Raw genomic sequence first — 205,000 nt, forward strand, 5'->3', positions numbered from 1 at the left:
GTTAGTTATTGGATGGGAGACTTCCAGGGAATGCCAGGTGTTGTAAGTATTTAATTATTCATGTAATTTTTTTTCATAAATTGGTCCTTTCTTTAAGCGTTCGCAGATGGCATGGCCAGGTGCTGTAAGTATTTAACTATTTTTAATGTAATTTTTTCCATAAATGCGTCCTGTCAGTAAGCGTTCGCCGCTGGCATGGCGTTGCCACATTAGTCTTGAAGTGTCTCTCGTATCCAGTCAGCACTCGTTTACGGCAGCACCACCTCAGGGCCGCACTCCCACTCTCGTCTGATCTTGGAAGCCAAGCAGGGTCAGGCCTAGCTAGTACTTGGATGGGAGACCGCCTGGAAATTCTAGGTGCTGTAAACATTTTATTATTTATTCTAATATTTTTTTCCATGAATGCATCCTTTCTGTAAGTGTTTGCGAATTGCATGGCGTTGCCACATTAGTCTTGAAGTGTCTCTCGAATCGAGTCAACACTCGCTTACGGCCACACCACCTTGAGCACACTTGCTCTTGTCTGATCTCGGAAGCCAAGCAGGGTCGGGTCTGGTTAGTACTTGGATGAGAGGCTGCCTGGGAATGCCGGGTGCTGTAAACTTTTAATTAATTAATTTTTTATTCATGATTTTTTTCCATGAATGCGACATTTCTGAAAGCATTCTCTGATGCCATGGCGTTGCCCCATTTGTCTTGAAGTGTTTCTCAATTCGACTCAGCACTCACTTGCGACCACACATCCCTGAGCACGCCAGCTCTCGTCTGATCTTGGAAGCAAAGCAGGGTCGGGTCTGGTTAGTACTTGGATGGGAGACTTCCAGGGAATGCCAGGTGCTGTAAGCATTTAATTATTCATATAATTTTTTTCAAAATTTGTCCTTTCTTTAAGCGTTCGCGGATGGCATGGCCAGGTGCTGTAAGTATTTAATTATTTTTAATGTAATTATTTTCCATAAATGCGTCCTGTCGGTAAGCGTTCGCCGCTGGCATGGCATTGCCACATTAGTCTTGAAGTGTCTCTTGAATCGAGTCGGCACTCGTTTACGGCCACACCACCCTGAGCATGCCCACTCGTCTGATCTCGGAAGCCAAGCAGGGTCAGGCCTGGTTAGTTATTGGATGGGAGACTTCCAGGGAATGCCAGGTGTTGTAAGTATTTAATTATTCATGTAATTTTTTTCATAAATTGGTCCTTTCTTTAAGCGTTCGCGGATGGCATGGCCAGGTGCTGTAAGTATTTAATTATTTTTAATGTAATTTTTTCCATTAATGTGTCCTGTCAGTAAGCGTTCGCCGCTGGCATGGCGTTGCCACATTAGTCTTGAAGTGTCTCTCGTATCAAGTCAGCACTCGTTTACGGCCGCACCACCTCAGGGCCGCACTCCCACTCTCGTCTGATCTCGAAAGCCAAGCAGGGTCAGGCCTAGCTAGTACTTGGATGGGAGACCTCCTGGGAATACTAGGTGCTGTAAACATTTAATTATTTATTCTAATATTTTTTTCCATGAAGGCATCCTTTCTGTAATTGTTTGCGAATTGCATGGCGTTGCCACATTAGTCTTGAAGTGTCTCTCGAATCGAGTCAGCACTCGTTTACGGCCACACCACCCTGAGCACACTTGCTCTTGTCTGATCTCGGAGGCCAAGCAGGGTCGGGTCTGGTTAGTACTTGGATGGGAGACTGCCTTGGAATGCCGGGTGCTGTAAACTTTTAATTAATTAATTTTTTATTTATGATTTTTTCCATGAATGCGACATTTCTGAAAGCGTTCTCTGATGCCATGGCGTTGCCCCATTTGTCGTGAAGTGTCTCTCAATTCGAATCAGCACTCACTTGCGACCACACACCCTGAGCACGCCTGCTCTCGTCTGATCTTGGAAGCAAAGCAGGGTCGGGTCTGGTTAGTACTTGGATGGGAGACTTCCAGGGAATGCCAGGTGCTGTAAGCATTTAATTATTCATGTAATTTTTTTCTAAATTTGTCCTTTCTTTAAGCGTTCGCGGATGGCATGGCCAGGTGCTGTAAGTATTTAATTATTTTGAATGTAATTTTTTTCCATAAATGCGTCCTGTCAGTAAGCGTTCGCCGCTGGCATGGCGTTGCCACATTAGTCTTGAAGTGTCTCTCGAATCGAGTCAGCACTCGTTTACGGCCACACCACCCTGAGCATGCCCACTCGTCTGATCTCGGAAGCCAAGCAGGGTCAGGCCTGGTTAGTTATTGGATGGGAGACTTCCAGGGAATGCCAGGTGTTGTAAGTATTTATTTATTCATGTGATTTTTTTCATAAATTGGTCATTTAAGCGTTCGCGGATGGCATGGCGTTGCCACATTAGTCTTGAAGTGTCTCTCGAATCGAGTCAGAACTCGCTTATGGGCGCACCACCCAGAGCACTCACGCTCTCGTCAGATCTCGGAAGTCAAGCAGGGTCCGGCCTAGCTAGTACTTGGATGGGAGACCGCCTGGGAATACCAGGTGCTGTGAACATTTAATTATTTATTCTAATATTTCTTCTATGAATGTGTCCTTTCTGTAAGTGTTTGCCAATGGCATGGCGTTGCCACATTAGTCTTGAAGTGTCTCTGTTAACGGCCACACCACCCTGAGCACGCCTGCTCTCGTCTGATCTCGGAAGCAAAGCAGGGTCTTGCCTGGTTATTACTTGGATGGGAGACCGCCTGGTGCTGTAAGCAAATAATTAATTATTTATTAATGCGTCCTTTCTGTAAGCGTTCGCTAATGGCATGGCGTTGCCACATTAGTCTTGAAGTGTCTCTCGAATCGAGTCAGCACTCGCTTACGGCCACACCACCCTGAGCACACTTGCTCTCGTCTGATCTCGAAAGCAAAGCAGGGTCAGGTCTGGTTAGTACTTGGATTGGAGTTGGCTGGGAATACCAGGAGCAGTAAGCATTTAATTATTATTTCTTATATTTTTTTCCATGAATGCGTCCATTCTGTAAGTGTTTGCCAATGGCATGGCGTTGCTACATTAGTCTTGAAGTGTCTCTCGAATCGAGTCAGAACTCGCTTATGGCCACACCACCCTGAGCATGTCCGTTCGTCTGATCTCGGAAGCCAAGCAGGGTCAGGCCTGGTTAGTACTTGGAGAGGAGACTGCCTGGGATTGCCAGGTGGTGCAAACTTTTAATTAATGATTTTTTTTATTTATGATTTTTTTCCATGAATGCAACATTTCTGTAAGGGTTCTCTGATGCCATGGCGTTGCCCCATTAGTCTTGAAGTGTCTCTCGAATCGACTCAGCACTCACTTGCAACCACGCATCCCTGAGCATGCCTGCTCTCGTTTGATCTTGGAAGCAAAGCAGGGTCGGGTCTGGTTAGTACTTGGATGGGAGACCTCCTGGGAATACCATGTGCTGTAAGCATTTAATTATTTATTCTAATATTTTTTTCCATGAATGTGTCCTTTCTGTAAGTGTTCGCCAATGACATGGCATTGCCACATTAGTCTTGAAGTGTCTCTCGAATCAAGTCAACACTCGCTTACGACCACACCACCCTGAGCATGCCCGCTCGTCTGATCTCGAAAGCCAAGCAGGGTCAGGCCTGGTTAGTACTTGAATGGGACACTTTCAGGGAATGCCAGGTGCTGTAAGTATTTAATTATTGATGTAATTTTTTTCACAAATTGGCTTTAAGCGTTCGGGGATGGCATGGCGTTGCCACATTAGTCTTGAACTGTCTCTCGACTCCCGCTCTCGTCTGATCTCGGAAGCCAAGCAGGGTCAGGCCCGGTTAGTACTTGGGAGACTGCCTGGGAATACCAGGTGCTGTAAGTATTTAATTATTTTTAATGTATTTTTTTCCATAAATGCGTCCTGTCAGTAAGCATTCCCCGAAGGCATGGCGTTGCCACATTAGTCTTGAAGTGTCTCTCGAATCGAGTCAGCACTCGCTTACGGCCACACCACCCTGAGCACACTTGCTCTCGTCTGACCTCGAAAGCAAAGCAGGGTCATGTCTGGTTAGTACCTGGATGGGAGACCGGCTGAGAATACCAGGTGCTGTAAGCATTTACTTATTTTTTCCAATATTTTTTTCCATGAATGCGTCCATTCTGTAAGTGTTTGCCAATGGCATGGCGTTGCCACATTAGTATTGAAGTGTCTCTCGAATCGAGTCAGAACTCGCTTACGGCCGCACCACCCTGAGCAATCCCGCTCTCTGATCTCGGAAGTCAAGCACCCTGAGCATGCCCGCTCATCTGATCTCGGAAGCCAAGCAGGGGCGGCCTGGTTAGTACTTGGATGGCAGACCAGTTGCTGTAAACATTTACTTAATTATTTATTTATTGATGTAAAAATAAAAGTGAATAAAAGTTCACTTCCATGAATCCCCTGGCCCTACGGAACCAGACTTCTCCCCTCCAACCTCCCTTGCCCCTTAGTTCCCCCTGAGGGCGAGAAGAGATATTTTAGACTTCCCTCCCCATTCCCCTTTCTGATTTTAATTAATATAAATAAAGTTTACCATTTTACATTTTACTTATCTCTTGTTTGTTTGGTCATTAGGGTGCTTTTGGGACCTCCTCGAGGTGGAACTTTGGGAGGAGCGTGACAGTCCGTGGTCCGCTCCGGCCTGTGACAATAGTTTAAGCAAGAGGGGGAGTAGTCAGGAGTGATGATGTTACTGTGCCCAAGGTCGAAGTGCTACAGACAAAGTGCTCTTCCGCCATACAATATTTTTTACCATACTTCCTCGTGTAACTACTCATGTTTAGGGTCTGGCCAGAGCATGATAGAGGCCTTTGGTGTATGGTGATAATTCACTTAGTATCTATCAAAACATAAAATGAGTTCTAAAAAGATTTTTGTGCAGTTTTAACTGTTTAATTTATTAAAATTACACTCAGACATCCCACCCTACAAAAACTGATTGGGAAGGAAGCTCACCAACAAGCCCCCGCAAAAAAAACATACATTTAAAATAAATAAATCATCAATATAAATTATATATTATTTTGTATTATGTTGTTTATTATCTATGGTTGCTCTTTTAAAGGCAGAGTCCACAATGTTTGAAAGCCAATGTTGATATTTGAAATCACCTAAACAAACACGCCCCTACCCCAATAGAATCTGGACCTTCTTTAACAAGACCCACACCACACATACGCAACCCGGCAAGGATAATTATTGTATTATTTTCCTGTTTTTTTTTTGGACACTCTGTCATTTACTGTACATTGTAAATAAACTACTGTACAGTGGTTTACTGAGCTGAAGAGAGAGGTTGATTGTAAGCCTGCCTACAGTGAGAACTGATTGGTCTAGATATCAGAATAAGGTGAATACGGTCTGTCACTTTTTCACTTTTGCTAATTATGTCAGATCGCTTTAGACTTGCAGGAAAATTTTGACCTGAGCCTGAACCTAACTCATTTTTGCAATGTTTTGTCATCATATTACAAATAACATTTTAAATGCACTAATACCCATGCAAGCTTTGGGGGAAAAAATGCAATTCTGTAATTCTGTTACATTGATGCTGCCGCCTTTACTTAGAAGTTACCCTGCAGTCCTTTGGAACTTCATAAACTATTAGGCTACATGTCTTGCGTCACCATGGTTTGCGAAGTAAGACATTGGCATAAACCTTTCAGGATCCCTGTTTAAAACAGGGCATGAAATGACAATTACATATGGGGGTCCATGTCGGGAGCCTCTATGGGACTGATTGTGTTTGCCCATTTTGGTCCAATATGATTTGACAGAAAGGGTCCCACAAGTGTTTCCTTATTTAGAATCCATATACTCATGACCTATATGGGTCCCACTTTGGGAGCAGGAATTATTAATTATATACAATTATAGGAATGATTGTGTTTGCCCATGTTGTACCCATGTGCTTTGGCCAAAAGGGTCCCACATGTTTATCCTTATTCAAAACACATATACAGGTGACCTATGTGGGTCCCACTTTCAGCCCATATAAGGCGCATTTATAGGAATGATTGTGTTTGCCCATGTTGTACCCATATGGTTTGGCCAAAAGGGCCCCATATGTGTTTCCTTGTTCAAAACACATATACAGGTGACCTATGTGGGTCCCACTTTCACTCCTTATATGGATAAGGAGCCTATATGGAAATAATTGTGTTTGCCATGTTGTCCAGTAGACAACCATTTGTGTTTCCTTATTTAAATCACATATACTCATAACCTATATGGGTCCCACTTTGGACCCATATAAGGAGCCTATATGGGAATTATAGTGTTAGCCCATTTAAGATCCATATTGGTTGGCCAAGAGGGCCCCATATGTGTTTCCTATGCCCATGCCCTCATTTCCCATTAACATCCCAACTAGGACCCATATAGGGAGCCTATGTTTTTTAACCCATGTGGGGCCTACTAAACTCACCCAAGTGAGTCCCATATAAGATGCCCATAATAGGACCATGCCCACTTGGTACCCATGTAGCCCAAGTAAACATTTACATGTTGGCTGGGGATTCCATATTGTATGTTTACATGCAAGGTAATTCCATACATTGCACTTTACACGCGACACCGTTTTTATGAGCGCCACATTACACGGAGGATGGACGCCATATGCAATGTGTTTTTAAAGTTCATACACGCTTACAGAAACACGTTTAAAACAGAAGCTAGACGATAAGGGGATGGGGATCTGAAAACAGTAATCTGAAAACAGCGTTTTATATAACTAATCACTGCAGATGTATATCTGAGATGTTCTGAATGTACATGATAGTTACATATGTAAGGGTATTTCTGTGGACAATTTATGCTAACAGCTGTTTACCTCTTACAGGTCTGCATCCCTCTTATCTATCTTAACACTCTGGGGTCGGCTGCGGCACGGGTGCCACAAACTCTTTATTTTTAAATCACTCCACAAAGAGACTTAGATAACTCTGATGATTTTGGACATACAGATATGATTTATACATCATTTAAAACGTTAAAGTGTGTAGTTTTTTTCTGTCCACTCGCAATAAAAACAGAATGTTGTGCTTTTCGCAAAATTAAGAAAATAAACATGATGCGCATTTTGTTCTCTCTCCCTCAGTGAAGTCATTTCAGAAACGCGTCAGAAAATTAACTGTAACTTCACGAATACATGTCATAAAAACAAAAGATAAATGTCTACATAATGCTTGGAATGTCAGATTTTAAATGATGTAAGTGAGATCGAAAACATATATTGTCATTCGGTGTACACTGTATGAGAAAGTAGGAGAGGGACCGTCTCTCTAATGTTACCTGTAACATCTGTAAAGAGAAGAGATCGCCACACCCCCGCGCCATTGAAGTGAATGAGCAGAGACCTCCATATGCATAACTTGTGCCTCCTGCAGTCAATGGATACTAGGGCTGTCAAAATTGCTAAAAAATGACGTTCGAATATTCTCCCTAAAAAACCCACAAATATTCAAACTATTCGAATATCTGGTTGCCCATTTTTTCAATGACGTTAACGATGTTTAACGACGCATTACGTCAATAACAGGACAAATTAATATAAAGAGACATAACTACTTCAATAGGTAGTCTATTTAAGTTTAAACATATTTTACAACGTATATTACATACACAAAACAAGTAAATCAAGACTCAGACATTAAAGTGATATGGTACCTCGGTTACATTGCTTGACAAAACTCCCTGAAGCCTGCTCCATCCACGACACTGATCGATCTCATGTCATTACAAATGAACGAAATTCATTTCTCCGTTATGACCTCTTGTCTTGTTGCAGACAAAGAGCTTGTGGCGGGAGATGCAAAGTAAGTGTTAACCCTCTATTGCAGGGGTCCCCAACCTTTTTTTCACCACAGACCGGTTTCAGCTTTAAAAAAATTTCGCGGACCGGGGGGGGGGGGGGGGGGTGAGATTGGGGGGGTCGCTGAGTTGCTGTTCAAACGTGCTGAAAATCCTCCTTTTCGAAATGTACGTTTTAAACGAAAGTAAAGATAACAACCATGCATTAGGAAAATTAATAATTGCTTTACTTAGGTTAGAGTATATTTTCTATAGACGTGTAAAACCTTATTTTGGGGGATTGTTTTTTACTTTCATTGTTTTTACTAGTTTGCCTGCCCATTTAGTCTTAATAATTAATGGAACCTAAACGAACTTGGCTTGCTGTTCTCGAAGGCAGCTCGAATCTTGGTCGGGCTCGAGACCCAATTCCAAGTAACAGAAGAGAAGAAAAATGCAGTGAAGGAGGAGAGATGCCAGAAGAATTTCGGCTGGGCGCAGAGGCACGGAGACTCACGTTTACCATGATTAATGATGATTGACAAGTTTAGGTTCCTTTCAAACCTACGTTTAAAGTGTAGCTGTTAAAATATTATTAGCTTAATAGTTTATTTTGATCATGGTGCTACGATCGATGGATAATTCTGAAGTTGTTTTAAAGAAGAATAAAATAATTACTTTTCAGTCATTTGCGCTGTCACACAGTTGAACGTCTCTGCATATGTACATCATTGCGACGTACATTTGCAAATGATTCATAAAGTCATACCTCCGCAATTCTTTGATCGATTGTGTTTTAGAAGTACTGTATGCTCAAACTCTAATGACAGCAATGTGATCGCTGATGCGCTGGTAGAGAGAGAGAGAGAGAGAGGCGGAGAAAAAGAGAGAGAGCGCGGCTCTGTACAAAAGTGGAAATGATCAATGTTATTTGTAGTCGGCTCTTAAAGTACAAAATACCCGATTAAGCTATTACGTGGCTATTATACAATTTTTTCCGGGACGTTCTTGCGACCCGGTGGCAACTTGTCCACGACCCAGTACTGGGTCGCGATCCGGTAGTTGGGGACCTCTGCTCTATGGCATGACTTTTTATTTTTTGGGGAAAAAAATATTTCACCTCACTTTTTGGGAGCTTGGGGGTCACTGATAAAATATCCATCATACAATTTTTTCCCCCACCACGCCTGACTCAGAATTTACTTTGTTGCCTCAGGGCATCATTGTGCTACAATGGTATAAAAACACCAAGGTTTTTTATATGCAGGTTTTCCATCCATGAAAGTTTGTGAATCTGGGAGGAAAATTCAAGGCCCTGGGAAGTTTTTGAAAATATACATACATAGATACAGGTCATTGAATGTATTTTATGCAAGAAGATTTCTGGTAAAAAATCCATATTATTCCCTGTGTAGTGTAGGATAATATCATACATTTCTAGCCTTTTAAGCACACGTGCTAAACTGTTCAGTTTAAATGCTTATATCTTCTGTATGCGAATGTTGATTCATATCAAAATGCTTTTTTGCATAGTTGTGTTTGACACTTGAAAACGTCTCGGGTTACGTATGTTACTGTTGTTCCCTGAGAAGGGAACGAGACACCCTCATTTCATTGGAGAGACATGTCAGGTGATATTATACATATATTTTTTTTTTATAAAAAAATTAAAGTGTCGGTGTAAGGCTTAAAAAGGTAGTATGTTGCCTGAGGGCAACACTGTGCTGTAGAGGGTTAAGACGTGACTGTTTAGCTGGAGTTCCACATTGTGGTCTCGTACACACTGCAAACTTTCAGGAGTGACAACCGCATTTAAATGTGAAAATGTGAAGATTGACACGGAGATAACCATAGCAACGGTCTGCTGTCTCACGTATCACTCACAGCTTTGATGAAAATAATTTAACAGCATTATGTTTTGCAATAAACCTCCGTTGTGTCGTTGTGTATTGGACGCATTTGTGAGGCTGCGCACGCTCTTGCAGTGTTGCCAGGTCCTCGTCTTTTTTGTACTCACATACCATTTTAGCGCTTAACCGTTTATGGATTTTGGCTCAAGTGATCAAGTTTTTGGTGTTGTTAAAATGTGAAGGTGCCAGTCCCAATATTTTGATCTTTGAGGTAAAGCGTTTGGATTTATTTTGGTTTATTATTGGATTTTTCTTGATCGCTGTTTTTTTTTTAGTGCAAGATCTGCCAACACTGAGCAGCAAACGCTTGTGCCTCTGTCATTCTCTGTATCGCGCATACAGAAGACTTTTCCCCCTTGTAATAATTTATTTCTTCAGAAGAGAGACCTGTCATGTCCATGATGCACGTTTAAACACTTTAATAACTACTAGTTGTTCAGTTCGGTTGTGTACAGAACAGGATTAAACATTAAAAGTTGAAGTGACAAACGAATTAATATGCAGTGTGTATAAAGATGCCATGCTCATTTGGGTGCACATTTTCGAGATGTGACATCATGTTGCTAGTGGTCGAATGGTATGCTAACAACTTTATCTCGCGGCTCAACAATTTTACCTCCTACCGACCAAAATCCAAAGTACTTCCAGACATAGCTTTTTAGATTTTGGGGGGTTAAAATCGCTTTCTCTGATGCGGTCGACTTTCTGCTATCTTCCATGCAAGACGCGTCAACTTTTAACCATGACAGACAGTGTGACTACTGTGACCTGTCCCTGAACCAGGTGCACTAGTGCGCCCACTCACAAAGCAGACAGCCACGCCTCTACTACCGCGGGCTTTAAAAAAATAATAATTTATTCGAATATTAATTTTCATATTCGAAATTCGTTTTTTTCACTATTCGAATATATATTCGAATTTAGAATATTCGTTGACAGCCCTAATGGATACGCAATCCACAACCCAGTCTCTCCATTCCTTGTTGTTCCATCCGATTGCACCAAAACATGACATCTAAATCCTTATTTTCTTGCGTATGTGTGTCAATATCTTCAGACGCGAGTGTTTCTTTGTTCTTCCGTCAAACATTTCACGCGAGGGGAAACGCACATACACAAACACACGAGTCAGGAAACTCCACGCGTTTTTCGGTATTCTTATAAAATACGCGACTGCAAACAGTACCCATTTGCTCTCCTTCAGTTCTTGCTAAGCGCGGTGAAGGAGAGGTGAGTTGTGCTGAAGTTCTCACTAAAAACAGTTTAATTTGAGTCTATTTCTTGTAATAAGCATGTATTTTTGCTAAAAAATGTTTTATGATGTTACTGAAACACAAATTGTTTGATGAGATTGTGTAAGTAAGTACTTTATGAAGTGAGTTAATTAACTGTATGTGTTAGCTCCGTGGCTAATATAATCCCTTTGACTGGCAGGTCTGTGTTAAGTGTGAGGAAAAAGGCCATGGATTGAGTTTTTTTATTCATTTCATTTTCATTCTCATTCAGGTATGTTTTCTATCCTTGGTTATGTTAATGCTGTTGTTTTGAATTCATGTAAAATGTCTTATATTGAGAGAAATGTCAAACACTTTTGATCTCTAATCACATACAGTTTATTTGAAAATTGTAATATAAATTCAGTTTGCGCTTAGCGCGGTGAAGGAGAGGTCTGTGTTAAGTGTGAGGAGAAAGGCCATGGATTGAGTTTTTTATTCATTTCATTTTCATTCTCATTCAGAATAAAATAGGAAAACATGGTCTAAGGAAAGTCTGTTGTCCGGTCTCCTTATTCAGCATCACAACGCAGAGCGAAGGTGCAGATCACCCTTCACACTACATTTAAACAAAAAAGATTAGTAACGTAAAATAAAATATAAAACTTTTGTTTAAATGTAGCTTAAATAAGTTGATTGCAACCACTTACCTTAAAAAAATTGATTAAATTCAATGAGTCATTTTTTTCAGTGTACTGACCTTCATTTCTATATTGATTATATTGTTAACTTCTTAATAAACCTCAAACAAACATGTATACATTTGTCCTCACATTCCTTACTGTAGTTCCCAACATTCCTGCCTCCTTTTAAGTATATTTCTGAAAAGTACCTAAAGTACATTTAAGAGAAGTACATAAAAAGTAAACTGAAAGTATACTTTCTTATTTTACTATTTAGTGCAGAGCATTTAAAGGGAAACACATCTATTTTCAGCTAAAACATCACAAAAATACTCTGGGGACACCAAACATTTATTTTAAATCTAAAAAAGTCTTGTGAAATGTCCCTTTAAGGGAAGAACAGTAGATGTTTGAGTTGTTTTTATCAGCGTGACAGATTTTGTTTAGTTGTTTGTGTGATTTTTCTCATGTTTTTTCTGTTTCATATTTTGCAGGCGACATAGGCCTAACCTAACCTCAAGGGGAGGTGGAAATTGAGCTTAATTCCCCAATGGAATTAATTCCTTTAATGCATTGATGGAGCATTTTGAGATGACATCAGACTTGACTTACAAATAGGCACGACTTTTTTTGCTTGAGTGGCTATATTGAGTGTTTTGAACCCCCTCCCCCTCAAATCATAGCAATGCTAGTGCTTCATCTTGGTATATCTAATATCTTTGGTTAAATCTGAATCAATGGTGTCTTTTTTCTCCTGTGTAAAGGGAGGATTACCTGGCAACAGATGATCTCTTGGTAAATCAGCCATTTTTTGTTTGTTGATTTTGGCATTTATTCTTCTACATACTGGGCATTTAGAAATCAGCTTTTGTTGGCAGATGAGACCCAAAACTTACTTTCTCCCACTGTGTCCTGTGTTTTTATGTATATCCTTGAGAATCAAAGAAGGCATATGCTGCTTTCTATCAAGAATCGCTGGATGCTTAGCAGATTCTTGCTTTGCAGACTTATTCAAATGACCCTACTCTGAGGATACAATCTTGCACCACAGATGACTACTTCTTTTGACACCTTTGCTGTTTTGCAAAGACTTGAAATCATCAGGGAATGTTTGTTTTTGACTGTAACGAGACTGAGTTCTGCTTTTTCCAGATCTTCAGCTGAAATAGTGTCCGTTTCAGCTCGAGCATTTGAGTTTCCAAACGATCTTGTTGTTTGCTCAGAACATTTTCAGTTTGACTTATTCAATTCAATTCAATTCAATTTTATTTATATAGCACTTTTCACAAGTGTTAATTGTTGCAAAGCAGCTTTACATGAGAAGATGTAGAGGCGAACACAGAATATAATATAATATAAGAAGTAGAGAAAGCGGTTAAACCGTACAAGCGAGCATATTAATAATGTAACGTATACAGTAAAGTGCTAAGTTAAGCCAAAGTTGGCTGACTCTCCCTGGGACTAAAAACCCTCTAGGAAAAAAAACCCAATGGGAAAAAGTCCTAGAAGGACAAAAACCCTTGGAAGGAATTAATATATATTTATATATATATATAGAAACGGTAGGGATAGGAGGCGGGTAAGCGAATTAAACTGGTTTAGCCGGTGGTCGTTGGTCGGGCATCGGCTGGTCATCACGTTGAAGGACAGCCAGTGGATCAGTGATGCAATGATCTTCACAGCAACTGGAACTGGGTCTGTTTGTCTCATGGTCCTCGTGGTCGAGGACGAGACAGGGAGAGAAAAACAGAATTCTATTAGCGTAGGGGCCGTTCGCATGCAATGCAAGTGTCAAACATTATAGTGGTTCAAGCAGGGCTGGACTGGTAATCTGGCATACCGGGCAAATGCCCGGTGGGCCGACGCACTTGGGGGCCGGTTGATATAATATGATTGTTTTTATTTGCCAACGACCGGCCCATAAAGCAGGGACAGCGGCCCATTGGTTAATTTTCCATACTGACACTGGGCTGGCCCAATCATCTCTTAACAGGCTCCACCCCTCCCCCGCTGTGTCAGATGCAGTCAGTGGACGAATCATACGTCTCACACTATTTTTGTCTGACCAGCCCATAACACTTGTACATCGCGCAACGCGGCCCGTTGCTTTCTTTCTTTGTTTCTGTTTTAAATCTATTAATGGCGCTAAAAGGCGTGGTGGCAATGTACTGTATTTTCCAAAAAAGTTTGCATAAGATGATTGTCGGACAGACCGGTCTAAGAGACACCTAATCAGCAGCCCATTGGTTCTTTTTTATTTGACATTTAGCCCAATCACGTTTCGGGCTTTTTTATGAGCAGCGTCAGTGTGCGTCTGTCGAAATAGGAGAGAGAACCGAGTGGACGTGTGAAGCAGTACTGCTTTTAAAACATTGTTGTCGTGAATATCCTCTTGATAAAACGCAGTCAAAAACACAAGTGATAGACCAATGGCTGTTAGCAAAATGACAGTGATTACACTGCAACAAAATACAGTGTGGGCAGAATTATTAGGTAGCTACATCAAACTTTGGATCACAGTTTTATCAAACATATTTTACTTAATCCAAACCAAATAAATCTTTATAACTACCATGCATTTTGTAAATAAAGCATTTATAAGTTATACATTGTTGTTAATGATGACTGGCTGGAGAAAAAAGCACCTTATATTCAAGTGTGCAGAATTATTAGGCACATTTTCTTTTACAGGTAAAATGGGCCAAAAAAGTTTAACACACACACACTGGAAATTCATTATTTAATGTCCATATGCCATGCATGGAAATTGCAAAATTGAGGTGTGACCATTAGACAAGAAATCCTGATTCGGGCAGCAAGGTCATAAAATAGGATGAAAGGAAAAGATATATACAAAAATGAATGTTAGTTATTATAATGACTTTGAAATTGGTAAAAGGTGTTTTAGAAACACTGTAATGGGACTTGTGGCTCTGCCGTGAGACTGCAACTTCATTGTAACATTTATGAGGTCTCAGTGTTATCATAAGGTGGTCAGAATGGTTAGTTTACACATTGTGCACACTCAATGACTAATACAAGTAGCAAATTTTTAAAACCTGCAAAGACTTTTACAGCGCTTACATTTTTGTAATGTCACGTGTCAGCTCTTATACTTTTTTACTTAATCATTATATGGAGTTGGTAGTCAAGATTGCACAAAGATTTGTGATCCTTTGTAGTGGGCCGGTCTGGACCAAAATGCCAGGGCCAATTTTTTATCCCAGTCCAGCCCTGGGTTCAAGTCAGCTCGGTTCCAGACAGGCTAACTATTGCGGCAATAGTATATTACCCATATGAGGTATGTGAGTGCTTTGTTCTAGACAAACTAACTACTGCGGGAAATGTACATTTACTGGACATTTTATGTGAATGCTTTGTTAAAGAAGAATGTCTTAAGTTTAGATTTAAATTGATCAACTGTGTCTGATACTCGAACTTTATTTGGTAAATCATTCCAGAGCTTAGGGGCTAAGTAGGAAAAGGATCTACCACCTTTAGACACTTTTGATATTCTAGGGATAATTAAGTGACCAGAATTTTGTGAGCGCAGTTTACGTGATGGATTGTATTCTGATAGTAGTTCTTTAATATACGAAGGCGCTAGGCCATTTAAGGCTTTGTAGGTGATTAGTAATATTTTAAATTGTATGCGATATTTAACTGGTAGCCAGTGTAAAGATGCCAGAATTGGACTGATGTGGTCATACTTTTTAGATCGAGTAAGCACTCTTGCGGCGGCGTTTTGAACCAGCTGTAGCTTGTTTACCTGATTTGCATGGCATCCCCCGAGTAACGAGTTACAATAGTCCATGGGTCTTCAACCGGGGGTCCGCGGCCCCCAGGGGGTCCGTGACGGAACTGCAGGGGGTCCGCCAAATGATGTTTAACGACAAGCTATTTTTTGCTTAAAACATAAAATATATGTACAAAATGTTACATGTCCCCTTTAAGTTGTGCACGTGCGTGGCCGCATAGGTTTGAAGGCGCGCGTTCAGTTTAGACAGCGGACCAAAATAAATATCTAAAGATTATAAATGTCCACTCAGGAAGCAGCAATAGCGACAGAAAAGTCATCATAAAACAGGTAAATCTTATGTGTGTCTTTCTTTCAGAATGTCATTTTTAGAATCAGTGCGACATTGTCTCATCTATATTTATTTCTGAACTTGGACGGCTGTTTCACGCGGTTCAGATTTAAAGTGCTAATTCAACAGGCAAATGACACCACACCGCGTCGGCATTTTAAACTGTGACAAAACTATCGCTCGCATTTAAAAACGAATGAAACGCGCGCCGCGATGGTTCTTTGTGCAAGATTCATAGTCAGGTTGAAATCCGCCTCTTAAAAAGTTGCCCCAAAGAGATGCGCTCGGACTCGTTGCATGTTGTTCTCCTGAGTCTGTTATGAAGCTATACAGAAAATAAACCTGCGTTACTCAAACTCGTGACAATGATGATACACGAGAAAAGGCAACAGACCTCAGAATTATAAAGTAGCACAACCTCTATCCCCACCAGAATAGACAGTCTTTGTGCCATTCACCATGATCAGTCATCTTTATAAACTGAAAGCCCTTGTCCAATTCACAGTAAAATGAAAATATATTACACTGCAAATACCTTAAAATAATATAATATTATTATTATTATTATTATATTAATATAAAAACTAAATCTACTTTAACAAAAAAAATTATGCATGTTAATATAGTATGGCTGTGTGACAATATGGTTTGTTTCTATTTATAAAATAGTTCCAGTCCTTGATTCTGATTGGTCATCAGTTGTACTTTACTTCACTTTGCGTTGTGCCTAATACGAAAAGGCAGCCTCTCGTACCTTACTGCTTACTTAAATATCTCTGTTTTACACATTTAGTATTAGGGGGTCCCTGCTCCATGCCTCTCTCATCTAAGGGGTCCCCGACCCAAAAAACGTTGAAGACCCCTGCAATAGTCTATTCTAGAGGTCATAAAAGCATGGATAAGCTTTTCTGCGTCTGATGCAGACAGCATATGGGGTATTTTTGAGATATTTCTAAGATGGAAGAATGCTGTGCGGCAGATGTTGGCGATATGACTATCGAAAGATAGATTGCTGTCGAACATTACGCCTAAATTCTTAACCGTGGAAGATGGCACCACCGTGCAGCCATCTATGGGCAACTTGTAATCTGACATATAATGTTTGTAGCGATTCGGTTCAATAATAAGTATCTCTGTCTTATTGGAGTTTAGCATAAGAAAGTTTTGTGCCATCCAGTCCCTAATATCACTAATGCAGTCTTTTAGCTTAGAAAACGTGTGGGTTTCGCTAGGATGCGACGAGATGTAAAGCTGGGTATCATCCGCATAGCAGTGAAAACTTATGTTATGTTTCCTGATAATGTCTCCTAGAGGTAACATATATAACGAGAATAGGATAGGGCCTAGAACTGATCCCTGAGGTATGCCGTATTTAACGGGGGAGTGATATGACTCTTCCTCATTTACATAAACAAAGTGATATCGATTGGTTAGATACGATCTGAACCAGGCTAACGCCTGACCACTGATGCCAACATAGTTTTCTAGTCTATTGAGTAAGATTGTGTGATCTATTGTGTCAAAGGCTGCACTAAGGTCTAGTAATATAAGGATTGAGATTTCACCACGATCGGATGTTAATAGGAGGTCATTTGTAACTCTAAGCAGCGCTGTCTCTGTGCTATGGTGGGGCCTGAATCCTGATTGGAACTTTTCATATGTATTATTATTTTCTACGAATGTGCGTAGCTGGCTTGCCACTACTTTTTCTAATATTTTAGAAAGAAAAGGTAGATTTGAGATTGGTCTAAAGTTATTAAGATCTCCCTGGTCAAGGTTTTGCTTTTTAATGAGCGGTCTAATAACTGCTAGTTTGAAAGCTGTTGGAACGTATCCTAATTCTAGAGATGAGTTAAAGATATTAAGTACCGTGTCTGACACTACATGAAATACCTCTTTTAGTAATTTTGTGGGAACGGGGTCTAGTATACAGGACGATGATTTGGATGACGTTACTAGTTTAGAGAGCTCTTCTATTGTAGTAGGATTAAATGACTCAAGATGTTCGTTTGGTAATCTAGTGGAAAATGTACAATTGGGTAGAGGGGTGGCTGCTTGCGTAGTTTCCATGTTTTCCCCAATAAACATAATTTTGTTAGTAAAGAAGTTCATGAAGTCATCACTATTGTGTTGGAGTTTACTATTGGTTTCTGTTTGTTCTTTGTTTCTAGTCAGTTTCGCAACTGTGCTAAATAGAAAACGAGGGTTGTTATGATTTTCTTTAATAAGCGTACTGAGATAGGTAGATCTGGCAGTTTTAATAGCCTGTCTGTAGTGTTGAACACTCTCTTTCCATGCTGAACGCCATACCTCTAACTTTGTGCTTCGGTAGTTTCTTTCCATTTTTCTAGTTACTTTTTTAAGGGCTGCAGTATGATGGTCATACCATGGAGCTGGCGGTTTTTCTTTGATTCTCTTTTTTCGAATGGGAGCAACGGCATCCAACGTGCTAGAGCAGACGTTGTTCAGGTTTTCTATTATAATATCTAGATCTTCACGATTATCTGCTACATGTTTCATTTGAGACAGGTCTGGAAGAGTGCTAATAAAGCTATCCTTAGTGGTGGAAATTATTGTTCTGGCTAATCTGTAGCATGTTGTAGACTGGGCGGTCCTATCTAGAAGTATTGTGTATGACAGAAGGCAATGGTCTGAAACGGCATCGCTCTGGGGTGATATTTCGATGTCATTAATATTGAGTCCGAGTGACAGAATTAAGTCTAGTGTGTGATTACGAGTATGCGTGGGCCCTGACACGTTTTGTTTAATGCCGAGAGAATTTAAAACATCCATAAACGCACGTCCTAATGCATCTTTTGGATTATCCACATGGATATTAAAATCACCAACGATAAGAGCTTTATCTACAGTGACTGTAAGCTCAGATAGAAAGTCTGCTATTTCTTTAAGAAAATCTGTGTGGTGGTAGCTAAAATGAACGAAAGCCGTTTGTTGCTGCGATCAGTTATTTCCATATTTAACAGTATTATTTCAAACGAATTAAATTTTAGGTTGGATTTATGGTTTACTTTGAATATTTTATTGTATATTGTAGCTACACCACCCCCTCTCCCTTTTAGACGAGGAACATGTTTATAATAATAGTCTTGTGGGGTGGATTCGTTTAAACTAATGTAGTCGTCTGCTTTAAGCCAGGTTTCTGTTAAACAGAGTGCATCTAAGTTTTGGTCATTAATTATTTCATTAACAATAGGTTCTTTATTGGTCAGCGATCTAATGTTAAGAAGGCCGAATTTTAACATTCGAGGTTCATCTTGTAATGTATTGTTTTCTAATTTTATGTTGATCAAATTTGTACGTGATGTGGCAAGCGGTGCTCTGTATTTGCTTGTTCGGGGAACAGATACAGTTGAAATGTGTTGATATTCTGGTAAGATCGACTCGAAGTGCTGGGATATATGTGATCTTGACATATCATGCCAGCTAACAGACGGACAGTTAAGCTGATCCGTCTGTTTCCTGACCTGGGCCCTGGATAGTCATACTATATCAGAATTAAGACTATTAATCAGATTTCTGGTGAGTATAGCACTTCCTTCTGATGTCGGATGAAGACCATCTCGGGTTAAGAGGAATGGTCTACCCCAGAAATGCTTCCAATTGTCTATAAACCCTACGTTATGCTGAGGGCACCACTTTGACATCCAGCCATGAAGAGACACTAATCTACTGTAAGTTTCATCCCCCCGGTAGGCGGGGAGGGGACCAGAGCAAATTACATTGTCTGACATTGTTTTTGCAATTTCACACACCTCTTTAATAGTATCTTTGGTGATCTCCGACTGGCGGAGTCTGGTGTCATTCGTGCCGGCGTGAATAACAATCTTAGAAAACTTACGGTTAGCATTAGCCAGCACTTTAAGTTTGGATCTAATGTCAGACGCTCTGGCTCCCGGTATACAATCGACTATGGTGGCTGGTGCCTCAAGGCCAACGTGCCTGAGTATAGAATCTCCAATAACCAGCGCACCTTTAACAGATGTCTCAGCCGGTGTATTGCTGAGTGGAGAAAATCTGTTTGATATTAAAACAGGAACGTGATTTGGATGCCGAATGCGACTAGGCCTGTTACGACCCAAGGCTGTCTAGGGTGAGGGATGTAACATTTTATTTGAAAAGCTTTTCCTTTTGGGTGTGTGTGTGTTTGGATGGCAGGAGACAGACACGGGAAAAAACTGAAAATTATTTATTAAATGTGAACCAGTGAACAAAGTGACAAAAGCGTAAATAATAATAATGATAATAATGATAATAATAATACTAAGAAAACAAAAATGAGAGTAGCAAAATAATATTTACAATATTTACAGGGGTGGAACACAAAACACAGAACCAAAGGAAAGGGGACGAGAGTGGTGCTAAATCAACGAAAGAAACAAAACAAAACGAAGCTAACTATTTTAAGAGACCTCTAAACTAACTAAAGAAAATAAAAATAAAACAAAAAGGTCTTCAGCGTATACACGCCCTAACTAAACTGCACTAGCTAGCTAAAAGTCGGGGAAAAACATACAAGGGTGGCACTCACTCCTAAACTAGTGTGTCTAATACAAAATTAATATTTCCCTACGTGTGTACAATGTATGTCGCGCGACAATCTTACCTGTCCGCCTTTCCCCGGCACGGGGAAAACGAAACGCCAGAACATTCAGGACAAAACAACGGGATAAATGAGATAACGAAAAACAAGAATGAACTGACATACACAGGCAGGGTAAATATAACAAGCGAAACAGACAGTACACAGTAACAGAAGGGTGTATAGTAATTGTACAGTATATACAGTAAATGAGCCGCAAATGACTGACACGCGTTTGAACTGGCGTCCTTTTTAAAACTGTGGGAGAATGGAGATTGGTGGAACGTGATGTGACGTCATTTGTATACTGCAATGATTGACATGTTGATGGTCCAATCGGGAAACTGGGTGGATCTGGAGAGAGAGACAGCGGGGAGAGAGAGAGAGAGAGACAACAACAAAGACACACCTACACGGACGTAACAAGGCCGCCTGACAGTCACCCAGTTAGTCAGCCGCCTTGACTCTGAAGTCGGAACCGAGCCAAGTGTATTACGCTTAACACTAGGCGCACCCGAAACAGTGTTTGTAACATTAACATTAGCGGTCTACTGTCCTCAACTAGCGTTCGGATGCGCGCTTCTAGTTCTGCAACCTTCTCCGTCAGCCTTACTACTTCAATACACTTAGCACATGTAAACCCCTCTATGCTGACGGAAGAAGCTAAACTGTACATGTGGCAAGTAGTGCAGGTTACAATGACAAGCGGAGTCTTACCGTTTTCATGCTGGGCGATGGCGTCTCCGTTCGCCCGAACGCGGTCCGTAAAGCTGCATCGAGATGGGTGCTCGCTCGTTGCGTTGCCTCGGTCGTCTCTGGGTGCCTGGAGCCAGGGTGATGTGAGGCACGCTGTACCGCCTGGTGCTTGCATTTCACACCTCTTTTTGACAGCTGCCAAAGGATATCCTTGAGCCTTAACATCCAAGCAATTGCTCTCTTCAATCTGTACCTGTCTGAATAATATCTGGATCAGTTTATCCAGAGGGTTTGCTTTTCCTGTAGCACTGATGCAGTTAACTACAACTGGCTTTTTCAATTCAACCTCTATAGCACCTGGTCGCGATGGCCATTCACTCTTTACAATTTTTACAAATTTACAAATGAATTCTGGTCCTTGTATCCAATCTTTCCTTTTCATAAAGTGTTCCACTTGTGTATGCCTCTGGATGCCATTTCTGCTGGGTTCAGTGAAGAGCTAACGTATCTCCACTGTGAGGGCTCAGAAGCTTTACTGAAGAACGAAACCCGATTGGCAACAAATGTTTTAAACCTTGAGTATTCATTCTCAATACACTGTAGTACTATGTCCAAAACAAGGCAAGGCAAGGCAAGTTTATTTGTATAGCACATTTCATACACAGAGGTCATTCAAAGTGCTTTACACAGAAATGAGAAAACAATATATAAAAAAGAAAAAAGAAAATGTAAAAATAAGAGATACATGATAAGATCACAATAAAGACAAAGATACATTAGAATTTAAAATAACAATTAAAGAAAATAAATAAATAAAACATTTTAAAATGTTAAAACGAATAAAACAGGAGAGTTTAGCAGATGTGTTTTTAATCTAGATTTAAAAGTGTTTACTGTTACAGCACATCTGATCTTTCTGGAAACTGATTCCAGCTAGAGGTGGCATAATAACTAAATGTTGACGCACCTTGTTTTGAGTAAACCCTTGGTATTTCTAACTGACCGGATCCTAATCTGTTAGGTTTATATTCAGTTATATTCATACATATATGTCAGGTATTTGGGTCCTAAGCCATGAAGTGATTTATAAACGAGTAACAATACTTTAAAATCTATTCTAAATGTAACAGGAAGACAGTGTAAGAACCTGAGGACTGGAGTAATGTGCTCAGATTTTTTGGTTCTGGTCAGAATTCTGGCAGCAGTATGAGCTGCAGCTGTCTAATGGTCTTTTTGGGGATCCCCGTAAGGAGTCCATTGCAGTAATCCACCCTACTTGTGATGAAAGCATGAACAAGTTTCTCTAAGTCTTGTCTTGAGACAAAACATCTAATTCTGGCAATATTTCTGAGATGGTAGTAAGCTGATTTGCTTATTGCTTTCACGTGACTACTGAAATTTAGGTCAGACTCTAAAATTACACCAAGATTTCTGACTTTATTTTGTGTCTTTAGACCCCTAGAGTCAAGGTTGGTCCCATTGGTACCTTGAGAGTTTCATCTTTATTTCCAAATAAAATGACTTGTGAGTTTTGTCTTTGTTTAACTGGAGGAAGTTTTGAAGCATCCAACAGTTAATTTCATCAATGCATTTACATAGATAGTCAATGGGACTAACCCTAACCCTAACCCTAAGGCAGCACTAAGATCTAGTAGCACCAGCACTGATATTTTACCTGAATCAGAGTTTAAGCAAATATCATTTATTATCTTTATGAGCAATGTCTCTATGCTGTGATGCTGATGGAAACCAGATTGAAAATTGTCCAGATAGCCATTTGAGTTTAAGAATTTGTTCAGCTGATTGAAAACAACCTTTTCAATGATCTTGCTTAGCTACAGACAGGGCTGACTGGTAATCTGGCATACCGGGCATTTGCCCGGTGGGCCGACGTCCTTGGGGGCCGGTGAATATAATATAATATTATATATATATATATTTTTTTTTTTTTAATTGGCCAACGACCGGCCTCATAAAGCATGGACTGCGGCCCATTGGTTGATTTTCCATACTGACACTTAGCTGGCCCAATCATCTTTTAACAAGCTCCACCCCTCCCCTTCTGTTTCTTGTGTCAGATGGAAACAGAGAGCGATGATCTGACTCACAAGAAACAGAGAGCGAGTATCGTACAGACGTATCATACATCTCACACTATTTTTGTCTGACCAGCCCATAACACTCGTTCATCGCGCAACGCAGCCCGTTGCTTTCTTTCTTTGTTTTAATGTAATTCATTAATGGCGCTAAAAGGCGCGGTGGCAATGTACTGCATTTTCCAAAAAAATTAGGGTAAGATGTTGTTTTTTGGACAGACCGGCCCAGGAGACACCTAATCAGCAGCCCATTGGTTCTTTTTTATTTGACATTTGGCTAGCCCAATAACAACTTTTAGGGCATTTTATGAAGCATGCAGCGTCAGTGTGCGTCTGTCAAATAAAAGACGACTGAGAAGCGAGTTGACATGCGGTAAGCAGAACTGCTTTTAAAACACGGTTGTTAGATATCCTCTTAACCCTCTGGGGTCTAAGGGGTTTTTAGGGCCCTGGAGAAGTTTTGACATGCACTGACATTTGTGCTTTTTTCAGTTGCTTAAAAACATAATAATGGCAAAAGTCTTATAACACTGTGTTCAGCACAAACTGGGCTACTATATTATATGATCAACATGTATGTACATGTTTGTATTTTTGAGAAAAAATGTTTATGCGTGGTTTTTGAAAAAGCTAAATTTTTAAGTGACTGATATAAGTAAAAAAAACTCATACTAAACATGTTTTCCCAAGACTTTTCAAAACAGGATCTAGTAGTCTAGAGTTTTTTCTTTAAAATGATGTGAAAATCATTCTGCTTACTCATTTACATAAGACAATAATATTGATTTACAATTTCAAAGTCACTTTTTGGTTAGGAAGGCAATATGCAAGGAGGCTGGAAGCTCTTGAATAGTCTGTGATTGACAGCTGAAGAACAAAACACTTGCATAATGAGCTGCATAGGCTAATGAGCCTTTAGGCAGTAAGACGACGCCTTGTTACGTGTTTGTTTGTGAAAGCAACACAAAAGAAATGCCTTCCCATGCGTGATCCTGCGTTAAATAAACTTACCGTGCAGAGATATACGCGAACAAACGGATGTGTTTAGATCCGTCTTAATACAAAATTGCGTCAAATATGAGGCATTGTGTGTTTGTGTGTGCGTTTGGCCGTCGACCGCGTCTGACGGAAGCACAAAGAAAACATAAGCGCCTGGAGATAACTTGTATTTACAGGCGAGAGAGCATACTTTATAATTTTACCACAAAGCGCGTCAAATATGAGGCATCTTGTGTTTTTGTGTGCGTTTGGACCTCGATCCCGTCACACTGACGAAGCCCACACTCGCGTCTTTTTGGAGATAACTTTATGCGCGAGTAAACAAGTAGATGTGATGTTTGCAATGGCACCTTTTATAAGAATACCACAAAGCGCGTCAAATATGAGGCATCGTGTTTGTGTGTGCGTTTGGACATCGCGTCACTGACGAAGCACGCACTCGCGTCTGTTTGGAGATAACTTTAGGCGCGAGTAAACAAGTAGATGTGATGCTTACAATCGCATATCTTATAATGATACCACAAAGCGCGTCAAATATGAGGTATTTGTGTGTGCGTTTGGACGTCGATCGCGTCTGTTTGATGAAGCACACACACTCGCGTCTGGAGATAACTTAAGTTACAGTCTGAGTAAACAAGTAGATGTCATGTCACCAACACTTGGATTAAAACTCAACACAGCACTTAATGGCTGCAGAGGAGTCTCCATTGACTGGGGTTGACTAATGAATATGGATGATCTCTGCTCTTCTCTTCAATGGAGCGGGGCGTGGCTCATTATAGATAATGCAGGAACACGAGAAAGACGGTACATCTCCCTCTTCTAACACAGTTAACAACGAATTACAATATTTGTTTTCGATTTCACTAACATCTTCCAAAAGCAGACATTCCAAGCATTATGTAGATATGTATCTTTTGTTGATATGACAAGTATTCCTTAAGATACAGTTAATTTTTCTGACGTGTTTCTGAAAGGACTTCACTGAACAAAACACGCATCATGTTTATTTTCTTAATTTTGCGAAAAGCACAACATTCTGTTTTTATTGGGAGTGGACAGAAAAAAACTAGACACTTTAACGTTTTAAATGATGTATAAATCATATCTGTATGACCAAAATCAGCAGAGTTATCTAACTCTCTTTGCGGAGTGATTGAAAAATAAAGAGTTTGCGGCGCCCGCGCCACCGTCGACCCCAGAGTGTTAATAAAACACCGTCAAAAACACAAATGATAGATCAATGGCTGTTTGCAGCATGACAGTGATTACACTGCAATAAAATACAGTGTGGTCAGAATTATTACATCAAACTCTTGATCACAGTTTTTATCAAACTATTTTAGTTAATTCCAAACCAAATAAATTTTAATTACTACCATTAATTTTGTAAATAAAGCATTTATAATTAATACATTATTGTTAATGATGGCTGACTGGAGAAAAAAGCACCTTATATTCAAGTGTGCAGAATAATTAGGCACATTTTCTTTTACATTTAAAATGGGCCAAAAATGTTTAACACACACTGGACATTCATTATTTATGTCCATAAGATAGATGCCATGCATGGAAATTGAAAAATTGAGGTATGACCATTATACAAGAAATCCTGATTCGGGCAGCAAGGGCATAAAATAGGATGAAAGGAAAATATACAAAATTAATGTTGGTTATTAAAATTACTTTGGTTTGGAATTGGTAAAAGGTGTTCAGAAAAAAAGTGTTCAAAATTTTCTGCACACACTGTAATGGGGCTTGTGGCTTGTCATTGTAACATTTATCTTGTCTCAGTGTTATCATAAGGTGCACAACATTGTGCACTCACTGGCTTATACTATTATTTTTAAAACCTGCAAAGCCTTTTACAGCGCTTACATTTTTGTAATGTCAGGTGTCAGCTCTTATACTTTTCTACTTAATCATTATATGGAGTTATAGTCAAGGATGCACAAAGATTTGTGATCCTATGTAGTGGGCCGGTCTGGGGCAAAATGCCAGGGCCAATTTTTTGTCCCAGTCCAGCCCTGGCTACAGACCTATCTCAAATCTTCTGTTTATAAGTATGGTTTTGTCTAGGTTACTCTTTTTTAGGAGAGGCTTAACAACTGCTGTTTTTAATGACCCTGGAAAAGTCCCTGTGAGGTATTTACTATTCTTAAGAGGTCAGTTTCTAAGCAGTTAAGTACCTTTTTGAGAAAAGATGTGGGGAGCGTGTCAAGGCTGCTAGTTGATGCTTTAAGATATTGTACTGTTTCTTCCAAGGTTTTTATATCAATTATGTCAAATTCTGAAAAAATGACTAATTTCTGAGGTTGTTGCAATGATATCAGACTGACCACAGTACAATATGAGGCCGTATTGATCGTCATTCTGATATTACTGATCTTCTCAGAGAAAAAGGTTGCAAACTCATTGCATTTGTTGTCAGAGAGCATTTCGCTAGGAACTTGATTTTGGGGGGTTTGTTAGTAGCAAAAACAGTACAGTAGCAAAAAGAGTGCGAGTGTTGTTTATGTTGTTGTTTATAATGTTATAATGTTTGAAAAGAAGGTCTGTCTAGCTGTGCCTAGTTCTACATTGAAAGCACGAAGACTGTAATGTACTTCAAGTTTTGTTTTCCGCCACATACGTTCAGCTTTTCTGCATGTTCTTTTCATTCGCTGTACTGCTGTTGTGTTTCTCCAGGGTGATCATCCTGACCTTTACTGGAGCTATACCATCAATAGCATCTTTAACTTTTATGTTAAAGTTTTCAAGGAGAACATCAACAGAGTCCGCCGATATGTTTGGCAACATTGACATAGCATTCATAAATACCTCACTGGTGTTCTCATTTATGAACCTTTTTTTTTTTTTTTTTTTTTTTTATTTTATTTATGCAAGGACAATGCATATTAACATAACAGCACAGCTGTAAAATATGCCAGAGTTAGCCGAAAGGCTAGTTTTCATCTGTAGTCCTAGGCCAGATGTACAATAGGCACCCTGAAAACAATTAATAAGTAATAAGAAAAATGCATTAATAATTACATGACTAAAATACAATAAACAATGCATTTGCTACAACAGCAAATAAAGATACCAACACAAACATGCAACAAAACATTCATGTGCTACAGGCTTAAAAGGAGATGCAGCTAGAGGCGACAGAACATACATAAGCACAAGCAAAAGTCTCTGCCATGCAGCTAAAAGCGACTAGAATGCAGCGGCAACAGGACACACAAGAGCACAAGCAACATTTCATGAGGCAACTTAAATCACTATAAAAAGCACAGTAAATAACATTTATCAATTATAATACAAAGTCTAAAAGGAAGAGTACACATAAAAATGCATCAATATAAAATTAGATAAGAAAAACATGCTGGATGACTCAGAAAAAAAGCAGTGAAAGTTCAGTGCTGACATGTTTGATTGCTAAGGAGCCAACGTTTTAATGTTGAGCGGAATACATTGTAATTGTTAATTTCTCTAATTGATATTGGAATGTTGTTCCATTCCTTTGAAGCTTTAATAGAAAAAGCTGACTGACTAAACGTCGTTTTCCTAAATGGAATGACACAGTCTCCTCTGGATGTTCCTCTAGTGAGATGACTGGTATTGGACCGCAAACCCAGGAACTCACTAAGAGGTGGAGGAGCCAGGCCATGTAGGATTTTATATGCTAAACAAATATTTGTGAACTTAACAAAATTTTCCCAACTTAATAAATTATATTTTAACAGAATATTGCAATGATGAAAGTGACGTGGTTTCTTATCCAGAACTTTAAGTGCTTGTTTATATAGGGACTGTATTGGTTTCAAAGTGGTATGGTTGGCCAGGGACCAACTGGTGAGGCAGTAAGTCATATGCGAAAAAATCAATGAATGCATAAACATTTTGGCTGCTCGGGTGGACATTGAATTTCTTATAAATCGAAAATTTGATAAATTAATTTTTACCTTTTTAACTGTTTTCATGATATGAGAATTAAAATTGAGGTTGGAGTCTATAAGAATACCAAGATACTTAAAATTCTGTACTATTTGTAGTTTTTCACCAGATATAACAATGTCCGGATTTGTTCTGGAGTTGGCAGTTTTAGTAAAGAACATACCAACTGTCTTAGAGACATTGAGCTGTAGACTATGCTGGTTTAACCATTCGCTGATCTTTACCATAGCGTTTGTAAGTTTAGTTGCCACTTCTATTTTTGATTGTCCATGAATATATAAAACTGTGTCGTCTGCATACATTTGAATATTCACTTCTGGGCACACACGTGGTAGATCATTAATATATATGCAGAACAAAATAGGGCCCAGGATTGACCCTTGGGGCACACCAGTGGACAATTGAAGAGAATCAGACTGATAGCTACCAATACGAACAGTTTGTGATCGGTGATAAAGGTAAGATGATACCCATTTAATAGCATTATCCGAAAAGTTGAATTGAGAGAGTTTGGAAATTAAAATGTTATGATTTACAGTGTCAAAAGCTTTCCTGAGATCTAAAAAGATGGCTCCAACAACACTATTCTTGTCAAGCATTGATTTAAGATTTTCAATGAAAAAGCAGTTAGCCATCTCGGTCGAATGATTTGGCCTAAATCCAAATTGTAAAGGATGGAGGGAAAAGATAGTGTTGTTCAGGTGATCTCTAATATGTTGAGATACCCATTTTTCCAAAACCTTTGACATAACTGGTAAGATACTAATTGGTCTGTAATTGCAAATGATTTGTCTGTCTCCAGATTTAAATATTGGGGAAACAATGGCTGACTTCCATACATTTGGAAATTCCCCCTTGGAGATAGACTGATTTATAATTTTAGTGATGGGGGTAACTAATAATGAACCTAGATCTTTCAGCATTGTGGTATCCATTCCAAACACATCTTTAGCTTTTGATGGTTTAAGTGACCTAATTAAGGCTTCTATATTTCTTTCAGAGGCACTGGGAAACACAAGGCTAGGCTCTAACGACAGAACCGGACAAACACTTGTGTCTATCTGTGGAAAACCTAATGCTATAGATGCAACAGATTCAACAAAATAGTTGTTAAATACCGTAGCAACAACAGCTGGATCAGAGATACGTTTTCCATCTAATAAAAGTTCGACAGGTTTTCTTTCTTTGAGTTCCTGCCCCATCAGTTTTTTTAATTGATCCCAAATCAACTTTGAATCCCCCCCTGCTTTACTTATTATGCTCAGAAAAAAGTCGGCCCTTGACTTTCTTAACATAGATGTTACTTTATTCCTCAGCATTGTAAAACGGCGTTTATCATGAGATAGTTTTGATTTATTTGCCCTTTTTTTTGCAATGTCACGTTCTTTCATCATTTTCAGGATTTCAGCATTAATCCATGGAAGACTATTCTTGGAGTTTCTATTTCTAAATTTCTGAGTAAACTCTTTAATAAAATATTGCAGCTTACTTGAAAGCACAATACTTCCCTCATGTAGATCTTTCCCTGCAAGCAAATTATTCCAATCAAACATTTTTATTGTGTTTTTGAACCGGTCCTGCTCTTTATTAGGTATTCTAAATGATTCTTGCTCCTTAGCCTTGGAAACACAAAATCTTTTACTAGTTAATTTTCTTGCTACCAGAACTAAATTATGGTCTGATAGACCTGTGATCATGTTAAAGGATTTTGTGATTCTTTCTGGTTTGTTGCTAAATATTAAATCAATCTGAGTTCCAGTATTATGGGTTATTCTTGTTGGGCCCTTAACTACCTGCATTAGATCGAAGTTATCACTTATTTGTTTGAGATTTTTCCTGGCTAATCTGTCTTCCCAATTAACATTAAAATCTCCCATTATTATTACTTCTTTATCAAGGTTGCAATTTAAAAGCATACTGCGAAATTTTTCATAAAAATCAATTTTGGCCGAAGGTGGGCGATAAATTACTATCAGGCTAAAATACATTTGTGAAGACAAAATAATTTTTAATCCAATACATTCCAAGTCACTATTTGACAAATCTATTTCCTCACAGCAAATGCTGTTTTTTATGTACACCATAACACCGCCTCCTTTAGATTTCACCCTATCCCTTCTGTAAATTTGATAACCTGGTATAGTTATAGCTGCAGACGGTGAATTTGCATGAAGCCAGGTTTCAGACAGACATAGAAAATCCAAATTTGAGTCTATTAACAGATGTTGGATTTGTTCATTTTTTGATATGAAACTACGTACATTAAGGTGTCCACCAAGTAAACCCTTTGGTTTTGTACTGGAATCCCATATTATTTTAGAATTATTTACAGTTCTGAAAACATTCCATTTCCTGTTTTTTACGACTGCTAGATTAGTCGTCAACTTCCTGTTTTGCTTTGTAATACTTCCGATCGTAGCTAGACTACTTATGTTAACTTTATTTTCACTTGGATGGGGATTTAACTGTAACAGTTTTCGAGTTGGTGGATTTTCACCTGTATTGTTAGACCCATATGGTGATTTCTGCTGTACCGCGGTGTCATAGACAGAATGGGCAACGTTTCCCGAGTTCCTCGCCGTCGCACAATGTGCTGGTAGAGTTAGCACGCGCGGCGCTGTCCAGGTAAACAAGCCATCGCTCCGGGAGAATCTAGTTTCCTCCTCCATCGAACTGGCCGCCACCACCGCGCTGGTCATCATTGGATCCACGGTGCTCCCCGAAAAGATAAAATCAGGTAGGTAAGTCGGTTGTTCGAATATGTAGTTTTGCGAACGTGGTGAACATACCTGAAAGTTTCCAGTATTGCTCCTGCAAGTAGATGATTCGCAAGGTCCCATCGGTGCTGGTGCGTTGAGTGGCCCGGGGCATTGATGGATGTCTCCGGATAATAGTAGACAAATCGCAATAATGAACGCGAGGCTTTGTTGTTGTTTTAGTGCAGTTTTGTACACTCGACGTCTTACTTGGCTGAAAACATGTGGATGAATGAGGGTGACAGCTAAGGCATGTCTCCCGAAACCGAAGTGCTTATTTACACGGCTTACCCTCAGATGAGGTGCCCAAGATAGTTTCATGTCACCATAAGGGAAGTATCTGTTATCAAAAATTTGTCCGGCAATGGTATAACTGGTATAACTGATATTAATTGTAATCAGTACGTACACAAGGAGAGCTGCAGCTATACCTGTTACACCGGGTGCCGCCATGTTGAAACGTTATGATCCTGATGTATGATTTTGAAATGATACATGTGCTGCAGGTGTGCAGATTTGCCCAACCAGGCAACTGGCAACAGACCGCTGGCCTGCTCAAACATAGACAGATCTAGCGGACAGATCCGCTAGAGCTGTCTACAGACAGTTCTGTAATTCTGTAATTACAGTTCTGTAATTCAGTCCTCTCATGGTGCAGGTTTTTTGCAGCCATGAATTTAAGCTTAGTAGACGAGAAAACATATTTGTTCCTCGGGCTGGAAGAGGTCCACTGATGAAAGATTGAACTTTCAGTCTTACAAGTGTTTCAAAAAGTTCATTGAACTTTCATCCCCCTTCATCCCCCTTAAGGAGCTCAGAATATCATTCTTTCCCACATGTATGACAATCCGACTGACAGACTTATGTCTCATCAGAATGTTGCAAAGTTCCTTGTTAGGGCCCGAGCACACCGGGGTGTGAGGACCCTATTGTTCTTCAAGGAGTTATTATTATTATTTTTTTTCTTTTTCTCCGACTTCAGCGGGACTTTAGAGGGCCTAAACATACTCGAAAACTCATGAAATTTTGCACAGATGTCAAGAGTGATGAAAATTTACATGTGGTGTATGCTTTAGAATTAGGCGTGAGAAAATGGCTCTATAGCGCCACCTACAAATTTTCAACGAAGCAGCCCTCGGACTGTGTTTGACGTACAATTACGAAATTCGGTACGCGTCTGTAGCATGACAAGACCTACAAAAAAGTCTCTTGGAGCGAAGCCGTAAACCAAACAGGAAGTCAGCTATTCTGAGTTATTTTTGTGATTTGGGCGCAGTTTTTGTCATTTCCAGGCGTCATACTTTAACTAACTCCTCCTACAGTTTTCGTCGGATCATCTTCATATTTGGTGAGTGTCATCTTAAGGCCTTTGTGATGCTAAATTGCGAAGGATTTGACTCTACGTAAAAATTTGTGTTGGTTCTGGCCCGACAAATTTTGATGTTTTCCAATGAAACAGGAAGTTGCTGTGTCCGATACAATGTCCGATCTGTCCCAAATTTCACATGATTGCTAAGAGTCCTGACCTGAACACATCTACATAACAATTTTCATTTATAGCCATAGCGCCACCAGCTGGCAACCTGAAGGAACATGTTTTAGCGCCACTTTCAAGTATTGAATGAAGCAGCCCTTGGACTGTGTTTAACTTACATGTACGAATTTCGGTATGCTCATGTATTATTACAAGCCCTACAAAAAAGTCTCTTGGAGCAATGCCCTAAACCAAACAGGAAGTCAGCTATTTTGAATTATTTCTCAGATTTTGGCTCAGTTTTTCTCATTTCCAGCAGTCATACTTTAACTAACTCCTCCTACAGTTTTCGTCGGATCATCATCATATTTGGCGAGTGTCATCTTAAGGCCTTTGTGATGCTAAATTGCGAAGGATTTGATTCTATATTAAAATTTGTGTCTATTTCGGCCAGCCAAAGTTTGATGTTTCGCTATGAAACAGGTTGCTGGAACTCAGGCATACAGTGTCTGATCTGTCCCAAACTTCACATGATTGCTAAGAGTCATGACCTGAACACATCTACATGTCAATAGTCACTTATGGTTATAGCGCCACCAGCTGGCAACAGGAAGTGACATGTTTACAATGATTATCCAATGTCTGATCTGTCCCAAACTTCACATGATTAATAAGAGTCCTGGACTGAACACATCTACATGTCAATAGTCACTTATGGTTATAGCGCCACCAGCTGGCAACAGGAAGTGACATGTTTACAATGATTATCCAATGTCTGATCTGTCCCAAACTTCACATGATTAATAAGAGTCGTGGACTGAACACATCTACATGTCATTAGTCACTTATGGTTATAGCGCCACCAGCTGGCAACAGGAAGTGACATGTTTACAATGATTATCCAATGTCTGATCTGTCCCAAACTTCACATGATTAATAAGAGTCCTGGAGTGAACACATCTACATGTCAATAGTCACTTATGGTTATAGCGCCACCAGCTGGCAACAGGAAGTGACATGTTTACACTGATTATGCAATGTCCGATCTTTCCCTAACTTCACATGATTAATAAGAGTCCTGGACTGAACACATCTACATGTCAATAGTCACTTATGGTTATAGCGCCACCAGCTGACAACAGGAAGTGACATGTTTACACTGATTATGCAATGTCTGATCTGTCCCAAACTTCACATGATTAATAAGAGTCCTGGACTGAACACATCTACATGTCAATAGTCACTTATGGTTATAGCGCCACCAGCTGACAACAGGAAGTGACATGTTTACACTGATTATGCAATGTCCGATATTTCCCTAACTTCACATGATTAATAAGAGTCCTGGACTGAACACATCTACATGTCAATAGTCACCAGTGTTGGGCAAGTTACTAAAAAATTAGTAATTAGTTACAGTTACTAATTACTTCTTTTAAAAGTAACTGAATTACTCTACCGGTTACTGTATATCAAAAGTAATTAGTTACTTAGAAAAGTAACTTTTAAGTTACTTTTATGTCTGCTTTTTAAATGTAAATATGAACAGTACTGAACAGTCAAACAGTAAAATGATATGGATGTGCTATTTTACACGTAAGACTCTAATATATCACATACTGTAGGAGCCTATTTTGCTTTAGATTCAACCTTTGAATATTTTTGTTAGAAATTATCTTAATATTTAAACTTAGTTTATTTATGTATATCATTTAGACCATTTAGACAAATATTCTGCATGTTTACAAAAATATAAAATGTGTTAAAATTGTGTAGTGTCTCTTTAAAAATTTGGAGACAATTGTGTCAACATGTCAAATTTTCTAAAATAAATTATAATTTTTCTGATTTCATATTTATTTTAATAAGTTAGAAACGTCTCCGCTGTGTCCTGCTGACAGGCACGATGCGTGTGCAGCAGATGAGGCAAATTATGGGTCCTCCGAAGGTTAGACCGTCTCATTTCAGTTCTCTTCGCGAACTTCTGAGCGCCTTGAATGGGCAAGTGCTCACCTTTTATTGCATGCTTAGTAGGGTGCAGCACTTGAATTGGAACACAGCTTGTGAAGCTTGCCACAGGGACTGCGCTCTTTGGTCATATATTGTTTGTTTTTTGTTGGATTTAAATGATACACAGGATTAAAGGAAGATATTTATTCAGAAAACGGAGTAGGCTACGTGGATTGTTTTGTCGGACGGACACAGAGCGAGTGGATTGTTTTGTCAGATGGACACAGAGCGAGTGGATTTTTTGTTCGGATACGGAGAGACTGAAACTAAAACTAAAAGCGAGCTCACACATACTATGGAGTTTTAACACGGGTGTACACCGCAGTGTGAATATTTTAGTGGAAACAACAATCGCGGATCGTTCTCTTCCATGAAGCCGATGTAAACATCTAAGAATATATGATCATTTCTTAGATTTATTACCTTTGTGGACTACAAATGCAAGTTGATGTCATACTGCGATTGCTTGGTGAAGATAATTTACAAACATGAGACCGGATGGATTATGACTTGCGCACAATTTTTAAACAAAGGTATGTTGTTCCGTTTAGATTTTTCATGTTCATTCTATATGCACTGTCAGCTATGATGAAGTGTAATGAATCATTGCGCCGCCAACTACAGTCCTGCGACGTCAGATATGTCTTGTCTATTTTTTACAAAATAGAGTAACGCGCGTAACGAACTCATTTAAATTTCAGTAATTGTAATTGCGTTACTTGATTTAAAAAAATAGTGGAGTTACAGTAACGCGTTACTCCCATCACTGATAGTCACTTATGATGCCAATAGTCAGTTACGGTCATAGCGCCACCAGCTGGTAACAGGAAGTAACATGTTTACAATGATAATGCAATGTCGGATTTGTCCCAAACTTCACATGATTGATAAGAGTCCTGGACAGAACACATCTACGTGCCAATATTTACATGTAGTCACTCATACACACACACACTCGCTCACTCACTCTCTCTCTCTCATGCTATCTTACACGATGCTACCTCGCTGTCATTTGTAATTAGCAACAGGAAATGTGGCACATTATATTACACTTTTAAATGGTTCACCTATGTTTACATGCTTAAATGCCTATTTACTACTGTTCCCTTTAATTCTTCTCATGCCACGGCGTGGCGGTGTCAGGTGTGCGAGGGCCCTTCCATCACTGCTTGCAGTTTTAATTAACATCAGAAACCGTTGCCCGAGGAAAACAGTATGCCTTGCTTTCAAAGTTTCTGATAATATTGTCACCCACTATCAGTGTGCTTGGCTCGGCTGCTGTCTGAGCGGAGCTTCGCTGCCTGTATGATATTGAGCATCTGTTAGCTCTGTAAGCTACTGGCTGATGTGATCTGTATCCATTAATATTTGGGGATTCTTCAACCAAACTCATTAGTGCTTCAAATCAATTTTCAAGCCGTACAGGGGGTGGTAGAATACCAATATTGGTTAGTCCTAAATCAAATTACTGATTAAATTACAAATAATGTTACTGAACTAGTTTTGTAGCGATAAAGGACTTGCGGTGATTTCGCGTGGCACTGTATGCGATTTTACAGCCTTTATTTACTAAAAATATAATTTAAATCCAGAACAACGAAGTGCACTAAGGTAGAAGCAGGGTGCTATGTCTTAACCCTTATGAGAAGAAACATCATCAACACAAGCTATACTACAGCTACATTTAAACAAAAATACATAAATAAATTAAAGAACATGGTTTAGGCTTGTTAAGTGCAAATTTTCAGAGCATCGGTATACAGAACACTGCGCTGTAACTGTACAAAACGAATGCAGTACACAAGCACTGCATATTAATTTAGGCCATTTTCAATAATATATTAGTATTCTCATGAAATGCGTACAAATAACATGCAGTGTGATTATCGTGCAATACATATTCACTCAAAATTTTTATTTTATGTAGCCTATGATACGCAAGTCCTTCCTGTTCCCTTATGGCTCATCTATTCGTGTTTTTTTAATAATTGGTTTCTCATTTGTTTTTTACCATTGTCTCTTGGGTTTGGGGTTAGAGTAAGTTTTTGTAAAATAAAATGATATCCAAACCTAAACCCCAATTCTAACCCAAACCTAATCGGCAATGGTTTAAAAAACAGACAAAAAACAATGAATAAAACGACACCGAACAATGTGCCATTTAAGTGAACGGGAAGGACTGGCGTATGCACGCAAAATTGGAATTTGGCGTAGGCTATGTATTTCACAATAATCTCACTGCTTGCTATTTGATGATAATAGGTTGATTAGATAAATTAATGTGTATCTATAAAGTATGAAAACGAATGAATCAGTATTTTGGCTAAATTAAGATGGATCATTTCAAGATCCTTTTTAGTCATTTAGATTTTGTCATCCTTTCAGAACAAGCTTATTCTATCTATAACAACTTACATTATATCATATGTGTTTCTTGAATATATATTGAAATATATGCAAGTAAAAAAGAACAAAATAAAATCGTTCAGCTCATGGAGAGTGAACAAAAAGACGTTAAAGTCTCTCCGCAAGGACGTGCTGAAACTGTCGAGTCGACAGATGATCATCATGTTTAAAATGTTTCACCCAGAAATTAATAATGAAAACTTGAATATCTAAATGCCCAGGTAAGAGTCAAGTGTTCAGTCAGTTCACAATAAAGAAAAAAGCCAACGACATTGGCTGCAGCTTCCTCATCCTGCAGATACACAAAGAAAAAAACTATAAAGGTTTTAATGCTGGTAAAAAATCAATTATTGCATTTTATATTTGTGTTGATCAGTTAAAGTTATTTTAATCTTTAATACTGCATCTGCAGACAATCTGCAGACGACGCTATCATTCTATCATCTCAGTTTAACTTTCTCACGCATTCACTGTAGCCTTAACACAAGTGCCCCCCAATATATTTAATTTAATTTATTTATTTATTTATTTATTTATTCTTTTAAACTAATCATTTAGGGCTCCAGACTAACTTTAGTTATTAGGAGCACTGTAGCCCCTGACTGAAAATTTTAGGAGTGCTGGCAGAAAATTTAGGGCACACCTTAAATATAAGCCTGCAATGCAATTTTTGACATTTTCCCAAAATAACTGCATTACTAAAAAACTAATTAGACTTAACTATGCAGTTGCTGCACATGTCATCGTTATGCACAATTATTGAAACTTTCAGAATAGGAAGTTATGAACCAAAGATTCATACAACCCCCTTAACTATAGGCATAAGATATATAGGCTACAATAAGTTATATCTAGATAGCATACTTTAATGAGATGAGTGGCAGGGCAGAAGTTTACATGTATCCTGTACACGTTTCTCATCTTTTATCTAGTTTTCCTTGGGCACTGATGTAGACCTTTATTCTCGTCTATAATGTTTAGTGTATAATGTTAATATAGGCTAAAAGTTGCCCCGCTCTCTTTATCTCTCATCGCTGTAATGTTTAACCGGCGCGTCTCCTCGCGGTTCTGAGTGAGATGTGTTGACTTTACCAGGGCTGCGTAGATCCATCGGTAAAATCAACTGAGCGTATGGGGACCGTGACATAAAACGATATACGAGATTACGCGTCATGCAATAGAGCGGTTAAAACCCAATGGGCATTCCGTAGTGCCCGCACATGCTCGAGTACTTGTAAAAATATTTTGGCCGCAGTCTGGAGACCTTGGTGCCCCCCTATTGCCTGGGGCACTCGCCCAATATTGACAATCCAGCCCTGGCTGTAGCCAGTGACTTAACGAAATGACCCTCTTACCAATTTATTTGGCCTTCATTATACATGTATGATGTGAAAAACAAGAAGGTCATAGCTAGTTTCATTAATTTAACGTAAAAAGCGCCGTGGTTGCATTCATGTGGTTGGCTTGTCAGTGCGGTAATACAGGATTGCGTTAATTAGTAGGTCCTAAGCAAAGCAACTGATTTCAGGTGTTCTGTCAAAGTCTGTTCCCTTCCCTTTAGTGTAGCGTTTTTATCACGGTATGTTTTTATATATTTATAAAGACTAAAGATTTGAATGGTTTATACAAAAAAAAATAATAATTTAATGTATTCTATAATACAGTTTATTAAATATTTTATACTTTCCCCAGTTTTCTATTGTGGTATTTTTATAACCTGTTTTAATAAAATTGTTTTAATAATTATTATGTGGACATTCTTAATAAATGATGTGAAGTGTTATTTATATATATAAACAGGCTGGGGCATATTTATTTGTATGCATGTAACACAAAAATTGTAGAACAAACACGTAGGCTATACTATAAGGTAAAAAGAAATAATAGAAAATAGGTAAATTATAAAATATTTAATAAATGGTATAGTATAATAGATGAAAGTATTACTGGTGAATTATACTAAGTGAATTATACTGTAAAAATAATTGACTTACCATTAAAGGACAATAAAGATACATATTACATACATGCACACAAACACATCTCTACTGGCCAAGCCATTAAAACATTTAATATATATAGATAATAAATGTAATGCTATAAAAACACCAGACTAAAGGGAAACACAGAAAACATAATTCACCGCCATGTGTGAAACTCCGTTAGACTGACACCTAGTGGTGACTGTTTTCTTAGCACAGCCGTGCTCGTGGATCTTTCAATGCAAACCATGCAACTTAAGTCTCAAAACTCGTATGAACAGAACAGGATGAATGCACGCGCGTCGCCTGATCCACAAATGCACATCCTCTTTTTTGCGTGCACAAATTGTGAAATAATCCAGGATATGCCAACTGAATTCACAAATACGTCTCTGTTTGCATAAATCGATGCACATTCACGTAAATATTAAAATTCACAGACACAAAATCAAGATTAGATTAGATTAGATTAGATTCAACTTTATTGTCACTGCACATGTAGGTACAAGGCAACGAAATGCAGTTAGCATCTAACCAGAAGTGCAATAAGCAGTAAGTACAGAATAAAGGTCTATAATATGTACAATAACTATACAGGTAAGTATTATGGACATAATTTACAGATATTAAATACTATAAGCACAATATACAGATAGGTGTACTATGAACATACTATACAGATGGGCTATGTAAAAGTGTATGTACACTATAGGCAGAACTATGAACATAATTTACAGTATTGCAATGGACAGTAAAGTGCATAGAAAATATTACAATGTGCAAATGGATTATACAGTTCCAGGATGAACAGACAGTACTGCAAGTAATAACAAGTTACTGTTTTTTGCTTGTTGTGAATAAATAATATAAATAATATAAATAAATCAGAGTGTTGAAGAGGGGGAGGAGTCTATGTGTGGTGTGGGGGGTGTTGAGGGGTGTCAGAGGGCAGAGTTCAGCAAGGAGACAGCTTTGGGGAAAAAGCTGTTCCTGAATCTTGTGGTCCGAGTTCGGAGGCTCCTGAAACGCCTCCCGGAGGGGAGGAGGTTAAACAGTCTGTGGTCAGGGTGAGAGGAGTCCTTGAGAATGCTGCGAGCTCGACGTAGACAGCGTTTCCTCTGGATGTCCTCAAGAGCAGGAAGTGGTGTCCCTGTGATGCGCTGGGCAGTTTTCTCCACCCTCTGCAGTGCCTTGCGGTCAGCCACTGAGCAGTTCCCATACCAGACTGTGATGCAACTGGTCAGGATGCTCTCGATCGCACACCGGTAGAAGTTCACCAGGATGGATGAAGACAGCTGGTTCTTCTTCAGTGTCCTGAGAAAGAAAAGGCGTTGGTGAGCCTTCTTGACCAGGCTGGAGGTGTTTATGGCCCAGGACAGTTCCTCCGAGATGGTGGTTCCCAGGAACTTGAAGCTGGAGACACGTTCAACAGCCAGCCCGTTAATGTGGATGGGGTCATGCGTGCTTCCATTCTTCTTCCTGAAGTCCACAATGAGCTCCTTGGTCTTATTGGTGTTAAGGAGCAGGTTATTGTCAGAGCACCATGTGGCCAGGTGCTGTACCTCTTCCCTGTAGGCAGTCTCATCATTGTCACTGATGAGGCCAATCACCGTGGTGTCATCTGCAAACTTAATGATGGAGTTGGATCCATGCACAGGCTTGCAGTCGTGGGTGTAAAGGTAGTAGAAGAATGGGCTCAGCACACAGCCCTGTGGTACGCCAGTATTAAGTGTGATGGTGGTGGAGTGGGTGTGACCTGACCGAACATGCTGAGGCCTGTTGGTCAGAAAGTCCATAATCCAGTTGCAGAGGGAGGTGTTAATATCCAGGTCTCCAAGTTTTGTGGTCAGCGTGGAGGGAATGACGGTGTTAAATGCTGAACTGAAGTCAACAAACAACATCCTAACATACGTGTTGTTATTGTCCAGGTGTGTGAGTGTAGAGTGCAGCACTGTGCATACTGCATCCTCTGTGCTCCTATTTCTGCGGTAAGCAAATTGGTGTGGGTCCAGTGTGGGTGGGAGGCAGTCTTTGAGGTGTGCTAGGACCAGTCGCTCGAAGCACTTCATAATGATGGGTGTGAGTGCTACGGGGCGATAGTCATTCAGGCACGTTGGGGAGGAGTGTTTCGGTACTGGCACAATGGATGTGGACTTAAAACATGTTGGCACAGTTGCTTGGGTGAGGGACAGGTTGAAAATGTCTGTGAAGACCCCTGCAAGCTGCTCTGTACATGCCCTAAGCACACGTCCAGGAATGCCATCCGGGCCAGCAGCCTTGCGTGCATTGATCCGGCTCAGTGCAGTGTGGACATCTGAGGGGGTGAGTTTAAGGGGTTGGTGGTCTGCCGAGGGTGAGATTTTGGTGGCCGACTCCTTGCTGTCGCTGTTGAAGCGAGCATAAAAGTCATTTAGCTCGTTAAGGAAGGAGACATCCGTGACTGTTGGTGTGGAGTTGCTTGACTTGTAGTCACTGATGATCTGGATGCCCTTCCACATGCGTCGGGGGTCAGAGTTGGAAAAGTGTTCCTCTACCTTCAGCTTGTAGCAGTACTTGGCCTTTTTGATGCCCCTTTTCAGGTTAGCCCTGGATTTACTGTAGGCCTGAGCGTCATCTGACCTGAAGGCAGCGTTGCGGTCTTTCAGCAGAAGTCGAACCTCCTTGTTCATCCATGGCTTCTGATTAGGGTATGTTGTTATCTGTTTTTCTGTTGTTACACTGTCAATGGTGGAGTTGATGTGATCTAGTACAGAGGAGGTGTAGATACCAATGTCCGTGTGGGAGCCACAGGCAGCCAGTGAAGCAAACATACTCCAGTCAGTGTGTTGAAACCTGTCTTGAAGTAAAGAGTCTGCTTCAGTTGGCCACACTTTGATGGTCCTCACTGATGGCTTCACAGGGTTGATGAGGGGTGAATACTTAGGGGGTGAGAAACAAAGAAAGGTGATCAGACTGTCCGAGGTGGGGGAGGGGGCTCGCGATGTAAGCTCCATTGATGTTTGTATAAACATGATCCAAAGTTTTGTCTCCTCTGGTGTGGCAGGAAACATGCTGGTGAAATTTGGGGAGTACTGTTTTTAATTTGCAGTGATTAAAATCACCCGCGACAATAAAAGCAGCCTCTGGGTGAACAGTCTGTTGTTTACTAATGGCTGCATGAAGTTCGTTCAAAGCAAGCTTGGCATTAGCATCTGGTGCAATATAGACTGCGGTTATTATGGTGGAAGTGAACTCCCGTGGCAGATAAAAAGGTCTACATTTAACCATGAGAAACTCTAGGTTAGCTGAGCAGTGTCTCCCAACAATGACAGTGTTCGTACACCAAGGTTTGTTGACATAAATGCACAATCCACCACCTCTTGTCTTGCCGGAGTCATCTGCCGTTCTATCTGCCCGGAGCGTGTAGCGTCCTGCTAGCTCAATAACATTGTTGGGTATGTCGCTGTGTAGCCATCTTTCCGTGAAAACCATGACATTGCAGTCCATAAGTCTCTTACTGTGGGTGATGCATCAAAGATCAAAGACATCTGTTTAGTTCATTCATTGGTAGTTGTTTGTATTTGGCTCAGAAAATGCTTCAAATGGGGAAATGAAAGTCTCAATATACAAATGAACAGAACGGGATTAATGCCGGTGTCACCTGATCCAAAAATGCACATCTCCCTTTTTGCATGCGCAAATTATGATATTTGAATTCACAATAAAACATTTGTATTTGTAAATCTGTACAAATCGATACACGTTCATTCAAATTCTGAATTTCACATATTCAAATCTAAAGATAGTGGATAGTAAAATACATTTGTAACATGCATCCAGTTCACAGATAAATGTGCATGTATTTGTTAATAATATTTGAGTCTATTTTCTTCTTTCTTACAAGTAACTTTGTTTCGAGAACTGTAATCTTTTGTAAAAGTCTGTGGCAATTTGAGCAGCAGGTGGATTTAGATCCAGAAGAAGGCAAACACAGAGCCTTTAAGACTTAACTGCAGCTCTTGTTTTAGCATTCTGTCCATTTTTGCTGCAACACCTGCTGCAGTCAACTCCATTCTGGGTATTGTAATGTTTCAGAGGCGCGACTTTGCAGGAAGAATACAGGGTGCTACTAGACCAAGAGAGAGATATAGAGTTCACCACTGAAAGCATTCCTCTTCTTGTTGCAGGTCTGTCTTGTACATTTATAAAGAATTTGAATGTATCAGATTCTGTGCACCAACTAATTCTGTGCATAGTCTAACCCTAACTCCTAAAGCTCTTTCAACTGGTAGATTGTTCTTGTTGAAATCCAAGTCCCGAATTTCTTTAGCTCTTTCTGCTTCTGGAAATGACAACAGGACTGCTCTACTATTGCTCACCCACTTAGTCAGATGGAATCCGCCTTTAGAGCATAGAGATATCAAACTTTGTGATGGTTTGATTGCTGCATCCTCAGAGGTGACAGCTTTTAAGCAGTCGTCCATGTAGAAGTTGCATAGAAGCATTGGCAGCTTCAGCTGTTTCCTCTGTTTTTTCCGTCAATTGCAGCCTTTCGTAGTGCAAAGCATGCACAACTGGGATATGAGGTTGCTCCAAACAGGTGCACCATCATTTTGTATTCCTCTACAGGCTTATTAAGATCCCCATCAGGCCACCACAAAAATCGCAAAAGATCAGAATCATTGTCTGGAACTCATTGTCTTGACTCAATGTCTGCCATGGGTTCTTGCCTGAAATGATTCAGAACACTAATGAGAGTGTTAGTCAGGTCTGGTCCCTGCAACAGCTGATTATTCAGGGAGACGTTTTGGTAGGTTGCAGTGCAGTCAAAAACTCTATATACCACACTCTGTCTGCACGTTGCAGCAGTTCTGAAGGGACTTTTTAGCATAGTCCTTATGTCTGCCATGAACTGCCATGCCATGCCATGTCTAGCTTGGGCTTCTAGTCTTAGTGGAAGTCTGGATTCTTGCTGAGCTTTCTTTTTAGACCAATAGCTCTTTGTTCTGCAATGCATTTGTTATTGGGCAGATTAACAGGATGACTCTTAAAGGGTAATGTAGAAAATTAAAGGGTGTCCATCCTTATGCTGTTCAACAGACTTCAAAAATCTCAGATCGTTGAGTGACATTTCAGTTTTGTCACTGTAATTGCGTTCTGGGAAGTCAGCATTGAATTGCTCTACCAACAGTGTTTCAATGTCTGCTACTGAATTCCTGTTCACAATGAAATTTAGAATTCTGTTCCGTTTGTAATCTGCATTCACGTCAGTTCGCAAAGGCCCAGCGTTAGGTCCGTTTCCTACACTATTTATTATTTGCTATGGTTCATGGTTCATGGTCTCTGTGTGCATTCAACCCAGTATCACGCTAAAGCGTGTAATAGACACGCTGGTCCACTAGAGGATGCGTGAAAATGACACGCATTTATGAGGATGATAACCAATAGGGGGCGATAATTTCCTCATTGCCAACAACTTCAACAAGAGAAGCGACGCAGTGATATTGCGTTCTCCGGAGTTCCATGGGTAAGGCTAACTTGGAAATTTGGTGATTAATGTTACTAAAATTGAGTAAATCCTGTGTTTATGTTAAGTCTTTGTTGCAACACTAGCAATATAATATCACCGCTAAGGCAACAGACAAGTCAGTGCACGCCTTTGGTCAGAATCCAATTGGCTCATATTTAGGACATAATTGTTGTTCAGGTGCGGTCATTTAAGAAATCCTAAAGTTGGTGCAGCATAACATTTAATTTGCGTGTGTGGACTATGGAGTTATCTATAGTGGTTTTTACGTTACTAAGGTCAGAAACATTATTGGATGACTGTTTGATAATCAGCTAATGTATTAATCACAGAAAGCTGCAGTGACTGCATTATATTATGTTGCTAAACAGTTGTTCTAGCGTTTTTAAACCAGTTGTTTTATTAATTTCGCACGGAATGCAGTTCATGAAATAAGCTCTAAATGAAAAAATAAACGATTTAAGTGAATAATTGTGTTCATTGTAAATCTGCTCATCTAAACATACAAGGCGGAACCAATCGATCACAGAGAGCGATCGATGCTGACACCGTCAGCAGCACTTACATTCAGATTACAATAATATTTCACATCATTAGTGTTTTTACTGTTTTTTATATCAAATAAATGCAGCCTTGGTGAGCAGAATAGATTTATTTAATTATTTAATATTACTTATATAATAAGGCTAGTTTGTGCAGTTACATTTGTCAATTGATCGTTAGAAGGGATTAAAATTGATTGTGTTGTGTTCTGTAAGGTATGTTGCTAAAATTTTCAAAATGGTTAAATGCTAAAACGAGTTGTTAAAATAGAAAGAGCTTGAAAAAAGCTTTTAAATGAGGGTTAGGGATCATGTAATATGGGTTAAAGAATAACAAAATACTGGCCATTTGAAACTCGAAAATCATCACTTTATTTGGTCCCATGTTTTCCATTAAAATTCAAGAAAATGTGTGACCGAATCATGAAAATTATGACGTTTTTAGCTATAACTTTTTAAATTTTTAGGATATTGACCTAAATCTTTCAGGATAAGCTGTTTGCCATATCCTCTACATATTCTACTTCTGAAAAGTCAGATATATAAAAAAACAAACCACTAATTACACCAAATAACACTCTTTATTCAGTCTATATATACAGACATCTACTACATGGCTATACGGCTGCGTCCCATTCTTTACCATTCAAGCAGATTTTGGTAGAGGTAAAACCACACGTGGTAGTCGTTCAAATTTATTAAAATTTCGTTCACTTGTAGTTTAGCAATTAAACTAAATGTCTTTACAATTTCAAGAATGTCTTTACTCAACTTCAGTAAAAACAGCAATGATTTTACAAACAACAGACTTCGGCGAGCTTGCACGGCCAGTAGTTAAACATAAAAGGTGGTGACTGAAAACGAGAAGGTACCTATGCTTCTTCCGGTGATGTTAAGAATTAAAACTCAGAAATTTCACCATCAACAAACCAACAGAACCACAACACCGCGCGCCGCCTGAGGAAATCTTGAGTTTCGTTGAGCGGAACCAAAAAGTCAGCCGCGACGGTGGAGTTAGCAACATACCTACTGTAATTGTTGTTAATAAATCTGTCAGAAGAAAGTGTGTAAAAGTTTGACTACAGTAACCATATCTAACCAAGCTTCAAGTACCAAGATAATTATTTCATTTATTTCTCTGAATTCAGATCAACTGTTCATTTATGCAGTTTATGTTTTATTTATTATATATGCAGAACTGTAAAAAAGGTAACAGTTATGCTACCTATATGACAAACCTAGGAGACTTTGCTGTAAGAGAATTAATCATGTTTTTGTTTTCTTTTCTCAGGTCCGGTCAGTACCCACCACCCTTCCCTGTTAACATCACCCACAGTTTATACTTTTTCTTAGAAAACCAATGGCTCTTTTAAGAGCCACTTCAATAGACCCTTTTACAACCCACGTGATCAAATAGCCTGCGTTCGCATTTTGGCAACGGAAGTGATGTTATTTCCCAGTGGTTCTAACGTGTAAGCAACTCAGAAAGTTTATTAAAACGATTTCCCCACATCAAAACGTCTGGTTGCAGCATTTGGTTGCACTAATATAATATTCGTTTAGTATTTGGCCATCTTCTAACGTCTTCACTATACTGTATTCCACTATAGTACACGGATCTGGTAACTGTGTAGAAGATAAGTCAACTTTTTAAACTAACTTTCTCTGTCTGTGTTGCTTCACTGCTGATTCTTGCCGTGCTTCCGTTGCCAAACTGCGTGACGTTGCTACGTCATCATTGTGTACAAACAGTAAAAGGGTCAATCACTCACTCACTCACTCACTCACTCACTCTTTCGCAAGCTTCTCTGTTTTCAAGTAAGTATTGTAATTAGGGGTCAAGCCCAGAATGGGCGAGACCCCTATTGGGATTGTTAGTTTTCTTATTATTATTATTATTATTATTATTATTATTATTATCTATTATTCTTCTTCTTCCGCCATTGCGTCTATGGCAGCCCATAGAACCGTACGTAGGAAAGTTATGAAATTTGGCACACTCATAGAGGACATTCCAAATAGTCACCACACCAAATTTGGAGTGTCTATGTCAAACCCAATAGCGCCACCAACAGTCCAAATTTTCACTTAAATTTTTGGTTATAACTGCTGACCCGTACGTCATAGAAACGCAATTCTTGTTTCTTCTGATTCCTTGGCTCATGCCGATTCGATTGCACCATATGACGTCATTTCCGTTATGCTAATTATTTCGATATTTTGAATTGTTTGTAAAACCTACTTTTTCGAACTCGTCCTAGAGCTTTTGTCCAATTTGCGTAAAGAATGGGTGTGTAGCATCTAGAGACACTCATAGCAAAAAGTTATGGAATTCGTGTTGATTCAATCCGTTACCGTATAACGCGTCAATGAATTTTACGTAGAGCGCGAAAAAAACGGATTTGAGGCTGTATCTTCACCAAAGTTAAGCGTATTCATACGAAACTTGGTAGTTTTGATGCCAGTCACGACCTGATGGTCCATGCCCAGTTTCGTAACAGCGCCACCTAGTGTTCACGAGATTTGAAAAATGGCTATTTTTCCTTATAACTACTGCAAACTTGAGTCTAAAATTATAAAAGTGCTATTGTTAGATTCCTTGAGGCATGCCGAGTCAAACGATACCAAAAGGTTTTCGGTCGGCCATTTTGGGGGTCGGCCATTTTGAATTTTAACTTTTTTTGTAGGAAAGTTATGAAATTTGGCACACCCAAAGAGGACATTCCAAATAGTCCCCACACCAAATTTGGAGTGTCTATGTCAAACCCGATAGCGCCACCAACAGTCCAAATTTTCACTTACATTTTTGGTTATAACTGCTGACCCGTACGTCATAGAAACGCAATTCTTGTTTCTTCTGATTCCTTGGCTCATGCCAATTCGATTGCACCATATGACATCATTTCCGTCATGCTAATTATTTCGATATTTTGAATTGTTTGTAAAACCTACTTTTTCGAACTCGTCCTAGAGCTTTTGTCCAATTTGCGTAAAGAATGGGTGTGTAGCATCTAGAGACACTCATGGCAAAAAGTTATGGAATTTGTGTCGATTCGCCAATCCGTTTCCGTACACCGCGTCAACAAATTTTACGCAGAGTGGGAACAAACGGATTTGAGGCAGTATCTTCGCCAAAGTTAAACATATTCACATGAGATTTGGTAGTTTTGATGGCAGTCATGACCTGAGGGTGCGTGCACAGTTTCGGTACAGCGCCACCTAGTTTGAGCATGTTGATGAGCATGCCGCAATGGATTTGCGGCTATATCTTCGCAAAAGTTTAGCACACCTGCAGTGGTTCAGTGGTTCAGGGGTTAGTGGTGGTTGTCTACAAATCAGAAGGTTGGTGGTTCAAACCCCAGCTCCACCTGACCAAGTGTCAAGATATCCATGAGTTATATGTCATAACAGTCATTGAAAAGTGATTTTTTTTTGCTTATAACTACTGCAAAATTGAGTCTAAATTCATGAAAGTGCTATTGTTAGATTCCTTGAGGCATGCCGAGTCAAATGATATCAAAACGTTTTCTGTCTGCCATTTTCAATAACAAAGCATACCAACTTTTTCAAAACTCCTGCTACAGCGTTCATTTGATTGGCTTGGATTTGGTACACACAATCTAGACTCTAGAGAAAAAGTTTTTGTCAGTTGTTGTATAGCACATCAACAAATATAATGGCGAGCACGAAAATAGATTTGAGGCTATATCTTCGCAAAGGTTTTGCACATTGATGTGTGTATTGGCAGTGGTTCAGTGGTTAGTGTAGGTTGTCCACAAATCGGAAGGTTGGTGGTTCAAACCCCAGCTCTACCTGACCAAGTGATGAGGTGTCCATGAGTGAGACATCTAAGCCCAAATGCTCCCGATGAGCTGGATGGCTCTTGTGTGGCTGACACTGTATGAATAGGTGAATGTTTCACAACTTGGAAATGTCATGAACTGAGGGTGTATGGAATGTTTTGTTACAGCACCACCTAGTTCATCAGTGACATTTTTTGAAAGCCCTTGTAAACTTTTCAGTGCCCCTACTGGTTAAGAGTTTTGAGGCTTTATCTCCAGATCACTTTATCGTATGTACACCAAATTTGGATTTGTCATCACAATCATGACCTGAGGCACCATATTGTTTCGGTGCAGTGCCCCCAGCGGTCAAGTCATTTGAGGCTATATTTCAACATTGCTTAATCATATGTATATCAAATTTTGTGGGTGTCATCACAATCATGACCCAAGGCATCATCTATTGTTTCGGTGCAGTGCCACCTAGTGGTCAAGTCATTTGAGGCCATATCTCCACATTGCTTAATCAAATGTACACCAAATTTGGTGGGTGTCATCACAATCATGACCTGATGCACCATCTATTGTATCGGTGCAGTGCCTCCTAGTGGTCAAGTCATTTGAGGCTATATATCAACATTGCTTAATTGTATGTATATCAAATTTGGTGGGTGTCATCACAATCATGACCTGAGGCACCATCTGTTGTTTCGGGGCAGTGCCCCCTCGTGGTCAAGTCATTTGAGGCTATATTGCTTAATCGTATGTATATCAAATTTGGTGGATGTCATCACAATCATGACCTGAGGAACCATCTATTGTTTCGATGCAGTGCCCCCTAGTGGTCAAGTCATTTGAGGCTATATCTCCACATTGCTTAATCGTATGTACACCAAATTTGGTGGGTGTCTTCACAATCGTGACCTGAGGCACCATCTATTGTTTTAGTGCAGTGCCCCCTAGTGGTCAAGTCATTTGAGGCTATATCTCAACATTGCTTAATCATATGTATATTAAATTTGGTGGATGTCATCACAAACATGACCTGAGGCAAAACCCATTGTTTCTTCACAGCACTCAAGATTTGAAAAATGGCTATATTTGCCTTAATCTACTGAAAACTTCTTAAATCTTAAATCATGACGGTCATCAACCAATACTTCATTCTGTGCCCTTTTCGGCTTGACCCCGGCATCGCTGCTTGCAGCTATATTTTTATTCTTTTGTTTTTCTTTCATTTTACTCTCTCTCTCACTGTCCAAAACAATTAGCCTATGCCTCTTTGTCTGACCAATGTAGTATTGTTGAAATGGCTGCTGAGCAAGACAGAGGGAGAGCAGAGGGTGTTATTTTCATAGCAGACATGCTTCTTGCTCAAATCAAGGTGAGTATATTTGTTGAGATTGTGTTCTTGCAGTATTGTGATAATTCTAAAGTGTGCGATTTAGAGTGCAATAATTGTGTGAACTGCTCAAGAGTTGGCTGTATTTCAGTATTACCATACAAGGCACACTTTCTTTTATGGAAGGCAGAGGAACCCAAGGGCAAAGCAACAGCCATTAAAGGGAGTACATTTAATGTCCGATAGGTGGAGAAAATGCTGAAGGACGTCCACTACCAAAAAGAAGCAGAAGTGAAGAGATACAAAGCTTCAGCTACAGGTAAACCCTTGGTATTTCTAGCTGACGTGATCCTAATGATCTGAGTGACCTGTTGGGTTTATATTCAATGAGCATATCAACAATGTATTGAGGTCCTAGTCCATTGAGTGATTTATATACCATTAATAATACTTTAAAATCAATCCTAAATGTAACTGGTAGCCAGTGTAGAGACCTGAGGACTGGTGTGATATGTTCATATTTTCTGGTTCTGCTCAGAATCCTGGCAGCAGCGTTCTGAATGAGCTGGAGCTGTCGTATGGTCTTTTTGGGAAGGCCAGTGAGGAGGCCATTACAATAATCCACCCTGCTGGTGATAAAAGCATGCACAAGTTTCTCTAAGTCTTGTCTGGAAACAAAGCATCTAATTCTTGCGATGATAAGATTCATATTTTTGAGATGATAATATGCTGATTTAGTTATTGCTTTGACATGACTACTGAAACTAAGGTCCGACTCCAGAATCACACCAAGATTCCTGACTTGATTTTTAGTTGTTTGACCCCTAGCGTCAAGGTATGCATTCACCTTGAGAACTTCATCTTTGTTTCCAAACGCAATGACTTCAGTTTTCTCTTTGTTTAACTGAAGAAAGTTTTGGCACATCCAACTGTTAACTTCATCAATGGATTTGCACAGGGAGTCAATGGGGCTATAGTCGTTAGGGGATAGAGCTAAGTAGATCTGAGTGTCATCTGCATAACTGTGATAGGCAATTTGGTTCTCTCTCATTATTTGGCTTAGTGGGAGCATATACAGGTTGAACAGGAGTGGCGCTAGAATTGAGCCTTGCGGGACTCCGCATGTCATGGATGTCCACTCAGATTTATGGCCACCTATACTTACATAATAACCTCTCCCTTCTAAGTATGACCTGAACCATTTTAGGACCATCCCAGAAAGCCCGACCCAGTTTTCCAGCCTGTCAAGAAGTATGTTGTGATCGACAGTGTCAAAAGCAGCACTGAGGTCGAGTAGCACCAGCACTGATAGTTTGCCTGTGTCTGTATTGAGGCGAATATCATTTATTATCTTTATGAGCGCTGTCTCTGACACTTTTCAATCTGGTTTCAGACCACACCACAGTACAAAGTAACCATTAGAAATTAAGAATTTGTTCAGCTGATTGAAAACAACTTTTTCAATGATCTTGCCTATGAAAGGAAGATTTGAGATTGGTCTGTAGTTGCTCAATACAGTGTTATCTAGGTTGCTCTTTTTCAGGAGGGGCTTAACAACTGCAGTTTTAAGGGACTTTGGAAAAGTGCCAGAGTTAAGTGATGAATTTACCACTTTTAGGAGATCTGCTTCTAAACAGTTAAAGACACTTTTGAAAAAAGATGTTGGGAGTGTGTCAAGGGCGCAGGTTGATGTTTTAAGATGCTGTACTATTTCTTCCAAAATTTTACCATCAACTGCTTCGAAATCAGACATCGTAACTACTTTCTGATGTTGTGATCTGACTTGCCGACCCCGGCGCAGCTCAAGGATGTACTGATCACCTTTCTGATATTATTGATTTTCTCAGAGAAGAAGTTAGCAAACTCACTGCATTTGCTGTCTGAGAGCATTTCACTAGGAATGTGACTTGGGGGGGTTGTTAGTCTCTCTATAGTAGCAAAAAGAGTGCGTGTGTTATTTATGTTGTTGTTTATAATATTTGAAAAGAATGTCTGTCTAGCTTTGCCTAGTTCCACACTGAAAGCACGAAGGCTGTCTTTATAGATATGATAATGGACTACAAGTTTTGTCTTCCGCCACATGCGCTCAGCTTTTCTGCATTGTCTCTTCATATTCTGCACCTCTGTTGAGTTTCTCCAAGGTGATTTTTGCCTGCCATTCTTCTTCCTGACTTTCACAGGAGCAATATCATCGATTGCACTCTTAACTTTAGAATTAAAGGAATCAAGGAGAAAATCAACAGAGTCTGCAGATATGCTTGGTGTTAAAGATATAGCCTTCATAAATAGCACACTGGTGTTCTCATTTAAGCATCTCTTTTTGACAGACACAGATTTAGTTTCAATAGTAGGAGAGATTATTATATCAAAGAAAATACAGAAATGATCAGACAGTGCTACATCCTTAATAACAATTGATGAGATGTTTAAACCCTTACTGATAATTAAATCTAGAGTGTGTCCACGATTGTGTGTGGGTCCATGTACATGTTGAGTCAGATCAAAAGTATTTAAAACAGCTGTGACATCTTTTGCCATAATACTGTCTGGCTTATCTATGTGAATGTTAAAATCTCCAGCAAGAGCAAAACAGTCAAACTCTGAGGAAATCATTGATAACAGTTCTGTAAAGTCCTCAACAAATGCTGGAGAGTATTTTGGGGGCCTGTAAATAATGATCAGTAGAATGCGTGGGGTACCTTTCAACACAATACCTAGGACAGGTATTCAAAGGACAGGTAATTCCCAAATGACACTTGCTTACATTGATAGACATCTTTAAAAAGAGAAGCTACACCTCCCCCTCTCCTAGCATTTCTGCAGACATTCATGAAAGTAAAGTTAGGAGGGGCTGTTTCATTAAGGACTGTTGCACTGTAGCTTTCTTCTAGCCATGTTTCATTTAGAAACATAAAATCCAGGTTGTTTGTGGTTATTAAGTCGCTGACTAGAAGTGATTTATTTTTAAGTGAACAGATGTTTAAAAGTGCTAACTTAACAGTACTATTTTTTTCCCTAACAGAGATCTTAGTTTGATATATCACAGGCAGCAGATTAGATTGATTTGCCACACGGTTTGATACAGCCTTAGGCTTTCTATCATGTACTAAAACAGAAATAGAGAAAGATATAGGTACACTGAGTTCCTGCTTTTTATGTATACAATTGAAAGTATTAGTATTTTCATAGCAGAAACTCGACACAGAGCCGTTATCAGTTGTTTTTGGTTCACCTACAGCAGATGGTGGAGGGTGTGTGACTTGGCGTTGTGTCTGAGACCGAAGAGCTCTCACAGGACGAGGAGGGGGAGCTGGGCCCACTGGTTTTGGTGGTTGTGGGGCTTGCCGTTTTCTGGTCGAAAGCTGGGGGCTCGCAGCAATAGAGTGGGATAGTTTAGTTCCAGCATAAACCAGTTCCTCCAATTTTCCGGAGAAGGTCAAAAGCGGGGATGCTGGAGAGAGGAATGACATATCTAGTGAGGAGGAGTCCTGTTGCTCTGATGTGACCGGAGGCTGTGATATGTAGTCCTGGTTTCCCTGGCTGTTTTCCAGAAAGTCGTTCTTGGGTGCTGAATCTTGGAGCAGTTCTAATCTCTTAAGGAGTTCAGATTGCTCTTTGTGAATATCATTCTTCCCCACATGAATGACAACTCGATTTACAGTCTTATGTTTCATCAGAATGTTTTGAAGTTCCCTGTTTACATCAGAAACAGTTGCTTGTGGAAGGCAGCACGTAGTTGAGTCCCTGTTGTTAATGTTTTTGATAAGTGAGTCGCCCAATATCAGAGTTCTGGGCTCCGATGCGCTCTGCGCTGAGTGCCGCTGTCTGCTCGATCTTGAGCGGCGGTTAGCATCAGTGTGAGCTGCTGGCTGATTAGATCGGTGTTCAATCAGATTTATCACATTTGGGGATTCCTCACTCATATTCATTAATATTTCAAATCTGTTCTCAAGATGTATAGGTGGTGGTAGAAAGTCAGTGTTTGCAATCCTTGTCATAGCTGTATCTGGGGTAGAGGAAGCTACTGCAGCAAAATGTGATGCTCGTGACAGTCTGATTTCTCGAGTGATTTTGGGTCTTGCTCCCTGTTTGTACCATTGATTGGTGTGTTGATCATTAGATTCATGGGACTCACCGGCTGTATGCTGAGGGCGTCCATGATGACGAAGCTCTGTTGTGTGTTCCGTCTGGTTTTGTAGTCCTGTAAGTAACTTTGTTTCAAGAACAGCAATCCTTTGTAAAAGTCTGTGGCAGTTTGTGCAGCAAGTAGATTTTTGATGAGGCATTTCTTTTTCTTATCCTTTTGAATGAAGGCAGCTGTGTTTTTCCTTCTGGAATGTAAGCTGATGGCGGTGGGAGGCTAGACAGATGAAAAATGCCACTTTTTTGTAATCCTCCAGTCCCGAAAGTTTAATGTTGATGCCAAGCTTTGTTGTTTGAGCACTATGCTGATTTGCTGATGTTAAAATTATAAGATAAAATATAAAAAGCGATAGAGGAAAGCGCGGAGCAGTAAGCAAGAGCGTCCGAACAGTAGCGAAGCAGGAAGTGAGCTCCTATATTTCCTAATTAGGAAATATAACTAGTTTTAAAACAACATGCCTTAATAAAAACATTACCTGTGTGCATCTTGAAGTAAAACAAAGGGCCCTGATGTATTTTAAGATCTGTAAGTGAAAGTTGTTTTCAGTTTGGAGAGCTCTTAAAAGTGTTTAAGTCTAGGACTAGTCTAATCCCTGTCCGGGAAACCGCCCCATAGATGTTTTTGTTGATTGCAGTTATACCAGGGGTATGTTGAATGCTGTATTCTGATTGTCTGAGAAATGTTCTGTGGCTATGCATTAATTTCTGATAACTGCACACCTAACTTGTCAAATGTCTTAAAAATAGGCACCAGAGCAATGTTTGTGGTAACTGTGGTATAAGAGGAATAATTGACTCCAGTCCTTTGAATTATTTGAAAATAATGCACACCTGCGGAGCATCCAGTTTGCGTCGTGCCTCATTGCACCAAATGTGCTTTTGCACCAAAAGTGCTTTTGAGAGAAACAACAGATAAAGAAAAAACATAATATTTTTTGTCTGTACTTTTAAAGTATTGAATGACACAATTACAGTTTTCATTTTAATTTTACTGCTACTCTGAAGATTTAGTCCATTTTTTTTCATTAGGGTGATGTTGAGCTCTTCAGCAGGCTTACACCACATGTGATATAAGGAGAATTATTTAAAGGCTCATAAGCAGCAAAGAAGTTGTTCTTATATAGATATAAAGATAATGGGAGACAATCTTTACTGTGTGAATGTTTCTTTTTAACCTCTCATAGCCACATTTCTGAATCAAATATTTTGCGCCCTGCACCAGATTATGGGCTGTACATGCACTGCTTTTGTTTTGCTTGCTTTTCAGAATATACCAGTCAAAATTGTGTTTAAGATGTTGTTATTTGTGTGACTTCAGAATCCAGCAACACCCTCACCAAGAAGATTTTTTTGATGTATACATGTCAAAAGTGCGCCTTCAAGAAGCAAAGATCATTGTGATGAGGGAGATGAGACACCACTGCCCCGCACCTATCTCAGAAGCCTGGCTAGGAACATCAGGAAAATGATTTCAGAAATGTCTTCAGGCAAAAACAGTGGTAAGAGGCTACCTTTTAATACCATCTTGCAATGATGCATGCCATTGGTAGAAATTGGTATTGGTATAAATAAGGGTTACAACAGTCTCAAGACACATGTTAGTTTCACATTCTGAAAAGTTCCTTTGTCATTTGGTGATAAAAATCACAGAAAATCTAGATGATTAGACACACTGAATAGCAAATACAACAATAAAACCCCACTCATTTTTAGATCCTGAAGTGTTACGTTATAGTTTTCTTGTGGTTGGATCTTAATGATCTGTAGTTCTTTACATAGAATAGAAACAAAGAAAATCAAGACACATTGAAAGCATGGCAATTGTTGTATATAGTTTAGAAAGGAGTACATGGAGGTATTTAAATGTATTTCCTATAATGTATATAATGTAATTAGTAATACTAATGTGAAATCTTTAGGAATATAATTGGACCTTCATAATGAAAGCAGTATTAACATAATGTACAAAATAAGCCTCAAGTAAAACCTCTAAATATTTTCATGCATCCCTTCAATTTTTCCTTTTAGGCAGTTTAAGTGAAGAGTGTCATCGCTGGCTACTGTGTCTTCTTCAGAAAAGGCTTGCAGATGTAGAGAAGAAGTTCTAAGTTTGCTCAAGTTACAGCCAGGCTTTAGGACAGTGTTCTTCACTCCCAACCCTGGAGAGCCGGTGTCCTGCAGACTTTAGCTCCAACCTTAATCAAACACACAATGTCTTCATGATCTCTAGAAAATCACAGGTATGCGTGTGTTTGATTAAGGTTGGAGCTAAGCTCCGCAGGACACCGGCTCTCCAGGATTGGGAGTGAAGAACACTGCTTTAGGACCAAATGCTGTTTCTCTGCTGGAGGATGAGCCTGAGGAGATACTGGAGGACCATGAAGAGCTGGATTATGAGAGTTCAGATGACATTTTGGATTTGGAACTCTGAACTGGTGTATGCATTTAGACTGTGTGTCACACTGAACTGCAGGTGTGTTTCATGGAAAACATAAAACTATTTGGAAATGTAATGGATGTCTGATACAGTGCTTTTATTTTAGACAACCGTTTCCTGCAGTGTGTAAGCAACATTAGCCTCATAGATTGATGGGAAACTACTGTTGAATAAGTTTTTGTATGATAATACATATCTCCGTTTACAAGCAGCAGGTTAGCTATTAGGTTTCCCCTCCACCTCCGATGTTTCACAGACTACTCCTACAGTCAACTGTGTTGCTACAACTTGCAAATGCCACAATCCTCTTGCAGTGGTTACTTCACCAAACTGTGCCCATATCATCTTGTCAATATAATGACATTTACTGTAGAAAAATGTGCAAATCTATTTTGCCTGTGTTACATATGTTACTATTATTGTTATATAGTTTTATACTGTATAAAGTTTTTTTCACAGTGATTGTGGATACTTTTGGAGTGAACTAACTGTATGTCATTAGATGAAATACTTTCCTTAAATGACTGATCAATAGCCTACCCATATTTGATGCATGAGTTATCAATGCCATTTTCTTGAGGTAACTATTAAACTGTTTCATATATGTAAAAAATTGTTTGCTAAAGCGTGGTTTACTTTTACTTTTTACTGTTTTGAAAATGAGATGTAAAACTACTTTATCATATATTTTTAAGGCATAAATAAATAGTTTAATACAGGGTAAATAATTAAAACTTGTTAATTAGTTAGCATATACAGTTGTGTTGTATTATTTATGGCATAGTTGTTATAATTAATACAAGTTTTTCATTACACTGCTGCATAACTTTGCTCTAGATAATAGTAGGGTATTAACACTAGACAGTTCAAAGATGATTAACTTTTAAGTTATGTATACTATAAATACATATATTTACGTATAGTATGTGTGAATGCTTTTGGTCTTTGATTAAATGCTTGCCAGCACGGGAAAGTGCTTTGTAAATAAAGTTATTTTTATTATTTGCTGTGTTTTCTGTATTAAAACCTAAAAGTTAGACATACTTAACCCAAAGAAAACGAATACAATAGGATAATTGGAGACCCTAAAATTTCTCTGGAGTGTTGTTTCTATTAGTAAATCAGTGATGGTGACCAGTCCGACTTGAGGGTGTAGCAAACACCCCGTAGCCCAGCCAAACAGATAAGCAATGGATGGATAGAAATAAATAGCCAGCCCCTAACATTTAGTGCCTAAATTTCAATCTGAAACGCAATTATAAATAATGACATTTTAAATGATTTCTTAGCAATATCAGTATCTTTTCCCCCCAATACGTTTAACTTACTTAGGCCTATATGTGTCTGTGGTCAGGCTGTTAGCTTAGCAACTAGCATGAACTCGTTTGAATTCTTACAATATGTTTTATTGTTTGGCAATAGCATGTCTGTTAGAAAGTCACTTTATACTATAGTTCTTTTGAAAAGATGTAAACAATACTGGTCCAGAGGCACTTCCTGTTTCAGTTTGTGACTGTTATTTCACACATAGGCTATATCATTATCTTTAAGATGTTTGTTTAACTTTTTGACTCAACTTTGAACTTAACTTTTGAGTTCTATATGTTCTGTTGGTTGTAATTTATCCCAACACATATCTAGTGTTAAAAAACTGAAACAGGAAGTGCTTCTGGACCAGTGTTGTTTACATCTTTTGAAATGGTCTATTTACAACCCTAGTTTGCAAACCTAACAGTCTGCAACAGGGAAATTATTTGTATAGTGTTTTTCATGTCTGGAATATTAAACCCTAATGGAAAAACAGCAGACCAGCATAATTCCCATGCTGGTTTGGTGCTTGTTTAGCTGGTCACCAGCATACCAGCACCAAAACAACATATGCTGTTCATGCTGGTATGACCTGCATGGGATTGGTGCTGGTATGCGATGACCACCAGCACCAACCCAGCATGGGAATTATGCTGGTCATCAGCAAACCAGCACCAAAACACATCATTTCCCTGCTGGAAAAAAACAGCATACCAGCATGAGTATGCATTTAGGGTTATGCAGAAGTGAAGCACAGTAGTGTTGTCAGAATTAAAAATTATACATGACAGCAAAGTGAAATTTAATTTGTATCACGTTTTGTGATGCTAGTGATCACACCAAACAGTACTCCTCATGATGGAAGAGTTCAAGGGCTTTGTAAAACAGTTAGTCTCATCATTGTAGTCCCTTTCCTTTTCTGAATGATGAGACTCACATATATGCATCATTTTAATAGTTCAGAGGTCAATATATCAAAGCAAAGCAACTGTATATTTGGTTTAGTCCTATGACAACATTTTTAATTTCACTCTGCCCACTCAGCCCTTGTATCACACATTTCAAAGACATGAAATGGTCTGTCAGACATAGTATTCAATTCCTTAATGAATTCTTTTCTTATTTGAATCAAACACTACTGTGGGCCTCCTAACAGTGTTATTATAGATGGCCCTCAAAGCAGCAACAGTTGAGGGGGGCTGATCACATCCCAATTAGCTTCAAGTAATGTACTGCAGAACTCCAGTGTCCATCCTCTTAATTTTATGTCTGTCTGTTTGGGGCGGGCTGTGCACATATGGGTAAGTGGTTATTTTCAGAATCATCATCTAAAGAGCTATTATATGACACACTGATGTTTTAAAACTTTTCTATTGCTCAGAAGTTCACAATGCATTTGGCAACATTTAAATGATGGTGTGATTACTCAACACCTTATGTATTGTTGGTTTATATATGTTGCATACTGAGACTATTTCTGGTGCACTTATGTATTGTTGTTCTTGTGTTGCTCTTAATGCTACCTCATTTGTAAGTCGCTTTGGACAAAAGCGTCTGCAAAATTATTAAATGTATAAACAATTACTTATTTCCCACCATCAATCTTCAAGTAAAAAAAGCTTTGTATAGAGTTGTCTATCAACATTAAAAATTAAGGTGCTCTAAACCACATCATTTCCATCAGTGTTGCCAACTTGGCGACTTTGTCGCTAGATTTAGCGATTTTTCAGACCCCTTCAGCGACTTATTTTTTAAAAAGCGACTAGCGACAAATCTAGCGACTTTTTCTGGCATTGTTGGAGACTTTTGGAGACTTTGTGACTTGGAAGCACGTATCATTCACTCTTCTCAACGAGCAGCTTCCGGTGCTTCCGTGGGCTCCACCCCCATCCCAAAGCACTCACATGTGGCCTAGTCCTCGCGCATCAGAGCAGAGTCTCTCCCAGCTGCAGGCAGGGCAGGAGATGTTGTACATCTTTCCGCGTCCAGACGGCATAATCGTGCATGCGGGAAGCCGGAGCTGCCTGATCCCGCAATGGCTTACATGGCGGGATGTAATAAATGGTCTTTTAATAAAATAAATCACTGTACAAAAATAAATGTATTTGAGTAAGCTGAGCAGCAGCACATTCAGAACAGACAAAGTGAACGAAGTTGACGCTTTAATTAGCTATACAAGTTACTTGCAAAACAACGTTTCCCCAAAGTTTATCCTCATATGTTTTAAAACTGTACTATTTGGACATATTTTAAACATGAACATATTTCGTTTCATTAGAACAGAAGCAGGTAAAGAACGAGAAAACATTTTTATGCATTCATGTGTATTAAAATTACATTTGTGATCGTTCATAGAGAAAGAGAAACGTGAAAAAGCCAATGTAGTAAGAATGCAAATACGATGTGATGGCGTCACTATTATGCTAATGACGCAATGACGTAATCTAGCGACATTTAGCGACTTTCCAAGCAAGCTTTAGCTACTTTCCATTGAAAATAGTTGGCAACACTGATTTCCATTGCTTGATAGATAAAATGTGTAGGTAAAATATGTGATCAATTAGAATGGATGATTGATTTGTTTTTAAAAACACAAGACAGGCAGAACAAAATATCTTGTTTCTAGAAACTAAACAGTTTTCCTATAAATAATACAAGGATCAGCAGCTATGGATGTTTTTTATTCTCTGAGCAAATACATTTTATTTTGTCTTGAATGTTCACCAAGTAGACTTTAATAAATAGTGTGTGTGTGAAAATAAAGAAACCAATGAATTCCTCAATGTTTATTGAAAAAAGTAAAGAAAATAGACTCACTGTACTCAACATCATTACATCACAGTAGGATATAACATCAATTAAAACTGTTAAATTGACAATAATTTGGTTGCAAAACAGTTTTAACAGTATTCAGTATTAATATCCAAAAAAGTGCAAAAAAGCAAGTGAAAGGAATAAAAGGGTCCAGGAAACAATGGTTTGTTTAAAACATAAAAGAAAAACAAGTTACATAGAGAAAATAATAGTGCTTCTTATTGTATCAGGTCCCCAAGAAGATGCCGAAGCACTAACAAGTGTCCCCATCCGCCACCCACTCCAATGGCCACTTCTTTTATCTGTAACACAAAAAGAAAAAATGCAATTATGTTTGGTTGGGCAAATAAACTGTAGACACATTAAAGGAGAACACCACAGTTTTTCAATATTTACTATGTTCTTACTTCAACTTAGATGAATACATACATATCTTTTTTCAACGCGTGCACTTAATCTTTGTACAACGCTTCTTGAATGTGTTAGCATTTAGCCTAGCCCCATTCATTCCTTAGGATCCAAACAGGGTTCAATTTAGGAACCACCAAACACTTCCATGGTTTCCACACTTTCCATGTTTTGTTCCCTTTCAGTCGGTCACTACGACGTCACGTCGTGACCGACGAATTGGGAACTCGCTTAGAGAGACCAATCTGCTTCGAATACTACTAAAACGCCAATGAACTTGGCATTGAGATATTTGCATAATGCTGGCGCCGCCCCGCCAGGTGCGTATATAAGCCACAGGTGCAAATGTAGAAATCAGCTTTTTATCGCTTCGAAAGCCGGCAGTATCTGCTACTGAGAAGCTACTTTCTGCTCTTCTGGGAACGGTTGCTGAAGTTGATTGACAAGCAGTACTGACACAGCGGACGCTCGCAGTATTCCACTGCTCTGCATATTTTTTGTTTTGAGTTTAGTGTGTGCGTTGCCTCTCCCTGTGCGCATCATCAGCTGAGCACCTAAAGAGTGATTTCCCTAAAGAGTGATACGTGAGAGCTCTGTGTCTTTTTAAAGACAGCCACTCTCTCGTATATTCGGAGATCAGCGTCCTTTTCAGGATAGCTTTTCTTCCGTGCGATCTTCGGTGCGAGTAGAAAAAGGGATTCCAGTGACGGTCACGAGCGCTGTCTTCGTGCTTGCGCATCGAGCACTCCGAGGCTGCGTTCGTGGAGAGCTTTTGTTCTCTCTGTGAGAGCATAACTCTCTTGGATTGCGGAGCCGACTGTCGTTTCTATGGGAACGACGTCCGCGCCTTTGCAGTGCTGAACGCCGCCATGGTGCGGCTGTCAAGCGCTCGCAGGACGCTCTTCGCATCACTACGCTGAGTAGGACGGAGGATGTGTCCTTCACCTACCGGCCTTCTCATCCTCAGCCGGTGGAGGCTCCGGTGGAGACTGCAGAGTCGTGTTCTGCGATTTCTGCCGAATCCATTGGACCTCCTTCTGGTCCCGTTACTTCTGCAACATCAGAGGGGTGCCCATCTTTTCCCTCCGAGGCGGAGTCGTCCCGGAGATGGCGGCCGTGCCCGCTCGAGCGGCGGAAACGGTAGAGTTGGAGAGGTTAATCCCTCTCCGCCCGAACCGTCCCGCCCATATGATTGGTATATGTCGGAGCTGTCCGGGCCTCTACGGTCCTCACCTCCTGCCTTTCCCGATGGCACGAAGAGCTGACGTGATTTGCGGCCGTCTCGGCCGTTCAGCTTTCACCCCTCGCCTCCCTCACCAACGGAGCCGCTAAGGACGGGGATCCCTTCAGTAGAGCGGGGGGTTGCGATGCAGCTGCGTTCCTGGAGAGACCACCCAACCCTTCCCTCCCGTGTTTGTATAGACAGTCGTCCGGTTACGGGCGCTGCCCATCAGGCATGCGGAGACGCGGCTTCAGCCCTGCACGCAATAATGTTACTGCAGGTTCACCAAGCGAAGGCTTTAGAGATTTACGAGGGAAGCCGCGACCTTCAGTCGTGCGATGTCCACCACAGTGTTCAAGATCGCCACCTTTGGCTATGTCTGGCTTACATGACGGACGCAGACGAGGACAACTTCTTTAATGCCCCTGTCTCACAGACCGGCCTCTTCGGCGAGCCCGTGGAGTCGTACAGCTCCGCTGCGCAGACTGAGGCGATCTCCTAGGTCATGCCCCGGCAAAAGAGAGCTGCCCTTGGTCCACCACGCCGGCTCCTCAGTCTGCCTCTCACCGTCGGCGTCCTGCGGCGGCCACCTCTGTTCCCCTCCTCGGACCCCATCTCGGCAGCGCATGGGAACCGGTCGTCAGCAGCTCGCCCGCCCGCTTAGCCGCTTCCCGTGAAAATCGGGAGTTTAAGTGGCCAGTAAACGGGCGACCCGGATTGGCAGAGGATCACTCTTCAGGAGACGGTGATTCGCTCCTTCCCCCGGTAGAGGGTCGGGTGGAAAATTCTTGGTTTGCATCTGTTCCACCGGCTGTCCAGCCGGTACCCACTTAACCACACATAAGAGTGCATTCCTCTTCCCTCTCCAGGTCTCCAGAGGATCGAAAGAACCGTGAGCGGGCACACCAGCTCACCCTATCTCTCCTCTATCGCCAGCGGGTGTTTTTCCGGAGTCTGCGCTCTCCGCGCAGGAGACCAGACGACCGTCACCCTCAGCGGGCTCAGGTCAGTGTCACACACACACACATACTGTAGATGTTTATGCTGTCACAGCAGACGCACCGGCAGTTTCACCTGTCTCGCTTCGCTGCCCCACCGCGGGTACTTCGGTAGTGTCGTTAATTCTCCTCGTACGGTCCCTGGATGCTTCGCTTCAGTTCCCAGCCCGTCTCGTTGAGTTTTACGCACTGTCCGCCTCGGTTACGAAATACAATTACCGGCACTCCCCCAAATTCTACGGGCATTCGTTTCACTATAGTGAAAGCGTCCGATGCACATGTACTGCGTGCAAAAGTCGATGTCCTGCTGGCGAAGGACATTTCGAGCCGGTCCCTCTTACCGAGAATGATGATAAGGTTTTTTTCCAGCCTTTATCTCATATTACCCAAAATACGCGGTGGGTTACGACCGATTTATTTACGCACCGGCTCTACAAATGTGATCCTTTAGGATGATACGCCGAGGCTCGTATTTCAATATTCAGATCGGTTGCAGCCTTAGACCTGTAGACGTGTACTTCATGTGTCCATCTCCCCTCGCCTTAGACCGTTTATTCGCTCTGCGTCATGGGGTGGGCATATTAATACCAAGTACACCATTCGAGCTGTCTCTCTCTCCCCGTGTCTCCATGAAAGTGCTAGTCACGGCATTAAAATCTCCGAGAGAGAGAGCGTTGTTCGCATTCTGCTTATATTTACGTCAACTATAATGGCTCGTTCTTGGCAGACGTGCGCGAACACAGAGATTTAATGCTTCAGCATCTCGCTCGTTTAAGTCATCAGGTCAGCTGGGAAAGGAGCAACTTTGCCCCGTGCAGAGGATCTTTTTCTCAGTATGGAAATAGACTCGGTCGATTTAATGGCGTGTTTTACAAGAGCGCACAACCAGTCAGTTCTGACTTGCCTCGGTTTAATTCGAGGGAAGTACGCGGTCTCTCTGAAACAATTTCAGAAGCTCCTGGACTTATGACAGCATGCTGCGGCTGTGACACTGCTCGAGCTGCTTCATATGAGACCGCTTCAGCATTGGTTTTACGATCGAGTCTCGAGGAGAGCGTGGCGCAACGGCATACACTGTGTAACCATTACACCTGCGTGTCATTTCAATTTTACCCCGTGGCAGACCCAGCATTTCTTATAGCAAGATATGCCCCTGAGTCGGGTCTCCTGGCATTCTGTAGCACATACGATGCCCCCAGCACGGGATGAGCAGCCACGTATGACGGGCTTGCAGTCTCAGGGGTGTGCATAGCACCCCAACTGCCGCGAGCGGTGCGCTGTATATCTGGGACTTGTACGCTCCGCTATGGAGATGCGAGGGAAGGATGTATTAGCCGACACCGACAACATTGCGACTGTTGCGTTATTTACCGTTAGGCGGTTTTTGCGCTCTCGTCACCTGTCGCATCTCGCTCGTCATCTCCTCCTTTGGAGTCAGAAGCATCTGAGGTCCCTTCGTGCCATTCACATCCCGGGTACGCTCAATACAGCGGCTGACGCGCTTTCCCGAGCTGCGCGCACCGGCGAATGGCGACTCCACCCCCAGACGGTTCAGCTAATTTGGAAGAAGTTCGGTCGTGCGCAGATATATCTATTTGCGTCACCGGACGATACCCACTGTCGCCTGTTTTATTCACTAACCGAGGGCAGCCTCGGCGTGGATGCGTTGGCACACAGCTGACCGCGGGGGACGCGCAAATACGCATTCACTCCAGTGAGCTTAATCGCACAGACACTGTGCAAAGTCAGGCAGGACGAGTAGAGCCTTTTATTAGTCGCCCCGTACTGGACGACCAGGAATTGGTTTTCAGAGTTAATGCTCCTCGCGACAGCCCCTCCCTGGCGAATTCCCCGGAGGAAGGACTTTCTTTCTCAAGGAAGGGGCACATTTGGCACCCGCGCCCCGACCTGTGGGATTTCCATGTATGGTCGTTGAGTGCGCGCAAGGTTTAGGTGATTTATCGCAAGCGGTATCTAACACCATCGACGCGGTACGAGCACCGTCCACAAGACGGGCTTACGCGCTTAAATGAAACCCTTTTCGTCACCTGGTGCTCTTCGCAACGCGAGGACCCCAGAGAATGCTTTACATTGTGCTTTTTTATATCTTCAACATAGGTTAGATGGTAGGCTGTCACCCTCCACCATTAAAGTTGATGTCGCCGCTATTCTGCTCATCACTCACTTATTAACGGCAGATCAGTTGGCCAGCATGATTTGGTTATTAGATTTTAAGAGGCGCTCGCAGGCTAAACCCCTCGCGCCCTCCCTCTATTCCTCCTGAGACCTGTCCATGGTGCTGAAGCCCTACTACAGGTTCCGCGTTCGAGCCTTTGCAGTCTGCGAGTCTGAAGTTTTGTCAATGAAAACTCTGACCCTACTAGCATTGGTCTCCGTGAAGAGAGTAAGGAATTTACATGCATTCTCTGTTGACGATTCGTGCCTTCAGTTTGGTCCTGCTGTCTCACTGAGACCCAGACCAGGCTACGTGCCCAAAGTTCCCACCACTCCCTTCAGAGATAAGGTGGTGGTGAGCTTGCAAGCTCTGCCACCCGGAGGAGGGCAGACCCAACCATGGCTTTATTATTGCCCCGTACGAGCGTTACGCATCTACGTGGATCGCACACAAAGCCTTAGGACCTCAGATCAGCTCTTTGTTTGTTATCGTGATCAGCAGAGAGGGAAAGCTGTCACTAAGCAGAGGATGTCTCATTGGATAGTTGATACTATCGCCCTTGCTTATAATCTGCAGGGCATTCCTTGTCCATTTAATTTGAGAGCGCACTCCACACGGAGTGTTGCCTCTTCTTGGGCACTCGCTCGTGGTTCCTCGCTAACAGACATCTGCAGAGCTGCTGGTTGGGCGACACCTAATACGTTCATTAGATTTTACAGTGTTCGTGTCGAGCCTGTCTCCTCTCGTGTTTTTTCCTCGTTAGGGGAAGCACAGAGAACAGGCTCGCAGGTCGGCTTGCAGCCTCCGACTGCTGCTCCAAACTGAGCTCAGTATGGAAGGCCATCAAGGCAAAAACGCGTAATAATTTGTTTTGCCTTCCTCCGCTGCCTTGGCAGCCTGATGTTGCGGAGCATCCGCTGCCAGCCTCTCACTAGCTGCATCCTCGCGAACCTGTGTTTGGCTCGGGCATCCACATTGCGTCCCACCGGGTTCCTTTGTGAGTATTCTTCCGTGGGGTTAATCCTACTAGCCCACGTTTCCCTCAGCAGAGCACTGCTTTGCTTACACAGCCACGGCTGTCATTTATACCTCAACTACGGTTGACTTTCGCCCACCAATAGCCCTTAACGGGGCGGTGGCTTCCGCAGCGTCCCTATACCGCTCAGATAGGGCGCTTCCCAGTCGCTGGCACTACTGTGGGTTAAAGGAACATCTAGTGCCCGGCCTTCTGCCTTAAAACCTAATTCTCCTTATCCTTAAGTGGAACCGGAGGGCTTTACGCAGACACTGGAAGAGGTCAGCCCTCAGTGGCGTTTTGGTAGGGATTCCCAATTCGTCGGTCACGACGTGACGTCGTAGTGACCGACTGAAAGGGAACGTCTCGGTTACGTATGTAACCCTCGTTCCCTGAAGGAGGGAACGGAGACGTCACGTCCCGTCGCCACAGGGCTGCTCCCTGCTGTTTATCGGCCGGTCACACTTTCCGGCTTTCTCAGCGAAAAAGAAGCTGATTTCTACATTTGCACCTGTGGCTTATATACGCACCTGGCGGGGCGGCGCCAGCATTATGCAAATATCTCAATGCCAAGTTCATTGGCGTTTTAGTAGTATTCGAAGCAGATTGGTCTCTCTAAGCGAGTTCCCAATTCGTCGGTCACGACGTGACGTCTCCGTTCCCTCCTTCAGGGAACGAGGGTTACATACGTAACCGAGACGTTTTGCGCCACCATACTTACTCGTGTAACTACTCATGTAAGAGTCTTTAAATATGGAAAACATGGAAGTGTTTGGTGGCTTCTAAATTCATCCCTGTTTGGATGTCGCCCACACCTGTTGAGATATATGAATGAACGCTATAAACACTTACAGTCTTACATCCACACTTTATATACATCCTAAAAATACATAAATTAGAATGTATTAAAGCTTCACGGTAACCCTCATTGACTGTCTGAAACCTAAAGAGAGAGACGCAAGAGAGAGACGCAAGAGAGAGACGCAAGAGACGCAAGAGAGTGGCAACACTGTTATCGGAGCTCCGCCGAGTTCATCATCTAAATCTTACTTTCTTACTATCTTGTTCCTATCTATATAATATAACTTACTAGTTCATCTTAGGAATACCTTACAGTGACGATTATTCAACAGTTTCAATAAGTGAAACGATTTATCACTGGTAAACACCCAGTATTAGCATAGCATAGCCGGTAGCATCAGCAAACGAGGAAACGCTGCTCCGTGCATTGGAGCTCCGTCGAGTTCATAATCTAAATCCTATTTTCTTACTATCTCGTTCCTATCTATATAATATAACGTACTAGTTTATCTTAGGAATACTTTACCGTGACGATTATTGAACAGTATTAATAAGTAAAACGATCTATTACTAGTAAACACCTAGTGCTAGCATATAGCCCACTAGCATAAACAAACGTGCCGGTTGAAGTTAGCACTTGCTCACTGTCTGTTTACTGTAAATCTGCCTTCTTTTTCGATCTAATGGCGGACTCATCCGATGTATGTTTTTCAGACCTTTCCTCACCAGAGCGGGAAGCTGTGGAGGAGTTGTGTCCCGGCATTAGCACCAGGCGGTACAGCGTGCCTCACATCACCCTGGCTCCGAGGCACGCAACGAGCGAGCACCCATCTCGATGCAGCTTCACGGACCGCGGTCTGGCGAACGGAGACGCCATCGCCCAGCATGAAAACGGTAAGACTCCGCTTGTCATTGTAACCTGCACTACTTGCCACATGTACAGTTTAGCTTCTTCCGTCAGCATAGAGGGGTTTACATGTGCTAAGTGTATTGAAGTAGTAAGGCTGACGGAGAAGGTTGCAGAACTAGAAGCGCGCATCCGAACGCTAGTTGAGGACAGTAAGACCGCTAATGTTAATGTTACAAACACTGTTTCGGGTGCGCCTAGTGTTAAGCGTAATACACTTGGCTCGGTTCCGACTTCAGAGTCAAGGCGGCTGACTAACTGGGTGACTGTCAGGCGGCTTAGTCGCATTCGGCATCCAAATCACGTTCCTGTTTTAATATCAAACAGATTTTCTCCACTCAGCAATACACCGGCTGAGACATCTGTTAAAGGTGCCCTGGTTATTGGAGATTCTATACTCAGGAACGTTGGCATTGAGGCACCAGCCACCATAGTCGATTGTATACCGGGAGCCAGAGCGTCTGACATTAGATCCAAACTTAAAGTGCTGGCTAATGCTAACCGTAAGTTTTCTAAGATTGTTATTCACGCTGGCTCGAATGACACCAGACTCCACCAGTCGGAGATCACCAAAGATACTATTAAAGAGGTGTGTGAAATTGCAAAAACAATGTCAGACAATGTAATTTGCTCTGGTCCCCTCCCCGCCTACCGGGGAGATGAAACTTACAGTAGATTAGTGTCTCTTCATGGCTGGATGTCAAAGTGGTGCCCTCAGCATAACGTAGGGTTTATAGACAATTGGAAGCATTTCCGGGGAAGACCTGACCTGCTAAAGAGAGATGGCCTCCATCCGTCTCCGGAAGGAAGTGCTATACTCTCTAGAAATCTGACCAATAGTCTTACTTTTGATATTGTCTGACTATCCAGGGCCCAGGTCAGGAAACAGACAGATCGGCTTACCCATCAGTCTGTTAGCTGCCTTGACATGTCAAGATCAAATATATCCCAGCACATAGAGCCTTTTTTAACAGAGTACCAACACATCTTGACTGTGTCTGTTCCTCGAACAAATAAATACAGAGCACCGTTTACCTCGTCTCGTACAAATCTTATTAACATAAAACTAGAACACAATACATTAACAGATGAAACTCAAATGTTTAAATTCGGCCTTCTTAACATTAGATCACTTACCAACAAAGAACCAATTATCAATGAAATAATTACTTACCAAAACTTAGATGCACTCTGTTTAACAGAAACCTGGCTTAAAGCAGACGATTTCACCAGTTTAAACGAATCCACCCCACAAGACTATTATTATAAACATGTTCCTCGTCTAATAGGGAGAGGGGGTGGTGTAGCTACAATATACAATAAAATATTCAAAGTAAACCATAAATCCAACCTAAAATTTAATTCGTTTGAAATAATACTGTTAAATATGGAAATAACTGATCGCAACAACAAACGGCTTTCGTTCATTTTAACCTCCAGGCCACCACACAGATTTTCTTAAAGAAATAGCAGACTTCCTATCTGAGCTTACAGTCAGCTCTTATCGTTGGTGATTTTAATATCCATGTGGATAATCCAAAAGATGCATTAGGACGTGCGTTTATGGATGTTTTAAATTCTCTCGGCATTAAACAAAACGTGTCAGGGCCCACGCATACTCGTAATCACACACTAGACTTAATTCTGTCACTCGGACTCAATATTAATGACATCGAAATATCACCCCAGAGCGATGCCGTTTCAGACCATTGCCTTCTGTCATACACAATACTTCTAGATAGGACCGCTCAGTCTACAACATGCTACAGATTAGCCAGAACAATAATTTCCACCACTAAAGATAGCTTTATTAGCACTCTTCCAGAACTGTCTCAAATGAAACATGTAGCAGATAATCGTGAAGATCTAGATATTATAATAGAAAACCTGAACAACGTCTGCTCTAGCACGTTGGATACCGTTGCTCCCATTCGAAAAAAGAGAATCAAAGAAAAACCGCCAGCTCCATGGTATGACCATCACACTGCAGCCCTTAAAAAAGTAACTAGAAAAATGGAAAGAAACTACCGAAGCACAAAGTTAGAGGTATGGCGTTCAGCATGGAAAGAGAGTGTTCAACACTACAGACAGGCTATTAAAACTGCCAGATCTACCTATCTCAGTACGCTTATTAAAGAAAATCATAACAACCCTCGTTTTCTATTTAGCACAGTTGCGAAACTGACTAGAAACAAAGAACAAACAGAAACCAATAGTAAACTCCAACACAATAGTGATGACTTCATGAACTTCTTTACTAACAAAATTATGTTTATTGGGGAAAACATGGAAACTACGCAAGCAGCCACCCCTCTACCCAATTGTACATTTTCCACTAGATTACCAAACGAACATCTTGAGTCATTTAATCCTACTACAATAGAAGAGCTCTCTAAACTAGTAACGTCATCCAAATCATCGTCCTGTATACTAGACCCTGTTCCCACAAAATTACTAAAAGAGGTATTTCATGTAGTGTCAGACACGGTACTTAATATCTTTAACTCATCTCTAGAATTAGGATACGTTCCAACAGCTTTCAAACTAGCAGTTATTAGACCGCTCATTAAAAAGCAAAACCTTGACCAGGGAGATCTTAATAACTTTAGACCAATCTCAAATCTACCTTTTCTTTCTAAAATATTAGAAAAAGTAGTGGCAAGCCAGCTACGCACATTCATAGAAAATAATAATACATATGAAAAGTTCCAATCAGGATTCAGGCCCCACCATAGCACAGAGACAGCGCTGCTTAGAGTTACAAATGACCTCCTATTAACATCCGATCGTGGTGAAATCTCAATCCTTATATTACAAGACCTTAGTGCAGCCTTTGACACAATAGATCACACAATCTTACTCAATAGACTAGAAAACTATGTTGGCATCAGTGGTCAGGCGTTAGCCTGGTTCAGATCGTATCTAACCAATCGATATCACTTTGTTTATGTAAATGAGGAAGAGTCATATCACTCCCCCGTTAAATACGGCATACCTCAGGGATCAGTTCTAGGCCCTATCCTATTCTCGTTATATATGTTACCTCTAGGAGACATTATCAGGAAACATAACATAAGTTTTCACTGCTATGCGGATGATACCCAGCTTTACATCTCGTTGCATCCTAGCGAAACCCACCAGTTTTCTAAGCTAACAGACTGCATTAGTGATATTAGGGACTGGATGGCACAAAACTTTCTTATGCTAAACTCCAATAAGACAGAGATACTTATTATTGAACCGAATCGCTACAAACATAATATGTCAGATTACAAGTTGCCCATAGATGGCTGCACGGTGGTGCCATCTTCCACGGTTAAGAATTTAGGCGTAATGTTCGACAGCAATCTATCTTTTGATAGTCATATCTCCAACATCTGCCGCACAGCATTCTTCCATCTTAGAAATGTCTCAAAAATACGCCATATGCTGTCTGCATCAGACGCAGAAAAGCTTATACATGCTTTTATGACCTCTAGAATAGACTATTGTAACTCGTTACTCGGGGGATGCCATGCAAATCAGGTAAACAAGCTACAGCTGGTTCAAAACGCCGCCGCAAGAGTGCTTACTCGATCTAAAAAGTATGACCACATCAGTCCAATTCTGGCATCTTTACACTGGCTACCAGTTAAATATCGCATACAATTTAAAATATTACTAATCACCTACAAAGCCTTAAATGGCCTAGCGCCCTCGTATATTAAAGAACTACTATCAGAATACAATCCATCACGTAAACTGCGCTCACAAAATTCTGGTCACTTAATTATCCCTAGAATATCAAAAGTGTCTAAAGGTGGTAGATCCTTTTCCTACTTAGCCCCTAAGCTCTGGAATGATTTACCAAATAATGTTCGAGTATCAGACACAGTCGATCAATTTAAATCTAAACTTAAGACATTCTTCTTTAACAAAGCATTCACATAAAATGTCCAGTAAATGTACATTTCCCGCAGTAGTTAGTTTGTCTAGAACAAAGCACTCACATACCTCATATGGGTAATATACTATTGCCGCAATAGTTAGCCTGTCTGGAACCGAGCCGACTTGAACCACTATAATGTTTGACACTTGCATTGCATGCGAACGGCCCCTACGCTAATAGAATTCTGTTTTTCTCTCCCTGTCTCGTCTTCGACCACGAGGACCATGAGACAAACAGACCCAGTTCCGGTTGCTGTGAAGATCATTGCATCACTGATCCACTGGCTGTCCTTCAACGTGATGACCAGCCGATGCCCGACCAACGACCACCGGCTAAACCAGTTTAATTCGCTTACCCGCCTCCTATCCCTACCGTTTCTATATATATATATAAATATATATTAATTCCTCCCAAGGGTTTTTGTCCTTCTAGGACTTTTTCCCATTGGGTTTTTTTTCCTAGAGGGTTTTTAGTCCCAGGGAGAGTCAGCCAACTTTGGCTTAACTTAGCACTTTACTGTATACGTTACATTATTAATATGCTCGCTTGTACGGTTTAACCGCTTTCTCTACTTCTTATATTATCTATTGATTTTCTGTGTTCTCCTCTACATCTTCTCATGTAATGCTGCTTTGCAACAATTAACACTTGTGAAAAGCGCTATATAAATAAAATTGAATTGAATTGGATCCTAAGGAATGAATGGCGCTAGGCTAAATGCTAAAGCATTCAAGAAGCGCTGTACAAAGATTAAGTGCACGCATTGAAAAAAGATATGTATTCATTTGTCTAATGCTTGTCTAAAGACTTTGAAAAGATTTAGAAAAGACTTTATAAGATTATCAGCTCACATCTAAAGACTTGGGATCACAGTTTTCAGTCTCAGACTAAAGATTTTACAAACACTGAATCTTGTAGTGACATTATTTACAAGACTACAACAAGATCATTTTAGCTTTTTATCATCATGCTCAGCAGTGATTTAACAAAAATGTATGCGCGTGTCCATTGTGCTTTCACACCAGCTGCGTTTTGCAGCGCATACTGTGCAATTTTCTCAGTCGCTTTGGTACAATTCTCAGATCAGAATTGAAATTCTCAAAACTACTTGTTCATTTCTCACATCATTGTGTCACTTGTGCACATCAAAAAAGCAGTTTCTTATTTCTTTGAACAAGTTGCAAATGCTTTGGTTGGTACATCCATGCAAATGATTATGTATAATTCTCTGCTTTTTCCTACATTATCGATTGCTTATGTCATGTTGATCAAAATGTATTATAATGGGTCTCTGTTGAATAGTCTTACACCCCACAACATTTAGGCATTAGTTCATAGTATAAGTCTTTACATGCAAAATTATTGAACAAGTTCTCATAATACAGTTCTCATAATTGTGCCGGTCAAACATATTTTTTTATAAATTTCTATTAGAAGTTTTTCTAAATCTGTCCTGACTTGGTAAATTGCTCCCAGGTGAATCTTGACTTTCTCTAACAGACAGAAACACCCACAGCAAGCAAAAACTGAGATGTTGAAATGACGGCTAATTATATAGTAAGGTGCTCTATATATATAATGACTATATATATATATATATACATATCTATATTTATAATGACCCAATATAGTCCAGCTATGAGTAACCCACTTCTACCCTAAATAACCTTGAATTTGGTTACATGCCATTTTTGCCAAAATAACTTGAAGATATTCCAACAGGTGTTCAAGGTGTTTGCTTTCATTTCTTTTACATGATCTAAAAGTATTTGAATTGTCTATTTTTTGGCTATGGTTAGATGTCTATTAGACTTTCACTGGCAGCCCAAATTTAGCCTTGTTAGCCAAACATGCTTGCTGGGTCAGGAGGTATAGGAAGGACTTCAGTGTAAGACAGCACTGCATGTACAGTTTTCCCTAAAGATTGGTGTAGAGATTTGTGACGCTTTTAGAGCTTAGTGGTGTAGAAGATTATGACGCTTTGAGCAAACTTGTAATGCGGAAGTAGACATTCAGACGAATAAAAAGTCATTTTAATTTTACTTAGAGTAAAAGTTACTTTTTTACAGCGGGGAGAGGTTTCTAGTATAGTTCACCTCAAACTAGGTGTTTTTAATTGTAAACATCTTGACAATTAAAGTGCAATAACAAAAAGTTAATAAAATAAAAAGCTTTTTTATAACTAAAAAACATTTATGGAATTATTTAATGATTTTTACATGTGAGTTATGCACTTTTAAAACAAAAAAAATATTATGTCAGCAGCTAGTATCATTATAGTAAGGTTGTAATTGATGTATTGGTGGTAACATACATTATTTTATTAAACTATATACCTAAATGAGCATATAATGAGATGAGTGCTATGGCTATACACGAAACATCCTTTACACGTTTATTGTATTCTAGCTTTCCCAGACCCTGATGTCTTTCAATCTTTCTTTCTCTCTCGCTCTCTCTCTCTCTCTCTCTCTCTGCAATGTCTAATCATCTGCGCATTCTCGAGGACGTTCTTAAGTTGTGTTTGACTTGACGCTAAGCTGCTAGACCTCAGAAGATAATGCGCATGTATTAAAAACGCGTCGTGCAAATTAGCTGTTAAAACGCGGTCGGCAATTCCGTACTTAAAAGCATGAATCCTACCTGAATGAAACAATCACTTCGCGTCAATGGCCAGGGGTTTCTTTCATAAGAATTTAATTGAGGGTCATAGCCCGCGCCTGTCTCGTCCCTCTCCATGGTTCTTTTTGCGCGTTCCCCCGCCAATCAATCATCCGAGGCGCTTCTTTATCACCTTACTTTTTATTTTTTTTACTCAGTAACGGATATGATTTAAAATATAGCGAAATAGCCTACAATACTTTAAACAAAACATAGGCTACTTAAATAAAAGTACAGATTTTAAAAAACTACTCAAAAAAGTAAAAGTACACAAAAAACTCAATTACAGTAAGGTGAGTAAATGTAATTCGTTACTTTCACCTCTGCCTCACCTCTGCATGAATGCATAAAAATGTTTTCTTGATCGTTTATCTGCTTCTTTTCTCATAAAACGAAATTTGTTAATGTTTATACATTATATTCAGTATATTCAAATAGTCCAGTTTTAAAACATATAAGGATAAACTGATAAGTGATGGGAAACGTTGTTTTGTAGGTATATAGCTGATTAACGCGTCGGCTCCGTACACTTCTCTTCCACCGGACTGTGTGTCGGTGCTGAGGTAAAAGGGGCGCTGGCAGTGGACCAAACCACTGTGAGGCAAGGGAGGGGGGAATCAAAATATAAAACGTTTTTTGTTGGTGGTCCGTTTGCATTTGTGTTGTTTTACTTCTTACACAATTATTTTAAGTATTATAAATCACTAAATTATTTTCAATACACATATTTTAATGACATTTTAGGGGGGGACAACCCTCAGATAGAGGGGGTCCTGTCCCACCCGACCCCCCCAGCCTCTCGTACCTTATTGCTTACTTACACATAACTAACTTTTTATTACTCCCTCCACCATTTCAGTTTTCTCCTTAGCATGGCGTAGATATATATTTATATAAGTTTAAAAAAAATGTGTGCGAGTATTGAAATCAAGGTACATGTGTTCCACGAAGCATTAATTTCAATACTAAACACACACATTTCATTTATATAAATATATATCTATGCCATGCTAAGGAGAAAACTGAAATGGTGGAGGGAGTAATAAAAAGTTAGTTATGTGTAATTCTGTTTATTTCATACTGGCTCCAATGTAGGCTATCATACAATCTGAATAATTTACTTATGAAGAGTCCCTGATTACACGTTGCATGCTCTCTTATTTGTGTGTTTTTTAAAGACAAACCATCAATTTATGGAAAAAATTGATGAATTTATAGAGTTTTGAACAAAATTATATAACGTGTGTATACATATATATATATATATATATATATATATATATATATATATATATATATATATATATATATATATATATATATAAAACTTACAAACAATAGATTTAACAGCCCCTTTTTAAACACTTTCTTTCTAAAATTGTTGGTAATTAAAATATTACACCTAATTGTCAAAACTGAATACAGTATCCATTAATTATAGATGGACTTCATCCCTGCTTGAAGCAATACTTAGCAAATTGTGTTAACATGAAATATGAGAAACCTTAAAGATGTAAATGACAGAAACCTGTTATGATGCATGTTTTTTTTATTAAAACACATGCAAAGTTCAACGTTAAACTATTAATTTGTACATCAATACATCAATCCAAACAAGATGTTCAGACCAATTATCCTTTCCCTTCACACCAATGTGTTTCCTGCTGCAAAAAAACAGTCCTGGGTGCAAAATCCTGTGCACGCATCTGAGTAAAAGCCCTGCAGTTCCCCACGTCGGCCTCTTCCCCTATACCCCGGTGGGTACGACTTAAAAAGGACTCTGCACTCCAAGCATTCACTGATGCTATACATCCTTCTAAACTCTCTCTGGTAGCGGGGAGTGAAGCTCTGCCAGTTGACCACACCTAAAAGCGTAAAGACAAAATACAGGAAAGATAAATAAAAAGTTTAATTGAAGAATGTGCATTGAACAGGGTGTTGAATCTTACTGTCTAGCCAGGCAAAGTGTGCTGCTTTCCGAAAAACGTCTCGATTGACCACATCCCAAAAGCATCTGCATACCAAAGAAAGTGTCATGTATGCAGAGTCACCCATTGACAAAATAACTTCCATTAGGATTTTAGAAAGGATTTCCACGGAAAGCTGTTAAAACAAAAACATACATGTTTATTTACATTAAGTCATTAAATATTATATAAACGCTGACTACAGACAACCTTGGTTTATACAAACCTGATAGATGGTTGTCACTTCACACACTGAATAAGAAAAAAATAAGATATTATTTTATAATACTACCAAATAAAATATGAACTGTGCAAAAATTTTTGGCATGTAGGCATGTCAGCGAGTCCTCTGATTCTGACGGCGTTCTTTTACTACTCATAGTCTAAAACAAGGAGGGCATATTACGTGTTCATTGTATTTTCATTTTAACCGAGCAGCTATGGTTGCCAGTGTTGCCAGATAGAGTTGATGGTTTCCAGCCCAAAAGTTTTCCAAAACCCGCCCAAACGCACAAAAAACCGCCCAAAATATTTAAATCAACATTTTGGTTTAATTTGATTAGCATTTAGTTATTTTAACTTACACAATTAATGCAACATACTATAGCTAGCGACACCAGAACAGAACCACACTAGCAAAATGACACAACTTGTTCACAACAGCTACATTATGCTCCCTCGCCCACACGCACAATGCACTTTTACAGCGTATATTTAAGTGTTTTATGATTATTCAAATACCCAATTCGTTAATAACGTTTTTTATCTATTTATATTATTATTAATAATGTATTTTTACTCTTGATAAATAGGTGTGTGTGAGAGAGAGATCGTAAATAGGCTTACCTTAAGCAGTAAATGCAGAACAACAATAATAATAGGCTGTTGGTTGTGCGTTAACTTGCAAGGAAGCTGAAGAACACTGTGAACATCTGAACTTTTCAGAACTATGTACAGTCTGGCTGAAGTTCATGGTTCCACAATTGACTAAATGACAGCCGAACATTTGGTTCTGTTCACCTGAAATGCTCCGATAATTTATCCACGGCTCAAACACGTGTAATTGATGTCCGTTTCTCACTCCAGCTGCAGCCTGCGGAGGTCGCGTATGCAGGGTGCATACGTCATCAAGCCTGGTTTATTTGAGTTACCTGACCATTACATTCGCAAGGTATAAGAACCTTGGTATATTACAACAATTTACTATTAACTAAGAATAAAAGTCAACTTTATAACTGTTAATATTCTAAAACAAGACAGTCGATGACGTATATGGAGCCTAGAAATGCGACCTCCGGAGGCTGCAGCATTCGCATTGAGACACGGCCGATGTGTGACAAGCAATGTATACGTTGCAATCCGGAGTCCGTGTTGCAGAATTTGCAGTGCTATTTTCCGATTTAAAAGGCATTATCCATTTGCTTCAGGCCCGGGTCACTCTCCAACTCCTATCTGTAACATCTTGATTTCCCGCTGAGAGAGCTGGCTGGCTGCTATCACTTGTGATTGGCTAAACGCGGACTCATCATCGGCGTGGCGTCAACACAAACACATGCAGTGGGCGTGTGTTTAGTAACGTCATGAAATACATGCACACTTGGGTTTTTTGTTAAATAATTAGCCTATAAAATGCACGTTTCAAACCCGCCCAACTGATCCCAAACCAGCCCAATTTTTGCACAACCGCCCAAGCCAATTTTTACCCGCACAATCAAATTCAAAACCGCCCAATTGGGCGGGAACCTGCCCAATCTGGCAACACTGATGGGCTCCAGAGCACGTTGACACTGAATGAAGGACGCATGCGCTTTTAACTTGTAAACGCAAGGGTGTATGAGTCTCTGCTCTCGGTGGAACGAATTAGGAAGCGTACATTAAGGGCGCTCTGAAAAGCGGCAGCGCAGCCAAATGATTAAATTAAACCTCTGATTTTTAAACAGATGAGCGTTCCGGTACGCTAAAAGCACGTTCTGGGCGCACGAAGAGGTGGTGGTACGCTCAAGAGCTATTTTTAGAAGTGGCGGTACTGAGTACCGGGGCGTTCCGGCCCACTTAAAGCACTGTTGATCGCTAAAAGAACAAAAGACAAGAGGTAAATTGGTAAATATGGTACAGAGTAATGTTTCATGTAGGAACATTCTAACAGCTACATACATTTGCGGAGCAAAGTTGTCCAGGAGAACAGCACACCACCACTTCCTGATCAGAGGCATGTCATTCTGAAAAAAAATCATATTACACACATACAAAATAATCATGCATGTCTGTTAGGGGTGTAACGGTACGCAAAAATCACGGTTCGGTGCGAACCCCGGTTTTGAAGCCACGGTTCGGTTCATTTTCGGTACAGTAAGGGGAAAATGCAAACATTAAACTGCAGGTTGTTTATTACACTAAACTTTTTTTACAATTTGTTTACACTTTTTTAAACACTTTTTATTAAAATATAACATATAAAATATATATAAAATGAAAAAATAATAAATAAAATACTACTGCAAAGTTCTTTTTTACATTATTTTATAACAGAAGGTAACTCTTTTCTTAACCTTCTCTTAAACTTTTTCTACCAAAACCTTGAACTAACAAATTCAATTCCTGAATACATTTATCAACAATACGCCTACATTTTTGCCACCAAAAATGTTCTGTTTTGATTTATTTTGGATTGTTTAACTCACAGTATTGAATTGGCTATGTACCATCTCTGTATAAAAATAATATTACTTCTCTATGTGTAACTGCATAGCAAGCAACATGATGATATACTTATTATACACTCATTTTGAGATTAGTGAGTTGCATACATAGCCATCTTTGATCTTTTGCACGTTTCTCCTATTCTTTGCTTGTGTTGTCAATGCCCGGGTTACAGCTCTTCCGTGTCCCGACCAGCTGATCGCATTGTGACAATGATATGATTGACGTGAGGTGCAGATGAAAATCTGATCACGCATTCCTTATTCTCGCTGTCACAGAAAGCGCGTCTCATGAATGCGTAGCAACGAAGACGCGCAACCTCTCACGCACTTTTGAAAGAACAAAGCAGCGCGTTGACACGCGTTTAACATGCGCTTTTAGATACGACACGTAAACGTTTACATCAATAATCAAACGGATATACAACTAAGTAAATAAAAATCTTTCTGCGGGCCGAATTATGTTATATGTTTGACAGAAGACTTGCGCTGAACGAGGAGACTTTCGCCACTTAATATGTTCGTGCGGAAACGCACGTATTATGTTCCGCACAGGCGCACACAAAATGCATTCGGCCTTTCGGTGCCGTGCCGAAAGCCCTGAACCGAAACGGTCCGGTTCGAATACACGTACCGTTACACCCCTAATATATATATATATATATATATATATATATATATATATATATATATATGTTTTTTTTTTCAGGTTGCACATGTGTTGGACCCCAACGGTGACATGAAGGAACAAATTGTTTCTGTGGGATCAACCAGACTGTTGCGTTCCGATCTGTTGTCTTTAGGACTGTCAGAAGAAGTTGAAGTAAAATCAAATTTTTTCTTAGTCAAATGAGATGAAAAAATATTAAAGTGACTAATTTAATTTGTTTTATTTAAAATTATAGATTTTGAACTTTTGCCTAAGAACTATAAAGCACATCGCTTTCCGAATGGTAAAGTAACAGTCTAAAATATTTTATTGAAACGGCATAGCTTTGTTTGTATCTGATTATTGTTTCTTTGGGGCTTTTTACACCTGGTCACTTCATGCGTTTTCTCTGATCGGATAGCTATCTGATCGTAAAAAGACCAGGTGTAAATGCCCTCTGAAACGATTTCGAGACAGATTTAAATCCGATCACTCAAACCACTTCAGAAGGTGGTCTGGGACGCATTTCAGAGAAGTGTAAATGCATCTGGTTGATGAAACCACATACGTCGCGCTTTACTCCTCCCAAACGTAAACACGTCACTTGCAAGTAAGCTGGAAGAGCACCAAACAAACAAAGATGACACGCCTATTGCTTTATGGAGTGATGACAGCGGGTAAAAAAGCTTCATAGAAGCTTTACAAGAGTCTAATGACAAACTCAAATGATATTAAACAAAGAAATAAACGTTAAGAGAGAGTTTTGTGAATGGTTTTCCCGTCATGGACCTGTACATGAAATCACCGCGCTGTCACTCTCCTGCTGCGCTGTACTGCGAGCTTTAGCTCATGCTGAGCAAGGAGATGCGCGTCCCCTGCCTAACATACAGTACAACATACAATAAGTGCCGCCTATTGTTGCATAAACGTCATCTTAAGTTTTTTAAGGCGGAGTAATAAATAGTGTATTTGCATTTTGGGTGGAGGTAAAAGATCGGATTCATATCCTTTTTGCCAAGATGCATTTATGTGGCCAAATGTAAATGGAACAGTTTTAACAAATCAGATAGCTATCCGATCAGAGAAAACGCATGAAGTGACCAGGTGTAAAAAGGCCCTTTGTTACAGGATGTCAATGTATATGTTGCAAATTCCTATGTGGTAGTGACCTGGCTTCAACCAAATTATTGTTTCCCTGAGCTGTCCCTTTCGGTGAGTTATTGAATGTTGTATCTTATAAATGATTGTATTATCACTGAATATATAACATATTTCCTAGGCTCTAATGTTTCTATATATTTTAGCCTGACCTTGTGGTTCTGCCAGCATGGGTACCTGGCCACTGGCTACTCTGTGTAAGTATTAGAATTCATATGAGAACAAGGTTAACACAAAAGTTGTAATTTCAGCAATATTCAATATTAAAAACGTTTGCAATTAAAAAAGTTGCACAATGCCATTAATTACATAAATCATTACGGAGATGAGATATAGATGTATTTTCTCGACTCGATTCAACAATAAGGAATTGGACCGTATATTTGCATATTCAGGTTATAGAAATGTTCAGAATGTGTTCAAAGATTACAGTGGTTCTGTTTTAAACTGTAATCTTCTTTTTTTTTGGTTCATTGAAAATTTCAGTGATGTTCATGAACGGTTATGTATTAACAAACCCCAGATATGACACTTGTTTGCAACTGAGATAAAGATGGACTAATTGACATTGAGGACTTTTTCCCTAACATGTTGGGTATCTCATTTTTTTTACAGGAACATTGCAAAACTCATTGATGGCAGAGAGTGGACAGAGAAAACTGCCAAAACATATGAAGTGAAACATTTTATTTAAATGCTAACCAAGTCTATTCCATTACATAAATTATAACATTTTAAATTCTTACAAAGTATAGTAATCTGTGAGAGTAAAAGTATGTGCTTGTTTTAATCCAAACCTCACAGGGAATCCCGAAGCAGATGGGTGGGAACAACTGTGGGATTTACATACTGATGGTAGGTACAATTTGAATAGTTAGTGTTAAAAATTGTAAGTAATAACCTGCTAATTTTCTTGTTCTTTGTAAATTGTAACAGTACACTCTGTACATGGCTTTGGGTCTGGAATTTGATTTTACAGAGGTATGTCATTACATTATTCAGGTAGTTATTTGAACAGACATTAGGGGTGTAACGGTACGTGTATTCGAACCGGACCGTTTCGGTTCAGGGCTTTCGGCACGGCACTGAAAGGCCGAATGCATTTTGTGTGCGCCTGTGCGGAACATAATACGTGCGTTTCCGCACGAACATATTAAGTGGCGAAAGTCTCCTCGTTCAGCGCAAGTCTTCTGTCAAACATATAACATAATTCGGCCCGCAGAAAGATTTTTATTTACTTAGTTGTATATCCGTTTGATTATTGATGTAAACGTTTACGTGTCGTATCTAAAAGCGCATGTTAAACGCGTGTCAACGCGCTGCTTTGTTCTTTCAAAAGTGCGTGAGAGGTTGCGCGTCTTCATTGCTACGCATTCATGAGACGCGCTTTCTGTGACAGCGAGAATAAGGAATGCGTGATCAGATTTTCATCTGCACCTCACGTCAATCATATCATTGTCACAATGCGATCAGCTGGTCGGGACACGGAAGAGCTGTAACCCGGGCATTGACAACACAAGCAAAGAATAGGAGAAACGTGCAAAAGATCAAAGATGGCTATGTATGCAACTCACTAATCTCAAAATGAGTGTATAATAACATTTATTATATCATCATGTTGCTTGCTATGCAGTTACACATAGAGAAGTAATATTATTTTTATACAGAGATGGTACATAGCCAATTCAATACTGTGAGTTAAACAATCCAAAATAAATCAAAACAGAACATTTTTGGTGGCAAAAATGTAGGCGTATTGTTGATAAATGTATTCAGGAATTGAATTTGTTAGTTCAAGGTTTTAGTAGAAAAAGTTTAAGAGAAGGTTAAGAAAAGAGTTACCTTCTGTTATAAAATAATGTAAAAAAGAACTTTGCAGTAGTATTTTATTTATTATTTTTTCATTTTATATATATTTTATATGTTATATTTTAATAAAAAGTGTTTAAAAAAGTGTAAACAAATTGTAAAAAAAGTTTATAGTAATAAACAACCTGCAGTTTAATGTTTGCATTTTCCCCTTACTGTACCGAAAATGAACCGAACCGTGGCTTCAAAACCGGGGTTCGCACCGAACCGTGATTTTTGCGTACCGTTACACCCCTAATATATATATATATATATATATATATATATATATATATAAAAAGAGAGCATAAACTATGATCATGTTTTAAGATTTTTAGTGTAGCCACAAACAAATCACTACCATTTTCTGAAGATGTTCTGGCAATGGTTTGCCCCACACTGCTTTATTTGGAAGCATGTCCTCCACTGCCCAGAAGGGCTTGTGGCTTGTAGTCACACTGTGACATGTGTGCTCTTCACAAGGTGGCTGGACAGCAGCTATAAAAAAACCAACAACAACATGAATCATCACTTCAACTCAACCAAATGTGTCTAAACTTTCTACCACAACATCACCGTCATACCTAAAATTTGACTACATGAGTCTCACTAGTTTTGGAAGATTGAGGACTCTCTGCCATGACTGTACCTAAAACACATAGGCATATACACGTACATTCATATGTATAAAGTACGTGTATGTAATATATATTTACATGCACACAGTCATAATATATTACCCAAAATGATCTTTCCATTGCAATCAAACTGTAATTCTGTGTTTTCATCTGCAAGTTTTCTTAACTGTTTCATAACCTTATTGTTCCGTGCTACATTTTTATGGTGCAAAATATTTCTTGCCAGGAAAACATGGGACGATGGCTTCATCATATTCAGGAAGTAGTTCTTTTTCTTCATATCTGAAAAGAGTTGCTCAGCTGTCTGACTGTTTACTTTTCCTGCAAGCTCCGGGACAAGGCCAATCTTCCTCAAGGAATCCCTAAGATCCTTACTATTGTTCTGATGGAACACATCACATAAAACATAACGGTCACATGAACCAGTTACAGGGTGACCATCTTGATCAGCTGGTTCTTTTCGGTGGATAAGCCATGGCAAACTAACTTCCAGGTCATTTTCAGATGCCTTCTTGATATTCTCTTCCGATGGATGCAATCGACCTTCAAACGGATGAAAGAATTTCTTTGAACGGTGGTTTGCATTCTTGGCATTGAGCAAGGGCAATACCAGGCGTTTTTCTTAACATCATATAAGTGGCCAAGTCTGCTGTAATAGGAGCGTTTTTTTTCATACACAGACACATACAACTTGTTTAGTTGGTCTCCTATTTGTACAGACACTGACAATGGAACTCCTTCAGCCTTAGAATCCTTCTTCAGATTAATTAACTGATTCTTCCTTGCTTCTCCAAACCACTTCTGGTCAACCATCATAGACAGTGTTTTTTCTGGAAGATCAGTCTGTATTTGACCAACACGTGGACAATAGGATAAAGAGTGCAAGTGGTCACACTCAAAAGGCTTAATGCCACTCCTGTGGGCGAAGTCTCTGGTAATGCAGCACTCATCCAATTCACACTCAGACCTTTGTAATTGTCCCCAGGTATTTTTCAGAACATGGATTGGAGTAGATACACCGTGGAAAGACTTTTCAACAGCAAAAATTCAATTTTTGCCATCAACACACTGGCATCTTAAATACCTTTTGGATGATGGTAAGTCTCCCTGCATTCAGTGTGTCGTCTCTGGATGTGCTTTCTTAAGTTGTGTTTTAATAATGTCAAATTGCAGTGCACACACACAACTGTTTTAGGCTTTACATCAGATGTCCTCACACGTTTTTTTTTCTTTTACTGGAAAAGTTGCATGAAACAACAACATAGTTGAAGTTTAGTCTTTACTACTGCACACTTATAATCAGTGTGCATACTGCCTAAAGCAGGATTAGGATTGCAGCAGTATAACAGTTTCATGGTTAAAAGTAAGAAGATCGAGTTATCATCTCTCATACATTTGTTTATTAACAGTACTGTAATCTACCATCGCTATATATCAAATCTTAAATCCTAAGATCAATCTTTTATAATACATGCCTTCCATCCAGCAACTGCAATGAGCTTTTAGTTAAGGAAAAGTAATCATCTTTGTAGATGTTGGAGTAAATTTATCCTCAATACAATATTTTATTGTGCAGAATTGTTTGCCATTAAACCATGATATTTTTTGACACTGTTATTGTACCGTGAAAATCTCATACCACTGCAACCCCCCGGGTAGTATAAGTTTACAAATCAGTTACCTGTAGAACTCTTGACATTTCCACACTTTTGTTCCGCTTCATCTGTAACTGGTGGCCTGTCAAGCATCAGGTTTTCAGGTCTTATGTTTGAAAGAGACCCTTAAAGCAATAAAAGTAATTACTAGATAGAAAAGATCACTCTACATGCAGACGATTAGGCTAAACAAATATGCAATATTTTATTTTTGTCGCAAAGTCTGACCTCTGTTTATAGAAACTAAAGATGTCAATGTGGGACCATGTCTTTTTGATGTGTCACAAATCCTCTCACCTTCCAACGCAGGGCTCTCTTGAACACAAGATTCAGCTCCAAACCTCTCTGCTCCAGAGTTGTAAACACTGTGCTCCTGCTGGTTACTCAGACCCACTAGATACAACAAATATTTATAAAAATTATCAATTGATTCAGAAATTGAATTTCAGAATGTATTGCTAAAACCTTTAATCAAAATATTTAACATATTTAAACAACTTTACAATAACAAAAGACATACTATTGTGAACTAGGTCTAGTTCTTTAAGATCTGTGGTGTCTTTATTCATGACATTGTCCGTGTCAGATGTACTGACTGGAGTCAAACTAGTTGTAACTCCTGGTTTACCGACATCACGTGGCTCAGGGTGCATTGAAATGTGAGTCAGTAATTGTGACCTATTAATAACGGTCTTCTCACAAAAGCAGCAGTGAAAATGTGCTCTCTCTCGGCACTTGCCGCTGCATTTGACAATTAGGAAATCTAAAAAAGCACAATGCCATGCAAAATCAACATAGTTACTTAACTTATATTAATATAACTATAACGTGATCTATAGAAAAACATTTAATACAAATCATACCTTCAAATTAAATACATCAAAATCAAACAAACCTTTACTGCGGCTTCAAAATGTCTACCGACATGGATATGTACCATGTGGGAAATGGAGTTTGTGAAGCCACAAAATGGGCACAGTTTAAAAGTAGACTTCATATAAGCCTCGTGTTCTGCTCTGGTTACCACGGTGTGGTGGACCATGTTTGTTGAAAAATGTAGTTACGTTCTCTTGAATTTTCTAAAGTAGAAAAAAAAAACAGTTTCATTTATTCACCTGAATAACACTGTGATATTGTTACACATTCGATTCTTGAACATCGTGTAAAATGTTAACACACACAACCACTTTTACTCACCTCCTTCTATCAACGTGATTATTATTCTGCTGCTGCAGTTGCAAGCGTTTTAACGCTAACTGCCCCCTGCTGGGTCGGAGCAAAATGTCAAAGGCGGGGTTAACATATGTGGCGGGGCGACACGTGTAGCTCCGGCTAGAAGTGTCGTACCGCCCCATCGTCCAGGCTGCACCCTGGGGTTACTCGGTGCATTAGCTGTACAATACTGTTGATTGACTCTCTTTGAGCTCTGCTTTGAGATGAGGAAGCCTTACTTGTTTTAGATATGGCCATTTTTCCAGGTCCTGTTTGTTGAGGGATATTTTCCTGTTTTACTGGAATCTCTTTCTGAGTAAACACTTCTATAGTTCTACATAGTTTTCACTTTCCAGGTCTGACAGAATGTGACTATGTACAGGTTTTTCTTGTCCCATAGTACGAAGAAGAATCTCCATCTTTCTGCCTTTCAAATTCAAATCTACTCAACACAAGTACACAAATGTACTCTACATCCTGGCTTTCTCTGCCGCTGCTTTCATTTTCAACATTGTACTTGAACTGGTGTTTGATGAGGCAACAGAACTACGTCCAACCCAGGAACCTGTTCTACTCTTTTTTTTTCCTCACAGCAGAAGCAACTACAGAAACACTATCACCTGGATAAATGTCCTTATTTTTAGCAGCACTTGCATTCCTTACGTGTTCAATCCACTGTTCAGTAGTAAAAATAAAATCTCTGATATTTGATGATTTGGGCTTAAACCAGATTTGCTGATCATCCTTTTTTTCATCATCCTGCAAAAACTCTTGAAGATTTTCATTTACCTCAATACAATTTAGTAAGTGTACAAAGAACTTCTTGTTTAATTTTTTCCACATTTTCACTCCTGCAGTGCTTTTTGGGCTCCCTCTTCTGGGTCAGCAATTTCTTCTGCGTCATCCATCATTTAAAGAGTTCAGCACAATACAAAGATAAACGTAATAGCAAATTACAAATTACCTTTCAAAAAGTCCAGCCTCAAGAAACAAATGAAATGTTTCTATTATCCAAAGAGTCCAAAGAAATTTGTGCACCTGACTCTTCTTTGCTTTCACTTTAGTCCGTCTAATCTTCATCCACTTTTTGCTTAAAAAAATCTATGTTCCTAATTTCAGAAATCCTGTTCTAGCTTCACGCAATTCCAATGTGAAGAAGTTTTTTGACTAATGTCATTACATACTATACAAACTATAATTCTTTATTCACCATTTCCACATTGTTTATGAACAAGGATTTGATGCGATTTGCTTTTAAGTGTTTACTTTTCTTGTAGTCAAAACATAACATATGAAAAACAAACTCTGCCTTTAAGTTGTGCAACATAACTTTCAAAACTAAACGTTTCCCAATCTACAGCTCAGGCATAACATAAGTGTCTTATTGGATTGCTTTGTGGTATTTAGGAGTCAAAAACATGTGTCCATGCATGGTTTCATATACTGAGTACTTTAAGCCCATATATTCATCAGAATATAAATGTCTCTTTTGTGTGTGCAAATCTGTAAAGGAGCATGTCTGTGACGATCATGTTTAAAATACTGTCTGAAAACTCAGCTGCTTGCTCAGTGAAGTAGCTGTCCGCACATATCTGTCCATACTGTGATGATTTACTAAAAAAGAAGTTAAATATGGTTAATTAAAGTTAAAAAATAAGTTAATTAATGATATTTATTACTAAAACAAAATATCATTATCATACATTTATGTTATTAATTTGTTATCATGACTGTGTAAATATAAACCTTATAAACCGCAATCAAACTAAAAGACCTGCTGTATTGGAGCACAGCTTATTAACGTTATTAACGTTACAACAATTATACCCTTGGTATAACTTAGGCTGTTATCCGTTGTTGCATACATTGTGCGGTACATTTTCACAGATTGCACTGGCCATTGTGGTTAATAAGTAGTCATGCTGTTGCATTGGGGGGCAAAAACAAAACAAACAAAAGCCGCTTATCCAGTATGTAAATACACACAGACAATGACGCTCCCCGCTGCACACTTGAATCTTCGGAAAAACAAGCAGATTTCAACCGCAAAATGTACTCTTTTAAATATACCAAAACTGCTATCTCTAACATGGAGAGGCTTCTTCGTGATCTCAATGATTCTGCAAAAAATGAAAAATCTGGTCACATTTGTGTGCAAAAAATCATGGTCACAATTAAGGCCACATTTGAGTGAAAACCATGGTCACATTTGTGTGCTGAAAAATCATGGTCACATTTGTGTGAGGAAAAATCAAGGTCACATTTGTGAGAAAATCATGGTCACATTTGTGTGCGGAAAAAAAATATAAATCACATTTGTGTATGAAAATCATGGTCACATTTGAGTGTGGAAAAATCACGAATCACATTTGTGTCCGGAAAAAAATATTAATCACATTTGTGTGTGAAAATCATGGTCACAATTGAGAGAAAAATAATGAATCACATTTGTGTGCAGACAAATCATGGTTACAATTGTGTGCAGAAAAATCAAGGTCACATTTGTGTGTGAAAATCATGGTCACGTGTGTTACATTCTTAGATGGTATTTGATGAGTTAGATGGTATATCCAGGGTATATTTTATGTAACAGTTGAGTTTAGAAAATTAAAAAGTTAAAGTAAAATAATTAAGACAAACAACCACTTGGAAAACAAAAAGGAGCATTTTATTACGAGTTCAGACTCCACTCATTTCATGTCAAAAAGTAGGTAATGAAAACAGTGGAAGCAAACAAAAAGGCATCAGGATGGGTTTAGCCCAAAATAGTAATAAACATAAAGCCCTCTACCTAGGAATATTAAACCGGCTAAACTGTCGTCAAAAGGCTGATGTTTTATGGAAGGGGAAAGAAAAAAAATCACGGAAGTGTCACATTTTAAATACCTTGGCATTATTTTAGAATACTTTTAAAAAGCATGTTAAAAAGTGGCTAAAACCATCAGCTAACTTCAGACACATTAGGCCATATTTAACTAGCCTGGTCCAACCAGACTCTTGTACATTCCTTTCATTTGTACAGATAGTCTGGCCACGCTCCATTGCAAAGTGTTACTTCTGTTAAGGAGGGTCCTCTGTTAAAGTTTAACTGCCCCAGAGTCACTCAGGATCTGCCATCACTAACGTGTGGTCGTAACGTATATCATGAGGCGAAACCGGCCGGAAACAACAAGTCGAATGATCAGACCAACAAAACTTAGCAAACATTGTTCTTGCTCCAGCTTTAACTTCTGTATTTTCGGCAGTTTTGTAACAACGGACCAAATAGCTTTGCTCACGTCTTTCTCCGCTGCCATTACTGAACTACAACTCAAACTGACGCACCACCTAAATGCCACCTCTCTCTGTTCGCTGATTGGACCTGCAGATTTTTGCAGGAGAAAACGAAACTCTACACAGCAGTCCCAGATGTACTACTGAAGTGAAATGAAAATTAAGCAGAAGCACGTAGGAGGGCGGAGCCAGGCTAATATTTAACAACAAAGGCAGCCAAAATCTTTATGCAGCCTTGATTTTTTCTCATATCATACCGTTTTCACAAGCTGGTCCCAAGCAAATATGACAACTCTCAAATCATTAGAAACCCTTTATAAGCAAATTAAAAATATTAGATCAAAAACCTATCAGCCATCATCACAGTAATTATTAATAAATATAACTCATTCAATTTTAATTCAATTCTAGATGCCTGTCCCATTTTTTAAAATTTTACATGTACTTGCACTTGGTGAATTTATAAAACTGAAAGAACAACTACGGTAGGGCAAATAGGGCAGCTACCAGGGGAGACTGTGTTATACAGTACAGGCGAAGTAAGTTTGGCCAAACAGTCTTCTCAGTGCGGGCCTCAAATTATTGAAATTGTCTCCCTACTGAACTTAGAGTACCAGCTATTCATTATTTAAATTTAAACTTAAGAAATAGATTAAAAAACACCCAAAACTGCAATCATCAATAGTTAATTTATCTTAGGTACTGACCATCTTTGTATTGTACTTATTATTATTATTATTATTATTATTATTATTATTATTATTATCATCATCATCATCATCACCAATCTAGTTTTTCTAAATTTATCTTGTGTTTTTCATGCATTTTATTTTTGTACTATGATACAGTGTTGACCTGCCAAGGGACTTCAGAAAAAAATAGCTCTTTAGCTAACTCTGCCGCATTTACATTGTAAGGACCCACCCACTGCCCCAACGATGGAATCAAATGGCATGGGAGAAGGGGTCTCATGTTCTTTCGTGTCTTGGCACTTCTAAAGGAATAATTTCAGGATTAATTAAAATTCTTTTGACCTCTATATTTAAATTATAATCTGACTCCTAACCCTAAGTAAGAATTTAGTGTATTATTCCAATTATCTGTTGATCATAATTTAGATATTTGATTATTTATAAATTCCCATAGTCTTAGTTATTCATTCATTAGGTTCATTAGGACCCGATATCGCACAGAGTATATGCCGGCCGTTGCGGACACAAAATTGTCAGTCTGGTCTTAGTCAGAGGTTGCCGGGTAAACTAATATTTTTATGTCTGGCCGCTCCATGCTTGCTCAGATCATAAAAATAGTTACTTTAGTCTAGCGCTCATGCAACTTGCTAAGATAGACATAAATCTGAGAGTTTTAATGAATGTGCCCCATGCTCCATTCGACCATCAAAACACCAGTCTGATCATATCCTGACAGAATAATCTTGCGGTAATAACAGACTCCTTCTAATTAGTCTAACTAGTCATAATAATTTCTGAAAGAATTAAAATAAATCAATACAATCTGAAGAATTAAAATGAATCAATTATAAAAAAAATGTATACCAGGCAGGTTCCAGCTTAAAGAATATCATAATAATACAGAATATGATTCAATTCCAATTAAAATGATCAACAGTTGCAAAAGTTACAAAGTCATACCTGGCAATATACACTCTGGCTACAGAGTACTTCTATCATGAATATAATACACCCAAAATGGTGTAGGAAGATTCTTGTTAAAGGTTTCTTCCATGATGTTTGAATACACACAGAGTGTGGGAGCTTCTGGGTACAGAATGGCTCCCAGAACATTTTGCCAAGCCACCTTTTATACACAGCTTGAGAAAATTATCAAAATCTAGTTTGACCTGTACCAAGTGATACTAAAGAACACTTGGCACAGGTCAAACTGGATTTTGACCAGGTGATACTAAAGAGCACCTGGGGCCTCATTTATAAAAGTGCGATGTAGAAACTGTCCTACATTTCATCTAAGACCATTTCTGAAATGATCGTAAGTGTGATTCAGAGAAAAGGAGCTTACGCACAAAAAAACATGCGTACGCCGCTTTTCCAGATGTGCGGTTTATAAATCATTAAAATTGTGCGCAGCTTTTAGAACTCCGCCTTGTAAACGCCCCTAATTCATTAGCATATAAACATTAAATTTTCAAAAGTATTTGTGTCTTCAAAGTTTTGTTTCAGTTTGCCATGCCTCCTGCGCGGCGGTGTTAAAATAAGATATTTTCGACTTTAAAATTCAAAGATCGTATCTTAAACTGTCGGAATATATTCCATATGGATTCATTTGGATTTACAGATGTTTAACATAAAAATCAATGCATGGGAATAATTTATATTAATTTTTTGAAATACCCATCACTCTTAAATATCGCATGTCCCTTGGATACATCGAGGCTTCACAATTTAGTTCCTTTCACGTCGTTTTAATCATTAAATTCGATCGGTTTTACTTTCATTCAATAAAGCGCATGTTCTGTAACATTTACATGTGCGTTAAACACCGCAAAACAAAAATTTTGTTTGAAAAGATGACGAACTAGAAAATCGTTTTCTGAACCTATAGCTTGGGCGCCATCTTTTTGCATTAGAATAGGCCTACATTTTAAAATATCAAAATAGACCAACATATTTTGTTTTAAAATATATTCTAAAACCTGGTTAAATTATTTTGGAGTAGCCTAGTAGGCCTTCTCCACAGTTTGTTCATTTTCTGTGTGCATCATTGTTGCATGTTTTTATGTTTCTATTCTGAATAAACAAACAGTGCAATCAAAAAGATGAATCCAAGGCACTCTTCTTCAATGAAAAAATTTTAAAAAGCCTTTATTAAACTGGCTACTTCATGTTAGAAAGTTAAAAATACATGGGGTATGGAGAACAACCCACGCGTAGCGGCACAAAACAGCCTTCTTCAGTGCAGTTTACATGCTTCGTCCTTATTGCATTAGCTCATTAAGATAATTCTAAACAGATTTCTGTAATTCAAAAAACTCTGAATTGTAGTTGAGAACCTCACGGCGCACTATTAAAACATTGTCGGTAATGTGTCGGTCGGGCTGGGCTCGGACACAACGTGCAGTGGCTTCGGTTGTTTTTTTGTGCCCGATCTAAGATCTAATACAGATGATGTTGACGCTGTAAAAGTTTCGAATATTTATTTATTTATTATCAAACATATTCAACACTTTTTTACATTAGCCAAGGGATGAAAGAGAAAAATAATTAAATAAAAACATGGAAATGCTGACATACATTAATACATTTAGCAGCTTTCTTGTTTATCAGATTATTAATAGATTTTAGGTAGCCTATTGCTTAACTTCTAATTGATAAATACGGAATAATGGTTTATAATCACCATATTTACATTTATTTATAATAAACGTTGCAAACAAAAGTAACACATTAATCAAATAATATTTCTTATGTAATAATATCTAATTAAATATTTAAATAATAATCTAACTGTTTTTTCTTTTTGAATAAGGACAACTCCAAAACAAATGAAAAAAATGTTCTGCATGTTGACCACAAAAGGTACAAAACAAAAAGTTTTGAATATGCCTACCTGCAATACTGCAATATTGCCACAAGGAAACGTACGTACGTCAAGTCGGAACCTGACGTGGAGGTAAGTACTTTTCCACGTCAAAGACAAGTTTTATAAATCTGAGCGTTTGAGTGTATTTGATCGTCTTAGATCAAATCTGTGCGTAAAAACGCTTTATAAATGAGGCCCCTGTTCAAACTAGCCAGAAGTATCTGGCAAAACCCCACCTCCATCTTCTATCCTAAGTTCTAAAACCTTGATCCATCTTATCTTATCTTATGACTTATAGAAATGAGACCTTTTTACTCATCGCACCATGACCTTTAAAATAAAGCCAAACATGAATATAAAATTGCAATCTTAGAACATCATATATATTACATTATATATATTTCAGCAGATACCCAGGGATGTGAGCCTAAAGGCTAACAGTGCAAAAGCCTTTATAATGAAGAGATTAGGAGCACAAAGAGTTTCATGTCTGTAACCAGTTTAACCTGAGGGTCAAATTTGGGGTAACAACACCACCTGAGGTTTAATGGTTTTATAGTGTCTCTTCATTAATAAACTTAAAGTTTATTATATACCAGCTGTACTACAACATTGAGTGTAAACAAAAAATTGATTGATTGATGTGCATTGTCCTTTTCAAATAAAGGGAAAAAAAAGAAAAACAAAACAAAATGCACTGCCTCCCTAACTAGGGAAAAACAGGAGAAAATATTTAATAGAAAAAGTAAAAAGCGGGCACCCAAAATAAAGTTTCAATAGGCTTCAACTAGACTCTCAGCAACTCTAAACAACGTTAGTTGCTTAAAACTCATCAAGAAGTACAACGTATATTCAAAATAAACGGTGTATAACAACTAGTGATGTTAATCCTGATACCGAGGCTTCGAAGCGTGTATCGAGCACGTTCGGTATTCCCCGGCGGAGCTCTGTATCGAGGCATGTGTCATTTGAGGGCGATGACGTCACTGGAGCTTGGATATAATTCCAACACCTCATCTATGCTGAGGCATTACCGTGCCCTGCATGATAAGGAGACTAGAGCTGGACCTAGCCAAGGTAGGGATATATATATATATATATATTTATATATATTATTTATATTTATACACACACAAACTTTTTTTAGGTTCAAGGAAACAGGAATTGGATGAGGCCTTGGTTGATATGGTGGCAAAGGATTGTCAGCCATTCACCTAGAGGATAAAGGGTTCAGGGCATTTGTTCACAAACTGGACCCTACATATATTCTGCCTACAAGACAGGTGTGTGTTATCATTGATATGCACTCAAAATATTTATATAAAGAATTCCACATGCAATTATCTTTCATTTTATTTTCAGACTCTAAAATCTATGTTGGCAGAAATATTCAAAAAGGCAAAAGAGGAAGCTAAGGCCCAGGTCAAGAAAGCTGTGGCAGTAAGCGTGACAGCAGATATGTGGACCTCAATGAATATGGACACTTATCTGTTACATGCCATTTCATAAATGAGGGAACACTTAATACAGTTCTTTTAGGAGTGCAGGAATTTCCAAAAGCACACACTGCTGCAAATTTAGCAGCTGTAAAGGCTACTATCATGGAAGAATGGGGAATTACCCAAAAAGTAACTTCTCTAGTTACAGATGCTGCAGCCAATATGTTGGCATGTGCCAGGGAGCTCAATTTAAAGCATTCTGTTTGTATTGCACATGTTTTAAATTTAATGGTGAAAAAGGCACTAGACCAGACTCCTGGGGCCTCATTTATAAAAATGCGACGTAGGAACTGTCCTACATTTCATCTAAGACCATTTCTGAAATGATCGTAAGTGTGATTCAGATAAAAGGAGCTTACGCACAAAAAAACGTGCGTACGCCTCTTTTCCAGATGTGCGGTTTATAAATCACAAATGATCTTAAAATTGTGAGCAGCTGAATGCTTTTAGAACTCCGCCTTCTAAACGCCCCTAATTTAATTCATTAGCATATAAATATTACATTTTCAAAGGCCAAATTCTCTGACTGCTACAACGGCGAGTGGTAAGAAAACATATTTGTTGTCGTTTGCTTAAGTTTTTAATATTTCTAAATTCTAACATGGAAACTTTATTGACATCACTCAAGTTAAGGCGATTATTAATGGATCTTTCAATTCACGGGTTTCATTTAAATATAGTTTTACACGTAGGCTAAAGTAATATTTGTGTCTTTAAAGTTTTGTTTCAGTTTGCCATGCCTCCTGCGCAGCGGTGTTCACTGTGTTCACTTTACGATGGCCAAACAGTACCTGTACCATGATTAGGCTACTATGGTTTTTAAAAGGTAACTTATACTTGTGAAATTACTATAATATTAATAGAAATATATATATATATATATATATATATATATATATATATATATATATATATATATATATATATATATATATATATATATATATATATATATATATATATATATATATATATCCAGGGGAGACGAGCTTGATTCCTGCCGGTTTCCATAGTGAGAGCGGCGCGACCAGATAACTTTTGTGCGCTGCGGCATATTAAATATATTAAAAATAGTTTTTCTGCCTGAGAAATACAATGTGTGGCGGGAGTGCGTGACAAAAGACCTAAATGAGTGACTGTCACGCTCAATGCGTGACACTTGAGAGCCCTGATTTACTTATCCATTAAAATCAGCTGAAATGTAACAGTTCAATTCAATTTTATTTATATAGCGCTTTTCACAATACTCAATTGTTTCAAAGCAGCTTTACATTAATAGAAGCAGTAAAAGCACAGAAAAACGACAGATAGCACAACATAATACACAATAGCATAAGCAGTCAAATTTGCTGCGGCTATGACTCGACATTATGAGCGAGCGTATTACTAATGTAACGTCTAGGAGAAGAAGCTAAGTTAAGCCCAAGCAGGCTACCTCCCCGGGGACCATGGATTAAAGTGAAAAAAATTCTTCTGACTGAAATTTTTTTCAAGTCATATTTCTTTAACTAAAACTTAATGTAGGCGAGACCAATAGCATTTTAAGGGGAGATTTTTTTTGCCATTAATTCCATATTAAAGTCTCCTTGGCATATATAGGTAGCTGTAGTTTGCATGGCATTTAAGATGAAGGCGAAACAGCTTAATAACTCACTATATAAAAAGAAAACATGAATATCACCACCTTTAATGAATCTTTTATTATTTATTAATTGTAAATGTATTTATTTTAGCATTTACTAATATTTTTTTAAATCAAAGTTGAAACTGTTAACATTAGTGAATGCACCATGAACAACCATCAATTACTGTAATGACATAAACAAGAATTCCTTAATGCTTATATACTCTATATTTCAAATTATTTGTTCATAATGCATATACTAATGTGAACAAATACAACTTTTTAATATCATATTATTCAGTACACATAAACGAATTATCCAGGGTCTGTTCTGTTCACACAACAGTTTACAGTCACAGCTCTAACCCAGTAACGTTATGTATGAATATAAACCCTGAACGTGTAACTCGAGTTAAACTCGTGTACAATTCGCACAGGATGTCTGTAACCATAGTGACAGTTGTTAATTGAATGACTGTACCTTTATCAACAAATTATTATGTTACATAGAGGCAGCGCTGATGTGCTATTTATGCGCAATGGTTCTGCTGTTTACTTTCTCCTAAGACCTAAATGGTCGTGTTTATATGAGGATACTTGCAAAGACGGGATTTTTGACGCATATTTGTATTTAAGGCCAATAAAGTGGCAAAAATACTCACACGCTAAATGAGAAGCGAATGCGCGGCTTACGCGTTCAGCTCTGACACACAAACAGCGGACGCATTTAGCACTGTTGTATGGCTTAATATCACTTGTTTATCAATTGCGGCGCTTAAATATATGTACAAATGTTACGTTTTTTGAGACCACACGCAAATGAAACTGCAAGAACCGACAAGTGGATGACATCAAAGTGCCACGAGAGCATTTCGGAAGCAGTCTCCTCTTATGATTCCTGAAATCGCTCTCACGGGATGTGGATGTCATCTGCCTCTTGGTTCTTTTGGCGCCACATTAAGTTTACCCACGAGTTTAACAAACCTGTTGTATCAGCAACTAGCCTGATGAGCATAGCATTCAAAAACGGGACGCGGGTGATCACGTACGTGAGAAATCATTTACCCCCAAAATACAGGACCCCTAATCGCAAAGACACGAAAATTACCTGGCGGTTTGTTTTTCTTATCCCACGAACTGAAAGGCTTGCCAATCTTCATCATTTCGCTAAGCCAAGTCAATCTCAATTGGTCTTTTACACCTTTATCAATCGCCAAAACATCGGAGCCTTTCTGCATTACAAGTTTTACCTCAGCTTAACGTGTTACAGTCAAAAACCCGGAGTGGATCCGGTGCGCAGTGATTACAGAACGCTTGGGTGGAGAGAGGAACGTGATTTGGATCCACTCCAGGCTTTGATCACATCCAACTTAAAGTTGAATACACGTCGTCTTTATGAAAAGTGAATTTAATAATTTTGCAATTGACAGAAATCCGTCTAGCGACGGAAAACTTTAATCCATGCGGGGACACATTACAAGTGAAAAAAATTCACTTACATATTATTTATAAGTTATTATTTTCATTAAATTGTATCAATCATAAATTTTATAATAAACTACAAATATATTGTTTTTACATTGTGTAAGGGATCTCAGGTTTCGGAAGGAGAACAAAACTGCAATCGTTCCCCGGTTTCGGACACAATAGGTCTGAGAGCGTTGCTAGAGTATGAATATATTGTATTGCAATATGGAGCGTTTAAGTATTAACCTTAAATCAAAACTAAACAACAGATTTGTAAATGAAAAGGTTTAATTACAGTACTGACTTAAAGTTACAGTTGAAATGGTCACACTATAAATGCATAAAATGGTAAATAATACAAACAATTGACTGTTTCCAATGTATGTGAGATATTACCTGATAAGATAGAGAACAGAGAAAGAAAGAAAGTTTAGAAGAAAGAGAACTGGAACCTAGGCCTTATGGCCTGAACCCCAGTGAAGAAGAAAGTAAAGGGAAAAGGCCAATGCAAAAGCCAAAATGCAAAAGCCCAGAGCTCATAAAAACCTTGACCTTTATCCTCTATCTCTTGACCATGTGCCTAACTTGATACATTCAAATTGACCAATCAGAAGATCACCTTTAATCCCCACTGTACTTGACCAAACCCAACATAATACATTCAAACTGACCAATCAAAAGACCACCTTTAATCCCAACTGTAAAGTCTTTGATCACTATCAGCACAGGAGGTTTTGACAAGTTGTAACCAAGTATTCAATTCCTATATTTTTAATCTTACAATCCGTCCTTTGGCAACATGGGCCACACGTCAGAAGATCCATGATGACACAGTTCATAAGATTATGCTTTTAGTTGTGTGCAGTGGTCATCTTCAGATCATCTTATTGTCCAAACTGGTTGCTGATGAGACTTGAAGACGTCCTTCTCCTTTAAGCCCTGCATGAAAGGCTTCACCGAATGGAATTGCACCTTTCATAGTCATGCAGATTTCCATCGATACTTCACACTTTCACAAGAACAGGCCCTGAAGGGGGACTTCACTTTTGTCCTTCTATTTGAGGCAACACCCAAGATGTAAAACAGCAGGAATCCTGTGATTCAAGCAAATGGCACAACAAACAGCAACCCTACATGGCATTTGTTACTCAAGTTTTAAATGGTCAGATTGGTCTTCAGTCTAGATCCCTGTCAAATACAATAAAACATGGTCAAGGTGAGAATAAAAGGAAAAAAATAATAAAAGCTCTAACATTTGTTTTTGGAAACATGTAAACAAAATGCTTCTTTTAAACTTAGCAAATGTTAGTTTTAACAACTAATTTGTCATCAGAAGATACAACAACAATATAGTGTAACCAAATACATGATTTTTAAAGATCTTAATTTTCCAGTATAACCATTATAAATGAAATGAACAAAATGAAAACAAAGAGCATGATAGTTTTAAATGTCTTGCAAAAGAGCAAATTAAATGTAAAACATAATAGCAAAATTAATGAAATTATTACACATAGACTCTTTATCAAGGTTTCAATATTTGAGACATAAAACTAATCAAACTTTTTGAAAAGAAACCAAAACAGATGCTTAAAATCAGACAGTCTGAAATAATGACTAAAGTGAGGCTAATTGTGTTCAGGGCCGGCGCCACCTATAGGCAGAGTAGGCAATTGCCTAGGGCCTCGAGCTTAGAGGTGGGGCCTCCATTGCCATGAAATCCCTATACGCTAATACACCAATCAGGATGAGCAGCAACAAGTGGTCTCTTTGTCTATTGGCTCTATTGTCACTCACCTGTAGTGAAACCACTTATGTGGGTCCCGCAGCTCCCGCCCTCTGAACGTTAAATAAGATTGATATGCAAAAAAGTTTTTTTCTGCAAAAAGTCAAAGGTTTATTATGGCGCCTAAACGAGTGCATCCTTCGGGGCTGCTAAGCGAAAAGCAAAGCAGGCACGCATAGAAAGTGCAGCGTGTGATGAAGGTATGTGATTTGTCATCATCTTTTGAAGTAATTGGTAATGTAACCTGTGCCGAATCCGGAACATTCGCTTTATTTCACTGACTTTGCCGGTTTAATCTGACTGAGGCGACCGTCGTAACGCGTCCACTCGAGACTGTCAGACGTGATGAAATTGCGCGTATAATAACATCGCGTCAGGAACTGATTTGCATTATATTACAGTAAATAAATTTGAGTTCAAAGACAAGGAGCAAATACAATGGAGTATGTTTAATTGTTTCAAATATCTGTATATTGTAAATAAGCTACGCTGCTGTTTAGTTGCTCAAACATACTACTTAATAAACATAAACATATTTTTAACAACAAAATGTTCTTTTTGCTTAGTTTGTCCGTTTCACTTCCACTAGCAGTTTATTAGTGTGTTTAATGTATTGCAATGGCATAATGTGCTACAAATAATTGTTTTTTAGGGGAAATCCTGTTCATACCCAGATAGAATATAACTATAAAGGCACTGATGTTTATGAACTGAAGTGATGTCCAGCAAGTGTACTTCATACAAGTAAATAACGTTGTTCTGTATAGATGTTTTCCTTGTTCTGTGTTATTGCAAAATATATAAAATACTGAACAAATTACAGGAAAACTACCACTAAAATCATGGCTTACTTAAATGCTTACTTGTTTTAAAATGATAATAACCAGTTACAGACTTAAAGTTTTAAGAATTTTGAAGTACATGTCATAACTTACTGTACTAAAGTTTATTTTTACTTAGTAGAAAACAATGTAGACGTTCTCATGACATTACTGGTATACTTTTTAAAATATGTTGTAGGATCAATGATGAGGTTTTTGAAGAACACTGGAGAGTCAGGTAAACAACAGGGCAAAGAGAGAGAGGAGCAATAGTGATTGTGAAGAAACACAAATACAGGGAAAAGAGACATGTACACAAAAAACATACAGTTCTTGTATGTGTGTACATATATTAGTGTAAATGTACAAATAGTAATAAAAGATATATAATAAAAAGGTTAAGAACCGTATTTTTTCTGGTGCTTTGTGTTCATTCTAAAAAGTGGAAGAAATGAGTGGTGCAGGGGGCCTCCAACATAACTTTTTGCCTAGGGCCTCCAAATGTCTAGAACCGGCCCTGATTGTGTTTGCTATGTGATTGAATTTAACTGAGGCTATGTATGAATACCATGCAGCAACAAAGGTGAGGAAGTTAAGATTGTGATGCAAATTTGGTCCTGTTGTTAAACAGGGAGCCATTTTGATATTGTAAGTATGATGGTAAGTATTGAAGCAAATCTGGCTCTGTAAATCTTCTCACACCCATGTTTTTAGTTAAGCATGGTAAAAGTGCTACTGGATCCTGTTGTGAGGTAAAACATTTTCATTAATGCAATTATATAACACAATGTAGCCACATGGCATTTTTGTGCTCCTCTTTAGGGTCTGACTGCAGCTATACAAGGAATAGCAGAGTTTACCACTTAGGAGACAAATCTTTCAACATAGAAACACATACAACTTGAAACTGGTAGACAATTTCAAGAGCAAACGTTATTCCATTAACACAAGACAACTGGGGCCCGTTTCAATAAGGAGCAGTGTTGTAATGTAACGAAGTAAAAATACTTCCTTACTGTACTTAAGTAGAAATTTCACGTATCTGTACTTTACTTCGCTATTTAAATTTATGTCTACTTTCACTTTTACTCCACTACATTTTCTAGATAAAATGTATACTTTTACTCCGATATATTTTCACTAAGCATATTCGTTACTCGTTACTACAAAATAAAATCAGAAGAAATGTGTGCGACCTCAATAAAGGAGGTTTTAGCGAATCAGTGCTTCTAGCTTGATTTACGCACGCTCCGCACACTCTATTTCACGTACACTCTTTTTTAGCGTAGTGTTGCCAGAGGATGAGGATGGAAGCACAACTGTAAGTGCAACGACTGGAGGACCTCCCGTTATCGACCACCCCGACGATGAACAGGATGAGAAAGCTAACGTTATACATCCGTGGCCGTATTTGTAAGAAATGTTTTTGTACATTGGAATTAAAGATTCCCGATTACTGAATAAAGTGCCTCTTATGCCTAGCGAAAATCACTTACATTTTGTCATTTAAAAACTCCCCATCCAACCTGAAGAATCACATCAAGGTACGTTAAAATAATAGTTATTAAGTAAAGCCACAATGTCAATGTGATTAAACCTTAGTTATCATAAGCCGTATTAGATAATTATCTGTCTAATGTGATGGCCAGGCGCACATGTTTAATAAACGTTAACGTTACACCGCTGATTTTCCATGGATTTATTTAATTCACAGAGAACTCTCAACTGAAACACGCTTAACTGTTTATGGTAACATTATAGCATAACTGCCGGCCAAATATTCCCTCCGGTAGGCTAATGTTAGATTGAGAAATATTTGTTAAAAACATGTTAATCAGTGGCAGGTTAGAAAGAAAGTGTTAAGCACTGTATTCACGTCTTTAAAAGCATCATACGTTTTGTCAAACTTGAGATTTCCTTTTATGTTAATTAACTTAAAACTCAGTGGTTATATGATAATGTTGTGCTAATGTTATACATTGTGAATGTACGCTTGCATTGTATCAAAGTCACAGTGCTTTCATTGCCACACGACGAGTTGGCATTTTTTTCTTAGTAGAGCAGCTAACTTAAAGGGATACTCCACTTTTTTCAAAAATATGCTCATGTTTTGAAAGAAATAAGTTATAATGTATTTTTCATTTTTACCTGTAGTTCATACAAAAGTGAAATTTCTGCCTTTTTATTTGATGTCAGCTCTAAAAATATGCTGTTTGCTCTTTGAACTTAAGAGAATTGTGCCTGAAAGTGCTGGAAAAGACAGATTTTTTTTGATGATTGAGATTAAGAAGATAATGGGAACCCTGAATATGCTTTACCATAAGAAAGCCACAATAAAGTTCACAATCAAAGTTCTAACCGCTTGCTTTAAAAAAAAAAACTTTTTACTTTTACTTCAAATACTTAAGTACATTAAATATCAGAAAATTACTTTTGATACTTAAGTACAGTATATATCAGATACTTTAAGACTTTTACTTAAGTAATATTTTAAAAGACAACTTTCACTTCTACCAAAGTCTTTTTCTAGTACAATACTTGTACTTTTACTCAAGTACTGCTTTCTAGTACTTTATACAACACTGATAAGGAGGTTCAACCAACTCTGAGTTTAAACTTGAACTCTGAGTTGATTTACTCTGAGATAGTAAACTCTGAGTTTTCGGTTACAGAAAAGCTGATCTGAGTTAGTTCAATCGACTCTGAGTAGGTTGACTCTGAGTTAAGCGTGTACACAGCCACAATGAAAAGCCATCATCAATGGAGCTCAGATATTACGATTTACCATGGCAACAGCACGTGACAAAGAGGTCTTAATCATTTTTACTACTAAAACTGAAAGTGTTAATGCAAGTGTACAGCAACTACGAGCATATATTTTAAAGAAAAGAGTTGTGTTTGTAAATTGCTACTCTAGTAAATGCGTACCTTTAATTTTTCATCACAGTTAAAATATCCGAAGTAAATAAACTGAGGACTGTACGTTATTATATTCATTTACATGCACATGCAATCCCATGGACAAAAAGATGACAGCAGCTCAGCTAAAATAAAATTAAGCATAATACTTTGTCATATAAGGCTACGAACTTTACAAATGTTTGTCATGAATAAAACAAAAATTCACCCAGCGGGGACTCGAACTCCGATCGCCGACAGTACGTCTTCCCTAACAACTGCACACAGTACTACCCACTATACCAGCGGTAATGACGAGTAGATGCGTAAGAAATGTCAAGGCAACTGTATAGATGTAAGAGCACCACAAAGAGTGATATTAGTCATATAAGGATATTTATATATCTAAAATGACTGCAAAAAATAATAATTTCGCTCACATAAATGTAAGTGCATATGACAAAAAAATCACTCGGGGTCTTAAAATCCACTCGCAACATAAATCTAACTTTCTACAAATGAATGCAACATCATCATCTACAGGATCCTCTATAAAAGTACATGACATTTTAGTCACTAAGCTGATCTATGCACCTAAGTATATCATATTAGATTTACAAGTTATTTCAATTTACTGTTTTAATTTTTTAGTTGAAAGTTTAGTGTAATATATAAAAATATAAAGTCGTAAGTTAAAATGGTTTCACTGGCAATTTAATTATAACTTAAAGACAGCTAAAAATATTTTACAGTGTACATAATTAAAATGTGCGCAATGATTGAATGTACTAAAGCAACTAACAAAGTTAAACACCGCTACTCCTTTAAAAAAAGGGGTGGAGACCACAAGAAACTCAGAGTTTACAGGATAAAACCTGCTCCCGACCAGGTTAGGTTCAGAGAGTATGTTACTCCGGAAACATACTCTGAGTATAAGTTACCTCTCCTTCTGAAACAGGCTTGACTTACCCCGCCATCTCAGGTTTAACCTACCTCCCTTTTTGAAACGGAAAACTCAGAGTTTCCCTTATTTCAGGGTTAACAAACTCAGAGTTTTCACTTAACCACCTTTCTGAAACGGGCCCCTGGTCTAGAATACATGTAGCTTCAACAACCTCTCACTTAAATGTTTTGTCAAACACTTACAGTGGAAACAGTCAAGTGTTATAAGAAATTAACTTCATTAGCCTATGTGTACATATAGTACAACAAACAACTAGAATTTGTGTTCTATAGAAACAACAATGCATTACGAACAATTACAAATCAGGAAATGCAAACAAGATAATCTATGAGAATGTTAAACACATGCTAACTGGCTGCTTAGCCACTAGCAAGTGAGGTTAACAGCTGGAGTCCTTGCATAAACAATGCAGTTGTAGCAGAGCCAGGAGAGGGCATTGGTTTAGGTCACGTGATGCAGGGACGTGCACGGGGGGGTTGCTCAGGTTGCCCGGGCAACTGCCCATATGCCCTTCTCGACTCAAGTTGCCCTTCCGAGGTGGAAATTTTTTTACTTTTACTTCGTTTACATTGTGCAGCGTTCCTTCGTTACTGTATTTTAATTAATTACTAGGGCTGTCAATAGATTAAAAAAATTAATCTAGATTAATCGCATGATTTAATCTGTTCTTAATTTACCCTAATTTAACACTTTTCAGGTTTTTAATACTCTAATCATATATACATATATAGATGCTTTATGCAAATTATGTTAACAACAGCCTGTTTACATTTTTAACAGACCACCGCCAGCATTTTTCATGATTTTCACAAAAGTTTAATGCCTTCCAGAAAATGCTCCTTTTTAAATATATAAACATATAATATACAAAATAAAAGAACAGACCCTCTGCTTTCAAACAAAAAAATCTGTTTCATCCTACCTTCATGTGTTCTGTTTTTATCACCTCTCAAATATGTGTAGGTTTCATCAAAAACAGCCAATTTTGAGCAAAAAGCTGAGATAATTCCATTTTTGTGAAGGACTTTTGATAGAGATCAGATGCAGAGCGATCTTTAAAACATACACGGACATACAGCTGTTTGCCATAGGGGCAATACTTCCGGTTTTTATAAGTTGCGGAAGAGCGCCACCTGGTGGATAATAGCGGTATTGCAGATTGACGAGATATCTCGTCAATGGCGGGGAAAGAGTTAAGCCATTGTTTTGTATATGAATTTTCCTTTCAGAAGAATTTTCTTTCTCCATTTTTTGTTTGCTGCTGCATCATTTGTGACCTGTGCTGGCAAGTTGAGTTGGAATTAGCAAATTTTCAAAAAATAGTTGTTCATACTTTGACATTCTCTATTAAAACATAGAACAATGCATGATTTGTTGAAATATAACAAAATATGACAGAACTATACCTGTTTGAAGTTGAAAGAGTCAGCAAAGTTAAATTACCACAAAAATTACCACATCCATACATTAAATTACTACATCAATACCTTAAAATCACTGGTAAAACTAATAGATTTAGCACACACAAAGCAAACACATCATCAATATATGTTAAACTTTTTTCTTTTGTTTGATTGACATTAAGACAGACTGCTTAAAATCCAAGTAATCTAATATAATGTTACACATCAGATATTTTTACCCAACAGTTAACCAAACATTTACTTAAGACATAACAGATTATAGATCCTACCTGCCTGAACTCTTATCAAAACAGATCTTTTAAAAACTGTAAGTTTGTGTAGATGTCTATATATCCGGGTCGCGCACTCGCGCGTCTGTGTGCACGCGCTTCAGATGTCAGTCAGTCAGCGTGAGGAGATCGCTTTTGAGTCTTGTCGCTCTTAATAACTCTTTAACATTAATCAGGTACCGAACTTTAACTCTCTTAATGACTCTTTTAACATCAAGCAAGTCCTGCAGTCTATTTTCTAAGTCATGAATAAAAGCGAAACCAAAATGAATTGAGACGCATCTTTGTAGATTAAACATTAGGAGGACGGTAACGTTACACCTCTCAGACGTATAAATAAAGATCATTTCAGATGTCCAACGACCATTAAGAGCATTGGATTTGCTAGACGATTTGCTTAGTGTTCTTATTTTTATGAAAACCTTTGACTCATTTAAACAGGGTCATATTTGTCTGCGTCTCTGTTCATTCAACTATGGGCTGTACCAAGGGTCAAACAGAAATTGCGCGTTGCGTTAATCGCCGTTAATAAAATTAGCGGCGTTAAAATGAATTTGCGTTAACGCGTTATTAACGTGTCAATTTTGACAGCCCTATTAATTACGAAATTTATATTTTATTATTAAATTGCTGTCTCGTGTTTCTGAGGCATTCGCGAATTAATGACTCGTTTGAGTCGATTCCTTACAAAGTGTTGCAAATAAATGAGTCTTTTGAATCGATTCTTTACAAAGCAAATGGGCCAAACTTTGAAATGGTTCGCGAATCAGTTTGAATGAATTGTTCAGATCGCTGCAAACACGGAATCGTCTGATGCTGTTTTACTCGTAGCCTATGTAGAAACACGCAGAATATAAACAGTTTTGGGTGACGTGGATATGAATTTACCAGTCTTTTAACTAAAAGCAGAACTTCACACATGTACCCGCCATTATATACGCGTGACCTGTTCGTCGTCAAACACAGTTAAACGCGCGCAGCCTCCAGAAAATCCATCGATGATTGACGTCTGATTCGATGTATACTGTACATCAGTGATTCTCACAAAACACACGTGACATGACAACATAAGAAAACATGAGTTTTGTCTAAAATCAGTTTGTATCATGTAAGTGTAAACTGTCAATGTCCTCAGACCATCTTAGGAGATTCTAACTTTATATATAGTGAATGCAAAACTCTTATCAGTTTACAGTCTGATATTTCAGCTATAAGCTGAAATAATCAACATTGAGACTAGAGTTAATTTGTAATGCTTGTCTATTTTGTGTTTGTATTCTTTTTTCTGTACTGTTTGTGTATGTTGCAGTTTTACACATAATGTATAAGTGCCCTTCATAAGTATTCTTCTGTTTGCTGTGGAGTCAAGAAATGTCTAAACATTAAAAGATGAACATGATACAAAAGTACAGAATCTGTCACATTATTTTTTATGGGCACTGAGCTGTGTCCTGATTGTTTACACATGAAAAGCATAAAATGTGTAGGATCAGTTTGATTCACTTGTGTGCATTTGGGTACAACACATAAGTCAGCATTTAATGCTGTTGTTCTTTGTTGTTAAAGCATGTATGTGTTGAAATATAAACAAAGATTAATAAAATGTGACATTCTAAACTTCTGACATACTGATATTTATCTTACCAATATCTGGTCTCCACAGCAAAAAGAAAAATGTTGTCTTTACTGTTCTGATACTTATGGAGGGCACTGTATTGTGGGTGTGTGTGCGCGTGCATGTATGTATACCTAGATTTATTTTTTCATGAGTAACTAGGTACTCGCTACTTGAGTATTATTTTCATTGCATATTTTTTACTTCTACTTGAGTAATTATTTCTTTACTCACTTCTACTTTTACTTAAGTAAAGTTATTGGCTACTCTTTCCACCTCTGTTAAAATCTTCATAAATCCAGGCTGAGTTTGCCATGTTAGCCTAAATAATTAGACAGATAGCAGCTAGCAATCATAGCTTGCAGACAAGCAGCCTAGGCTACTATTTTTTTTGGTAGGCATTAGGCAAACACGGCCTATATGAAGGACTGAGAATAACAGGGTCTTTATTAAAATCACCAAACATAAGTTTTTTTCAGGGGGGTGCCCTTTTTTTAGGACAGAGCAACTGCCCCTAAAAATTCCTGTGCACGTCCCTGACGTGATGTGATGAGAATTATATAAAAGGCAAGTTTTGGGGCTACCTGGTGATGCGTCACCTTTGGCTCCACCCTCTCGTGGGACCCGATTCATTGTTTCTGCCAAGGTATGTGCGTTTGCATGGTGTGTTGATCTTTTTGGGTAACTTTATGGATGCGCTTGCTCATGTTACTCTGTTCTACAATAGGACCATTTGGCTAACTGGTCGTTGGCATGGGCTGTTGGCTACCTCAGGTATGTGCGTTTCATTTGTTGTTTTATATGAGCTGGTGTACTGAAATTTACGTGCTGCACCATTTCAGTGTGGTTTGGCGTTCGTTTGAACTGAACGAGCCACTGCGAGGACGTTCTTGTTAGGGGTCATTCCCGCAAGCTTTCGGTACGTATTGTTTTGGTCGCGTTATGCGCCAGTTTCTTAATTATTCTTAATTATTCTTGCTCATGTTACTCTGTTCGACAATAGGACCATTTGGCTAACCTGTGGGGAAATTTTACGAGTGTTTTGCTCACCACCACTTGCCAGTTCGGTTGTCGACGGCAAGTTGTTTACCGTGTTGCCAAGTGCGATTTAATTGTCGCTTTGCCTACGGCAGGTTAGCTTCTACAACTCCTGTCAGTGTGTGTTTTTATTAATGAAGACTTTACGTGTCGTTCCTTTACGGACAAAGTTACCGTTACCCGCCTTAGGAGAAAGCCCTTTGGACCACCGTGACTTCGGCTCGAGGTATTGTACGGTGTTTGTATTGGCCAGGGTAATGCTGTCTAACTTACTTGAAGTCTTCTTGATTTTGTGTTTTATACTGAGCCTCGTATTAATGGGTTTTATGTTTATGATGTAATGTTGTGTTTGCTTTATGTCTATGTTTCTGATTTATTTTCTTTTATTTTTGATTTATTCCCTTACCGCTGGTGATTGTTACTGTTATGACCAGTATTAGGTCATTCTAACTACTGCTTGAACCTTACCTTTTTGCATAGCCATCATTCTGAGTTTACCTACGATCTGAACCGTACCTCTCGTATAGCCCTTGTCTATTGTGAGCCACCATTGTATATCCGTATATGATGGTGGGCTGAGCAACTATGTAAACGCACTTCTGCGTAGTTATTTTTGCTACAAACTAACTCTGCTACGAGTGTACGGAGGCAGAGTGTTGGCCTCGTAAGACCCTTATTAATGAGGTATTGTGTCCATGAGCAGTAGTGAGTGTATTGTCTCTTTACGAGAACACAAATACCTGTACTTCCGCTTTGAGCGTTGGGTTCATCCCCGTGGTAACGGGACTTCTTTTGATTCAAGTGTGTTGTTATTTTGTTTTTATTTATTTGATGTTTGTCATTTAAGAGTGTAATTTCCTTTAAAGGTTGAGTGTCTTCAGTGTTATTGTTTTTTTGTTTCGGGTTATTTGTGTGGGGTGGGTCATCCATTTTGGAGGGAGGTAACTTCTTATTCTTTTCTTTGTGTGGGTTTCTGACACTGTGTGCTGTGCTTACTTGATGATTTTCACCTGTGTGCCGTGTGCATAAAATTGGGTTTACAAATTATGTGTGCAGCGAGGGGTTATCTCCTGTTCCATTTAAGTATTGACCCATTTCCAGTAGGTGTTTAAATGTTGTGTGTTATTCTAAGAGTGACCTTTTATTATGTGTTGTGCTTAAGATTTTAAATATAAATAAAAGTATATTTTGTTATTATTCTGGTGCCTTCGTTCCTTGCTCCCCTGGTAACGAACCTGTGTCCTTTGGATTGTTCCCCTGACAGTCAGGGGTGGCATAGTCGCAATTTGGCCCTTCGGGGTCTGGTTATTTACATCTTTAACCTTTTGAGATAGACGTATTCGCTGCCCACTCGACCGCTCTATTACCCTTTCGGGTCTAGGCCGGCCGCAGTGGAGTGTTTACATTGTGTCGAGAAACGCACCGCTCCGCTACACAGTCAACTCAGCAAGAGTTTTACCTGCAAAACCAGATTGCTTACATCTGCCCTTAGTGATTTCCTTCATTTCAAATAATAAGGTGGAGGTCTGCCCCTGCCCAGTGACCAGCATTTCTCCTCTGTATGGCCTATTTTATGACAGGAACTACAAAGCCTGTTCATTTTGCCACCAGGTCTGTAGCTTGGTTCTACTGGAGCTTCAGGAGGTCTTTGACTCTCTAATGCTTCATTCACACCATGCGGTTCTGTTCCAGCATGTTGATGCATCACCCCAATCACTGAAATAGGAACACTTTTCTGGGTTCTGGAAAATACATTCTCTTTAGTACAAGTAGCATCATTTTTAGTCCCATAGCTGTTAAGCATTTGGGGAGACTTAGTGTCTCGCACAATTAGTTTAGCCCTTACATCTGCAATAATGTCTTTATACTTCGCACACTGTTTAGCCAGGGCTAACTGCTCAGATGATAGTTGATCTATCTGAGTTTGAAGATTTTGGATCTTTGCCTCTGACTTTTGTAATTCAGCATTTTTGGTATTCAATTCAACACACGTATAATTCAGGATAGACTTAACCTGTCCAGCCATTTTACGTAGCTCCAAGCACTTCATGTAATTCAAAGCCTCAATGATTTCAGCATGTTTGGATTTTCTTTGTTCACTACCAACCATGTGCCACCATGTGAGAATATCATTAGTGGTAGCGTAGTAATCCAGACCCTTTCTATATAATTTAGAAAGTGTAGGTTCAACTTTCTCGCTCCATAAATCAAACAATATATCATTACTGAAGTTATTCCCTTCCATCCCCGAGGAGATAATCTGAAATAATCTCTAACTGTACAACAATGTTAGGACTATTTAAGGTCCTTCTAATTTCTGTTTCATACAATTCATGCAAATGGAGATTTAACTAACCATGCCATGAAACAATGAAAACAGACTTACCCACTGTGTGGTCAGAAGGCCTTTAACACATTCACAGGATTAACCGTGATAAAGTCCTTATTCAGTTGATCAATCAAAGTAAAACTCAGAAAACTCACCGCAAGGGATCCCCGTACGGGCCACCAAATTGTAAGGGATCTCAGGTTTCGGAAGGAGAACAAAACTGCAATCGTTCCCCGGTTTCGGACACAATAGGTCTGAGAGCGTTGCTAGAGTATGAATATATTGTATTGCAATATGGAGCGTTTAAGTATTAACCTTAAATCAAAACTAAACAACAGATTTGTAAATGAAAAGGTTTAATTACAGTACTGACTTAAAGTTACAGTTGAAATGGTCACACTATAAATGCATAAAATGGTAAATAATACAAACAATTGACTGTTTCCAATGTATGTGAGATATTACCTGATAAGATAGAGAACAGAGAAAGAAAGAAAGTTTAGAAGAAAGAGAACTGGAACCTAGGCCTTATGGCCTGAACCCCAGTGAAGAAGAAAGTAAAGGGAAAAGGCCAATGCAAAAGCCAAAATGCAAAAGCCCAGAGCTCATAAAAACCTTGACCTTTATCCTCTATCTCTTGACCATGTGCCTAACTTGATACATTCAAATTGACCAATCAGAAGATCACCTTTAACCCCCAACTGTACTTGACCAAACCCAACATAATACATTCAAACTGACCAATCAGAAGACCACCTTTAATCCCAACTGTAAAGTCTTTGATCACTATCAGCACAGGAGGTTTTGACAAGTTGTAACCAAGTATTCAATTCCTATATTTTTAATCTTACATTTGAGACATCAGTAGCCATATATCAGTCATATCAGTGATACTGGCCTTCATGTTATTTTTTTCTGCTCCCCCCACCCCCTTCTCAAACCATAGTTACACCCTTGCTGACAGCAGTCTATCTGGGCATGTATATGTCTTGGCCAATAACTCGGGTAAAATTGCTGACCTATAGAAGGCCTCAACATTCTGCACTGCTTCATTAAAAAAATCAGCATCAGGGAAAATTCTCTGTACAAAAAAATTCTCTGGAGACCACACCATGAAGTCATAAAACTTCCGCTTTTTCACAAACAACTGAGCTTGCACCTGGTAGTGGTATCGATTATCTCTGTTAAGTGCATATGTACCATCTGCGTTCTCAATGCAGAAATGTTTCTTGTCAGTGGCACTGTGGCACGGTGTCTTTGGCACAGTGTGGGCACTTGATTTCCAAAATTCCGTCGCCACAGCAGGAGCAGGACATTGCATCTGGAGATGCTCCAAGGTAGGGACGAGAAGCATCAATTCCAAGGTAGGGACGAGAAGCATCAATGTGGAGACCAGCATCACGAACACTTAGGTCCTGATGCTGTTGTGCAGCGTAAGCCACATACGTCTCTCTGGCTTTTTGTTCATGTTCACATCCCCATCTGAAAATTAGAAAAAATTATGTTAAGTCATCGTAGCTCTATGAGTGCCCTTTTTATTGTTCTCCCCTTTGCCTAAGAACTACAAGTACTATATATGTCAGTACCCAAAATTGACCTAATCTTAATGCACATAATATTCTATCACAGAGTAGTTTAAAAATGTGTAAATGAAATTACTAGTGCTTCCCAATAAATTAAAATATCCTTGAAAAGTTCATTTATTTCAGGAATTCAACTTAAAATCTGAAAGTACTATATTATATAGACCAGTGTTTCTCAAACTTTTTCAGCCCAAGGACCACTTTATATTCCAATTTTTTTCTGAGGACCACCTAACAGAATCTCACTCTAACACTCCCCCAAAAAACAAAAAAAATAGGAAGGATAAGCTAAGTTTAAGTTTAATATGCAACTGTTTCAAGTCAAAAACTATTTTTTTTAAAACAAATGCAATGCTATGTTCAGAAATTATTATATGAATTTTATTTCATTTGAAAAAGTAAATGTGAAATGAGTTGCAGCTTAATATGAACAACAAAAACTGCACATGTGAAAAAAAATGCAATTAAACATACTAAAACTGAGGTGGTGGGTATATAAAGTCTATGGTTGTAACTATGGTAACAATAACATACTGGAAAAAAATTTTCCCCTTAATGTCCAAAATCACTGAAATTACAGGGATTTTACACATAAACAAAAACTAGTACATTACAAAACTAATAGATCTGTGGATCTGTGGATTTTAGCTGCTTTCAGTTGATGCTTGATCTTTTATTTTGACTCCTCTTTGGTTTAGCCAACCGATCCATTTTTATGTTATTAAAACAGAAAGGCAAGAACTGATATCACAGTTTCGCAAGTGAATTAAAAATCTACTTAAATAAGTGACAATTGTATAAACCAGGGTATCTCAAAGTTTACATTCAAAGGTCCAAATCTGAATTCTCATCATTTACATAGGTCCGGAAAAACTTTATGTAAATCATTTGTTTATATAACAAATCAACACAAATAGTTTGGGAAAAACATAAGTGTATTTTGCATTTAAACTAAAAATAATTTTTGAAACATAAACACAAGAAATAATGCTTACTATGCTTCTCAATGTCTCAATGAATTACGGTGAAATGACGCTACATCCATAAGCCAGGGGGCGCTCTCGGGCAGAAACTTAATATGTGCTGCAGACGAAGAACCAGACACACGCAGCTCCAGGAAATGTCTTAAGGATATATTTATATTGCTGTTCTTCAAACCTTTTCAGGTATTTTCATGATAATAAAAAAAATGTATAAAGATTATGTTTGACGAGTGTTGCTTTTTCAAATGCATGTTTTAAACGACTCAAACCAACAGTGATTTCAGATTGATATGGACTTACTGATCAAAAGCCGTAGTGCATGAAGTAGCTGTGCATAATATCTGGGTGTGATGTCTACAGCGTCACACAGGAAATTTTTAAATAACTCGTTTTATTTTCGGACCAGGAATACTCTTAAATCTAAAAAGAAAAAAACGAAACGAATGGTTTACAAGTTTAATATGCATTTGTAAAGTAGCAAATGCACACATTTAGCAATCACATAGAAATGAATGCACTTGTAATATGAAGTGGACGCGGGTCCGGATCAAGTTCCGTCGGGTCCGGACCGCAGTCCGGACTTTGAGAACCCCTGGTATATAAACACTTGCCTAGTTTAGGTCATCTTTTGGCGGACCACTGGGGGGGTTTGGCGGACCACACTTTGAGAATTACTGATATAGACTCATTGAATCCAAAGTGAAATATTTCAAGCATTTATTTGTTATCATTGTAATAATAATTTAATTACAGCTTGTGAAAAACCACAAAATCAAAATCAGTAATCCCATGGTCATTAAACCAGGTTCTCACCAGTCAGCATCTTCATAAGCTTGTCTGCTGAAGGAAGCGTGAAGAGCTCTAAATGTCCTGAGTGAACATCTAGGAGCACTACATGCTTCCTTCAGCAGACAAGCTTTATGAAGATGCTGACTTCATTTTCCAGCAGGACTTGCACCTGCCCACACTGCCAAAATGGCCTAACCAAAACCCGGTTCAATGACCATGAGATTACTGTGTCATCATTACTGTGTAATTTCATGTAATATTCAAATTTTTTGAGATTTTGTGGTTTTTCACAAGCTGTAAGTCATAATCAAATTATAATTACAATAATAATAAAAAAAACGTTTGAAATATCTCACTTTGCATGCAATGAGTCTATATAATATATTACTTTAGCATTTGAGTTGAATTCCTGGAATAAATTAACTTTTCAATGATTATCTAATTTATTGGGAAGCACTAGTATAACAGGAACCATTTAAAATGATCATTAGGAATAAATAGGCAAATGACCTACATCATACACCTAGGATTAAAAATAGGCACTCAAAGGGATTGAGGGATATGCTCTGTCATCGTGTTGATAATTTGTAATACTGACTGTAGTACATATTAAAATATTCTAATGATAAATGTATTTCTTTGTCTTGTGTTTGTTTCTGTGATGTTTTTTTAAGCAGGGGCCCTCTACATTACAACACAACATGTATTGCATACAATTCCATAGTTGAAACATAACAGTTCAAAGCACATCTAATTTATTTACTTACAATATGGCGAAATTAAAAATAGTAACTATGTTTTTTGTGTCATTGTCAAACATGTCGAACTGTCGAAAACCTGCATAGGTCAGGGTAATAGATCTGCCTAATTAGGGATTTTGAAGGATTTGTAGGGTCTGTCCTTGCAGCTGACTTGAACCTAGATGCTGTCACCCTACCAGCTCTCATGTCAAACCATAGCCTTGACTTTCCCTGTTGTCGTGTCTCTTACTCAACTTTTACTGCCTACAACATTGTAAATTATAGAAGATGAAATTAATGACATGACACCTTCAAGTCCATTTTAGTCATATGAAATTAAGAGTGATGTCTATACCTGCTCTGGTGTAACTTCCATATTGTTGAATACTGCATCACATTTTGCCTCAAGGTCCGAGGCAGACAGCTTCCGGTTCTGAGCACAATAAAACTCAGTCAGGGGCTGTGGTAGACTCAGAGACGCAAGCTTTGGTTCAAACTGTGTACAGTAACGCGGCAATATGCGAAGAATGCCACTCTTCTCTGAAGGGTTTGGAGTTGCATTATCCAGAGCCTTGTAGAATTGTTCTATAGCTGCAGCAGACACACCCACTTTTTTCACAGATGAATAACCTGATTGGCTTTGGTGGTTTACACCACAACGCTTTTTGGCAGGATTTGAGAAATCAATTCCCGATCCCTCTTCATACAAAGCCTTGCCTGCCTTCAAAGGAGGAAGTCCCCACTGTCTGGGCCCATCAGTGCAGCTTTTGTCTTCCAGATGTTTAACAGCAGAGTCTATGGCATACAGCAAAGCTGTAACGTGAGAGCACACCTCTCCCAGACCCACTTTACAGGTACAGTGGCCGCACAAGACTGTCCCATCCTTCTTTAAAGATACCCATTGTTGGAGTTGGGTTTCAGACAGAGACTGGCTATGATGCACCTACCATTACAGAAAAGTGGCATAAATACATTATTTTTACATGAATGTTATTGTTTAATGCTGCAGTGACACCACAAATGCAACTTGTAAATACATCTTAGATACTGTTGCTGTTTAACTGGTAGAATCTTAACATGGGCTACTGCGAATATAATCACAGAAGATGTCTATAATATTGTACAATTATATGTGGTTACTTCTGATCGATAATTAATGACTGCACTCCCCAGAGCTGGGATGTGTCCAGACATCCATTAAATAGGCACGGCCTTTATTCAGTATTAAATACATATTTAAATATTAAAGTGTAGATGTTATAAGTAAGGGGGAAAAATTCATGGTAACGGTAGCCCATGTTATAATTTGCAGCTGTCTGTTATAAATAAATAACAAACCGCATTCTACATTAGAATTCAACCAAGCCATGTAATAATACAATAATACGAGCGTAGCATCGGGTACCTGTAACCCAACCTGCTACAAAGAACTGGTAAGCATCCAGACTTTTAAAAGCCTTAAGATCAGTACCAGCGTATGGGGATATCCCATTTACCACATAGTGGACTCGGCGATTTAATGAGGTCTGTGTAAATTGAAGGAGGAAGAAGGTAAGGGTCGGTATCCAGTCCCGCTATCTCTAACTTCTCTAAATAGCGCTTTTTGTGAGGACCTACCAAATGCCCTACCTTGACCGATAACGGCACAACAACTTCCTTAATATAAGAAGCCATGTATTTTAGTGTAATATATATTTAAACTGTTTAAAATAGGGATGTCCCGATCCGATCACGTGATCGGAAATCGGCCCCGATCACGTGGTTTCAGACTCGATCGGAATCGGACGTTACCTCCCGATCAGGACTCGGATACATATGCAGGGTTTAAAATCCCTTAAGGTCTCGCTCTGCTCCGCGCCAGTGTACGCGCTGCGCTGGTGCATGTGAACTGATGAGAAGAGAATAGGCTTGTTCGACTTCATGCAGCGCCACAAGAACCGGCAGCCGGATGACGTCAAAGTTCCGCGAGAGCGATTTAAAAGCAAACTTCTCCATATGATTTCGCGGATCACTCTCGCGGTAGTTTGATGTCACCCGGCTGTCGATTGTTGCGGCGCCGCATAAAGTCGAACAAGCCTATTGACATGCTTTCATTCATAGGCTTCACACTCGTGCGTGCAAGGAACCCACGACAAAACCGGGTTTTTACCGCTCATTTAAACGACGCGTTGATCGTTTTTGTCATCATGTGCTCAGACGCAGCTCCGCGTCTCAGAACCTCAAGAAAGCGCATTCGCGCAGGATACTGTAGAGATGAGAGATAGAGAGAGAGGTAAGAATGGTGCCCACATCGAGAAAACTTAATAGATGTCTAGAGACAAAGTATTAAAGTATGTATAGCCATGTCACTCATCTCATTACAATATGTTAACTAGATAACTGGATACAACTGATTGTATATTTTAATAAAATAATGTATTTTGATTATACAGATTAATTACGACCTAACTATAGTGATTTTATAACTAACTGCTGATCAGCTTAGGGAATCTCTATGGCTATTTTATAAGACATATTGCTGAATCAGTATGTTGTTTTTCTTGTTAATTGGGTCTTTTTGGGAAGTCTATCTTATGGTTAGATTTAGTCATGGAGGTTGATTCTTATAACTTCCTTCAAAGTTTGATCAATTGTGCATAATGACATGTGCAACAAATGCATATAGGGTGTCAGTCTCATAGATTTGCATAATTTAAAGTTCAGGTTTTAAAGTTTGGGTCAACATGTGGCACAGCTTTAAAACTGAAACTTATAAAATCCTATCAGAGGTCCAAAATGTCATTGAAACACACCAGTGGCTTTGCTGTCATCAAGATTAAACATGTTACCCCTCAAACCCTCCCTACCAACAGAGCCTCCCCACAAAACAAATCCCAATTTAACCCTGTACATATACTATATATATTCTCATAATTTTTTAACACATATGTAGTTATGCGCTGGCACAGAGTTAGACTCTTTTGACTCCACACAGAAACAGCAATGCGTGCGGCATGACATAAGGAACATCCTGTTTCTGTTTTCTCGCTCTTATTTATTCTTTTTTTATGTATTATAGAAGTATCGGATCGGGACTCTGTATCGGCAGATACTCAAAATCAAATGACTCGGACTCGAGGGCAAAAAAACCTGATCGGGACATCCCTAGTTTAAAACTAATCAAAAATCCCGCTCGTCTATTACTAATCAACCTAGTGCGTCAGTGATTTTGCCGTCCAGCATGGCGTCGTCAAGTGGTCGAGGTCACGTGTTTGCAAAGGGTCTATTGGAGTTGAGCTTAAAGGGCGTTTTGCAGGTAAAATTTTTCAACGAATTTGTGCAATTTGCTTGTTGATAATAAACATTTAAACTGTTATCCATTGTATTTTATGTTGTTGGGTATCACAAAACCCGAAAAAGTATGAAAAAGTACAGCAATTTGCAATGATTCTCCTTTCCCTCACAACGCACTGTATGACGTCACGCTGGGGAGAGAATTGACCAAAGCCGCCTTGAGAGCATTGAGAATGACTATAGAAAGACGAGTAAAGTACAGTTCTGATAGCGCAGATTATAGATAAATACATACATACATACATACATACATACATACATACATACATAGATACATAGATAGATAGATAGATAGATAGATAAGATAGATAGACAGATAGATAGACAGACAGACAGATGGATAGGCTAGTATAGAGAGATAGGCAGACAGCCAGATAGACTAAGGTTAGCATATCTTCGTGTAGAAAGTAAACAAACAATTAACATACTCGTGCATGCTGGCTTGAGGGGGTCCATGATCCTGCCTGAAATGGGTGTAACTTTATGCGATCTTCAGCACAAACGGTTTTGGCAGCATGTCTCTAATCCTTGAAGGTGAGTGAAGCACGTCACGTCTGTTCGCGGGGACCAGCGACCCAAACGCACTCACTTTCTTACAGCCAGTAGGTTTCTACAGAAACTGTTTTATTATTTCCCGGTGGGCCGATCTGATTATAGCTAAACATTTCGAGTTATATTAGCAACACCGTCTGGCGGCGTGATGTGCGGCCGGTTCCCGCAGCCCGCTGGTCAAACTGTGCAGGCAGCCTCTCTGCTCAATAAAGTATATTAAAGTGCTCAACCTGTTCGGCAGGTCCAAACATGTACAGGATTTATAAAAATACGGTGATCAATGAGCGGTTCCTCCTCAAATGGCTTAGCCTGTCGTGATGTAAAAAGCCGCCGAACGCCTGTTTATTACAGTATGTATGCGGTCGGATCCGAGTGTGCTGCAGCTGCTGACTGCTGCTGCATATAAAATGATCGTGTGATTCGTTATAATCGCATAAACAATATAACAAAGCATCCTTTTATTTCACAAAACAATATATTTGAGATATTATTTGATAGACTAGTAAGTGTGGATTAAGGATGTTTAAAAATCTCTAGCCTGGTGGTCAGGACATGAATGGATCAAATCAGCAGATTTGCGAAGTTTTATTTATCTCCACATATATCATAAATAATAATTAGCAAGGTAACTTTGCAGTATAACACATTATATATTTCCTACGATGTATATATGATTTCCAAATTATATACGTAAGTATTAAACAGCAATAAATGTCTCATCTATCTCTATGGCTCTGGCTGAGTCTGTCTCCACTTCTCCCCAACGTGACGTCATCGCAGAATTGCGTTAAAAAAACCGTTAATACCAAAAACTTAAAAAAAGTGGTCTTTAAGACCATTTTTGAGACATTTTAAAAATTATACACATATCTTGAGTGATTTATGTACCCATTAATCGACAGTGGTGGTTAACCTGCAACATACACTTTAAGAAAGTTATGTGCCATCCAGTCACTAACATCGCTAAGGCAGTCTGTTAGCTTAGAAAACGTGTGTGTTTCGCTGGGATGTGAGGACATGTAAAGCTGGGTATCATCCGCATAGCAGTGAAAACTTATGTTATGTTTCCTGATAATGTCTCCTAGGGGTAACATATATAACGAGAACAGGATAGGACCTAAAACTGATCCCTGCGGTACACCGTATTTAACCAGGGAGTGATATGACTCTTCCTCGATTACAGACTAATGGCTCGGTTCTGACATCAGATGCTAATGTAAACATTACAAATACTGGATCGAGCGCGCATAGTGTTCCGACATCAGATGCTACTATAAACATTACAAATACTGTATCAAGCGCGCATAGTGTTTATCATAATACACATGGCTCGGTTCCGACATCATAGTCAAGTCGGCGGTCTAACTGGGTGACTGTCAGGCGGCATAGTCATATACGGCGTCCATCTAAGACCCATAACGTTACGGTACTTTCTAACAGATTCGATCCCCTAAGGAATACACTAGCTGAAACACCTGTTAAAAGTGCCCTGGTCATGGAGATTCTATACTCAGGAACACTAACATTGTGGCACCAAACACCATAGTCGACTGTATACCGGGAGCCAGAACGTCTGACATTAGATCCAAACTTAAAGTGCTGGCTAATGCTAAACGGAAGTTTTCTAAGATTGTTATTCACGCCGGAACAAATGACACCAGACTCTCACAGTCGGAAATCACCAAAGATACTATTAAGGAGATGTGTGAAATTGCAAAAACAATGTCAGACAATGTAATATGCTCTGGTCCCCTCCCCGCTTACCGGGGAGATGAAACACATAGTAGATTAGTAGACAATGGCTGGATGTCAAAGTGGTGCCCTCAGCATAATGTAGGGTTTATAGACAATTGAAAGCTTTTCTGGGGTAGACCATTTCTCCTAACCCGAGATGGCCTTCATCCGACATCAGAAGGAAGTGCTATACTCACCAGAAATCTGATTAATAGTCTTAATTCTGATATAGTATGACTATCCAGGGCCCAGGTCAGGAAACAGACGGATCAGCTTTACTGTCCGTCTGTTAGCTGGCATGATATGTCAAGATCACATATATCCCAGCACTTCGAGTCGATCTTACCAGAATATCAACACATTTCAACTGTATCTGTTCCCCGAACAAGCAAATACAGAACACCGCTTGCCACATCATGTACAAATTTGATCAACATACAATTAGAAAACAATACATTACAAGATGAACCTTGAATGTTAAAATTCGGCCTTCTTAACATTAGATCGCTTACCAATAAAGAACCTATTGTTAATGGAATAATTAATGACCAAAACTTAGATGCACTCTGTTTAACAGAAACCTGGCTTAAAGCAGATGACTACACTAGTTTAAACGAATCCACCCCACAAGACTATTATTATAAACACGAACCTCGGTTAAAGGGGAGAGGGGGTGGTGTAGCTACAATATACAATAAAATTTTTAAAGTAAACCAAAAATCTGAAGTAAAATTTAAATCATTTGAACTAATGTTGTTAAATATGGAAATAACCGATCGTAACCACAAACAGCTCTCTTTTGCCTTAGCTACAATCTATAGACCTCCGGGCCACCATGCAGATTTCCTTAAAGAAATAGCAGATTTCCTGTCTGAGCTTGTAGTCACTGTAGATAAAGCTCTTATCGTTGGTGATTTTAATATTCATGTGGATAACCCAAAAGATGCACTAGGACGTGCGTTTATGGATGTTCTAAATTCTCTCAATATTAGACAAAACGTGACAGGGCCAACGCATACTCGTAAGCACACATTAGACTTAATTCTGTCACTCGGACTCAATATTAATGACATCAAAATATCACCTCAGAGTGATGCAGTTTCTGACCATTACCTTGTGTCATACACTGTACTTCTAGATAGGATCACTCAATCCACAACATGCTACCGACTAGCCAGAACAATAATTTCCACCACTAAAGATAGCTTTATTAGCACTCTTCCAGACCTGTCCCAAATTAAACATGTAGCAGATAACTGTGACGATCTAGATATTGTAATAGAAAACCTAAACAATGTCTGTTCAAACGCATTGGATGCCGTTGCACCCATTCGAAAAAAGAGAATCAAAGAAAAACCGCCAGCTCCATGGTATGATCATCACACCGCAGCACTCAAAAAGGCAACTAGGAAAATGGAAAGAAATTATAGAAGCACAAAGTTAGAGGTATGGCGTGCAGCATGGAAAGATAGTGTTAAACACTACAGACAGGCTATTAAAACCGCCAGATCTACCCATCTTAGCAAGCTTATAAATGAGAATCATAATAACCCTCGTTTCCTCTTTAGCACCGTTGCAAAACTGACTAGAAACAAAGAACAAACAGAAACCAATAGTAAACTCCACCACAATAGTAACGACTTCATGAACTTCTTCTCTAACAAAATTACGGCTATAAGGGAAAACATCGTAGCTACATAGGCAGCCACCACTCTACCCGTTAGTTCACTTAACACTAGACTACCATACGAACATCTTGATTCATTTAAACCTACTACAATAGAAGAGCTCTCTAAACTAGTAACGTCATCCAAATCATCGTCCTGTATATTAGACCCCGTTCCCACAAAACTGCTTAAAGAGGTATTCCCTGTAGTGTCAACCCCGGTTCTAAATATCTTTAACTCATCGCTAGAAATAGGATACGTTCCAACAGCTTTCAAACTAGCAGTTATTAAACCGCTGATTAAAAAACCACAGCTTGATCAGGGAGAGCTTAATAACTTTAGACCAATCTCAAATCTCCCTTTTCTTTCGAAAATATTAGAAAAGGTAGTGGCAAGCCAGTTACGCACATTCTTGACAAATAATAGTACATATGAAAAGTTCCAATCAGGATTCAGGCCCCACCATAGCACAGAGACAGCGTTGCTTAGAGTTTCAAATGACCTCCTATTATCATCCGATCGTGGTGAAATCTCAATTCTTATATTATTAGACCTTAGTGCAGCCTTTGACACAATAGATCACACAATCTTACTCAATAGACTAGAAAACTATGTTGGTATCAGTGGTCAGGCGCTAGCCTGGTTTAGGTCGTATCTAACCAATCGCTGAAACATAACATAAGTTTTCACTGCTATGCGGATGATAACCAGCTTTACATCTCCTCACATCCCAGCGAAACACACATGTTTTCTAAGCTAACAGAGTGCCTTAGCGATGTTAGTGACTGGATGGCACATAACTTTCTTAAGCTGAACTCCAATAAGACAGAGATACTTATTATTGAACCGAATCGCTACAAACATAATATGTCAGATTACAAGTTGCACATAGATGGCTGCACTGTGGTGCCATCTTCCACGGTTAGGAATTTAGGCGTAATGTTCGACAACAACTTATCCTTCGATAGTCATATCGCCAACGTCTGCCGCACAGCATTCTTCCATCTTAGAAATATCTCGAAAATATGCCATATACTGTCTACATCTGACGCAGAGAAGCTTATCCATGCTTTTATGACCTCTAGAATAGACTATTGTAACTCGCTACTCGGGGGATGCCATGCAAATCAAGTAAACAAGCTTCAGCTAGTTCAAAACGCTTCCGCAAGGGTACTTACTCGATCTAAAAAGTATGACCACATAAGCCCAATTCTGGCATCTTTACACTGGCTACCAGTTAAATATCGCATACAATTTAAAATATCACTAATCACCTACAAAGCTTTAAATGGCCTAGCACCCTCATATCTTAGAGAATTACTATCAGAATACAATCCATCATGCACACTACGGTCGCAAAATTCTGGTCTCTTGATTATCCCTAGACTATCAAAAGTGTCTAAAAGTGGAAGGTCATTTTCCTACTTAGCCCCTAAGCTCTGGAATGATTTACCAACCGATGTCCGAGAATCAATTCAATTCAATTCAATTCAATTCAATTCAATTCAATTTTATTTATATAGCGCTTTTCACAATACTCAATTGTTTCAAAGCAGCTTTACATTAATAGAAGCAGTAAAAGCACAGAAAAATGACAGATAGCACAACATAATACACAATAGCATAAGCTGTCAAATTTGCTGAGGCTATGACTCGACATTATGAACGAGCGTATTACTAATGTAACGTCTAGGAAAAGAAGCTAAATTAAGCCCAAGCAGGCTACCTCCCCGGGGTAAAAAACCCCCTAGGAGAAAAAAAACAAAAACCCCGGGTTGTTTAGCCGAGGAAATAAAAAATAAAAAGTCCTAGGAGGGAAAAACCCTTGGGAGATATATATGTATATAAACACATATAAACGGATAAGGAGATTAAGCGGGGATTAAGCGGGGTTTAAGCGGGTTCTGCCGGTGGTCGTTGGTCAGGCATCAGCTGGGCATCACAGTGATGGACGACCAGTAGATCAGAGGTGAGTCGACTTTCACATCTACCGGAACTGGGTCTGTTTGTCCCATTGTCCTCAGGGTCGAGGACAGGACAGGGAGAGAAAAACAAAATCATATTAGCGTAGGGGCCGTTCACATGTAATGCAAGTGTCACACAGTGATGTGGTTTAATCAGCTTAGTTTCAGACAGACTAACTATTGCGGCATAATTATATTATCCACAGTTGAGGATTTTGCAAATTGGGGGCCCACTGCGACGGTATACATGGTAACTAAGGGTCACCTTCTGATTTTTAAGAGAAAGAGAAAATGAAACCTGTCGACCCGTTTGACTAAGGCCTGTAACCCCACTGTCGTCGTTAATGCAGGTTCAGTGGCAAACGGGTCTATATTGCATGCTATTTACAAGATCACGAGAAAACGCCAACATCGCAACCTGACCATACGTGCCAACCCGAATCAGACACAGTCGATAATTTTAAATCTAGACTAAAAACTTTTCTCTTCAACAAAGCATTCGCATAATTTGTCTAGTAAAAGTACTTAACTCGAAATAGTTATCTGTACGGAACAAAGCACTCGCGGTCATAACACAGACCAACCAAATAAATAAATAAAAACCTTATCTTAACCTATAGTCGGATTGCGATTTTGGAACTTTCGTGTTCTTGTGAATAGTATGCCATACAAACCCGTTTGCCACTGAACCTGCATTAACGACGACAGTGGGGCCTCCAGCCTTAGTCAAACGGGTTGGCACGTATGGCTGGGTTGTGATTTTAGCGCTTTCTGTGTCTTGTGAATAGTATGCCATACAAACCCGTTTGCCACTGAACCTGCATTAACGACGACAGTGGGGCCTCCAGCCTTAGTCAAACGGGTTGGCACGTATGGTTGGGTTGTGATTTTGGCCCTTTATTTGTATTGCGAATAGTATGCCATACAGACCCGTTTGCCACTGAACCTGCATTAACGACGACAGTGGGGCTTCTGGCCTTAGTCAAACGGGTTGGCATGTATGGTTGGGTTGTGATTTTGGCGCTTTCTTTGTATTGCGAATAGTATGCCATACAGACCCGTTTGCCACTGAACCTGCATTAACGACGACAGTGGGGCTTCCGGCCTTAGTCAAACGGGTTGGCATGTATGGTTGGGTTGCGATTTTGGCGCTTTCTTTGTATTGCGAATAGTATGCCATACAGACCCGTTTGCCACTGAACCTGCATTAACGACGACAGTGGGGCTTCCGGCCTTAGTCAAACGGGTTGGCACGTATGGTCGGGTTGCGATTTTGGCGCTTTCTTGTGTCTTGTGAATAGTATGCCATACAGACCCGTTTGCCACTGAACCTGCATTAACAACAACAGTGGGGCCTCCAGCCTTAGTCAAACGGGTTGACACGTATGATCAGGTTGCGATGTTGGTGTTTTCTCGTGATCTTGTAAATAGTATGCAATATAGACCCGTTTGCCACTGAACCTGCATTAACGACGACAGTGGGGTTACAGGCCTTAGTCAAACGGGTCGACAGGTTTCATTTTCTCTTAAAAATCGGAAGGTGACCCTTAGTTACCATATATACCGTCGCAGTGGGCCCCCAATTTGCAAAATCCTCAACTGTGGATAGTATAATTATGCCACAATAGTTAGTCTGTCTGAAACTAAGCTGATTAAACCACATCACTGTGTGACACTTGCATTACATGTGAACGGCCCCTACGCTAATATGATTTTGTTTTTCTCTCCCTGTCTCGTCCCTGGGTCCCATTGACCCTGAGGACAATGGGACAAACAGACCCAGATCCGGTAGATGTGAAAGTCGGCACACCTCTAATCTACTGGTCGTCCTTCAAAGTGATGCCCAGCTGATGCCTGACCAACGACCACTGGCAGGACCTGCTTAATATACGCTTAATCTCCGCTTAATCTCCTTATCCGTTTATATGTGTGTATATACATGTATATCTCCCAAGGGTTTTTCCCTCCTAGGACTTTTTATTTTTATTTCCTCGGCTAAACAACCCGGGGTTTTTGTTTTTTTTCTCCTAGGGGTTTTTTTACCCCGGGGAGGTAGCCTGCTTGGGCTTAACTTAGCTTCTTCTCCTAGACGTTACATTAGTAATACGCTCGCTCATAATGTCGCGTCATAGCCGCAGCAAATTTGACTGCTTATGCTATTGTGTATTATGTTGTGCTATCTGTCGTTTTTCTGTGCTTTTACTGCTTCTATTAATGTAAAGCTGCTTTGAAACAATTGAGTATTGTGAAAAGCGCTATATAAATACAGACCCGTTTCTCTTCTTCCCTTCATTTCCAAGACTCTTGAACGCATTGTGTTCAACCAGCTCTCCACTTTCTTCACACAAAATAACCTCCTGGATAGCAATCAGTCTGGATTCAAAAGTGGTCACTCCACTGAGACTGCGCTGCTCTCAGTCATTGAGGCCCTAAGGCAGGCAAGGGCAGCCTCCAAATCATCTGTGCTGATCTTACTGGATCTATCTGCAGCTTTTGACACGGTCAATCACCGCATCCTCCTGTCGACTCTCATGTCTATGGGTGTCACTGACACAGCGCTTCTATGGTTCAAGTCGTACCTCTCTGATAGGTCATTTCGGGTATCCTGGAGAGGTGACGTCTCCGAACCCCAACGTCTTGATACCGGGGTCCCTCAAGGCTCTGTGCTTGGACCGCTGCTCTTTTCGATATACATGACATCCCTGGGCTCTGTCATTCAGAAACATGGCTTTTCCTACCACTGCTATGCAGACGACACTCAACTCCACTTGTCGTTCCACCCCGATGATCCTACGGTTTCTGCCCGCATCTCGGCATGCCTGAGGGACATCTCACTCTGGATGAAGGATCACCATCTCCAGCTTAACCTTGCGAAGACAGAACTGCTTGTCATATCATCTGAACCAAAGATTCAGCACAACTTTTCCATTCAGCTAGGTTCCTCGACCATCACGCCTTCCAAGACGGCCAAAAACCTGGGAGTGGTCATTGATGATCGGCTTAGCTTCACGGAGCATGTTGCCAGCACCGCTCGCTCTTGTAGATTCATCCTCTACAATATCAGGAAAATTAGACCTTTCCTAGATGAGCATGCGACGCAGGTCCTGGTCCAAGCTCTTGTCCTGTCCAGGCTGGACTACTGCAATGCGCTACTGGCAGGACTTCCAGCCTGCACGACCAAACCCCTACAGATGATTCAGAACGCAGCGGCAAGAGTGGTCTTCAATGAGCCAAAGAGGGCGCACGTCACTCCTCTCTTTGTCAAGTTACACTGGCTTCCTATAGCAGCCCGCATCAAATTTAAGGCTCTGCTACTGGCCTTTAAAACCATCACTGGGTCAGCACCCCCTTACCTTCGCTTGCTTATAGAGCCTTATGTACCCTCTCGATCACTGCGCTCTGCCACCGAGCGAAGACTTGTGGTACCATCTCAAAAAGGGAAGAAAACACTAACGCGTACCTTCTCAGGAACTGTCCCACAACTGTGGAATGATCTGCCGGTCGTGACACGATCAGCTGACACTGTAGCTGTCTTTAAGACTCGGCTAAAAACCTATCTCTTCCATCATTACCTAACTTCCTAATTACAGATTTACTATCTTTATTTAGTTACCTTCTCTTTATCTCTTTCTCTATTTACCTTCCTCTTTATCTAAAAAAAAAAAAAAAACATACCCTTGGCTATGTATATTGTGTTGGTCTTGATGAGACTATTTCCAGTGCACTTATGTATTGCTGTTCTTATGTTGCCATAATTGCTTCTATTGTTTACCTCACTTGTAAGTCGCTTTGGACAAAAGCGTCTGCTAAATGACTAAATGTAAATGTAAATGTAAATAAATAAAATTGAATTGAATTGAATTGAAGATACGACCTAAACCAGGCTAGTGCCTGACCACTGATACCAACATAGTTTTCTAGTCTATTGAGTAGGATTGTGTGATCTATTGTGTCAAAGGCTGCACTAAGGTCTAGTAATATAAGAATTGAGATTTCACCACAATCGGATATTAATAGTAGGTCATTTGTAACTCTAAGCAACGCTGTCTCTGTGCTATGGTGTAGAGCTGTAATTGGGCCTTAAAAGTTAGGCCCGAAATGTCCAGAGCCCGACAGAATGCAGCCCTGAACCCGAACGTACATTTAGCTTGACAGCTTTTTAAAAGCCCGAACCCGTTTACAGCCCGACATTATTCAAATGTGCGCACACACACAGCTTTTGTCAAGAATGAAAATTTTACACTGGTTTTAACATTATTTATTCATGACTAATAATCTACATGCCACTTGGAAGTTGAAACAAAGAAATAAAATAAGTCATCTGTAACATTGTAACATCTCATTCTAAATAGGCTTATGCAATACACTATAAATATGCCAATAAAATTATTATTTCTTAACGAATTAAATTAACATAATACATTCTGAATTAAGATGGGTATTTGGCAATAACGAAATAAAGAGAAAGGCTCCGCGGGATTTGCGTCGGCACTTCTCTCCATTACTGCCAACATTAGTCTATATCCTCTGTCTAAATTATGTATTTAAGACTCGATTCATATTTAGTTATACATTGAAAAACCTACATGTTTTTGATGAGGAAAATCATTAAATCCAATCCACTGTAAATGAATTCAGCGCGATCCTGCGCTACTGATTGAACTTGACCGCTCATTTACCTCACAAAGCCGGAGCGCAAGCCCGAGCCCGCCCCGAGCCCGTGTAAAATATTAGAAATCTTCAGCTCTACTATGGTGGGGCCTGAATCCTAATTGGAACTTTTCATATGTACTATTATTTGTCAAGAATGTGCGTAACTGGCTTGCCACTACCTTTTCTAATATTTTCGAAAGAAAAGGGAGATTTGAGATTCTATAAAGTTATTAAGATCTCCCTGGTCAAGGTTTGGTTTTTTAATCAGCAATTTAATAACTGCTAGTTTGAAAGCTGTTGGAACGTATCCTATTTCTAGCGATGAGTTAAAGATATTTATAACCGGGGTTGACACTACAGGGAATACCTCTTTAAATAGTTTTGTGGGAACGGGGTCTAATATACAGGACGATGATTTGGATGATGTGACTAGTTTAGAGAGCTCATCTATTGTAGTAGGTTTAAATGAATCAAGATGTTCGTATGGTAATCTAGTGTTAAGTGAACTAATGGGTAGAGTGGTGGCTGCCTGGGTAGCTACGATGTTTTCCCTAATAACCAAAATTTTGTTAGAAAAGAAGTTCACGAAGTCGTTACTATTGTGTTGAAGTTTACTATTGGTTTCTGTTTGTTCTTTGTTTCTAGTCAGTTTCGCAACTGTGCTAAAGAGGAAACGAGGGTTATTATGATTCTCATTTATAAGCTTGCTAAGATAGGTAGATCTGGCGGTTTTAATAGCCTGTCTGTAGTGTTTAACACTCTCTTTCCATGCTGCACGCCATACCTCTAACTTTGTGCTTCTATAATTTCTTTCCATTTTTCTAGCTGCCTTTTTAAGTCATACCATGGAGCTGGCGGTTTTTCTTTGATTCTCTTTTTTCGAATGGGAGCAATGACATCCAATGTGTTAGAAAAGACATTGTTTTGGTTTTCTAATACAATACCTAGATTGTCACAGTTATCTGCTACATGTTTCATTTGGGACAGGTCTGGAAGAGTGCTAATAAAGCTATCTTTAGTGGTGGAAATTATTGTTCTGGCTAGTCGGTAGCATGTTGTGGATTGAGTGATCCTATCTAGAAGTACAGTGTATGACACAAGGTAATGGTCAGAAACTGCATCACTCTGAGGTGATATTTTGATGTCATTAATATTGAGTCCGAGTGACAGAATTAAGTCTAATGTGTGCTTATGAGTATGTGTTGGCCCTGTCACGTTTTGTCTAATATTGAGCGAATTTAGAACATCCATAAACACACGTCCTAATGCATCTTTTGGGTTATCCACATGAATATTAAAATCACCAACGATAAGAGCTTTATCTACAGTGACTACAAGCTCAGACAGGAAATTTGCTATTTCTTTAAGGAAATCTGCATGGTGGCCTGGAGGTCTATAGATTGTAGCTAAGGCAAAAGAAAGCTGTTTGTGGTTACGATCAGTTATTTCCATATTTAACAACATTAGTTCAAATGATTTAAATTTTAGTTCAGATTTTTGGTTTACTTTAAAAATTGTATCTCCCCTCTCCCCTTTAATCGAGGTTCGTGTTTATAATAATAGTCTTGTGGGGTGGATTCGTTTAAACTAATGTAGTCGTCTGCTTTAAGCCAGGTTTCTGTTAAACAGAGTGCATCTAAGTTTTGGTCTGTAACTATTTCATTGACAATAGGTTCTTTATTGGTAAGCGATCTAATGTTAAGAAGGCCGAATTTTAACATTCGAGGTTCATCTGTTAATGTATTGTTTTCTAATTTTATATTAATCAGATTTGTACCAGATGTAGCAAGCGGTGCTCTGTATTTATTTGTTCGGGGAACAGATACAGTTGAAATGTGTTGATATTCTGGTAAGATTGACTGGAAGTGCTGGGATATAAGTGATCTTGACATATCACGGCAGCTAACAGACGGACGGTTAAGCCGATCCATCTGTTTCCTGACCTGTACCCTGGATAGTAAGTAAGACTATTGCTCAGATTTATAGAGAGAATCGCCCTTCTTTCCTGAGATGGATGGAGGCCATCTCTCTTTAGCAGGTCAGGTCTCCCCGGAAATGCTTCCAATTGTCTACGTTATGCTGAGGGCACCATTTTGACATCCAATCGTGAAGAGACAATAATCTACTGTAGGTTTCATCCCCCCGGTAGGCGGGGAGGGGAACAGAGCATATTACATTTTCTGACATTGTTTTAGCAATTTCACATATCTCTTTAATATTATCTTTGGTGATCTCCGACTGACAGAGTTTGGTGTCATTCGTGCCGGCGTGAATAACAATTTGAGAAAACTTACGCTTAGCATTAGACAGCACTTTAAGTTTTGATCTAAGGTCTGAAGACCTGGCTCCCGGTATACAATCGACTATGGTGGCTGGTGCCTCAATGTTCGCGTTCCTAAGTATCGAATCTCCAATAACCAAGGCACTTTTAACAGACGTCTCAGTCGGTGTATTGCCTAGAATATTGAATCTCTTAGAAATTACCAGGGGGGTCTTGGGTGGGCACCGGACACGACTGTGCCGCCTGACAGTCACCCAGTTAGTCGGCCGCCTTGACTCATATGCCGGAACCGAGTTGTGTTTATTACGTTTAACACTAGACGCACCCGAAACAGTGTTTGTAGCATTAGCGGTATTAGCGTTTGTAGCATTAACCGTATTAGCTTTTGTAGCATTAACGGTATTAGCGTTTGTAGCATTAGCGGTATCGCTGTCATCAACTAGCGTTTGGATGCGCGCTTCTAGTTCTGCAATCTTCTCTGTCAGCCTTACTACTTCAATACACTTAGCACAAGTAAACCCCTCTGTGCTGATGGAAGAAGCTAAACTGTACATGTGGCAAGTAATGCAGGTTACAATAACAAGCGGAGTCTTACCGCTTTCATGTTGGGTGATGGCGTCTTCGGTCACCTGGACGCGGTCCGTGAAGCTACATCGCGAGGGAAGCTCGCCTGCGGACGTCTGTAGCCAGGGTGATGTGAGGCACGCTGAATCTGCGAAGGCCGGGCAGCAGCTCCTCCACGGCTTCCAGATCACTTTCATTCTGGGCGTTGGTGTCTCCGTTCCCTCGAGCGCGGTCCGTGAAGCTGCACCGCATAGAGTGTTCGCTTTTTGCACGCCTCCGTCGCTTGTGGATGTCTGGAGCCTGGGTAAACTGGGCGCTGTACGTCGCGTAGGATCTGTGATAACCGGGTATCAACTGCTCCACAGCTTCCCGCTCAGGTGAGGACAGGTCTGAATAGCATACATCGGATGAGTCCGCCATTAGATCGGCAAATGGTAACTGATTAGTGATGTCCAGTTCGTGAACGAATCGTTCTTTTGAACTAGTTCTTTTCAGTGAACGACTTGAATCAGTACACCTAATCGTTGACTGAATCGTTTAAAAAGTATGTGTCTCGAGACAGCAATGATCCACAAGTTACTCACTTTCAGATGTGCTCGACAGTCATTTCGATTCTAATTAAGAGAGAGTAATCTATATCTTAACTCGTAGAAGTTCTCCCCAACAGTAGGCAACCCTACGTGAAGACCATGATATGGTGCAACGATATAGGCATGGAGGCTAGATGTGGGCAATATGCTATATACGAGAAGGCTGCGAAGGCTGGTTACTGGGCAACGATTTGCAATGTAATAAGTCGGTTGTGGTATCCATAACACACGGTAACCATATGCAAAGTAACAAGGAGGCCGTGATACAGAGCAACGATAAGTTACATGGCGAAAAACGAGCGGGAGCCCATGATAAGGGCAATGATATGCTGATAAGCGAGAAGGCCATGATACAAGTCAACAATATGCAGTATAGCATTACGATTATGTGAATGCTGGATACAGGGCAATGATATGCCACGCAGCAAGGAGGTCATAGGAGCCATACAATGATCAACAATATACCATATAGTGAGAAAGGCGGCGAATTCCATGTCGGAGGCTGTGATGGAAAGCAACAATATTCCGATAAAGCACCCTGTGCCACAGATTACTTTAGCGAGAAATGAGACATGGTTAAGTAACCTACACCACCAGCAGTATTTGCTTGATCATACCTTGATCATTATGCAGCTTAAAGCTATAGAAAACTGATGAAATTTTGGATTTCAAGTGTATGCACTTTTCGAAGTATTTATGTAGTAAAATATGGGATTTTGGCCATGCTTTGAATTGCAAGGATAATAATGGCAGAAAAATTACCTAGGAAAACAGAATCATAACAATTTACATGAAACTGATTAAGAGAATTTATGGTTATTGAATTTTAAGCTAATTATAGACTAGAAAGAGTGGTAAAAAGGGAAGTAAATTAATCTAAGCTGTATAAACTTAGGTGAACGGACTATACGCAATTGAATGATTAGTGTCTTGACTGAAGTGTTATCAAAATCCTGAAACTAGAAGGTGCGAGATCAGGTTATGTCAATAGACCATACTATCAATGATAGCCGACGTCATCAATTGCCCTTCTCACGCAGAGATTATGATACAAAAATTTTAGAGAACATATTTTAGACGATGCTGTGAGTCAGACTTTACCAAAAGTCTTTGACAACATGCGATTGACTTGTTTATCCATTAAAGTTTAACTTAATTATGCTGGACATTTTTACATAATATTCTTACATAACCTGCAGTTGCAACACCAATGTGCATAGCATGATTTGCCTCAAGAGAAACAAGCGTTTCAATACATGAGTAATGCTTTGACTTCGTTGCACCTGAACTTGTAATGCATGTAGCCTGGACTTCTCGCACTAGGGTGGTTAAAATCCACGCTGGGTTTAAAATCAATGACAGAGTTCATTCTCTGCTACACAGTAGTATTCAGAACGCCAAGGCATCAGTGATGCGCAACTTTTAAGAGGTTTGCAGACAAAAGTGTTACCAGCTGCCTTAGCTGGTCGGTCTGGTGACTTGTATTGAAATATTAAATAAGAGGAAATAAATTGTCACATTCCCAGTACTATCGTGTCAGCAATCTCACAGGCTGCGATATGATGATCTCTCTGAATAATATCAGCCAACACTAGATTAGAAAAACCATTTTAATGATGTGTAACTTAACTCTCACACCAAATTAAAATGACGGTGCATTTAATGCCACAATTCTTATGAAATGCAATAAATTGTTTTAAGCTGTGTAAGTGACACAGTGTTTTGAACGGTCGTCGGATGAAGGCAAGGCAAGGCAAGGCAAGGCAAGGCAAGGCAAGGCAAGGCAAGGCAAGGCAAGGCAAGGCAAGGCAAGGCAAGGCAATTTTATTTATATAGCACATTTCGGCAGTGGTGCGATTCAAGGTGCTTTACAAGGTGCAAACATAAAATATAAAGGCAACATTTAAAAGAAAGAAAATTTACAAAACCAAATCAATACAGATCTAATACAAAATACAAGAATAAAATTTACAATACAGTACAATGATTAAATAGATTAAAAATAAGCAGCATTAAAAAGATAAGCCTTCAACCTTGATTTAAAAGAATTGAGAGTAGTAGCGAGCTTACAATTATCAGGAAGTTTATTCCAGATATGTGGCGCATAAAAACTAAACGCTGCCTCCCCCTTCTTTGTTCTGATTCTGGGGACAGTAAGCAGACCTGTCCCAGAAGATCTGAGAGGTCTAAAAGGTTCGTAGTTTACCAACAGGTCCGAAATATAACTAGGCCCTAAGCCATTTAATGATATGTAAACCAGCAGGAGTATTTTAAAATCAATTCTTTGCATCACAGGAAGCCAGTGTAACGATCTTAAAACTGGAGTAATGTGATCCACTCTCCTGGTCCCTGTGAGGACTCTAGCAGCAGCATTTTGCACCAGCTGCAACTGTCTGACAGATTTTTTTTCGGGAGGCCTGTTAGAACACTATTACAGTAGTCTAATCTACTAAAAATAAAAGCATGAACAAGTTTTTCCAAGTCCTGTTGGTGCATAAAACTTTTAAACCTTGCTATGTTTTTAAGGTGGTAATAGGCAGTCTTTATCACGGCTCTAATATGATTATTAAAATTCAGATCTGGATCCATAACTACACCAAGATTTCTGGCTTTATCGGTCGTTTTTAGCATTGTAGTTTTTTGTAAATGGGTGCTGACTATTAGGCGTTCTTCTTTTGATCCAAAAACAATCACCTCAGTTTTATCCTCATTTAATTTTAAAAAGTTTTGACACATCCAATAATTAATTTCTTCAATGCACCTGACCAGTTCCTGTATTGGCCTATAATCGCCATGAGACACAGTTAAATAGATTTGCGTGTCGTCCGCATAACTGTGATAGCTAATGTTGTTGCTTTCCATAATTTTAGCTAGAGGAAGCATGTAAATATTGAACAGCAGAGGTCCCAGGATGGAGCCTTGGGGAACTACACACGTCATATTCAAATGCTCAGACGTAAAACTACCTAAAGACACATAGTAGGTTCTATTTTTTAAGTACGATTCAAACCACTTTAAAACTGAACCAGAAAGCCATATCCAGTTTTCCAATCATTTTAAAAGTATATCGTGGTCGACCGTATCAAAAGCGGCACTGAGATCTAACAATACTAGTACTGTAGTTTTGCCATTGTCTGTGTTTAGGTGGGTGTCGTTAAAGACCTTAACAAGAGCCGTCTCAGTGCTGTGGTGTGGTCGGAAACCTGACTGGAAGTCATCAAAAATATTGTTTTGAGATAAAAAGGAGTTTAGTTGTTTAAAAACCACCTTTTCAATTATTTTACTTAAAAATAAAAGGTTTTAAATGGGTCTGTAGTTATCCATTATTGACTTATCTAAATTGTTATTTTTTAAAAGTGGCCTGATTACTGCAGTTTTTAGATCCTGTGGAAAAATCCCTGCTTGAATAGATGTATTTACAATCTGCAAGAGGTCTAAGATCAAACAATTTGAGACATCTTTTAAAAGAGCTGCCGGCAAGATATCAAGGCAGCAGGAGGAAGTATTAAGATGTTTTATAATATCCTCCAGGTTATTTTTATTAACTATTTCAAATTCTGTCATATGGAAATTGATTTTACCATAATGATTCAGTAGGGCATACTCTACAGATGGTAAAGAGGCATTAACTGGTTGTCTAACTGAACTGATTTTCTTAATTTTTTCACTGAAGAATGTGGCAAAGTCATTACAGGCCTTGTTAGATAGTAATTCAGGTGCTATTTCTACGGGGGGGTTTGTTAGTCTATCGACAGTAGTGAATAGAGCCCGTGCATTGTTAAAATTTTTAGCAATAACGCCAGAAAAGAAAGAGCGTCTTGCATTCCTAAGTACCAAATTATAAATGCGAAGTCTCTCTTTATAGGCACTATAATGTGCTTGGAGATTTGTTTTCCGCCATTTGCGTTCAGCTATTCGACACTCTCGTTCTCCGGAACTTACAAGTGGGTCATTTCTCCATGGAGATCTTTTTATACTGGAGACAACTAATGGGTACAATTTTGTCAATAACAGTTGTGACTTTAGAATTGAAATTGTTCACAAGTTCATTGATCGAGGACACAGAAACGGTTTGAGTGGAGGAAACAAGTTCAGGGAATAATTCACTTGTGCTATCAGTGATATATCGTTTCCTTATTGTCTTGGTTTGAACAGTGTTACAGACAGAAATAGCAGCGTTAAAGAAAACACAGAAATGATCAGATAGTGCAACATCTGTCACTTCAACTTTAGAAGTGTATAAACCTCTGGATGCAATCAGATCAAGGGTGTGACCTTTAATGTGAGTGGGATCCGTCACATGCTGAATCAGCCCAAAGTTATCAAAAACATAATATAGTTCTTTGGTCTCTCTATCCTCAAGTTTGTCAACATGAATGTTAAAATCACCGGTGACAATCACACAGTCAAAATCCATACAAATCACAGACAGCAATTCAGAGAGGTTATCATAGAAATCTGCACAGTATCTAGGTGGCCTGTAGATATTTAAAAGTATGACTCGAGGGGAAGACTTTAGCAAAAGAGCTACATATTCAAATGAAGAAAAATTTCCATATGATAATTTTGTACATTGAAATTTATTTATTTTATTTATTTAAGTTTATTTGTATAGGGACAGATACAATAAACATAGACAAACTGGAGATACAGTCCTCAAATGCATGTACCATAGTGCTTGTAGCTGAAGCTAATTTGCAGCACTTGTCCCTAGAAGGGCTTTTTTAACTATAGTAATATTAACAATAAAATGGCAATCAAGAATAATTTAAAAAGGAAAAAAGAAAAAAAAAAAATTTAGCTAACCATGATTACAAGTTTGTTGCTGGATTAGCCATGTTCTGGTTGCTTTTTTAAAAAATGTTAAACTGGCCACAGATTTTAAACAATCAGGTAATGAATTCCAAAATTTTACGCCCTTCACTGAGAGGGCCATCTGAGCAAAGGATGTTCTACAAAAAGCGATTTTGCAATTTCCACTAGAAGCCGCTCTAGTGGCCCTACCACACCCCTGCAATCTCTCAATCAGTGCACATAAAGACTTAGGGGCTAGACCATTTAAACATTTAAAAATAGACTTTACATAATGAAAAAAAATACAAGCTTAAAATCTTATATCTGCTTAAAATCTGACAATGGTGATATTTAATTTGCTTTCTATCTAAAATTTTCAAGGCTCTATTATAGAGTCGTTCAATCCGGTTATTTGTTAAATAACTCGTCTGGGACCAAACTGTCGATCCATATGACATATGTGATAATATCATAGAATTTAAAAACAGAAATGCATGATCATAAGTTAAACAATTTCTTATTAATTTAAAACTAATAAGATTAGTCTTTATAGTTTTACAAAGCTTTTTCACATGACTTTTAAAATTTAATTGAGAATCCAGAATTATACCCAGATATTTTTCTTCTGAAACTTGGTCAATACGCTCACCTTTAATTTTAATATTTAATATTTCTGACTCTGATAATTTTTTAATTGAAAAGCATATAGACTTTGTTTTTTTAGTATTTATGGTTAGATAAGAGGCATCAAGCCAGGCTGACACATTTTCTAAATTTCTTGTTAGTTTTTCACTTATCTCCAGACAATTTTTACCAGATGAGTAAATGACTGTATCGTCAGCATACATCTGAAGATTCACATCAGGGCAAACTTCTGGAAGATCATTAATATAAATACTAAAAAGAATAGGACCTAAAATGGTTCCTTGAGGAATTCCCATTTCAATTTGTTTAGAGGATGACCTAATATTATTAAAAACTACACTTTGTTCACGATTTTTCAATTTCCAGCAGTCGGGGAACTGTCCAGATTTTATAGAGACATTAATAAGATGGGTAAGAGGTTTAACTAGAGAATTTGCTTTTTTTAAAAAAAAAAACAGTATCAAGCTTATATATATATATATACAGGGGTTAAATTGGGATTTGTTATGTGGGGGGGCTCTGCGGGGAGAGTACTTTAAGAGGTAACATGTTTAATACTGATGACAGCAAAGCCACTGGTGTGTTTTAATGACATTCTGGACCTCTGATAGGATTTGATAAGTTTCAACTTTAAATCTGTGCCAGAGATTGACCACAAATATTTTATAAAGAGTGTCTGAATTTTAAATTATGCAAATCTATGAGTTTGACACCCTATATCCATTTGTTGCACATGTCATTATGCACAATTGATCAAACTTTAAATGAAGTAAAAGGAATCAACCTCCTTGAATAATTCTATATGCATAAGATAGGCTACCCAAAAAGATTAAATTAACAAGAAAAGGTACAACACACAGTACTGTATCATCAACATTTCTAATAAATTAGCAATAGAGATTCCCTATGCTGGTCAGCAGCTAAAACAATCGTAAGGTTTGATTTGTGTAATCAAAATACATAAATGTATTAAACTATACAATGAGTTATATGAAGTGTTATCCAGTTAACATACTGTAATTAAATGAGTGACATACATACTTTAGTCCTTAACACGTTTCTAGTCTTCTATTAAATTTCCTCGACGTGGCCACCATTATTACCTCTCTCTCTCTCTCTCTCTCTCTCTCTCTCTCTCTCTCTCTCTCTCTCTCTCTCTCTCTCTCGCGCGCTCTCTCTCTCTCTCTCTCTCTCTCACGCTCTCGCTCTCTCTCTCTCTCTTGTCTCTACAATGTCAAATGATCCTGTGTGAAAGCGCGTTCTTGAAGTTCCTGAGTTTTTTCGCTCGAGTTGCATAACTTGCGCGAAGACGCGTTTAAAAGGAAAAGCGCGTGTTTCCGCGGCAATTGCGCCGCCCAATTCGCGTCATTTGCATCGCCCCGTGCGAGGACGCGTCTGATTGCGTCTTTGCTTTGACTTTGTATGTAATCTACTCGCGCAAATCGTTGAACTTGCGTTGGTGAGTATGCCCCATAATGAATGGAAACACATTATTCCCTTCGCGTCAGTGCACACGCACCAGCGCAGCGAGTACACACGCACAAGCGCAGCGGGTACACTGGCACAAGCAGAGCGAGACCTTCAGCCTATGTGCCGGAGCTTAGCCCCGGACGGCCCCAGCCCAATTTAAACCCTGTATATATATATATATATATATATATATATATATATATATATATATATATATATATATATATATATATATATATATATATATATATATATATATATATATATATATATATATCTTTAGAATGTGTAGCATTTAATTCATCAATAATTCTCATGGTTACCGCTAGGGATGGGCACGAGTACTCGATTGCTCGAGTTCTCGAACGTAGCATCGATGATCGATCATGAAAACGATGATCATGTGGGTTTATTTATTTATGTATTATGGATATGGCGGCATTTGGCTAGCTGGTTAGCATTACAAGCGCATCTGATAGTGAAAACTGGGTCTGGAGATGCGTGTTTGATGTCGTGTCGAGCTACGCAGACCGGCGTATGACATCAGTTAGGTTACCATGCGTGATTCAAAAACAAACGGCGCGGAGGCAACCCGCCGATCCCGTGAAGCAACCCACCGATCCCGTGAAGCAACCCACCGATGCGCGCAATGCACGGCAACCCGCCGATTCCGTGAAGCCGGCCACACCTCACCTCACATCACTGAGGCACTATGGTTTAAAAGAATGCCGTGATTTTCGGAAATACAGTCAGTCAGATGCAAAATGTACAGCGCCGTCAAAAGTTCAATGGGTTATCAATCATCAAATATCAACTGTCACGGTGTGTAAACACTGAATAATAAAAACAAAAGGAGAACCCAAACGCAGACTCAATATACAAAAATAAACTATGATTTATTTAATATAAAACAGAAACACCCACGTGGGGGTAAAACAGATGATGAAACAAAAGACTGTGGTAAGACACAAACTAAACAGGAACAAAACAGGAACTTGAAAACAGAGCACACGGAAAACGAGGAAACTCTGACATTCAACATTCGACAACGCACACGCACAACACAGAGGACGCGAGGGCATTATAAAGACAGCACATCAATGGGGAACAGGTGAACATAATTAATCACGTAAGACACGAGTACATAAGGGAGTAGGGTAAAAGTGACAAGACACTGGGAACACGTGTCACACATACATGATGTGAAAACACACGTGTTCCCACATAAACACAATGCTGCCATGGCCTTGCCCTCAGAAATCAGACCTGAATCAAACCCCAAGGTCTGGCAAGCCCATGACAGCCACAAGACACTGGGAACACGTGGAAGCCACACATACCATATGACTCCACATGTTCCCACACAGAACATAGTACTGTCATGGACTTGCAAAATGAACTCAGACCTTAATTTAATACAAAAGGTCTGACAAGCCCATGACATCAACAGATACCAGAGAGCCATACGAGCATCTTGAACAGGTAAGGGACGACGTCATGACACAGCTAATCGCTAAAATGATAGCAAAGACTTAAAGCTGCTTAATGTTGTGAAGCTTGTGCTTTGACTGGACATGTTTAAAAGCGCGCTGTTTATGATGCACAGCAACAACGGGAGTTAAACTTTCTATACACGACTTAGTTAAAAACTTAGATGAAGTCTTGCATTTTATGCAGACAGCTGCACGTTGTACATTTATGTTGTATAAAGGCTTAATATTATGTAGAGTGCGTCATGTAGAAAGCGCTTCGGTTTCTATTAACCCTTTAGTTTCACTTCATCACGCAGCTATTCCTGTAAGAGGTTTCTGTTAAAAACATTTAATTCATTAATAATCTAGTATGTGTTCATTGTTCTCTCATAGTTTATTCAAAATTAAGTTTTATTTGAATGTTTTTAATAAAAATATTTTCATTTTCACCATGACGTGTACGCCCCGCCCCTTTGATTGCCCCGCCCCCAGTTAATCGAGTACTCGTTCTTCAGACCTACACTCTCAGAAATAAAGGTACAAAAGTTGTCACTGGGACAGTACCCTTTCAAAAAGGTACACCTTTGTACACTAAAGTACTATTCGGACGGGATTAGTTTTACATAGGGAGGTGGGGTAAAGCAAGTTTTTATCAGAGCTTCTCTGTGATTTTAGTCCAGTCCGAATGCTCTATGGACAATGTCAGTAAAGATTACGGCGTCTTTTACCTTCTGTAAAAAGGTCCGGAAAAATTACCTCAGGTAATACTAATCCAGTGCGAATAGACCAGCTGTAAATATCCACGTAAATCGCGTCATTGCCTTTCAATTTGCGGGTTTCTTTTAAATATAGAAGCGCTTAAAGAAGCATTTACTTGCGTTCTAGACGGGAAACAAGTCAGTGGCAGGTCAGTTTCTGAATAAAACACGACACAAACTTTAAAAAAAAAGTCAAATTCACTTCTCAGATTCGCGGAACTGTTTACGAAACTGACGTTCTCCCCAAACTGAAATTAATCACAGTGTTTCGCGTTTTCCTTGTCTGTTTCATGTTGTTTGCACATCTGATATCAAGAGGCAAGGTAACGTGCACGTGAAGACGAGAGGTGACGCGCTGCGCAAACGAGTCACCCCTCCCACTTCTGAATGTTTTACTGAGATTTCTAATCCCGTCCGAATTGACCATTAATATTACCGACGTCCTATGGTAAAATTACATTACGCCATCTACCCCTGTAAAACTAATCCCGTCCGAATAGGGCTAAAGAGTGCATATTAGTACTTTGAACTGCCAAAATGTACCTTTAAAGGTACATATTTGTACCTAAATGGTACATATTAGGACCTTTTTTAAAGGGTACTGCCCCAGTGACAGCTTCGTACCTTTCTTTTTGACAGTGTATGGATTAATCGAAATGAAAAAATGACATAAATGCACATCCCTAGTTACCGCTTCATCTACTTCCCGAATTTCAAATGAATGATCGTTATTTTCCATATTCTCAAGCCTATCTTCGTTAAAAATCGAATACTGTATATCTGCTTCAGCTTTTGCAAATTTCGATGCAAGGTTGTTAACTGATTGGATAAAAAAGTCATTAAATTGATTTGCAATTTTTTTGTGGATCATGATTAGATTCGTCTCCGGAATTAATAGAAAAGTTATCCGGAGCTTTGGATTTGGGTTTTATAAGGCTATTAATTTGTTTCCATATTATGCAACCATTCCCCTTAGCTTCTGTTAATATAGTTATATAGTAGTTTGATTTTAAAATACGGAGCTCTTTAACAACTAGGTTTCTCAGACTTTTAAATAGCAGTAGATCTGTTTCATGTCTGGTTTTAAGAAACGTCTTCAGAGCGTAATCTCTCTTTTTCATAAATTGACGTATGGTATCATTTATCCAAGGGAGTTGTCTTTTCTCTGTGATTTTTTTTACGGCATTTACTGAATTTATCTACAATACGACCAATATAACCCATAAGTGTATCACAACAAGTATTTGCTTGGTCGCATATTAAAACTTCATTCCAATTTAATGCCATTAATTCCTTCTCAAACTCGACCTGGTCCTTACGAGGAATCTCAAATTTAGCTGATATTGGAATACCTTGCTAAGCGAGACTTTGAGAGTTTTTTAACAATAAATATCATATTATGGTCTGACAGGCCGCAAGCTAAATTGTACATTTTTGTAATTCGATCTGGTTTGTTTGTAAATACTAAATCTATCAATGTTTGAGTAGTACGGGTAATGCGAGTAGGCCTAGTGATTATCTGTTGATAATCATATCTTGAAGTTATATTTTTTAAGTTTTTTCTACAATGCTTATCTAACCAATTAATGTTAAAATCTCAGAAAACCAACACTTCGCAATTACGCTTAAAACTCTTAAAGAATTCTTCTAAGTTATCATAAAATGTAACTGCACAGCCTGAAGGGGGATTATACAATACAACAATATTAAATTCCATGCGTGGGGAAAGAGACACCTTTATACACAAACATTATATTAACCTCTTAAACCCTGAGGACCCTGTCCCGGGTACAAAATTTCGTATTTTGACTCAATATAAAGTATTCTTTTAATCTTTAATGGTCCGTCATGGACCCCAGTAACACATATGAGATACTGTTTGAAAGCTTAGAGTCTCTACTTTCTGCAGATATGCATCACTTTGAGAAATCTTTTACTGTAAGAAAGTTATTTACACTTAATTTACACTATCACCCCCCCCCCATAATTTTGTATATAATTTAATATTCACATATTTCATATTTTTCAAGTATGGCAAACATGGGCAAGTCTTATATCAAATGAAAGCTCTCATTCTCAGGAATAAGGCTACAGCGTTATTTTTGCTCTATTTTCAACACATATCCAACAATTGTCGAATGAATAATAAGGTAAAAAATGGTCTTTTGTAAACGTATGTAAAAATTGAGTGTGGATTGCCTCAGATAGCACAGATAGCCACAAATGATACACCATCTTTTCTCTTAGGTCCTACTCTAAAGAATGAGTCCATTCACAGCATTTTCTTAGGTTGTGTGCATGAATAATCCCTTGCTATTTATTATATGTGCAAAACAAAAAATGTATATTTATATGAAAAATGTATTTTCGCACCCTTCAGTAAAATAAGAATAACTTTTGAATGCGACATGCTAAAGAGTTCATTCTTTTTTTGGGTGTTTACTGTCTGCTGCTGTTAACAACCAGAACTGTCTGCAGTCTGCTAGAGCACCCAGAACCAGAGTTATACACTATCAGAGACCATATTTACAACATAAAAAAAGAAAATTTGGTGTTTTATCATATGAAAAACCACATAAATAACAATATTTGTCACAAACAGCAGCTTTTTATGTAACTTCAAAAGGTTTTCTGCAAAATGATATAAAGATTTTGCATTTATTCCACTGTATGTGGTTATGGTAGCACTTCAAATGTTTTTTTGCAGAAATTTAACTCCATAAGCGTATTATTCCTCCCATCAGTTGGAGTAAAATAACTTTTGCATTTATTATGATAGAGAAAAAAATCTTTTTTCCTCTGTAAGCTGGCAATTGCTGGAATCAAACAAAACTGTCTGCAGGGAGCTGAGGAACTCAGGGCCAGAGTTATACACTTTCAAATAAAAACTTTAGAAAAAAAACATCAAAAAGCGCCTATATATTTTTGTGTTTATTAGAGGACTGACAACACATACAACCATGTTTAGCATTTTTAACAGTGTTTTATGTTATTTCAAAGGGTTTCCTGTAAAATGATACCAAACATTTGTATGTAAACCTCTGCATGTGGGTATGGGAAGCTTTTGAAATTGGGTAGGCCAAATCCAGGCGAAAATCCCCAAAATAGCTTCAGGGTGGAAGAAGTTAAAACATTTTCAGGTAATGGGATCTCTAAGGCTTTAAATGAATCCTTAATATTTATTAATACACCACCAACTTTACCTTTAACTTTATCCTTTCTAAAACATTTATATCCTGGTACATCAACCATATGATCTGAAACATTATCGTGTAACCATGTTTCACTTAAACATAAAAAATCAAGATTAGATCCAGTTAATAAAATTCTAAGTTCATCACATTTTGGGATAATATTTCTAATATTTAAATGTCCCCCAAAAATACCTCTAGGTTTCATCATGGGACCCCAAACAATTTTTGCATGATTAACAGTTTGGAAAAGTAGATTCTGGCGTTGTTTAGAGAATACCTGTGCTTGATGGGAATTACCAGCCGGTCTTGGGCTGATGTTGTTGTAGAGACAGGTTGTATTTGTTACTTTGGAATCGGTTGCTTTTGCTTCATTTACCGTTCAGAGTACATTTGCGTTTGCGAGCTAATTTGTCAATGTTATGTAAGTTATGTTTATTAGCATTAGTGTTACTTTGGGAATCCTGTTGACATCTGTTGCAGGGAAACCACATCTCCACCTGCCTATGATCTGGCTAAGCTCTCAAATATAGCCAGGCACTCATGCATCTCCATTCACATGCCATGCAACCAAGCTCATAAATACAGCTCTGGCCTATCTCTCTTAAAGGAGCATACCCTCATCCTCTGCAGAGCTTCATTAAAGGACTACTTCCAATATTCACCATTACCTTCTTCAACGACTGCTCTGGTATCCAAGTTGTGTGTGCTACCTCATAAACCCTGAATGCTGGCTCTCTCCTATCTAATGTATGTTCTCTTGTGTGCCTAATAAACAGCTCAAGTTGGTTCAACGCTCTCTATTGTGTTCTGACAGACACCCTGGTACACTGCTATATTCATTCGTAACTAGCCCCCTACACTTCAGATTAGTCTTCGCTACCATTATAGTTATGTAGTGACATTTGCTTACAGATAGTTTGTATCTAACGTGGTACATTTTATTATGACATGACAAAACAAATTTGTTTTACCTCGTCTCCTCCTACAGAACTGATCATTTGATTACACATTATGCATTATGGTATCTTTTAAATGAACAAGAAATTCCTGTGGTGTCTACATCTTAATGTCAAGAAGGTTTAATATGTCAAAGCTGTTAGATAGTCTTACAGTGTTGTTTTTATTTTCCCTTTATGCTTTGAACCAGCTTATGCTCTTACTGTCATTAACAGTAAAATTCATAGACGTAAGATGGATTTTTACACAAGTATGCAATCAAACAACTGGTATGTTATTTGTTTTTTATTGTGTGTGTTTTTTAGGAGTGGGGGTGCATTCAGCTGATGTAGATGTTTGCCTAAAAGGGATATGACAGACGCTACATATCATTTCATGTGATTTTTATATGTTATATATTTTACCAGGTGTTACAGATGATCAACAAAATGCCCTCTGGAAGGTCCTAAGCGGGGAATTCTCTGAAGTAAAGGATGAATTTGTGTTCATATTTCAAGTTCAAGAGGATATTGAATTTTACAAGGCCTGAAGGTCAATGCCATATTTCTCAATCAGCAATTGCAGTAGACAGGAGTGAATGAATGAAATGTGTAATGAACTCATTTATTTATGAATCAATAATTTGAAGGAATAAATAAATAAGCTAATCCTTTGTGTAAGCTTAGATGCAGACATTTGTTAGGGTGTGCTGAAATAAGTAGTACAGATTTATATAGATACAATTCTGGCATCTTTACACTGGCTACCAGTTAAATATCGCATACAATTTAAAATATCACTAATCACCTACAAAGCTTTAAATGGCCTAGCACCCTCATATCTGAATTACTATCAGAATACAATCCATCACGCACACTACGGTCGCAAAATTCTGGTCTCTTGATTATCCCTAGACTATCAAAAGTGTCTAAAAGTGGAAGATCCTTTTCCTACTTAGCCCCTAAGCTCTGAAAATGATTTACCAACCGATGTCCGAGAATCAGACACAGTCGATAATTTGTCTAGTAAAAGTACTTAACTCGAAATAGTTATCTGTACGGAACAAAGCACTCGCGGTCATAACACAGACAAACCAAATAAATAAATAAAAACCTTATCTTAACGTATGGTCGGATTGCGATTTTGGAACTTTCGTGTTCTTGTGAATAGGATGCCATACAGACCCGTTTGCCACTGAACCTGCATTAACGACGACAGTGGGGCTCCCGGCCTTAGTCAAACGGGTTGGCACGTACGGTCGGGTTGAGATTTTGGCGTTTCATGTGTCTTGTGAATAGTATGCCATACAGACCCGTTTGCCACTGAACCTGCATTAACGACGACAGTGGGGCCTCCAGCCTTAGTCTAACGGGTTGACACGTATGGTCAGGTTGCGATGTTGGCGTTTTCTCGTGACCTTGTAAATAGTATGCAACATAGACCCGTTTGCCACTGAACCTGCATTAACGACGACAGTGGGGTTACAGGCCTTAGTCAAACGGGTCTAGGTTTCATTTTCTCTTAAAGATCGGAAGGTGACCCTTAGTTACCATATATACCGTCGCAGTGGGCCCCCAATTTGCTAAATCCTCAACTGTGGATAAAACAATTATGCCTCAATAGTTAGTCTGTCTGAAAGTAAGCTGATTAAACCACATCACTGTGTGACACTTGCATTACATGTGAACGGCCCCTACGCTAATATGATTTTGTTTTTCTCTCCCTGTCTCGTCCTCGACCCTGAGGACAATGGGACAAACAGACCCAGTTCCGGTAGATGTGAAAGTCGGCACACCTCTGATCTACTGGTCGTCCTTCAATGTGATGCCTAGCTGATGCCTGACCAAGGATCACCGGCAGGACTCGCTTAATCTCCGCTTAAGCTCCTTATCTGTTTATATGTGTGTATATACATGGGTCAAAGACGAAAAGGGGGTTTAAAGCATAAAAAAATAAAAGTGAAAAAGAGCTTTAAATTTAGTCTTTTTCACATACATTAGAATATGTCCTGTTTAACTTTATGTTTTTCTGAGCAAAAAATAATTACTACCATACATTTTTACTGGGATTTTACAGAATACACCAACTAAAATGTCATTCAGTGTAACAATATTTTTATGCAAAAAAATATTATCAGACATTTTTAGAAAAACTATTATTTGATGACACATTACAAGACTCTATTTATAGATCACAGTGCAGACACCAAATACTAACTATTTGTCATTTTAAAGCATTTTACTTCGCCAATATTCTTTAAACCATTAGGTTTTACCCATTTGTCAGCAAGAAGTTTTTGTAAGGAAGTGAAAATCAATTCAAATCAAATAAAATTTTTGTAGGATCACACATTATTTTACATATTTTAATAAGTACAGCTCAGAATAAGTATATTGTTTCATTTCTACATAAATATATCTGTTACACCGAATGACCATGGTTTGTTACACTGAATGACATTTTTGACAAAAATAGTGTCATTGTTTCCATTATTGCAATGTTTTGAATATTATTCTGTATCATTTTATTCCTAAACAAATCACAGAAGTAGATGCTGAAATTAATAATCATTTTATTCCACAATACATATCATATTCGTAAAAATTAACTGAACAGGTGGTAATACTGTATAATAAGATCCAGAACTGCCTTTATACGTTTAGCTTCTGCCCTGTGTTTACTTTGATTTTCCCGCCATTGCTTTCGCCTCTTCTCAGCTGCAGCATCTGATAAATTCCTGATTGACGGGTGATCAGGATTTGCAGCCAAGGCAGCTTGCTTTCTTCTCTGGTTGCTGAAATACAGATTCCATGTAATTATTGACATAAAATTATTGACACAGATCTATATAAAACGTGTTATTAATTAAAAATACTTTCTGTTTGGCAACATAAATGACATGTTATCAGGATTTGTATTATGGGCGGAGAATCCCCTCAGTGGCCTCACTTAAAGGGATAGTTCACCCAAAAATGAAAATTCTGTCATCATTTACTCACTCTCGTGTTGTTTCAAACCCGCATAAATGGAAGGAAGATATTTTGAGAAATGTTTGTAACCAAACCTTTTGTGGACCCCATACTATGATACTAAAAATAATACTATGGAAGTAAATGGGGTCCACGAACGGTTTGGTTACAAACATTACTCAAAATATCTTCCTTTGTGTTCATCAGAACAAAAAAAATCATACAGGTTTTTACCAACATGAGAGTGAGTGAATAATGACCAAATTTTCATTTTGGGTGAACTATCCCTTTAACTTGTGGTATAGGTAGGGTGGAGTCTCTATCTAAAAACAGCAGTAAACTATTATTCTGTAGGGCTAGGCTTGGACACAAATTTCACGATTTGATTCAATTTCAAATCAATTTGATATTGATTAACATCATCTGAAAACAGCATAGACTGAAAGATCGATTATTGTGATTTACAAATCACTTTTGTTTCTTCAAAATTAGAATTGATTAAAATGGGGAAATCTATCTTTTTAAACCCAGCCCTATTATTTTTACATTGCACTCCTCAATACCTTTCTCGTCTCCTTGCTAAATGCATTGCCCTAGCTACTGGGTCTGCATTAACTTTCTGCCAGTGCCTAGAAACTTTTTCTTTGTTTGTGGGCATCTAAAAGAAATCAGTACCAAAACGACAAAAATACATTAAAACATTAATATTGATAAAGTTTGATATATTTTTTGTGCTAAACATCCCTCATTTATCTGAAATAGAAATAAAATGCTAAAAATGTTATCTAAACAGTGACACTCTCATTCAGTGTAATGAATGACACTGTGGTGTAACATACAATTTGCATTACACCGAATGACCAAACATTACCCTGAATGACGAAACTTTTACTTAAGCTAATATTAGTAGTTAACAACTAGATACCTATATCAAACAGTGAACTTGACCAGAAAGGTTTATCATCATTATTCACAACATCTACTTTTTTTTCAAAAAATCTAACAATAAAAGTGTTTTTTTGCATTTCACTGAATGACAGTCATTTTTGTAACTCAAGATACCACACTATGAAAAGGTGAAATTATCAAATATTTAAGAGCAATAAACTTACCTTGCTGAATCACCACATGGTCTTCAGGGGGCCTTTTGATGATGTCACAGACTGCTTGATGAGTATTGTTTGTGTATTTAATTTCAAAATGGCTTCCTGATGCCATTACACTGAATGACCTCTGACAAACTGCATATTCGGGACAAAAGTCCCCTAGTTGTTTCAATATTTAACGAAAAAAATAACACATAGTCCTATTAATATAAAACAGCCAACACTTATGTGAACATGCCAAGGAAGCAAATATTTTTTTAACATGGTATTTTATACGTTTATTTAAAAATGTATTAGTAAAATCATAGTCCGGACCATTACGCTGAATGACGATTTTACACTTTGGAGCATTATTAAACTCATATTTGGTCATTGTATTTTCACAAAAGTTATTTGAAACATAAAAGTAGACATTTTACTTGCATTTTATATGTTTTTTTTGTATGTAAAATCACTTTTGTAAATTATATTTGATGCGGACACCAAAATGGTGACGTCTCGTCTTTGACCCACATGTATATCTCCCAAGGGTTTTTCCCTCCTAGGACTTTTATTTTTATTTCCTCGGCTAAACAACCCAGGGTTTTTGTTTTTTTTCTCCTAGGGGTTTTTTTACCCCGGGGAGGTAGCCTGCTTGGGCTTAACTTAGCTTCTTCTTCTAGACGTTACATTAGTAATACGCTCGCTCATAATGTCGAGTCATAGCCGCAGCAAATTTGACTGCTTAGGCCATTGTGTATTATGATGTGCTATCTGTTGTTTTTCTGTGCTTTTACTGCTTCTATTAATGTAAAGCTGCTTTGAAACAATTAAGTATTGTGAAAAGCGCTATATAAATAAAATTGAATTGAAAAAAAAATTGAAGCACAGGTTTGATATAACTGAAATTTAAAATGTTTACAATGTGAGATATATACCAATTTCTCATTCTTCATGAAGCAGGTTTTGTGCCATGTTCTTGAACACACTGAAAAAATGAAAGTAGAAATATATAAACATGTGCTTCTTTTAGTTTTTGTCAGATCACTGCTACTTCATTAGATCAAAAGGGTCAATAACAATGATACATAAATGAACCCATGTACAACCATATATTTGAGTGACAAATACTTACATTTGCATGTTAAGCCAAGCCATTTTCGACTAGACACGGGTCCACTGCAATTTACACAAGAATCCAAACTGGATATTACTGCACAATGAACTTCATGATGGCACTATAAGGATAAAAAGAAGAAAGAAGTAATGTATTTTTAAATCAATATTGATAGACAAATCACAACTTCTATTCCCAAATGTCACTTTTGTCACAAACAAATGACATGCCTGTTACGTTATAAAGTGCAACTTACCATTTCATTTTCATTAAAAGCTGAAACTTCTTCCTTGGCCACTGACATTGTTTGTTCTTACAGGGCATCTGAAATGGAAAAAGCAATTGTAAGCTGTTGTCTTAAAACACTTTCAAAGCATCACATTTATCAAATTACAGTTTCAAACTAACTTAGTTTGATCCTTTAAGCTTCCCCAAATGTATATTACTTAAAATTCAGATATTATAGAGGAATATATTTCCAAGTGCAAACCCCTCACCAAAAGCTGAAGACAGGACAAATTAAAAACAACTAACTGTATTCTTCTCTTTAACAGACAGATATTTACTACAGCTAGTGTCAAATCTAAAACATTGTTGTGCAGAAATTTGCATAATTACTCTACATCTTATCTATAAACCTGACACACAACCAAACCAACAACATTTCATCAAATGTGTAAAAATGTGACTGTCCTCATAGAGAAAAACTGTCCTTATATTTCAGGTCGGTGTCGTGCCCATCCCCCCCAAACACACACAACATATAAAAATCAATGGACATCTTAATGGGATCGCCTGAAGTGCGAGCTTCGTCAGATAGCGTCTACTTCAAAATGCAAAATATACGTTAGCAGCCAATGTTACTTGTTAATGATTGGGGACACATATGATGTTATGTAATGTTAAACTATGTGAGTGGCGCGACAGGGATTTGAACAACTTCCTGAGTCACAGCTGGGCGGCGCGGACAGGCGCCACCTGGCAGCACCGGTGTGCATATACTCATAGAAAACAATGTGTTCGATTTTTTTAGAACGGCGCGGCCGGTGTGCGATCCCCTATAGGGTGTGTGACCATCCTCATAGAGAAAAACTGTCCTTATATTTCAGGTCGGTGTCGTGCCCATCCCCCCCCCCCAAACACACACAACATATGAAAATCAATAGACATCATAGGGTGTGTGACCATCCTCATAGAGGAACACTGTCCTTATATTTCAGAAAAAATGCTCACTTACTTTCTCTTTTCCTGATGTGGAAGGACCCTCAATGGACTCATCCACGGCCACCGATATCTCATCACACAATTCCTATAAATATGAGAAACACAAGAAAAACATTCAGTAACAATGTTTGCCAAGTGATCACCATAATAATTCCTTACAAGAACAACCAAAATCTAAATATCTGTTGTCACTGGTCAGTATTCGATAATTCACCAATTATATTACCTGCCAAACCCCCCCCCCCCCCCACTGTCATTTTGCACTTGGATGAATAGAAAATTGATTTAGTTCTGTTGGACAATGGACACAATAGTAACAAAGTGATTCGTATCGGCTTCATACAGCACAAGCTACAGCACAGAACATCTGTGGCCTCATTTATAAAATGTTGCGATCATTTCCCGATCACGCTCGGCCGCCCCTCCCATCTGGAACTCTCTCCCTGAACATCTGCGAAAACCCCAGTCGGTGGACATTTTTAAAAAAGAGCTTAAAACTGTTTTGTTCAGGCAGGCGCTTTTAACTTGTCCTAGTTTAATATGGTCTCTGTAGCACTTTGAGGTGCTTTTATGAAAAGTGCTTTATAAATAAATAAATATAGTATTATAAATAAAATAAAAGTATTATTATTATTAATAATAATAATAATAATATTTCTCAAGAATGTGTATGTGTGATTTATAGAACATGTGAGAGAAAGTGGCGTCTGCGCCTAATGTCTATATTGTATGCCCGGTGCGTAACTCCAAGGGAAATGAGTATAATGGTAGAAAAGAGACCGCACTCAGAGACTGAATCAAATACAAAAAACTGTATTAAAATACCGAATCGTGTTCACAGGCCATAACAAACACAAGGACAAACGTTTCGGGCTTAGCCCATCATCAGTGTCACAACTTCGAAACACGTCATAAGGCGCTAATGCCTCTTATAGGTTCCTACACCAATCACTCCGTATGTGGAAAAGGATACACCCATGATCATTACTGGCAATCAACCATTGGCTATAGTCGTGAATATATTACGTAAGCTTGTCCAATAGAACATCCTATCAATCCCAACCATGATAAAATGTACTACGAGAGACACAAATATAATAAACTTCAAGAAAACTAAATTTTAAACAACAAAAAAATTAAATATCAAAATACACTAATAATACCATAAAGAAAACCAAATAAGCCAAAAGCGAAAAATACAAAAGTGACACATAATGCTCAATAATCAACCATATATCATATAATAAAATACTAGAGCAAGAAAAAGATTTATAGAACAAGACCACTTCCGGCGCAGACTAAGCACAGACGTAGTTGTGTACAAGAGGCAATAACAATATAAATAGGGTTCGTTTTCTCACACAAACCGCTCGTTTCGTGTCTTAGGCCATCAATGTGTACTTACGATGGACAGTTGTTCAATTTGGACTTCTCTGTGCATGCTCTTTGAGGTAACGTTTAGTAAGTGACCATAGACCTGCATTATATGACTGACAGACAACAACGGTTTGACCTAAAAACATCAAAAGTGAAACTACCGCGGAAACCAAGACACCTACATCTTGGATGCCCTTGAGGTAAGCTAAAACATATCAGAATTTAATTTCAAAGTGAACTATTGCTTTGAAGGGACACTCCGTGTTGCATTTCCCTCTTTCAATGATGTTAAAATCGTCATTTTACATCATTGAAAGAGGAAGATGCAACACTGAAATCTGTATTTCTCCCATCTCAGGGGAAACTGAGGAAATGATGCACGACTATTCAAAAACATGACTGGGGTTCTAACCATACAAAGCTTAATGAAAATGGCTGGAGTGTCCCTTTAAACTTAAGATATTACAGAGGGAAATCTTCCCAAGTACAAAAGCTGAAGACAGGACAAATTGGAACATCTAACAGTAGGGGAGAGTGGCTCACAACCTAACACTTTTTGACTTTGGCTCTATCACACCAAAAACATTTAAGGTAAATTTATTATTTTTTTCACACAAGCAACTGAAATGTGCTTAAGGCAGAAATGTGCATAATTACTCTACCCCTTATCTACACTCTAAAAATGGTTGGGTTAAAAACAACCCAATTGGCAACCCAACGCTGGGTAAATATTATACAGAACACATGCTGGGTTAAAGTAACCCAGCCCGTTGGGTAACACATTTTAACCCAGCAGGTTGGGTTGTTGAAAAAACCCAACGTGTAGTCATTTTAACCATTTATGGGATTAATATTCTGGGTTTGGGTTATTCTTGCTGGGTTATTTTTATCATGTGCTGTATTGTAAATCAAGACCATTGTTAACAGCAAATAAATGTTTATTTGACTGCAAAATAACTACAACAAACTAGTGCTGCCACTAACGACTAATTTTCTAACGACTAATCTTTCGACTAATTTTTCGAATAGTCGACTATTCTAAACGACTAATTAAAAAAACTCAAGTGTTTGTTATTTCATTGTGTCCATTTTATTTTGAACCCACCGGTGTCATAAACAATATGAAAAACTTAAATGTTACCAAATAAAAAATTACAATGTAAACAATATAATAATAAAAACTTCCAGTGCAAAGTAGATGCTTAACAGAAATATGAAATGTTTCACTTCTACTCTTTGATCTTATATTGCATTTTAACACAACTGAATGCTATTTTACATATTATCTGTTCTGTTGTAGCCTATAAAATAGTGACTAAACATGACTCATCACCTCGTTTTTTATCCAACCAGCTGTTCCTTTAACTGCTGCTAAAATCCTGATTTAGATATGCAAAAATCACCATACATTTACATTGTAGCTTTACATTTACATTAACACAACTGAATGCTATTTTACATATTATCTGTTCTGTTGTAGCCTATAAAATAGTGACTAAACATGACCCATTACCTCGTTTTTTATCCAACCAGCTGTTCCTTTAACTGCTGCTAAAATCCTGATTTAGATATGCAAAAATCACCATACATTTACATTGTAGCTTTACTCTTAATTGTTGTTGTGTTTTGAGCCATTTCTTGATTTTAAATGCGAGTGATATAGCGCAGACAATTCGGTGCAAATTCAGAAATATAAGAGAATACACTGTTGTTGTTACATAGACTACAGAATAGGGTTGGGCGATGTCCCCATAAATTGGCAGTTGACGATGGTTACGTAAACCATCGCGATGGACGATGATATCGTTAGGGGGGGGGGGGGGGGGGTATTTTAATTTTTCGTTATTATTCGTTATTATATAATTATTATTCGTTATTTTACTTTATTACTTCCACTTAAGAAGAGTTGTGCACTTTTTATTTTAATATATATTTTACATGAATACTATTCTGTACTTAAAATCTATAATTTTGTTATTTTACTATCCCAACTAATGTCTCTTTCCTATAGGTTGCACATAAGGGGAAAAAGTAGCTTTAATCCACTGAAGAAGAGTTGTGCACTTTTAAGCACTTTTTAATCTCTTTACATAAATATTTTTTTCTATTTAAAAGCTATAATTTCGTTATTTTACTAACCCAACGACTTTCCACGCTTTCCAAATTTTGCACGTAAATATCTGTGCATATGTGCCACCAGTACTCCGTCAGAGAGCGGGTCTTCAGCACCGCGGGGAGCAGCCAGCACTTCAATCCGCAGCTTATTAAAACTAGACAAAGTGAACAGGGCCAGACACATCGAAATTTAAACATGGTCTGTGTATGTAAATCCCGCGTTTCGGTCGGAGTGTTGTTCCCGTTTTCTTGTTCTTGACGTTCGCTGAATTCTGGGTTTATATCCTAATCTGCCGCTTCAGTGCAGTATAGCCTCAATGTAACAATGAGCACGATCTCCCGAGACACTACAATAGGCTACTAATAAATGATTAATATGGGCTGTTTTCTTGTACAAAATTAATTATTTTAAGATAAATGTAGGGGAGAGCGGGGTATGTTGTCACACTTTTCACACTGTCTAACATTTACTGAGCACCATACATCAAAATGGTATAAATCTCATACCAAATGAAAGAAGGAAGTCTTGGGCACATATGTTGTATTCATAACATCTTTATATCTTATCTCATTACAGAGTTGTAGACTGTTGAATAGTGACTGTGCACTTGTGACAATTTGCCCCATCGGAGGGTAAGTTGTCACACTAGGGCGGGTAAGTTGTCACACTAGATTATCTAAAAATAAGAACACAACTACTTAATTGTGAATATTGATTTTAATTTTTAAACTCAAACCAAACTGTAAATATAAACATCCGTGCCTGGAGAATCTGGAAAAACAATTATTTCAATCCAAATAATGCACATTTCAATTAAGTGGCAAGACCACTTTACTTTGAACTTTGGTTCAAATGTTCTATGGCTTTCACATAAAACCAGATAACTGAATGGAACGCTGCAGATAACTTGCTTAACTTAACATGTTTAACCTCTGAACAAAACAGATGCCCTGTATGACTAATAGGACTCATCTCCAGAATCACAATTCTGACACACATAAATTGCCTGGCCTGAGGTGCAAGCATCATGGGCCCAATTGTTGCATTTTACACATTTTACCCAGGTCTCCTTTGGACGACTCTTTGAAAATGGCTCTACACAGACGAGGCAGAAGCACTCTTCATCATCTGATGATGACTCTTGCATGATTTTTCTTCTTTTAGCTGCCTTGTTTTTCATAGGTCCAGATTTCTGCTTCCCTTTCTTTTGAAACAGCTTTTTGCTAGATTGAGGCTTATTCTTTTCTATATCATGTTTTCTGAGCATGTTCGATGTGTTTGTTTGTACAGGGGCAAGTTGTCAGATGTGACGACTTGCCCCAAAGTCATTGAGACAACTTGCCCCATACTTACTTGTGTGCTAATGTTGTCTAAATCTCAAGTTTAGCTCATCATATCACTTTAGCTAAAGTATCAAAAGACACTTTACGGTCTCCTCTATTTTGTGCAAAATAATCATTTTAAACATTCACACCTAACAAAGTTGTATTGCATAAAATGTAAAGTGATTTTTTTTTACTTTTTAAGCAGAAAAATAAGAAAATTGTGCTAACCTCAGATTACAGTGATCTTGACCACATGTGAACAGGAAGTTCACTATAGAAGAAGAAGTCACATAAAGTGGCTATTTGATTTTTGACATAGAGCCTCTAGTGTTGGAGTTATTAACAGTGTGACAACTTACCCGTGTGACAACTTACCCCGCTCTCCCCTACAACATGTAAAAAGACAAGATTCTAGCAATGTCAAGATTAGGGATGGGCATTTTCCAGGAACTTACTATTACCAGTAATTTACTATTACTTTTAATATTTAATTTTATTGAATATTTAAGCTCTTAAAGAACGAATATTCGTTTATTTAAATTATGTTAATTAAGACATGCGTGTTTTGTATTTTTCATTTTGTCATAATTTCACAGAAGGCTTATAATTAGGAAATATCCACAACAAGCTAAACTTATATTCTGTATGTATATATATATATATTTGTATGTATTTTTAAATTGAAAACATTGTAAAATATATATATATATATATATAAAATTCTTCTTAAAAAATATCCTACAGAAAAAAAATGCGTTAAAACTTAATGCGGAGCGAAGTCTAGTCAAATCCTTAGTTTCAAGTCGGTCGTTAGTATTAATTCATTACTGTTTGATCTTACATACATTATATTATACCAAATATTATACACTAACCCCAAATCTTAGCGAAGTTTGAGGACTTGTGAAGTTTAAAGTTTGAGGACTTGACAAAGTAGGCTATCATCATTTAAACAGACTCAAAACACCAAGAGCCCGGAGCAAATGAAAAAACACATCTACATAACCGACTGCTCAGTCGCCATATAAATATCTTCTCAGTTTAGTTTGACATGTATTTGTGAATAAAGAAAACCGTATTTATCCTACCTGCTTCGGTGAAAGCCCGTTCTTCTGACTAGATACAATAGCCTAATGCTGGTGCTGCGGAGAAAACTCTTCCTCGTGATGATGATTATCCGATAAAAACAACAGACGGATTGAATATCGGTATTTAACATTATTTTACAAATAACGTAAGCGGCTCGATACCTTATTGTTAGCTTAATTTAACAACATTTCACAAAGACGGTGCTTTGCTTTAAACTGCCATGTGCAGTTATCCGGTTCATTTTCGAAAGAGCACCGCATATAATAAATGTTCTCCGTTTCATTTCGTTCTCCGTGTCTGTCTCCTTATTAACAAAATAAAGTAGACTTTATAACAGAAAGCTTACAAATCTCTCATGATGTGTTGATTCGGGCGGCGGAGAAGCACGTTTAATAACACGTGAGCCCTCACTGAGCCAGTGGCCAAATACGGCGCGGCGCGGACAAACCCGGAGATAAAAGGAAAAACTTAAATTTGTCTGCAATCTGCATTGCCAAACAATCAGAAATACATACAAATTAATGTTCATGTATATTTTACATTTAAGTCTGTAAAAGACAGTATAGATGAAGTGAAAAAGCATTAAATAAGTTGTTACCCTTTGGTGGCACATTAAAAACAAACAAACATTCGAATAGCATTTTTTAAATTCGAATTATTATTGCCATTCGAATATTCGAATATCAGTGCCCATCCCTAGTCAAGATCAAATGCCTGACAGGATATTTTCACAGACTAACACACGTCACGTCTCAGGCATAGACTACAGTATTTAAAATAGCATATATGCATTAGTTATATTTTCTATTTAATTTATAGAGCAATTCACGCAAAAATATTAGGTTAACTATAGTCTATATAGAAGAGAGTAAGTGTATGTCGACTCGCAGCGGAGTGGGGAGGGGGCGTGGCATCACGATGGTGTCTCTCCATCGTGATGTCAGTCAACCATCACGATGGACGATGATATCGTCTATCGGCACAACCCTACTACAGAACACGGCATACAGCATCATAGGGAGGGAGAAAGCTCGCACACAAACTCACACTACTGCTAATCTTTCTTCAAGTCATGTTAACTCGATCAGTCGTCTTTGTCAGAGACATCTGTGAATGTTGACGTTTACGCAAAAAAGAAAGTACATTAAAAACACTGCCACCTTTTCACTGTCACGTAAGAGAGAGGCGCGCGCGGTCGAGGCGCTGCAAGCAACATGAGTGATATATATATAGAGAGAGAGAGAGAGAGAGAGAGAGAGAGAGAGAGAGAGAGAGAGAGAGAGAGAGAGAGAGACGCGCTGAACACTCGCAACAATGAATTGAGCCGTTTAAAATAGTGAAATAAAAATGTAAATGGGAATCATGAAAAATCTATTTGTTGCGTCCAGTGTTGATTCCGTGGCGGAATCACGAGCAAACACTGATACTTGTACTTCTCAAAAGAGTTAATAAAACAGTACTGACTAGCTCGCCGTTTCATTAATAATCATATAACAGTTACTTACGTTGTCCTATTCTCTGTGGGTGTATCGTCAATAACTCCCGAGTGTTTTCGTTTGAGATGCTCGTGCATTGTCGTTGTGCTCCCGTGATAAGCCAGCGACGTTTGGCACGGTGTAACAGACCACTCTTTTATCACAACTTGGCTTAAAATACTTTCATACTTCGGAAGCTTTCCGACTCATAATTCCATAGACTCACCGGCCACCGCCAATTTTTCTAAATTAAAGCAGTGAAGGCAGGGGGAGAGGGAAGAAAGATGATAGCGTAGCAGATTAACCAGCAGGGCGCACACAGCGCACAGACTGGTGTGGAGGTGAATTACATTGAGCCATTTGAGACATGAGACAGAATTACAGTGGGCCGTTTGAGACGGAGAAAATAAATATGCGACTCCTCGACTAAAAAAATTGCCGTCGACAAATTTTCATCGTCGATTACGTCGACTACGTCGACTATTCGCGGCAGCACTACAACAAACTCTTACATTTTTACAGTTGGCAGTTGCAAAATAATTTAAAGGACTGCTTAATGACAGCAAGTATAAATATATTTATTAAATATCAGAAATCATGCACATTGAAGTAACAATGTGACAGGTTGAATCAATTTGTTTGAAGTTAAGACAGAATTTTTAATTTTACAGTATATAAATGAAATACTGAAATGTACATAAACAAAACTACAGCAGTGTAAGAAAAGAAACAATGTAATTGTTCAATTAAAAGTAAAATTATTCATAGATGTGTAAAGTTTTTAACAGAACAAATGTTTTAAGTTTAAAAATACTTAATTTATTAAAGTTACTCCTTGCGAACAAAGATGTACAAATGATTCGAACAGGAGACGATTCATCCATTTGGAAAATGAGCATTGCCTGGGGTTTTATTTTCAAGCAGGTAAAATGCCTTTAAACCATAGACTGTAAAAAAAAATATGAAAGAAGTGTCTGTGATGTCACCCACTGGTTTGTGAAGAGCATTTTTGAAGCTTAAAGCAGGCGGTGCGTGCTGTCGCCATCTTGGCCGAATTGCATTTTAAGTCACTTCCGTATTGGCTCCATCAGAGAGACTGGTTGAGAAAAAAGATTGAGAGATCTGCTACATGGCATGGCCAGGCCGAAAGAAAAGGGTTTCTAGGATTCTGTCCGGGGAAGAAATTCCACCACATTTGTTGCAATCTACAAAACAGAAAAAAAAATGTAGTAGTCTAAACTGAATGATCAGATTTAAGTATTCAGAACACCATGTGGGCCAAGTGAATTATCCATTTTTTAAAAATTATAATGCTTCCTTTTGCATCCCTGGCCGCATTACCACCACGTGTGAGTTTTTTTTCCAAAAATGCAATGGCCTGTTGTCGGTTTGCATAAGACTTTGGTGTTACACTCCTTTAACTGTTGTGCCAACAACAAAGGCTGCAAACCACACAGACTGACAAAAAGGTTATCTGACTATAAATAATATAGTGCTGCAGTACTAAATGCAGCAGATAATTAAGACATTCCCAATACATTTTAAATAGGAATTATTAAATGATATACTTACTGGCTGAAGTTGTATGAAGTCCTTGCTAGCCTCATCAATGGATGGACGTTAAAACTCTGCACACTCTAGAAAGAAAGAACAGGAAAACAACATCACATCTGATCTCTGCTAAAAACCTAACTTCTCTGATACAGTATTGAGTGAATTGAGTGCTGCTTGTCCCTGCCTCAGTGACAGTAGACACCGGCTCTGTGATTATCCGCCGCCGGTAAGGTTAACTAGTGCTCGCGGTCTGTCTTTCCATATCGAATGACGAGAAAGCAACTCGTTTGTCACTAAATTTAAGTTAACAGTGTCGCTATGGCTAAGCTGGGTAAACTATGCGCGTGTGTGACACAAAAAGCCGAAGTGGGGTTGCGGAGGTCGACTCGATTTCCGGTTTTGACTTGCTTTGTTAAAGGCTTACAGAATGAGTTAATAAATCAACCGTGTGATGGGGATTTTGTAGCATCGATTTTAATAATTTTATTAATATGCCATATTAAACATCTAAGAACGATTATTCAAGTCAATTTGTGTAAGTGGCGATCCGAGGTAACAGTAGTCATTCCTCTAAATTACACTCGTCTTAGTCTGTATAAATTAACACGTTGCTGTCTCGCAATATATTCATGAAATGTTCACAAAAACATATAAACTTACCTTGAAACAACTGCTTCCAGTGACTCTTTCACGTGGACCGTTGCTGAGCAGTGAGCACATTCAACATCAAGGGCGCGAAGCACCTGAGCCTCTTTAAACAACCCAGCATAATAACCCACCAGTTTTAACCCAACAACCAGAAAACTGAAACTACCCAAAAAGTGTTTAAAATGTAAAAAAAAACCCAGCAAAACAACCCAACAGACTCAACCCAGCATTTTGGGTTAAAAAATAACCCATCCATTTTTAGAGTGTATAAACATGACACACAACCAAACCAACAACATTTCATCAAATGTGTAAAAATGTGACTGCCCTCATAGAGAAGAACTGTCCTTATATTTCAGGTCGGTGTCGTGCCCATCCCCCCCAAACACAAACAACATATGAAAATCAGTAGACATCATAGGGTGTGTGACCATCCTCATAGAGGAACACTGTCCTTATATTTCAGGTCAGTGTCGTGCCCAGGGACGTGCACAGGAATTTTTAGGGGCAGTTGCTCTGTCCTAAAAAAAGGGCACCCCCCTGAAAAAAACTTATGTTTGGTGATTTTAATAAAGACCCTGTTATTCTCAGTCCTTCATATAGGCCGTGTTTGCCTAATGCCTACCAAAAAAAAAATAGTAGCCTAGGCTGCTTGTCTGCAAGCTATGATTGCTAGCTGCTATCTGTCTGGTGACCCTTAGTTACCATATATACCGTCGCAGTGGGCCCCCAATTTGCAAAATCCTCAACTGTGGATAAAACAATGATGCCTCAATAGTTAGTCTGTCTGAAACTAAGCTGATTAAACCACATCACTGTGTGACACTTGCATTACATGTGAACGGCCCCTACGCTAATATGATTTTGTTTTTCTCTCCCTGTCTCGTCCATGGGTCCCATTGACCCTGAGGACAATGGGACAAACAGACCCAGTTCCGGTAGATGTGAAAGTCAGCACACCTCTGATCTACTGGTTGTCCTTCAATGTGATGCCCAGCTGATGCCTGACCAACGACCACCGGCAGGACCCGCTTAATATCCGCTTAATCTCTGCTTAATCTCCGCTTAAGCTCCGCTTAAGCTCCTTATCCGTTAATATGTGTGTATATACATGTATATCTCCCAAGGGTTTTTCCCTCCTAGGACTTTTATTTTTATTTCCTCGGCTAAACAACCCGGGGTTTTTGTTTTTTTTCTCCTAGGGGTTTTTTTACCCCGGGGAGGTAGCCTGCTTGGGCTTAACTTAGCTTCTTCTTCTAGACGTTACATTAGTAATACGCTCGTTCATAATGTCGAGTCATAGCCTCAGCAAATTTGACAGCTTATGCTATTGTGTATTATGTTATGCTATCTGTCGTTTTTCTGTGCTTTTACTGCTTCTATTAATGTAAAGCTGCTTTGAAACAATTGAGTATTGTGAAAAGCGCTATATAAATAAAATTGAATTGAATTGAATTGAATTAATTATTTAGGCTAACATGTCAAACTCAGCCTGGATTTATGAAGATTTTAACAGAGGTGGAAAGAGTAGCCAATAACTTTACTTAAGTAAAAGTACAAGTGAGTAAAGAAATAATTACTCAAGTAGAAGTAAAAAGTATGCAATGAAAATAATACTCAAGTAGCGAGTTACTAGTTACTAATGAAAAAATAAATCTTGCACGCGCACACACACCCACAATACAGTGCCCTCCATAAGTATCAGAACAGTAAAGACAACATTTTTCTTTTTGCTGTGGAGACCAGATATTGGTAAGATAAATATCAGTATGTCAGAAGTTTAGAATGTCACATTTTATTAATCTTTGTTTTAGGGCTGCAACAACGAATCGATTAAATCGATAAAAATCGATTACTAAAAGTGTTGGCAACGAATTTCATTATCGATTCGTCGTGTCGCGTGACGCAGAGACGTTTAATTTAAAAAAAAGAAAAAAAAAACACTTCAGTTAAGCGCGGAGCGGAGTGAACACACTCGTGCTGCGTCCCAAACAGCCTATTTCTATACTATATAGTAGGCAAAGAGTATGAGAAGTAGTGCTTTTCGCCTACTATATAGTATGGAAGTATGCAGTTTGGGACGCAGCGTCGGTCTCTCTCGCGCACTGTTGCTTGCAGAGTTCGGCGGCTCATAGACAGGGCGGAGAAAAGACAGGGCGGCGGGAAAAAGATGGGAAAAAAAACAGCAAAGGTAGAGGAAAACCACATGTCAGTGTTTTACTCATCCCAAACGTAAGCGCGTCACCTGGAAGTTAGCCGGCAAAGAGGTAAACAAACAAAGACGACACGCTTATGCTTTATGGAGCGACGACAGCGGGTAAAAAAGTTTCTAGAACGAATAAAAAACTCCAATGACAAACTCCACAGATATTAAACAATGAAATAAAACTTTGAGAGGGAGTTGTATGAACGCTTTTCCCCGTCATGGACCTGTACGTAAAATCATCGTGCCATCACTCTCCTGCTGCTCTTTCCTGCGCGCTCCAGCTCATGCCGACTGCCAAGCAAGTAGACGCGCGTGCCCGGCCCAACATTCAGTAAGTGCCGCCTTTTGTTACATAAACATCGTCTTACATTTTTTAAAGCGAAGTAATAAATGGTGTATTTGCATTTTGCGCGGGAGTAGAAGAAGCATTTTCCGTTTTGACAAGACACATGTATGTGGCCAAATGTAAATAGAACAGTTTTAACAAATGAGTTAGCTATCTGATCAGAGAAAACACATGAAGTCAAATATAAAGCTACAAAGCTGTCACTGGGGCAGTACCCTTTATAAAAAGTCCTAATATGTACCATTTAGGTACAAATATGTATCTTTGAACTGCCAATATGTACTTTTGAAGTACTAATATGCACTTTTTGGGTACAAATGTGTACCTTTTTGAAAGAGTACTGTCCAGTGACAACTTTTGTACCTTTATTTCTAAGAGTGTACTCATTTACTATCTTTTTGATCCCATCAAGAGAGGCTTCTTGATGGGAAATGCATCATAAAAAGTCTATATATTTGGCAGATGTAAAGCATGTGTATTTTTTGTGTTAGTCCATTTTTATTTTATTTTATTATTATTGTAACAGCTCAGGTATGTTCAAGGAGCAACATGTTTGTGTAATTTCTAAAGATTTTTGTTCTGTTTTGAATAAGGGGTTGGAAATGAATGCTTTTCTTGTTTTTTGTTTTTTTATCCGATTCATCGATTAATCGAAAAAATAATCGACAGATTAATCGATTATTAAAATAATCGTTAGTTGCAGCCCTACTTTGTTTATGTTTCAACACATACATGCTTTAACAACAAAGAACAACAGCATTAAATGCTGACTTATGTGTTGTACCCAAATGCACACAAGTGAATCAAACTGATCCTACACATTTTATGCTTTTCATGTGTAAACAATCAGGACACAGCTCAGTGCCCATAAAAAATAATGTGACAGATTCTGTACTTTTGTATCATGTTCATCTTTTAATGTTTAGACATTTCTTGACTCCACAGCAAACAGAAGAATACTTATGAAGGGCACTTATACAGTATGTGTAAAACTGCAACATACACAAACAGTACAGAAAAAAGAATACAAACACAAAATAGACAAGCATTACAAATTAACTCTAGTCTCAATGTTGATGTAGCTTATAGCTGAAATATCAGACTGTAAACTGATAAGAGTTTTGCATTCACTATATATAAAGTTAGAATCTCCTAAGATGGTCTGAGGACATTGACAGTTTACACTTACATGATACAAACTGATTTTAGACAAAACTCATGTTTTCTTATGTTGTCATGTCGCGTGTGTTTTGTGAGAATCACTTACATCAGTACAGTATACAGCGAATCAGAAGTCAATCATCGATGGATTTTCTGGAGGCTGCGCGCGTTTAACTGTGTTTGACGACGAACAGGTCACGCGTATATAATGGCGGGTACATGTGTGAAGTTCTGCTTTTAGTTAAAAGACTGGTAAATTCATATCCACGTCACCCAAAACTGTTTATATTCTGCGTGTTTCTACATAGGCTACGAGTAAAACAGCATCAGACGATTCCGTGTTTGCAGCGATCTGAACAATTCATTCAAACTGATTCGCGAACCATTTCAAAGTTTGGCCCATTTGCTTTGTAAAGAATCGATTCAAACGAGTCATTAATTCGCGAATGCCTCAGAAACACGAGACAGCAATTTAATAATAAAATATAAATTTCGTAATTAATTAAAATACAGTAACGAAGGAACGCTGCACAATGTAAACGAAGTAAAAGTAAAAAAATTTCCACCTCGGAAGGGCAACTTGAGTCGAGAAGGGCATATGGGCAGTTGCCCGGGCAACCTGAGCAACCCCCCTGTGCACGTCCCTGGTCGTGCCCATCCCCCCCCAAACACACAACATATGAAAATCAGTAGACATCAAAGAGGGTATTGTCTAGATTAGGTGTGACAAGTTACCCCTCATCTTTACATAGAGATGATGTGCCTAGATAGCTCTTCATCTTACCACCATTTTCTTAATTTACACAAAAGTTTGGATCTTGGTAAAACAGCCTGTCATGATTCCCCAAACTCCAACAACTAATATCAAGTCAGTGTCAAGAAAGAAAATATGCTCACTTACTTTCTCTTTTCCTGATGAGAAAGGACCCTCAAATGGATTCATCCACGGCCACCGATATCTCATCACACAATTCCTATAAATATGAGAAAGACAAGAGCAACATTCAGTAACAATGTTTGCCAAGTGATCACCATAATACCTCATATAGGCAATTTCTTTCTTTTTTTCTTTTAAAGGAGCATTTCACCCGTGGAAACATTAATCTTTATTAAAAGTGGATCATATTTGTGACCAGTCACGGAAAGTAGGGACACAAGTCGGATCTGGGACATTTTGAGTTATTCACAGATCCTGAAAGTGCAGATTCTAAGCTTTCCAACGATATGTAACACATGGAAATCTGATAAGAATTGGAGAAGTTGTGGCCATTTGAAGGTAGGCACTCCAAAATTCTTAATGCTGAGAAAACGGCTTTTAAAGTTTGTGCTTTTTCACCCCTCTCAGCTGCTGGGAGGGACAAAAGGGCTCATTTACATCTCATTGAGATAAGCCATACCCTCTGTAAAGCTCCCCCATCTACATTTTGACCAATACCTTTTACTGTTAATTCACTGTAAAAGTTTGTGGTTAGACCTGGTTTAAGTCTGATTAAAAAAACGTAAAAATATTTTAAGTTTTGACTTATAATGCACATTTAACGGCTACACATGAGCTACACATGATACGTGAGCTAAGTCATTAACATCGGTCAATTCAGGCATTATTCAAATTAATAGCAGATGCTCACACTGCCATCTAAAAGCTCATTATAGTAATGGGGGCAATCGAAACCACAGTCCTGAGCTATCTAATAACAATAGGGGTTTTGGCAATCGAAACCACAGTCCTGAGTTAACAACAACTTTGGGTTTTGGCAATCGAAACCCGAGCTAGCTAATAACAATTGCACTAAATGTGAAGGTCTACGTGTACGTGTTCTTACAATGAACAAAAAACAACAAACTTTAATGTTTATGGAAACTCACCCCATAAGAAACAGAAAACTGTTCTTGCAGATCTTGTTCCCTCCAATGAAATAAGTTGTTCGGGCACACCTCTCTTTGTCGGTGTCTTTGTGGATGTTATCATTTCCGAAGTTTGCACTGTGATATCAATGATATCAGATTGAGCCTGTCAAAGTGCTGCTTAAGTAGCCACGCTGTTCCCTTGGGGGGCGGGTCCATAACTAAAGTATCAAAAGCCGCTGCATGTAAATAAACACAGACAATGACCGCGCCCCCCGCTGCACGCTAGAATCTCGACAAAAACAACCCGTTCTCAACAGCAAAATGTAGCACTGTATATGATATTACACTTTAATGAAACCAATCGCTCGCTCGCTCGTTCCTCCAGCAGCCAATGACTTCATTGAAAATATTGATAGACAAAACATGTAGCCAATTATATAACGTATTCAACAATGTCTATGTGACTTTTTGTTAGGGTTGGGTATCGTTTGAATTTGAACGATTCCGATTCCAATTCCGATTCCTTGTTTCGATTCCGGTTCCTATCGATTCTCGATTCCGATTCTTTTAAGAGGCAGGGTCAAAAATGTTTAGTATATTTTAAATGAGCTAGCTAACCAATGGTCTTTCTGATGGAAATAGTATGACCTTCTTCATCAATTTAAATTTTATAAACTTTTGACTTTTTATGAACTTTACTATTCATTTCTCACATGGCTGTTTTCAACTACAATATAAATATCAAATCTATGAACTTGAATATAAATATTATAAATTATGAATATATTTTTACAGGGGTACACTTTCCTCAAGAGAGCTTTATTTTTGAAAACCTCATGGAAACACATTTACACATGAGTGTATGATGCTGCTGCAGGTACCGGTTACCGTGCTCCCATTGATGGGCTTACTAACATTCGCACTCTTAGCTCGTAAATTGTCTATGAAAAAATACATGGGCTAATTTGTTAGCTCAATGTTGGCGCAAGGCATTCTCAGACCTGCCAACCTTGGAAAATTTTTGTGAGTAGCAACTTACCGCAGCGGCGCGGCGCGAGGTCAGGCACATTTGCTGATCAGTAGTGATTGAGTTCACATGCTCACTTATCACTACAACTTATTACTAAGCGCATAGTTCCCACTCACCACCATATCTAGTCTTTCAACATACAAGTAGGCTATGAAGAACTCTTAATGAAAAGGCATTCCCCAAAAATATGCTTATTTAACAAAAACGCCTATGGCATATGTCTTAAATACATGGGACATTATAAATAACAAAGAATCAACAAATAGCATGCTATATCCTTGCTTTATATTCCACCAGGCACGTTGACATGAACCTCTCTTCTTTAACATACCTAACATGAACAGTATTAATATGTTTTAATTAGGGCTGTCAAAATTAACGCGTTAATAACGCGTTAACGCAAATTCATTTTAACGCCACTAATTTTATTAACGGAGATTAATGCAACGCGCAATTTCTGTTTGACCCTTGGTCCAGCCCATAGTTGAATGAACAGAGACGCAGACAAATGTGACTTTCTCTAAATGAGTAAAAGGTTTTCATAGAAATAAGAACATTAAGCAAATCGTCTACCAAATCCAATGCTCTAAATGCTCGTTGGACATCTGATATGATCTTTATTTATACGTCTGAGAGGTGTAACGTTACCGTCCTCCTAATGCTTAATCTAATACTGTACAAAGATGCGTCTCAATTCATTTTGGTTTCGCTTTTATGCATGACTTAGAAAATAGACTGCAGGACTTGCTTGATGTTAAAAGAGTCATTAAGAGAGATAAAGTTCGGTACCTGATTAATGTTAAAGAGTTATTAAGAGCGACAAGACTCAAAAGCGATCTCCTCACGCTGACTAATGACTGACATCTGAAGCGCGTGCACACAGACGCGCGAGTGCGCGACCCGGATATATAGACATCTACACAAAATTACAGTTTTACAAATATCTGTTTTGATAAGAATTCATGCAGGTAGGCTCTATAATCTGTTATGTTTTAAGTAAATGTTTAGAATGTCAAAATATTAACAACTATTTTTTTGAAAATTTGCTAATTCCGACTCAACTTGCCAGCACAGGTCACAAATGATGCAGCAGCAAACAAAAATGGAGAAAGAAAATTTTCTGAAAGGAAAATTCATATACAAAACAATGGCTGGTGATTGTGTTAAAATGTAAACAGGCTGTTGTTAACATACATTTGCATAAAGCATCTATATATGTATATATGATTAGAATATTAAAAACCTGAAAAGTGTTAAATTAGGGTAAATTTAGAATGGATAAAAATGTGCGATTAATTTGCGATTAATCGCAGTTAACTCATGAAATCATGCGATTAATCTAGATTAATTTTTTTAATCTATTGACAGCCCTAGTTTTAATGCATAAATGGCATGTTAGCAGATTTGCATTCTACAGTACTGATGATAATGAATCTTTTACACAAATTTACAATAACATTACTAAGCCGCTACTACAATAAAAAAAACATATGTGGATGATCGTTTTGTGTATATTATCTGCACAGTGTTTAAACCTGCTGAAAAAACAGCATAAACCAGCATAATTCCCATGCTGGTTTAGCTGGTGGTCACCAGCATACAGCACCAAAACACAACATATGCTGGTCTTGGTGGTGCTGGTATGCTGATGATGAGCACCAGCTAAACCAGCACCAAACCATCATGAGAATTTAGCTGGTCTATGCTGATGGTCACCAGCAAACCAGCAACAAAACACAACATATGCTGGTCTTGCTGGTATACTGTTTTTTTCAGCAGTGATGCCAACTGTTTATGTAGTGTCCTAAAGTAGATCTAGTGAACTAAACAGTCATTTTATATCTGACAATACAGAACAGTACACAAACATGAGTTGATTTTCTCAGCAATAATGCAAACCTCGGTTTTGACTGGCTGAGCATATAGTTCGTTTTACCTCCCTCATCATCTATACTTTCTGCTTCTATTTCCCTGCTCTGCACAAAAAATCTGATGTACATCGACAGGAGCCAGTAACAATCGAGTAAGAATAAGATTGATATTATTTAGAAACATACTTTTGTTTCGTCATGTTTTCTCGCGTGCCATCACATGCTCTTCTGAGTGAGCGGCAACTGAGTGCTCTGAAAAGTAGACGCTCTGCTCGCGGACATCGATTTCTGCGTGCTCGCGCCAGTTTGTCTTGTGGGACTGCAACGCGTTTACAAGCGTGAATTACTGTTCATATAGCTCATATAGCTCAGTTTTTTGCCGCGATTAACAATGTAAATGAATATACTGGCAAATAAACTAAAAACTTAAACTTGAGGCACAACACAGTACACTGGGTACAACAGATACACTGGGATACGTGCAACATTAAAAGGGGTCTAGATGCCCCTGGTTGGCAGGCTTATTACAATAGATGCAATTCACAATTCCCACACCCTGCCCATTTACCTTTTAAAACGATGTTTAGAACCATCCTCCCTTGTTAAATAGTATGAAGATGGACCGAGATGAAAAACTATTTAGTTATTTTCGTTATTCGCTTCGACGGCTCCCCGCTCTCCGCTTTGAAGAGTTTAAAACTAGCGCTATGATTGGTCGACGTCGTCTTTTCCCAACAGGTTGCTGCCCAATGTGGTAACACTCATAGACGAGTTACCTAGTGCGCAAATGTACATACATTTTAACTCAAAGCCATCAAAGGCTTTTCGCGTATTTTGAAGTGACAAATCGTAGCAGCGTAGTTTGGTGTCTAAATGCGTATCTGTTACGCAAAATGCGTAAAGGTTGGCAGGTCTGCATTCTTTTCAGGGCTCGCAAAATTGCTAGCCCGACGTCCCGGGGCTATTGCAAATTCCTGTCGGGTTACCAAAATGCATCTTCGCTCTGCCCGTCGGGCTATCATAGGAAAAATATTTTAATGTTTTTGCATTCTCTCAGATTTTGTTAGGCAGTATGTACGGCGTCGTCTTGTCAGTCATTACTATCCTCAAGTAACAATAAGTGAAACTGAAAGCATAATTAAACCCATTATTCCTTTCGTGTTCACATCTGAGATGCGCGCTCCTCTGCATTCCGGGTCCACTCTTCACAAGTTCGCGCTTGTTCTTGTGCTCAGCAAAAAGCGCGAACTCAAGTAATTTAAAAATAATAAGTCCTTTTGTTTTCAGAGACTAACATTGTTTTAGCGTTTCTTTTTTCTACCAGGGATTTTGAAATTTAGCGAGCCCTCATTGTATATGTATTGTTTTACTTACTTGATACGGACTGCAGTGCAGTCACTGCGGTGCCAAGCTGGGGGTCAGAGACCGAGGAAGAGGCAGCAGAGGACGGTCGGCGCAGCGCGTCAAAGACGGGGCACACATTTATTTCTACTCAATGAACGAGGTGCTTTATTACGTTCGACGTGCCTATGCAGGAAACAGACGCTTCTTCATTGGTGTTCAGCGGTTTCTTTTTCCGGTCGGCGGACTGTGAATCGAAACTAGGAATCGAAATTTAAACTTTTGAACGATTCCGGGAAAATCGCAAAGTTAGTCCCGGTTCCAATCGATTCTCGATTCTCGATTCCCAAGCCTACTTTTTGTGTATGTGTAAGTCTTCATGTTGTGATGCAAGAACTGACGTCAAAGTACCGCGAGAGCGGGTCGAATTAAACTACTCCATAAGATTTCTTAAAGAGCTCTCGCGGTACTTTGACATCATCCGACTGCGGCGCCGCATAAAGTCAGTGACACGGAGCTACAGTCACGTGACTTCACGCTCAAGCCGGAAGAGAAGACAATGCTGAATAAAGTTGTAATTCTTGCTATTTTTGGACCAAACTGTATTCTCGATGCTTTAACACATTCTTACTGACCAACTGATGTCACATGGACTACTTTGATGATGTTTTTATTAAACTATGCGCTAACCCTAACCTAACCCTAACCTAACCCTAACTCAGACTAAATCACGTTAAAATATCCTAAACTGTGTTCCGAAGATGAACGGAGGTCGTTTGAGTTTAGAACGACATAAGGGTAAGTCATTACTTACATTATTTTCATTTTTGGGCAAACTATCCTTATTTAGTAGTCACGCTGTTCCCTTTGCGGGCGGGAGCGAAAACCAAGCTGCTTATACAGTATGTAAATACACACAGACAATGACGCCCCCCGCTGCACGCTAGAAAACAAGCCTATTTCAACCGCAAAATTTACGCTTTTAAATATACAAAAACTGCTCTCTCAAACATGGAGAGGCTTCTTCGTGATCTCAACTAACAGATTCTGCAATAAAACAAAAAACTCACAAATTTTGAAAATAAACACTTTGTTGCTCATTATCTCGAAACTTGCGCTGCCGACTTGTGTCCATAGTTTCCGTGACTGGTCACATTTGTAGTCGAAATATAACAATTTTCTAATTTGGACCTATTTGACCGAGAAAAGGGGTGTTTGTAGTCTCACCCCCTCTACAAAGATATTGGACTTCCTTCTTTCAATGATGCAAAATGATGATTTTACATCATTGAAAGAAGGAAGTGAAACACTGAAATCCATATTTCTCCTGTCTCAGGGGAAACAGAGGGATGATGCAAGACCATTCAAAAACATGACTTGGTTTCTAACTATACACAGCTTAATGCAAATGGGTGAAGTGTCCCTTTAAATGCCATGTCAGATTCTAAAAGGCTATATTCATGGTGAGAAATTATGCTTTATGTAGACAATTTCTGCAGCAACAACATAAAGGCTTTTGAGGCCCAAACTTAACTTCCAATAACTAAATCACAACAACGTACCTCTAGAGTAGATTATTTCTGATAACAAGCTAAATAAATAAGTAAATTGCCTTAGTTCAAACCATAGCTCAAGTGTATCTAGCCACAAGGTATTTGTTGTCAGACCGATAAACAAACACAGACAGGAACCCAACGCATATACGTCCAATGAAACAGTCTATATACATAAACAACCAGTTTAAATATCTATAGCACGTTCAACTTCTACCATGCAGTGTACACAGTAGATATGGAAAAACACATTTATTAATATTTTCTTCAATAAAAAACAAAGAAATAAACCAAAATCTGGACACACTGCACAACATGTTTGCCATTTTAGTTCAAGAGAAAGAAACTCACTACTGAACGCCAAGGCCAAGAGGAATCCCCATAATTGTAAGTAATTTCTTCATCTGGACAAATGTCTCTTAGACTAAATAGACACAGGTGTGGCTTTCCCTCAACAACATCCGTCTTGACTTTGCAGTTTGGATTTTTGTGATCATCGTTCACCAGTCGTCCTAGCGATCCATCCTCTTTTGAAGCATCTATGCTATAAAAAAAAAATGCAGAAAACTATTACTATGAATTTAATAAAACAAAAGATTATGACTGACAAGTTAGGCTAAGTCTAGTCTATTACACCTATTGTCAAATAGAGATGGTGACAGTTATCTTTGCTTAATAACAATACGTTTTCTAAGTAAAGCTATTATTGTCCATTCAAGGTTGAAAAATAATAACCTCCCTTAGGGGCCATTCACATTTCACAAGTCCACAGGGAAAACTCGAACATGCCACAGTCTTCCTTTTATCCAAAGTGCTCGGGCTCTTGCGCTTCTGTAGCGTCTGCTGTTGCCAAGCAACCATGATCAGCACTCTCCATAGATAGAGGCTGTTTCTCAATTCCAAGAACGCAAAGAACGGACTTGCATTTGAGAATTGAGATGTGTGTGATCTTCCTGTTGGTGACCTGACCTCTCCAGATTCAACATCGCAACATTCATAAAGTGACGAACATACAATTCTCTGCATTATTATATACATTATCTTTTATGATGTCATTTTGTAATAGCAACTATGTAAATATTTTAGATACCCTGTCAGGAAATACTTCAAAGGGCAGTTTCCCGGACAGGGATTAGACTAGTCCTAGACTAAAATAAATGTAAGAGCTGTCCAAACTGAAAACAACTTGCACTGACATATCTTAAAATAAATCAGTGCCCTTTGTTTTGCCTCAAAATGTACGCAAGTAATGTTTTTAGTAAGGCATGTTTGTTAAAACTAGTTATATTTCATAATTATTTTTCATAGTTAAACTAAGGCCTATTCCCGGCTTAAACTAATCCCCGTCCAGGAAACAACCCCCAAATGTTTACAAACAAACGTTCACTCTTGTGCGCTGTGCATACCACTACCTTCCTCAGCCATTGTTTTGCCGCAATGACTTCTGGGGCGTAAAGCGATTTCAGCGCGCAAGTCTGCACTCGATGCATCCTCGATATCAAGAACACATCCGGCTATTTTCATGCGTCCTCTGTACTTGCGTTCTAGAGAATTGGAATTGAACTTCGACGGCTAATGATGACGTAGAGCGAGAACACGAGGGCGCAAGATCGCTGAAGAACGCATATTGAGAAACAGCCTCAGTGATCACAATAATGTGATTGACAGATCATACAGCTCTGAGTATCGCTGTACAATTTTGATCAGCTGAGTATACATGGAATAATACACTTACATTAAACAATGTTTATAAGTAAAAGGTTAAGTTGATTGGATGGAGACATGTCATTCTGAAAAATGTAAATATTGCAAAAAGCCGATAATACTGCAAGGCCGACATGTCTGGAATAAAGAAAACATCACAGGTCGCTTCCTATTTGAGCAGGCACGCCGCGCGTCTACATAAACTAATTTAAATAACTTGTAAAATAACTTACACGCAAGAAACATGAAATGTGAACGGCCCCTTAGTAATCACCGTCATGATCACCTTATGATCCCAATATCAAATCCCTGGCAAAGCTTCTGTCCTTCTAGATCACAAAATGGCAAGGTGATTTGGTATTTGGAGGAAAAGCTGAACTTTGTTGTAATAATAAAATAAAGTTATTACTGTAAATTCTTTGCTTTGAATCTGATAAAAAAGCTAACTTACCAATAATGTGCTCCATTCCATGTGAAATCGAACAAGTACTTGCCTTGAATGTCATCAACATATTTACTTTGAGACAATACTCCACGATATTCCACAACAAATGTGGATGGTTTCATGTGTTCAAGTGCAAAAACACCTCTTCCTATAAGACCAAAATAAACACATTAAAGGAATAGTCTACTTATTTTCAATATTAAAATATGTTATTACCTGATGTGACCAAACACATCAACGTTTTTCCTATTTAAGACGAGTAGTAGTTATACGAGCAAGTTTGGTGGTACAAAATAAAACGTAGCGCTTTTCTAAACGGATTTAAAAGAGGAACTATATTGTATGGCGTAATAGCACTTATGGGAGTACTTCGACTTGGCGCAGTAACACCCTCCCTCTCCCATTATGAGAGGGAAAAGGGGAGCGGACTTTTCAGGCCAGTCGAAGTAAAATGCTTTGTGTTCACCACTGGGAATACGTCATGATGACGACACACTGGCGATGTCTATTGTCTGACAAAATAACCATACATTTACATTGAAGCCTTACTGCTGTTTTCTCATCATGTCTTTTTGTGCTATGAGCTTTTTTATTTCACATGTGAGTTTTATTGTATGTTGCGTACAGGGCTTGACAATAACTTTTTTGCTCACCAGCCAAAGTGGCTAGTTGTTTTCCAAAGTTACTACCCACTCAGCATTTTCACTGGCCACAATTTTGTTGCTGGTAAAATACATTTTATATGATTAAACTTGACTATGGCATCCTAAAATGACTTTGAGTAATTGTACTCGATTTAGCTAGATTAGATGCAGATTGACTTTCAAATGCAGACTGACCACCCAAGTTAAGACTACATTATTTAGCTGTTAATATCAGTATAGATCATATCATATATTTAGGTGCATGAAAAACATGCTAGAAAGGCATAAATAGATTAACTTTAAATTAATATATTAACAGTGGAGCACGGTGTAGAAGATTAAATAAAAAGATAAACACAAAAACCCTAGACAAACTCTTGAAATATTTATTAACAACAGCAGTAAAATTTATATGCTTGATCATGGTTTCTGTTAAAAGTTATTTAAGACTTTAAATGGCAAACGTCGAAAAGGGTATTAAAGGCGGAGTCCACGATGTTTGAAAAACGCGTTGGAAAAGGAGACGGGCCGACTACCAAAACACACTTATAGCCAATCAAATCAAATCAAATGCCGGGTTGCGTATGTGTGGGGCGGGTCTATCAACAGAAGGTCCAGATTCTATTGGGGTAGGGGCGTGTTTGTTTGGTTGATTTCAAATATCAACATTGGCTTTCAAACATCGTGGACTCCGCCTTTAAGGCCGGGGTATACTTTTTTCCACGTACGGCTCGCGCGCGCACGCGTCCTTGCAGCTATCCGAGTATAGTCCCCGCGGCTACACGCGGATGGCCGCGTTCGACACTATACGGAATACAAATGATTTCTTATTTAAATTATTAGTCTAACAGGCTGTCAGGGCAGCACTGATTTGGCGACATTTACAGTACATTAAAACATTAGGATAGGTGAAGAAAAGTAACTGATCCACCATTGCAAACACAGTTTAGCAAACAACAAAGAACAGGAATCAAACAAACATGCTCCACAGCTTTCTGTTCTTGGAAGAAGTAAAAGTTAAAGAAGAAAAACGATAGTGTGTGTGGAAATGCTGTCTATATCCTTTGAATAATTGTTTATAGTGGAGTGCCCTGTCTAAATATTTTCACGCGCATGCGCTGTCGTACGCGGACTGTACGCGCGGTCTCAAATTTTGGGACGGTATTTTTGCACAAAGTATCCTATATTAAAATGATGCGCGAACCTCTCAACTTGTGGGTTTCCTTTGATTTCGGACAAAACTGGGACGTGTGCATTCAGGTATGCGCTATGAAATCCTCTCCGCTCTTGCCCAGAGAGTGTGCACGCACTTTAAATCTCTTCAGTCACTTCCATGCAATTGTTTTATCCTTCCCAAAGTGTGCGTGTATGCGCTCAGACTGCGTCCCGTGCATTCACAAATCCATCAGCTTTTGCGCTCTCTCTAAACGTTAGCGCTTGGTCCGGAAGGCGAGCCTCCGCTGCATCGTGCGCGCGTCTCAGTACGTTGCGCTGGGTGCAGGGAGTGCTCATGGGAGTTGTAGTTTCCCAGTGTCATTGCGCATTGTTTATAATTTCGCATAACTTTTAAGAAAACTACAATAATAAAACATATTCAACCAGCCAAAAGTGGCTAGTGGGATTGGCTGTCTTACCCGCCACAGCCGAAATCTACCTGCATTTGGCGGGTGTTAATGTCAAGCCCTGGTCGCGTAGCCTAATAGCGCAGACAATTCGATGCAAATTCAGAAATATGACAGCATACACTGTTACTGTTACACAGAGTTATAGCATATAGCTACTGTACAGCATGATAGAGAGGGAGAGAATGTGCGTGTGGGAAAACATCGTCACCTTTTCAGTTATGAGGCGTGCGCTGCACGCAACATGACGTAGCGCGCATTCAGTGAATTAAGCCGAACAGTAAAATATAAATGTGCACACTCAATTGGATAATTTTAAACGCGCAAACACAGACAAAAAGACATGCCATCGTTAAAATAAGATAAATAACATATTACTTGAGGGCTATTTAGTTTGTTTAATAAAATAACAAATTGTTATGTGGCGCTATAAAGAAAATCAAATAAAATATACTTGACCTTCAAGGGGGGCGGGTCGAGCCGTTAGGAGGGCGGGGCGCCCCCCTTATATAATGGTAGGGGAAACACTGGACTAGCTAGCCTAAGCTGGGGTGCGTTTCCCAAAAGCATAGTTAGCAGCAACGTTGTTGGTTGCAATGCAATTTCCCATTGCCATTCAACTAAGTTGCTAACAGGTTAGTAGGGCTGGGCGATTTGACCTAAAATCAAAACCTCGGTTAATCTAACATTTGACATCGGTTACGATTAATAAACGATTATTTTTTTGCCTCATAGTTCACTGACAAGGTTGGAAAGTTTAGGGCACACCTTAAATCAGCCTGCAATGCAATTATTCACATTTTTCCCAAAATAACTGCATTACTGAAAAATATTAAATAGACTTAACTCTATGCAGATGTTGCATGTCATTATGTACAATTGATGAAACTTTCAGAATGGGAAGTTATGAACCAAAGAATCATACAACCCCCATGACTAATTATAGACATAAGATACATACATAATAAGTTGTATCCAGATAGCATATTGTAATGAGATGAGTAGGGCAAAATACATACTTGGACCGTATCCTTTACACGTTTCTTGTATTCAATCCATTTTTTCTTAACTGGGCACTGATGTCTAAGCCATTTATTCTCATCTGTAATGCTTTTGGTGTTAATGTAGACTAGAAGTTCTCCCGTTCTCTCTCTCCGTCATCTCTGAAGTGTCTAATTAAACTCACGCGGACGCGTCTTTTCGCGGTTTTGAGTGAGTGAGATGTGATGACATTACCCGGGCTGCTTAGAGACCCATCGGTAGATTAAACTGAGCGCGTGTGCGGTAAAAACCCGATCGCGCATTCCGTATTTTTGTCACAGGTGCCTGCACATTCGCGAGTACTTCTTAAAAAAAAGTACTGTGCTTCTTTTGGGCACTAGATGATCCTGCTGCTCAGTTAAACAGTGTTTGAGTTCTCCTCCATGTTTCGCTGTGCCACTGACAGGACGGGGCGGAGTTACGCAACATCACACGCAGCAGTTTGTTTTTAAAGGGAAAGTATTAACAGGATTAAAAACCGAAATAACCGACATGATAAAATAATGTCGGTTAGAGGTTCTGAATTTCGGTTTCGGTTATTTTTCGATTAATCGCCCAGCCCTACAGGTTAGCAACGATGCTTTTGGGAAAACGCAGCCCTGGTTGGCTGGTTTTATCTGGTCTCCCAGCCATGTTTTATCTGGTTAAGCATGAGTAGCAGGTTGGTTTTAGAGGAGTTTAAGAACTTTCTAAGATGGTCATGCTGGTCATGCTTTTAGATTTACCAAGCTAAAAGACCAGCCACCAGCTTAGCCAAGTCACACAGCATGACCAGCTAAGACCTGCTCAAAAGTGCCCAAAAACCTTTAAACCAAACCTAAACAGCCTGCTCACAATGCACGCATCTTCGGGGAGAGTACACTGTCAAAGATGTAAGAGAACGGAACAGCTCTCATTTGTCATATATTAGCTGGGGGAATGTTAATGTAAATTTGTAACCATAGTAATGCGAATGGGATCTTAAATATCAATGCGTTTAAGCATATACACAGGGTAGGGTGGCCATTCGTGCCAGTTCCGCCGGACACGTCCCGAACATGTTTTCGGGTTCGTTCTCCGGAAGTCGCGTTGCTCGACCGCATACGTCAGTGGTTCTCAATCCTGGTCCTGGAGGTCCACTGCTCTGCACATTTTGAATGTCTCTCTTATCTGACAGACAATGAGATCTCTGCTAATGAGCTGATGATTTGAATCAGCTGTGTTAAACAAGAGAGACATACAAAATGTGCAGAGCAGTGGACCTCCAGGACCAGGATTGAGAACCACTGGCATACGTCATCGAGGTTCTCACATTTCAGTTAAAATAAATTAGAAAATTAAGATTTATTTCTTTGAAGACATACAATCATTGTAGTTTAATTCTTACCTTGAAATGTAACGGTTGCTTTTCTTTAATTAAACCCGAAATATTAAACCTTGATGACATATGCCGTCGACCAATGCGACTTCCGGAGAACGAACCCGAAAACATGTTCGGGACGTGTCCGGCGGAACTGGCACGAATGGCCACCCTAACACAGGGACGTGCTGAGCGTAGCCATGTCTGATCTTAGTTTTAGATTGTCGAACAGTCATTGTCTTTGTAAACTATAAACTGTACTTGACATACTATTTTTTTTAATTGCCTAATTAACATGTGCTTAAAATTATAAATGGAGAAACATTGTGTGTGATGCACAACATACCTTTAAATGCGTTGATGTATTGTTTCTCAATGAAGGCTTTGTCTTTGCCCGACAACACATGCTCTTTGGCATCCTGTTCAGGTTTAATTCTCCTCTTTCTCAACATGTTGACTAGAAACAAAGAACACATGGAGTATATGGTCCGTATAAATATTACTTGCATTATACTACATTAGTACAATTTTGTCAGATGCATTTCTAAATAAACAATAGGCTCTATGGCATAACGTTTGAATATTTTTGTATGGTGAACGTCTGCCACGTCAGATTAAAGGCGGAGTCCACGATGTTTGAAAAACGCGTTGGAAAAGGAGACGGGCCGACTACCAAAACACACTTATAGCCAATCAAATCAAATCAAATGCCGGGTTGCGTATGTGTGGGGCGGGTCTATCAACAGAAGGTCCAGATTCTATTGGGGCAGGGGCGTGTTTGTTTAGGTGATTTCAAATATCAACATTTGGCTTTCAAACATCATGGACTCCGCCTTTAAGCAAATGGTAAAATGTAAATGGCATGTTTATATGTTTGAAAAGTGCAAATAATTAACACAACAATATAAAACAATATAACGTTATATGGCCTAAACCATCAACAGAAGAAACAAGTAAAGCAGTGTCAGGTTGGTGTTTTATGACAAAACAATACAAATATTGATTTAAGATTACAGTTACATAAAATATTTCTGAATCATACTAAAACCATAACAGCTGGAATGACGCGTCACCTGGTCAATTACGTTTATGTCCTACAGCCAATTTACGATGGCGAAACACAGCAAGCTGCAATTTATTGTACAGTATTACTTTTAAAACAACACTAGAATCACTACATGACACATTTCAAGCGGTTGTTTATACAGTATTATGTTTTTAAGAGCTGCCATGTGCATGACTGAAACCGTGACCACGCCATACGCGACCTGACGATTTAATTACATTCGCTTCTGTTTACATTTTCACATATTTCTGTATAATATAAAAACTGAAAAATAATCATCCATTTAATTTAACTATTTACTACCCACCATGATGATAATATAGCAAATGAATGCGATCTCATTCTCATTATTAACAATCTCATGCCTTATTAATGTAACGTACATGCACACAAACATTAAAGTTACAAAATGTACGACTAAATATAAACTAAACTTCAAAAATCATATATTAAACTTACCTAAAACTTGCACAGGTGACACAATATCAACAAAGATAAACTCTGCTGGAGTTTAGCTAATTAAAAATTCACTGCGTCACACCTGCAGACAATCAGAAGCGCCTCGAGTTTGACCGACATCAGGTGCAGCCAATCGCTGAGCAGGAAAGCCTTCAACCAATCAAACGCGTCCATTGAAGGCTGAAATGTGTATGGCTCTGCCTACCACCGAATTTTCAATAGAGGGAGATTATACACTCTGAGGATACACTGGCATACACTGGAAATCAGGTGGAACGTATGGAATAAATATCCCGACTAATGTATTGAGGTCACGTGTTAAAAAATAATATGCATGAATAAAATAATAATAAGCGCAAATCAGAACTTTAAACAGTTTGAAAGTTATATTGCACAAAACTGAAAAACGTATGCAAAGTTATCCAAATTGCATACAAAATGACGTTTTCATTGTTTATTTTTTAAATTTTTTTCTTCTCTCTAATATTTTCTGCTCATATTTATTTGTTTTGTATGCTTGTGCTGTTTTCCCCTTGCTCTTATTTCCAACATTATCTGTCTGCACAAGCGGAGGCTGGACCGCAGTTTCAGAGAAGGGTATCGCTGCGTCCGAAATCGCCTACTTCCATACTATATAGTAGGCAATGTAGGTCCGTGTACGTTTTGATAGTTTGTTTTTTCGTTTAAACCAAAAAACGAAATAACGAGAAACCACATGTTTTTCGTTTGTTGTTTCAAACAAAAAAAACAAAAACCGGTAAAAGAGAGCCGTTCTTCCGTTTTTTGTTTCTGAATCCAAAAACGAAAAACGACTAAACCAAATTCAAATAACAGTCCGATTTTGGTTTTTAGAAATTCCTTTTTTCATTTCTCCGTTTGAAGATCTACATTAAAAGAAAGACAGGTTGGTCACGTGACCCGGAAGTTATATTAAATACAGCCTATCAAAATAAAAGCCAAGGTTTTAATTAGAACGGTCATAATGCAGCACTAACGTTACACCAGAGTAACGTTAGAAGAAAAAAAATCAATAAATAAATAGGCTTATATAAACCTGGACCGAAAGAAATATGTTAGCAACAGTTTATTACAGTGATTTAATATCGTGCCTATCCACGTACACATCGTCACGTTTAATGAGCGCATTGTTTGGTTCAATACAGTACTAAGAACTTATTGTGTGTGCAGAGTTGTTACTGTTAGCGCTATATTATGTAATTAAATTAATATTTAATGTTGTTTCCACCGTATGGACCAAACTGTTACCCCTTTCTACCAGCAGGTGGCAGTATTTAAACGACTGACTGTATTGTGCCTTTGGCAACTGTTTTAAATCAAGATTACTGATACAGATGTATTAATTGATGTTCATTTCATTTTTTTATATTATTTGCAACCTAGTTATCATCACCGTCTGCATGCCCTTCTGTTTTAACCTGATTCACTGCTATCATCTCCATGCTGGTATGTTGAAATCAGAAATGTCCTAATGTAGGTCATTTAGTCAAAACAATGATTTACTAGTGTGCTATATACTGTGTGAATCTTTCTTCTCTATACACATTCCAGTGTGTATAACATACAACACTCCCATTGTGTCACGCAAGTGAAGATAAGCCATAAAGGTCTTAAACATTTATTCAACATAATAGCACAGACATGCTTTCAAAGACATTGCATGTGCAATATATGGTTGCAGAACATTTACCGTGAAGTCCTAAGGCTTATAATTCTGTTTAGTATAATTGCTTCTATATACAGTTCATGGAGATCTCTGCTAATGAGTTTATGATTTGAATCATGTGTGTTAAATAAGGGAGACATACAAAATGTGCAGAGCAGTGGGATCCAGGAATAACATTGAGAACCACTGGTGATGATACACCCCCGTTTTCAGTTTCACATCATTGTCTATACAACCCCCCCCCCCCCCCCATATTCTCACCCCTCCTACTCTGGGGTGCGGTGCCTTACAAAAATCAACCATATGTTTATTTTTTTTTTTGTGTATTGATTACTATAATCAAAACCATGAGTTTACTACACTAACTATGATTTAACTGTTTTTTTACTACTTTTTTCACTACTGTTTTACTTCTAGTAAAACCATGGTTAATTTTACGCAGACCCCAAAGGATACTAAAGGACAGTACCTGCCCAGCCACAACCTGTTCACCCTGCTGCCTTCTGGAAACAATAGAAGTTTCTGCTGCCAGACTGTAGAGCAGCTCCCCCCCCCCCAAGTTATCAGACTGGTAAACTCTAGTTCATCCTTAGCACTCCTCCACTGATTATAATTTATTTCTGTTTATTATAATTGGTTCTATATTAATGTATATTGTCTGCTATAGCAAAAGCAAGTTACAAACTCAATTAATACTTTATATTATATAACCTGTTACATTGTGACAAAATACATCTACCCTCCTACTTTAAAGAAGAATAAAGTGAATGTTTTGGAAATGCCAAGTCAAAAGTTCTGACCTTAAAATTATTGAAATGTTGGGGAAGGATGAGGAAGCAAGCAGCTCATGTGAGGAAACCGACCAATATTGGTGCTAAAGCTGTTCTGTACAGAGCAATGGGCAAATATTCATCCAAGCCAATAAGCAGGATTGCTCAAAAGTTACTGGAAACGTTTTGTTGCAATTATTGCTGCTTTACTCAGCATGGACAGCTTGTTTTTAGTAATGCAATTATGTTTTTGGACTTTCTTTTTAGGACCTTGTAAAATGTTCTAACTTTAGGGCTTAACTGTAAATGTTTTGCAACCATAGATTGCACATGCAATGTCTTTGAAAGCATGTCTGTGCTATATATGTTGAATAAATGTTTAAAACTTGTATGGATTATCTACACTTGCGTGACACAATGGGAGTGTTGTATGTTATACACACTGGAATGTGTATAGAAAAGAAAAATTCACACAGTATATAGCACACTGGTAAATCATTGTTTTGACTAAATGGCCTACATTAGGACATTTCTGATGTTAGCTGGAGACCACCAGCTAAACCAGCAACATACCAGCATGGGAATTATGCTGGTCTATGCAGTTTTTTTCAGCAGGGAGATGATAGTGTTAGAATCAGGTTAAAACAGAAGGGCATGCAGACGATGATGATAACTAGGTTGCAAATAATATAAAAAAATGAAATGAACATCAATAAATACATCTGTATCAGTAAACTTGATTTAAAACAGTTACCAAAGGCACAATACAGTCAGTCGTTTAAATACTGCCACCTGCTGGTAGAAAGGGGTAACAGTTTGGTCCATACGGTGGAAACAACATTAAATATTAATTTAATTACATAATATAGCGCTAACAGTAACAACTCTGCACACACAATAAGTTCTTTAGTACTGTATTGAACCAAACAATGCGCTCATTAAACGTGACGATGTGTACGTGGATAGGCACGATATTAAATCACTGTAATAAACTGTTGCTAACATATTTCTTTCGGTCCAGGTTTATATAAGCCTATTTATTTATTGATTTTTTTTTTCTTTTAACGTTACTCTGGTGTAACGTTATTGCTGCATTATGACCGTTCTAATTAAAATCTTGGCTATTATTTTGATAGGCTGTATTTAATATAACTTCCGGGTCACGTGACCAACCTGTCTTTCTTTTAATGTAGATCTTCAAACGGAGAAATGAAAAAAGGAATTTCCAAAAACCAAAATCGGACTGTTATTTGAATTTGGTTTAGTCGTTTTTCGTTTTTGGATTCAGAAACCAAAAGCGGAAGAACGGCTCTCTTTTTACCGGTTTTTGTTTTTTTGTTTGAAACGACAAACGAAAAACATGTGGTTTCTCGTTATTTCGTTTTTTGGTTTAAACGAAAAAACAAACTATCAAAACGTACACGGACCAATGTAGTGCTTTTTGCGTACTATATAGTATGGTAGTAGGCGATTTCGGACGCAGCATCTGGCTGCAGACTACGGGCGAGTGGAGCTCCACGGAAATGCGTCACCTAATCTTAACGCATAATAAAAGTAGTTAAAATAATCGGTTTTTTATTAAATGCTTGATAGAACAGAAAAAGAAACAAACACAAATTGTCATCATTGTCATATAACAATAAAACAATATGCCAACAGTCTTTAAGTCCAGATTAAGTGCCAAGTCCTAAAATACAGCCATTGTTCTAATATCTTTCAGGGTTTTAGAAAGTTCAATAGTGTCAAAATACATCTAATGTTTAAATCTTTAAAAAAAAGGGTTTGCACTTAGAAAATGTAGATTTATGAATGTGATATTTGGCTAACAGAAACATAAGGTTTACAAAATATGATTTTTCCTTTCACATTCATGAAAACCAAAAATTATGTAGCTTATGTTATGTGTATGTATGTACATTTAAATTTATGATAAACATAACATTTAATATAGTCACAAAGTCACACCAAAATGTCAGTGTTTGATAGTTAAAATAATCATACTGAAGCAGTATACTAAGCTTTTATGGTTTTATGACACGAAGGAGCTGAATGCTTTTCCCCCAGCAATTTGCACTAGACATTTAAACATAGCAGTGGAATTAAAACCCGTATTTTGAGTGCCTCTGCCTTTTGTTCATGTTCGTTTTTAACTATACAGTTCAACTACCAATGTAACACTCCATAAATTTTATAAAGTAAACATTATGTTGTGATATTCAGATGTGAACATCAAATGAAACATTAAATAAATTTATATTAAAATGAAAACTATAAACAAATATAATTTAGAACTTAATCAGAATTTTGCATTTAAAGCTAAATAACAACATGAGTCATCCCAGAGTTATGGATGTGACATTTGCAGTGAAAACTCAATAGAATGCAATCATTATCAATACATTTAACAACCTTTTTAAAAGTTTTCTAAACATGATCATCTAATGTTAAGAGTCCAGACAACCGCTATCAGTCTATACTCAAATTTTCTATTTTAGATGAGGGTAACATGTATGTGTTTTGGTTGAGACAAAAAAGGACACTGGTTTTGGGAGACAATACGCTGTAGGAATTCTATAAATTATAAGGCATAACTCAGGAGGAATAATACCCTCAAAAATGGAGAAGGGATGGATCTTCAAAGAACAAACTATATTTATTTAAATTTTTGTATGCACATTTATGAGGAATAAAAAGATTTACAGACGTGACAATTATGACATTTTTTTTGAAAATATCAAAGTATGGGGGAAAATGCTTAAAACTTTTAACAGACATTGCATGGGTATTTAAACCATGTATATATTGACATATGATAAGTTTAACATTTGCAAGGAATTGCTCATATACAAATCAGCTAAAGTGAAATAATGAAGAATCCACAATTTCCACAATTTTACCAATTTTAATTGCTTTTGAGTAAATACAAAAACCATCTTATGCTATTTTAACAACATACATGAACTTTAAGTGACCACAAGTGTTAAAGTAAAGACACATTGTGCCTGCACAAACTATTCTGTCTATGAAGCAATCCCAGTAGCCAGGGTGGTCATCTGAGGAGTAAAACCCCAAAAGCACTCCACGTTGTTCATTTCCCCAGAAGCCAGCCCCATAGTCTTTGAAAACTTGCTGCACTGTAGGCGGCTGCACCTAGAGATGATTTACGGTTTTCTGTACATTCTCCGGTGTCTCTTTGACAGTCTATTTCAATTCACTACACCTGTTTAGTATCAAAACACAATCATAACAGCACATTAAGTCACACAATTCAGACAATGAATTAACACATCTTTAACAGTCAAAAATGTCATGTTATGGAAATGAAAGGAAGTGTGATTAACATAACCTAATTGTTATACCCACACAGGGTGCGATTTGTGAAAAAAACAGAGGGGGGGATGTTTTCATAGGCGTCCATTTCGGCGACGGTGGGTACCCACCAGGCTTGTGCACAATTCAGAATTTCAGAATTGGCCTCCATTCAATTCATGAATTGGAATTTGAATTGAATTGACTCCGCCCTACAGGAAGTTGAATTGGAATTGGAATGACAGGAAGTGGAATTAAATTCATGGCAATTCAAAGAAATTCCACAGTCACACAACAGAAAGAATCTCACATACATTCAGTGTTAGGAAAGTAACTTTGGAAAATTGTTTGGCAACCATTTTAAATACTTGGTAAAATTAAAGCATTCTGGGAAATTAAGTCATATTACATCGTGTTCCATAAAATTACAATTGCAAAAAATCAAACTTAATTATTTGTTATGTGACTAGAGTTTTTAAAATTAATTGCTGGGGGAAAACATTTCCTGTTAATATAATCTGTACAAAGGAATATATTTATAGAATATGTAATGCAATCATATCTGACATATACTGAAAGCTTCATTTTTAACACTTCACTTACTGTATAATATGTATAAGAATTTATTTGAATTTCTATTGAATTGCAATTCTGCTTCCTTTAATTCAAATTCGAATTGTAATTCTGGATCCTGTTTTTGACACAAATTCAATTCAAATTCAAGAATTGAATTGGAATTTAGGAGTCATTCTCAATTCAATTCTGAATTCTGCACAAGCCTGGTACCCACCATATTTCGTCATGAGTCATTTTGTACCCACCACTAGTTTTAACTTTTTTGATTGTTTTCAGTGGTTATTAAGAGCAATATGAGGGAGAAATTTGGTAATTATTGTCTACCTAAACAAAAATCCATTATAATATTATTATTTTTTAAAATATTTTTCTAATTTAAATATTTCTAATATTCAGAAATGCGCTCTCCGCTCACGAGCTCTGATCGGAACAAACCCGAACCTCACTGTCTGCTGAACTTGCGCAGAAACATAAAAATATAACCAGCTTTTTAAAATGGTTTTAAAACTAAACATTTTGACTATTTTAGCACAAATTATGAGCTTATTGACGGTTTTTATAATTCTTGACATAATGCGTCTCTGTCCACAGCACATTTCAAAACATTTTAATTCATAAAAATAAATCATGAGAACATGAACTCATCACTGCATTTGCAGGAATTGTAAAATCTTTTTTCTTATTAACTCATGAAGCAGCCTAACGCAATATTTTTACAATAGCTTTTTTTTCCCCACACATATGAACTGTGATCATGCACAACGAAAAAACACGCAATAATTAAATCTTGAATGGCAAAACTATATGGCACAATGTAGTGTCAACTTAAACATAAATGTGAACAATGTATTGATTGCAAAGTTAAACCATTACAGTAGAAACCGTTTTAATGCTGCTTTTAAAGTAATAACATTAACTTTACACCGCGATGCTTTACAGTGATTTACAGTGAAATTATAGAAAAGTCAGATGCATTATGTGTTAGTCACTTAGCCTCATTTGCGCAAACTGGACGCGCCCGCGCCTCGCTAAACGCCTCATCGGCATTTATCATGTGTGTAACTTCTGCCATTCTCAATGGTGTGACTGGGACACTAACTCTGCTTGTCATCATAAACAGATAATCAGATTGTGATCTTTATTCCCGCTTTATTAATATGCGGCTGAATATGCTGCATTTCATCTTTTCGACACACAGCTCCATAACCATCTCGCAAGTGTTGATAGGCTATTACTCGTGAGATGTAACCTGGTCTGTAACCAATCAGATAGCGCCGTGGGCGGGACATTGATCAAGTCTTCAGAGTGGTGAATACAGAGATGCTGCGCGGCAGCTGTATCAGAGCCAGCCAAAGTAGCGCATTTTAAAACAAAATTGACTTTAATCAAACCACGGATCCGTGATAAGTTTTGTGATCCGTCTCGCCACTAGTGTAGTAGCACTGATCACTTTGAGAGGGGGATACATTTATCCCCACCGGGGATAAAAATAATTAAGCAGAGGCAGGGATACATTGACCAGAAAGGGGGAAATCCCACGCATCCCCCCCGGCAAATCGCACCCTGTACCCACAAAAAACAAGATGGAGCAACCACACTTATTGAACTCACTTTAAGGCCAGCTGAAGTGTTCCTCCTGCTGAAAATGCTCCTGGCTGTCAATGTTTGCTGAATCTCTGTCTTGTTAAAGCCAGCCGGATTGCAGAGCAGCCGTCTTCTAGAACAACAAAGACCCTCTGGAGAATATCATCTGGCAACTGCAGATATGAAACATGATTTATTATAGAGACATTACAAGCAATTTTCATCAACATTAAAGTGATTATAAACACATGCCTGCAAAATGTCAGTAGCCACTGCAACATCGTTTGCTGGGAGTGTAGGTACCCACACAGCAAAAGGACTCCGTGGCGGATCAGTCGCGGAGGTATCGCGGCTTCCGGAACGGACCCGGGTCGGCGTCCACTTGCGCGCAGTGACGGATCCGCAATGAAGGCGGATCGCGGACCCGCCGTGGCCTTGGGCTGCATACGCTCCGCATCCGTGGCGCAAATTCATTCATATATCTGTCACAGGGTGACTTAGGGCGGAACCGAAAATGGAGAGGAGAGGTTCCGCCCGGAGAGAATTTTTAAACGCACCCTTCACTTCCTGGTCTCCCGGGCAACGCAAATGAGGAAGGAACAAGCCACAGGTGCAGCACATTGAGGTAGCAGCTCTGATTGGAGGAAGAAGTAAGGACGGGCCACTTAAATGGAGCTGTAGCAGCACACAAGTGAAGAGAGTTGTTTCGGGCATGAGCTCCTTTTTATTGCCTAGGGCAGACTGAACCACACGCCCCGTCCTTGGAAGAGCCGGAGGGCGCCGTTGATCCACAAGAGCGCTTATAGCGAGAGGAAAGAGTGCGGCAGCCAGGAAAGGCGAAAAGGACGGGGCTGTGAGTTAAAGGAGCACTGCACCACGAGGGTGCTTTTGTGTGCTTAGTGTGAGTTGAGGTGCGGAGCTGCGCTCGTCCGATACGCATTGGTGGCTGGTTATACTTTCTCTCTCTCTCTCTTGTAGTCTGCAGTAATCGCTGGAGTAATAGGAAACCCTACGGGTGGAAGAAACATCGGTATAAGTGACACATTTAGAGGAACAAAGGAGGAAGGAAACGTAACGGTTTTGCAACGTAAACAAAGGCGGACTGCTGTGAGTATTAACTCCTGTATTAGAACGAAGTGGAAAACTAACCTGTGAATTTACCAAATACCTCCAGGAGGAGGAGGGCGGCCCTACCCCTGATCCAGCGTGGTAGGTGAGCCGCAGGAACATTTTGTCTCAGCAGCCACAGCAGCAGGATTAAATATCCAGGCCGTATTGTCATCGCCCCCATCCAACCCAAGCGAAGTGGAGGACGTCGGACGTCTCTTATGTACACCTGTAGTGTGGTGGGTGAGTCCATGTATTTTTAAAACCTTTCACGTTGAAGTGGTGCTGTGTATTGCTGTGGGTTGCTGTGCAAGTGCTGTGTGTCTTGTCAGACGTAACCCACATCATCCATTTCATTGAGAAAGAGACGGAGAGGCTAACGGTCCTAGGGAGAACCATCTATCATACGCTGTGTGCGTTGAAGCGCTGTGTGAGGCCGTGTTGATACACTGCTGGTGGCTGTCTAACTCTCTCTCCCTCTCAAGTTGGATTAGTATACTGACGAAAGCATCCCGAACCTTAAAGGTTGACAAACACACGGAGTATTTGGAGAATTGAGACCAAGAGAAATCGGGAATTGAAACCGGCATTGTTGTGAGTACTAAGTGCAAGTTGTACATGCCTTGTGTATCGTTCTAACTGTATGTTAGACTCTTCCAGGAGGAAGAGAACGGCCCTACCCCTATTATAGCGTGGTGGGCGAGCCGAGTGTACGTTTTTGCCGAAGCAGCCGCAACGACGACACCACTTTAGCTGGGCCGCATTATCCATCACCAGATCTCCCTGAAGTGAGGTACAGGAAGACGGGAGTCCTTTTTTGTGCACTGAGCGTGGTGGGTGAGTCTTTTGTGCTGTGAAAACCTTCAAGTTTTGACGTGGTGTTGTACATTGCTGTGGGTTCCTGTGGATTGCTGTATGTTTTGTCTGACAGACCCCCGCCTTCGCACACTTCGCTAGGGGAAGACCAAGAGGCTGCTGGCCTTAGCCTGATACAACTTTGCATATGTTGTAAGCGTTTTTCAGATATCAGAGAGTAGCGCGGTCCCACGGGACGATCCTTTCCCGCCTAGATATTTGGTGGGCGTGGCGAGTGACAACGAAGAGCTGGAGAAGCAGCAGCATTGTGAGTACGATTTGTGGCTATTACTAATCAATACTGTGAACTGTGCGGGTCTTATTGTTGCAGAGAGCGAGGTGAAGTGATCCTCATCGTCCCGTGGCCTCTACAAAGGGGCGCCCCTGTCCGGAGTTCGAACGCCTGACGGCAGCGAGGAAAGGGAAGCGCTCGGCCCGGTGAGACGTTGAGGTAGCCCACCCCCCTGCCACCGCACAGCCGTCGAGAGGGTTCGCCCCCGACGCCACGTAGGGACGACTTACTCCATCAGACGTTTCGCCCAAGCGGATACCTGTGGAGGGAAGAACAGAGAAAGTGAATAACCTGAGGAGAGATCGAAGAAGCCTGTACTTACGGTACGCTGTGTCCAGCCGAGAGGTGAGAGCCATTCAGAGCCAAATAACTGTGCCCTCTTGTGTTTCCAGCGTTGCCCGTGGAAAGAGAGAAAATGAGCGACCCAAAGAGGAACTGTGTGAAGCCCCGCCGGTGACAATAACGAGAGCCTGAAGAGGCCGTTATTAAGTTCCCTTTCCTCCCTCCCCTATTTATTATTTTAAGAAATTTAAATAAAATACATTTTAATTTTATGTTTACCTTGTGTGGCTGGTCATTGGGGTGGCTTTGGGAATCTCCTCGAGGTGGAAAAAGGGGCGTGACCTTATTTACATCTGGGTCCACCCCGACCTGTGACATATCCGCCGCGGACCCGCAACTGACTCATTAAAAGTCTGAATTAAGCTCCGGGACAGATCCGCAACGGATGCAGACCGGAGCTACTGACTCCGGAGCGGTTCCGTTACGAATCCGCTCCGGAGCTTATTGCTATCAGGACCGGGTCTGTTTTGGACCCGTTTATGTCACTTTCAAATTCAAAATCCCTTCTTACTGTAGGATAAAATAGGATAAACTAAAGGATAAAACCAAAACTATCACTAGGCCTGGTCACTGCAGCAATATAGACCTTAAATCTGCATTGTCTTGTATTTTTAACCTAACAATATTGTAAATAGGCCAAACAGAAAAGTTTCACTAAAATTATATCAATTTAATGTACAAAAGTAATTACTACTTAATGAAAATATAAAATTGCCATTTACATTTATGGACAGTTATAGCATATTCTGTTTTTGTTTAAAAATATTATTTTTGGGGTCAAAACCTAATTTAGTGCTTTATAGGCCCAGGTCAATGCAAACATAAAATACTTGATCTATTAGGCTACAACTTCAATGAAATGCTGCACTATGCACAGCTAACACATCTGACAATGAATAACTGGAGAAAGACAAGTTGTACAACAAAAATGTTTTTTTATTATTTAATCATTTCTCCCAGTCTCCTTGTTGCCCGATCTGTTGCCAGGTTGAACACAGCACCTGTAATCAAACAGACAGATATGGTATGTAGCATCCAAAGTCAAGTATGCTTATCATAATAACGCCACAGAATGAAGTAAAAGTACAGTTTTTTCACTAGAAATGTACTTGAGTAAATGTATCCATCAAAATCACTTTAAAAGTACTAGTTACCCAAAACTGTAACTGGAATTCGTTACACACCTCTGGTTAAATCACCCTGTTAACAGCCGCTCAAAATAACAGACGAGAAGATTGTCTTTACCAACCACACAGTCGCTCTGACTGACACCTGCATTCATTTAGTCACTGACTGACACCTGCATTCATTTAGTCACTGATTAGGTCACATGGCATCTTGCAGTGTGACCGTGAGTCTGAACCGAGTCAAACAATGAGTAAATTGCCAAAGATTAATTTTCATTATAAAGAAGATGGCAGATACACTACACCAAAATTGCCAACATGTAAACTTAATAATGCACAGCTAGGGCTAAACCATTATCCACGAGTGAACATGCTAAAGTTTTCCTAATATCAACGTCATTCCAATCATTAGTATGATTAAAAAACAATGTTTACTGGCACAATTATATCAATAAATCAATACTTACTCAAAAGAGGGTTCAGCTGAACCGTGTCCCAGCAAGAAAATCTCGATTGACAGGTGTGCATCGTTTAACCGTTCAGTAAAGGCGCGTCCGAGGATCCGACATGGGTCCGATCAGGATCCGCTGTTTGACAGTAGAATTTACCGCGCTCGCGGAGGCGGAGCTGATCCTCTGCGCGGCTCCAAAACGAATGTGACAGTCACGCGGGTTTGGCGACTTGAACACGGATCCGCATAGGAGTCTCCTGCTGTGTGGGTACCATCAAAAACTGTCAAATATCTGCATCATGCTTTCCACATAACGTTACCTATAAAGGAGTGAGAAATTAAATGTGAAAACAGACTCCTCGTATTACTTTTTACGTAAAACAACAAACGCAACACACACATATACAAAACGATCATGTACTTCAATTACTACTTTGTTTTAACACAATAAGCCACCAAACATAGGTTACGAATATGTTGTCATGATCAGCAAACGTTAACATTCGCGAGACATAAATTGTTCGTCAGAAAAAAATAAATATATAAAATGTTTATTCATTCGTTTGTGTTCTGCTTACATTGCAGGTTACAATAACGTCAGTTTCTCGGTGTATAAAGGTAAATTACCTGAATTAAAGTTCGAACTAAGAGCTCCCGGCGACGCCACCTTCATCTCATAAATTCAAGTGGAGGTGACGTATTTCCGCTTGCCCGCTAGTGGAGGTGACGTATTTCCGCTTGCCCGCTAGTGGAGGTCACGTGTTTCCTGTTTGAGAGTGGAGCTCCACTCGCCCATGGTCTGCAGCCAGACCCTCTTGCAGTTTCAGGACCACAGTTTTAGGACCCTCGTTTTTTTAACAGCGCCATCTAGCGAAACTGTAGCCTCTGGTGGTGCAGCAGATGCTACTCGAAAAAAGTGCCACCTATGCAGTATTTTCACCCAATTTAAACTTCTTTTAAAGTTTGAGATGTTTTTAAAGGTTTATTACACCAAAATACTGCTTTCTTTATTGAAATTAAATCTGGTTTTTAGGAATGTTAAGTAATTATTGGCTCTACGTTGCATTATTTAATAACTCATCGAGTAAGATAAACAAGGAATCGTGTACTTTAGCCTTTTTAGTCAATCACAAATTCAAGTACAAAGGGAATACACAAGGATGACTCTGGGTGTAGATTTAAAATGTGTGTATTTATAAAATTATATATTGCAACAGTTGAATTTGAACACACACAAAAAATTGTGTAACACTTTACAATAAGGTTCATTAACTAACATGAACAAACCATAAGCAAAACATTTGTTACAGTATTTATTAACCTTAACCTTTATTAAGCTAAATAAAGCTTTTAATAGTTTTTTCATGTTAGTTCACAATTCATTAACTAACTATCAAGTATTACTAATTGTTGAAGTTAACATTAACAAATATTACTAAATGCTGAATAAGTGCAGTTTATTATTAGTCCATGCAACTAATGTAGTTAACTAATGCTAACTAATTAACCTTATTGTAAAGTGTTACCCAAATTTGTTCATGACATGAACAACATAAGAACTGCATGGACCACGTCTTCACTGACTCCTAAGTGAGAGAAAGATAAAGAAATGAATGAAACCAGGAACATTTAGTTGAACGTTCAACAACTCTTTAATTTTTGATTTCAAACTTTAAAGATCTTAGTCACCACAGAGCACACACATTATATACGGTATAAAATTATATCAATCTAATCTAGGTAATGTTCATATTAGTATTGCATACTGTTCATAACAGGATCAAAGATTCTTGAAACATTCATGTCAATAAAGCACATCTGAGCAGATAAAAAATAATAATAGAGAGAGATAAATATAAATATTAAATATTTAAAGCACACATTGTGATGTATGCAGCAGCAACTGGATGCTGTCCCCTCTTTTTTCAATTGTTTGTCTATGATTCGATTAAATTCCTCCACTTTACTGAAATAGTACATAAAGAACATAATCACTGATAAAAAAAATGCTGTTAAAAAGTGGTACACACACAACACAGTACAGTACAGTACAGTACAGTACAGTCTACAGTACATGACACAATCTAACAAGTGGTATTTTAACAGTCAGTTATTATGATGGCCTACTGTTATGTCTGACTATAAAAATGTCACATGTCTCAATCAACATTAAAACCACATCTTGAAGAGACATACTCATAACATGTATTGTGTGGTAACGTCAAAAAGGCTTTAACTGACTGTGAGCATGTGACAGTTAAAACATATTTATATTATTTTAACTATAAAAAAAGAGTAACTAACAAGGTTTTAAAACCAGCGTAATACAGTTTTCTTGTACTGTCATTAAGTCAACACAAGCTTTCATGCAACAGTTTAATTAAACGAATGTGCTAACAAGTCATTTACAGCATTATTCTATGTAAAGCACGTTGAATGACCTCTGTGTATGAAATGTGCTACACAAATAAACGTGCCTTGCCATATAACGTATGATGGATATGCATTCAAGACTATTTAGCAAATCACAATCACTTCGGCTATAATGTTCAAATAAAAATTGATTCACACTTGATACTCACACACTGCTTGTCATCCATCTTTGTATACTCACACACTGCTTGTCATCCATCTTTGTTGGTCCTCTAGTTCGCTAGGTGGCGTTGTCACTAAGAACCTAGGGTCGTATAACTGCGGTCCTATGACTGCGGTCCCGAAACTGCAGCCTCCGCTTGTGCAGGCAGATGCTACTCCTTATTTCCACACTCTGCGCTTGCATTTCCAAAAGTTGCAGTTAGAGTTTCATGCAAATCAGGGCAGACTTTAAGTGTCGCAATTGGTCCGCTTGTTTTAGATTGACAGCTCCTCCTCTAGCCAATAGAGACAGAGCGCAGTTATGCAAATTTGAAAAACACGCCCACCGGGGGGGGGGGGGGGATTCAATCCAACCGTCTCCATTGACTTTGTATTGTGAGAGGCCGCCTCCTTGTCATTTCTGGCTTATAACAAAAAACAGAATAATGCCTAAAAGCTGCTGTGTGACAATATGTACAGCTAACAAGCCAAAGAACCCAGAAATAAATTTTTATAAACTGTCGAGCAGTAAAACCCTGCCTTTGAGGAGAAAAAAGTGGATCGACGACTACGTTTCCCCCTAGTGGACGCAGTTCTACTAATATGAGGACTATGAAAAGTTGCCTGTTTCCACTTTTCTGTCTGTAAACGCTCGTTTTTTGAGCTCGACAGTTTATAAAAATTTATTTCTGGGTTCTTTGGCTTGTTAGCTGTACATATTGTCGCACAGCAGCTTTAAGGCATTATTCTGTTTTTTGTTATAAGCCAGAAATGACAAGGAGGCGGCCTCTCTCAATACAAAGTCAATGGAGACGATTGGATTGTTTTCCCCCCGGTGGGCGTGGTTTTCAGGTTATGACGCGCTGCGCTCTGTCTCTATAGCCGTTTCTCAATATGCGTTCTTGTCTGTACTTGCGTTCTTGTGGACTTGTGAAACGTCATCAGTCGCGGCCCAAGTACTGTTCCAATTCAAAGTTCGCATCAAGCCCAAGTTCACATAAAATCCCCGGATGTGTTCTTGATCCGCCCATTTTATCGAGGATGCATCAGAGGAGACTTGTGTGGACTTATGACAGCGAAGTTTCCCAGAATGCATTTCGCGTCAGGAGTTCGTTCTTCCGAGTCTGAACTTGCAAGTTCGAACTACGAAGGACACAAGTCCGAGTTTGGCGTACTTGGTATTGAGAAACGGCTTATCAGTCGAAGAAAGGGTGATGACGTCACTTCGGTGCGACTCAAAGCAGGCGATCGTGCAGCCCTGCGTTCCAGTTCGTTTTTTTATGAACTTCCCTCGCAAACTTCCCTCAGTCTCATTCACTCGGACGTACGTCATTGCTTACGTTGTACGAGTGCCCACTACTGCTAGAACACTTGAAGTGGGTTCAAATGGATCGCCCTAAGCCCTTGATCACATGGAAAGTGGAGACCGCCCCCTCCATGTGCAAAGCGCGAGTTCGAGTTGCTTAAGTGACGTTACAATCGTGTTGCATTGTGGGATATGAAGCTACATGAAGTGTACATATGAAGCAGACTCGCTCCCTCGGTCAAAATCGAGGGAGCGAGGGTCTGTCCATACAAACTTCCCTCGTCCACTTGACGAAGTGGAACGCACTTCAAAATGGCGACAGGGATAAAGTGCTTATAGGGAAAATTTGCGAGTGTGTGTCTAAAACTGGAGTGGAATGCACCCCAGGTGGAGATGGATAACCGTCAGATGGGCTTTGATAATTTAAGATAACTTTTTGTATATTCACAGGTAGTGAAGTATGCATGTACAGTTTCTTTAAATATAATTATTGGCATTTATAGAGTCCGTTTTGAGAGAAAATGTAATTTTTCTACTGTTATTGAGCTTATTTAAACTTAGCGGTTAGCGCTTAGCGTATTTACCTCAAAGTTTACTTCAGTAATATTACCTTTATAAGTAATAATAATACAGTTTGCATATCAATCCTGCTTCTTTATGTTTATTCATGAATTTATGCTGTTATGTGAAGTAGTGTTGTCAAAATTATCGATATTTCGATAGATATCGATACTGACATTTTAAAACGATTCCAATACTCGTGTCCCGCGGAATCGATACTCCGAGACGAGCTGCGAGTTGTTTTTTATGTAACTCTGCAAACACCAGCTGCGCGCTCTTGCTCTCTCTCTCTTTTGCTTTTAAACGGCGCCGCACACACACTGCATGTGAATGCAGTACTCCGCCTCCTCTCCTCGTCTCGTCCGCTCTGGTTTAACAGTACAAGAAAGCCAAGCAGTATTGCTGTGTGGAGGTTTTTTTTCGGATGTGAGTCCAATAAACATGCGAACCCGAAGACACAAGTGAAGTAAGCCAAATATGCGTTGCTACAGAGCCGCTTGCTAACGGCGCTAGCAAAGCACTGAAGGACCGACACGCCGACGAGGGATTGATAATCATCCCAAAGTATTAATTCTAGACTTATTACCAAATTGTTCTTGATGCGTGTTGTCACGTTTTGCCTGTAATGACCCAAGTTAATACAATCGCCTCACAGTTATCAGACTTAGGAAATTAGACAGCATTTTAGCTGACAAGAAAATACTATTACTGAGGTAAAAAGTAAATGAACCAAGATACTGTTGTGCTTTAAGTTCACAAAAACACGTCATTTATTAACCTCATGTCGTTCAGTGAGGTATATTTTCACATTTACTTTATAATCTGTTTATCATATAAATGTTAATGTATTAATATTAACAAACAAAAAGCAATGCATTTGTTTAAGTACTTGTTTATCTTTTTTTTACTATGCTAATGCTCACTAGAGAAAAACTGAGATAATGCTGCTAAAATTATTCTTTTTTTACCTTGAATGCCATTGCTCTAATTTATTTTTTATATTTTGATATATTTTATATTTTGCTTAAATGTTTAATATATCTGCTGTTCATATGTTCATTTACTAGTGTGTTATATGATTAGAATGTTGTCCCGTTTTTAATATAAAGCACAGCAATGAGATTTGAGAGTGTTTCTCCCTTTCCAGAAAAAGTATCGAAAAAGTATCGGAATCGAAACCATTGACATAGTATCGGTATCGAACCAATAATTTTGGTATCGTGACAACACTAATGTGAAGTCATGAGAGCTATATTTATTATAATACGAGACATTAAATGCCGTTATATGAATACTTTTGCTTTTAATGTGCTCATTATACACTCACAGTGGCATTTTGTGCTGGGTTTAAATGCATGTTTATATATTTGTTTTTACATTTATTGCAAACTTTTTGGCACAATATACAGGGGCGGATTTAGTGATTTGGGGGCTCAAGGCGAACCATGTGTCGAGGCCCTAATTATGCACCCTTTATGCAACCTTTACTGTATCTTTCTCTCTTTCTCATCGCTATCTCTTTTTTCCTCTAGGTTACATAAGTTTCAGCCCCCAATGAGGTTGAGATTAATAGTTTTTGATAATATGATTGGATTTTATACTGATTTAATACGCAGTACTACATGGTAAAAAGACGTGTATAACAATTATGTACTTTTTATTTTACTTTGTGTACTTAATTTCTTTAATACATTTTCATTTAATGCCACATTACATCCACAATATATTTTAAATTAAAATACTTTGTATTCAAATGAACATAATATGATGAGAAGAAACATAATATGGTTTTAAAATAATGCAATCATAGGTGTTAAGAACTCGACATAAGATAAACAAGGGGTGAAATTTGACTTTCTATATGGTAAAGCGTCATGTATTGCTTCTGCATTACATTATGTAAACAGATTTTATATTATTGAACTATACAGATGTCATCTATGTACACATCTTGTACTTTGATGTTCGCTAGTGATATACAGGGCAAAGCCGAAGCATGCTACCGTTTTCATATGAGATTTAAATGATACTAAAGCGATCACGAATTCGTGTGCAGATTGGGGATGAATTACAATCTTTAGTGGTGCTGGGCAGACATTTCGGCGGACTAAAGCTTACCTAAAGGCTACTGTACAGCACAGACGGGGCCCAAGGCAACTGCCGACCTTTGCCTAATGGTAAGTCCGCCCCTGACAATATAACGTGGTCTTATTGCAACAGGTCCTATAAAACTGTACCCTGTACACGTGCCTTCCTGTGTACAGTTTGAAACACATGTAGCCTTTCTACAACCCTGCCTGTTACCTTAATAATCTTAATATATGTGGAGATAAATAAACCTTTGCACTAAATCTGGCTACTTTGATCCATTTTCTGGCTCTGACACACCAAGAGACAGGCTGGAGATTTTAAACATCTTTAAACCAATCTCCTTATGTCCAATATTTATATATGTCCAATATTTAAAGTATATTATGTTTATCTATTTATTCACACACGTCATATGCAAGAAAGTAATGCAGTGTTTTTAAACTTATTTTCTTTGTATGCTGTCAGAATATGAATACTGGCTCAATAAAGGACTATTAATGGAGATTCACAATTCAGAGATTGTATATAGTTTCATTTTGTGCAGCTTGCTGGATACTTTGGAGCTTAAAGCATCAGTTTATAATTTATGTAAATTTAGCATACAGTTATTTTAAAGGTATAGCGGAGGATTTTCTCGAATTTTAGAAAAGAACCGCCTTCTCCACTTTTTAAAAAATGCAATTGCACAACACTCTTGATTGACAACTAGGAGGACCAATAGTCTTGATGATCCATGCGGAAATAGAAAATCCTCCGCAATACCTTTAATTTGTGTCATTTAACTCGGTTATGCAGTTCATCTATACCTAGCACAGATAATAAACAAAGCTTTTTCTGTATTGTTGATTTGTATTATTTATTATTTATTTGTATTAATACAAATAATGTAATGCCCGAGTAAACACAATGGGTCTGAAAATAAAACAAAAGCAATTGGTTTGAAAATGCTTTGTTTCTTATCAATATTGGGAAATTCTCTACAGTAAACAGAAAGCTTCCTTTTATAACATGTTATAACTACTGTACATTTATTCAAAATAAAAACCTGAAGCACCACACTGATATTCAGGCCGTTTGCTATTATGTTTTTTTTGTCAAGATCGTTCAGATGTACAACTTGGCTGAAGTCTACCAATGGTAATTTCATAAATGTATTTGTCCTAAAAAGCAGACAGCCGTCTATGAAAGGTCTGAATGCTTATGATATTGTAATATTTTTAGTTTTATACTGTATACGTTTGCACATAACTTAACTATTATCACTTTTTCATTATAGTGTACTGAGCTTAGAATGTGTAAAGCCAATGTATGTAATTCATTTTAGCCTTAAACTGCAAAGACTCACTCCACTGCCTAAACTAGCTAAAAGGATTCGTTTAACGGACTTTCATTTACTTGGATGACACATTATCTTAAAGAACTGACAAAGAGTACTCACAACAGACATAAGTGTATTTCTGTCAAACACTAACAATATTTTGTTTAATGATATTTAATAGCCTCTGTGCACAAGCGAAGTGACGAACTTCCGCTTTCGCCTGAAGTCGGCATATCTGTTTCCGGTGTACTTGCGCGGCGCCCAAAATGCCTGTTTTTACTCGATGTCTCCAGGATCTTCCGAAAATACGCATCAGCGATGTTCATCGCATTGTTGATGCCTGGTCCCCTGCTCCGACAAGCAAGAGGGACAAGGGCTTTAAACTCTACATATCGAGTTATTTGCACAACTGAGGGTAAGTATTTTAATCTAATGTGGTGTGGCAGCAGATAGCGGCTAAGCTAGTTAGCGATGTGTTCATTTTTATTGTAACGTTAGTACAGAAGCTTGTTTTTCCTAATTTAAACCCAGACTGATCGTTATTTTTTGGGATAATTGTAAAATCAATTGTATTAACTTGCTTTCCTCTCAGTTTCTAATAAAGATCAGAGCACAGGTGAAGTCACTGTCAGGGCATTGTGCTACAGGTCCATGAAGAAAGCAGAGAAACCTCACAGCTTGAGTGTATGGTGCAGCTAACTATAGATAAGACAGCAGTTATAGGCTTGATAATTTAGTAGCCCGGTGTTCGTGATGTTCCTGGGGATTTAGCAAAGGTAATTCATGTTTATTATAACTCTTGAGTACGTAATGAAACGAATGGTTAAAATTGACAGGTGAGTGTACCTTGCAGGTCCCCATTCGGGTTACTGTATGCGTTCTTGTTCATGTTATAAGCAGTGATGCCACAGTTACTTTGAAAAAGTAATCTGATTACTGATTACTGATTACTCCTTTAAAAAGTAACTAAGTTACTTTACAGATTACCTGATTTTAAAAGTAACTAAGTTAGATTACAAGTTACTTTGTTAGTTACATTCCAGTAGCTGCTAACACCCCCACTGCCTCAACATTAAAAATGACAACCGGTTTTGCCAACACTCACTTTATTGGAAGTGCATTTTTAACAGTAACGTCAACAATGTATCTCCTGACATTTTAAGTTGAACTGTTGTGTTTTAAAAAACTAAAATATATATATATGAGTCTTTCTTGACTTCACTTAACATAAATAGGGGTGAGCAGGGGTCATTTTCAGAAAAACTTAATTTTAAAAGTTAATGTTTTAGACAGAGATATATTTTTGTTGTGGTCAATAACTCACAAGTGTGGTCTATCAAAACCAGCTGGAATTTTGAACAAATGTAAAACGACTTCTGTATAATTTCACTTTAAACAAGAGTAGTAAATTGTTACTTTTGACCTTGACAGCAGGGACAAAAGTAACACACAGGTGGGTCAAAAGTAACACAACAAAACATGATAGATTTTTGTGTTACAGTTGTTTTTATTAAATATATATGACTATGACCTTTTTAATATGTAACTGCAAACTTATTTTGTCATTTATCTTTGTAAAAAATAATTAAATTACATTTTTATTTTAAATTTCAGTTTTATCAAATGTTTCAAAAGCAACCAACAGTACAAACTTAAATTGCTGAGACAAAAAAAAAATCAATAGTTTGAACACTATGAAAATAAAATTAAATCAAATTAGAATAATATCATTTTTTTACCATATTATACACAGTATTAGCAGCTGGACAAAACTAACAAGTGTTACTTTTGACCCGACAGGATCTACTTACTCTATAAACTCGACTTACTTTTATTTTGAAAAACTGAGAAGTCTTCAGGATGTAATATACTAAATACCTTGTAGATTTATCAGTATTGTAACACATGAAACGAGAAACACAACGCGTTGTAAGAAAAAAAGACCGCTTTTGGAATGTACTTATCATGGTTGAAAACACAGTTCTGGATCTACACGTGGAAATCGGTGAGTAAATAACGCGATATTTGTCAACTCTTTCAGAGGTTATGTGCTTATATGCTCTCATAGTGAGATTTAGATGTTATCAGGGCTCTGAGAAAATCGCTTTGTTACTTTCGTTCTTCAACTCTCCCACACTTACTGGTTTTGCACTGAAGTCCAGCTTTTGTTGTTTGGGTAGTGGATGAACTCCTGCTCACTGCTTCTCACCACCGGGTGGGACTTGCTCTTAGTTTGACTGTCTGCGCCGTGCCGCGACTCCAAATGTTTTTTTTTAAAATTTGACGTAGTGTTTTTGTAGCTGCATCTCTCTTCTCTCTCCATTGTACGTTGTTTACGTTTGTGTCACTTACACGTGACCTGAATTGTCCTTGTGCTGAAAACGTGACTTGTCGCACACCTGACTTCACTTCCCGAGACGCAAGAAGAAATATACAAGAAAATATATATTTTACTAAGGAAAATTTCAAAAATAGTAACGCACAGTGACTTGGATAAGTAACTTTAATCTGATTACTGGTTTGGAAATATTAACGCGTTAGATTACTCGTTACGGCATCACTGGTTATAAGCTTGTTACTTATTATAACCCGGTGTTCCTTGTTCCTGGGGACTCGGCTAAGGTTAGGAGTTCAGGTTAGTCCAGAGGCCAGACAAGTCCAGACTCAGTTTGCATGGGCCATCAGTCCACTGACCACTCTGAGCAGTCCCACCAGTACCACCAGGAACCGTCAGACCCCACCCCACAGTCTTAGGCAGTATGTATGGTGTATTAGCTTATGTATCCTCAATATGTGTGAGAGAAAATATGAAGAAACATACCTGAAGTAATCATGTACGTAGAGAAACTGTGAGTTCCACATCCACAATTCACAGGTGAACACTGTCCTGATCATGTAAGGGTTTTTAATATTCAGTGTTTCATATGATTTTAATTCTTAATGATGTTTTTAATAGTCTATGTGTGAGTGTACCTATTAGTCTACCTCCTGTGGGGTATTTTAGGAAACCAATTAATATGTGTAAAAGATCATTGTGTGTATCATGTTACTATATTTTGTTATAGTATAAGTGTATGAATTCTATTGTAGTATAAAATAAGGGTTGAGCTCTAGAGTGTTTCTACTTGGAAGGGTTATGTAATGTAGGGTTGGAAACGTCCAGGTTTTGTGACCTTGGGGTTAGGGAAAGGATTGGTTGGGCCTTCTGTTAGTGTATGTGGAGATCAGGGCTAGGTTAGGAGTTCAGGTTAGTCCAGAGACTGGACAAGTCCAAACTTGGTTTGCATGGGCCATCAGTCCACTGACCACTCCGGGCAATCCCATCAGCACCCCCAGGAACAGAAAGGCCCCCACTTCACAGTCCTTTAAAGTATGTATAGTGTGTTGTTCAATATGTTCAAAAGATATGAGAAAGTATAGGAACATACCTGAGGTAATCATGTACGTAGAGAGACTGTGAGTTCCACATCCACAATCAACGGGTGAACACTTCCCTGATCATGTAATGGTTTTAATTGTAATCAGTGTCTTATGACTGTAATTCTTTATTTTATTTTAATAACTATATGAGTTTGTGTGTGTGTGTGTGTGTGTGTGTGTATATATTATATATAATGTGTGTACCTCTTTTAGGGTATTTTTAATTTTAATATTTATACTGTGTGTGAGAAATCATGTGTATTGTGCTACTATAATTTTGTA

General features: G+C 38.7%; 1 protein-coding gene, 4 long non-coding RNA genes and 3 pseudogenes across 16 annotated transcripts; 4 read left to right on the forward strand and 4 right to left on the reverse strand.

Annotated features, from left to right (window-relative positions):
- Positions 1–485: 485 nt before the first annotated feature.
- On the forward strand, positions 486–604 carry LOC129435411 (5S ribosomal RNA; annotated as a pseudogene).
- Positions 605–1,594: 990 nt separating this feature from the next.
- Positions 1,595–1,713, forward strand: LOC141363297 (5S ribosomal RNA; annotated as a pseudogene).
- Positions 1,714–3,924: 2,211 nt separating this feature from the next.
- Positions 3,925–4,043, forward strand: LOC129449411 (5S ribosomal RNA; annotated as a pseudogene).
- Positions 4,044–76,156: 72,113 nt separating this feature from the next.
- Positions 76,157–76,892, reverse strand: LOC141363195 (uncharacterized). The gene is made up of 3 exons (XR_012368686.1): positions 76,797–76,892; positions 76,553–76,706; positions 76,157–76,468 (listed from the first exon to the last, which is right to left on the reverse strand). It is a non-coding gene; the product is annotated as an uncharacterized lncRNA (long non-coding RNA).
- Positions 76,893–79,978: 3,086 nt separating this feature from the next.
- LOC141363235 (uncharacterized) lies at positions 79,979–82,096 on the forward strand. Its single transcript, XR_012368766.1, has 4 exons — positions 79,979–80,222; positions 81,047–81,273; positions 81,692–81,931; positions 82,013–82,096. It is a non-coding gene; the product is annotated as an uncharacterized lncRNA (long non-coding RNA).
- A 3,147-nt stretch (positions 82,097–85,243) lies between these two features.
- Positions 85,244–181,478, reverse strand: LOC129449217 (N-lysine methyltransferase KMT5A-A-like). Of its 9 annotated transcripts, XM_073865770.1 has the most exons (12): positions 181,352–181,478; positions 180,173–180,283; positions 175,187–175,328; positions 173,383–173,575; positions 167,255–167,371; positions 166,290–166,362; positions 152,105–152,176; positions 151,124–151,191; positions 150,886–150,988; positions 150,689–150,738; positions 85,515–85,610; positions 85,244–85,342 (listed from the first exon to the last, which is right to left on the reverse strand). In XM_073865770.1, exons 4-9 carry the CDS (start codon positions 173,433–173,435, stop codon positions 150,961–150,963), a joined length of 411 nt encoding a protein of 136 aa, XP_073721871.1. In that variant the 5' UTR covers positions 173,436–173,575; positions 175,187–175,328; positions 180,173–180,283; positions 181,352–181,478; the 3' UTR covers positions 85,244–85,342; positions 85,515–85,610; positions 150,689–150,738; positions 150,886–150,960. The 9 variants fall into 9 exon arrangements, with proteins under 9 accessions (XP_073721871.1, XP_073721870.1, XP_073721872.1 ...); XM_073865769.1 differs by lacking the exons at positions 85,244–85,342; positions 85,515–85,610; positions 152,105–152,176 and adding exons at positions 112,345–112,476; positions 115,445–116,032; XM_073865771.1 differs by lacking the exons at positions 85,244–85,342; positions 85,515–85,610; positions 150,689–150,738 and adding exons at positions 112,345–112,476; positions 115,445–116,032.
- Positions 147,995–150,679, reverse strand: LOC141363180 (uncharacterized). Its single transcript, XR_012368651.1, has 3 exons — positions 149,778–150,679; positions 149,229–149,323; positions 147,995–148,490 (listed from the first exon to the last, which is right to left on the reverse strand). It is a non-coding gene; the product is annotated as an uncharacterized lncRNA (long non-coding RNA).
- Positions 181,479–186,480: 5,002 nt separating the features above from the next.
- LOC129438406 (uncharacterized) lies at positions 186,481–194,288 on the reverse strand. 4 transcript variants are annotated; one of them, XR_012368693.1, is made up of 4 exons: positions 194,076–194,284; positions 193,721–193,768; positions 189,302–189,447; positions 186,481–187,025 (listed from the first exon to the last, which is right to left on the reverse strand). It is a non-coding gene; the product is annotated as an uncharacterized lncRNA (long non-coding RNA). The 4 variants fall into 4 exon arrangements; XR_012368694.1 differs by lacking the exon at positions 193,721–193,768 and having other exon boundaries at positions 186,483–187,025; positions 194,076–194,282; XR_012368692.1 differs by lacking the exons at positions 193,721–193,768; positions 194,076–194,284 and adding an exon at positions 189,527–189,578 and having other exon boundaries at positions 186,485–187,025.
- Between the last annotated feature and the right edge of the window lie 10,712 nt (positions 194,289–205,000).

This window comes from Misgurnus anguillicaudatus, unplaced genomic scaffold (genome assembly GCF_027580225.2).
Source record: "Misgurnus anguillicaudatus unplaced genomic scaffold, ASM2758022v2 HiC_scaffold_33, whole genome shotgun sequence".
NCBI classification, from domain to species: domain Eukaryota; kingdom Metazoa; phylum Chordata; class Actinopteri; order Cypriniformes; family Cobitidae; genus Misgurnus; species Misgurnus anguillicaudatus.

What these genes read in the sequence shown, in the direction of transcription:
- LOC129449217 (XM_073865763.1), bottom strand. Translation starts at nt 151,171, where the DNA reads ATGTCAGTGGCCAAGGAAGAAGTTTCAGCTTTTAATGAAAATGAAATG. An exon ending in CTTTTAATGAAAATGAAATG is followed by an intron (nt 150,989 to 151,123) that starts GTAAGTTGCACT and finishes TTATCCTTATAG; the next exon opens with TGCCATCATGAAGTTCATTG. An exon ending in GCTTGGCTTAACATGCAAAT is followed by an intron (nt 150,739 to 150,885) that starts GTAAGTATTTGT and finishes TCATTTTTTCAG; the next exon opens with TGTGTTCAAGAACATGGCAC.